General features: G+C 37.5%; 5 protein-coding genes and 2 long non-coding RNA genes across 8 annotated transcripts; 4 read left to right on the top strand and 3 right to left on the bottom strand.

The window, feature by feature from the left end:
* Window positions 1–421: 421 nt before the first annotated feature.
* HTR1A (5-hydroxytryptamine receptor 1A) lies at window positions 422–1,810 on the bottom strand. The gene has a single exon (XM_051788311.1). It carries the CDS (start codon window positions 1,684–1,686, stop codon window positions 445–447), a length of 1,242 nt encoding a protein of 413 aa, XP_051644271.1. The 5' UTR covers window positions 1,687–1,810; the 3' UTR covers window positions 422–444.
* Window positions 1,811–29,448: 27,638 nt separating this feature from the next.
* Window positions 29,449–42,310, top strand: RNF180 (ring finger protein 180). Its single transcript, XM_051788087.1, is given in 8 exon segments — window positions 29,449–29,634; window positions 31,190–31,314; window positions 33,924–34,058; window positions 34,709–34,835; window positions 36,679–36,765; window positions 41,360–41,478; window positions 41,480–41,778; window positions 41,781–42,310. Coding segments are annotated over 5 exon segments (1,137 nt in total). The 5' UTR covers window positions 29,449–29,634; window positions 31,190–31,314; window positions 33,924–34,058; window positions 34,709–34,733.
* A 12,622-nt stretch (window positions 42,311–54,932) lies between these two features.
* LOC127471439 (uncharacterized) lies at window positions 54,933–61,075 on the top strand. Its single transcript, XR_007904648.1, has 3 exons — window positions 54,933–55,143; window positions 56,526–56,717; window positions 58,954–61,075. It is a non-coding gene; the product is annotated as an uncharacterized LOC127471439 (long non-coding RNA).
* A 23,860-nt stretch (window positions 61,076–84,935) lies between these two features.
* On the bottom strand, window positions 84,936–111,014 carry LOC127471437 (uncharacterized). The gene is made up of 5 exons (XR_007904646.1): window positions 110,911–111,014; window positions 108,496–108,574; window positions 92,678–92,744; window positions 92,035–92,204; window positions 84,936–86,945 (listed from the first exon to the last, which is right to left on the bottom strand). It is a non-coding gene; the product is annotated as an uncharacterized LOC127471437 (long non-coding RNA).
* A 489-nt stretch (window positions 111,015–111,503) lies between these two features.
* On the top strand, window positions 111,504–149,577 carry RGS7BP (regulator of G protein signaling 7 binding protein). Its single transcript, XM_051788326.1, has 6 exons — window positions 111,504–111,725; window positions 114,438–114,604; window positions 136,108–136,238; window positions 144,638–144,782; window positions 146,281–146,351; window positions 148,907–149,577. The coding sequence occupies exons 1-6, from the start codon at window positions 111,567–111,569 to the stop codon at window positions 148,996–148,998; spliced, it is 765 nt and encodes a 254-aa protein (XP_051644286.1). The 5' UTR covers window positions 111,504–111,566; the 3' UTR covers window positions 148,999–149,577.
* Window positions 149,483–165,846, bottom strand: SREK1IP1 (SREK1 interacting protein 1). 2 transcript variants are annotated; one of them, XM_051788333.1, is made up of 5 exons: window positions 165,710–165,846; window positions 163,201–163,248; window positions 161,544–161,684; window positions 159,365–159,437; window positions 149,483–158,013 (listed from the first exon to the last, which is right to left on the bottom strand). In XM_051788333.1, the coding sequence occupies exons 1-5, from the start codon at window positions 165,720–165,722 to the stop codon at window positions 157,824–157,826; spliced, it is 465 nt and encodes a 154-aa protein (XP_051644293.1). In that variant the 5' UTR covers window positions 165,723–165,846; the 3' UTR covers window positions 149,483–157,823. The 2 variants fall into 2 exon arrangements, with proteins under 2 accessions (XP_051644293.1, XP_051644292.1); XM_051788332.1 differs by lacking the exons at window positions 149,483–158,013; window positions 159,365–159,437; window positions 161,544–161,684; window positions 165,710–165,846 and adding exons at window positions 161,693–162,443; window positions 165,431–165,703.
* An 89-nt stretch (window positions 165,847–165,935) lies between these two features.
* Window positions 165,936–259,194, top strand: CWC27 (CWC27 spliceosome associated cyclophilin). Its single transcript, XM_051788301.1, has 14 exons — window positions 165,936–166,161; window positions 167,335–167,431; window positions 169,027–169,139; window positions 170,535–170,678; window positions 171,387–171,485; window positions 171,626–171,729; window positions 172,656–172,725; window positions 176,180–176,259; window positions 178,532–178,565; window positions 182,394–182,569; window positions 232,027–232,124; window positions 241,134–241,243; window positions 243,981–244,084; window positions 258,781–259,194. Exons 1-14 carry the CDS (start codon window positions 166,120–166,122, stop codon window positions 258,941–258,943), a joined length of 1,434 nt encoding a protein of 477 aa, XP_051644261.1. The 5' UTR covers window positions 165,936–166,119; the 3' UTR covers window positions 258,944–259,194.
* Window positions 259,195–288,358: the final 29,164 nt, after the last annotated feature.

Here is a 288,358-nt window from a genome sequence, read left to right as displayed (position 1 = left end):
CGTAAATCCAAGAATAATCCCCGACACGGAAGTTTCCTGCATAGGGTGGTTTGTTTTTACCGATGCTACTTGGGCAGACACAGTGGCTTACAGCTACCACGAGCAACGACCTGCAAACCCTAAGTCTACCCAGAATGATGGAGGGGACGGAAGGAGGCGGGAGCGCCGGCGCCCGGCAGCGGAGGCCATGCAAGACGAAGGCGGCCGCGGAGCCCTCCCGGGCCGAGCGTCCCCCGCCTTCCCAGCGGAGCCCCCTCCTGCCTCGCGGGGCTTGTCCGGCCAGCGAAGGAGCGAGGGACTACGGCGCGCTGCGGGGGAGATGGCGGGGTCCCCCGCCCTTCGGACGGCGCTGTAGAGGAGCTGGGAGGGGGCACTCTGCGGCGCACGGCAGGCGGGTGGAGCGAGTAGGAGGACCCCGCTTGCCCCGTCCCGTAGCGGGGGGCTTCACTGACGGCAAAATTTGCACTTGATAATTTTCTTAAAAGCACTTTGGAAGTCTTTGTTGAAATAGGCATAGATAATGGGGTTGAGAAGGGAGTTAGAGTAGCCCAGCCAGTTGATTACTGCCCCTAGCCACGCGGGCATGTAGCACTTACTGTCACAAAAGGGCAGGACTAGGGCCACGATGAAAAACGGCAGCCAGCAGAGGATGAAGGTGCCCATAATGATGCCCAGGGTCTTGACAGTCTTCCTCTCCCGGGACAGAGCCATTCTCCGTTTGGCCTCCGTGTTCTTCTCATTGCGCCTCTCGAAGGAGGAGGGCGGTGGGGAGTCGCACGCCTCGGTGGGCAGCGGCAAGTGAGTCTTGGAGGAACTGTTGCAGCGCTGGACCTCGATGATCTCCAGGGCAGTCCCGTCCTGGCCCTGCCGCACAGCGCCGTTAACACAGGCACCAGGCTTGGGCTCTAGAGTTCGCCTCCAGCCTTTGTCGGGCTCCCCGTTGCCTTTCTTCTGCACGGTGGCCGGAGAGAGGGTGAGGCAGGTGTCGGCGATTTTCTTCTTCTCCGCTTTCTTCACTGTCTTGCGGATTCTAAAGCGGGCCGCCTTGAAGATGCGACCGTAGAGCACCAGCATGAGGAGAAGCGGAATATAAAAGGCGCCGAAGGTGGAGTAGATGGTGTACCCGTGGTCCTTACTGATGGTGCAGGCATCGGGGTTCGAGCGGTCCTCCGGCGTTCTCCAGCCCAGCATGGGCGGGATGGATATCAAGAAGCCGATTAGCCAGGTCAGGCTGATAAGCACGGCCGCCCGTCGGGGAGTCCGCTTGTTAACATAGTCGATGGGGTCCGTGATGGCCCAGTACCTGTCCAAGGCGATGGCGCACAGGTGCAGAATGGAAGAGGTGCAGCAAAGCACGTCCAGCGAGATGAAGATGTCGCAGGTGACCTGCCCCAGTGTCCACTTGTTCAGCACCTGATACAGGGCCGCCATGGGCAGCACCAGCACGGATACCATGAGGTCGGTGACGGCCAGCGAGCCGATCAAATAATTGGCCACGGTTTGCAGGGAGCGCTCCAGGGCGATGGCCGCGATCACGCAGGCGTTACCGCTCACAGCGCACAGGATGAGCGTTCCCAGGAGCAGGGAGGTGAGTACCTGGTAGCCCAGGGTCACCTCGGCGAGGCCAAGGCTGCCTGTCCCCTCGGGGGAGCGCGCTGGGGAGGTAGTGTTGTTGGCCACATCCATGCCGGGCGGGGGGGTCGCTTCAGGAGACAGGCATGGGAAGAGGCGCCGGTCACTTGTGCGCTTCCCTGGCAGGAGGCATCGCCGCCCCGTGCGCTTTGGCCACGCCGGGTACCCCCCGCTCAACCACCCCTCCCTTCCCTATATAGCGCGGCGGGAGGCGGCCGAGGCTCGGAGGACGGCGGCTGGCGGAGCCGCCCCGCTCCCGCCCATCCCCGCCGCCTCTGCCCAGCGCGCAGCCCCGGGCCGTGGGGGCGGCCCTCCCGCCGCCGCTCGCCGAGCTGCTGCCCCTTGCTCTGCTGCTCTCCCGCGCCGTTCCTCCCCGCTCTGCCTCTTCGCGCTCTCCTAGCTTTCTCCCTCCCATTCATCCTCCCCTCCTTCCCCTCCCCTTCCGTCCCCTCTCCCTCCCGCCCTCCTGCGGGGGGGTCTCGCTGGGTCGCCGTCGTCGGGCGGGCGGAAGTGTCCGTCACTCCCTCCTGCCCCCTCTTCTTTGGGGGGACACCGCAGAGAAACTCTCCACGAGTGCCCTCGCCCTCTCCAAATCTCGCCGCAGCTCTGCCCCGGCAGCGGTGCTCTTAGCTGCCCCTGGGGACTGGTGCCGGGACGGAGGGGAAGGGAGGCGAGGGGATAGCATTCTGTGAGCGGGCAGTGCCGGCTGGGGCGGGAGGGCACCGCACCGCCCGGGCTGCCCACGGGCCGGGAGTGCCGAGGCGAGTGGCTTCGGAGGTGCCGATCGCCACCTGCAGGCGGCCGCCTGAGTGCCTGGCGCTCGGCGGGGTTCGGCCGAGAACCGCGAACACGGGACCGGGCAGACTTCGTGCGGGTCGGCACCCTCGCCCCCCGCCCAGCCTCCTCAGGGCGCTGCCGGGGCTGCCCGGGGAGCAGCACCAGCCGAGGTGCCGCGGGTACAGGGACAGCGGGAGCACGGGCAGCAGCGTCCGTGGGTGTCTCGGCAGGGACTGCTGTACAGACGCACAGGGCTCCCGCTCACCGCTGACGAGTGCTGTAGCGATGAAAGCCCGATTCGTTATGATTCATGCCGTCGGCCCAGCGTCCTGCCGTCGAGGGCACAGCTCCAGTGCGCGGCTCCTCGTCCCCGCGGTTCCCCGCTTAAAGGCGGCATTGCCCCCCGGCCCTCCCGAGACGGGAATTGCAGTGCACCACGCTGTTGAAATCACTGTTCTCTTACAACAGTAGCAACAGAGGCAGCAACAATTAAAAAGTGGTTAAAAAAAAAGATTTAAAAAAGCGTTATGGTTCCTTTCGACAGGAGGGTGAAAGGCTGTGACCGAAAGTGAAATGAGAAAAATATCACTGGGAACAATCTTGAATAAAAAAGTGTGTCAAATTGACACATCATAAGCAAATCAGTAAATAGATTATTATCCAGTAAATAGAACTAACAATCCTGGGAAGAATCTATCATTTAAAAAAAAAAAAAAAAAAAAGTGATGGTGTTTACTAACTGACTGTCACTGAAAGACAAAGGAAAGTCTCTAACACAACTTCTGTGACACGTTTTCTGCTATATTGCGGCTCCGTATTTTGAACGATGGGAGTTCTCTCATTCCGCTCTGTAATTCTGCAAACTCAGAAAACGCAGAAAGCCGAAATAGTGATTGCTTAACAAGAAGACTTGCTGATTCTAACTTAATCAAACTTGAGATGAGGTTCACAGAGCCTGGTTTGCACACCCTCAGGTTTCCTTCATCTTCTCTCAGTCAACACTTGAAAATAAAGTTGAGTTCATAGCTTCAAAACGTTTGGACAGATTTCGGCCGCTTTCTCTTTACGACGGGTCCAGACTGCATTTCTCCAACCCTAGGCTTGCGATTTCCTATATCTGATCGGGACGTAGAGATGCGCTAGATAAGCAGATCAGAGCTTCACCCCTGCATGCCCGTTGTCTCAGCCGATCGCATCAACATTTACACGCTACTGAATGAAGACTTAATACAGATTAAATGTAATCGGTATTTAAGTATGCAGTACGCCTTCACTACCAACACCTATTTTCTTTTTAATGTCTCCTCAAATGCAGGGAACGGTTAGCTTCTTAGCAGCTGCCTCTTAAAAGGTTTTCCTTCAGTGAATCTGAGTTTGTTTTTGTTGTTTAGAGTCAGCCTGATTTAAAAAAAAAAAAAAAGGTACAAGTCTGGGAGGCAGGGAAACATCAAGGAGATTGTCCCATCTTACTTGCATGGTGGTGGGGAAGCCATTATCCTAATTAGATTAGCCTGAAAATAGCGTTTCAAAGCCACGGGGGATGGGGGGTTTAGGAGTCCAGAATGGCTCTTGGGAAAATCGTTTCCAAGATTTTGCGCTGACAGGGCCAAGTGAAGTCAATCCCAGACACTTTTTCTCGAGAAATCCAATCGGAAAAAGTCGACAGGGTCCTTTTTCAACTGAAATATTTTAAATTGACCCCTTTTTTTGTTTTTGTTTGTTTGTTTGTTTGTTTGTTTGTTTTTAGAGATTGAAGGTCATTTCACTTTTAATTAAATTGAGAAGCAAGTTAGGCAACCATGGAGGAAGAGGAGGAAGTAAGAGGTGAAAGATGTAGATGAAGCTAAAATTCATTCTTTTGATGTGATAGTGTCTTTAATCCTACTAAGCATTTAAAGACCGAAATTCCTGTTAAACTTTCAAGCAGCTAAATGATGTGCTAATGTCTTTAGATAAGCTAGGTGAAGCATTTAGGGAAATTCTTAAATAAAACATACCCTCATAAAATCCAACCTGACTTGAGAGTAAATGAATCCTTAAGACCACACAACCTGAGAAAGTCAAATTAAAATATTAATATTATTTAGTTATGATACAGTTGCAGCAAACAAGCAGCTCCTCATTAAGTACAAAAAAAAAGGCATTAGCAACAGTGGCAGAAGATGCTTTTCTGGGCAATTTCATTCCACCCATTTCAAATAAAGAAAAGGAGACCTACATATTCTTGATGCTCTCAGATTATTATTATTATCTATTTGTCAATTTAAAACTGAAATGCCACAATTTGATGGCAGCATTTTGTTCATGTGGTTGCATGTTACACTTTGGTTTGAAAAGGATTTGAGTCTTGGGCTTTTTTTTGCTCTTCACCACAATAAGATACAGCATTTGTGATATTCGGGAGTTTCTATTCCAGTATTGGTTTCAAAACCAATGGGTTTAAAGACTAGGGAGCTAAGGAGATTAATTGTTTCAGTTTACTGAAACTAATAGAGTATGTACAGTTTTCTGTCAGAGAAATTCCAAACAGGTGTGCCAGGACACAACCTATCCAACTACAGCCCCCTTGAATTTTCTCATGATGCATCTCTGAAGTACAGTCAAGAGGAATTAGCACTACTCCACACTGTTTGAAACCTTCTGAAAAACAGATATAAATTTAAAATACAGAGAAGCAAACAAGAATTTCATGGCTGAAGTGACCATATCATTGAAACCCATTCCTTTCACACAAGTACATGCATTTCAGTACAAGATCCACTTCAAGATATCTGCTTCCACCTTTCATAAAAGACAAAATGTTTCACAGTACTTAAAAGAAATAAGCTTTATCCTATAAAAGACTGAAAGATATAAGAAGATGACAGAAAAGTTTAAGGCCACTGCTACTACTGAAGCTGCATAGCTCTCAACAAACTGCTCTGGATCAAAATGAGTCCAAATTTGGCAAAGGGTTTAGTCATGACTTTGTGAACAAGATGAACCAACCAGGAAACTAAGTGATTTTCAGTAACAGCAACAGAACTACTCCCCATGTCCTATCTCTAGTTATGGCCAGTTTGTGAAATCTTGGACATCCAACTCATACTAAAGAAGAGGGACAAAAAATTCTCAATTGAATGCTACAGTTAGTCTACTCAGAATAAATACACTACAAATCCAGTGCAATAGCACAACAAAGAAGCCTAAATTTCCTACTTTTTGATCACCTTTGTGCCATTTCAATACTTTTTTTTCTCTTTTGGGGCATGGAGGTGGGCTGGGTAGTTCTCCATGCTGTCCTGTCCAGACAGCCAGGAGCTGGCTATCCACGACCCACTAGGAGCTGTGCAGCACTGAGACATTCCTCTAGTTCTGCAAGTCATCTGGGGTTTAACAGAGGCTACAGCATGAGCACTTTACTCAGCCTTAGGGCTGAGTTAGGTCCTGTAAGGTACTGAGATAACTCTCAAGCTTCTCCTTAACACTCCCAGTTCTGCAAACACAGCAGTTGCACCCAAGATCAGGCCTGGAAAAATCTGTCAGTTCTATGCCAGACATGCTAAGGTAGCAGTGCTTTAAAAGCATGTCTTTAAGAGGTCTTGAGAATGGTACAGCTAGGTTCACATACTGCTAAATCAGCTTCTGGTGGCTCTGCACCTATCCCAGTCAGATTTCTGTTCCCTCTTCATTGCATATTTAGAACCATATCAGTGATCTGGGCCTGATAACCCTGGAAGTTCTTCCTGGAAGAAACAGGAATAACTGGAATGCCTGTCTATTATGTTTCCCATGGTATTAACCATGTTTCCATCGCCTGATATATCCCAGTTGACACTGTCATCGTAGAAAAGAGTGAGTTGATGGCAAGTTCAGTGCCCTATTTTCATGCCATTCAGCTGTCTTACTGCAACTCTTACATTAGTCAATTTTATCAAGGATAGAAACTAATTATTTATAAAATACACACATTTTTATTTGCTGCTTCTATCTTTCTCTGCCAAGAGCTCACAGTAGTAAGTAAAATTACAGCAGAAGTCAGCAGAACTCACAAAAGGAGATAATTCATTCCACCTCACAGTGTTTAAAGTAATAGAAGAGTATGTGAACATTTCATCAAGAATGAATAAGTATTATGTATATTCAAGGAACATCACTGAAGTGAAACTGTTACTAATGATGCCTGCTATCAAAATCCTGGGGCAGCTTTTATATGACTCTAGAAGTTTAAGATTAATTTTTAAAGATGTTTGCTTTCATATTCTTCCTCTGTGAAGTAAAGAGACTTCCAAGAATAGTTGTTCAAACATAAGTTTGCAGAAACTTATCAGAATTCTGGCATTGTGGGAAAAGTTGACTTTAGGCTATATTTTCTGTCTTACCCCTTCGGTTACACAGTGCAGCTGTGATGAAGAAAGAGCTGGGAGATTGTCTTTTAACCATTTGTGCATTCTCTTGACACTAAAGCTCCTAAGCATGGATTTGACTCTAGAGAAACTTCTGGGAAAATCTGCTTACTCAACTCTAAGCACACTGCAGGGAACAGAGCAATGTACCAGTTCTGCTGAGGTTTTTATCTGCACATCTGTGTCAGAGACAAAGGAGAGCAATACACAGAACTGGTGCATTAGGAGCTGGTCTCTGTGAAGAAAGATTTCGTAGCTGGTTAAGAATCACCTGTGTGGTGCAATACAGTCTCAAGAAACCAGAATATGCCTGCATGGTTTTTTAAAAACTATATTCTGATATTGGTAATTTAATTATTAACACTAGCTCACAAGAAAGTTTTTCTCAACCAAAGTTTGCAAAATAAATCACCATCAAGCCTTTTGGTGAAGAGTTTAAAGCCCACAATTACAGCAGCAAAACATATCCTTTAACTTCTAGTGATTCCAGGGACATCAGTGGGACTATTTGAATGCTTAGAGTTAACTCCTGATTCAGCAAAATACTTATAAAAGTGTTGGAACCTGCAGGCATTTACATTCTTCAGTGTTACTGAATGAGATCACATAGCTGTATGTTTGCTTGAGGTTACAGAGCAGTACACTGTAGTCATTTCAGCAGTGTTTTTGCCTTAGGAAAGCAGATAAATCTGTCAAATTTCTAAATCAGATCAACACATTGAATGGTGATAAGGGCACAAGAGGGAATTACTAGAGCATGCAGTCTTGAAACATAAGTAGGTGAGAGTGCTCTTTAAATATATATGTACAATGAACCAGCATGTAGTGGTACTCCAGACAGGTACCCCTAATTTTTTCTTTCAACCACCTGTGATTAGAAATCAGTTAATAGGTGAAATACAAGAAGCCTTAGAGTATATATAATACATAATCCTCAGCAGTTCCAGGATGAAACCACTCAGTTTTGAGCTTGGCAAATAGCATTTTATAAGCTTCCTATAGGGATTGCTGTCTTAGTCATCATTGCCTTTCAGGTTGGCAATTCTAAAATTAAACCAGATCTCAGCTGCTGCCTGGCCTGCAGTGAAATACAAAGAATTGCCAGAGATGCTGCCAATACTCTCATGTACACCTGAAAACACCAAAACAGGTTGAAACCGATGTAGGAACTTTCACAAACTGCTTCTGTTTTAACATAAGTAATCCAAGCAATACAGTAGCTGTGAAATACATTGCAATAACTTTAAATAACAAATCAGCTCAGTTTACATCATATTGTCTAGGGACCTCTTGTTTATTTGGGGCTTGGGGTGGGATTTTTCTGTTGATGAAGTAACAATTATATTTGAAATAAATGCATATGGAGCCAAGAGAATATAGTTTAGTAAATATTTTAAGAGGAACATAACCAATTGATTACAGGTTTCAGGAAGTCAATTGTGCAAAGACAATAGAAAGAACAGTTTTTCCATTGTAGAAGAAACAACTCATGAGCATTCTGATGAAAGAAGTCAGTGTCCTGGCTGACTTGAGTTGCTAAAAGTCATTGTTTAGCTGGGAACCTGCCAAATGTCCCTCATGTACACAGAGTGGAAATACTGAAAAAAAAATGAACAAATAAAAGTTAGTAAGATATTAATAGGTTTGTGGAGCATAACATAATGAAGTTGGAGAGAACTTTGTCACTAAATTACTGGTAGCTCAAATTGTAATACCCTCGTCAAGGGTTTACGTTATGTGCATTTTAAAACTAGGGCTGAATGAAATACAATAAAAAAATATTGGCTGGAATTAATATAATCCAGCATCAAAGCAAGTCACAGTTTAAAAAACAATCCTTCCTTTAAAAGGAAATTATAAAATTACTCTATCTAGGTTGTAATGGTCATAGCTGCATATATGGTATATATACAAGTATTGGAGCTTGTGAGTTAAAAACAGACAGACCATCTCTTCTCCAGAAACTCTTTCTGCTCATACTTAGTAAGTTTCTCATTCCTATAGGCATAGAGGTCAAACATTGTAGAGTCTGGCTATGTGCTAAGACCGAGGAACAGCAAGTTTGCATCTTTATGTACTCCAGGATCATCTTCCCTCAGGAAGCGAGACTGGTTTTGATAAATGATAAGAAATTGGACAGAAATATGCCTGGTCAATTTTTAGCTACACATATCCACTATCACTCTGAGATATGGGGTCACACTTAATATAAAGCAAAACACACATTTTTATGGACTGGGAATTTCATGGACATTAGAGGAAAAAAGTTAGGGTAACACTGAGTACATTTAAAAATGTTTACCTAGTCATAGGTAAACAGTAGTAGTAACAGAAAAAGTAGACATTTTAATTTATTTAATTACTACTTCAGTTATTAATTTCTGCTAATAATTTAAACAGCCATTGACAGCACCCAGTTCTGTAACCATATACAGTATAGACCAAGGCAGGTACACCGTTACAGTCAATTAAATTGAAGTGCTCTTGGGCACTGAAATGAAATACATGAAAAGGCCCACAGCTATGCTACAAACTCTCTTAGCACCCAGAAGGTGGTAATTCATACAATATGTCTTTTAGTGATGGTACCAGCGGAGGCACAGGAACAGATTGGAAGCGCAAATGACCAGAGGTGAAGGCATCTCAGAGACAGTAGCTAATAGCGCATGGGCACATTTTGGCTACTGTTTAGCAATTTGGAAGCTGTAAACTGCAGGGATAGATAATTCAGGTGTATTGCTGCACTTTTAACTTCATGTCTGATATACACACACACACACACCATATCCAAATCTGAACAATTGCATACTTTAAGAATCTTCTGTGATAAACTGCCCAGACTCTAGAAGAGAAAGGATTGCTCTTCTCTCTAAAAAGATACAAATTCCATATAGTTCTAAATTTTGTTAATCTACTTTGCTTCAACACCCAGATTTTCTTCTGTCGATTTTGTTTCACATTGGCACCAAACTATACTGCAGGCTTAGAATAGGATTGCTGAAACAGGATCTTGCTGAAATCAGCAATATCCATAAAATGAGAAAATATGCAACATGTGGTTAAGTAGGACCCTCAGCTAGTGAAATGGCAGGTTTGGCAGTACTGAAAAAAAATTTTCACATTTCTAAAATTAAGTTCTGAAGGTCATTTAGCCTGGTCTTTTACATGGCACAGACTATTTTATTTCTGCCATTTACTCCAATACTTATCCAAGTAATTTATTATGCAATTTTGATTTGAAGGCCTTTGGTCATTAAAAAAAAAAAGAAACTTTGGTAGTTTATTACAATATTTCAGACTGTTGTTGTTAAAGCCCATGCTTAAGATCCAGTTTGAATTAGTCTCATTTCAGCTTCCAGTTCTAATTTACATCAATTACACCTCTAATATCTTTTTTTCTTTATAGATACTGAAGACAGTTTTTAGCTGTAGGATATTCCACAGAAAGAAAATTAAAGGATTATAGTAACTGTCTCAGTTAAATGAGACTGAAGTGTTTTGTTGAGGAGGGTGAGTTATGAGTTATGAGGAAAACCAAACTCCTCCCTCTAAGCAATTGCAAATCTGAAATTAAGAGGCTCCAATTGAGGAAGTATGGAGAAAGAAAAAATAAAAACCCTTTATTAAAGGATATATGTGTATTGGCAGAACAACAAAAGAACACAAAACCAACCAAACAATAACCCTATATCCAACAATCCCCTTAAAAAAGGAAAACAGTTTGGTACTTTCTGCCTTTTGGCGCAATTCTAACAACAATCAGCAGGGGTCTGATGGCTGGAGGTGCAGAGCCTGTAGGTGCTTGGTGGTAGTCAGTCAGGGATGCTGTTGGGCTCTGGTGGTTGCTGCATGGGGGCCCCAATACGTGGGAGAAGCCGAAAATGGAGATCTCCTCCCCCTCCACACCCTGAGAAGGGGAAGGGGGAAAGGGGAGAAAGGGGGCTCTTTCCCACAAAACTCACGCTGTCTGCAGCTGGCTGTGGCTGGGAATTCCCCCCTTTCATCAATGGACACGCCACTGCCAAACACAGGAGCGGAGGAGGGAGAAGGCGACCTCCTCCCCAGAAAGTTCCTCTGCAGGTGGGTCAAGCCTCTGCGGCGAAGTCCGAGCAGGTCCAGGCTGGGGGCAGAAAAGGGTGCAGGAAGACAAAGGCAAACCAGAGCCAGAAGACAGCCAGATGACCAGGCCAAAAACAAAAGCGACCTTGGAGCCTTTCCACCCACACCCTTCCCTGAGTCAGGGCAGAAGTGAAGTCCCTGCCATTTCCGAGGAGAGGGAAAAAACAACTCACCCCGCCACACACAGTCTTCTGACAGCCATCAGTATGGAATGCAGGCCTGCTATTTAGTTCTTGTGTGTGTGTCAATTACCCTAGGCAAACTGCTTCCCCCTCCCTCAGTCAATGTATATTTCTTTTACAGTGATACAGAGGAAAGAATAATTCCTGCTTGGTTTTTTTAGAACAAGTAAACCTATAACAGTAACTTTCAGAGTAATCATCTCTGCTAGTTTTGAAAAGTTTTTTAAATGTTTGTGATACATTTTTTACTATACTTCCCCATAAGGAATCATATTCACATCTGTTCATAAGCACTCAGCTGCTTCCCTGATTCATTTCTTGAACATTAAAGTACCCATTTTGAAAATAAAAACATTCAAAATCACCTTTTTTTAAGACAAATCTAGACATAGTATATTTTCAACCTTAACTAAGCCTTTTCCAGTCTGTGATTCTGTAATCACTCATAAATTATATTCACACTGGTTGGGCATGATAAATACATATTTAATACACAGTACTTCTCTGAATATTAAAAAAAAAATCTGCAATGTTCAGTAATTCATTTCTGCTGATTCCCCTGCAAAGCACAGGCTTATGGGTCATCTGCAAAGTACTGGCCATTTGAGGCAATTCACGAACTGGTAGCTGAGGGCAAAGCCAAGAATTTGGCTGCAGTCAGAATCAGTAGTATGTTTCACTGCCCCTTTCCTTTTTTATTTCAATGGTAATTTTAGCCGTAGTGTATGGGTTTGCCCCTTCTTCCAGAATAAACCTTGTTTTGTCCAGAAGAGCTTCTTAGTTTTATTTTGTGTTATGTGCTATGCACACTTCCTTAAGTGACAAAGGTAACCCAAGTGACTTCTGTCTGTGACTACTCATTCCTACCTCATGCCACAGGGTATCCGTCCTCAGTTGATTTTGTACAGCTTGGTGGAATCTGCAAATTTAATCCCTAAATCACTGAGATTGCCCAGTCTAAAAAGGAATAAATAAATAACAGCATTTTGGGGGATGCTTACTTTCTCTGGCCCAGGGTGCAGCACAGTTCATGCATTCTGGCACTGCCAAAAGCGAGGTGACGACAAACTGCAATATAGAAATAAGAACATGCATCGTATCCTGGGTTTGGACATGATAATGTACTTCCTACTAACTGGTACAGTGCTGCATTCAATATGAGGACAATTTTGATAACACACTGATGTTTTAGTTGTTGCTAATTTGTGCTTACCCTAAACTAAGGACTTTTCAGCTTCCTATGCTCTGCCAGTGAGCAGGTGCACAAGGCTCTGGGAGGGAGCATGGCCAGGAGAGCTGACCCAAACAGGCCAAAGACATATTCTATACAATAGATGTCATGCCCAGTATATAAACTGGAATAGGGGAGGGTTTAGGCCAAGAGGGGCTGATCACATCTGTGGGCTGGGCTGGACTAGGCATTGATCAGTGGATGGTGAGAAACTGTATTGTGCGTCATTTGTTTCTCTTGGATTTTATTCCTCTCAATCTCTCTCTCTCTCTCTCTCTCCTTTTCATTAGTCATTACTATTATTACTTTTATGATTATCATTAGTGTTATCATAATAACAGTATTTGTCTTTGCTTCAATTATGTCACTGTTCTTATCTCAACCCGTGAGTTTCAATTTTTTTCCCAACTTTCCTCCCCAGTGGGGTGGGAGGCAATCAGTGTGGGAGTGAGCAAGTAACTGGATGGTATTAGGTCTGGGGTTAAACTGTGACACACCCACAGGCAAAACAGGGGGAGGTTTTACCAGTTGTGATGTACTTGCAAAAATAACTGCGACTATGGCATCAATCTGTAGTTTCATGACACACTGGGTCTGGCTTTAGGGCTCCCATTACTAGATCAAAATCAGTACCATCACATGACACAAAAGCACTGATACAGCACAAATTATTGGCAGTTTGAGATATTTTCACACCTTTTGATGGGCTTTGTACCATAAAACCAATATAATCTGGCCTCCTGTGTTTGTCTTTTGGCATAAAACCAGTCATGAATTTCACAGTGTGCTTCAACTAAAGCAATATAAAAACAGACATAAACTGCATGCTTGATTTGAATCAATTTTCTACAAATGAATGATTCAATAATGTGAGTTTTTTTGGTATTGATAACTCAAACTGTAGTCTCTCTCTGGAGTGATACAATTCAAAGCAACAGCCATTAAAGAGATATGAGTGGTACAATTATCTCACTGTTTTTTTAACTCTGACATCTGATGTGAATTGCCATGAAAGTCTGGGAAAAGTTTCCATTATACAGAGTTTAGGACTGCAAGGAGGTGGTCAAGTCACCTTTTCTCCTATATACATATATATGTACTTCCAATGCCCCCTCGTTTTTCTACTCAAGAACAGATTTGGTCCAATAAACTGGAATCTTTCTTTGATTTAGGGATTGTGTAAGCAGGACAGTGGCCTGCTCCACTCTTTCATCCTTTCTTACCATGAATTCAAATGGCAGATTCTTTGTATCCTGTGATAAAGAATTCTGTAATCTTTTCCTGATAACTATTGTTCACATTATTCACAAAAGAGGAGTCTCATGCATTAGTGAAGGAAAGTTTCTGTCCACATATGTTTTCTGGTCTCATATCATTCTCTTCCCAGCCCTCACAGGAAAACCAAGGATTCTACTAATCTAATGTCTTACAAAATGTCTTACAATAAGGAAAGTACATAAGGTTCCTCCAGTATCTTCTCCCTTCACCTCAGAGGACAAAAAAAAATAAAATTACAATTAGAAATGTTAAAGGGAGATCCAGATCCCTGTTTATTATAATGAAAAGGTCTGTTGTCACACCTCATGAAACACCAGTGCAAACTGTACTTCTCCATTTCACACCAAATGGCAGGTGGTAAGACATGCCTGAGTCTCCACTGATGCATTTCCAAAAAAACTAATGCAGCTGTGCTGGAGAAGCACAAAAGGAGTCAGCGAACTGCAACACCAAACACAGTTGGGGAAAGTTCACAGCACATTTTAGGAGTACTTTTCCACAGAGAAAAGCCACAAGGGGGAAACAGATATCAGGAATATCTTGTTTTTCTGTGATAAAATTATTCTCCATATGTACAAACTGGTGTTGCCAGTTTAAACAACCTGATGATGTGCTTATGTATCCTTTCCCTAGCATTAACAATATGGCCTACTGTGCACAATATGACATTAGCTGTTTTTTTAAATTTGCTTTTCCATTGTAGTTCTAAAATAATAGACTCTTTCCTTTCTGTTCACCTCCCGTCATGTTCCATTAGTATCTCCCCACAGAGTAATCAATTCTGTGATTTTCCCCCACATCTGGTATATACACAGGGCCAGGAGTTGGACTCAGTTATCCTGATGGGTCTCTTCCAACTCAGTGTATTCTGTGATTCTATAATTCTGCGATTCTATGATATATGATTATGCTTGATCACTTGTTCCTAAATGTTCACCACAGTTTATTTCATCTATCCAGTCTGGTTTGCTTCTCTTGGCTATGTTAAAACAGCTCCTAATGATATCAGTTACTTACTCAATTAATCATGAGAATCTTACTCAGCTATTCCTCAGAAAAGATATACTCTTCCTCTGTAATGTTGTGGGGTTTAGTGTGGTGAATCACAGTGTAGTGGTTTGAACTAAGTTTTCCCCCTGAAGCTAAGAAAAAGCGGTAACCCCCAAGGGGTGGTGACACTGGAGATTTGAACCAATCTGCGCTCCTGTGAAATATAAACATACCACAACCAGCAAACGGAAGAGAAGAGTGGTAGTTTGGTTGTTGAAGAAGTGGCAGCCATGTTGTGAGCCACGAGGAAGGGGCTCGGAGCCCCTTGGAGGACTCTGGCCCCCTCCCAGCCCCGGCTGGGGGGACTGCAGAGACTTGGAACAGTGTTAGACTGAGCTAAGTGTCTGTAGTTAAGCCGGGAGATGTTTTCTCCACCGTGGACAGCGGAGACAGAGCAGAAGCAGAGATGCAGCGTCGAGAGGCTATGGCTGAAAGCCAACTGATAAGAACTGAACCGGAGAAACAGCAGAAACAGCATGCAACTGAGTAAGGAAGACACTGAGTTGTCTCGGAGAGCCGAGAAAAAGAGTCAGCAGCAGAGCTACAGAGTTTTGGGGGTAAGAACTGAACCAGACCCCCCAAACTCCCTTGAGACCTCCGGGAAAGGAGGGACATTGACTCCTATTAAGGAGAAGAGTCTTGGACATGCAGCACTAGAGAGAGAGAGGAGCTGAGAAGCTCAGAGCGTCCTGGGAAGCTGGACCCGGACGGAGAGGAATGCAGAGGGGGGTGACCTTTTCCCCCTCCTCGCCACTGTTGCCAAGGTGGCAGCCTGAGGCAGAGCACAGGAGCTTTGCAAAGGGGAATCTGAATTCCCTGAAGATACCAGACTGTCACGAAGACCCCCCTGTGTTTCGTGATATGACCGTGGTGGAACGACCTTTGTCTGGGGTGACGTAGCCCACGGAAGACCCCTTTGCCTGCGTCAAGGGGCCAAGAGAGGCTTGGATACCTCCCTCGTGAGTGCTGGCAGAAATCCAGCCATCAGCTGCTGCATGTGGAGAGGACAGATTGCTGCTGCTGTAGAAGATACTCCTGCTTAGAGACTGGAAGGGATCCATCCTTCTTCCTTCCTGGACTTTTATTTGGAGGGGAGAAGAGGTCTGATCCATTATAAATACTTATGTCATGGTAGAGATAGTTGTGATTGTGTGTATAATGTATTATATTTATTTGTACAGTCATTGTAACATATTCCCTTTCCCCATTTGAAGTCTGGCGTGTTTTGTCTGGGAAAAAAACCCATCTCACATTGGATTGAGATGTGACAGGGGGCTAGGACTAGAGAATTAGATTTTTGGAGATCTCAAACCATGACACACAGGGTTACTAAATTCTGCGAAGACCACTGACTGCTTATTAAGATATTTTTCCCTAGTTTGCATATATTCATGTCATGAATTTAAAGAAAAAGCTAGCCTTTAAAAATATAATATATACAAATAAAAGGAATATTATTTGCATTTATTATTTGGATGTGATCACAAAAGGAATGTTACTTTGAGTGTCAACTCTTTATTATACTCTGAATTCAAGTCCTCCTCTCTTTCCTCTGCGATATTTGCAGACTTTCTCAATATGTTCTTTTTTCCACCATCCAGGCCAATAACTAAAATTTTGAACAGAAGCATGCTATAGACAGGCTTATGCGGTAGTCCTAGACTGAGAGCACATGGCTGAGAACTGCGTTGTGTTTCCCCACTGGATGACCGTTTCATCCAGACCACCTTTCTAGCAAATAAGAATATCAAGTAGGACAGTGACATACTGAAGCCAGTATCTCATATAACCTGTTTCTCCCTTATTTAGTAGGCTGGTTCTACCAGAAGAGGAAATTACAGTGGTTTTCATTATTTGATCTTGAGAAATCTACATTGGATACTTTAATTGGCATTGTTGTCCCACAGATGCTCACAAAAGTGAATGTTTTAGCACTTTAACTGTTGTTAACATTAGGCTGACAGACTTATAATTTGTCAAGTCCTTTCCTGCTCTCTTTCAAGTTATGTGCTGTACTTGCCTTATCTTTTCCAGATTTGAAGCTGTATTCTCAATTGATTCCAAGGTTGCTCAGGATTTTTTCAACAATCGAAACTGAGTTTCCCCAGTCCACGCAACCTGTAGTCATATGGCATATCTACATATTTTATTTTCCTTTGTGATATAGTCTGTTTACCATTGTAAAGAAAAGTTCATTAACCAAGTGGTAATAAATGGCTCTTTGAGAGCTGTTTTGTCCTTTCTGGCACTCATGACTATTTAACCACCACCACCCCCCTTTATTGAATAAGTCTCTCTCTATAACAGGGCAGTTTGCCATTCTTATTTCAATAAAGTTTCTTTCACTACTTACTTTCTTTTACATATTCCTTGAAATGATCATGCTAAGACTCCACTGTCTAGTTCTTTGCATTCATTCAGATGTCCTTTCAGGAACATAAGAACAGCTGAATTCTGTCTTATATCAAAGTACTCCCAATTTCTGAGAAAATGTAGACTTTTTACACCTGCCCTTGTACTCCTACTTCTGCATGCATTGTTATGACTGCCAATATGTGAATCTAAACAGTTTCTACTTGCTGTTTAGTAATTCCTGTTCCCTAAGGAATTTTCTGGGTTTTTTTCAGTAGCATTGTTATTCCCACCAGTTCTCTGATATAACATTTTAGCAAACACTTCCTATTAGCAAACATCTCCAACTAGTTTTTTCTTAGTTATCTACTAGTTCCTCCTAGATAAGACTCCAGCCACAATTCAGAACAATACCAAATTCATTCAGTGTGTTGGAAGAAAAGAAAAAGAAGTAACAGAAGAATTTATGTTACCCCCTATCTCAAACAATCACAGGTGATTCCAGCCAAAAGGTCTTCAGCCTGGGGGTTACTCATGTATTATGCTAGAAAATTGAGGGAACATGACTGATAGGTAAGATGCTCTGGTATGGTGTTTTACAGAGGCACTATTTCTCATGTCCATCAGCTTGCATTTGTGGGAAGTGAGTCTTAATTTGGTAGGCTAAATTTGGTAGATGAGTTTGTTTCAGAGACAGCAGTACTATCAAGGAGCCAGTCAGGAAGGTTAGGGCAGCAAGGTTTCTGGTTTGGCTCTGACAACACACGTCTCACAATGCCTAAAGGGATTCAACTGCAGTAAGTTGCTCAGGACAGCTACACATTTCAGCTATATGGAACCATTAGATTAGGACTTTGCTCAGCAGCAGATTTGCTGAAAAAATCCACATATGCATGTATATATATATATATATATATACTTCTGCAAGTCTAGTTTGAACATTAGCAGCCTCACCTCTAGGATAGGCCAGTTGGTGAAAGCCTAAAACACTGATTATCTGTCTATGTGGACTTCTGTGTTCTGCTAGTGCTAAAAGGATGAACACAAGGATTTTTTTAATACTTTAGTGTTTTGTCTTTATGCTATGTCAATCATACATGCCCAGTGTAACAGAGCAGATTGTACAGATTTGTGCTCAAATATTACAAAGGTAAACATGTAATCTTAATTATTTCTTACATGTAAGTCTGTACTACACAGAGTCTTTTAAGGACCTTATTTTTCATATAAAATGTAACAATAAAGAAGTTTCTGTTTCACCATTTCTTAAATGTCAGTAGAAGAATGACACACTGAGTTTGTAATTTCTGTGTGACTACAGGCTGTGAATTACTCTTGCTATACAACACTTAAAAGCTGTCAGCAATGTCTTTTAGAGACATCTAATCTTTTAGAAATCACTCTGCAGTATTTACTGATTATAAAAATACTACCATGCATCACATGGTGGGGGGAGCATCTATTCTTTAACACAGATTTATTCAGCCATTGTGTCTCTGCAATGGAAATCATGTTCAGTGATGAATGAGTTTAAATAAATGGTTGTTATTTCTTCTTTTTTTTCCCACACTTCCTCAATTAAAGCCCCTTAATTTTGAATTTACAATTGCTGAGAGAGAGGAGTTTGGTCTGTCTCATAGCTCATCCTCTTTGGCAAACATTCCAGTCTCTTCAAACTGAGACACAGTCAATAACTCCAAAGTGGGGAGATCAGAGTCCCTGTGTTCTCACTCCTGATGAGAAGGTAGGTAGGAGAGTCATCAGACCTTTGGGGGGTGGCACAAGGGACAGACCAAACAATAGCACAGATCAACTACCATTGCTTTTGAGCTGTGCAGTTTTTCCACCATCAGGTCAGACAGAACAAGCTCCCAAGCATGGGACTTCTGGATGTAGGCATTGGTTTTGAAAAACAAAATGGCAATAGCAGATCTCTCCCAATAAAAGGCCACGCAAACACTTGCAAAGACTGGGGAGAAGACAGCAGGGACTGATTGCAGTTGCTGAGTTCCTATAAGTTCAGAAGCTCTTGCCAAATCCCTGGCTACAAATGCTCTCATTTCACACACCACAAAGTGCTTCTATACCAGAGTTCCGCACAGACTTCCTCAGATTGCTTGCAACACACCCAGGTCACACAATGAAGATGTTTCCAGTGAAGAGCGCTTTTGCTAAAGCCAGAGCACTCCTGAGGAATAGTTTGGTTTAAGTAATTCCCACCTTCTGCCAGAAAATCAAAGCAGATGGGATGTGCCTCTGCTTCTCCCAGGACCTGAGCCTCACCCTTTCTGCCATCCGCATGCCTGGAGTGGGGAGAGAGATCCGGCACCCCAACCCTTGAGCTCCATAACACAAGAACAGCACACGGCCATTGCTGGCAGCAGGACACAGGCTCTGCAGAGTCTGCTCAAGACCTCACAGACAGGGCTGCTCAGGCATGAGCTGCCAGGATGTGGTCTGGCCAGCCTGGAGATAGGCTGTCACTGGTCTGAGCTGCCACAGCACTTCCTCTGCTGACTAGGCAGCCCCAGTGCTGCCATGGCAGTCCTGCTCACCTTGTCAGAGTACAACGATGGCTCTGCTTGGAGACCAGTGTAAAGCTCTGCTTCTGTGCAAAGTGAAGTATTGGGTGCAACCAGACCATGACTGTAGTGAGCAGTGAAGGCTGGAAGAGAGCAGGATTTCAAAACATCAGCACAGAGTGGGGCATGGAAGAGCCCAGGTCTAACAAGCAATGAGATATAGGTTGGACCTGGAGATCTCCCTACCCTGGCAATGGTGTACATGGCTGCACCCCGTCACACCACACAGGCCCCATCAGCCTCAGGCTGCAGCAGACAAAAGGGGGGGAAGGGTGTGCACAGCACCAAGAGAAAAAGGAGAAACCTTCATAGGTCTGGATGGCAATATCTTCCAGTTTTCATAGTTGTATATATTCTTCTTTTACAAGTGCCTCCAGGTCTCCTTAATGGCTAGCACATGCCCCAGCTGCTGGCCTGGCCATGGTTTTGCTATCTTCTGGGGCACTCAAGTGTTGCCAGCAGCATGACCTTTTGGGGGCTGAAGTGTTCTGGGAGCCACTGGCCCTCCTTTTTAGGGCGCACTTGTCTCCAGTGATTTTGATGAGCTGACGCACAAAGGTGACTGACTGGTTTTACAGACAGGGCTGCAGCTCCCAGACCAAGGCCTCTTCATTCAACCCACAGCATCACAGATTTACTGAGATGGTGTCCTGTGCTGAAGTCACCTTCCATCAGCACAGTGACTGTTTCAGCCAGGGCAGCAGGGTCTTAAGTCCCAGAAGCAAGGAACAGCCTCAGAGAATGCCTTCGTAGACCTCAGACTGGAAGTCACCCACGTAAGTCCTGGGCTGTGGCCGCGCAACACCCTGGTGGCTGGCAACAGATGAATATGAGGGGTTTTGAAAAACCATTTCCAAAAATTGTTTATTCCATATACCGCATGGAGTAAAAGATAGTGTTGACAGCCTGTCTGAAAAGGGGGAAACGCTGGTTTCCTCAAACTGGTCACCACACAATGCATCCCAGGTAGAACTAGCAGAGCATTATCATGAGCATCACAACAGGTTTGACAGCTCCACTCTGTTTCCACAACTGTGTTTGCTTGTTGCAGCAGGCTAGGGAGACCTGAGAACATGGAACTGCTCCCGCTTGCTAGCACCACAACAGCACTGTCACACGCTGCAGAGCAGAGGAGGCTATCATCATTCACTGCTCCTTGGAGCAGAGGAAGAAAAGCCTGGGTCCCTCAGGAAGGAGGCCTTCCTAGCTTCCCATGGCTCAAGCACTTCCCAAGCAATCCCACTTAGACCGGGTCAGGCTTTGTCTGTGGGGCCTAAGAAGTCATGTTATGAATCACAAAAGCAAAAGCACAGTTTGCACAGAAAATGCCCTGGATTCAGCTGAAGCACATATCCCACTTTCAGAGGTTTGCAAAGTTGCAGGTGCTGGTCTAGCAGGTCATGTCATATCTGCCAACAACATAAACACCGTTGTCAGAAACTGAAATAATTAATGGCTTAAACATTGTAAGATCACCAAAAGACTTTTGTCCACTGTAGCAAACTGAAAAGAAACAGCTGCTCACCCTCTCTGAATATGCCTACCAGTAAAGGACCTTCAGATAAAACAGGTGCCACTGTCCAAGTATCCTAGGTGCAGAAGGGCGTGCATACCTGAAGCTACAAACTGGACTTCCAGATAAGGGAAAAGGCTAGTAAGAGGCAAATCCTGTGAGGTGGGATAATCCTTCTTACCATGACAATATCCTCCTTCATGATGATTCTGCTGTGAAAACCCCTCTAGGGAACAACGAAGATGTCTTGTCACATCACTCATTGTAAAACTCCCCTCCCCAGGGGAGGTACCAGATGTTCCCACCTGAGTTTGAAGTGTATAATAACTCATTAAATCTTTCAGTTTTGGTGAGGGCTTCTCCCACCCCCAACGGATCAATATCATCACTTCAATTAACAGACTTCAAAGCTGCAACTACCAAGTTTCATCACTGGATCCAGCAGACAGCGACTATGTATATCCTTTCACTTTTATCCTATATTTCTCTTCCTTTCCTTATAAATTTCCTTAAGTGTTATTTTTATACTTTAATATTGCTGACAGCAACTAAAAGGGCTACATACCTGTTTTCTTTTGAAAAAAAATTGTTCTAAAATAAACTCCACATATATATATATGTATATTTACAAACATCAATTATTTAGTGTCTTTTCAATCCAATCCACCCAAGGGATTTATTAACAAGAACCAGTGTTACCCTCCCCTTCTGGGGCAGGTCGTAACACACGTGAGAATTCTAAGTAGCACTGAAGGCTTATGTGTGGGTATCTCAACGAAGTTTTGTATCAAAGTCATTAGAAAGACTCAGAATACCAGCTTTCCACAACCAAGCAGGTCTTAAACTGCAACATAAACACAATATAAACTACAAAATTTTCTAAATGTTTAAGCCTGGTGTCTTGCTCAGAAAATGTAGTTACATAGCTTTGACCTTAAGCTTTGTCCTTCTGTGGCTTGAGCCTGAAGTGAGGATGTGACTTAACCATGTCAAAGCCTGTAAAAGCAACTGCTGTGTTAGTTTGTGGCGTTTGTGCTTCTACATAGAGCTCAGTCATGGTTACATGGTTGTATGCTCTTACTCACAGCTCTGGCATCATCCTGCTCAATGCTGGAGAATCACCCTTTAAGGAATCTCTCTCTGACTCTACAAGACACGTAGCTAAATCAGGGAGCTTCCTTTCAGCATATCAGCACTTAGTTTTTGCAATTGAAATGGTCACTTTAACAGGTCCCTTTGTTGGGAAAAAATGAAAGTTTACATTTAAGAATTAGAGAAGGGCTTCCATGGCAAAAGCAGTGAGGTAACCAACTTATGTAGAATATGGTAACAGATAAAAAACTAAAGTGAAAACACTGTTTATTGTAGCATCGTATTATATTACACATTTTAGATTACTATATGATAAGAAAAGAATTTTGAATCTTTATGAGATCTGGCAGGAGAATTCATATTCATCATGTTTCAGTAATAATGAAAATATTATGCATATCAGGCATGAGTGTAGGAGGTTCTTTTGACTACAACAAAAGAGTATCGAAACACAGTATCCTGTTATAAAGCTTCAAAGTGCTCCATTTTTTTTTGCTCTGCCATCAAATACAAATACCAAGCTCAATACAGAATCTGTCACACCACAATTCTTAACTTGGAAACTGTGAAATATAAATTAACACAATTTTCAAAAAGGTAAAGCTAGTGTCTTCTAAAATGAAAAACAGATTACATTGTTTTCTTCAGCAGTCAGTAATTCTCTCTATTCCTGTCTACTTAATATTTGTAAGGCATAAGATTAAATATATTATATATATATATGTTTATATAAAAGAAAAACACTACTTAAAAGTTAAACTTGAAAGCAATTTTTAGTTTAACAGGGTAGTAACAGGACAAGAAGTGGGACATGTCTTCATGATGTGCACTCACAGCCCAGAAAGCCAGCCATGTCCTGGGCTGTATCAAAAGCAGTTTGGGCAGCAGGTCAAGGGAGAGTGTTCTGTCCCTCTGCTCAGACCCCACTTGGAGTGCTGCACCCAGCTCTGGGGTCCCCAACACAAGAAAGATATTCAGTTGTAATGAGTTCGGAGGAAGACCAAGATGATCAGATGTCTGGAGTACCTCAGCTGTGAAGACAGGCTGAGACAGTCGGGGCTGTTCAGCTTGGAGAAGAGAAGGCTTTAGGGAGACCTTAGCGCACTTTCCAGTGCCTAAAGGGGGCCTCAAAGAGAGTTGGAGAGGGACTTTTTACCAGAACATGTAGTAAAAGGACACAGGTAACAGCTTTAAACTGAAAAGATGGCAGGCTTAGATTGGATATTAGAAAGAAATTACGTGAATTAGAAAGAAATCATGTGAGGGTGATTAGACACTGGAACAGTTTGCCGAGGGAAATTGTGGATGCTCCATTCCTGGAAGTGTTCAAGGCCAGGTGGATGGTGCTTTGAGCAACCTGGTCTAGTAGGAAGTGTCCCTTCCTACTAGAAGGGACGGGGGGGTTGGAACCAGGTGATCTTCAAGGTTAGCCCAAACCATTCTATGATTAATTTATTTATATCTCAGCTGGAGAACAAGCCTGGTACAGGCAGGGATTAGCACTAATGAGCGAAAGAAATTTTCACTGCTTTCTACCCATTCCTACCAAAAAAGTTAAATTGATAAATCTATAAAAGGAATGCATTTCAAACTGCTCTCATAAACTATATAACACTGGAATAAAAAAAATTTTCAAACATTTAATTTAGACAATGGTAAAACAGCAGATGATTCCAGAGTGTTATGAAAGATTAAATTTCACCAAATAGAAATTACTGTGCTGAGCTGTTCCAACTGTTTGAATGACAGCAGCACTGGAAAAAAACCAAACTCTTTTACATTCCCTCTGAAGGATATAAAAGATATTTTTACTCTTGTTAAGAAATATTATTTTTACATACATATTAAGCACTGACAAGGCAGTGCCTCTCATGGGACAAGAAATCAGGACTAAGAACACAGAGAAACAGTCATAAAGTAGCAAATCACCAAGAATAATCTTATTTTCACAGGAAGTGTAAGATCAAAAAAAATGTGCCACCACCAACTTCTGTAAACTTCATATCATAGAGCTGTACTTCAAGTTAGTTGGTGTTTTTCCCCAACACTTTTCTTGGGAAGCTTTTTCATTAATCTCCCTGGTAGCACCACTACAACTTTTCAATTTCCACTTAAAATTTCTTATTGGCAAATTCATTCCTAATTTGTTTTTTTTATATATATACATGTAGGAGGCGTGTCCAAGGGGCAGGGGAACCAAAGGACATGCACAGGGACAGACAACCCCATTGGTTAGAAGGTCACATGGTTTTAGGGGATAAAAGGAGGAACGAAATTCAAATAAAGTCTCTTTGATTTCCACCTCACGAAGAGCGTACATCATTCTTTATCATATAAAGACAACCATCCACATATATAGATATTCTAGGCTATATGAGGCTGTAATAATCTTTTATTTCCTCACTGATGTCCTATCAAGGAAAACCTTTCTCAGCATTTGTTTTGCTGAACTGAATAAGCAAAGCTCTTTCTGTCTTTCCATAAGGCAGACTCTATTCAGTTTTATCATCTTAGTATCACTTCTTCATTCCTAGTTGTCACAGTTTGAAATTGCCCCCCCCGAGAGGCTGGGGGGGCTCAGAGGTGATTGGGTGCCAGGGCAGTGTTCCCTGGAGGGCCAATCACCACTCATGTTGTTTGCTTCTGCTCAAAATCATATATCACAGCACCAGAAGGGGTTGGCAGTTCTGTCTTGGTTGTTTTGGTGGTTGGTGCCTGCTGCGTGTAGGTGGACAAGGCCAGGGGGTGGCTGGGCTCCCTCTCTTCCCCTCCGGGAGGGGAGGGGCCCTGCGACCCCCCAACTCAGCCTTGGCTAGAGTTAGAAGCAGCATTTGGAGTGTGTGCTGTGAAAGAAGAATTTCACAGCACCTGAGGTAAGAGGGAGGAGGCCAGGTCTTCTTTCCACCCCACCCCACCCCCCCCCCGCAGCTGAGGGACGCTTGGGACAGTGTATAACTGAACCAATCTGCCTGTGGCCAAGGCTAGGGGGCTTTCCCCCCCCCAGTGCATTTAGGCTGGTGGGGGGTGGATTTTAAGGCTCAGCATTTGAGCAGAGCCAAGTGGATGGGCTGATAAATCAGCTTGGTGCTTGGGAGAAGAATCCCAGGCGAAACTGGAGGTGAGCCAAGAGCTTGGAAGTTGCCTGCCGAAGCTGACCGGGGGCAGCCGAGAACTGACATGGAGGAATGAAGATTCCAGGACGCGTACGTTGATAAGCTAAACTACACTGCAGCAGCCTACGAACCGAATTGGGAAACCGAGAGGGAGAGATCCCCAGCAGCAGAAGAGCAAGGACTCAAAGCTATCTTCGTGAGGAGAGAAACTGCAACAAACAACTGGAACTTGGTGAGGGGGGAGCATTCGGGAGCCCAGAACACTCCCACAGCAAAAGACTGTGTTACATATCAGCCTTGAAAAGCTGCTCCTGGACTAAAGTTAAAGGAGGGGCTTGAAAGGACTGATTGATAGAAATGTAATATATATATAGTTGCCTTTAGTTTGTATAGTATTTATTAGTGTAAATAAATGTATATACTTCCCTCTTTACCTACAGAAGCCTCTGGTCTGAAAGTTTCTCTCCGGTGTTAGGATAAATTGTGGGAAGGGGTGGGGGGAAGCCTGGAAATATAATTTTGGATTTCTAAATGTGGCTCAAGCTGCCACAATAGTCTAGTCCAAATTTATCTCTTGAAAAAATTATTATTATCATTCCCTGCATTATTTCAAATAAAGAATTACCAGAGTATTGATTTGAACCTTTATGTACTGGAAATATACCCACAGTCCAGGGCACAGTCTTGTCTTTTCAGAGCTACATCACACAGCCAATGCACAGACAATCTGTGACCAATTAATACACTCCAATACTTTACCTCCTTATTGCTTTCATCTGATGAGTCCCCAGCTGATAACAGAAATTCTTGCCAACAGTCTCCAAGTGCACACCCATATAACACATAAATCACACAAAGCACTTTCTTAACATTCTTCACAAGATCTAATCCAGCTTCAGTTTGAGCAGTTTTAATTGCCATTCCACATTCTAAAAAAAAAAAAATAATTATATTTGCTGATCAGTAATTTTTTAATTCCTTTCTGTTCTTTTCTATTCCTTGAAGATCTGTCTAAAATACTTATTTAATTATCTATCCATTTCATTCTAGCTTTATTTCTGAAAGCATTTTCCCTGCTTGGATATAAATTCTTGTTACTTTAACAAAAATTAACTTCACTTTCAGATATTCTCTCCAAATTCCTTAGTAGTTCAGACTGCATGAATTTCTTTGGCTTATCTAAGCTCAGTCTTCAAGTCAAGCCCTTTACTGGAAGACACACTTTTGTTTCTCTTTACAAATAATCTAAAATGAATCAACTTATTCAAAAGTCCTGATTAAAATTTACAATGATTGCTCTAACTGTAATGTCCTTATTATTTACACCAACTAAATATAAAATAGTAAAAAACTCTCTTCAAAGGGTTGTTGATGTAATTTTACATGTCTATTTGGTGTAAAACACTTAAGTTCATCCTTGAAAATCCCTGGAATTCCCTTCCCCATGTGAGCTCCACAATTCTTTGGGCATCTTTTCCATCCCATATAGTCCCATAGATCACAAATTCTTTGAAGCCATGCCACCATGGAGAAAAAGAATATGTGCTTTTATTTTTAGCTGGATAACTAGCATGTTCTCCCAAGTTATGCAAAATGGGAGATAAATAAGCAAGTTGAAGAGAGAAGTGGCTTTAGGTCTTTTTTCCATTTTAGTTTTACTTCTAGGAACTAGCTCCCAAAGGTGATAAACAATCAGGTTCACTGACTTACTTTATTTTTCTTCTTTATAGTGTTTTCTTTTATCCTCTCTCAGGACAGGAAGATTCCTTGACCAGTGGGGTTCTGAAGCACAGAAAGGATCTCTACATTTAACACAGTTCTAGATTCCATTCCAGGGAATAAGCAATCACAAGCTAAAACTATATTAAAAATTCCTTTATTAGGTCTAGTCCTAAGTGACTTAAAAAATGTTTTCCCTAACTATATTCCACCATATCACCACACAGAGTAATTTCAGATGGATTTGATTGGTTTTCAAAAAGAAGTAAAAGGAAAGCAAATGTTTAGTTAATTGATGCATATTTTATACAGGCTTTAGATTTCTTGTAGAAGTACGAATTTACGAATTCACAAATCAAATACAAACCATTACAAATTTATTACCAAGGATAATCTTCTTTTCATAGAAAGTGTAAGATTAAAAAGGAAATAAGTGCCACCACTAACTTCTGTAAAGTTCCTATCATATCGCTGTACTTCAAATTAGTTGGTTTACAAATCAAATATATATACAAATCAAATATAAACCATTATCTTCAAGTGCAAGGGAATTAAATGTCATTTCTTACAATTTACATTGTAATTGGAAAAGCTTTTCAATGATGTGCTGGATTGAAAGTCAAGCTGTATTTTCAGTAGGATAATGAAATACAAAAATATGATAATTTCCATACAGTAAAAATATTGTTCTTTATGGCTATTGTAGTGCCTACTGTTACCAAAGTTTATCCAGCAATTAATCCCCTAGTGAAGGGTGAAACAGGCTGGTGTTGCTCACTGGGCTTCTCCAAATTACAAATCTGTTTAAGCGTGCAAGTTGCTTAGGAAAAAAAAAAACAAAAAAAACAAACAGAATGGGTAGTGGCAACAATAATTTTCCTCCTGTGCTCAGTATCAAGTCCCGAAAGTTCTACCCAACAATTTCTGTTGCTTCAGTCAATTGTTCTAATGTTCCCTCTTTGGCCATTTTCTAAAATATTTTCCTCGAGAACAGATGACCAAATAATAGATATGCAGGTCTTGGAGATGATCCCAGCTAGTGGAGCAGCCTAATGGGTCAAAGAATGAGGGATTACAAAACTGGGTTAATGCCTGGGGTATTCATTAGTGCATTACTGAATAGCTGCAGAAAATGTAACCTTTTCTATTGAAGATGACACATTTTGGTAAAGAAAGGAGCTCTACAGGAATGACAATCAGGTCATCCCTTTTCCTAGGCAGCTACATCAACACTGTTGAAAAGGAAACAATGCATGCCTGGTGTGAATATTGGAAAACATACCACTTGTTAGAGATGCTCATAGAGTGCCTGTGAACTGGATATACTGTCCATGTGCCATGAACATGAAAACAGTATATGCACAAATCAGTACAGCCCTGCAGTGTGTTTCAGTGTTCAATTATGCCCTGCATACAGCCTTCAGTATAGTGTTCCTGATATACAATCCCTGTCACAGAACAGCAAAGATACTCTCTGGTTTCTGACTTGCTGTGTGCCAGTTTGGCGCTGATCCTTTAAATGCTCACCATGACTTAAGAGGTTATCCCAGTAAAAGGCATATCATATATACACTACCTTGAACTTAATTTCTGCATCAGGCAGATGCAGGGGTTAGACATTGAAATGCAAGGAAAATCACAGAAATTATATACCATAAATGTAGGAGAAAGAGTGAAATGGAGGCTTCAGAGTACTCAATCACCCTCACAGGTGAACGGACTCTAATTTTATTTTCCTCAGTAATCTTCCAGCCTTCCTTACTCTCTGTTTGAAGTGCAGCAACCATCAACAGACTGTGAGCTACGAGGACATGTTATCTCCCGTTCTAGTCACAGTATCGCCACAAGAGGGCAAAACGCAAGAGGTCAAAACACCACGGAGGTGCAAACACTGCCCCTGGGACTCGCCAGCTCGTGTCCCTTCGCTGCCGCGGTACAGACGCTCACGAAAGGGCCGCCGTGCTGCCTTTCCTTCCACGCAGTCCCCCGTGACGCGCAGAAATTCCCTACAACGACTCATAAGTTTCCTTTGTTCCCCCACCTCACTTCATTTAAAGCTTCCTTCTTTTTCTTACCGCCCTTTAAAACAGTCAGGGGCTACTGACGATACCCAGCACTACCGGCTGGCTCGCACCTGCCGGTGTCTCTGATGTCCTTGGTCCCTCTCTTTGACTGTACTATGTCGGGCCTGAGAGAAAGCATTTTTTTTGTCCCAGTGCCTATTGAAAAGTTTTGGTTTAGTTCTCCCAAATCCCTCTTCTCCACGGTCGCAGCCTGACGCCAGGGCCGATCCCACCCCGGCTCCATCCCTGCCATTCAGGAGGCGACGGGACGTGCCTCCTCAGGGCTCGGCAGGGCGCGGGCACTGCCCTCCTCCCGGCGGCAGCAGGGCTGGCCCTCAGCCGGCGGAGTCCCAGGCTCCCGGGAGACGAGGGACGCGGCAGCTGCCGGGGAGGACCGGGTGACTCCCTCGGCCGGGCAGGGGCCGCGCTCCCGGAGCGCTTTCCGCCGCCGTTTGTCTCCCGTCTCTTCCCGTTCGCAGGAGCAGCTGCTACTGCGCAACCCCATCCCCGCCCGCTCCAGCGCCGTCACCTCCTCTGCGCTGCCCGGTGAGCTGAGTGGGGCCGGGACGCTCCGCCGCTGCCCGGGGGGCCGAGCGGGGCCCTGGCTGGGCGGGCGCGGTTGCGGAGTGAGCGCGGAGCTGTGGGGACGCCTGCCCGGAGCGCCCGAGTCGGGCAGACCCCAGCGCCCGCCCGAGGGGGCGCCCGGCGCGGCGGCGGCAGCAGCGCCGCTCCCCCGGAGCCCCTCAGCACCGCCGCCCCCGGCCTGGCGGGCTCAGGGGTGTCCGGGCACCGGCGGCGCGGCCGCGGGCGGCTGCAGCACCTGCGGCGGTGCCCCCTGGTGACTTACGGCCAGGAGTTCGCGTTACGCTGGGACAAGGCGCCGTGTTCCTGCTTGTTTCATCCTTTATTCTGTGAAACGGGTAATGTTTGTACGTGCAAGAGCATGAAACAAGCAGTGCTGGTCTCATGGGATCTCATGGAAGAAAGCGGCTAGGCGCCCATCCCTTGTGTCTGTAGACCCGCTGGGTCGGTTCCCTGTCACAGCTATTTATACGTTCCACATCCCAGCTGTGCCTGAACACCTGTTGACTTCAGCATCATGCTGAAGGTGGTTTTAGCAAGTTAAGCAATACCTTGCAAGTAGCATTATTTCCTTTTTTTTTTAACTGTCATTTAATTACATGGGTTAGTCTTGCTACAAGAGTATCACACACTGTCCATCCTCTGTAATCAGCTGCTGGTCTATGATATGGAAGCTGATCACACAACAGTAGCAGAACTGGTAGAACAGTTCATAGTCGAGAAGGAGCTGGCACAGGAGCAGATGGCACAGCTCTTCGTGCATCTTGCTGCTTTTCTTCTTTGGCAGCCTGGAGACAGTTCTTTACATTTTCTTTTCCGTCTTCCCGTATAAGTGCTACTTTATTGAGAAACACTTTTTAAGTAGGGTTTTTTCAAGTGTTTCTTTAAGAAGGAATAATTTGGAGATGAGAAATCAGCAGCAAGTTTTTATGTGTACCTTAATGTCTTCCGTGAAGGTTTCTCTGTCTGGTGGAGTGTCAGCTTCTCATTTTCTGTAAGCAGGAACTTATGGTATGGACTCTTGTTTGCTAGGACAGCTCATCTAGCTTCTCTCTGTCATGCTTCTTCAAAGCTGACACTCATCTACCTTTTTCAAGACTCTCAGTAATTAATGCTTAAGTTTCTGTGCCCTAATTTCTCTCTGCAACCTAATTATTATTGTAATTTTGATGGCTGCAGTGTTCTGAAGGGATCACAGGTAATTTTTGAACAAAAATACCTTGATAACCACTTATGCTACTGTACTCATTCTCTCATTTTTATGTATTTGGTAACGAAGGGCGAGATAGTTGAAATTCTAGATGAAATTTCAACACAAATTTAGACAGTTTTTTTTAGTTCTTCGCTTTGAACATTCAAAAATTTTTAATTGGAGTTTTTTAGCAATGTTTTTGAAGAAGAAATGTCCAAAGCTTAATACATTACGCAATTTGAATTTTACAAGAAATTTAGATAAAAAAAGGCATCCTTCATTCTTTTTTTCCCTTGAAAATTTATATAATCTGTTTCGTTTCCTCAGTGCTAGTGAAGCTTCACAGAGTTCATCATCCATCTTGTATTCAGCAAGAATGGCTGACCCATTTGAAAGAGTTCACAAAATGACAGTGACAGTTGGAGACCAAGAAAGCATGATCTATGAGGAAAGTGAGAAAGATTTATTTAGCTCAAAGACAAGTTTGAAGGGGAGATAATATATAATAAGTGTTTAAACTTGTTAAATGTTCTTGCACAGAAGAAAAGGAGCCTTTTTGTTCTCTGTATTCACAGAAAATAATGGAAATTACTGGAAAATATAGTTTAGGTGCAAGGGAAAAAGTTAATAAAAGATAAGAAGGTAATGAAATAGTTTTGGAAAGTTGTGAAATCTTCATCAAAGATTTCTAAAAGAAAGCTAGACAAATAATTTTCAAAAAAGGGATCTGGGAGCGACTTGGAAAAGAAGTCTTAGGACTCTGGTACTGATTTTACTGGTCCTGAATCACAGGAAAGTATTTAAAGGTCATCAAACAAAATCCATCAAGGAGCACAGGCTTTTTAACACTCAGATATGTCTACATGCTATTTTGGAGGCAAACATGAACTCACACAAAGGAACTGATCTGGAAGCAGTACAGACAAAACACACATGGCCCAGTGCCAAGCTGAAAAGGCCCACTCAGGGTGACTCTGTTTTCTGAGTTCCGAATTGAAAACTTCTATCTTTATGCTGGCACTTTTTACTGAAAGACAAATCACTTGAACTGCATTTAACTACAAACCCACTTCAAAATCCTATGTTCATATGCTTTTATTTGAGTTCCAATTGAAGTTATGTGCAAATAAAAATAGAAGGCAATGTTGATGTGATAAATCAGAAACATCTCATTTGCTGTTCTCTAACAGAAACCTCTGCGATGTGTTAACGTGCATTTGTAGTGTTTCTTCTGTCCTTTGTAAGAACTGCAAAAGGCACATGTGTGCAGAATTTTAATAGATCTACAGGAATTTTCCTTTTTAAATACTGCTGGGCCAGAGAAACACTGCAGCCTCCTGTAACATAGTGTTAAAAAGTATCCACTTGAGCTGGATTTTTTTCCATGTTGTTCACTATCAGCATTCTTGGTTACACAAATTACAACCTGTGCTATAGACTCATTTCTCTTATGTAAGTGTAGTTTTAAATCAACAGTATATGCTGAACTAAGAACCTTTCAAACTGTAAAAATAAATTAGAAAAAAAAAGACCTATTTTGCAGTAAAAACCGCATGCTTGGAAGATATATAGATAAGAGGGATGTTCAAATCACTTCAAATGCCAGTCATCCTTAGAGAACCTTTGTTTGCATTACTTTAACCTTGTCTTTTAAATATAGCAAGTGCATTTATTCATCAGTCCTTTATTTGATTGTTGAGGGGTCTAACACCAAGTGGTTTTTACCCTACTCCAGTGAGCATTATCAGCCTCAAATGAAGCAGCTGTTCAACAGATAGCAAAGCATCTTTTTTTCTGAGGGGAATAGAATGTATGTAGAGACTTCAATATACCATTTGAATACACAAATGCAGCATATAAAGATATGTAAGGTGTATATCACTAAGTGTAGACCATTTCTAGAATATATTTGAATAGATGAGGATATAGCTGTACCTGAAAAGAATGTCTGAGCTAGCCTTGTGCATTAAGTCTTTCAGTCCTTTCTGGTTGGACTTAGATTTGGGGCTGTTGTAAAACTAATTAATTCTAGAATTGTGTTAAGAAGCTATGAAGAATTAATTAGAACTGGTTTAAGGTGTTTGAGTGATATAAAGAAATTCATAACTGATAATCATTCTTTCACTACCCTATGATGCCTAATGTTATCATAGCAAAGTGATACAAAGTACTTGTAAAATTTATCAGTGTGGATTTACTTTTAAAAAAATCATTCATAGAAGAGTTCATAATTTTATGCATTCCAGTTCTGAAATGTGTCTGGTACAGAAAGCATCACTGACACAAGTAGGATAGTAAAAACTTGAGAGATATCCTGCTTAAGTTAAAACGTTTGAATCATCACGTTTTGTCATGAACAAGACGGGTTACTAGTATAGATTCTTACCTTTTACCTAAGTGTCTCTTCCCTGGCCTTCTGCTTGGCCACCTTATGTTAAAATACATTATGGATTCTAAATAAAAATTTATTTTTATTTATTGTGGTATTGCAAGAAAATATTTGATGTTTGCCTTAATTTCAGTTTTTAAGCCTAGAATGGATCTGGTTGTTAAAAGCTGCATGTACACTGGGCCAGGAGTCTAAATTATGCACACATTTCTGTTCATCCAGTATTCCAGACTCTATAAATTTGTAGAAAAAGTAGGAAATCTACTGATTGAAGACCTCAGACATAAATGAAAAATAATGAGTAACCTCTCTGTGTGTTTCATAGTCTTTGATTCAGAAAACAAAGCAGAAAAAGAAAGGTAGAAATAGGGAAAATGCAAAAGTCTATATGACTCAGTAAGGCAAACTGCTCTTCAGACAGCCTATAGTGAAGGCCTCAGAGTTTCTTTCCTTAGTGAAAACTAAATAAAAATTAAAAGTTAATATAGTTGCAAAATCAGATGTTTGGACTGGTAGAACAGAGATTCTCTTGATACTGATTTTTAGTTTTATACTCCAGCTTCCCCATCAGGGAGCACTGCGCGCTTTAGCACTGTGAATAAGCATAACTAGTATAGGGCTTCAATTGAGATGTGGATGAAAAAGATTTTCTTATTTTTTTAATGTAGCTAGCACAAGAGGATAAAAACAGAAGTGGGTATAAAGAAGAGCTGGAGGACCTTTGAAGAAAGCATAACAAAAAGGGAAGACTTTGGACACAGGTTAGAGAAGACCAGAGAGACACCAGAGAACACAGCAAGACACAAAGTAAAATAGAATATTTGTTTTGTCCTTGATAATCCTTGTGGGCCCCTTCCAACTTGGCATATTCTCTGATTCTGTGAATTTAGGTCATTCACAGGGAGGTTGATACAGGTCTGTGAAAAAGTCTGTTGCCACCAGTAGTGTTGATCCTTCTACACAAAAAAACTTCTAAGGAGCAAGCCTCCAGGGGCATATTGTAAAAGGAGTCTTTGTCTTGCATGGTTTTATGTTGGCATTCAGTTTTGTTATGTGGTATTAGATGTGAGTATGCTTATTTAATGTTTAGGATAGCAGTGCTTTATTTCTATGGACATATTCTGTGAAAAGGGGTGTTCCTTGTCTTTTGTCTAAATATTGGACACGTTTTTTGCTTGTTTGTTTGTTTGCTTTTGTTTGGTTTGGTTTTAGTTGTTTTGTTGTTGTTGCTTTCTAATTCTTTTATGCAACCTGGAAATAAAACCAACTGTGTCACTTTACTATTAAAAGCATCTAGGTAGTATGCTATACAAGATCAAAGAATGTTTGTGAATAAAGTATTAGTCTCTTCTGCAGTGATGAAAATACTTATAGACTTCAAGGTAGCAAGAGACAAGCGGTGGTGTGAGCAAGTGACCAAATTGTATGTTTTGTGGTCTTTACAAATTGACATGCAGAGCCAAAATATCACAAGCTGAAATAATGAATAACCAAGAGGCTGATGTTCTGCGTTGCTGGAGTTGTAGAAAATACATAGCAAATTCTGTTTGCCTTGCCAAATGCAATGGAAAAGAACTATCTGAAGTAAGTATACCTTCTTTAGAGTGAGTTTGTAAGTTTCTCCAATGCTGTTTGTTTTAAATGAAGGAGAAGTATTAGCCTCACTTTGGAATTAATCTTGTATGTCCAAAGTATGGTTTGCCCTGCCAGGCTAAAATACAATTTAGTAATTTATATCTTCTTTATTAAAATACACAGAAAGATTATTATACAGAATAAAACTATGACAGAGTATTTCCTACTGGTTTATGATGGAAGTTAGTAATCAAAAGGACCTAGAGTCTTTCCGAATATGCCAAAAAGACTGTGCTTACATCTGGTGATCTTGAATCAAAGTGAAGAAGCAAATAGAAAAGAAGGTCTTGGTGTTTTTTATTAACACATTAGTAATGCTACAACATTCTTTTTGGCAGTAGAGAAGGTTATAACCAGTAGATGCAGAAAAAAACTTATTTTTAAGATCATTTTTAATTAGTATTGTTAATAAACCTTATTTTAATCACTCCACTTACAGAGCTTGAGGCCCTGGAATAATTTTCATGCTTTATACTTGAGGGTGTTTTTTGTGAATGGTTTGAAGTGATTTTTAGGGAGGGATGTGGGAATTGCAACTAATTTAATGAAAAAAATGTATTCACTTTTTTAGTAGTGGAAAGAAGGAGGTATCTTTGACCATGCCCCATGGTGACACTTTTAGTTGTGAGTGGAGATCCACCATCATTGACTGAAGTAGCTCTTTCTCTGATTATGTAGACAGAAGATAAAAAAGTGTGTTTTAACACTATACCTGAAGGTGTTGGGAGGCAAAGATAGTACTATGATGAGAAGAATGATATTTTCAGTATGTTGACTTCCTGATGAATTTTAGACCTTTGCTCAAAGACACAGCTGAAATATGAGTAAAAAAGAAAAATTGTAGAACAGATTTTAAAACAAATTTTGAAGTTACAAATATAGTATAAACTATATTCGAATTAGAATTATATTAGAATTATATTAGAATTATATTAAATTAGAATTATATCCAAATTGAAGTACAGGTACTGTCCACAGATAGGAGGGAGACAATAGCGTAGACATGGTAGATGGACCTGTCTGCTGTTAATACTTGGAGAATTTCTAAAAGCTTCTATCTTCTATGTATAGTCCCACTTTCAATTTTTATCAGAATGAAACTTATATTCCATAATATAGGAGCCTACATTTTCTATATTCATAAAATTTAACAACTGCTTTTAGGACTTTCTCACTAGAATTTCCTTATATTTTCAGCCATCTTTATTACTTTAGTTAGGTAATTGTTTTTATTTTAGTATGAGTTAGTGAAATGCTATAGGGTGTTAGATTTATTTTTTTTCTATTTAGTTGATCACATTGTATCAGTAAAAACTCTAAAGTTACTAAGACTATCTGATTTCTCAGCTAGTTATTCTAAACAACATTAGAAAATTAATGTGAAACTATGTGTGTCCTTTGTGCAGTACTGATCACAGTCTTCTTATAAACTATAACTTACATTTTTCAGATTTAACTGGAAAATTATGCCCATTGATAGTGCTTCTGAAATCATTTTACAAATATTCTTGGAAAAGCTGTAATTGCATGCTCTCTGTTCTTGTAAACAAGACAAAACCACCTCCAGACACCTACATCTCCACTGTGGAGTCTGTCCAATGTCCTTAGATTCAGAAATAGAGAATTATTGACAGCATCTACCTGATTTTTAGAATAAAAAATGCATAAACATATTTGAGTTTAATCTTTTGTTAATATTTACTGAATTTGGGAAGCTGACGTCTGGCTGTATTCAAAGAAAAAGATCTCACATGAATGTTAAATATCAATACAGTAATTTTTTTTTTAACAGACATCACAAACTTCAGCTGCTGCTCAGGACTCTTGCAGTGTGAATTTAGATGCCATTCCAGAGTAGGTGAAATGTGTCATTGAAAAGGTAGATTTTTTTTTTCTTGCATCTTTACATTCAAAATGTGAAATAACTAAGGGGAACAAGTTTCAAGAACACTTTTCTGCCAAGGTCTATTGTATGTTACAGACATCTTATAGCTGAGGGAATTCTTCTCAGTAACTTCTATCACTACCATTTACAGATTTTTTTTCCTCCCTCTTAAATGCTGATTTCTTTTGTTTTGTTTTTAATGTATGCAGAAATGCTACAAGTGATAAATTCTGTTTCCTGCTCCTTTATAGATGAGTGTATTGTTTGTCCAAAAAATTGTCATGGGCACCTCTGCTTATTTGTCAATGCTTAATATTATATTTATTATCTAGGTTTTGTGGTTTGCTTTGTCTTGCTCGCTATATCTTGTAGTACTAACATATATCTTGACAGTGACAGTTATGAAGCAGAGCAAGGCCTGAGAAAAGAATGTGATATTAGCAGAACGAGAATTAGAGAGTTAATTTAGAATCCATGCTCTGAGCAAAAGCATAGAGAACTAAGTCTTAGGAACAGCAGAGATAATAACTCATTAAGGAATGCAGGACACTGACAGAAAGGGCATAAAGTAAGTACACAGGGAAACAGAGAGAACCAAAGATGCTAACATACACATAAAATAGGCATATGGAGGGGAGACAGAGGAAGATAAGGAAACAGAGATGAGCCAAGACCTAGGTACTCTTGCCAAATATCAGGAACTTCTGCCAAATGCACAAGGAAACCATCCAAAGTAGGGAAAGGTCAAAAGTTTATGGCAATGAAGAGGAGGAAAAAGACCCTTCAGGAGGCCAAAGAACAGGAACTACCAGCATGTTTCTCCCCAGATTGAAGACCACGCTCCTAACTCCGTCTTAACTCCTCCTGTTATGAATATTAAAACTAGATGTTGCAATATTATGAATATTCATGAATAATGATGCAATTGCTTAGCAAAAATTGTATAAAAGGATCCAGATGTTCACTACTACTTTGGAGCTCTTTTGTCCAGCGTGAGCTGGGAGCCTCCCCAATGTTGTATTGCAATAAATGCCTTGCTACTCAAAGACCTAAACTCTGTCTCTGAGTGGTTTCTCCACGCCTGTTTGGGGCATAAAATTGGCATCAGTAAGAAACATGTTTCCTCATAAAACTACACTGAGGGTTTGTTAAGAGATCAGTTTTTGGAATATCATGTGTTGTCTTTTATACTTAATGTGCTATTATGTCATATGAATAGAAAGTAGATACCATCCTACAAACTCAAAGGTCTGATGACAAGCCAGTGTCACTGCTTTTGAGTTTTAACTGCTCATTTGAGATTACAAACCATCTCATAACTTTCCTGTTGTACTGATTACTTCAGTTGAGTATTTTCTCTAAGTTGTTTTAGGCGTGGAAGTTAATGTTTTTGCATAGATATTAATAAGCAGAAACAGTGCTTTTCTTTTGCCCTACAGATATTCTTTGATGAGTCTTTGATTGTGATAAGCAAATGACATCTGCATTCTTTTCTGCTTAGACTTCAGTGTCTAAGTTTTACTATATTCTAAGTAACTTCTGTTCTAACAAATCCACACTGAAATTGATGCACAAAGAAAAACCAAATGTTATGACTGTAAAGCTAAGCATTTAAAAATTAAAAAAAAATTGTTTTCTTTTCCTTCATTGTATTGCTCTACATTTTATTTTGTTAAACATTAATTAAATTATTGTTAAAATTAGCAGTCTTTTTTTCTTCTATGATGAATAACAGAATGGTGTATCTGTTTGAGAAACATTGATCTTGGAGGTGCATTGAAAATTATGGGTCATGAGGTATTTTCTCACTTTACAAAATTGCCTAATCATGAATCCTAAATCAAAAGGATGCAATTTTTGACAGTACTTTACCTGTTATATTATTTCAGTAAATCATCATCATGGCTGGGCTTCGCAAACGAAGATTTGGGATTTCAGTAAAATTAGATTCAATATTGATAGTAATATTATTCTTTTCATACTTAACTGTAAAGGAATTCTATTTACCTCTACCTTCTGCATTTGAAACCTTAGAGAGTCAGCTAGGAGACCGGAAATACAAAACCCATAGACTGCCCAGAAAAGACTTGACATATTTACTCAAGGTTGCAGAGGAGCAGTGCTCCTCTGGTGAAAAAGGCAGAGAACACAATTCTCTGTGAACACCTTCAACATCTTTGTCTTCATTTTGTCATTTAATATCCTAGAAACTCGTGCCTCAAACTCTTGGCTTCTCTGGCAAGATCCTGTGATTTTATGGATAAATGTGTGCGGTTTTTAAACAATTCTGAGTTATCTTCAGATCCTCCTGGGCTCTGAATAATTTTGTGATCATGTGTTATTTTCTCCTGTATGACTCCTGAATCAAAAGCTAAATCATTTTACATAAGCGCAAAGTCTATTTGCAGGCTGTAAAAACCCACTGGTTCCCAGCCGGTTCTCTTTCGCCATCTGTCCCTGTTCTTAACTGATCTCCTGGGATTTCATGCACATATTAGTGTATAGATAATCTTCAATAATTGTACATATATACCTAGTGCTGCTAGTGGCCTTTATTGTATTTTCTTTTCCCCATCACTTATCACTTGTTTTGGCTTCTTTTTCTAACCATTTCACATTTTTCGTCTTTATGCAGTCCAACATTAAATCTGTGTACCTTCAGCTCCTTTTCAGATCTTGCTAATTTTTCCCCTGCCACCTCCTCCAATGGTAGGCTGTTACTTCTTTACTGAGTCAATGCTTTCACAGTCCATTGCCAAATTCATGCTAAATCAGTCTCAGGCTCCTTGGTACCACACCTCATCTCTCAGTCTCTGTGCATAAGGGACATAGATATGTCCTTCTTCTTCCTTACTGTCTCTTGCATTCCCATTTTTACCAGGCTCCTAGCTTTCTTCCCTAATCTTCAGGAATCACTCCTCTTCTCCACTTGAAAATCCAGGATACTATTCCATGCCAGAAAACCTCAATAAAGTCACTAGAAAGTGCTATTCCCTTAATTTTAATGCCTAGCCCTTGGCATCACCCAGAGGGTGGTTGGGCACTGGAGCAGGCTCCCCAAAAAAGTGGTCACAGCACCAGGCCTGACAGAGTTCAAGAAGCATTTGGATGATAGACTCAGGCACATGATGCGACTCTTCATGATGGCCATGTACAGGGGCAGGAGATGGACTTGATCCTTGTGAGTCCCAGCTCAGCATATTCTGAGATTATGTGCTCTGTGATCTCAAAATGGAGTGCTGGAGAGTAAATCTCTGAACGAGCCTAATTTGTCTTTGGTAGTGGCATATGCACACATTGGTCAGCCTCATAAACTGACAGATTGTGCATGTTCAAGGAATTTTGAAGGATTTGAAAGCCTTTGCTCATATGTAAACTGGTCTTTGGTTATATATTAACTAATCTTTTTTTTCTCCAAGTTAAAAACCTGTCCAGATTTAAACAAATTCTCATAGGTGTGATACAAGGCATATCTTTGGTGCTTCATGTAATTTTGAGGTTTTAACTCACAAGGCAGGAGTAAGTTTCTCTGATAAGTGTTTCCAGAACATTTTCTAGCATTGTGTGTGAAAAATAACCTTTTTTTTCCACACAAGTTGATGAGGTTTTTTTTTCCTGAAACTGCAAAATTTATTTTACTGAAATTTTGTATAGCTTTCAATCAGACAAGTACCAGTCATCAGTCTTCCCAAATTACCTTGAAAACCATTTGCAACTGAAAGCAGTGCTTAAACCAGAAATGTTGGGCAGCTTCTGTATTCATGGCTCAACCTCACTTTAGAAACATTAGTGAATAAAGTGTGACTGGAGTTGATAATGTTTCTCATCTGGTCTTTGCTCCTACAAACACCTGCATAACTTCAATCCTCAACAGTGTCTCTCTTGACAGATTACTATATTTACTGAAAATACTAATAGTTGTGTAAATATGTTGTACTAATAATTGCGTAATTACATAGGAGTTCAAAGATTTTTGACATGTATTTTCTTTTGAAAAGGTGACTTCATGATTGAAATTAAATTCATAAAATTACAAATAATGAAAATAACTGTGTCCTTGTAGAGTATTAAGGATTTGTCATGGTCTCTGCGCAGAGATTGTGTTGTAAAGCTACATACACCAAGATACAAGTACCATTTCAAGCTTTTGTGGGGTAAATAAAGTGAAAAACTATATTCTTTTTGTAAGGTATCTCCTTCCACGGTACTTAGTATGCAAGTTTATGGATTTCCAGCACTCAGAAAATTCAACAGAGAAACTGTGCTTGCCAATTCCAGATTAACAAATGGCAAATTGATTTCACTGCTTTAAGAATCTAATGTTTTCATTAGTATTGCAGCATTATTCTATCTCTGGACAAGTTTTAAACATATTTCGAAGCTCCTACATTTTGAAATGTGTGTTACAGATTTCTTAGTTAACCGTAGCAAGCAGAGTTTTGACCAGAAGATTATCTGTGGTGGATTTTCTTTCTACAGTGAAGTCTCTCACCCTTTGACTAAAGGAGAAAATAACTCTAGTGATCATTTCTTACTCATTTATTTTCAGTGAACATGATGGGTATTTTTCTTCTTTTCTTGTCAATAGGCAGAGTGGACAATTGGAAAACTGCACTGTCCATTTTGTGAGGCCTGCTTAGTGGGCTTTAACTTTGTTTGCAACAAAAGATATTTCTGTGAACAGTTAGTAAATATACATTTCTGCAAAACAGACTGACTCTGAACCACCTTTCTCTGTTAAATTGTCAAAATCATGAGGAAAACATTTGCCTGTCCTCAAAAATCAGTCTGGTTTTAGCAAGGATACCTACCACGAAGTGGTAACTGTAACTTTGCAAATCAAAAGTCAAGGACTTTCCTACATGGCTAGAAATAATAATGGTCCTGGAAGATTAACAGAAGCACTTTGTGTAGAAGTAAAAACTCCAAGATATGAGATGAAAAGTAAAAAGGTTCCCTTAAGGGCATTAAATCAGAACAGAAATCTCTCTTCTTCCTATCCTGTAAATGATGCACTGTAAAACCTTTTCACAGAAGATCACGTAGTTTGGATTTACATATCAGAGAGAGACTGTTTTTGTCACCTGTGTTATATGAAACTTGCAGTATGGAAACAATTTACCATGGCTAAAATGAAAACCCACCTGTTTACGCACAGGGTGGTTTGCAATTAGAGTCCAATAGGAAAGATGGTAGTTCTTTTCAGGACCTATGTAGTTCTAGTGCTGCCAAACTACAAAACCAATTTCAGGTTACATCCTTTACCACATTACTGCGCAGAGGAACAGAAAGTGAGTGTGATTTTGGAGCTCATGGACAATCTTCTGCAAGTATCATTGCTGGTAGGTCACCATTTGTGCTGAAACTTTCTTCACCTATGAGGGCTGTAGAAGACAAAGAGTACCTCACACCTGTTGGTCTTGTGCAGCCTACAAGTATTTCCTTCAACCAAAAGCTGAGAAAGAGAGAAAGAAGCCTGAGGAGAAAGCAAAGAAGGTGAGAACGATGGCTACAGAACCAAGTAGGTGATGAAAATTGATTATCCTACTTTTTTTGGTAAAGTTTGATTTACTTATTCTGACGTTCTTTTTATGCTATCTCTTAGTACTAGTATAATGTGGAACTGTCCAGAGTCAGGTATCCTGCAAACAAGGATTTATGACCCCTTCCTACATGTATTTTTTTGATAATTGAATCACATTTTTTTCTGTGCAAAATCCAACAACAGTGAGTTGGCCTTCTTATTGTTTTATGATGTAATAATAAATTTGAAGAGGGGGAAAAGGCAGTGAAATACAGTGAAATTTAATCAGATTAAGTGATTAAAGAAAAACTAAACATTTAAATCTTCTAAATGAGAAACTAGCATTTCGGTGTTACCAAAGTTTTAACTGATGGCATTTTGAGTTAACTTCATGGTTAAGAATGTTTTAAAAGATGTTTGCATTTATTATTATCGTAACACAAATATTTTTCTGTGAGTAAAGAATTGATTGTTGCTACTTAAAATATTAGTCTTTAGTAGGTAAATATTTTGCCTACAAATCTAACATAAAATATTACATATTCTTACCAACTGTACAACCATAGTTTCCTTCTTTCAACCATCTAAGTCAGAACAGAATTAAAGGCCATAGATAGTCATGCAATTTTTGGTGGAAGGCAAAGGAGAAAGGCCACAAATATGTCTCAAAATGCTTAAGACATTTTTTGTTTTCTCTGAAATGTAGCAGAAAGACTAATGATATATATGCCTTTAAAAGAAGATTTTTCATCATAAATTTCTGTGTGGTCATCATAAATACTGTGTGATCAGCAAGAGCAAACATACTAATCAGATAAGTAGTATCTGTTCAAGAAATTTTTCCTGCTTTGGGTAGGTTTGTCATTGTGAATTCAAGATTAAGAGAGAGAGTTTGAGGCTGTCGCCCTCTCAGTTAAATGTGAGAACCAGTTTGAAAATGTAATGGGTCTGGGACATGCTATGAGACTTTTCAATATGGTATGCATACTGAAGAGTCTTCATCTTTCATTTTTGGGAAGGGTTTTTGTTTTGCCCAAAGACTTTAATTGACATTGTGGCCTTTTGAACAGAATTTGTTCTTATTTTGTAAAATGCATCTCTGAAGCTGAGAGTAAAGAACATTTCCAAGGTTTGGATGTCTTAATACTGAATACTGGTTTTCTAATAAGTCTAAAGATTCTTAGGTATCTGAGTCCCTAAAATGGCTTTAAAAAGTCCAGGCCTCAATGATGACGCACAAGAACAGTGTACGAGTATTTGCAAAGTTGTATCATCTGCAGTCTCTCCAGACACTTTAACCTTTGTTAGATGTTACTTTCAAGAGTAAAATTTCCAAATTTGTGATATGTAAGAAAGAAAATACTTTCAACTCTTATTCTTGTTAAAACTTAATTAACCAATTGCTACATTATTTCAGTTATTTACATTACATAGCAAATTATATAGACTTGTTAAATCTGATAAGACTCATCAGTAAGCGTACAGTTTACAAAGGAAAAAAAATTAAAATTAGTATGTAGACTAAATGATCTGGGTTTGAATAGTAGTTTTGAGAAGAAGGTATTTTGAATTTGCATTGATTTCTTTAACCTTGGTGAGAATCTGCAGTCATGGCATGGAGTATTTAAAAGAGTCTACTTCTCAGACTGTCAAGCAGCATGTGTGAATAGTGCAGCTGTGTTTCTGATCACTGAGATATCTTCCCAGGAATATGTGAATCTAGAAAATCACATCCGCTGTACAGTCTGACGTGTCACAAAGAGAGATGATCCTCTGCCGTCACACACTCCATTTCGCAGCAGCTCACCTCTGGTGTCAGTATCCCCCCTTTTCTTGTAAGTTCTACTTGCCAATGCTTTTCTTTAGCATTCTAACAATCCTCGTTGTCAAAATGTGCATTTTGTTGCTGTGGTACTTTCAATAGGAAGCTGATCTGTGGTACTTCATAACCATGATTTCTAACATGCCTACCATGTATTCTTAAGCAATCAGTAAAACTTCATGAAGAGAAAAAAGCATAAACCTCTGAGGATATGAAGTGAAAGAATTTTGATAAATGACAATTGGAAGTATATAATTTAAGCACTCCTTTAAGACGTACTGATTTGAGGTGAATATCTTCTATGCTATTAAAGGTATTGTGCATCTCATTTTTATCTTTAATTAAAGTTTTTCTGGAAAGCAGGCCGAAGAAAGCAGACCTGTTCAGCCTTTGGAATTTCTTTGTTAAATGCATGGGCTGCTCTTCTAAGTTTATTTTGTTATGAGATAACTTATCTGCTAAAGGGTTTTTTTCTGTCTTTCAGAAAGCCAAAGTGTGACCATAAATGTTGTGTTGTGGCAGAATGCAACTATTTTATTAAATTGGAGTATATACACCTTGCATTGTAAATAGGAGCAATTCTGTGAGCTCCGGAAATGCACTTGTCTCCAGAGGCTTGCTCTGGTGTAGATTCTGAGGTGTAGGTGCAGACCTGAGCAGCTATCCAACAGCAGAGGGACCCAAGCTCCTCTGTCTGTTCTGCAAGGGACTACTCTTAACGCCTGTGAGGGGAATGCTTGCATTTTTTGTCCGTGTGCACATCTGTGTTCACAGGGGATTTTTAGGTTTCTGTTAGGGTATGATTATATTGTTGGTGCATGATAATTATATAAATTCTTAGGGTATGACAATAACTACTTAAGTCTAGGAATTGCCAGTATTAGTAATGGTTCTTGTTATTGTTGCTATAACTAGGAAGATGAAGTATTTCTTTTAAAAATTCCATTTTGGGTATATCTTGTTATATATTTACATTGTTTGTTAATGCATGAAGCTTGTATTAATTTTCTGAAAGATTTCAGACAAAAATACCATTTGTGGCTCTTCCAGTTATATTTCCTTTCTCCTCACAGTCATTTTACGTAGAGGAAGCTATATAGTCAGCTTCAAAACTGCAATATCCTCTTGGAAATGATCCTGATTCATCAGGGAAAAAAATATTGGCTTTTTTTGCGTCATTTCTTAATGACACTTCACCGGTTCTTTTGTATCTTTTTGAAAACATCAATGTTTGTCTCACAAAGGTGACTAATGCTTTCTTGGAAACTCAGTTTCCAAGAAGTGACTTTGTGTTCATGCTCACAGTGTTAATCTGAACTTAGGAGAAACAGATAGGTAAGATTTACTGCGTAGTTTATCCACACTGTCAGGTTCTGTTATCTCAGCCTGCAGACTTGAGTTTTCCTGTCTGTAATCATGTCCTCTAGCAACTGACAGTCTTGTAGTGAAGGTGTTAGGCTTCAAAGGCTTAATTTCTGACCAAAGTTTGCTTAATCTATGCAAGTCTCTTTTTCATGTATAAATTGGTGTACAGTTCTTTTTCTTGCATTGTCATGTTTGTATTGAAACTGTAAATGCTTCAAGAGCTTAGTTTTGCATTTATGCACTTGGATTTCAGTCACTCTTTCTGTGATGATACTCATTACAAGAATTATCCTCAAACTATTTATGGATTTCTCAACTGGCTGCTGAAGGGCTAAAAGCATTATTTAGTGTTGGCACCAAAGTAAATCAGGAAGGGAATGAGTTGAAATAAAATCACAGCTAGAGTAGGCAAGCAGTATCTTCAAAGTTTCAGTTGAGACCTTTCTTAGGGAAATATGAGGACCTGGAGGAATACTATATCTTCCTTAAGTGACTTAAAGAGAAATGAAGATTAAATATTAATATAAAGCTTTTCAACCTGTGAAAGAGGGAAACTCTAATTTCAGAGTTTGAGAACCACTCCTGCTCTTATGTTTAAGGCATTCTTATGTTTAAATCCTTCGCTGAGAGCAGCTGATGGTTTCTTTCTATTTACCCCAGAATCTATTTGTGGTCATTTTTGTGTGTTTGGTTACAAATTTCTTTACCTTCACTCTCTGTTTACTGATCTCCAGCTTCGTGCTGCATCCAAATTACTCTATGCAGTTCCTTTCATGTGAGATACAGTTACTTTTTTTCTGTTGGTTATCCTTGAAACCATTCTGTGCAGGGCCAAGTCTGCATTTCTTTAACAGACCTCTGAGAAGTTTCTCAGAGCTGTTGTAGTCTCCAGTGCCAAGCCAGTGCCCCTTTTCATGTGATCCTAGGCTTGTACTCCTCCATGTTGCATCCTGGGTCTCCATTTCTTAAGACCTCTGCTATCTTTAGCAGGCCTGCATTTCTTTACATCACTGTATTACAGATGCAGCTATCTAATTATACATGGAACAACTACTGTCAGTGGTTGCACCATACAAAGATAGCAAAGGTAAAACAAATTGGCCAGAGACATCTGGTCAGTTAGAAAAATTGCTGTCACAGCTAAATGAAGTAAAGCCAAGTAGCAGGTAGGGCAGAGGGAGTTCAGCCAGAGCAAGCATGACCAGCATCAGCCCTGATGCCTCAGAAGTTCAGTGCTGAGCTTGTAGCTGTTCCTAGAACATAGCATTACAGGGCTATGTAGTTACAAGGAGCAGTATCTTTCTTGACTTGCTGATAAAAGGAGGGGAGAAATTTTGGCCATGAGTTTGTCTTATCTTTGCTTTTGCTCTGGCTGTAACTATTGTTACTGCATGGTGACTTTGTACGTACCACATTAATTCTGTCACTGATTATAAATTGAATTAAGAAGAAGGTATTAAGAGTAATGGATTCATATCCAAATGCATGACTTACCTTTGTTAAATTGCAGTTGTGGTTTCTGTAGCAATTGTGTCTGAGTAAAAAAGCACATCTGCTGGTTTCTGAGATGTGTCTGGAGCTCCTGTTGCAAGTCTTTTAACTCCAACACTTTTGATTTTAATTACTTTTAGCTGCAGTCTTTTTATGCTGTTATTTGAGATTTCAGCTTTAAAGGTGTTGTCTGACCTGACCTCTTCTAGTGTTTAATAGGTCTTTTACACAATTTGGTGCTAATAATAACCAGTGGGATAGAGAGCTTTGCAAATTTGCTAGGGATTCGTCAGGAAGAAACTTTGCTTGCATTGTGTTATGAATTGTGTTGTAAATTACTTAGCCCTTAACTCATGTGTTGGAAAGGAGCAAAAATTGTTCAGGATGCTACTGGATAAATACATTGTATCAGGATTGTCTCAGTGTATCTGTATGTAATCTAATATATTTATGATCATCTTGAAGCTAGATTATACAGACTAGATTACAGTGTAGCTGCACTGTGATAATAGCTTTACTGAAGGCCAAAATAGCTGGCTGTGCTGTGATCATATTCCTTCATTTAAGTGAAATAAATGTTAATAAGTTCCTTGTCTATAAACTGCTTTTAGAATGTACTGATTTTATAGAATGATCTCAACATAGCAGAATTCCATGAGCTGTTACGCATTTTGTGCCTCCCAAAAGAGGGAGAGGATCATCTGCTCCCTCCTGTTCCAGGCCACCTTTGGTGGTTAGTGTGCTAAGAAAAGACAGTAGTGTTCACTGACATATTTTTGCTTTTCCTGCTTCTTGGTAATGTGTAGTTTTCCTCAAGAGGGACTCACGAAGTCTCCATATTGCAGCCACCTCTACTTTAAATAGTAATATTTTACTAATAGTCCTACAACCAAAAGATCAATAGTTGTGGTAATGTATCTTGCTGGACGAAAACCCCAAAAGAAAGAAACTAAGCCCATTTAAGTGAATTACATATTTTATTGCTGACTGTTTGCCAAAAAAAAAAAATGTTCTTTAATAAATAACCACAGAATGATTGTTGCTGTTCCAAGGCTATATTGATTGCTATTCCAAGAAAATATTGATGATTAGCCTAAAATTATAGAAACACTGTATGCTTTTTTATATATATAAAGGGTAAGGTTTAGAAACTATTATTTTAGTTTTCTAGAAGCTCACAGACCACTTAAATCATAAGAATTTATGAGACTTGCAGTCCCTCAGCTGAGAAAGACAATTACCTGTTTGTGGAGGTGGGTTGCAGTATTGTGCAGTTAGGTCAGTCCCATAATTTGAGCAGGGATTTTTATTAGAAAGGTAGAATGAAGAGCAGACTAAATTGCAGTTATAAAGATACCTTGTGGCAGACGAAAATCAAAGTTCAACAATGGCATGAACAAAAATACAAGAGTACTTTCATATTTATGAGTGTTACTGTGTATTACCAGAAGAACAACATCAAATACACAGCAAGGAGAAAATTTAAGATAGAATTTTACAAAAGAAAATAATGTATTGTTATAAATTTGACAGAATTTTTTGCCCCTAATTCTAAATTTTTACGAATTATTATTGTCTCAATGACTATTTCTCTTTGATTTTCATGGTACCAAACTCTCTGAATACATATAAACTGAGATAAATTAAATTTGACTTGCATGGAGATTTATGTTAAATGTTGGTCTTGGTTCTTAAAATTAAAAAATCATTTTTTTCAGGAAAATAAAATTCCTAACATATGAGACCATTAAAGCTCTCTAGTATTTCATAGAATCAGAATCATAGAATGGTTTGAATTGGAAGGGAAATTAAAATCATCTTGTTCAACCCTTCTGCCATGGGCAGGGACACCTTCCACTAGACCAGGTTGCTCAAAGCCCCATCTAACCTGGCCTTGAACACTTCCAGGGATGAGAAAACCACAACTATTTCTTCATGCTTTGTAGCAGACAATGTATCTATGAATGTTTCTAATCCATGGCCCCCCATTAACTTTTATGGTATCTAGCTCCTAAGCATTTTTTCCTCATGTCTGCTTTTGAGAAAAAATAATGCTATCTGAAAATATTTTTTTTTATCCTTCTTTCACTATATTAGGTGAAACTGCAGGTAGTCACAGAGAAATCACTGTACACATTCAAAAGATGTCATGCTAACAGAACAGATTTCATACAAACACTATTTTTGAAGTTGATAAGGAATCAATGATTCTAGTAGGAAATGGCAAAGTTAAAGTAGCAAATTAGTGAAATGAATTATTATGTATAGTACTGCAAAATACTGAAGAGGTGTTGCATGGTAATTGCATTTCAGAATTAAGGAAATAACACAAAAGTAAGGACAGATAGCACCTACTGTTACAGCTGAAGAAGCTGGCAGTCTTTTGGGCATGTGAATGTCTTTTTCACATACAAAGTATAAGTTAGGTAAAGCAAAAGTTTTCTGTGTTATGACCTGCACCCTTACAACTGTAAAGCTGCGACCACATAACTTTTTTAAGCTAGTTACTGCCAAGACTTTATTCAGTACAGCACTTTTTCTGATATCATGTGATTCCCAAATCCTTTATATCAGCAGCTAAATTAAAATTATTACACATCAGAAGGATTCCCTTATGGATGACTTAGCTAAAAACATACTTCACATTTAATACAATTCAGAACTGGGAGGGGGTGGAGTGTGGGGTTGGTTGGTTTGCATTTTTTTTCATTTGCTTTCAAGAGTATGTCTGCTTTATGAGAGAATGATAGAAATCTGCCAGTTCCCACTGTTAGTAATTTTTGAAAATGCTATCAGTCAGAAGAAACATATTCATTACACAAGGCTTTCTCCCTATAGTCTTGATAAAAGAAATCCTGCAGTTTGACAAAAGGTTAATAAAATCTTAATATTTTGTAGCTCAAAAAGTTGAATTTGAAGAGATCTCATTTCATATATCTCATTTTCTTTTGTGTACAGAGTGAGGAGAGCTTGCATTACTTGGACAAATCAATTTTGTATGATTAGTAAAAGTATGCAGCATCAAATGATGTTATGAACACTCAAAGAAATAAATAATTTCATGGTTCTCCCAACTTTTAATGACATTATTTATTTCATTTGTATGCTCTTCAATGGCTTTTAAAAGCTATTTTGAGTTTTTATTTGGATTTAAGGGTTTTTGCTAAAGTGCACTCCTAATACAAATTCTAAAGCAAATTGAAAATAATTAGCTAGCAACTTGAGAACTAGAATGTGATCTTATCTAAGGGAGACTGAGCGGAAGCAACTGGTGAAGAAAGATGATTCTCAATTTCTTCCATAAATGCAAAAATTTTAATTCATGTTTTGGTAAAAGCTGTATAGAAAACGAAGAAATGTCTAACCAAAAACAGAGTAAGAAAAAAGAATTTCGTGGACTTTTTTAAAAGTCTAATTAAAAGATGAAAATAGATGTAATTTAGAATATCTCGGCTTCCATTTTCAGATTAAAATTAGTATGTCTCAGGAAGAGGAGAGCTAGAATTGCAGTGCAACTCTGAAATGCATTTTACTGTGCCACTCCTATCTGTGTGCTTACTCTGCTGTTTTTCTGTCATATTAATTTTCATGCCAAGCAATCTACTTAAGAAAATAAGTCATAGAAAGCATTTAATTAATAAAAAACAGAGCAAAGAACATTCATTAAACCATGAAAATGTTCATACATAGTGAAGGAAGAAAAATGCATTTCAGCCACAATTGATGATGTGGCAAATTTTATTCAGGTAACTGCTAATCTTTAGGAAATTTGAAGAAGTCAGGTACACATAGGAGACTCTTAAATGCTCTAATGTATGAAATGCTGTACTTGAACTTTGCAAAAGGAAAAGATACCATTCACAGGGCAAAAATCTGTAGAAACCAACCCCACTGTAGCAGACCAGCCAGCACTGGCACATCCAGAAGAGCATGTCCTAGATAGAAGCTGCCATTCTTCTGTCAGATTAATTTTCTTTTATTCTTAAAGTCTGGTGCATACCAAAGACACTTATCAATGGTTTAGAGAATTACTTGTTTATTTTATTGACAACATTAGAAAATAGGATTCTAGAATGCATATGGACAAATGTGTATGGTTTATATTATTTGCGTTTTTTCCAGCTGTTAATTGGGTTTGGTGCTCCATCTTACTTTCTACAAGATAGACAAGGTTGTAGGAAAAGATACATGAAGAGGTTGTTTAAAGAGTACATACAGACAGACCTGGTGGTTCCTCTTGGCTGCATAATGACACATCTTGTACTGTTAAGTAGTGCTTCTTTTGAGCTGGGTCCAAAATCCAGTTGAAGTGAGCATGTTAATTATGTTACAGTAAAGAGTAATACTGGTTGTAGTATATTAGCAAACTGAAATTGAGATTTATGCCTTAGAAAAAATGCTGAGCAGAAAGAGATTTTTTCTAGATGATCAATTCTCTTCATCAAGGAGCTACTAAACTGAAAGGCAGAACACCATTTTTGTAGTTGCTGTGGCAATATGCTGCTGTTTCCATCTGCAGCACAGCACAACAGACCAATCCGGTTTCTAAAAGTAAGCTGTGTTAGGAGGTTATAAATAATGCATTAGAATTACTATTAGATTAATCTTTCTGGATTTAAATCTCTTAATCTGTGGAATATATCCATATTTAGAATGGTGTTAACCACTGTGTGGATGTCTGTCTTTTGGATTCCTTTTGTTCTGAAAGTAACCCAATTCCCTTTAGTTTAAGTATAAATGTAGCATTGACTAGTGCAGGGAAACTGTTTTAATACAAATGTGTGAGCAGTACTGGATTTTTGGGATATATGCTGAAAAGTACAGTATGTGACCCACCACAGTGGGTAACAAAATGTTATGAGGATCTTCTGGGCTTAACTTGAGCCACTATTAGTAAACTATAATCTTACTTTATAATGGAGAGATGCATTAGAAGGTAGTTGCTTAACCAGAGTGCAGAGATGGCCTCTCAGTTTTCTCTGCATTTTCTTTAGACCAAACTTCTGTAAAACCTGTAAGTGGCAGTAATAGTGTAACATCTTACAGAAATTTGTCTGTAGCAGCACATTATCTGTATTCTGTTTCTCTTTATCTATACTACTATTTCATCAATTTCAGCTGCAAAGATAGGTTTTTCTCTTGCTTTTAGCACAGAATTTGTTCAGCATTTTGAATCTCAACAAATCCAGTGATCTGGTTAGATAAGATTCAGAGTATCAGTTTATCTGTCTTAAATGTATCTACCTAATGTTCTACCTATGTTCTTGACAGCAGTTTGCCTTTTTGCTCTTTTGTACATGGTACTGTATCAAAAGACTTTGGACCACTGGAGCTGCTTTTTTGAACTCTCATGTGTTTCCTCAGCATCTTATCTTCAATTTCTTATTAGTACTTTAAAATACAGGGAGTTTTTCCACTTGTCTGCTGTTGTTTTTCAAATATGGGTGTGAATGTTCTATGGCAACAGACTTGCTTTTTTTTTTTGCATGCAGTGTGGTTCTTGTCATCTTTTATTGTGGGGAGAGCTCAATTTTTCAAGCAATTCTTCAGGAAAAGCAGACAGAAAGTGCGATTTTGAGCACAGTGGAAGAAAATAATTCTTATACCTCAAGCTGGTTACTCTAAAAAAGCCTGCCAGTATTTTCCTAGCCATATACATGATGTATGGAACATGAACTGAAAAGGTATATTTTAGTAACATAGGTATTGAACTCTGCAGCAAGACCCCTCAACTAGTGAACTATGGCCCAAACATAGCTCATGTCACCTTCTGCTCTCCTTTGTGTCTCAGATAGTAGTCTGTAAGGGGTCCTTTATGTGTGCAGAGGGAGGAAACCTGGCACAGACAGAGCTGCCTGGAAGGTGATTGAGAAACCATGCATCACAATTCTAAGAGTGAGACCACTTAGCCTAAGAAAGTAAATACAGGGGGTTTTTTGCAGTTGTCTCTTGTTATGCTCCCACTATGTTGGATTGGGTTGCAGATGGAGGTTGAAAGAACAAAGGGTAGTGGAGTTGGAGTGCAAATGCACATAGCTTCCCTGCTCCTCCTGTTCTTTGTTTTGAAGCTGGATTAGAGAGAAGAAAAGGGAGTGGGGGGAAACAGATCAGACTCCCAGGAGACTATGACACAAGTACAGTCTAAGTGGAAAACAGAGACAGAGTGGTGACTGTCAACTCATATGTATTTGAATGTTGAAGTAAGAGATCAGGACTTGTGAGTATACGTGAAACACACAAGATGGAGAGCACCTTTTATTCATTTGGCTCAGTGTTTTTACTTTTAAGAAAGAAGTAAGGTAAGACATATTAGTAGAAAACAAAGTGCTGCCATTTCCATCATTTGCCAAAGAACTTCATCCATTTTTTATCTCTGATCTAAGGAGTTGTTCTAAGGACCCACCTCCCTAACTTAGTGTAGAGCAATAACGTTTAAATTCTTTGTATTTATGAAATTTTTTGTGGTTAGTGTCAAATTTATTCAGAAAAACCCAGTGCTCTGTTTAAATTTTTGTTTCAACAAAAAATTGTGCAGAGTGCAAACTTTTTATCAATACCAATAGCTCACCTTTCCTGATTTAGAGCCTGTTAGTGCGAGATGCATCTTTTATGAGACATTCTTCTAGAAGATCACTAGAAGTTCAAGGTACCTGCTAGTTTATGGGATAGTCCTTTTGGAAAGCTTACAAATGAAACTAGATTTTTGGCGTAACAAATAACAAAACAAATAAAAGAAGGTATGAATTATGTGTCCGTCTGCAGGGTTCCTACTAGTGACTCTCTGAACAGCACCAGCCTGTCATAACTGTGGATGGGCACAGTGCATTTGTGACTGAATCAGAACTTTTCAGGAATTATGTTTTGCTTTTGCCAAATGTGAACATCAAGGAAATGTATATGACTCACAGTGTCAGTGATATGCTATTGCAATTTAGTTTTATGAATTATGTTCTGGGCAATTTGCAGTTCTTTGTTAAAAATACTGACATAGACAGAACCACTTGGCAGTGCCAAAATATGCCAGTATCTGATTACCTTTTTAGTTTAAATGATAGTGTGAGTAGGCAACACAGTTGGTGGCATCCACATACAGTTCTGACCAGAACTGTCTACTTCTCTTGTCTCATCTGACTACACAGTGCCCTGATTCAGAGAGGAAAAAAGACTAAAACTAAATACCTCTCTGTTGGTTTTTTGTGCCATGTCAGGTCATGCTGGGTTCACTAGTTTACTGTAGCCAGCATAAGAGTATAGTTGAAACTGTGTGATTGGAGGTAAACAAATGTTAGCTGATAGATCAGATGAGGTATAACATGAAAACATGGCTTTATACTTATGATTTTTGCTAACTATTAGTTTGTTCCATAGTCTAACAATCCTGCTGGAAAATGTTCTTGTGTTAGACTTTTGGTTGTTTGCAGTCAGACTGTTTCCTACCAGCAAATCATTTTCACTTGATGGATGTTTCTTATGATGGCTATAAAAATGTAATTACTCTAGGTGGAAATGTCTGAGACATTATCAAGAACTGATTTGCTGCAGATAGAATTAAGTTGAGGGCTAGAGCATAATCACCATGTATTGATACCCTGACTTCCTAGTGTGAATATAAAAACTGATCCAGCTTTTATCTCCATAAATTTTGAAGATGGACTTTTGTATCTGCTTTTGAGCTTATGTAGTCTTACGTATTTAATGTATGTATGTTATAGGTTGTAAATTTAAGAGTGGAATTTTTCTTCCTCCTGCCCCTCCCCCACTGTAGGAAAGAAGGAGTTTGAATGGAAAGGGGGAAGGGGTCAATTAGCCTTACAAAGGGTCTAGCTGGCTGGACCGCATTCCTAGCTGATGCCCCATCAGAGACTGGGGGGAGAAGGGAGGAGTTTTGGGAGGGGGTGGCTGGCTCTGCTTGGAGGGGAGAGGGGCAGACTGCTGAGTTCTCTCTCTTGAATGGATACAGAGTCTGTGTGCAGGCATTCTTTGAAGAAAAAAGCCTGGAAGCCAGGCTTTTCTGGCTTCTCTTCCTGGTGAAGCCGATCACTGATCTCAGCTGGCTTTGCACACTGCCTTGTGACTCCAGCCAGAGCCTACTGTGTTTTCATCGGAGAGCTCTGTGCCCGCTGAGGGAGAGAGAAGAGGAGCCTTGAGACACCGTCACCTGGGAACAACAGTGAGTTCCGTGGGGGTGGACTGCTTTCCTTTTCCCCTTTTCTTCCACTGGGGGAAGGGTCCCCATTTTCTTTTTCGGCTTCTCCCGCAACCCGAGACCACCCCCCAGACCCCTCTCCCCGCGCGGTGACCGCCAGAGCCCGACAGCGCCCCCTGCAGGCCAACACAGGGTACTGCAGGCTCTGCACCTCCAGTGACCCAACAGCGCCCCCGCCAACCGTGATTAGAACTGCACTAAAGGACAGAGAAGTATTCAGAGTTTTTCTTTTGTTTGAAGGGGACTTTTTGTGTACAGGACTATTGCCTAGTTTTTTTGTGTGTTCTGTTACTGTTCTTGCCAACATACATATATCTTTTAATAAAGGGTTGTTATTTCTTCTGTTTTTTCCACACTTCCTCGATTAAAGCCCCTTAATTTTGAATTTACAATTGCTGAGAGAGAGAAGTTTGGTCTATCTCATAACTCATCCTCTTTAGCAAACATTCCAGTCTCATCAGACTGAGACAATGTAATAATCCATACTTAAATTGTTAGTTGTTCTGACCTAAGAAACTTACATATCTAATTTGAGGTGGAGGCAAAGGGGGCCACATTTTAATTTCCCCTCAGTAATGCAAGAACAATGAAAAGGAGCATCCTACCTAGTAGTTGTGCCTAGGTGACCTGCATGCTGATGATATTGGATAACCAAAATCTGAAAATGTACTCTAAGATTGAATTTAGTCCTCTGTTGATTCTAGGGAAGACAGTTTTTTACTCTTGTGTTTTGTTCCTTGCTTTTGTACTAAATTTGGCCAGAGTGGACCTGACAGTACATCATAAGCATGTTAACTACAGAATTAACTACTCTCTACAAGTATTTTTAAAACTGAATCTAAATGACAGAAGTAATTATATTTTTATCATCTGATAGCAGAAAAATTGTCCAGCCATATTTTAGAGAACTTAAATGACCTAAAAGTCCAGTGGCATTTTAATTTTGTCTCTGTAGAAAATTTTTAATGTCACGTCTGAATTTCTGAAAATTAAAAACACACTCTGAAAAAGAGACTGTGTTCTGTGGATCATCATAGAATCATAGAATGCTTGGGCTTGGAAGAGACCTTAATGATCATATGTTTCCAAACCCTTTGCCATGGGCTGTGGCACCTTCCGATAGACCAGGTTGCTCAGAACCCCATCCAACCTGGCCTTGAACGCTTCCAGGGATGGGGCAGCCACAGCTTCTCTGGGCAACCTGTTCCAGTGCCTCACCACCCCCACAGTAAACAGTTTCTGCCAAATATCTAATCTTAATCTATCCTCTTTCAATTTAAAGCTGTTCCCCCCTTGTCCTATCACTACATGCACTTGTAAAATGTGCCTCTCCCTCTTTCTTGTAGACCCTCATTAGGTGCTATAAGGTCTCCTGGAACATTGTCTTCCCCGGGTTGAACTCCAGCTCTCTCAGCTTGTCCTAAAAGGAGAGGTGCTCCAGCCTTATGATCATCATAAGTGACTCTTCTCTGGAATTGCTCCAGCAGATCCATGTCCTTCTTATGCTGGGGACCCCAAAGCTGAACACCATACTCCAGGTCGGGTAGACTAGCACAGCTTAACGTATTTCACTGCCTCATTAATAATTATATTTCATATTAGCATGCTGTACTCACGTATTCTGTCAGGCAATGAGAGTGTTTGCCCTGATTTTTTTTTTCTTAGGAATAAAAAATTTTGGAAGTATGGTCCATTGCAGTAAACACATTGTTAAATGAGCAAAAACTATACAGCAAACTTACTTCTATGCTGCAGAGTTGCCATAGAGTATTGCTCTAGCAATAATGGCATATTATAATTATGCCAAATATATCGGTACCAATAATTACATAAATGAAAGCAAAAGGCATGCCAGTACTTGAAGGCTCATTTTTTTGCTTGATTCATTGTTGCCATGAGGAGGAGTTTCATCATACAGCCTTAAACAGTCCTTACAAAGCATATAAAAACCATTTCATATTCTTTTTTGTGGTAGAGTTGTTTTGGAAAAGCCATCATCACAGGTTATTTGCAGCCTATACATTATATTACTTTTTGAGGTACATGAGATTGCTTTCATTAGTGAAAAATTGGAAGGAAGAGCATCACATACTGGAAGGACAGGAATGATGTTAAATATAGAAGTGTACCAGTGTATAGTGTACAGTAACACTAAATACACAGTGATAGTGTCTAAGAGCATAAAAACCATAAGAGCTCCCCATAAAAACTGCAACACCGTTTGTTTTAAATATTGCTAAGTTCATACTAAACATTTGCTTTGTAAGCAACATTTTGTTTAGTAGCTTTTATGTAGAAGTAATTTGCAGCATTGACAATGAAAGCTTTAGGTGGTAGAGTATTCTAGCATCTTTATTTATTTCAGAGAACTTCAGAAGTGTTAGGTGCTTTTTCAGTGTAGGTGAACTCAATAATCCCTGCCTCAAGGGCATGCAGTTTACTTTCAGTAATTATTCAGTGGGAGAGAACAACCAGCTAGAATGGTGAAGATCAGATGAAGTAAAACAAAAATTAAGCGCTCAAAAATATTGTGTGTATGGAGAAGCATATGATGACCTGAATTTACTTAACAAAATTAGAAATAAATAGTGTATACTTTACTCACTGTCTCTGAAATAGGTACTATGGAGACCAGTGGTTAGATAGTTCAGTGAGGTTACAGTGGGAGAAAAAGGTTTTAGAGATTTGTGTGAGAAAAATAACATGCTATGGTGAGGCTAGAACACTAGCAGACCAGGGACTGTGAGATAAGACCAATAGGTATCCTAATTCAAATTTGATTTTGAATTAATGCAAAACTAAGCATGTCACATTTTCCAGGCAATTTTTTCTTTGAGAGTACTAAGTACGGTGTAGGTACTTCATCTGGAGCACTAGGAATCATGGGGTGTTTTAAGGGATAAAAATGATGAAAAACTCAAATATTGGAGGGTTTTTGTTTTCTTGCATGACCATCTTATCCAGCTGCAAAAATTTTCTGTTGTATATAAATATGTAGGTATATAAATATGTAAGTATATGCCTGGTGCAAACCACAAATCATCTCTGATTTGAAAGATCATAATTTTATGTAGTAGTGTTTTTCTCAGCTGCATTAAAAGGTGCTGCATTGATTGTGGTAATATGGAACAGTCTGAATTATTGATTTAGTTGCATTTGGCAGGTAAACTAGTTTTTAATTGATTGTGCTATAAATGATGATACATGCTTTCACAAAGCTGTTACCTACATTTGAAAGATATCTGTGAAATGTTAAGTATGCATAAATTAGTATGCTCAAAAACAAAGTATAATCTGAAACTAAAAATACTATCAGAAGTGCTTGAGAGGCTCTAGTTTAGGTAATAGATTTCAAGTTTTAAGATATGAGTTGGCTAACTGTTGCAAATCACTTTGGAATAAGTAATTTTATTTGAACATTTGGCAAATAATCTTTGTCAAGTGGGTTAAATGGATTCACACTTAACACTAGCTGTCTGTAAGCATAATTACTCATGGTAACATACATTTCTTTTGCTGCACTGAAAACTGAAGTTAAAACAGATATACTCTGGGAGAGCAGAGGTAATTACTGTATTCCCAAAAGATTTTTCCTGGATTTTTAAAATAAAATTATTTATATATGCCTCTTTATTCCTGACAAGATACAGTCTTTGAGAGAATAATTAAACACTTACTTAGTAATATCTGCTCTCTACCTTAAGGGCTGTGATGGGCTGCCCAGCCAGCAGCTGAACACCCACCCAGCCCCTCACTCAGTCCTCTCTCTTGCAGGTTTGGATGGGAAATAGAAGAAGATGAGAACACTCGTGGATCAAGACAGTTTAACAGGGAAAGTAAAAGCTCTGTGTGCAAGCAGAACAAAAAGAGGACTTTATTTGCTTTTCTCATCAGCAGTTGTCCAACCAGTTCCAGGGAAGCAGAACCTAAGCACATGTTGCTTGCACAGAGAAATATCATAATCACAGACATCCACCCTTCCTCTGCACCTCCCTGAGGATCTATTGCTGAGTGCTGTGGTATGGATCACCTGTCTTGACTCTATCAGCTCCCAGCCTCAAGCCCCAGCTCCAGCTTATGTGAAGGAGAAAGGAAGCATTTGAAGGAAGAAAGTACTGTTCAGCAATAGCCAAAACACGGGTGTGTTATCAGCAGTTTTGGCTACAAATACAAAGCAAAGCCATATATCTATGCCATGTGTCTTAATACTAGGTATGAAGAAATTTTTTTATTCCTGTCATTGGTAGTAGTTTTATAGCACACCTTCCTGATTTTTCTCTGCATTTTCTCCCCAGCAGCCTCTCCAGTTCCCATCTGAGTCTGTTTCATTGTCATTTCATACGCTATGTATCCACCAAGTGATCCGTGGTTAAATAACTAAAGTTGACAGTGATGGACTTCCGAGTTAAGACTGCACTCAGGCTTAAGCAGGACACAGTTCGCATCACTGAGTTTTTCATTTTGGTTGTCTCCATCAGTAAAACTTTATTAATTTCAAAGGTTTATCTGCAGAATGAGGACTAAGACTTCTTTTTAGTAACAAAATGCTGGGTGGTAGAAGATTTGAATTTGTCATGTGCACTTTAAGAATTTGTGCTGGTTGTACCCTTCACAAAGACTTTATGTTACATCTTGTCCTTGAGGGCTTTAGCTTGCATCCTCTAAGATCCGAAATGAAGTCCTAGCCTCCCACTGAGTGTACTGTGTAAGTCGTAAAACAAAAAGTTTGTAGCCAAACAAGTTTCATTCTTTTTCAGATAGGCAGGTCTCTGAACAGTGTAAAAGTGAGCTTTGCTGCTCCAAACATGCCCTGCTTTCACCTGAAGAACTGACCTAAATAATACATCTAAAAATGCTCACAGTTTATCGGCTACAAACTCACATTAAGGAGGCAACCAACACAGCACAATAAAATTAAATGGCATGGATTTCCTTTGTGTGCTTCACTGCATTGAGTCTTTTGTCTTTGCATGTTATGTTTCCTCATTAGAAAAGACTTTTTCTGCTCTGCTAAACTAGGACATAGGATGCTGCCAACGTTAAGGAGATCAAAATTAGTAGCTAACTTTGGAAAGTTTCCAAGACCTCGCTTGAGAGTCCTGGGATTATGAGGGATGCTCCTGTGTGAGATCCATTCTCTACTGAAGTCTAGTAGGATTATTTTTATAGTTTTTCCAATTTTTCCCTCACTATTACACTAGATGCTAAGTAGGAAATAGTGTCTTTTCCTCCTGTCAGCATAGATAATTAAAAATGAAACCATTTTTAACTAACATGTTAATAGTAGTGGAGAGTGTTAGAAATCTGTTGAATTTTTCAAAAAGAGGATATATATTCTGCTATCAAACTTGAGTACAGTACTTTGCCACAAAAATAAATTGTAGCTCATTTTACATCATTTAGAACAATGAGTCTGAAATCACTCTTCCTGATGTTCTTTTTTTCCTGTGTTTATTTTGAACTGCTTGTCACATAAAAACATTGTAAGCTGTGTGTTTCAGTTTTCTTTATATTTCTACAAATTTCCAAACTGTTTTATATCTTCTTAATGTCTGTCTTGCAGACATCCTGTCCTATTTTTCAGGATGTCAGCAGTGAAATTTTTGAAATGCCTTGTCTATTGATGATTAATTACTTTGTATGTTGGCTATCATAGTTAGATCCAAGTATTCATTATGTCATATATCTAGGTTGGATCAAATACGTGAAGTATAGGGCAATATATTCACTTCAGTAAATCCATGTATCTTGAGAATTTTAATGAATGTATAATGAATATATTAGTTTGTTGCACAAGAAGTTAAACTTTTTAGAAAAGGTTTATCAATGCTAAGCTAAATCCAAAGATTCAGATTAATTTTGGATGTGAGAGGATGATCATGTTTAAGGTGGATTTTTTTTTTCTAGGCTATCTTCTGAAAAAATTGAACCCTTAAACAAAAGGTTTGCCTTCATCTAAGGATCACAGATCATACTTCATGGTAACATTGTCTTCATCAAAAGATAAGTTACTGCTAAGATTCAATTTTCTGTTGGTGAATGTGTTGCACCAACATTAGTAGTTGTATCCTACTTTTTTAATTCAGGCAGAGGGATGTGAAATAGCAGATGTTCAGCTTGATTTTTCTATTACAGCTTCCTGCAATTCCAAAGAAAAGCTTTAAACACTGATTTTTTTTTCTGGGAGGGTGGATTTTCATATTCAATTTCTGAGAGGCCCTGTGAGATACTTCCTTAGAATAAAAATCTGCAGTATTAAACTGTAGCAGAGAAAAAAGATTGAAATCTCCAGAGGCCATTATTTAGACCCCTCAAGGTTTTTATAGGAAGGCTCATGACAAATGTTGCCACCCTAAAATTTAAAACAGCCTCACCGTCTTCACAAATAACTTCTGGGGAAAATGAAGTACAGTACAATATCTTGCTTATACAATACAGAAAATTCATGTATTGCATAAAATAAAGTCTGAATATTTTAATACCTGTTCAGGGAGTGTAGTTTGCTCTGCGTGAAATTAAATATTTATGGAAATGTATAGGAGATTACTAATGATCACCAAAAGATGCATGAATGCATACAAAATTTTTGACTTATACTATGAAATAAAAAATAAGCCATCATTTATTTCTGTTCTGTTTATCAGACAGAAAAGATTTGGATAACAGCAGCTTAAATGAAGTATCTGGAAAGATACTGTCAGAATACTGACAGCTGACCCCTTTGAATACATCCATGTTCAGTAGTGCCAGACTGAAGCATCGAACAGTTAAATTTGAGGAAAAAAAGCTTTTGCACAATTTGGTTGACTTTGGATATGACGGAATAAAACACCAAGTAAAGAATGTAGTGGTTATTGCTGATAGCTGCCAATAAAGAACCATAGTTTATAATAAAACTTCTGATAAATTTTCAATAAAGTGTCATAAAGAAAAAGAGTTGAGAAGAGATTGGTTAATCAAATTGGATATCCAGATATTATTTGTCAGAAAAAACAATATACAGAACACTTGGGCTGCATTTTGTTACTGCTCCACCTGGATTATATTTTTAAACAGCACAGGTTCAGATTTCAATGTCAGTCTCCAAAGGTTGCATGAAAAGAATCAAAAACAGGGACTTTTTTTTCTATTGCTGCATGAAGACATCTGAAACACGTGTGTATCTTGGTGGCTTATTGTTTTAACTTTGCATTAAAATGTCTACTACAGATGGACTACAAACTGCAAGTTTTACCGAGTCAGATAATTGTGTTATCAAAATGGAGAAAGAAGTCTTGTTTTTCTTGTTGTTGACGGCTTTTAGAGTCTTAACATTAAATAATTTTTTACTTTTAAAAGTGTCCTTTACAATTTAGAGAAAATCTCTAGGAAAGCAATACAAGTTCTGTAGGAAATCAAACAGATTTGGACTTGTAAATTTGTAGTAATGCAAAATCTGACATAATATTCCTGAGTTTTTTTTTTAAGTAGAAACAGATATTTATGTTTTTGGTGGTTTGTTTACAATTTTAAGAAAAACTATTTGATTTTTTTCAAGTCATCCTGAACTGCATAAGAAGCGAATTGAAAAATTTTATTCTGATGAAGTTAGGATTATTCCGTAGTGATCTTAGTAGGTATAAAAAATTAAGCAGCAGTGATGTAATCTGATTATGTTTCTCATATATTCTTCTTTACAACGCTTTACTTGTCTTTATTTTCCTTCAGTGCAAGTGAATGCTGTACTCTAAACACTCTTTAGTGATGGACTCTATTTAAGTAATCAATATTTAAATTGATTTTAAGAAATTCAACCAAGACACTTTAAATAGGTGGCCTGTTTGTTCCAAGCAAGATGATCACCCCAGTTGCTCCATCTAGGTAAGGAAACTTTTAAAAACTGTATCAGTCCTTGAATTGTCTAAATATAACTTTAGGTTCCTGATTTTAGGGCAATTTATTTTAAAGCAATTCATCTCACTGGGTGCATCTTTCTTTTACTGTAATATCTCGCAAACCATACCTCTCTTATGGAAACAAAGGATATTTGCAGATTCATAACTCTTGATTTGGGGGTGAGAGGTAGAAGCAATGTAAGGGACACAGTGGGAACCCAGCCAAGACACGAGGATGTCACATTCCACAGGTGTCCAGCTGAAGGGGCAGAGTTGGGCATACCATAATGTGCATCCTGCTGAATACAGGTAAAGGCAGAGTTAATTTATCCGGGTTAAATACCTTCTTTGAGTCACAGTTGTTATGAATCTTAACTAAATTCTCTTCTATCTGACGAATAAAAGGCAAGAACTCTATGACTTCTGCCCCAGCCTGTGTTGGAAACCTGTGTTATTGTTATATTAATAAACTTTGAGAGATCATGTAGCCACCACAGCAAGTGACTGAAAGGAAGGTCATGGTTACACAATACTACTGAGGAATTAATGGAAAAATTATTTAAAGACATTTTTGAAAAGGCTTGTTCTGAGAGTTCAGTTCAGCAAACTCATCTTTCTGTCCGAAAGAGTAAAAAGTCTTCTGTAATTCTATCTAGCAACCAAGAACTCCATGTAACTCTCATTGTGTTGAACTTTTGCTAGTTGTTAGCAGACAAATCTTTGCAGTTAGTATAGACTGTATGAGTACAGAGAACTGTAACTTGGAGCTGGCAAATCCCCAGAGCAATGAGACTGGTAAGAAACTTAAAATCTCTACACCAATCTTATTATTTTAGAAAGCTGTGTTCCACAAGTGGAGATACATTGAGTTATAAACAACTTGTAAATGCTGTTCAGAACAGGAGTGAATCTCCATCTCTGACCAGCATTCTTCCATGTCATCCACTCTACTTTCTGCTGTATAGTGCTGGGGAAAAGACCCATGTTAATGATAAGAGTACATATTCTTCACAAAGTGCCTTTGGTATGATGTTAATTTAGATTGTATCACACATCACAGTAATTTGCCTTAGATTTATACTGAATGGCAAGAAGGATTTCAGATGCCTTTTTTCCTGTACTATATTCACACAAAGCTGCCAAAAAATAGCAGAACTGTTCCAGAAATCCTTGTACAGGCTTTTTGTTATGAGCATTTTCCCTGAAAGTAACAGTATATACATACATGTAAAGCCTAGAATAGAGTGGAAAAAGAAACACATGCAATTGTCTGCAATTTCAGTGCTGCAGATCTCTTTGCTAAAATTAAAAAATATGCTGGTTTTGCAGGTATAACATTAATATCTGAGCCAAAATATTTTATTGATTCTATAGCTCTTTATGTATATAAATTAAGAGGACTTTCTCTTTTTACCATGAACCACAAGTACTAGGTTGTACTAGAAAGTAGTTGTACTTTCATTGTACTAGAGAGGAGGACTCTTCAGGTGTAGGTAGCAACTGTTTTGCTCTAACTAACAAAAAGTAACATTTGTGCTTGCAGTTCATTTACTTCTTCAGGACTATGATTTAACTTTTTAGTTCGAATATGTCTGAAAAACACAGCAGAATGTTTAGCACAGGTTACTGCATGTCCTGTATTTTTTCAGTTTCCAAAATGCAAAGAAGATCTGCAATACCAGAAAGAGAAAGAATATTCTCCTTTTCTTCCTCACAACTTTTGGGGAAAAAAAAAAAAAAAAAATATGTTTTTTCTGCATGGAATTCACACCAGAAGGGCCAACAGAACCTTTTATCTGTCTTTGAGGCATTGTATGAAGGCTCTAAGAGATCCACTAAAGTTTTTGCAGGCCTCTGTGAATAAATTTGTGGTATGCTCTATTTGGTCAAGGATAGGTCACAGATAGGTTAATGATAAAATGAAAATGCTATTCAAGAATGAAAGCAATTATTCTCTTACCATTCAGATTTTTAATACATGTGAAAGTTAACAACCTAATTTTAGATATTCTTCTAAAACATCTTCTGTTTCATATGAGATAAACAACAATATTAGATTAGTTACTCTTTTGATTACTGGTAACTATAAGAAAACATAGTTGTACAATAGAAATAACATCTTAGGTAATGGTTTCCTTGAATAGATTTTAAGATAGATAAATAGTGTAGTTTGAATAGGAAAGTTAAATAGCAAATACACTCAACTGGATCCTGTTGTCATATATTCATAGTGTAGTAACATCATAAGTGTAGTCTTCGTGTGCAATTAAGTAGAATTGCGTTCTTTCAGCACTATACAGTCACAGGAAGTTCACAAACTAAGGGTAAGTCTCCAAAAGTGATTCAATACCAGAAATGTGGACTAAAAGAAGTGATTAAGATAATTTAAATTGAAAATACAATACTTGACAGTGACTGTGATGTAGTCAACTATAAAAATTAAAAATTACTGAGACAATTAGTGCAGTGGGCCTAAAAGTGTTATTTCAAAAGCTTTTGCATAAATCTGAGATAGAAACACATTGAAGGGATACAGGATACGGTAGTTAAGCTAGTGATGGTAGTGTTCTAGAAAGGTGCTGACTGCCTGCATATAGAGGAAGACTGTAGATATGGCTCAAGATAAGTAAATAGTGAGGTGTTCAGAATGGGAGAAGGGGCTTATGAAACCTCTGAGTTGCAGCCTTTGGTGACTATTTAAAGTTATAATTATTCCTAGGCTAGTAGGAAATTCCTTCCAATTCTTATTGTTGCTAAAACTTTAATTTAAAATATGGGGATTAAATTGAAAGCCTATTTAAAAATAGAATAATTATTTCTGCCATTTTTTTTACATGTTTAATCTAGAAAACATTCTCCCAGTGTTCCATACAATGAAATCTGTGCAGGTTCTTTATTGATCTCATTTGTTTAGGGGCTTAGTAAAAAGCACGGCTGGTTGAGTGTTTCTTAGGTCAGCTGCACTGATAGCAACTTTGCCATTTTGCTGATTTTTCAGCACTTAGACCCTAACTTTTGCACCTATTTTCCTTGCCTACAACTCCTTTTGGCTCCAACCGGTAAAAAAATGCAAGACTGATTTCTTGATTCCAAGGTCCCCCTTGGGTCTCACGGAGCAGCCGAGCTCTAACCAGCATTTATGCCTTTCCTTCTGCACCTCACCAAGCAGAAGTCAATCTGAAAGGAAACGAAAATAAAATGGAAAGGCAACTTTAAGGTACAAAGGTCAATGCCACACAAAGATGTCTTCAGCTTCAGGACTGCCACTTTCCGTCCCTGCTATTTTCCAAGAGTGCTAATACAAAACACTGTGTAAGTATCAATAGCCTTGTTTATCTTTTAAGCTGTTTTGCAGAAGTTGTTCTTTAGAGACTTCTTCAGAGTCAGACTCTCATTGGAAAGGATGTTCCATAACCTTTTCCCAGTCCTGAAGCACTAGCCTGTGTAGGAGAGTAATTTACTACTCAGAAATTATGGTTGCTTACTTGTCTCTATTGGTTCATCAATGCACTGAAGGGAATCAAATTCTATCTAATCTGTATGTGTCATCAGGATTGCTTGTTTCCATTAAGCTGTAATATTGTAAGACTGCTGTATCAGGCATGCTGATAGCCGTAATTATGCAACACCAAGGATTGGTGATAGAATGGCCATGGCAAAAAAGCATACTATAGCCTTTCCCTGTATGTTTCTTGACATATCCCTGAATGGATATTAGATTGGCATCTTTAGTTCTGCTTAGGGAACCAAGTGTTCATACTGGTCAGTAAGACAAACTAAGAACATCTTGGACCTCTTATGCAGCCATGGTCCAACAGCTGTAATTTGACTTGTCAGAGGAAGAATGACAGGTAGGAAGACCTTTAGTCTACTCAGTATGCCTGAGTATGCCTGAGATGTCTTATGAGATGTCCTATAATTTGATTACAATGGTGTCTTCCATTACAATTTTAATTTAGGCATCATAAAAGGATTTTATTACATTTATAAGATCACAAAAAAATTTACTATTTGCTCTCTAAAGACAATTGAGAACAATACATAATCCTAGTTAAACCACTCTAGGTAAATTTTTAATTACTAGCTTTTTGAAGTGGTAGTTTCATCATAGAATTTGTTTAGAGCATAAAATATCCCTTAATTTTTGATGTTTTGTGTAAAATTCTCCTGTGGTTAGTTCAGGTTATGGTTGGTCTCTGTGAACAATTAGAAGCAAAGATGCCTTCTGTCTTCATCACTGGCAGGAATTAGCAAGTGTCTTTTTATGAGTTATAGTGGAAGTGGGGAATGATCCTTGCCTGCCGTGCCAAAAAGAATGGCAAAAAGGTAGATCATGGTCACTAGCAATGAGCAGTAAAAATGGTTATATTCTTAATTAGCTGTGAACTATTATGTTTAGTAAAGTTTACGTCTGACATTCTTCACCAGCACATTCCCCAGGTCCACTCAGCCCTGAAATGAAAAGCAGTTTGTACTGAAGTAGCCCCTAAAGAGTCTCAACTCTGCTGGCATAAACATATCTTAACTTGAAAGTTAAGTTTGCCTGGTGTTCAGTCCTTTGATCCGATGCCTCATAGAAATCCTGTTTACTATAAGAATAACAAAGAATTTTTGACTGATAATACATTGTAGAAGTGTTGGTTAGCGTCATCACTATCAATGAGTTAATTGAGAAGGAAGTAGGACAGTGTTTCTGCTACCTAACATGAGTGTGATTTCTATTTCGTAGATCTGTACCAGTGACACAGATAGCTCTGTGCTATTCCAAATTTGGACATGAATACAAGTTCAGTTTGATCCTAGAGCATTTACTGGCCAGAAACCTGCCAGGATTTCTGGAGGAATATGGTGCTTGCATAGCATAATTATAAAAAGTTAAGCAACATTTTTTTGGTCAATGCAGAGTTGTGGAAACCCCTAAAACTGAAAACCAAAACTGAAATTGTAATTGGATGAAGGTCAAAACAGGAAGCTCAAAAGCATTCAAGGTGACATGTGAGAACAAGCAAGAAAAGGTGATCATATTTTTATTAAATCAGAGTCAGATTGAACATACCTTGTCAAAGAAGCAAGAGATGAGCAAACAGCAAAGTAAATTCAGGAGACCTTTTGTGAATATCCTAGCTGAATAAAGATGAATGTTTGAAATAGCAACAGAAAAAATCAGAGATAACAACCATTACATAACTAATCAAGGATTAAAGGAAGGATTTTTTAACTGTTCATAATTTTATTTTTTTATTTCAAATAGCTTCTTTCATGTTAACTTTTTTTGTAACTCTGGTTTGTTAAAATTTATGTTCAATTTTCTGTTGAACATCTTGGAAGACTTTTAGACAGCACTTTCTGTAATACCTTGGTTAACTTCCTAAAAACTAGTTAAGTACTGTCAGCATCAGAAAACTTTCAGTTAAGTAAAACTGTGCCAGCTTTCTCAAGATACAGTCTTGTGCTTTATATTTTTCATTCTCTGAAGGAATTAATGGTTTTTTTTGTTTGCTTAGATGGGAAATAAGAATTTGGGGCATTGATATTAACTAAAGCTGAATATGACTTTGTTCAAAGACAATGGTTTGGCTCCAAGATAGGTCATTCACCAGTTTCTCTGGAGAAATTAAGGGAGGCGTGTTGCCAGATTTGCAAGTTAACTAAATATTTTGTGTGGATATACACAGCCTTGTCTTATAGAGGGGTATGGTGAGGGCCTGGCATGCCTGTCTTGGGTATTGCCTCTGACTGTTGTTGTCACACTGTCCCTGTCTTCAGATAAGTATAAGTAGGGCCAATTCATGAATTTATTTTTAAGAAATTACTTGTGTTACTGTATACCTATGCATGGTACTGCACTAAAATTGACTTAAAACATTAAAGCCTTAAGCAGTGAAAGGGTTGTAACAGCAGTTTATAACCAAATTCTGAAAAGTTTTTGTTCAATCATTAATATTAAATTATTAAGTTTGACAAAATATAGCAATCATGCAGGTAAAGAAATAAGCATCCAGAGAGTATTAAGCAGTTTGCCAAGTAGCATTCACACTAGAGACATCAGTATGAGATACTTTTTAATGCTATTTTATACTTTGTCATCTCGAGCTATTATATTAAGTTTATCTGTAAATATTAATAGCTTTTGCTTCTCTATATGTTGTATGGTAGTAGTCTGTAAAAATGGAGCCTAAAGGAATATATGTAGTTAGAGAAGAGTTGTAGGGAAGAATGAAACTAGAGGTAGGTAATGCCACTACAGCAATGTGATACAAAAGGGTAAAGGCTTTTGTGATGATAACTTACCAAGAGTTGCTGGCAAGTGAAATGTAATATTTGGTCATCTGGGGAGATGACAAACATAAAGGAAATATAAACCTGCAACATGATTCTTAGAAATGTTTAGTGATAAAAGTAGGAACAGCATAAGAGGGATGAATAATGCTGATAATGATGAGTTCAAGAACATGATGAGTAAGATATTAGATGAAGAGACAGTGGAAAAGAAATAGAAAATAGATTAGAAAAAATAAGAAAATATATAGACACAGAATATTCTGAATACTTTTTAAAATTAACTTTTCTCATAGAATCTTGGGGCACATACCAGGAAAAGTTAAATACCTCAAGTTGCTGTCTGAGATTCCCTGGTTTTCATTGTCTATGCAGTTGTGGCAAGGAGAGAAGTTGTCCACAAGTTAAATTCATGGTTAAGATACAGTTTATGTACATGCAAATTTGAACAAAAATGATTAGAACTCCCCATCTTAAAGGCAAATTATGAAGAAATTACCTTAAATGTACTTTGTATGTCATCAATGTAGACGTACAAAACTTACCTTATAAATAAACAGAAGATATTTTATGGTCTAGAATGTATGCAAACTCTGCATTTAGAACTATGACATGATCTCATACAGAGACCATGCAGCTTTATTCCTTGATATCAGTCATCAAGACTGAATGGATTGAAATCAGAACATACATGGGGGAGGGGAAGGCAGTTAAAGAAGCAAGAATGTACATTTCAATTACTGTTTTTTGTTTTTATTTCATCTGTATATTTTATTTCATCTCAGCTAAAATTTGAAATAAAATGTTTTTAAAGCAGAAGAGTGGGATTGTCTATAAATCGTTTTAAAAAGCTGTTATATAATATTGTGCCTATTTGGTAGTTAGTGTGTTATGGTTTAGCAGAAGAAAGAAGAAGCAAACAGATAATTCACCTAGTTACTTAAAAACAAGATCTGCTTGCAGACTGGCTTTCAAAATTCCTTCAAGTCTTCCAAAGTCAAGTGAGTTTTACATTGTAACATATGCATTAATTCCTCCTGTTTTAGTTTGCATCCTATCAGTTAAGCTAGCCAATTAGCTTGTATTTGTGAGTGTTGATAATTATAGAATAATCACAGATGATTGTGTTTGTGATAATAATGACAGACGACGTTTTTCAAGTTCATTCTGCCCTCCCACAGTCCTCTTGTTTCTTCATTCCTTTATTTTCAGGAAAATAAACAGCCCAAGAGAGAAATCATAAGTTGTTCTACTTTTTATTTGAATTTGTGAGGGGGACATGATATAGTAGTCATTGAATATTTCCCATACAGTTGGTAAATATATTTCACATTTAATAAATTAGTGACATTTTTAGTTATGCAAAATGCTCACTGTAAAATGTGTATGCTTGCATTTAATGTAGCTTTATGGATTTTGTCATTAATGCCCACCCACCTCAAGTACATTTCACATCCAGGTTTTCTAAAGCCTAGCTACTAGCAGGAAGTAGGACTTGGATTTTGGGGATGGAAGAGAAATGGAGAGATGTTTAGGCTGTCATGTAAGTTAAGTCACACATGGATATAAGATGCTGGGAGCCAATGAGAGCCCGTGGGTGAAATCAGAAGGGCGAGAGCAGAGAAATATTTAAAGAGAGCAGAGAGAAAGTGAGAGGAGGGTAAGGGTAGGATAGCAAGGGAGATTTAAAAGATGATTTTGCAATGGAACAGGCATTGAGAAGTTTTAACATAGGAAAGCTGGAAATTCTGGTGTTCATCCTGGGGCAGGAGGAGTTTGGAAATTGATTCTCTCTCGAGAAAAAAAAGAGACTTCTGAGACAATAGGTGTGTGGAGCTGAAACACTGAGGCAAGAGAGTGGGAAGGTTCAAGCTTTTCATGCAGGAGGAGGGGAAAAGCTAAAACTCTGGATCTGAGAAGGTCAGAGGTTGCACTGAGTGGCCTTGGTTAAGGGAAGGAACAGGATGCTTTGGGAACTTGAGTTCACTAGAGAGCTTGAGACTGAATAAGAGCTTGGGACGTGAGATCAGGACTCAATGGGACATGCCTGCAGGCATTCACATAGGAGAAGTGCTATCCTCTCATAAACCTCTCTGACAATGCATGATTTTTCTTTGTTGGAAATACAAACTTATTTTAACTAGCAAATCTTGCAATTGACGGCACTGACAGCACGGACCCGATCACCTGCGGTCCCAGGCGACTGAATCGCGTTTATTGAGAACAACAACGTCTTATATACGCAGCTCGAACAGAAACAAACGATCCTCAACCAACCACACCCAAGTACTCCACGGAGCATGTGCGATAGCGTGTCAGGAACTACATTTCCCAGGATGCCCTTCGGCACTCTTCCTGTGATACAAACCGCCGCATGCAATTTAGCTATTATGTTAGCGTAACCAGAATATGATGCCGCTTGATTTGTGTATGAGAGAAGGCTGGCATTTGTGCAAGAAGTTTGGGATGATACCTTATTTGTAAAAGCATCCTTATCCTTGAAAAATTATAGAATGCTTGGGAATTTTGGCCTTTTTCTCCATGTCGTCATCAGGTCTGCCGGTCACCACACATTGGTAGATTCAGTGGTGGGGCTGCTATTCAGGGAGAACAAGACAGGTTGGAGAAATGCAGGGGCTTCAGCAAACAAGGACGCTTTTGCCAGGCACCTAAAAAGAAAACCAGATCAAAGTAGAAGATGGAAACTACAATGTAAAAGATCATGTAGCAAGCTAAATTGGGTGGTTGTCAGAACGTCACAGCAGTCTGTGTAGTTCAGAACATTCATATGTGATTTGGGAAAGTGATATATATACAGCTGATAAAGTTTATTGGTGATATTAAATTGCTCACTTCACTGATGATTGTAAATGTGAACTTGACATCTAACAGTTCTCTTGATCAGTGACCTCAAGGAGGCAACAGAATACATTTTCATCAGACCTGCAGAGGACAGCAAAGTCAGGGACAGATTGACAGACTTAGCACAGGGCTGCCATTCAGAGAGATGTAGACAAGCTGCAGAAATGTGCTAAAGGAACTTCATGAAATTCAACAAGGACAAATGCACCTGGGAAGGATGAGCCCCTGGCAATGAGACAGATTGGGCACTGACAGCCTGGGGAGCAGCTCTCTGGAAAGAACGTGGGCCTCCTGATGGAGAGCAAGCTGCACGTGAGCTGGAAGTGTGCCCTGGCAGCAAAGAAGGCCAACAGCACCCTGGGCTCTATGAACAGGAGCATGATGTATGAACAGCAGTAGATGAAGCTTTTATCCCCTGCTACTCAGCATACCACATCTAAAATACTGCAGTTTTGCCTAGCAGAGGGTCATCAGGATGCTCAGGGGCTTGGAGAACCTGACTTGTAAGGAGAGGCTGATGGAACTGGCTTGTTCAGTTTGCAGAAGGGTAGGCTTTGGGGAGGATCTCTAGTCAGCCTTATCATACCTATAAGGAGACCACCAAGATTACAAGCCAGCTGTTCACATTGGTGCATGGAAGGAGGATGAACATCAATGGATATGAAAAGTTCAGAGTGCGAGTAAGGAAACCACTTTCACTGTGGGGAGAGTCAGATGATGGAGCAGTTGCCCACAGAGGCTCTCCATCTCCATAATGCATAATATTCACTATGATGTGCTGTAAATTAGCTATTGCCACTTGAGAAAAGACATCTAATTCTGTGATTAGCTTTCTGAAAACATTCCATGCACAGCCATAGTCAAAAAGCAGGAATTTTTAGAATCATAGCAGAATGGAAAGTATCGTGTCATTGTCTAGATTTGTGGTGATCCCACATCTCCAGTATTGCATATAATTTTAGATTACATCACCTCAGAGAAAGATAAAGCAGAGGGAAGCATAATGATGAAAGGATGATGTGAACTATAAAAGCTGTTCCATACAAAGGAAATTTAGAAGTTCTTTTGTTTGGAAAGGATATTACAGAAGACAGATACGAGAGATCTGTGCAATTATGAATGACATAAAGATGTTTTAGGAAAGATTGTTCACTGTGTCTCAGAGGCATTCTTGCATTAGCAGTTATATCAGTCATAATAGATGGAGCACAGCAACTGACGCTGTGGGGTCAGATGTCCACATTTGCATGTGGGGCAACTTGCTTGCAATCCCCAGGGCTAAATGCCCATTAGTGGTTGAAGCATATTACTGGAACACATCAGAGCTCTTAGAGTTCATCTTCTGGTTTAGTTTCACCTGAAAAGAAATCAATTTCTTTGCTCCACCAAGGGACACAAAGTGCAGTAAATGGAGGCAATATGAAATCTGGTTCTAAAGCATGCAGAGACCCATGTAGGAAAAGAAAGTCCCATCAATGCTGTTTTAATACATCGTTCTGAAAACAGCTTCCAAAGCACTAGGGCCCTAAGCTGCTAGTTGCTGCAAGGCACATATGGGAAGGTGTCAGTCAGTACTTGCATTTTTTCTCACAGTCTTTCAATTGCTCTGTCTTATGTGCCGCTTTGGAATCTTATAATCAGAAAGAAAAGACTGTGCCAAAATGATGTACCTTGGTGCATCTGATTACCTAAGAACACTTGTTCATATGCAATTTAATTTTATATGAGCACTTATAATGTTCACAGTTATTGCAGCTTGCATATCATTAGTTTGGGCATGTTTTTAAACTAAAATTTTCCATCTCATATCTTAAACTCTTAAGTAATAGAAAAATTAGGTCAGTCAATTTATACAATTGGGAGAATGTTTTAAATTGTTTGTAGTCTAATTTTGTGTTTTGCTAGTACCCCAACAGGAGGTTGCAAAAACTTTGGCAGGGACACATGCAACAGATGTGCCTACTGATGCTCTGATGAAAATACTTTTTGGTTTGCATGCTTTCTGCATATAAAAGTGTGATTTGCACACAACATTGTTTTTTTTATCTAACCTGTTAACTAACAGGTTCCTACTAACAGTCTGCCAGACTCCGCTGGTACTGTACATGGATATTCATGTGTTCTGAGTGGAAGTTCTTATTCAGAGTATGCACACAGACATGCACAAGGAAGTTAAATAAAACATATTTTTTCACAAATACATGTCCATGCAGAAGTTATTTGGGGACTGTATTATTTGGAGACTGAAATTCTGTATGATAAGATTTCTTTTTTAAAAATGAAAAAATATATTAGAAGTGAATTTGAAGCTTCCTCAGGTCTTTTGTTTCATAATTCAACCCCTACTCCATGTTGCTGTACAGGTTTTGAAAACTTTACAGCTCTCAGTTTTTATCTGCAGATGGCTAAAATCAGATGCAGAGGCAAGGCTTATTTCCACTCTAGCTAGAGATACAGACATTTGAAGGCATTTTTCCTGTCAGAATTTATTATAGAATCACAGAATTAATCATAAAAATTGAGAATTACATGAAAACAGAGTGAAAATCCAGAGTATGATTGCATTCCCTCCTTATTCTTCATAAGACTTTCTGCCTTTGCAGTAGAGCTGCCAGGCTCTTTCTGGGCCACAAGCTGCTAACACAGCTGCACAGACACTTCTCTAACCTCATGTCTTGACATATGGAAGAGCTATGCTCCTATAGTACTTCTCTTGCTACATCAGGAGAAGCAGGAGAAGTCAGGGGAGCAATAAACAGGGAGAACCTTTTGGCGGGACCCCACACTCTGGCCATTTTTGGAGTTAGGACTTTTACTTCCACTTGGCTATGTTTGCATCTGCCTATATATTCTAAAGGTGTTACCAGCATACAAACAGTGATTTAAAAATGAATTTTAACCTAGTATGGATCAGATAGGAACATAACATTAAAGCAAGCAGAATTTATTTTGAAGACTGTTAGGAAAAAAATCCTCAAATTCTAGAAATAGGAACTCAAATGTGTTTCAGCTGTTGAACTATGCATGTACAAATCTGGATGTATCTTGATTACTGAAGAATTCAGCTGAGTAGAGATTACTAATTAGAGAAGAGATTGATTACACTATATGGAGCCTTTCACTTCTGGATCACTGAGTCAAATTCAGTGGAAGAAGGCACCAAGACAGGTGTTCACAGATCTGGATAACATGAGCAGATAGCATTACTTTACTATAGCAGAGAATGCCAAATACAAACAAACAAACAAACATATTATTTTCTAGATGTGGAACACAGAGTTACTTTTTTAAATCTTACAAAATCAATTCCACAGAGAGCTTCTCTGAGTCCAACAAAGTAAGGAAACTTAACAGTGAGGTGTGAGATTTCCTGCTTCTATTTGTCCTTTACACAACCAGGGAAAAAAGTGCTAACTTTTTTTTTCCTAGTCAATCTGGTTGCTTTTAAAAAGATTTTTATCTCCTAGTCTGTTTTTTATCAGATTTTCAAAGATGCTCAGATACTGTAACAAGGAGGCATTTCCCACATGCTGCTCACAGGATGGACTATATGGACTTTGAGGATGATAGCTGTGGATGGCGGTTTGATATGGACATGGTGATAATCTACATTTATTCAGTCAACTGGATAATAGGATTTATTGTTTTCTGTTTTCTTTGTTATTTCTTTTTCCCTTTGTGGGCTGTAGAAATCACAGTAAAAATGACAGTCATGAGGCACAATAATATGAATAGAAAAAAACTGAAAAAGGCAAAATGTTTGATATTGAGTTTTTATCATTCAGAATTGTAATAGACTGCATCAAGCATGCTGTGAGCCTATTTGATACTTCTGCTATGTGTGACGATTTTAAAAAAAAGTCCCAAACAATAATTGCACAGGGTGTAGCTGCTGTTAAGCACAATGGATTCTTTCACAGCTGTGTACCTGCCTGCAGAAGCTCAGATCCAAGTTAAGCTTTTGCTAGCATTCTACATATACACATCACATTTTTATCACATCAACAACAGCATTACCACAGTTACTGATACTGAGATGGAAAAGAATGAAGAACCAGAGTTAAGGTTTGTTTTGTCATTTTTAGAGAAAAGTATTTCTGGTGACATGAACCTCTGGGAGTAAGAACAGCTATTGTAGCTATCATGTGACTAGTAACTGTCTTGATGATGAGTAGTGTTGCTTTTGTGGATATGTTTTCAGCTTTTTTTGTCCTTGGCAATCCTGACAACATCATAACTATGAGTTGCACAGTCTCCTCTGGGGAATTCCAGGTTTGCACAAGGGGAGTCACAGATAGACAGAAAAGAAAGGTAGGACATCAAGAGAAACTGCTGGTGTTTAGTCCCACACCCAGGCACATGCTGAGAGAAAGGAAGTAAGATATGCTGTGGATTGCTCTGGATGTGGAACAAGACACCAAACTCTCTTTAGAGATGCCCTTTATTTAGCAAAAAGTGCTAAGACAAACAATAATAGTGATGTGGATTTAAAACTGGCTGAACAGTCAAGCTCAGAGTGCTTTGGTTAGTGGCACAAAGTCTACCTGGAGGCAGGTAACTAGTGGTGTATCTGAGAGATCAAAACTCTGTCCTATCCTGTTCATCACTTTCACCTGGATTTTGGGGCACGGCATACCCTCAGCAAGTTGTGGAGGTCAAAACTGGAAGGAGTGGCTAACACACTAGAGGGTTGTGCTGTTGTCCAATGGAACCTTGACTGGCTGGACAAATGGACTAAAAGGAACCTCATGCTGTTCAACAAGGAGAAGTGCAAAGTCTTTCACCTGGGAACAGCCCCATGCCCCAGAACAGTGCAGAAGATGTACTGAATAAGCTGACAAATTTGATCAGAGGAATGGTTCTGGACAAGTCAGCAGATTGACACTTTAAAAAAAAAGCTCAGTGCTCAGTTCCAAAGGAAAGGCTCTAATCAGGACAGAGTTATATAGGAGATCAAATGGCTTTTCTTGCCCGTTGAGTGCTGTGCAGGGCACTCTTTACATATACAGTCTCCCCTGGCATTTTGGGGTCCATTTTTTCCTCTATTGCACAGGTGTCCTATACAAGTCCTTGGGAGTTATACAGGGCATCTGATGGCAGACATTGATTTTTCCTTTTCTGTTTCATTAAAAGATTCCCAAATATTCCATTTTCTTAAGATATTTTGCTTCACTGCTGGATTCTACCCAAAGAAGGCAAGGTGATGTGCTGTTATTTTTCATTGCTTTTTGCCTTTTGGGGCTGCTCTTCCATTTTATTCAGTTGTTTTGCTAAGGCATGACATACTCCCATTCTGAAATGCTGAACTTATACCCAGGTAAGAATCTGTGACCTAATTTATTCTACAGACTTTAATGAAAATTGTGGTATATATAAACAAAAGGAAAATATATATCCATGACAAAGAAGGGAACAAAATACTTTGTTACTAGATATGAACAAAATCTCAACATAAAGGGATTTGTGGTTCCCTGTATAAATTATGTCAGGAGCCAGAATATGGTTGGTTCTTGCGAGAAAGCAACTATGAAGGTGTAAAGTAGCAGATAAGCAAAGGACAGCAAAGCAGCTGCTTCCAGGGAGGTACTGGGTGGCAGTACTGGGTAGCAGTGGCAGATACTGGATGGATGCCTTTCAACCTGGCTTAGTAAAAGCAAGACAAATGTTAACAGCACAAGGCTATTTTACTTAGCGTTGCCTAGAAAGCAGCTGACTGTTCCCTCAGCTCTGCTCAAGACTGGTAGGAAATGGAACAGGAACAGAAGAGTGGCTTATGAATCTGTTTGTTCATCATCTCTGTGAAGATGAAAGCCCTCAAAGTCCTGGCTCGTTCTGCCTGGACCTGATCTTCTAAGGGCTCTTTACACATTGATCCTTGGTTAGGAAAACATGCTACTTCATTCAGAATTCTTCACAATACATGGAAATGTAGATGAAGAAGACCTACAGGATTGTTTGAAATTTAAAATATATCTGTAAGCACTTCCTTTAATATCATAGCAGCAGTCAGTTTCCTGTGTACATTTATCTAAGTAGAATCTTAGAATCACAGAATCAGCTGGGTTGGAAAGGACCTCCAAGATCATCACATCCAACCATGAAGCAGTTTTTTGAGTTTAAAAAATATTCTAGATCTCTTCTCTGGTACTTATCAGCAATGCTGCCTTCCCTCAGCCACATTTTTTATTGTCCATTCTACTTTACAAAATTTGGAAAGACTTCATCATCTTCATGATCTTGATGTCTCAAGGCTAATTTACAAGTAAAATAAAATTGTTCCCATGATTTCTAGATTGATGTTATACAAGTGATACATATCATTACGCTACTGTATTAGTGATGGCTTATTTAAATTTGCACTTTGGTTTTAGGATTAGAAAACTCCAGTAATTATGTCCTGACTTTTCAGTAAATACCATTTTAACTTATTAATAATCTATTTTATTTTCCATCAAACATTTTCAACATTCACTTGAAGTATTTCTACATTTCCATTAAAGCATTAACGTGTAATCAGGCAATCACTTGAAAATACTCCATATGTAATCTTTTATCCTCAAACGAGACGATGAAGCAGAGAATGTAAATGCCACCAATAAAAGGATTGTGGTAAGTAATTTGATACTGATGCAAGCATTAAAAATTAATTATTTTAAATCCTTTTCACTCTGTCATTTAAAAAATGAGTATTAGAATGCTAATCATGTAATGTACTCCACTGTTTCTGACCTGGAGAATGAAATTCAGATTGAGCAGATGGAAAATCTTGTGTAGACTTACTGCATAAAATAAAGGATAATAGATATTGACATAAAAATCCATCTGACCATCCTGATCAATTAAAATTGAGAAGTAATACTTTAAAAATTCTATATAATACCAATCTACCTTAAAAAAATCCCTGGTTTGGGGATATTAACTCTTCATATAATCAGATTGCTACCCAGGAAATATTGTTTAGACTTACAATTGAAGTGTGAAAAGCCTGTCATTAATCCATATCCAGTACAAATCCTTGTGGAGGTACATGATTCCAGAATTCATTACCAGTCATAGCATAGTATGTGACGGTGTCCTAAAGACAACACATTTCAATTAGAAACATACTAGGTAAGAATGTGTAAGAATGTCTTGAAGATGGCTCTGAATAGCTAATGTATGCATTTCAGCTGTGAGAAGTTAAACTAGTTCTAAAATAATTTGAATTAGAGCTCAGGAGAGGAAGAATATACTAATTTTCTTTTACATTTTGTCAAGCAGAGAACGCTTGCAAGAATTTATTGTAACAGTCAATTTATAGCCCTATCTGGTTCTATCTCATAGAACTGGACTCCACTGTTTACCGGTTTTAAGACTTGTGAATTAAATGAACATAAAAGTTAATAATAAGCTGTATGGTCACAGATTTTTCCAATGCATATACTGCAATTTTACAGGAACTGCAATTGCTAGACCTACAAAATTGTCTGATAGTTTTCTATTATACTCTGATAGTTTTCTATTATATTAAGGCTCACAACCTTATTTTTATTTGTTATGTAGATTATGCTTTAAATTCTAAACTAAAAATTGACATAATGGTATTAAATTACCAAGCTGTACTGCTATCTTATCTTTAATTCTGCTTAAGACAGGAATATAATATAATGATAATAATAGGGTAAATCAAGATACCCTTCTCTTTTCTTAACTCTTATTTCTGAAGTGTTTTATTTTCAGAGTGATTTACAGGTCAAATTCTCATTATTTTTAATCTCTAAAAACAAGTTGTTCAGAACTTCCATTTTTCACGCAGAGTCTAGTAACAACAATGCTCAATGTGCAAAGCACTTGGAGCTTCTCAAGTGAGAAGCACTTTTACAAGCACAGGGTGATATCTAAATGCAAGTATTACAGCGTTAATCTAACAGGTTAACACATTTTTTCACAACAGCAGCTAAATTATCACATTACCATAATTTAAATCAAAGGACAGCCAAACTGTATATGCATGACTTGTGTAGGTACCAACTAAATTCTTTATTGACTTAAAAACCAAAAAATAACTGGTTTAGCATTTAGTGGTTTACAGGAAGTTTAACATTAAAAGGTTTTCAGGATTGTCTGTGACCCACTGGTTGAAAAAACATTTCTGGTACGGAATGGAAACCAACTAGTCTCCACATACTGTTTAGCTGAGTACCCTTAGCAGGAAAAGAAGAAAATGTCTAAACATTTAAATAGTACAGATAGCCACTTGCTTCAGGCAGCAAAATATAAATCACAATGTGATTTAGTAAACATTTTTTCTGTTTTTTTTGCTTGCAAGCAAGATGAGTTTATTTCACATCTAAGGTTTTTAACAAACACAAGTAAAGAAATACAATAGTTACTGCAAAAACCTGAGTCAAGAAATGCTTCTGTTGTTAGCATCATCAGTGATCCGCAATGTGATCATAGCAGTCATACTTCTTTTGTTCAAAATAACATTTGTAAAGATTGTTGAGCTGTCTCTTTGAAAACACTACAAGCATAATTCAGCATTATATTAAAAAACTTTGCAATTGTAACATATGGCAAATACAAAAATAATATTTTTATATGTATTGAAATTACTTGCTTTTTAGACATTAGTAATGGGTAGCTTTCAAAAGCCAGGTAATATTATTTCAAACATAATGAATGGTATTATATTTTTTAAAATCTTCAAGATGCAACAACTGCAATTAATTTATATTTCCTCCTGAAAGATAAAGCAGTTAAGTCAAACCACTGCACAGTAACCAAGTCACAGTGCAAGGATAAAATCAAGGACTTGAAGGAGAAAATGCCAAGTCCTAGGAAAGGTAGTCTTCCAAACAGATAAGGATGAAGACCTGATTCATCGATGAACTATCTGCTAGCCCTTGTTTTTAACCTGCTGCTACAGAAAAGTCCAGTATCTCACCAGTCCATCTTCTGTACCGCTGCAACAGCCATACCGCACCTGAAATTGCTGTGCTTTTACCCCCTTTTGGTGCAGGAATCCTCACAGGGACTAGAGCCAGCTGGCTGTGTGCACTACCACTTGGCATGAGGAAATCATACAGATGGCAGGCAGCATGGTCAGATGACAATGCAAAGTGCCCATGCACTGCCAGGCTCTAGGTGGCTGCCGAAATTAAGTGGATATTGAGTGTCTGCATCTGTCCCAATATTTCTCATTTACTCCAAGGAAAGAACTGTAACACAGAATTAATTAGGTCTGTACTTTCCAAAGATCCTGGGCATCTAACTGCCCTTGGAATAGTGGTATCTGTGATGAATAATGGCGTATATACTGGTAACAGTAATTTTTTGTGTAGTTTAGTGGCCAGATCACTTTCAGGAAAAGGGTTTAAACATATCCTCCTACAATCAAAACTTTGTTTGTACACAGCAAATGCTCAAAGCACTAGATGAATATGTAGTCAGGGGAAAGAAAAGTTCTCTATTATGGTAAGACTTGATGATCCTAAGGGTCATTTCCAATCTCAATAATTCTATCTGAATTTAAATACATTATAAGTGCAGAAGATGGAGTTTCTAAGTTCCAGTTTCACATAAATTTAATCTGTAAAATACATGCTTTAGTCACAAGTATATGAGAGAAGGGGAAAAGAGGCAAATGCTATTCTTGGATATGCCTTTCACATTCTAGGGGCTGTTTCCCAAAGTCACTATTGTGAATTCCATTCTCCTGCATCTCATTTTCTTTCTTCTAGATAGAATGAATTCTAGCTAAACCCTATTTTGAATGTTGGTTCCCTTGAAAAACTTGAAGATCTGAGTATGATACCTTAAACTGTTTTAATCATGATCCTTTATGCATCCAGTTCCTAGAAAACAACTTTTGGTGTACTTCTTAAGAAAAACTTTTCAATGTTCAAAAAGCAGTCACAGCTTCATGAGATTACTTTAAGTACATTCTGTGAGATCCTTCAAAGATTAAATAAGTGCAGCTAATACCACTGTCTATTTAAAACCTCTTAATATATAATTATTGCAATAGCATTCATGGATGTGCTTACTAAGCCTTTTTATATGTTGTTGTATATAGGAACAAGGTATAATTATAATACTAAACATATCAAAACCAGAGTATATCAAATAATACATCTGATTAAAACCCTGGAGATACTTATCTTTTAAATTGTCATAAGGAAAAATATTGGTGACATAAATGGATTGAGAGCAGCCCTTGGGAGAAGGATTTGGGGGTTCTGGTGGATGAGAGGCTGGACATGACAACTGGCAGTTCTGGTGGATGAGAGGCTGGACATGACCCAGCCATGTGCACTCACGGTCCGAAAGCCAGTTGTATCCTGGGCTGCATCAAAAGCAGTGTGGCCAGTAGGTGACTGTGCTCTGGTGAGATCCCACTTGGAGTGCTGCATCCAGCTCTGGCATTCTTAGCACAGGAAGGACATTGACCTGATGGAGTGGGTCCAGAGGAGGGACACAAAAGTACTCAGAGGGATGGAGCAATCTCCTACAAGGAAAGCCTGAGAGAGCTGGACTTTTCAACCTAAAGAAGAGAATGCTCCAAGGAGACCTTTTTATGGCATTTCAATACTTCACAGGAGCATATAAGAAAGATGGCGACAAAATGTTAAGCAGGGCCTGTTGTTACAGGACAAGGGGTCATGGTTTTAAACAGGAAAAAAAGGGACTATGCAGGTTGTGAGGCACCAGAACACGTTGCTCAGAGAAGCTGCTGATGCCCCATCCCTGGAAGTGTTCAAGGTCAGGCTGGATGGAGCTCTGAGCAACCTGATCTAGTGGAAGGTGTTCCTGCCACGTCCACTGCCCCCTTGGTAGGGGAGTTGAAACTAGATGATCTTTAAGGTCCTTTTCAATTCCAATATGAATCTATGAGTTTTAGGTAAAAGTTGATCTTCAATTCAATTATTACTGCTTTTTGCTAAGCATTTCTTATATGCCAGTTACACATAGAGCTGTTTTAAGACTTTGGACCTCAAATGCACAGCTTGAAAGAAGATACTTCAGAAATATCATTAATAGACCTTGCAATGAGTGCACTAGAGAGCTATGTACCTGGTGAATCTAGTGCATTGGGGGTACCTGAGCATGTAGTGCCCAGGAGCTTTTCAGAGTTTAAAAACTGCTGAACCACAGACTGAACACAGTACACATATTGTGCAAAGTGAATATGATGATTAATTATTTTCATAGAATAAAGTCATCAGTGAGTTTAAACAGCATGACAACAAGAGAGACAGAATTGTGAAAAAGAGTAATTTAATTTTCTGTATAAAAAAAGAGCTCAAATATTATGTGATGATGAGGAGGGAGCCAATATGTGATTCAGAGGGGGAAAATAATCTGACTTGCCCTGTATTCATGTATCAGGACGTCCATTAGAGAGCCCACTGTTCTCATGAACCGTTTAAAGTAATGTGTGGGCTCTGTTAGCTTTGGACAGGCTGTGAATAGGATGACTCTTTCCTGCACGCAACACGCCTGCTGCAACAGGCTCAATAAGGAAAAGTAAGGCCACTTTCATTATCCATCAAAAGACTCTTGTGCTAGGAGTAGGTACAGCAGAAAAAAGATGTCATTCTTTTCATTGGCTTTTCAAAGTGAAAAAAAAAAAAAGCAACAGCTTTATGGATGATTGAAAGGACTTTACTCATTGTCTTAAACTGCCTGTAAGAAAATTCCAATTTTTAGCTTTTCCTTCTGCATGTCAAACTTGAGACAAAGGCATGGTTTGTTGGTATGAAATAAGAAGGAAGTATTTCAGTCTGTAAGGTTCATGAATAAAGGGTAAAAGTCTCTTACAAAGAAGATCTCTAAGTTAGTATTGCAGTTGCCTAAAGAATTCCTTAGATAAACATTAATCCCTTCCTGTAAGCAAACAGTGTTCAGAAAGAAACAACTTCATTCAAGTAAAGAATAAGCCCAAATAAGTCAGGCCTTAAAATCCACATAACCACTTTAATGTCATGTATATAAAAACTGAAGGTGTTCTTCCAATAACAGTAAAGAAAACCTTTTGTGGTGTTGAAGTTATTTTAAACTAATTCCTAGGTTTTTAACCATGGAAAACCTGACAAAATAGAACTTCTGCCACTGGTGTCTGCAGAAGAATAGGAATAAATCTTTGCTCTCTGCAGATGTTTATGGATGTTTATGAAATGTTTTTGAGAAGCTAAAAAAGAAAAGGAGATAGATGATGACAGTGCGAGGCTGTGTCAGTAGACCAATATCTTGCATAATTAAATTTGTCACAGGCCCTTTGTGAGGGTGAAGAGGCAACATTGTCAGAAAGGTTTTGTCCCTTGAAAGCCTTATGTGCTGAATCCAAAGCCTGTCTGTATGTCTAATCCACCTCCCTACAAAGGGACAAGAATTTCAAAACCAGATTTGACCTTCTCAAGAGTCCCTTCTATGACAGCGGCCTAAATGATGGTCTCAGACTGCAGGTTGGCAGGCAAAAGGTTTTATTATAAAAAAACTTGTTCTTTTTATCTACTTTTTCGCTGTCCACGTGCTAATATAATATGTCATTGGTTAAGTGTTCTTGTTCACACGTCTGTATCTCATCACTAATTGGTCTCTAATGTCTATGCACACACCACATCCTGTCTCCTGACAGGTCACCGGCATCTCTTCTTATGTCCAAACACATTCCTCTATCTGCAGCTGTTTTTCTTCTCTTTCTCACACTTTCTTCCTTAATGAGGTTTTACTTGTTCCTTTGCCAGGCCGCACCTGTAGCTCAAGGTCAAAGCTGACTTACTACAATTCCTCCTTTTTGTTTTTAAATTGAAAAATAAGGCCTGGGAGAAACTCTGACCTATTTCTTGTTGAACACAAGATATCAAACAGGGGATACATAATAAATGCACAAAACTTCAAATAATGTTACAATGACTATCTTCCCAAATTTAGCACTAACATTAAAAATGTTTAACCTATCAAAAAAGACTATCAAACATTTGTTAGATATAGAAAGGTAAAAAAGGAACAAATGCAAAAAGAAATAATTTTAAACAATATCAAACCAAATAAGCAATACGAAACATGTTTAGTTAGCTTAAACAAATTACTTAATTTATTCTCATTATTCTCTATCAGAAATTAACTTTATTTCAGTTATTGTTTCAACACTTTACCAGAACCAACCTATAAACAAATGGCCTTGAACCAAACTTAACAACTTGATGACCTCAGGGTTTGTGCTCCTTAACTTTTGTTTAAAGGTGTTTCTAATATAGGGCTTGTTCTTGAGAGCTTTTATTCAATCTAAAAATACTTCTGTAAATGGAACTCCATTCAATTTAGGGTTATGTGTTTTCTGTTTTTATTTTAAGGGTGTTTGTGTATTTGTGAGCAAACCCAAAACATACACACATACACTCTCAAAGTGGCCACTGTCAAACATACTTTCATACAGACATACTTCTGAGTTTCATGTCACTGTGTTTTATGAACTAAGAAATTATCATTCTTGTGTCTTGCCCTCAGATGAGTAAGATCTAATTATGCATTTCTGTTTTATGAAAATATAACTTGTAAAATACAAACATATTTCTGTTTCATGTTCAATTCCAAACTCAAATACATACAAACATTTCTATAGTTCAAAGATAAATATATACTCTTTCTATTTCTAAAGCAAAACACACACTTCCCCATGTTAATGGGCTTTTGGACTTCAAAGAGAACTTGTTAGTCACCACAAAATATTTCAAAAACTCTACTTCTCCACTACGTTTATGCATATATCTTAAAACAGTTTTGGCTATTTAGATAAACAACTTCAAAAACCAGTTAGTAAGACCCTCTCATGAACCTGTCTTTCCTCACTTCCCCCCTTTTCTTTTCTTTCTTCGCAGCTGGAGGTTGAGGGTGAGAGAAAAAGGGTTGTTGTGTTGTCTCTCCGCTGTCAGTGTTCATGCCCTGAAAATGAACTGTTAGGTTAGTTGCTACATGAATAATAAGCTTTGCTTTCGTTGCTGTTGACTTTGAGCTTAGTGTTCCATGTATGGACAACTTTCATTCCACTGCTCTTCAAGTATGAGTTATTTGCTTTTTATATAATTTGTTTGTGACATCTACTTGGGTAGGTGTGACCAGCACCACTCAGTCAGTGGCCTTCAGCCTCTCCATCGTCATGTAAGTGGTACTTCTTTTGCACTTGTGTGTTGTATCTCAAGGGTCTTTCTTAACATCATCCTTTTTGTCACTTTCTCTTCCAAATGCTTTTGGAAGGCTGTCAACTAATAGTAAAATACTAATTAATCTCAAATTATACAAGATGTTTGTTTCAGGGACAAAGTTTTTGTCTATCAGCACTTGCTTTAGGCTAAACACAGACTGAAGTAGCTGTATCTAATTAAGCACAAATACATTCTATCGCATGATCTGTGGTTGGACCATGCCACTGTTGAACAACTTAAGCAGCATATTGATGAAAACAAAGAAAACAACCTAAAACATCCACAACAAATGAGTAATAGTAAAAGCGTAGACAATAATATCTTTGTAATCGCATCCATCTTTAGTGAAGGGATCAGAATAGATTCCAGCTGTTCTTGCTTCGTTGGGTCAGCTAGGGTCACCTGCATGCTATGCTTTTGTTGTAGGTAATCATAATCTTTTTGCAGTCAGCATACAGGGGTCAGCATCCCACTTGTGAATGTAGACTTAATCTCCAAGTTGGAATAGATGAACAGAAGTGTTTAATCTCACGGGTTCGGACAACAGAATGAATCTGTGGAATTTCTGCAAAGTAGAGCTTAATTTTCATAAAAGAATTTCAAATTTCAGAATTTTTGTAACTTGGCTGTAGCAGAGGAATTCAGGTTTTATAGTACGAAGTGGTTGGTTGTCAGTTATTAATAAAAGGCTGCAGAGAATCGTGTAGGACAAAGCAGGTAGCACACTATAACTTGGCACCAGGCACTGACACTGCTTGTGTTAAATGTTCAGAACTTGTGTGCTGTGAAAAACCCAAGAATATTCACTGGACACATACAGAGTATGTGTCAACTGGAAGACTTATTTCTTATGTTTATGTGGCTTTCATTAATGTAATAGTAAATGTTCTATATTTAAGTATAACATAAGAGCATAAAGAAAAGTATCCAGGACATGATCAAAATTCACTCAACTAAGGTATTCAGTAAAGCAATGTATGAGTTAGACAAAACATTTAAACAACTTGAACAAACCAACATGCTATGATGTTAGCAGACTATTAAAAGATTGCAGGCATGATGCGAGCTAGGGCCTATGGGGGGACTAGCCGCTTTCTTTGCTTTTTAACACAAGGCTTTTCTTCTGTGAGGTTCAGCACTTCATGCATTGTTATTTATAATCTTGTGTGGACTTGTAAACTAAGAGGTTTCTTTCATATGTTGCAGCAGTTAGAGAGGAGAGAGAGATATTCTAAAGAATTCTTGCCACTTGCTATAAAACTACTGGGATAAAATACATATAAATAATATTAATTTTCATGAAAGACAATAGAAATATAATACCAATAACTATAGTATTGTCTCATAATTTGACGGTATTATTCAAACTATACTAGCAACCCATTCTTTTAAAGTTTTCCTAGTTTGGATATTATGAAGTAAAGTCGCTGAAGATATCTCTAAAGCCAGTGAGATATCTTCAAAAGTCATTTGATATAGAATTTGGAGTTTGTTTTCAAATTCCAGTTAAATTCGTAATACAAATTTAATCATGTTATAACCTTCTATACTGGAGACAAATGTAAGTTTTGATTCTAACTCTGATTCTTGCTTACCAGCAATATAACACTACATACAGAAAGAATAAGTTAAAACACATTGTTGGTGACAGAGACTTTCTTAACTCGGGAATAGTAGGTCCAGGGATCTATTAGGGCAAGAGGCCTGCTATACAAGAAAGAAAAAACCAATGCATTTTGTTCTTCATACGTGGCCTGCACTGAACGGCTAATGCATGACTGTAGTTGCTGCTCTGATTAATAGAAAGATGATAAAAGCAATTACAACAGTTTCTCTAATTTACTGTATCTTGCATCATCTTCTCAGTCTTGGGCTAGGCTCACGGGGAGCTACAGTTTGGTTCTTCTGTTTATGAGAACTACTAATGATAGATTGAGAATGGATACTTTTTCATTTGTGATACAACCAAACGAGTAAGGATCACCTGAAGGGATATTAAAGGTATTGTTAGTCACACTAATCACAACATCAGGTGCATCTCAGGTCTTTCAATACAGACCATATATTTCTCACACTTGGGATCAAATTAAAGATTTTGTTTTGTTTTCTCTCTTTTTCCTTTTCAAAATTATAATCAATATTATCTCAGTAAGAAATTAAAAATATAACCATAAAGGTCTTTCTTTTCAAAGCACTGTAAAAATGTTGTCTATTATTTCAAGAGGGAAGGAAAAATTAATTACTTAAAAGTTAATTTACTTATTTTCCAATATATTTGGTGTGTTTGAGTCTATAACAGTGAAAAAATACTGTTTGATTATTTTTTTTCCATACTCAGCCTCAAGCTACATGTGCAATTCAGAAGGATGGAGAAGGCCAGATTCCAGCTTACAGCTGGTTCCTTAGATGTGATCTACATTATTTGCTTGTATTTTCAGTCCTTTCGTTTATGAAATTCTAGTAAGAGAACAAAATTCACAACATAAGTAGCACAAAGGAGAACAAATAACTGGTTGTAAGATCATGTAAAAATCAGCTGAGTAAACTTTTTAAACAGAATTCTAAAGATGTGATCAGTGTAATGCTAACTCTGGGTGAGGCCCCTGAGTTCAACCACTCGTATTCACAGCACTAACTGTGGGGGTGTTTCAAGAAGACAGTTCCCCCATCCCTGCAGACTGACGGTCTAGAGAAGCACTGAGCAAATGTAGCAGCAAAAATACAAGGGCAGTCACAGTTGCTTTCTTTTCTCAACCACTTACATGCATGGTTTCTGCGGGGCAACTCCCCTGCAAGCCGGTCCCTCACTAATTCCTAAACTGCAGAGCTAAGGAGCTAAAGAGGGAAACGAGAACTATGGAAAGGTGTGTACTTTTTGTTTTAAATACCTAGTCCCCAATAGTAACAGAAAAAGGAAAGAAGACTCTTGTTTTCCTCTCTCACTGCAGCCTCTGCTGCTGTTCTTGCTCGCTCTCCCCTCCCCCCTCTCGGGGAGGAAGGCAGCGAGATCCTGCTGAAGCTATGTTTAGTTTCTTTTCTCGCTGCTGCAGCCCCCGCCGAGCCCCCCACAGCTTTCCCACGGCAGCTTGGTGCCCGGTCCCGGAGCGCGGCAGCGCACCCAGCACACCGTGGGGCCCTGGGGGACTCCCACAAGAGCTCGGCTGGCTCCACAGAAGCAGCTCTTGGCCCTGCCGCCTGCTCTGCCGCCGCCTCTGCCGCCAGGGTTCCTCCGCCGCGGCTGCCGGTGCCTCTCTCTGCCCGGCCCGTCATGGCGGCGGTCCCAGCGCACAGCCCCCGGCCCCGGCCCCGGCCCCGGCGTGCCGGACTCAGGCGGCAGTTTGAACAATCTCAAAGGCAATTCCTATGTTCTTGTGTCCATCTGAGACACCTCTCCTGGACCCTCGTCCCTGGGTTTTAACAGTTACTAACAAACCCATGGTTGCTTTTCCACACACACGCACAGCCCCCAACACACACACACACACACACACACACACACACACTAGCACGGTACCGTTAGTAACACTGTGAGCTTACAACGACACATTGGACAGATAACAGAGTTAACATGAGAGTTAACAGAAATGCAGGAAGGCAGCGTTCTAGCCTGTCTCCCCTCCCCCCCCCCACTCCCCCCAACCCCCCCCAACAAGAAGTGGTACTTTTCCCTGGGTTGCTCCATTCCTGTTTCCCCCTGGAGCCTCTCCTGGTTTTTTCTTGCACCGCTGCTGCCAGGCTGCTCTCCTGCCAGCTCTCAAGCCCTTTTGCTTTATTCACAGGGCGCTGCTTCGCTGCGCTTTGCCACGCCATGCGCTCCATTCTCCATCAGGGCGACTACACGGCCGAAAAGTCTTGTATTAGCGGCGGAGGGGAGAGGGGTGGCCTTTCTCCCTTTACTGTCTCTGGGGGTGATTTGCTAGGTTTTTCTTCATTTTCTGGCTTGAAGGGTGATGATGTTTTAGAAGCGTGATCTTTTAAAGTTTGAAAGACAGTTCACCAGAGTTTCAGGACGCTGGCAGCCTGCTTAAGAGACTCAGTGCCTGCATTGCCTGCATTAAAATCGCTCTCCCCTCAGAGTCCCAAATGTCTATACAAAATGCTGTCTGAGCACCTACGCATTTCTTTTGCACCAACTATGTAAGGTGCAGAGCGCACGTTTCTGATATCGCAAACCGTGCTTCTCTAGTATCTCTGTTAGCACTGTGACAACAGATTCCTCCTCCACGGATATCTGCACTCCCATTAGTTTTGTTCTCCAACGGCTCACCTTCTTTCCAGGTGCCTGTAAATAATTAGGTCCGGACTTTCGGCTCTCAGGTCCACCAACAAATGTTGGAGCACCACCGCCACCACTCTCAGGTCCGTGGTTGTTATTGCAATAAATCACATCAGGGTCACCAATTGACGGCGGCTTAAATGATGGTCTCAGACTGCAGGTTGGCAGGCAAAAGGTTTTATTATAAAAAAACTTGTTCTTTTTACCTACTTTTCCTCTGTCCACGCGCTAATATAATATGTCATTGGTTAAGTGTTCTTGTTCACACGTCTGTATCTCATCACTAATTGGTTTCTAGTGTCTATGCACACACCACATCCTGTCTCCTGACACGTCACCGGCATCTCTTCTTATGTCCAAACACATTCCTCTACCTGCAGCTGTTTTTCTTCTCTTTCTCACACTTTCTTCCTTAATGAGGTTTTACTTGTTCCTTTGCTAGGCCGCAGCTGTAGCTCAAGGTCAAAGTTGCCTTACTACATTTCTACCTCCTTCATTTTCATGTCCCTTCAGAAACCCATCCCTACATGCCGGCAGGATTAATCACCCCAAAATGATCAACTGTGAAAAGCCTGTGAAGCAGATTTTATCTGAAAAATTATTACCATATTCATAAAGTAGCAGCTCTGTGGATTAGTGAGTCGAGTACTCAAAAGCTGTCACAGATCTTTTCTGCCTTTTCTCAGCTATGCTCTGAAAAAGTGTGTAAAGTTCCATACACTGATGCCCAAATATTTTCTGCTTTCTGTATTATGTATCTTTATTTGCTGTATTCAAATTCCCAGTGCACTGGAAAATTAAAAGATGACCATAAAAAACAAGTCTCTGAGAAAAATAAGAAGTCCCATTCTCATATATGACAGTTTTGTAAATGTACACATTTAAATGTCTATTTCAAAATCACTTTGAATTGTAAAGTTTCAGAAGCATTAGGAATAAAATGATTCAATTTTATTTAGTAGGAATTTCATTTATTGGTTTGAAAAGTGAGTTGAAATTGCTTGGAGCTGCCTTCTTAAATAACTTTCAGACTGAACGTGTACATTTTGCATGCAAATAAGATAGAGACTGTGACTACAAATAGCTATACTTAATTTGAATATACAAAAATAGTATTTGCATATGTGAACTTTACTAGAGGACAAGTAAGAGAGTTTTATAAACAAGCTTGAGTTTTCTAATCTTCTGCAGGATGACAGGAATATTTACCAAATTAAAGACACACAGGAGTATCAGGAAATTAAATTTAGAAACTGATGGAGAGAAAATAAGGAAAATAATCAAATTATAATCCAATATATTGTCATAATTCAGCATTCAATCAGAATGTACTTGATTCACAAGCACAAATAATAACAATAAACATAACACAACTTACATTAGACAAATATTTGGGAATGGCAAGTTAGTAGACCTTGCTTTCCTTCATATACAGTCCTTGATTTTTTACTGAGTCTCCTAAAGTTCTGTGCCCTGGTTCTGTGTCTGGATGGAGTCCAAATTCCATTCCTGCTACCAGAGGAAATCTGGAAGTTAAGAAGACCAGTACTGGATAGGAAAAAGTAATAAATCAAATTAACGAACCATTCAGAACAATGCAGTAAGGGGCAGACTCAGAGCAAAAAAGACATTACTCTTAAAATAAGATTAATGATCATACTTGCATCAAATATCCTAATATTATAAGGATATTTGAATCAGCAGCTGTTACTTCTTTTTGCCAGCAGTCCAGAACTGATCATCTGTGTTAAGGCACTACCAAATGAAAGGTGTCTACATTTTTATCCCGCTGTTTATATAGCACTATATAGCATTATACAGTAATAATATTATATATATTTATTATAGAAAAGTAATCATCATACTTTCTAAAAGTATATTACAAGTTTTGTGATACCATTTTCAGCATTAAGTGAAACTGTATGAAACATTTTCTATATCTAAGACTACTAATATTTTTTATACATAGGTAGAACAGACTGGATGATCACTCTACAGACTTTCCATCAAAAGCTGAGTACCTGTAAAACTCCTTTAAAAAATCTTCCAATATTTGTTTCACTGGATTTTTTAGTACTAGTGGTAGATCTAGAACAGGGAAGATAACAGAAAGAACAATCCATAGTAAAATCTTCTGCAGGGTATACTCAGTTTAAACACAGGGTATATACAAAATGAAAACAGAAAATAATGACATTTCTAGTAAGATTTTTCTTACATAAACATTTGACTAAATAATACATTATCATGTTGAAAGATCTGAAGTTAGCTGTGGTTTCAGTTTATTCTAAACAAGAGGCAACGTGTATTAAAAAGTTGTTCAAATAATAATGATGTAGGAGTCAATACTGCAAATATGTATACACATATTTAATTTTATGTGCAGTAAACAGTCTTAGAAAATTAGGCAAAGACCTTGACTTAATGACTTGTATATTTAAAGGTTATGTTCCTTGTTGTTCTAAAATATTGCATACATGGGTAGAAGGAGAAGCTGAATCTCAATCACAATGCCTTCTACAATAAAGAGTATAGAGTAATTAGCTAAGAAGAGGTAAGTGGAGATAGCAATACCATCAAAACTGATTGTATATGAAGACTTGTTAAACTTTCACTTTTTAAATAGTTTGGTAGCATTTTGGTTTAAAGCATATTTGGCAAAGCTAATTGCTCTGCCGATTCACTTCAAGATATGTGGCAAATTTGTTCTCAAACTGCTCATACTGAGGAATGGGACTAATCAGGAATATCTTGCTTTCAAGACTAGAACCAAGATTTCACTCAAGCTATTTTGTCTCATTACAGTATCCTGTACTTTAACACAGTATCATTATTCACTCCGACCCTATTTGCCATACAAGGACAATAAGCAAGCAGATAGCTTATGTGTTTAGTTAACATGCTGATATATTCAGTATATGTATTGATACATGAAGCATTAAGATTTACTTTTAATTTTTGTTCTGCTAATTTTAAGTTCCTAATTTCTTCAGAGATTTCTTTTCTTTTAATATAACTATATTTGAATGCTTCCTTTTGTGTTACAACTCCCTGACTTCTGGATTTGCTCTTATTCAGATATTTTGGAAGGACTACTCCAAACAAAATAATTAAGATACATTTCTAAGGTTAAATATTAATATATTCAGAAGATTCTGTGTTTCCAAAAGCATTTTAAATGATGATTTGAAGTAGCTACTGCTACATCATCAGCATAAGCAGCTTCTAGTATTGCACTGGCCATAGAATTTCCTAGACCGCTTTCTGCTTCCAGAGCATTTATACAACCATCTAGTTCTCTCTCAGCTGGGCAAAGAACTACTTCCAAAAGATGCTGAATAATAAGATTTCCAATATACTTATTTACAACAAACATTCTTTAACTCTAGAAACCTGTTTCAAAAAGCAGATTTGTTTTAAGTTTCAGCAGAAAATCATGAAAAATATGGATTATCCCTTCAGTCCTATAAATCTCAATAAACATATAAAGCATCATTAGTTTTGTCCTTAATTAATACCAACACTTCTGAAGCCACCTAGCCTACACTCTATGCCCACACTTATGAGAAGTTTATCATTACCAACAAAGCTACAAAATACATCACTCAAGTTTATCCAAGCAGAGGAAATTACAGTCTAGCATTTCTTCTTACTGTATCTGGTATAAATGATTTGCAGATAAAAATAGTGGACAGTAGAAGTGATCGAAACCTGCTGTAAGATGATAAACCCAAGACATTCCCACAAGAGTAATAAATACACTTCTATCCATTGTTGTACTTGGGAAAAAAGCTTGATTGGACAGCAAGAGACTACTCTGCAGTTAAATGAACTAGAGGAGTTTGTTCTCATGCAGAGAATCTGCAACACAAAGTATATCTGGGATTTTATTTGTGAGCTTTGAAAAGTCAAAATTACTTTTTATTTGATGTTGCCTCTTCAAAAGGAAGATAAAAGGATTCAAATTACGATAATAAATCTTAGAAGAAAATTGAGAATAATTTAGAAAAAACTTGAGGATATATGAAAACAGCTGATAACCATGTGCATCAAACCAACAGATTGTAACCTGATGCTTAAATCTGCTTTAGAACCATCATTACGCATGAGCATTTCCTGAGCAATTTTCTTAACTATTCTCCCAATGAAATGTTCAAAACAAATTCACCTGGGGTCAACGACAGAAATATTTCTGTGGGTTTAAGATCAGGAACTGTAAACAACTCCACAGCCAATCTAACAGTCTTAAAAGTTTTACTGTAATGCTTGCTGGGTTTTAGCATCTCTTGTGAATACTAACGATCTAATTAAAATTGTCTTGTGTTCTCCAGAGTTCCCTCAGGAGCAGAGAATATAACAGAGGCCATGCTAGTACAGCAGGTCAAAGACTGCTTTATGGGAATGTACCTGTGGTTCAGTGCTGCATATCAGATAAAATAGGTCATTTAAATGTACTATTATGTAAGAAATATTCACAGTAAGAATGCACAATGCAGCTCAAGAGCAGTAACCACCTAGGCGATATAAGTATAAAGGTCTAGGGATTGGGGTATGTATTAATGATACATAACTATAATAAAGAAAATCCTTATGAATGGTGATCTTTCAATGAGAATGCCCCAAAATACATAAAACAGAATGTTATTAGATGATGCAGTCTTTCACTCTGCCATTGTTTCTAACTGTTGAATGAATGTCAAGAATAAATTAATTCATATTAATTCATATACCATTCACGTAAATCCTATGCCACATAATTCATATACTCTTACCAACACATTCTCTCAAGAATTCAGCAAGTAACACACAGAGATGTCAAGGGTACTGGTTTTTTACCATAAGCAGATAAAGTAATATTTTAGAATCAAACTGCATAAATTACAAGATTTCCAAATCCCATTTTCATAGTTCAGCTTAAAACTAAGTTTGATAGTGTGATGTTGGCTGAGCAATCACAAACTATATAAAGTTTACCAAGGGCAAGTGCCAGATTCTGCACCTTCCATGGCAACCCTGGATGTATCTACAGATTGGAGAATGAGATGCTGGAAAGCATGTGCTGTGGAAAGGGACCTGGGGGTCCTGGTCGATGGCAGGTTGAATATGAGCAGTGAGTGCCCTGGCAGGCAGGAGGGCCAACCATGTCCTGGGGGGCATCAGGCAAAGCGTCGCCAGCCGTATGAGGGAGGGGATTGTCCTGCTCTGCTCTGCATTAGGGCAGTCTCACCTTGAATACTGTGTGCAGTTTTGGGCACCACAATATAAGAAAGGTATTAAGCTCTCAGAGAGTGTCCAAAGGAGGGCAACAAAGATCGTGAAGAGCCTTGAGGGGAAGCCATATGAGGAGCGGCTGAGGTCACTTGGTGTGTTCAGCCTGGAGAAGAGGAGACTGAGGGGAACCTCGTCATGGTCTATGAGGGGAAGCAAAGGGGCAGGCACTCTTGTGACCAGTGACAGAACTCTAGGGAATGGCAAGAAGCTGTGTCAGGGGAGGTTGGCTATTAGGAACAGGTTTTTCACCCAAAGGGTGGTTGGGCACTGGAACAGGCTTCCCACCACCTAAATTCATGCTTGGATAGGAAGTCGGGATGCAGACATAGTAAAACTCTGCATCTAAGAATATGGAGCTGCTCTATGGCCCAGTATTCTTAGAATCATATGGATCATCGAGTCCAACTCCTGACCCTGCACGGGACACCGCAAGAGTCACACCATGTGCCTGACAGCATTATCCAAATGCTTCTTGAACTCAGAGAGGCATGGTGCTGTGACCACTTCCCTAGAAAGCCTGTTCTAGTATTATTGATATGGACATTGAAAACAGCTGGTTTTTAAAAAATTTTAATGTAATTCTTATTAACTGTTAATTTTTTAAACAAATCATTAAGAAAATCACATCCACCTTATGGTAAATATGGGTGCTGAAAGCAATGAGGCTGCCACCACACAGAGTTTGATTTCAGGATATGTCTGCCAGTCTTTCCAGCTTTCCCCTTTTATTAGGGTTCCTTCGCAAACAGCATCTGGTATTTGTCTTTTAGTTAACTGGAATTCCCAGGATCGTCCTAAACCAGTGCCTTGATCACACACATTCACCTCACGTTATGTGGTGGCTGTGTTCAGCCACGAGAGAAAAACACACGCTATTATGCAGATCATTCAAAGTAGTTTTTGCTATGAGAACACAGCACTCTATCAAAAACACTAGTCAAGGCCAAAACACTCCTTTTTGATCCTAATTAACTGAATGCAGGTGCTGCTGGCTCAACTCGTTCCCACACCAACTGAAGATTCAGAGTATACTCAGTGATCACTGATTTTATACATAAATCTTTTTCTGAATTTCCCAAAATCCTAGTTCTTTGAAAATCATACTGAAACAATGAAACAAAGTCAGGGTTTTCTAGGGGGTCTTTTTTTTTCCCAGAAATTTCTAAAACTGGACTTTTTTCATAATGCATGCTCCATTCATCTTTTTTATTTCATAATAATTTTCATGGCCAACTAGCATCAGATCAATTCCTTGGATATTATTGGCAAATCCAACAGTATTTGTGTCATAAATTGTGATAATCTTGACCTCTTCTGCTTTAAATTTTGAAGACGTTGTTATCTTCTGTATAGTCTAGGTTAATTTGTTGATAGTAGCAATGGTATCTAGGCTGTTAACCCAGTTTTTATACATTCCATTTAAGTTTAGGTTTGAGTTTGGTTTTTTTACTGTACTGTGACCTGTTAATTTCCAAGTTAATCTGTCACATACATTGCAGAGGAAGCCTGGAAAACTGCCTTTGTACATATTCTTCCAGAATATCCAGTGCTAAAACCAAATTCATCGTTTCCTAAACTTAAGTTCAAGGAAGTAATTTTTTTCAATGTAAAAAAAATAACTGCATATTTTAGCCAAATGCTAGTTTTACGTATCATATACCATGAGACAGAGATTGAGGAAACATACATTTTGCCTTGTCTTTAAAATAAACCTGATAGGGAGGTTTATTCAATCTATCCATTACAGCAAGAAAAGCTGGATCAATTTAATATATTTTTTGTATCTATTCTAAATACATAACTGCATCCATTTCAGTTTACAAGCTTAAACATTCATAAATCATTTATGGGAGCATTTTTTAATTAAGACTGAAGAAAAAAGTTTACATTTAATGTTGAGATGGATAACTGAGGTAAAAAAAAAATCTCAGCTTAGTATGATATTATCTTCTGCACTGAGCATTATAGTCTACAAAAAAACCCATAAAACAGGACAACAGTAGGCGTAAGAAATACTGACCACAGTATTTTCAAATCTGTGTATGTTCTACATAATTCTACATAAAGGCAGCACTGAGTGGCGTTTTGGTTCAAATATTGGAGTACTGGTGTAGTACCTGAAAATGTCCCTCTTTGGTGTATTATCCTAGAGGGTTCTGAGTGTTAAGCTGCTTTAGCAGAGGATATAATTGCTAAGGTGAAAAATCCAACATACATATTAAACTTGAAACAATACTAGTATTAGCAGAAAGACAATTTAATATGAAAGTGACTGTTAGTAAGTACACAGGCAGATTTTTATGGATACAACCACCTACAGTACTTTTCTTTGAAAAATATGATGTTTTCATGTGTCATAATATACATCCTTGTTTTGGAGTATGTGTAAAACAGGAGCAGAAAACCAAATATATTAGAAGGATTTAAATTTACTTCCTAAAAGTTAACTAGCCTCTGAGCCTTGCAAAAGAGTAATCAAAAATAGTAGGGACTGAAAAAAGACTAGCTGATGTCATCCTTCCACCCAACTAAATCCATAGCTGAAAGGACAGATATGTCTGCAAACACAAAGCAAATCAAACAAAAAAGCCCAATAAGATAAATTCTTAACATATTTCTGCTTTCCCTTTTTGCCTCATAAGAAATCTTTGCTGGTTTAACAACCCTAAAGGACTTTTGCTTTACTGATGAGTAGTTGCCAAACAAACTAACTTGTGCTTTAATAGTCCCTGCGTTACTGCACTGCTGTTCTCAGTAGCCTGTTTTGTTGTCTTCTAGCTCTGAAAGTAGACATAGTGCTGTCTACTCTCTTATATGGATCTGAATCATGGGTCATCTACCGCCACCACCTGCGACTCCTAGAACGCTTCCATCAACGCTGTCTCTGTACAATCCTAAACATCCACTGGTCAGATTATGTGACCAATACATCTGTTCCAGAACAAGCAGCAGTCACAAGTATTGAGGCCATGTTGCTGAGAACACAGCTGCGCTGGGCAGGGCACATCTCCAGGATGAAGGACCACTGCCTCCCTAAGATCTTGCTTTATGGTGAACTTGTCACTGGCTGCTGCAAGAGAGGAGCCCCAAAGAGGAGATACAAGGACTCCCTGAAACAACATCTCAACCTTGGCCATATTGATCAACATAACTGGTCTACTCTGGCCTCCAATCAGGAAGTCTGGAGACACACCATCTACAACGCTGCTGATGCCTTTGAGAAAGCACGCAGGATCACCCTTGAGGAGAAAAGGCAATGCAGAAGGAATCGTGTCTTGCAGAATATACCACCTAAGGAGTCCTTCTGCTGTGCCTTTTGCAATCAGACATGCCTGTCTCATATTGGCCTTTTTAGCCACCAGCGAACTTGTGACAAACCTGGGTAGAGACCTTTCCCAAATCTTCATTCGTGAAGCCCAGCCATGATGATGAGTTCTGAAACTATTTATCAAAATGTCATTTGGGAATCTGAACACTTGCTGCCCACAACAAAAGCAAAAGTCAGTTTCAACTTAGAATCAATTACTCTATTAAAAAGTCATCATGGCTGGGCTTCATGAACAAAGATTTGGGAAGGGCTCTACCCACATTTGCTACAAGCGCGCTGGTGGCTAAAGCGGCCAATGCAAGATATTTATTATTAAAAAGTATTTCTTTACCAAGACACACTTTACATGGTTTGCCTCTTTTTGAAGCAGATTGTAGGCCAACCAAAAATATTACATAGCCTTAAGTGGTCTTGGATTTACTTCTCCTCTGAAGTAGTGGTTCCTGGGGACTGGATGAGCCACAAAGGTGGTACCACTAGACAAATTGTATGCCTGTCCTTCTGTGACAAGGGCTATTCTGAGGTTTGTAAAGCACTACTTCAGCCACTGAATAAAAACAATATATTTCTACCCATCACATGAAGAATTTAGGCACTATTGACAATGCCAACACCACAGTCTGCAATAAAGGCAAGAACACAAAGTCCTGCCTGAGACAACTTATAATCAGAAAACCACAGATGAACACATGCAAAGAAAAATAAACCAACCAACCACAGGTATTATGAAATTCAACTTACCTTAGATTTCTTTTTTAAAGACATCAAATAGGCAGCACATTGGCAAAAATCACACACTATTGCTACACATAAAGCTGATGGATTTAAGCAGTCTACTCTGAAAACATTAAGTGGATTCAGGCAATCAAACTTTTTATATTTGTTGTAAGTCTACAAGGAAAAAAATAAAGAAAAAAAGGAAAAGCCACAGGCCCACTTCTCTTACTCATCGTGGTATTCATCCATACTTGTAGCCTCCTTTGCATTGATGTTTTGGCAGAGCTTTCATTTTGAGGCATTTCCTCAAAATAACTGAAAATATTTACAATTAAACAGATTAACAATGTTTAGAACACTGCATTCTTTTTCAAATGTGAATAGCAGGTGTTCTCTGAATAGAAACATAGGGGGAAACAGAAAAAGGCTACAGGCAAAATGTGGATTTGCTCTTTTTTTGTGTCCCCACTGAGTAGTGTTTCTCACTAGACCTTCACCCCTAAATAACTGCTCTCTTACAACTTTCCATTTTGTTTTTGCATAAGCATTCCCTGTTGCTTTTGAGCTTTTTCTACTCTGTTTCTTAATGTATGTTTCTCCTTTTCTTGCCCTTCATTTCTTTCCTGCTTCTTCTTTACCCTTGTCTTTAAAAGCCATACAAATTTATGGAATATTAAATAGCACCGATACCGCCATCATTAAATCACTTCCCTAGTGATCTATTGGGAAGAGCATTTCTAGTAACTGAATATTTAGAAATTTTGCTTCCAGCAGTACTAAATTTGAAAACTTGAAAAGATGATGAAGTAGTGGCAAACAAAGTCTCTGTCTCATGAATTGACAAATAAACTTCCATGAATTTACAAAACCTTTCATAACATCATGGAATGTTGGGGAAGTAGGAGTTTTTACCTCCTATAGGAAAATTTATGAGTTAATATTTCTTACAAAGTTTATGTGATATTTTTGTAATTCTAAAATCCTAGAAGAATAAAGTTGAAAAGGACCTTGAGGAGGTCCTGTAATTTCCGTCCCAAGAGGTGTTTAAAAATATGTGCTTCTAGAATAAAATTGTTCATACTTTTCTTAAAACCCTTCAATTAAAATCTCCTTGGAAAACTAATCCATCTTAATTTTAAAAAGAATTTTCAATCTAACCTTCCTGAAATTTATTATAATTTCTATGATGCCAGGAGAGGAAAATGTATTATTCCTTTCCTTAATCTGTGTCCTAGTTAGAACAGCTGGGACCAGTTCATCAGTGTGTGGGTGTAACCCAAACTGTGTATTCTACACCCTCCATGTCATTTCCCTGTTAACAATAGACCATTTGCAGCAGCTGCCCAAAGCACACCTGACCCCTCAGGCTATAAGCTGGGTGTTAAGAGGCCTGTGAGATAGGATGTCCCTGTCCTCACACTCAGGAGTCACAATCACCCATTGTGGAACTCCCCGCCCTGGGGGAGGTACTGGGCATTCCTGCCTGAACCTGAGGATGTATAATCTTGGGGTCTTGGGACTTCTGGTACCACTCGTGGGATACAGAGGAGGACCAGAACTTTGACCAGACTGCGACCACCACTCTGAACTGGACTGCAATCACCACTCTCGACCAGACTGTGACCATCACTTGCACCAACAGGTTTTTTTCCTTTCTTTTTACTTTCAGACTCAGGGGACCACAGGGGGCTCAGCACAGAAGCCAACAAACAACATTCTGTTCATGCCCCATGGTGCCAGGTTATACATCTAGGTTTTTTGTGGTCTAAACCCAATTGTTTGTCTATATAATTGTATTTATTGTATTATTGTTATTAAATTGTTATTCTGGCTTATAATCTCTTTTGAGTTTGAGTTCAAGTTGGGTTCATTTCCCCTGCCGGTTTACCTTTAAACCAGCACGCTCAGTAGCAGTTTGTGTACTTGGGAACTGCTGTTTTCCCTCAGTCATCTACTTCCAGGTCTTTCAGTCTCTACAGAGTTCATCTTTTCCATCACATCTTATAATTTTTTCTACATCTGCCTTCTCTCCAAGTAGCCCACATCTTGCTTGAAGTGCAAGGTACCAGACTGGATAGGTCTTAACGAACTGGTAACCCAAGACTGAGTAAGTATTAAGTGGAATTATTATTTCAGATATCTCACTAGTGATAACACTAATTCTACCTCCTGATATAATAGGGGTTGGTTTTTAGTAGCTTTTGTTTGTTTATTTTCTGTTTTTTTTGTTTTTTGGGGGTTTTTTTTGTTATTAATAGCTTCATCTTCATGTCAACAACAAAAATGCCTAGCTCGTGTTCTGCAGCGCTTTACACACTCATATGATGGATAACTTCTACCAAAGTGCAGTATTTGCTCATTTCCCTACATGATTTCACAACACTTTTAAAGATAGTATCTTCAATTTGTCAGGTTCACAATAAATTCTCCACTGAGTTCCAGCACCTGTCCCTTTCACGTTTGTGCCATCTAAATTAATAATCATATTCCAAATACCACCATCTGGGGAACATGGAAAACACTGAACAGAGCTGGACTCTCAGCATACATCTGCTGAGCCCCAGTAACATTAGCTCCTGTTGTTCAAACTACTTTGACCTTCCTTAATTTTGGCACTCCCCAGAGAGAAGGGGAAGAGACAGTTTATAAGCGAACAATAATCCAGAGTATATACATCCTATATATATGTAGCATATATTCCATAGGATTTCTCTGGTCCCCTGTGGTTAGGTGGTGAACAAAGAACGGGACTAGGGCTCTGGCCCTGTAAGTCTGTCATGTAGTGTAGTTTATGTCTATATATGAATTTTTATGTAATTTTTAAAATCCATTTGTATAATAAATCTTCCTCTCTCATCATGAAGGGTAAGCAGGGTAAGCTTTGAAATTTGATCATATTTGGAGGTCTGACATGCTAAATCTTAGAACTATAGTTTCACTTGTCATTTAGAGGAACAAAATACAAAACTGTACTTTATCACACAGAATAAACAGATGGGACTGTGGACAACAGAGAAATGAGTGAGAAACAAAACAGGAAAAATAAGGACAAAATATTGAGTAGAAGGATAATATATGACTAGAAGCAGAAGATGAAAACAGGCCAATTAAAACATATGGCATAAACCATGAAGAATATAAAGCTTAGAAACAACAGGAAAAAGTTGAAAAGAAAAGAAAAAAAGATAAGAACAAAAATGCAAATCCATAAAACAACCAGGCACTTATTTATTTGCCTCTATACAATAAATTAGTCCTATATCTTTTAGGGGAGTAGTCATACATTCTCAGATCTTTAGCTTTTTGCTGGCAGCACAACAGCCTCAGTCAGGATTTTAAAAACATATTTCAAGATAAAGATGTGCTATGTCTTTCTGGATCTCTTCAGGTCCTCCCGCATGCTATGTCCTTTTCTCAATCTAAGTAAGATTCATTAAAACTTGAGATGCTTTTTTTTCCCTCTGAAATGCATTGTCAGAAACATTGGTCTTTGTGTGTATATCTCCCTAAACCTTCCCTCTTCAGAATTCATGATTGTGTTTAATCATTTTTTGACTCTTACAGAGCTATTTATTCAATTATCATATAAAGATCAAGGAAGAAATATTCAAAAGGGCTCTTCTTGTTTCTGTCATCTGCAAAGAAGAAAGAAGGAGGAAGAATTAAAGGAAAAGGAAGTTGCCAGGCAGAGCCTTCATCTGGGTGTTTCTCGCGTTCCAAGCAATGCAGCTGCCACCACAAGCACAAGGACACTTCTCTTACTATGAATTTCTCTATCGCCTCAATAACCAACCAACAAAGTAAAACTGGAAGCCTACAGCAGCAAAGCAGCACACCCACACCACAATAATGATTACCAAACTTTCTGCACAGGTAAAGAGATAAAATTAGGGCAATCTTCAACTCACTATGGTTTTCAGAATTGTGCATATAATGAAAAAACAAAGCTGGAAATTCTGGAGAGTATCTTTTGAGAAGCCACCATTCTACCATTCTAAAGTAACATGGTGGAGGGGGGATGAAGGAAATCTTTAATTTGCTTTCATATGGATAAGTATGTTTTGTTTGGGGTTTGTTTTGGTTTGGTTTTGGTTGTTTATTTTTTGGTTGATCTTCATATTTGGAGATGCCCTGGTTTATTCAGTTCTAGTTTTCCTTAAAACTTTCCCTGCTTTCAGTGAATGTTCTTGGAATAACACAAAGCAGCACCATCATTCTCTCTCAAATTTCTTCTAGATCTTTAGAAGAATAAGATAATATTTAAAAGTTAGGCAAACAGAAAAGGAAGGTTCTCATTACTGTCCTTGTATGTCACACATGCACAGCCAGATTCTCAGAAGTACACAGCATTGACCAAGAACAATGACAGGTTTTGTCTGCCTGTTTTGAGTTGAAAATTATACTGATGAAATTCCCATGAAAGGGAATTTAGTGGGTGGATGAGCTTAATGAAAGCAGGATGATAACTGATTGAGGACAAGAACAACAAAGGCACTTGGCAGTATATGTTTCTATCAAGAATGTCTTGATTTCAGTGCAGTTACTCAGAGCAACACAGCTAAAAATCTTGTATGGCAAAATAAGAGCTCGGGTTTCCCCCTGAAATCCCCGCTGAACATTTGTTTCAACCCAAACTGCTATTTCATATAAAAATGAACTATGCTGCTCTTGCCATGTACCAAAAGTAGATTAAGTCGCTTTGGTGTGCTGTAATGACACTTACACGGATAACACATAACTTCCCATGAGATTTAAGCTTTCATTTAAAGAAAATATGAAAATGTGGTTATTAAAATAGTTTTTCAATTGTGAAAGTTTATTTAACCTGCAATGTAAGAGTTCAGATGATAGTTTTTAAGAAGATGTGATCCATTTCTGTTCTTTTAAATAAAACATTAATTCCAAAGTGGAATATCGATAATTTCAAAAATAACTTCCAACCAGTAAACAGATACATACAACAACAGAATAACTGAAATTGATGTAAAAAATTACTTTGTAGGGCTACAATCTGTCTTTCAAACATGTAGCTAGTGAATAGTTATCAGGAGGAGCAGAGGAATGAAGATATGAAGTAGCCAGTTAAGCTTATTCACAGAGGCCAAATTCAGATGGCAAACAGAAGAGGTTTCAGAGCACTGCTGCTTCCGATGAGTTTACTAATTTTGAGTTGTATTCTCATCTTCTTATAACATAAACAGAATTTTTTCAAAATGACTTGGCCTCAGTGCCCAGTCTGATTTAGTTTCCGACTTTCATTAGGTCACTTGCTCTGAGACATAAATTTGGATTATTCCTTTTCACAGCACAATTCTTGTGCTGTATTTACATTAGATACAACAGTGAAGTTTTACTATTCTTCATTTGCCTTTGTCATCTGAAAATGTTTGTGCTTTAAATTTGACTTTTGCTTTTTAAAATCTTGAAAGAGAACAGTCAAAATTTTATATAAATACTACTCATTTTAAAAATGTAAACATGTAGCCCACCAGCAAGACTCCTCTTGTCAGTGTAATTTATGCTGCTTGCTATTCCATTTCTGAGTACTGGAACTGTGTGACCAGAAGACAGCACAGACAGTGGAAAACCATACTGAATAAACCAGAGATTTTGTATAGGCCTCTTATTGCTAGTAACCACTACAGAACAGCCATGGACATGATAATGACTGCAAATTTTGCCATCTCTTTGACTTCTATAAAGAACATGGCTTTTTAAAATGTTTGTGAAGATGTAGTGGAGGGCATTGTTCCAGGCTTTTTTCCTGTAGAAGTAAATAGGATGAAGAGCACTTGGGTTTGGTATTTATGCATCATTCTCAGATTCTCAAAAGACTATACCTGGTTTTTTGAATTAAATATATGTTCCCTGAATGCATAAAATAGTGCAATTTAACCACTTAATCTAAAAACACAAGCCCCATATATTTCTCTTATGCATCCATCAAGCAGTCTCTAAACCACTATGCCAAACATTGCATTTTCTAAGTAGCAGAGCACTGATACATCTATAGATTTTAATTACTTAAACTATCTATTTGGCTAGCACTCTATTCTCTCAGTCCTCCATCTAACAGCTCCATGGTGTTTTCTTTTTCATAGCTTTTCCTATTCTACTTTAATAATAGCAGTCTTTGAGAGTTTAATCTTCTCTAGTCCATGAATAATGTACCGATTTATTGCAAGACTTTATTCTAATATTTTACTACATGGTAGTTTATTAAATTTGTCATGGGACTTGTGATTCAATTGTGATTATTTTCATAAGAAAATATATTATAAAACTTAGCTTTTAATTGCTAGTTCTTATAAGGGCTTTTTAAAAATTTTGGGCTTTGTGTTCTATGATCTTAAAGGTAATTTTTCTTGTTACAGATATTTACAGGAAGATTTATCAGTGATCTTTTTTATCTTCCATTTCTAGGGTGGCTTCGTTTAATGCCAGATTTTCTGATAATAAAAAAATATATAATATTAAGGCAAATTTATATTCATTTATTGCAATCATTCCCTATTGTATCAACTACACTAAAGGTAAAAGTAAATTATTCTATTGATACTTTCATAATGAGAAACTCATATTAGCCTTTTTCATTTCAGAAATAATTCCTAATTTCTGCAGTTTGAAGATTTGTTATGCTAATGTTTGGCTTTTTAAAGTAGGCCCTCTTTTCCTCTTAATAGTGGGCATGTTGATGTCACCAACATCATGTTAGTAATGATACTATATTTTAAAAAAATTATAGAGGTGAAAGCAAAAAATATCTGGTTCTGTGGGCCATTTTCTTGGACTTCCTTGTCATTAAATCTTATATTATGTTGGGCAAATCCAGCTAAATTTGAAATAGTTCGATGGCTAGCTACCTGAGTGCTACCATAGGTATTTCCATACAAATTCATGTTGGACTTACATATGTAAATATATGGGGTAAAAGAAATGCAGAAAGTGGGCACATATCCTGGACAATCTGAGTTAGAGTTTCTTTCATTCCCTGATTCTAAAAACCACAATATTTCTTAAGTGCCAAAAATATTACCACAACAACTTCTAGAATCTTCAAGACATGACTTATGTGTCAGAAACAATTTTTTGCAACACTTACAGAGAAGGCAAATAAAGCAGACTTAGCCATTTTTACATTTTTGCTAGCTTAAGCATGTTGTTTCATGCATTCATAACCAAGAGCAACATGCCTATACTGGGCTGACAGATACAGATAGACTCTCTAATGGCTACATTTTTAAAGAAATTGCGGTGGTGACAAGCAAAGTAAGCCTCTTCCTCAGCATCTCCTCTACTAATACAGTGTTTGGACATTAGTTTCCTAAGTGAACTTGGAAATTATTTAGACTTCTAAGACAACAGAACTTAGAAAGGTGTTTCTGGATTTTTAACAATCTCAACTGATGTACTGCCTGTGTTTGTTGAACTGTGACTATAAATTTCACAGGACAGATATGTCTTTCTTTGAAGAAACTAAATATGATACTTTTCTATACCTTGGTATTAGACTGGTAGACACTCAGAATACATCAGTGTGCAATCTTTGCTACAAAGTCAAACTAGTAATTTGACTTGGTAAGCCCTGCACTGAGCATAGGCTGAAGAGAAAGGATGAGGGGAGCTGTCACTGATGGAGGATTTCTGAAGTCAGGAAGGCTAACACTTTGGATACATGAAAGACTTATTTATAGAATCAGTATATCTCCTATGGCACTCCTTTCTCTAACATGCCAGCCTGTATGAAATGATTAATAAAACAGAAATGGCCACTGAAGCTGTGATTCTCACGTGCATTATACATTGTTATTTGTGATAGTTAAACAGTTTTACTCCACAGGAAGCCTGGTACAAAAATCAAGTACTTTATCTTCAGACACTGATCTGACCCTGCATTTCCAGAGAATAAACCTGTGCTTTGTTTAAAATGTACCCTTACTTACGTAGAAAGACAGTCAGTTCAACTCCTTAAAAAAAGTATTTCAAAGAAATATGGAAAAGTCTGTGTTGTTATTGTTTTCATTTTAAATATAACTTTAAGCTTACATTTTATTTTTCTGTCCTGAGAAGATCATGCAGAAATACTTTCTTTATTTTCTTCAGTACCTGTTTCTGTCTCCCCTTCTCTCTATGTATCTCTACAGAAATGGCCTTTTTCCTCCTATATCTCATGCCTCTCTTTCACTTTTTTTCCTATGAAGACGTCTCTTCACATTTCTCCGATAATCAGTGTCTCTTTCATAACTTATCTAGTCCATTACGTTCTACTCACCCTTGGGAAATACTACCAGAAGCCAACAACCAGAGCAAAAAATGGATTAGACAAAGATTACAACAAAATGGAACAAGACAAACTCACAAGTAAAAAAAGTTCATCTGAGTTCATTTTTTAGACTTAGCATAGAGGTTAGGCAGAGGAAAGCCTACATATATGCTCTTAGTTCATTATGAGTTGTAGAATTGCAAAGAATTTGACTATATAATGGGCCATGTACTCTCTAAACTTATCTCAAGGTCACCTACCTGTGGTCTTGAGAGGATGCCATGGAAGGCAGCAACAAGCTCCTGCTTCTTGCAACCCATTGAACACCAGGAAATGAAGCTAGAATAAGGAAAAGTTGACAAAACTCTAGTTCAGACAAAGGAAAGAATCATGCCTCTCACTTTTCAGGACAGTTTTGCAAAATACATACCTCTGTTTTCTCAAGAGACCATTTTGTTTCCTGGTGATACATATTTTCAAACCCAGTCTGCCCACCCTGAGACAGCATTTGGTGGCTTAGCTTGGAGATATTTCCCTCATCCCAAGAATGGGGATGCCTACAAAAATCATTTTTTCTTATGCATCCCAGCCCGAGTTGATTCCTCTCACTCCTGCTTCTTCAACGTAACCCTAGGGTGCCATCAAATTCATTGCATTCCATCATGACTTCAGAGGCCAAACCTACTTCCAAATGTGGACATACTGAATATACAAACAATGAAGAGTGAACTGGGACTTCAAAACTGTTCCAGATGTTGGCAGAAGGGCAAAACTGAGCCTGAGCTGTGACTCAGCTTTATACAGGGCAGATAAACCACCAGGAACTAAATTCCAATATTTTTTAAATGCCAGTGGGACTTTGGCGTTGACTTCAAGGGACAAGAAGTTCAGCCAAGGCAGGTAATGTGAAAGCAAAAGTGCTGCATTCTTTGGTAGATTTATTGTTATTGTTGGTTTTAGTATTAGCATTATTTCATTATTGCTACTGCAGTAGTTCTTAATAAGACTAGAAATAGAATAAAATAAGACTAGAACATATGACTAAAATGGTACATGAGTAACGATTAAAACACTAGAACTACCATAGTTCTATATTTTAATTTCTATTTACATATATATATGTTCTTATCAGTATAGATGTTAGGAGAGGATGTGTTCATTTGGCTTTTTGGCAGTATTAAAAATATTTTTCTTGTCATTGGGAAATGTTTTTTCTGTATATCGTAGCAATATGATGTCCTAACTCAAAGCTTGTGCTCATGCATTTATTTCCTGTGAGTAACAGAATTATCTATGAAAAAATATGATGTCCCTAAAATAGTACTTGCAAAGTGTTCTGAATGCTGAAAATCTAGCAGTATGTTTACAAAGGTAACATTACAATTACAAGGTCATTTTAGTTGTAACTAAAATGATAACAGCACTTTCAAGTGATGCAAACCCATCAACATTATCTCACATCCAACAGACTCAATTTCTGTGAAAATAGCAGGAAATGTCTAAAAAGTGTTTCAGAGTAGATTAATAGACAATGTTCAGATTAAGGTAGCTATCAGTTATCTATGTTACAGTAATTGTCAGCACAGCCTGAAAAGAGTCCTTCAACCTGCCAGAGTGCCATCACTGGCATATTTGAGCTCCTTGGCAAGACTAGGTTACTCTGTGTGATCTGTTTGATGTTGCTTTGGATTCAAGAACATCACCAAAATATAAAAACCTGTTTATTCAACAGCCTGAAGAAACACAATTATATCAGAAGTTAGCTATACAGCTCTAGCCACTTGGCTACAGAGAGGAACAGGACCAGCCCTGGAGTTGAAGCTGGCTCAATCCATAGCTCAGCCCTGGGCAGTGGGGTCCCTGAGCAGCCCTAGGGTAGGGAGCTGCAGACACAGCACAGGCACAGCCCCATGGCCCTCTGCATTGGAAGAGGTGGTGCCCAAGGTCTGGGAGGACTGAGAGCATCAGCCTGGTGAACTGAAACCACTCTGTGGTACTGGCACACAGAGTAAACAATTCCTCCACTTGACTATTATTTAATCTTTTCTACAATGAACAAATACAATCTAGTTGCATCACACACCAAACATTTTCATAGAGCCCCAAAGTACGATGTTTTTTAGTGACAGAAACTAAATCATATAATCATAGAATTTGCTGAGTTGGAAAGGACCCGTCAGGATTATCGAGTCAAACTCCTGGCACTGCAGAGGACACCCCACATATCACACCATGTTCCTGAGGGCATTGTCTGAACACTTTTTGAACTCTGCCAGGCTTGGTGCTGTTGATCACTTCCCTGGGCAGCCTGTTCCAGTGCCCAACCACCCTCTGGGTGAAACTTTTTCCTGATATCCTGATATCCAACCTAAACCTCCCTCCATGCATCTTCTGTAACTGGTCACCGCAAAGATCAATACCTGCCCCTCTGCTTCCCCTCATGAGGATGTTGAAGACACCAATGAGGTCTCCCCTCAGTCTCTTCTCCAGGCAGAACAGACCAAGTGACCTCAGCCGTTCCTCATGCGGACCCTTTACCATCCCCGTGGCCCTAGTTAGGACTACTCAATTTGAGTAGTGAACCAAGTCTTTGTTAAACAGAAAAATGATTTCCAAGCACGCCTCTTCAACATCGGTATTAACTTCGGCAAACGCTGGGCGGGCGGTGCCCTTACCGTCCCCGGGCGCCCTGGGCCAGCTCTAGGTGGAGCTGCGGTCATCAAACCCGTTCCGGCCCTCGACCCTCTTCCGATGGCACCCAGCTGGGCGAGGGGCGGCCACAGCGGGCGCGGGGGGCGGTGCTGCGGCCCCGTGGGGGCGGTGCTGCTGATGGTGTCAGCCCGCCGGGCTCCACCGACTCTTCCGAGCCGCTCTCGGCGGGCGCTCGGCGAGACGCGCTGCGGCGGGTCGGGCTTCCCCGCCGGGAGCACCGGGGCGCGTTTCGGCGGCTGCTGGATGGGGAACCCTTTCCCGCCGGGCAGTGCTGCGCTCGCCCCCTCACGCCGGCTGCGGGAAGGAGGACGGAGGAGCATGCCACCGGCGGGGCGGCTCCGCGGGGACTGACATGCTGCTGAAGGAGGGCAGGTGCCAGCCCTTCCGCCTCTCCCCGCGGTAGCCGAGGCGATGCTGCAGGGCGCTCCCCGGGCTCTCCCGCAGGCGCCAGGCGATCGCCCACAGCAGCCGCGCTCGCTGCCGTGAGCAGCGCGGCTCCGGCCAGGCCGAGGCGACGAGCGGCGCGGGCCCGCTCCCCTCGGCGGGGCGGCGGCGGCGGCGGCGGCCAGGAGGGTGCTGCCCGCAGGCGCGGGCGGCTCCGCGCGGCGGATGCGTGTGCATGAGCGCGGCACCGAGCGGGCGCAGGAAGCGCCCCCGCTCCGCCGCCTCTCTCTTCCAGGGAGGCAAGACCTCGCCGCACGGCTGCGACAGCGAACGCCGGGGCAGCGGCTCCGATAGCGCCTACCAGACCCAGCGAGTCCTGGACGACTGTAAGATGGTGGGTACCGCCGGCGGGCTTGCCATGGTTTTCACCTTTCCCGAGCTCCCTCAGCGGCCGTGCCGCTCCTCCCTCCACGTTGGCTATTCCCATCACGTACAGTTGCACTGTTTTTAGAGCCTCAATCCCCGTCGGGGTGCTGCCCTGCACCCCGACTCGCGACGGCTCAAAAGCGAGACGCGCGGGGATCGTGCTGGGTGCGGCGGGACAGGCGGGGCAGGGGCCGGGGTCGCCCGCCTTGGCAGTACTGCGGGAGCAGGAGCCCGAGCCCCAGAACACACACTGCGAAGCACTGGCGTTGCTTTTTCGTAGAACCGTCCAAATCTGTCCCCAGACTTGCGCTCGCTGAAGCCTAAATGGGTAAATAGTTGCCTCTAATGAATCACCGCACTTTCTCCTTGCTGTTTTGTTCAGCAACCACATTCTCGCTGTAAAATCCTTCTAAAACAGGACTCAGAATTTGAGGCCCTGAAATTCTGTCCCTGGCATATGTGGTAACTGTTACTAGTCTTCCCGGAGTAGCTGATTGTCATTGTAAAGCCTCAGGTCAAACACCTGCATCCGTGTTAATTTTTGGACTGTCACATTATGGTATGAGATTTTTCTCCATTCATGTTAAAATGCTTGGATCCTGACACTTTCCTCCAGATCAGGGCCATATACCCCCTTTATGGCTCCTTGAGCTACAGTTAGCCTGACATTGGACCCCAGAATTGCTCCTCTAACCGGTGAGAGAAGTAGAAAACAAATGAAGTTGCCACTACTTTACATGAAAAATCTGGACCTTGCTGAAGCTCTGTCCAGTAGCACTGGAAATGGAGCTGCTACTTCTGTTCTGCTGTATTCTGACAATTTTTTTTCCCGTCTAGAACTGAAAAATGTGCTGGCAGATTACCCACTCTGATACTTCAAAATTGGGAGCAATTCCCAGTGCACGGTGGAACAAAAGCTGCCACAGTAGGTCTATAAATATACCCAACAAGTGGATCTTACTGGGTTCTGCCTTTTTTTCTCATTCCTGACAGCATAATGTGGTTAGTTACAGAGAAATGCTACCTGTGTAGAATTCATTGATTAGAAATAAAATATAATTTACAGATGGGTTGTCAAGTTGCAATAAGATTCGGGAGGTAAAATCAGTATGTTTCTTTCTTGTTCTCTGTCTTGATTCAGTAACATCTGTGTGGTTTTGTTTTCCTGGCTGATGCTGAGGTGGCAGAATGAGTCTGTGTGGACAAGGGATGTTGGGTGAGAACAGGCGAAATGTGGCTGGTGCAACCAGTTACCAGTTGCAGGATGTGATGCTTTTCTCTTTTTCCTCATGTAGCGTAATCATACTATGACACAACTTAGTACAATTGTTTTTGTCTCCATTGCCTTTATGCATTCTCTTAGTCTACATAATGAGGGAGTTGAAGACCTGTTTAGCAAATATTTTGCCTAGGGCTTTGTTTGCTGTATGCTTTTTGGTTTGTCTGGGGGCAGGTGAGTGCAGACGTACTGAAGTGCGCTTCGATTGATGTGCTGCTTCAGAAGCAGAGAAACCTATTTGCTATCCTTACAATGAAATTTTAGAAAGTGTGGCCAAAACAATAACCTGATACCAGTTCCCAGCTATATAGAGTAATTGCAGTGGGATAAATGAAGGATCAGAATGTAATACTGCAGGAGAAGAGACTCGTTTATTCCTGAGCATAAGAATTTGGGGGCTTGACTTTAAATACTGGTAGCTCTCATAGACTCCAGGTTCTTAGCATGCTTGTGTATGTTGGTTAAGTTGTACTTCTGGTGGTAAATATGACTGCAGAATTATGAGCAATTACTCTTATGTAGTTTGGAAATTGAGGTCAAAACACAGATAAATAAATATTCTGTTCTATTACTCTATGCCTTCCACCCCTGCCACTATGTGGAGCAAATGGTCTTATGCACTTTCTTTCAGAAGACAGCAAATGCTTCATTTCCTTAAAATATAGTCCCATGTATGTGATCACTGGAACTAAACAATAGTGATCTTTCCATCTGTGAGATTACCCATGTATCCAATAGCATCCGTATGTATCTGTTGGATATTGAACTTCTGTGAAGGCTGAACTGTTTATTTATATTTACTTTGTTGTTTCTTTTTCCCACACGTGTTAGAAAAAGTGTTTTATGGAATTTTAACAGGAAAATGCCTGTCTGAGATACCTTCTCAGCCAATAACTGCAGATCAGTTTTAAGTCTAAAATCTGGGTTGGAGGCAAGTGACAGAACAGAAATCATTACAAAATAAATTGGCAAAATTGCCAATGTGAAAGCAAATGCTACATTCCAATCCCTAAATGTACTGTAAATCAGGAAGAAGGATGAGGAAAGGCAATAATTTCTGGAGATATTATTATCTTTTATGATAGCAAAAAATAACCTCATGTTACTAGTAAAACAGATTTTTTTCATCTGCTTAATATTTAATACTACTAGCTTGAACACTTTCAGATATTAAAAGCAGAAACACTGCTTTCCTACAGATGAACATTTATAGCTCACAAAACAAGCAGCTGCCACAAAGGCCCTAGTCATTTACTAAATCTTGGGCTCTTGATTCTGTATGCCCTGAAATTGTGAGCTGCAAGGAACAAGCCCTGGATTGGGCATGTTTATAAAAAACTTGATTTCTTTTACCACCGTAGTTAAAAATTCTCATGTATGTAAATCCTCTTTGTTTTTCAGATTGTCCAGGAGTTCAATACCCAGGTGGCTCTCTACCGGGAGCTGGTCATTTCTATTGGGGATATCTCTGTCACCTGTCCGTCTCTGCATGCAGAATTGCACAAAACTCGAACCCGGGGATGTGAGATGGCCTATGAGGCTCATCAAAAACTAGCAGCAATTTCTGGGTAGGAGTCAACTTATGTTTAATTAAAACTGTATTCACGTGTAAATCTTTGTGAAATACTGCATTATGGAAGCTTTCAGCAAAAGCATTAGCTTGTTATTCTGTTTTAGGCATAGAAGTGTATGACTAGAAATCTACAGAATGCTTATATCCTTATGATAGCATAATTTTGGTTCAAATCCAGGTCCCTTTACAAAGATAGTATCCTACTGATTTCACTGGATGCTTTTATGTAAGACAAACAGGATTTTACTGCGTATCACTACACAATTTAAAGAAGATCAGGGCAGAAGCCATGCCATTCAAGCCAGAAGCCATGCCATGCCCAGTCCTGCATTGAGTATACCTAACTGAATAGGTAAAGACAACTAGCTTAGCTCAACTAGATACTCAAAAAAATTAGACCAAAAACGATTAGGTGAAAATTGTGTGAGGGGAATACAAATACTAGTCTGAAAACTTGGACTTATATTCTCCATGTACATTTTTAAATCCTTATTTGTGTTGAAATAAGAATGGAAGCTTTGCTAGCATATAATGTTTTAATTTATTCTTTGGTATTACATTATATACATGCCTTTCCATGGTGACAGAATATATTATCACATACTTGAGACTATGCCTCAGTACAAGATAAACCAGCATAAATAACCGTGTCTTATAAAATGGAAATTTGTGCTGCTAATTATGTGTGGGTTCTTCACAGTATGGTGACTGGGGCATTTGTATTTACACGTATCTCCTGAGTCGTGTCTCTCTGATTACACTTTGTCAGAATTTTCTGCATCTACCTTATCTGCCATAAGCTGTTGTGTACTACTGGAAAAAACCAGAGTTTCTTTTTTTGCAGCTCTGCCTAACCCCTGTTGAATTCCTTTTGTCACTTTAATATATATATGAGAAATCTGTCGTAGGTTTAGTATATAAGGGAAAACCACACTCACTAAACGGAAGAAGGAACTGGTCGATTGCTTTAGTAGGACTGTCAACATTTTCAAGACTTTGTGCAAAGACTCTTAAGTTGTTTTTGTGACCTCTGATTTGTTCCTCAAACAAAATGCATGCTTTTAAAATACTAGAGTCTGTGAGAATTTTTAAAAAAACACCAAGCAATAGACATGGTTCTTTTAACCCGTACACTGAAAATGTGAAAGCAAACAGTAGGGAAATTTATCTTACATGTTTTCAGACTCAAAAGAAAAACTAATATAAACAAAATAATACATCTGAGTAGCTGAACCTATTTTGTAATTTTTTTTAATCTTTTTTTTCCCTATAAAGAAAACCATTGATATATGCTTATGTAGAAGTACAGAGGGTTTTTTTAAGTAATCATTTTGCAGTTGGGAGTCTGCCATATACACGAATATGTCCTGAAAGTTGTGCAGTTGCTGTGAGATTGACATTTAGCTAATCTAAAACTGTTCTAAATAACTGTGATAATAATGTCATATCCATAACAACTGGTAGGTGTTAGAAACACCGTGAAAATTAGGTGTTTGGCTTGACAGACATTTTACAAGATGTGCTTCACATCTCTGCCCTCCTGCAGCTGAGGAAAGCCATATAAAACAACATTTTTGCTGTATTCGTGAGGAAAGTGGGAAATGAAGGTAGAGCAAGGATTCAGTGTAGAAGAGAGTTAGAAGGAGAGGAGTAATAAATAGTCTCAGAGATTCAGTTTTTAATGCAGCAGGAGGAGTGATGTAGTGCCTATGGCATGGGATCTAGAATGGGAACCTAATTGAATAGGAAGAAAAAGTATCAGGAAGAAAAATGCTTAGGGACAGGAATGTATTAAATCATCCTCTGTTAAATAGTCAAGAGGGTAGTGTATTCCTCAGAAACCACTGGTAGTCAGCAGATGAGACAAAGGCTCATTTATTTCACTGCTTTAGTTCAAAATGCACGACACTGCACTGTGCAAACTTCTGGGTAACACAACCAGTTCCGTCTTCCAAAACTTTTTAAAGAAAGCCTATTGCTTTCCCGCTGAGAGAGAATAATAGCAAACAGCTGTTTATGCTACTAGATGATAACATTTCATGACATAAAAACATTCTATTAGTTAACGTCATCAGTAATGTTCAGTTAGTCTCTAAGTGACCTACCTGAGGTGTTGCAAGGCAATCTTTATTTTAAGAAGTTGGCATCACTGTCTAAGAATACAACAGTAAGTTCATTTATCTTGTTTGTGCTGATGTCTTCCTTTGGAAAATTAGCAGACACCTTAATTCTTGTTTTAATATATCAGGATTTCACAGAATAGGCTTGGAGGGGACCTCTAGCAATCATCTGGAGATCACCTAGTCCAACCCCTATAGGCACCAGTGCACTTGAGACTCCTAAATGTACTCATGGCTCAGGCAGTTAGAAGAGACACCTGTTTCCCTTACTGACTCATCTGTTCTACAAGACAAAGGAAGGTAACAAAGAGGAAAGGGGTAAAGACTTGGAAGGAAACAAACAAGAACAGATCCACTAGTGCTGAGAAAGGCAGCTTTGGGAAAAAAAATCTGGGAACTGTGGGAAGGGAAAGAAATGCTGAGGCAGAGATAATGCATTAGGAACAGAACAGGATAGAAGACATGAGGACAAAAAACCTTTGACTGTGGGTATATCAATTCTGGAATATTAGGCAGACATCAGAGTAGGACAGGGAACAAGAAGAGAAAGCTGCAGGTCTACCTGTAGAAAAAGTATACGCTGATATGCCAACAAAAGGAGATTCAACTATGTGAAGAAAGTGAAAGTCACACTTATATTTCAGCTATGGAGGTGAAGATTTTAAAAACTGAGAGAAATAAAACCAAACAAGATTGTGAAAAAGATGAGGAAGTAGCAAGGAAACATAAAACCTTATAAAGTCCACAATGACTTAGACCATATCACCCCCATCTAGCTCAAATCTGACAACTGCTCATAACAGAGATTTCATTAAAAAATAAACAAGCATACAAAAAACAGGCTGTGCATAGAACGATGCCTTCTCTCATATTTTTGCCACTACGTAGGAATCAGTAAGCAAAGGTTGCATCTGATCAATTTGTGTCTGACAAATATGAGTTCTCAGAAGACTTCAGGATTTGTGTAAGTATGAATGTCTTTTACTCAAAAAATGCTGAGATTGAATAAGGACATCTTTACACTGTGATGTGTTTAAAATTAATTTATTAAAAAAATAAGGTTGAAAAAGGAAACTTCAAATTAAGTCTCCAAGTTAATAGGGCCTCATAGATGTTACATCCTCTTCTTAACTTTCTTTCTTATATATTTTTCTGGGGGAAATAGTGAAATTTTATCAAAGGAGGATAAAGATTAGAAATGAAAATAATCTAAATTGAAATATTCTATTTTAATTGATGGTCTTTTAGGAATGCAAGTCAAAGTAAACCCTTCTTTCAGTGTTGGTTGTCTGAGGACTTTAGGTAAATTCCTGCTTTCATAGTAAAAGTTCTTAGTGATTTTTAATGAATTGTCTTCTGAAGAAGGTAAGTTTTGGTCCTTTCATCATATTTTCTGCTGCATTAGTGTCTCAGAAATTAAATATCTCAAAATATTTACATTGTGCACCCTTGCTATATTAGTTGTCATAGTCAAAACTGGAGAAAGTACAGCAACAAGAAAATGAATCAGCATGATTTTTTCCAAAAGAAAAGAAAGGGAAAATACTTGTAACAACAGGAAGATGGGGGGAGGAAAAGGAGCAAATCTGTGTTTTGGAAGGGAGTCTGCTTTATGGAATCATAGTGGTGATATTTTAGAATTCATCAAATAGAGAACCAGCTTTGTAAGTGAAGTCCACTAAGTCTGGGATGTCAATAGAAAGTTAACTCAGAACTGTATGTTAAGATACAGTTTTGCACAACTGTGCAAGCACTTTTCTAAATATTCTTTCATGTTCTTAAGCACTTGATATGCTTACATAATGTGTGCACTTGGCACACTGAAACCAGAACTGGCAGTATCTCTGTGGCAGTCTGATATATATGTTGGCAGTGGCTTTTTTGCATGAAACAAAATTGTGTGACGAGCTCAAGGGTGTACATCTGTGTGAGCATAACTCTGAAATTGATTTTTCTCAGTGGTTCAGACTGCTATTGCAATGTCTGGAATCTAAGAAGGAATAAACCCCTACACCAATACAGACAGGGGCCAGCCAGTTGGAAAGCATCCTTGCAGAAAAGGACCTGGGGGGTTCTGGTGAACATCAAGTTGAGCATGAGCCAGCACTGTGCCCTTGTGCAAATCATGGGCCAACAGCCTCCTATGATACTTCAGGAAATCTTACCAGCATGTTGGTGGAGCTCATCCTTTCCTTCTACTCGGGGCTGCTGAGGCCGTATCTGGAGTACTGTGTCCAGTTCGGGGCTCCCTAGGAAAGAGAAGGTGACATATCAGAGCAGGTCTAGTCAATGGCCTTAAAGAGGCCATTAGTTGGGGGCAAGTGGCATCCAACAAACAAGGAGAGGCTGACAGACCTGAGATTATTTAGCTTGGATACAAAAAGATTTGGATGGGGATCTTATCAATGTGTATAAAAATACTTGATGAGATAGTGTAAAGAAGACATAGCCAGACTATTCTCAGTGGTATCCAGTGATAGAACAGAAAGTACAACCTGAAATAAAAAAAAAATTGATTTAAACATTTTTTAAACTGCATTTTTACTGTGAGGCTGGTAGAATATTGGAACAGGTACAGTGAGAGATGATAGAGTCTCCATCCTTGGAGATACTCAGAACTCAACTGGACTTACTCCTCAGTAACCTACTCTAGCTGACACTGCTTTGAGCAGGAGGCTTGGACTAGATTAGTTCTAGATGTCCTTTCCAGTTTGTGACAAAAATCACTGTAAATCTTCTCCTTGGGAAACTGCAAAGTTAAGGTTTCCTTATTTGACACTCATGTGCATCTGTTACTCTTATAAAATAGTTAATTAAGTTCCCCTGAATTCAAGAAAAGTTGAGGAAGTAGACCTAAGAATCACACCCTGATTGCATTCCTGTGCACAGAAATGTTACCATACCATAGTGTTGCCTTAAGTTTTTAAGTTTATGTAATTTTTACTTTTGTTTTCCTTTTCAATATACTGTAGGATTTCTGATGTTTTCGATAAGCACTAAACAGTAATTTCTAATTAATTAAGAGCTAATTAACATTAGATCTTTTCCTAAGGTTGTGTTAAAACATTCTGTTGACACACGATTGTGGCCAATTTTTTATTGAACTATCTGAATTTTCCCCGAATTATGACCCTTCAGAATTATTATTTGCTTTCTAAAGCACACAAGCAAACTAAAAAGACTCCTTCAAAATATTTTACAAATTAAAGAAAAAGGAGGCTCCAAGATTCTAAGTTAATAAAAGCTACATTAAGACAGGCATAACAGAAACCATTTTAACTGTTTAACTTCAGATGTTAAGTAAAGCACTGCTGGCAGTCAGTGTAGCTGAGCAGAGACAAAGAGTAGCAACGCTTAGCTCAGCAGGAAAGAATTTTTATAATCGTGATTCAAAACCAATGTTATGCCAACAGATAGAGCAACAAACTAGAGCTCTGCCCCAGCTAGATACCAGTTGAGCAGCATTTATGGAGATCTCTGTCCTCTCTGGATGTCTTTACAGTCACTGCCATGGTACTCCTCTAAAAGTATGTGTGAGAGGTGGGGAGTGTGATGTTGGCTCCAGTGTCCTGGAGTTCTGAATCGCAGGCACTGCTGCTGGATCCTACCTCTGTTAGAGTTATCATTGTTCCAACTGCCGGATGAAAGTTAAGAACTAAGGTAGTGTTTCACAGAAACTGATGACCAGAATGTGACCTGGTAAAAGTATAATTAAGTATGAAAAATAATGATACGACATGTAAGAAAACAAGGAAAGCAGTCAATATGCACTACAAGAATCAAAACTGTTACACATGATAATGCCAATAACATAATACCAACTCTGAATCCATACAAGGTTATGTGGGGTTTTTGCTAAAATGTTGCAGATATTTTAAACAGTAGCACCTTAAAAATCTGACCTTAAAATCCTATGAAGTAAAAATGTTGAGATTTTTTCAATTCTGAAAACTGTTGGAAATATAAAACTTCCCTTTCGCACTCTCAGGCTATACTGAAAGCATCTCAGTAAGTTATTTCAATGTGGCAGGCTAGATCCCACAATTCTTATGATCGTTTAATAGTATCTTACTCACCAAGTTGTTCTGGTGATTTAACTGTGTCCAAAATTAGTAAAGTCAGGGAGATTTTTTGTCTCCCTCCAAAGAAGAGCTTTCAGGATGTGGAGCAAGTTCATTACCAAGCATTCTTATCACGTAAAGTCTCATTTTCCCTCAATCTTTACATTCAGCTTCTGTAAACATTTACTGTAGACTTTCTTAAATGCTTAAAATTTTCATGTGATTTCAAGCATATCAAATTCTAGGGGCAAATTCTGACAGTGTTTGTTCTACTTTGGATCATCTTCCCTGATTTCTAAATCGTGAAGTGACTCTAAACTTACTAAGGACTAACTAAAGCATGATAGTGCAGCAAGTATACCAAATAGCTTACTCCTTTCATAAGAGGATAAGGTGCACATGGATTGTTCTGAGTAGATTCCTTAAAAAAAAAATTTTCTAATTATACAAACCATGTGCACCCAAAACGATGGAAAGGGACAAGGAAGAGATAAAACTGTTTTCTGTGGAATAGAGCTAAAGTGGGTTCTGTTGTTAAGAATAAAATCTGTTTACTCAGTTTAAATTGCAAATTGAAAAAGAAGTCATTTAAGTAAAATACCTCAGGTTCTGATACATGAATTCAGAAAGCAAATAATGGAGGAGGTAATAAGGTTATTTACTAAGATTATAATTCTCATAATAGCTGATCTCTACAGACTGACTTTTTCTTTGTACTGTTGTCTTTGGAACTGCTCTTTAATAGGTGTTTGGGACTTGAAAATACAAGGTGTTAATATCTCCCTTTATAGATCTGTCTGTCATAACTGGAAGCTAGATTCAGTAAAGGGCAAACATACCTAAAAATGAATTTATCACTCTATTATTTCACTATGTTCAGAACAGCAGTCCTGAAAGTCCTGGAAGTTCTACATCTGCAGTAACACAGCATAACTTAGTTTTGACAAAGTAGAATAGCTAAGCACCTTGCTTAATGATAAACCTTATCAGCAGGCAGAAGGACAAGCATTTTTGCTTTTCCAAGCTCTGACAAGCTTTATCCCAGAGGTGCTGTCAGAGCATCCTCAGAGCCTGACACACGCTGACAATTTTGGACTACTCACAAAACACAGTGGCACCTGCCACTTCCCTTTAGGCAAAGCTGAAGGTGAGTCAACTTAATTTCTAGACTACTTGCACCTACCTCCTAGAAAAGGGAGGAAAGAGACAGAAGAGAAAAGTGGATGCTAAAGTAGAATGGACACATTTTTGTCAGTTCCTTATTTGCCTCTGTCTTCTGTTTACACTCAACCAGCACATTCACAGCCCCTTCCAGTGCACTGCTGCCACTGTTGAGACACTGAAGGACTGCATGTGCTGGGTAAGCCAGACAGGTAAGCCTGCCACTGGAATGAAGGGTCCTGCAACAGAAGAGAAGCTGCATGGCAGCCCAGCAGCCGGGGACATTGCTCATGCTTGAGAATCGCAACACACAGAAATATTCTCCCTGGCAGGCATAAAGCAACGTAGCTTTTCCTCTGAGACATGAGGTGAAGCTGTGAGGTGACTGTGAAGCAGTAGAGGGCACATTCCTATCATCTGACCCAGTGGAAAGAGTATTATGTCGAGGTCTACACTGTACTTGGGTTTCTAGCAGTGCCATTGCAGGTAAACATTAAAAACTAAAGGAAGTTCCTTTGTGGTATTCTAGTCCTTTCTCCCATAATTTTTTTACGTTTTAAGCAGATAAAACACATAAAGACCCAGGGGAGCAGAGATTCAGAACTTACGTAAATGCTGAGTATTCTCCAGCATTCTGCATCTTCAACCTGGTGAACTCTGAGTCCATTCTACATGGTACCTTGATCTGTGGTTGGAGTAACCTGCAGGTTTAGTGTGTATTGGCTTCCAGTTTGACATGTGTTCTGCATTCATCACTCCAGTATGGGTTCCGAACTGCAGCCTGGAAGAGGATACGAAAAAGCAAGGTGTTGCTGTATTTCAAGTCAGTCAATGGAATGCTCTTCTCTGCTGTGCACAGGCAGCATTCCACTACAGTTAGGTTTTATAGACATTGTTTCTCTAAATCTATCTCATGAATAATGGAGTATTCCAGCCATAGGTAAGCCTATTTATCTGTAGCAATGGTTGAAATAACCACTGCTTTACACTCCTATTTTGAAGTATACAAACCTTTACAGGAGAAATTGAAGGAAGACAACATACATAATGGGAGAGATTCTGAGACTGAATTACATTGGCAGGGCACCTTTAGAAATGTTGCAAAATCAGAGCTGACCTTGTTCAGAAAATTCAGTGCTTCTGCAGGCATTCTCATAACTTCATACACTTCTCTTGCACCATTTTGTCTTACTTTCAAAAGTCCTGCTCTCACTTTTGGACATACAAAAGTTTTTACACTCTCTCTATGAAAGCAATTTTCTTGGGGAGGATCCAGCACTTACATATATCTCTAGAAGCAGGACTGTAGGGATTTTGAAAAGCCTGCAAAACTTAAGTGTGGACTCTATTTTGTCAGTTCTAGTATTACCTCGCTTCATTCCAGATTTCCTCAAACCCTTTTCTCCCTTGTCATCCCCTTTTTTTTTTAAGTGTTTCTGTTTCTTGCTTTTTTTAACTCATAGCCCATCTCCAAACAGTAATGAAATTAACATCTAATTTGGTGTTTGGGAACTCTTCAGGGCAGAGTCCTGAATGTACCTATAACAACCCTGCTGGAATCCACTTACCTTTAATTCTGCAGCATTACTGAAGTAAACATTATTACCAAAAATAATAATTTTTCCAAACTTTTTTATGTTTTGGGAAAAGTCTTAAAATTTCGTTCCATCTCTGACTGATGTTTCAGATTAATTACTTATTAAATAGGTGTACCTGTATTTATTATCTCTGAAAAATAAATATTTAGTGATTTTGCATCATATTTCAGTATTTCAAGGGAAGGCATAGTTTTCAAATAGTCTATTTTATTATTGCTATAATGTTTCCTAAATAAAGCATGTGAATATTACATTTTTATCATACTGATTTCATAAATTATTTCTTTTGAAATTGATTTAAAATGTCAATTTACTGGAATTTTAGGTGATAACATGTAACAGCATATAGCAACTCCTTTATATATCTTGGCATGTCACAAGTGGAATCAGTTAATAAGCTCCTGAACAAAAACCTGAGTGTTACTAATTTATGTCTGCAAATAGTGCTTCCCAAAGGGATTTAGAGCTAAATTTTAAAAAGTATATGAAGACTTAGAAGTACAGCTAATTATGAGCCTTTCATGTCATGCTAATGTTTTCTATGCCCACAAAATTTAGGGGTACCAGAGAAGACACATAGTTCAAAATTAGTGTCAGACAAATCCAAAGTAACTTTTTCATTGTAGCATTTCTGAGAGAAAAAAAAAAATTATTTATTGACAGAATTTAAAAAAAATACATTTGTGAAAAAAAGTATACTAGAATTTCATACCTACCTTCACAGATGTAGTTAAAAGTTACTGTTGTGCTGATCCGCAACTAAGATGGGCAAGAAGAGTGCCTTTTTGTCCCCAGTAGACCCACTGTTTTGAGGTTTGTTTCAACAGCATATGCCAGTAATTTTCTTCTGTAGGTTTCTACTGAAACACTGCTGAGGCCAAAGCTGAGAATTTCATAAAGAGTTTTAAGAGCTTCATTCCTAATGATTCTCCTAAATACTGGTTGATTAAGAAATCTCACATGGCTGCAATTTTCCATGCTAGACATTCTGCCTGTCTTGGTTCTGTTTGGGTTTGCTTATATTCTTCTCAGAAAATTATTTCTGATTCTCACTGAATCTTACAAATCCAGACTATGTTAGCAATATATTCATATTTCTTAAGAGAAGTGAAAGCATGATATAAAAAGTTATGCATAGAAGAGGACTTCAACATGGGCTCTTAGAATTCCACATATACTGAGATTTTGTTTCTGATTTCTTAAGTTTTTTTTTAAGTTTTGGACTGAAAATTGCCTGCTGATGGAAATGTTTTTACTAATTCTCAGTATTTCTCATTATTCTGAAACAGTGCTCTCTAAGTAGAAAGGAACTATTTAGATTCTCTGCCTCTCATTGAAATTAGCCAATATGCCACAATAATTGTGCAGGCCCTTGCAATTAAGGGCATGTCTTTATCATGACCCACGTTCTGTTATGCTCCTTCAAGTGCTAGACTTCCTGCATAGTCATCTAAGAAAAGACTTCACATTTATCATGAGCTGTGGTGCACAGAGATTTGCTCTAGTAAGATATGAAGTACCAAATGGTAACTCCTCTCAACACCATCATCAGAAACTTGCAAGATCAGCCTCCAGCCAAGGGAGATACCAGTTCTGTCGAGCTTACTCAGGGAAAATTCCAACCAAATCTGAGAAGGCATACAAAATCCCTTATAATGCTCCCAATGGCTTTATAGTTCTGTTTCAGAACAATTAATTAAATATTTATAAACATTATCTGGGCATTAAGTTTTCATCTGGACAAAGCACTAAATTAACATTCCTTAATCCAGAATCCTTACAGTATTAGAAGTTAAATAATGTTTAAAATTCATGTTTTAAAATTAAACATATACTGAAGTGCTTGCTGTTACTGAATAGCGTTTTCTCCTTGCTGGATACATTTGCAGATCTACATTTAGATTTTCTACATAATTTTTAACTCTCAGAGAAATAATACACTGAGTTATTTGTATATAAACAATTATTCATGGAAGGTCTTCCTTTTCTCTTCATTGTTTATCTTGCCGTTCCTATCTTTCATATTAGTACTTTCTGCATGAAGATTTCCTGGCAGCAGATTTGGTGTAAGAATGCTAATACTGCCATATTATATTAAATTATGTGCTTGAAGTTGTTGAAGAAGCTGCTTTCCCATTGGAGAAAAAAACAAGTTTGCATTTATTGTGTGAGCACAGAGAACCTGACACTTCATATCTCTGTCTATCACAGCAAGACAGATCATTGAAAATATACTGTTGGTAACCTTGGCAGCACAACAAATGGTTAGGTGGCAAAGTATTTAGAAGTGCCATGTTTATACAGCAGCCTCTAATTATTTCCAACAGTTCTGGAGCTGTTATTGTGGTGAAGCAGCACTGTTCACCCATATGTGTTTACACCCCCTCCCCAAAGAATCACCAACAAAGCAGAGATTGGTATTTTGGAATAGGATGATAACTGCAACCATATCACATGAGGCTGAGCAATGGGAAGCTCTGTGCTGAGGTAGGAGTCATGCAGGGTGAAGAGCACCAGTGCCCCAAAGTGTGGACATTCCAAAGTCTGGGCATTTAATTTAGTTGCAGACTTACCCGAGGTGTCATATGTGTACAGCCTTGCTATTCGTTTTACATCATTGAAGACTTGGAAATGAGTTGTATGTCTGTGCAGCTGCTCATACAGGATACTAGATGCCCAAGGAAGACTTTGTGGAGGAATCCTTGTTTCCCATGCAGAAAAAGGGCATTTCAAAGAGGAAAAAACCAAAAGCAATACCAGTTCACAAAGTCAAATGGAGACTAAAGCAGGATTAAAAAATCTGAAGTGAAAAAAATGCAAAATTCTTTATGCCAGAATACTGCTTCCTGAACACATTTTATCAACAGATGGTTTTAAAAATTTCTTTCCCCATATATGAATTTCAATTCAGGAAGCTAATCTGGTTTTTTTTCTTTCCTTTTTTTTTTTTTTTTGACACATTCATGTTTTCTCAGTCTTGCAGCTGTGATTTTTAACTTCGCTACTCATACAGATTTGATCTGTGAAGTGTCTGGTGGAGCTGTGTGAGATACTTCTACTGACTCTATACCACAATTTATTTTTCACTTGAAATACTTTTATATGGAGGTATTTGGATATTTGGGGGTTTTAAAAAGATAAATATACTCTGCCATATTCAAAGCACTCCTAGAAGCAGTTGATGCATCCAGAATCCCAAACACTTATTCTGAGCAACTTAGTAATGGTCTGCTTGGTGGATTGTTTTCCTTCCACTTTAGAATTACAGTAGTTACACTGTTTGACTAACAGAAAAAGAAAGGATTATGAAAATGTATAGACTTTCCAGCAATTGTTAATGAAGTAAATCTCATACCCAAATCACAGTAAAACTTACAGAATATTTTCCCATTAGTTTAAATAGTCTCTATACCAATGTGGTATGTTATATTTTTGAGGAAAAGGAAATACATTGTTTCTTACTACTACTCATTCTAACAGCAGTGTGCCCAGGTGGCCAAGAAGGCCAGTGGCATCCTGGTCTGGATCAGGAACAGCGTGGCCAGCAGGACCAGGAAGGTGATTCTTTCCCTGTACTCAGCACTGGTGAGGCCACACCTGGAGTACTGTGTCCAGTTCTGGGCCTCTCAGTTCAGAGAGGATATTGAGGTGCTGGAGCAGGTCAAGGCTGATGAAGGGACTTGAGCACAAGTCCTGTGAGGAGAGGCTGAGGGAGCTGGGGCTGTTTAGCCTGGAGAAGAGGGGGCTCAGGCGAGACATCATCACTCTTTACAGCTACCTGAAAGGAGGTCATAGCCGGGTGGGCCTTGGCCTCTTCTCCCAGGCAATCAGCAGTAGGACAAGAGGACATGGTCTTGAGTTCTGCCAGGGGAGGTTTAGACTGGATATTAGGAAGAAATTTTTTACAGAGAGAGTAATCAGACATTGGAATGGGCTGCCCAGGGAGGTGGTGGATTCACCATCCCTGGAGGTTTTTAAGATGAGACTGGATGTGGCACTTAGTGCCATAGTGTAGTAAGCACAGCAGTGTTGGACTTGATGATCTCAGAGGTCTTTTCCGAACAGATTGATTCTATGATCTTTTCTCTGGTTTTCTCATTTTGATATATGGAAAATTAGAAATCTAAGTTACAAACAGATAAAAGTTACCTAGATCACACAAATGCTTTATGGAATGCCTTTTGGAAAAACTATGTTGAAATTTATATTCTAAAAAGGTACTAGAGACAGAAGAAAAATGGGAAAAAGAAGTGTCATAAATCTAAGGAAACATCTGGTTTAGTGTCCTATGAATGGTCAACAGCAGATGGCATCACTTGCCTGCAGCAGAGTTCCTCCTGAATTCAGTATGTTAGTAGTTTGTTCTGACCTAGATCCTACAGCATCAAATAGCTGAAGCATTTAACTCTTTTCCAGGCCTTTCTGGAAAGTTTGACCTTATTTGTCTACACAGATCAGAACCAATTTCATAAACGACCCCACATCAGGTACTTGGCTTGATTTTCATAAAATCTCTGTACAACTGTTAACCAAAGAAGCTGTACAGGAGTGTAGGTGTGAATCCCTACCATTTATGTTTTGTGGACTTGTGAATCCCTACCGTTTATGTTTTGTGGACTTCTGAAAGACAGAGTTTGTAAATTAGTTATTAATGAATAATAACTGATTAAGGAACATTTTAAAGAACATAGAAGCTTAGCAAAAGTCAAAGAGGAAATCCACAGGCAGCATGACTTTCAGTCAAGTTAAAAGAGGCTGGGCTTGAGCCTATTGGATCACACAACCTTATCTGGCTGTCATTAGTTTTTTTCAGAGAAATTCATTTGAGAACAACTTGGATGATGACAAGGTAGGGTACTGAATAGGAATTTTTTGATAAACTTAGAAATTACTGCATATACAGCTAATCTGACTGCCTCCTTCTTGCTTATCACAGATTGTTTCTGGAAGGCCTGTGTCATGGTTTGGGTTTATCTGTTATTTGGCATGATGTAATTTGAGGCTGTGAGATTTTTTGTTCAGCTGAGGCTAGAGCTAAGCAATGCTGACTGGAGAGCTTGCCCAAAGATTTCTTTTATCTAACCAGACACCACCTTCTCAACAGGGAATCTGATAATATGTAGAGAGAAAAGCCCTGTTCAGCTTATGGTTGGCTAGTGCAGAAGTCTTACAGATTTTTCTAGAGTAAAGGCAAGGGACAGACAGCTAAATGAAAGAACGGTGGAAAATGGGCTTAGAGTTAAGTTTCTGCAAAGACATAGTGGTCAAGTGCTGCATTTTTTTTTTTTTTAAATCTTATGATAAAAGCAGAATTGAAGACATGTGTGCAATTTCATTTGGAATTCTGAGTGCTTAAAAGTACCCTGTTGGGGATTTTAAGCTTAGTTAGGGTGGTGGTTTAGTCTTAGGCAATAGCCACACTCCCACCCAATTGCTTGCTCAGTCACTCCTCAGCAGGACATGGGGAGAAAACAGGAAGAACAGGAATGAGAAAGACTGGGTGGCAATAAAGACAAGAGACCTTGCTTACAGCTGTTGTGGGTAGAGCAGGCTTGACTTGGGAAAGATTAACCTAATTTATTGACAATTAAAATAAAAATTATTACTAATGTGGGTAATGGGAAGCAAAAAGACAAACATTAAGCTAGCATCTTTTCTGCCTTGTTTCCCAAGCTCGACTTCATTCCAGGCTCCTCTACCTACCGCTACCACCCTAGCACTGCAGGAGTGATGGGAATGGGGAGGTACAGTCAGTCCATAACTGACCTGCTTTACTTCTCCTACATCCTCACACTTTTCCTCAGCTCTAGTGTGGGCTTATCCACAGGCAGCAGTCCTATCAGGAAAATTTGCTCCGGCATAGGCTCTCCACAGGTGGCAGTTCCTTCAGGAACATCCATCTGCTCTGGTGTGTTCCTCTCTGCGGGCTGCAGGGACAATCTATGTTTTCTGAATAGCATGCTCAAATAGCGGATATGCTGCAAAGTACATGCACAGCTCTTAAAAACAGTGCATGATACTTGTTTGCCTGATAACGTAAAGTCAGGGATGTGAAAGAATCATAGTATTAATTAATTTTTAATTAATTAATCCATTTTAATGGTAAAGTTACTGCATCTGTAGTAATTATTTAATATAGTGAGTTTCCAAAAGAATTTTAGAACTTCAACATGAAAAAAACCCAGGGAAGCTTCGGTAACATATGTGATGCTATATTTTTTATTTGAGGGTTATTTCTGAAAAAGGGGAGCCCTCCATGAAAAGGAAACAACAGCATATTCAAAATGACTGTTATTTGCAGACCATACATGGCCCTTATATAAATGGTTCTAGCATGGAGATATCTAAACTGCCATCAACCTGGGAGTTTGCAATGTCTCTATTATATGATTCACTGCATTGTGAGTTTATTGTGCTTTTTCTGTCATATACTCAGGTTGAATCGATCAGCTGTATCAGAGTTATTGGATATTTACACTGATCTAACTAAACAAGATCTGATCACATGTCTTTGTTGTTGAGAGTACAGTTGTAACTGCTTCAAAACAACAATCTGATTTAATAAAAACAACATTGCAGTCATTTATGGTTCTACTAGAAAGAAAAAGCCCTGCTTTTTGCCTGCCTGGACTGGGGTGTGGCATAGAGGTTATATGACGGTATTGCATTAGTAGAGAACAAAAAAACAACACACGACACTGAAGCTGACAGCAGTTTGTGTACATTTAAAATAACCCCAACAAATGGAAGGAACATAAATAAGAATGTTTTCCTAATAATTGTTTTGAAGAAAACATTGTTGGTTGACTTTCTGCCTATATTCAAAATGCATCAGCCAGTCTTCTGTTGCCTTCAAAGCTGCATAGTTATGTGATAAAGAAATAAACAATCTATTTAGGATGCAAAAGCAGAGGCAGGTTTAGTAGGTTGTTGCACCTGAGCCATAATCAGAGGGGTTCCTTGTGCTCAGTTAAGTGTATCTTCTCTGCAGTATTTGTCACATTTTTCATTGCAACAGAAGCTCCACATGTCTGAGGTAGGTCTTGTTCCCAGATCATCTTTTTAGCTGCTGTGTGTTTCTAAACTGCAAGTGGTTTTGATACTAAATTAAAGTACAATCTACAGGGTTATATTTGTGGACAGTGATTTCCCACAGCTCATCAAGGCAACTTGCATTCTTTTTCATAAGAGATACATATATGGAACATAAGGCAGAATTTGATGAATTAATTTTCCTTTGGCTTTTAAAGACAAACACTCTTCATTATATGTCTAGATAGTTCTTTCAGCTCATCGTATTTTAGAACTATTAATACTTTTCCTTAGAGTTAAGCATAGAATTTGTCTAAACAATGCTTTTACAAAAAGATGTATCAAACCCTTCATGTAACATCACTACTCTTTTAACCAGAGATCGTCAATATATATATTTTTCATGTTGTTGATAGTAAAAGTAAAATACTGCTCTGTTGTAAATGTGTGACTAAAATTATGAAGTTAAATTCAGAATTAGACTATAATTGTTTTTTCAGGTTTTTTGTCTTAAGTTTCACACATTTTAATGGAACTGTGAATGCTGGACACCTGTGGAAATTCAGAAAAATCTGAAGGTATTTTCTTAATTGTAACCAACATTTTGGCAGTACAATAAAATCATGTGTCAAGTATTTTGGGGGAAAAAATATTCGCTCTTTACCTTTGCATTTAGGAAGGAGCATTTTAATAATGTTTATTCTTTTTATTCTTGTATTTTAAAATAATTATCAAAATAACTGCATTCAGCTCTCTTAACGATATTGGGTACTATGTGGTTGGTGTAAGAGCTCCCCCTGTAGGTTTTATTTTAAATATCTGCTAAGGAAAATAAAAAGGAAATTCCACTTCTTGTCAGTGCTTTGTAAACATATTCATTTGACCAACATGACCTGATCTTTAAATGTAGGATTTTACAGAAAGAAAGCCATCTATTTTACTAATGGTCAAAATGTGAGAATGTAATGTTATAGATTTATTTATTTTTACAAAAAATTATACTATTAATAGCAGTGTGGTAAACTGCATAACGTCAGCTACCGTTATATAAAGGAACAAAACAGTGTTTTCACTTTTGTAACTGCTTTAATACCTGTAGATATCAGAGCTCTCAATCTACAGAAGTAGGGCTCACACAGCAGTATGAATTTCTCATAAACTGAGTAGTGTTCACATCTTTCAATAAGGACTTCTGCCTTTTATGGCACCCTGATGGGTATGGTACTCATGTGACAACTACAGAAATTCCTGGTAAGGAAGAGACAAGATATTTGGAAGTATTTTATATACAACTATCAACATAATTTAGCAGAGAGAACAAAAAGGAAAATCAGAGCCAAATTATCTACTTGTTTTACCTAGATATCAGCATTTCTAAGTCAAATAAGTAATCCTACAGACCCTGTGATGGAACACGTCATTTTTGGTAGTAATAAGCTACCTATCTATCTGTCTTTAATACAGTTTTTAAGTCTTAAAAACAAAAAAGAATCTTTGTGGGAAGGAATGTGTTCTCTTAGTTCAGTGTGAAAATCAAAGCCTACTGTACTCTCGTGAAGATCAGGCAGGAGTTACACCTGACGGTTGTTAAGCAATGTGGCAGCTTGCATGGACCTATAGACTTCAGCCTGCATACAAAACATGTGCATAACACGTGCACCCATCTCACCGTTCACCCTTCTTATGTATGCAGACATGTGTCTTGCTGCCTCACTGGCAAGTGAGGAGGCTTTCTCAGAGCCATGAAATTCCATAAATTCTGTCTTTGGTCCCTTCCTACATGGGCCATTCTCTGCATTCTTAGGAAAGGCAGCAGCACTTCTCTGTCAGATGAAGTATTTCCAAGAAGCCACAACCTGTGTATCCAAATCCTTTGAAAATTACCAGTAACTCTTCATTTTACCTGAGTGGATAGGGAAAAGCAAGAAAATTTCTGTTCCACAATGGATGTGGGAAGTGAGCACAATTCCTGTTCACAGTCCTGCGGCAGCTGTGCTTGGAAGCCGATGGTGAGGTGCTAGTCTTTGTCTCAGGTGCAGGTGGTCAGTGCTGTGCTAGCTATCATGTGCCCACCTGCACATAAGCTATTAAACAGCTCTGTTGAGAACACGATTTAGCACAATACTGTATAAGATTCTGTTATATGGGATAACTCTTGAAAATCTGTACTGGTCTTCATAAAGAAATCAACCAGACTAACTGAAGCAGCTGACTGTGGGGGATGAGAGGGGTGATATTATCAGTTTGCTTGAACTTTTCTTTGTAAATAAATTTTTTTAGTATATGTGCTGCCAAAGCGAGCACTTGTAAATAAATATTAATTCGGTATATAGCTAATAAGTATTAGTTAATAATAAACATATCATAACCAGCATTCTGAAAGTTATGTCTGTACCAGTCCCCCATTCAGCATTTCTCATGACATGACAGTGAACATACAGAATTAGAAATATGGAGAATTGAAATTTATAGCACTTTAAAGAGAAATGTTAAGCCCTGTACACAGAATTCAGGGATTGTGAAAGAAATCTTTATGTGCATTCACATCAGCATGAAAATGAGACCTATATACATGCACAGGAGAAAATTGTTTGGTTGCAAGCTAAAGGAATTCTTGTGGTCATTATTGTAATTAGATACTAATTAAATAGTTTGAGACAATCAGTGAGGGTACTGGCCTGGAAATAATTTTCTTTGTGTAAAGTTTTCATAATTAAAAATATTTTTCTTGAATGTCACTGCTGTTACTCTGGATTTGCAATTTAGAGAAACATTTTGCCTGCAGTCCAATTACAGATGCTCCATATTCTTGAGAAAACAAGAATGGGTCAGAACATGCATATATCATCAAAGTGTCTACGTCTTACTTCACTCTATTCATAAATGTACTTTGCAAGAAAAAGACATTAGATTTACAAGAGCAAAAAAATATGTATTATTGTGCTTTTGAATACTCTTCCAGCTCATTTGTAAATAGGAAGCCACTGAAAAAATTGAATTGGCTCATGAGCATCTTATATATAATTGCTGCTGCCTTAGTCTGCACAATTAAAAATTCTGTCACTAAGAGTAAAAAAGTTTTAAAAGTTTTCACCATTTTTGCTTCATAGAAATTTGATAGCCATATAAGGCATGCAGATCCTGAAATCTTTTTGCCAGTGACAGCTAGAAAGGAACATTGCAAATTGTAAATAAACATTGCAAATTGAGTTCCTGTAATAGCCATGACTTCTAAAAGATCTGAGTATTTCTAACATTTTAAATAGTACAGTGAAAAATAGGACAGCCATAATCCAATTTTATCTAAATCTGCTACAAGGAAATTATCAATGTAGTGATTACTCCTCTTAGAGATAGACTTGTGGTTAAATAATACTAGCTCTCACAAGAACTAGACAGATTCAGCGTGACTTGCATGAGATAGTGGAGTAGAACTGCATCTCCCTTTCAGAAAGCGTACTCATCACTGAGGAGAAAAAGGTCATCATAACCATCCAAGGTGGCTATAATTTTTTGTAGGCTCCACTTTGCACAAGAACATGGAGGAGTCACCTTCAGGTGGAATAGGCAAATCGATGGCTTCAGGACAGAAGAAACCCTGCTCTCAAAAAAAAAGTTTGGGCATCTAGGAAACTCAGACAGAAACTGAATGTGCTTGTGTGTATATTTGAGGGGCTCCAGGACTTAGGTATTACATGAAGTAAGCAGTAAGTTTGATGACCAAAATTTTGGACTTGGATCTTGAGGATGGAAAACAAATGTGATTCTACACTCCTTACATTTTTTGTAATCCCTGTATTGGTAAGGACAGCTCAAAGGAAATTACTGTATATGTGCTTATTGAGAAAAAGGCTGCAACAGTAAGTGATGGAAACAATGGGGTGGAGGGGGGAAACAGGTGTATCATTGTCTACTGCAATTCATGATACTGAACTTGGGAGTAATGTTCATTGAAAATTTAAGCATATTTGATACAAAAGTGTATAAAAAAGTTTTATCTGTAAGGTAAAAGGTAGGACAAATCAGGATAGTAAAAGCCTCCAACAGTCCACATATTATAATGTATTATAAATATATATTATGTTGATCAGTTGATCATTTTGGCTGGACCCTGGATCTAGGTATAAATAATGATCTCTTAGGTCAGAAAGAACCCGTTTCACTAGTGTAAATAAACATTGTCTGCTGTAGGTCTCGAAGCCTTTGGCCTAGATTGGTATTAAGAAATTATTTGACCATATCAGCCCAATCTACTGTTGCTGCAAATAAATTATCAGATAAGTTCCTTTGGTTCCTGTTAGGAAATCCTCACATCTACTTTTATTTCATATATAGGGGAGTCTTTTGAAGTGTAAGTTTAACCACAGGAAATGCAATCACTTTAAAGAATGTTTGCAATCTTTTTATTTCGAAAGCTTCCTTTATATTATTTGTAGGCTAGAATTCTGTAAGTGTGCTGAATTTTTTTTTTTATTTTTTAGCAGTAGTATTCAGAAGTACCTTTAGGTTCAGCATAGTTAGAAAAGTAGGTTCCTCTAGTTATTATAAAAGTCAGTTTTGAGGGGTCTTGCCATTTAGCATCACTATGTAGGAAATGAATAGTAAGAATGTCTGAAAATGAAATCTCTGAAATCCCAGTCAATCTTAACTGCTTACTGCCCTATTGAAGGTACCTTCACAATGAGTGTTGAAAACCTAATTATCAGGGATTACTGGCTAAATCACTTCATTAGCACTTACCAAAATAGTTCTACAGAATAGTTTATAATAAAGAGTGTTTGTACTCGTGTAGGATACGCAGCCTACAAAATTGATATTTAATGTCTGATTTTACAACCAGGCATGAGAATTGGTTCCTGGATCTGGGTAAATTATTTTCTTAGTTTCCTGAGCAATTAATTGAAGGTGTACAATTACTCTTGGTTTCTATTTTTGTTTTCAAGATTGTTACTACTTCTCTGAAAAAAAAGTCTTCTGCATCCCATTCTCCTCACAGTGCAGAATCACATAACTACTAATTTAAACATGGGGGGAAAACAAATTGAGGCAGAATATATAGAACTAAAACTGACTTGTTTCTGATGAGAGTGTCTTCAAAGTAGATTGATTATGCCTGATCCAGAATTTCTAACCTCAACTGTTAAAGTGGCCCTGGTGTCTCCTGTGTCTGTGTCAAGACCAAGGGTAACTGAAACTGGATGGCAAAAGAACGCTTCAGTCTCACAGGAAATACTTATCCAAAGCTTTGAAAGAGGAGAAAATAGTCACTTATTTACTCCTTTTCCAAAAATATCAGAGGAGACAATAAGGACGTGTAATCTTACTGAAGACAATCCAGCTTTAGCTGTGTTAAGCCTAGAGCTTTATAGATCTAAAGAATTGTTTGTAAATACAATTCAGTAGAAACCGCTTTATAGTTTGTGAAGCAGATTCTGATGTGTTGCTTGCATCAGTAGGTAAGTGGATTTGATGACCCTTGCATACTTCTAGTCTCTTTCCTAACTAAATTATTCTCTTTTGCTGCAGCCCAGAAGATGGTGAAATTCATCCTGAAATCTGTAGGCTATACATCCAGTTGCAGTGTTGCTTAGAAATGTACACAACAGAAATGCTGAAGTCCATATGTCTGCTAGGATCACTGCAGTTTCATCGGAAAGGTATTGAATTGCACAAATATTCAGATGCTGATTTTGAAAAAAAAACCAATATTTTACAGCAATCTGGGTATCATGAAAGACAAAGCACTGTTTTGGCTGGCGTAGAGTTAATTTTATCAACAGTAGCTAGCAAGGGACTATGTTTTGGATTTGTGCTGGAAACAGGATTGATAGCACGGGGGTGTTTTAGCTATTGCTGAACAGTGCTTGCTGTCAAGGCCTTTTCTGCCCCTCACTCAAACCCACCAGTGAGAAGGCTGGGGGTGCACAAGGTGTTGGGAGGGGACACAGCTGGGACAGCTGACCCCACTGACCCAAGGGATATCCCAGATCATATGGCATTGTGCTCAACATATGAAGCGGGGGGAAGATAAAGAAATGGGAGGACATTCAAAGGATGGCATTTGTCTTCCCGAGTCATCCTTACACATGGTGTAGCCCTTCTTTCCTGGGGATGGCTGAACACCTGCCTGCCAATAGGAAGTGGTGGATGAATTCCTTATTTTGTTTTGCTTGCATGCACAGCAGAGTCTTCTGAGATATTAAACTGTCTGTTTAATATCTACAAGTTCTCTCACTTTTTCAGTAGACTCCCTATCCCACTAGGGGTGAGCAATTGAGCAGCTCTGTGGGGCTTTGTTGCCAACCAGTGTTAAACCACAACAAGCACCAAACTATAAAATGAACTATACCTATATATATGTTTTCAGCTACTAAAAAAGGGCTCTTTTTCTGTTTATCATTATTCTTGCAGAAGCGTGTCTTATCAGGCATGTATCACTAATGTCCTTGCGGTTTAGAAGTCTGAATTTTTTTTAAAAAAAGAGTAGTCCCTGAAGTTTTAGCTGTCATTAGTCAGACCAGTGGGCAAGCTTAGTAATTTTATTAGAGGTATTTGCTGGGTATAATATTTGAGGTCAAATGTTTGATAGAGCTGTATGGCATGGTTTTAGTACTAAACTGATTCCTTACTATCTCTGTTTATTTATCCAGCAATGTTATTTTATAGTTGTCTGAGTTTTGGCCAGGACAAGGTTAATTTTTTTTGCAATAGCTGGGAGGCATCAGGACCTTAATGTTATTCAGTACCACCTCATGTCACTGCCAGGGGTAGGGGAAAGGGACTCTCAGGCTTATGTTGAGGAGAACATGGCTTCTGCTCAAAAAACATGGCAGGGAGCAGGGAGTCATTCACTTCACTTGTCTTGGGGTTGGTGGTGAGCATTTTTGCATGTGAATCACCCTCTCTTTTTCATACTTTTCTTAATAGTATTGTTACTGTTCCCGTCCATTTTCTTATCTCATTGCTGTTTCCAGTAAATTGTTCTTATTTCAGTCTGTGAATTTCACTTTTTGTGCCTTGGTTTCTCAACTCCATTCCACCTCATCAGGGAGGGGAAAGAGAAGGGGAAGAGAGAGAGAGCGGTGTGTGATTTGGCAGAGTCTCAGTGGGGTCACTGAACCACAACAATAACAGAAGACTGATAAGTGTCATTAAAAAGCTGCCCACTTTTATAGAAGTAGTTAGTAGATTTGGAACTGAAATCTACCTTGCAGAGTATTTTTACACACAGGGGAGATGTCCTCACTTCAGTGAAAATGCATCTCTAATGATTTCATATTTGATTAGCCTCCTGAAAGGAAGATGTAGAAATGCTGATAATTTACTGGATAGTTTACTTAGTAACCTCATTGATCAGTGATGGCACACGCTGATTAGGACTGTATCTGTTCTGATTGTAACTACTCTTTCCCTAGATAATATCTCAGCAGAATATACTAGGTAAAGACAAGACAAAACTCTGTTATGAACTGTGATAAAGGCCTTGTAATGAACCTTGTGAATTTCCTGTCACACCGAAAGGTCCTGTAGTGTATTTTTTTTGCATTGAGCCAGGGATATTTGGTATTTTTGTTATGGAAGTAAGAATGAGAGGTTTATAACTGCTTAACTGAGCTTCTCAGTTATTTATTTCAAGTCAAAATAAATCTATAGAACAAGGAGAGTTAACAGCTATTGTATAACAAGATGCCAGTAGCTTTCACAATGAATCATCATTTTTTAGGACAGATTTTACTACATTTCTTAGCGCTGGTTACAGTTGTCAAACCATCTTCTGTAACTGCTGAAAGAAAATAGCTTGAAGTGACTTGAGTAACCCCAACATGTCTTGTTTCTCCCTTTTGCTTCTGGACAGAATCTACATTAATAACTTAAACTAAACAACAAACTGTTAGAAGTCTAAAGTTGGATGAGTTGCAGTTTAGTTCCTATCTGGCAGTACTTTTGATATACACTAGATCCTCAACCTGCTTGGTTGCTATTCTGCCATTGCTAAACCGAGTGACTTTTGTCCTGTATCCATGTAAAGATAAACACAGTAACTTGGCTCCAAGCTTCTGGGACATCCTTTGAAAAAAAACTCATAACAGGCAAAAATTTTATGATGACAGGGATTCAAATAATTTGAATAGCCAACAGAACATTGCTCTTTTGTATTAAATACCTGGTATTTGCAACACCTAAAAGTATTGTAAAGACATCATGCAATAAGGGAAATTCCATTTCTGTATTAACTATTTTTTCACAGTGAAGGTAGCTGTATGCTAGAGAGGCACCAAAAGGGGCTGTGAAATATCCATTCATGGAGATACTGTTAACTCAAATAAACCTGAACAGTCTGATGCAGGTTGACTCTGCTTTCAGTAAGGTGTTAGACTAGATGACTTTGCAACCTATTTATTCTGTGTTCTGATAAAACATAAAGTTTTCAAAGGAGTATAATGAGCCCATACCTTTGTTTAATTTCTTTACTTACAGAGAGTGATACTGCAGTGTAGGCAAAGTGCATAAATTTATCTCTAGGGAGGAAAGAGACAATAATTTCACCGTTATAAAATATATTGTGATATTGCTAGTATATAACTTTTTTAGTTTTTCACCAGTTTTTCATCATCTGAATGACCATATTAAAAAAATAAATTCTTGTGTATTAAGAGTACTACCCCTATAGTCTTTGTTTAATCCATAAATGTGTATGTCTGATGTTCTTGCTGTATCTTGAAGAGCATTTCTGAAGATAATATTTTATATTGGGATGTAATATTTTCTAGTCCTCTTACCTGTTGGACAAGTTGTTTGTTAGGTTTTTAAGTCTCCGATAAGATTTCACTAACTTATGTTCTTACTCAGGAGCCAGCAGAGGATCAAGTAGAATGACATGCAGACTGTCCTTGGCAACCTGTAGCTTATATATAATAATTATGGGTATTGGTACCTTAATCAAAATTCATCAAACAAATTATAGAACTGATAAAGCTAAGGCAGTGGGCTGATGCTCTTTTCCCAAGAGAAGCTCAGCCAGTGGTCCCTACTAGGAAACAGATGCTCTTAATGAAACACAACACAACAATTTGAGGGCTGAGCTCTGTGTCTTTTCATCTGTTACAGCACAGATCTTCTCATCTCTCCTTATCTTTCTTTACTACTGAACAGATATTCCTTTATTTACTGTATAGTGTGTATCAAGCTTCCTGTACAGAAATTTCTTGAATATTTACAATGCAAGATTAACTTACTGCTGTCATAGAACCTTTACTAGAAAAATCAGATATTCTGTTATTTCTTTGAAATTTAACTGTCGCAGTGGGGCCAAAAGACATTAATATTTGCAGCTGTGTTATACAGTAAGTAAACTGAGGTAAGTGCTCTTTAAGAATTATTTTTTTAAAAATACATACGCCACAAAAGCCCAGTTTTGAAAATATACTATCATTCAACAGTTCAACATTCAGAAAGTTTGCAAGGGGCACAAGGAATCATGCCCAAATATCCTTAATTCAAGATTTTTGTAGTTACTAAGCTTTTGGTTACCTGATCATATATTTTGTTACTCCTTTCCACAATCCCAAGATTCCTGGCTAACTTATACACGTATTCTACTTGAACACACATCTTTCTTTTATCCTAATTGTTTAGTATAATACATTGTATTTATTGCACAGAATTCTCTTCTAAAGGCAGAATCTTTCTATTCCTCAGACCTTGCTCAGTAACTCACACACTAATAGGTATATCTTCAGAACTGCATAAATAGCAATTTCTCCCCATTGTAAAGAGACATTAAGCTAAAAATGCTAATTTAGAATTAGAATTAGAATTTAATGGAAAGTAATATACTCTGAAGAAACTTAGGTACCTCTCTGAAGCATTTACAAAATTCAGTTGTCATTCATTTAAATGTTGTATGTGTACCGATTGACAATTTTAATTAAATAAACAAATTCTGCTGTAGCTATCAAGATCTTAGAAATTGTAGGCCTACTTTCTGTCCACGGAAGCTGCTGGATGTGATTATCATTTTTCAAAATTAACATGGAGGTTGTCAAGGTTGCACATTGAGAAAATCAAGGACTGCCTCAGAGTTTGTAAGTGCACTTCAGCATACATTGTGTACACAGCCACAAATACTTTGGGGTCAAAGGTTTTCATTGCATTTTTAATATGCAAGCATAACAGATAAAAAATCTTTACTACTTCATATATCCACAACAGTAATTCCTTTCATTGTTAGGAACTGTAAAACATTATTATAATAATGGAATAACGTGTCATTGTGGAAGTGCACACTACCAAAGTTTAATGTCTGTACATGTTTACATAGAAACCAGGAATTTCTTAGGATCATCTACAGATCTAGTTGACTTGTTGGGTTATATAATTGCTTATATCAGAAAATATTTTTTAAACCCTAGATTGTATATTGCGATATTGTATATTGTATATTAGCTAGTTGTGCAGCATTTGAGCACTTTAATGTTGAAGAGAGCAAGCCCATATAACAAATCAAAGGCAAGATGGGACAATTAAAATGAACTGGAGGTGTTTTCCAGAGTTCAAAACATGCTGTAAAAATAAAGCTACATTGTCAAAGAAGTACAAGGTGAAACTGGTAGCTGTTTATTCTGAGTTTTAAAAGAATAAGTCTCTGCTCATATGTAGTTACAGGAATATATTATTCTTATGGTCCAGAACCTGTTCAACCTGCTATATTGTGTGTATTCTTTAATAATAAGTCAGTGAGACAGTCTCCAAGTTCCACAGGTCCCAAGTGTAAGTCAAGAATTAAGTACATCAGACTATTAACTATATTTGTCAAATACTTTTTTTACCTCCTACACAATTCTTTCCTATTCCCCTTTTAGGTTCTCCTGTTCATGTACTTAAGCTGTGATTTATAGCTTGCACATTTTTCCTTAGTTGCTAAGTTAGAAACCTGATGTAAATGCTGCCTTCATTTTGAGAGAGGGATTCTTTCAACTTTGTTAAATGCAGATATTCCCTTCAAAGATCTTTCTAGTTCCTCTGCAGTGAAATCCAACTAGCTCCAAGGCACATATAATAAGGGTTTTTTTCTTTTAATTTTTTTCATTCATCACAGTTTCTGTGCAAATTAGGTGATGACTAAGAGTTGGTGGATAGGGTAGCATGACAGAGGTCACCACAGAAGCAGTAAGAGGCACAACAAGTAAGACACATAAAACACTGTGGTCACAGGTTATATATGAAACCTTGCTGAACTGATAATTTTCTGCTCTTCTATTTACCCTCACTCAAGTTTGATCCTCAGCATTATTTAATTGAATTAATTTAATTTCATACCAAAGTATTTTCTGCTTCTTAAAGTGAAGGGGAAAAAAAAGAGAATAACTACTGGTAAGAAAAGGAAGAATACATCATTGCAACTGAAATTATTGAAAAATCTTTCCACTGACTAAGTTGAAAGTCAAAGTTAGGGTTTACATCCATTCATAAGTGTGTATTACAAAAGATATCCTTACCTACTAGTGGAGGGATGAGAAGATTAAAGAGCTTTTGTTTCTCTGTAGGCTGTGACATGTGGTAGGAATGTTAAGCATGTCACACATTATTCAAGAAAAGCCTTTATTATTAGTTGACTATTTAATTGTTTTCAAGTGACTGAGCATATGATCTGAAATTCAAGAAAGACTTCATGAATTGCTCACAATACAACAGAATTACTGGTAAGGAGCTATTCTCAGTGGAAAAGAGATCTGTGCGGTTCATTCTGCTAAATCTGCAAGAGCTTGCCTTTGTGCTAACAAAAAGAACGTTTCAGTCTCAGTGCTTCTGTTCTCAAATTGTGAATAAGAATCTTTACTATTATTTCATCTAGTGCTTTCATCTGGTGTTATTGTTTCTTTTGAAACACCTTTCACATCCCTGAAGGATGCATCTATAGACAGGGTTGTTCTTGACAGTATGTTGCCAAAGGTCAGGTTAGAGTTCCACCATTGCACTTCAAAATAATGGGACAATTCATTAATATCCAGTTTCAGCCTTGTGATATTGGTGGCAAATTAGATGCTTTACATGAAACCTCTTTTATGAAAAAGCAAAAAGTGAGATATTGGTAACTTTATGTTTTGTTATGGGCTTACTGTAATGGGAAAAATAACAAATAATGAAGCTTATATGAATGACCACTGAAAACTGTACAATAAGAACTACCTTAAAATAACAGTAGAAGCTTCAGTTAAGAACAAGAAGATTTTAAGTTATACCTACAGGGTGATACAGAGAAAAACATGTAATCTGGGAAGTAGGCTTAGTCTGCTGTTCCACAGGCAACTGAGTCAGCATTCAGCATTGTAGCTTGTAACCAACAGGAAGGTCTTGATTCCTTCCTCTCTGTCTCCCCTCCCTTACAGTGCCTTCACTGCTTACTCCCTCTATTTCTGGCCATATGATCTTCCTCTGGCACTTGCTCTTGAACATGTAAGGTTCTTGACTGATCTGACTTAAACCACTTCATCAGAAAACTTCACATTTTATTTTTCATTTGGGTAATCTTCTACCATTTGATGGGCTAAAGTGGATCACAGAAGGACTTGGCAAAGCCCAAGTTAGCAGGGGATGCCAAAGTAAGCAGCAAAGAAAGGACACAGAATGTCGTTCTTTTATGGAGGGTAAACTTATTATATCAGGTCATGCACCCTCTTAGATTCAGTTAGATAACTTAGTTGGAAGGAAAGCTGGGAAAAGGGCTTCCTACTGGCTTTAAAGACTAATGAAAACATGAAGCAAGTGTCTTCTGCAGCATAAGTAACATCTAGTTTGACATTTCAGGCAAGTAGCTAAGAACAACTTTTTTTTTCTTTTTAGCAAAGGAATAATTTACCTGAATACAAGAGTTTAGAGAACTTACCCCCAAAAATTATCTTGAAATCCAGGAATTTTTAGATTTTAAAAAAGAAGGTTACATGCCTGATAGCAGGAATACTTGTGATGTGGAAGAGCATATAGCATGGTATGCAGCCTTGGTCTCTAGTGTCCCAGGAAAATGCGCTATGTCAGCACTGCTCTGCTAGCTGGTCTTGTTCTTCATGTTCTTTGCTAAGCCTTTCAGGAACTACTTAGATGTGTCCTGATGTAAAAATTTTTCAAATTACAAAAATTGTGAAATGAAAGACATTTCCTACTCAATGTTACGTACTAGGGGTTTAAACATTGACATTTTTTCCTCTACTTTTAGAAAGTTTTATTTGTTACTTTCTGAGATTGTTTATTCCATTTCCTGAGAGAACTAAGGGGAAAAAATCTGACTTCTTAATAACTTGTCTGGGATGCGCTGCAATGTGAATTTTTTCCTTTAAATGTACTTGATGCCAGAGCTGTACTTGCCACTACAGAAGAGGAACACTATCAGACAGTCCAGAAGAGATTTGCAAGGATACCAAAATATTCCACCAATGCTTAACTCTCTTGCATACTCTGCTATCACAATCCATACCCTTTATCCCATCGTCTCCCTGACAAAAGCCCTGGAAGATCTGTCATGAAGCCCCCATTCAATTTCAACACTGAATTTTGTTTTCATACAATGAGCATGAATTAGGTAAGCATCAACATGGAAACTCAGAATACAATGCATTTGAGCTGTGAGTGGTGGCAGCTGTGTAGTCATTTTAAATGACAAAGTACAAAATTTCACATATTTGTCTTTTGTTTTCCCTCGGTATTGCTGTAGTACTAGGAGACATGGATTGCAGTGTTCTTTAGTGTCAAAGTTTCTGAAGTTGTTTCCAGAATGTGTGTTGTAGTTTCCGTACTTACTTTGTTCTGTTTTGTCCTCTGGCTCTTAATCTGTGTTGCATGTGAGCCACTGGAGTTTAACTAAACCCCTTGAAATCGGTAAGAGTAACATATGACAGCATTCTGGTGTGGTCTGTTCTCTTTCTGAACAGTTCTTGCATTCAGTACTCTTTCTATCCATTTTTATTGTGCAAAATCAACCTCAAGGCATCAATGATATAATCTGAGTATCCATTTTAATCAATAAATAATGGGGATACATGTTTGTTTAAATATTTTAAAGGAAAAGAACCTTGTGGCCCACCCAAGATTCTAGATATTAAAGTGGAAGAGAGTTCTGAAGTACCTATTTTAGAAGACATGTCATCACCAACAGATGTTCAACAGCATCTATGGCAGGTTTCCACAGATATTGAAAACACTGAAAGGTATGTGTGGCACTTCATTACTGAACAAAATAAAATTCCATCTAGGGTTTATTTAGTCTTTTTTAATTTGACAGACAGTGTTGCTACTATAAAAAGTATAAGTAAATCAAATAACCTCTTAACATTTCTGTTACATTTAACATAATTCAGAACAACTTCTAAAAGAAAGGCTAAGACGAGTGACATGCTTTATTAGGCTAATTACCAGAAGGTAACTGTCAAAAAAAGAGGGCAAAATTATATTGCTGGTGGGCCAGGCTCTCTAAAAGAAGCAGCTTTTGCCTCATCTTGAGTGGTTTCAGATTTTGTACCTGAAATCTGCTGGACTCCTGTTCTGCGTTCCTAATTCAAAAGCACTGAATCTAGTTCATTTTTGCCCATAATGTTGAGTGCAAAAGCCTTAGGAGGGGAGAGGAACATAATCCGTAGGTTACCCTCTTAACTATGCAGTTGAAAAACGAAAATGAGACCCTTTAGTAGAGAGTAACCTTGATGGCCAACATTTCTTTGCAAAAATTCCTATTTCGAGGGCTTTGCATATTAATCTGATGCTGAGATTTGAATGGTTATCATGCTTATTTACATAAAACAAAGTTCTTTTCTACTGAGAACATAACTTGGAGAATAGAACTGAGCAATTTTTTACTAGTCACATGGCTTCATTTCTAAGAACTATTTTATATGTAGATGAATGAAGCAAGACCACATTGGTTTTAAATCCTGAAAGCATTAAGACATTACAAGCTTGCACACAGAATTGCTGGTCTGCTGTCTACCAGTAAAACAAGAACCTTTTTGAAATGTCTGGCCACATTCAAAACATATCCTTATGTAGGTTGCTTTGGAGATAATATTTTGTTATCATATTTTCCATCATCTGCCTTTTAGAAAAACTAATGCCAGAGTCCTCCTAAGATAGGTGGGAGTGACAGCCCTGTTTTTTAAATTGCCATTTAATGTGCAGGGAACTGAAGTATCATGGATTAGCTACATATATTATAATTTTCTTCTAAACAGTGAAACACATTCATGGCATAAGCTACAAGATGTTGACAAGGAGTACAAAGTTGACATTAGTACTAGCTTGTGATAATTTTATGGAATATTGTGTATTTTGTCACTGGGATCACATCATGCCCACCAAGTCATTTAATAACTCAAGTGTCAGAATAGATCATAAATTTGAATCAGAAACAACTAGTTTAGTATCAGGGTAGTGTGAAAGTGCTCCCTTATTAAATCTATTGCCCTTTCTTTTGGTATACATCTTCTGATATATGTTTGGAAACCGAATGCTTGCCCAATTGATTGTTGTATTTCATCATCGTGGCTAGGCTTTGCGAACGAAGATTTAGGAAGGCTCTACCCACGTTTGTTATAAGACTGTTGTATTTATTGCTCCATTATTTCAGCATATATAAAGCTATACTGTGAGCCACTCCCCATTCAGTCTTCAACTGCCGTTCTATTGTCTCTCTTTTAACTGTTGTATCCACAGAGATATGAGAGAAATGAAAAACCTTTTAAGCAAACTCAGGGAGACTATGCCTTTACCACTGAAAAATCAAGGTAGGTTTTAATTTTCTTCATGTAAGGAAAATTACGATAATTAAAGGTTTTGACTTCTGTTAAATACAAAAAATCTAGGAGTTTTTCATAGCAATAACAAGAAGAAAAGTCTAGGCAAAGTCTCTTCCCTACTGATTCATTGGAGCCCAAATTTAGTATGTGGTCTTTGGCCTCTCGAGTTTCACATGCGTATTCTGGAATTTTATAGAAACAGCATCTATACATAAAATAATAGACATTTCCTGGTGACATGAAGGCAGAAGCACAACTAATTCCCTGTGTAAGGAGTTCTTCTTTTTCAAAGGCAATGAAGGTCTAAAGGGATCCTACTGAGTGATGGCATTTGCCTCACCCCTGCAAGGCTTGTATGTTCTGTGACATGCCACTGACTCTATGCAGAAAAGCTACTTGCTTTGAGATTGTTAACAGTTGCTTTTCCCAGTAGCCAGCTGTAAGGATCTCCAGCCTATGCATGTATTTAGCGATGGGCCTTCGTGTTGTTGTCCAGCAGTGTTAAATACTTCACATCTGCAGGAACTCTCTTTGTTCGTGAGAATGACATTAAAAAGATAATGGTTTCCCTTTTTGATTTCTTCTTGATAAATGGGTATTTCTTAAAGGCCATGTAGTTTTGCACAGTGGCAGCCAATGACGTATGCCTAATGTGTCCCAGATCTTGTCCCAAGTAACTAAACAGTCTTGCATTCATCGTAATACAGTAATAGATGAATATGAAATAATTGGGTTCATTATACAAATAGGAGTTCATGGCAGGATGGCTTGATGGAAAACCATGTGAAAGGAAAAAGGCAATTGCTACGTATTTACCACTGTAGAGCCTGGAAAAGTGACAAAAAGTCTATGCCTATCCTAGAAGAAAGGAGTGTGCTGGAAATAAGGAAGGAAAAGACAAATTGAGGGGATGTAAAGCATAGAGAACCTGAGTTCAGAACAGAGATAAAGGTGCACAGAATTCTTCTCTGCTGCCTGGTGTCCAGACTGCCCCTCAACACTGATCAGAATATCACTGACCACCTGTGCAGCAGGATAGGAAACATCCTAGAGTTTAAAAGCTCTGAGTCATGCTCCAGAATCAGGTAATCCTAAATGGTGTTTTTGCAGCTCTCACAGTCTCCAACTGTGATGATAGTTTACAGATGACCTCTGAGAATGGATGCCTCAGGAATGGACAGTCATACTCATTATTCATACAGTACTTAAAATTTTTGAAATAATCCAAGACCTGTAATTAATGAAAGCTACATAACAGTACAAGTAAATAGAAAAAACCAACATTACAGATAATTAATATGGTCTGGACTGCAATTTTGATATTTATATGAATCACAACTATTGATTATGAGATGAATGAATGCCATTTAATGTGTTGATCTTTGCAAATGACCAATCCTGCTCTCAGTAAATGAGTATTTTGCTGTTGGTTTCGGTGACAGCCAGAATGGAGTTAAGATGGCAAGCTCACAAAAGTTTTGCATAATGTTACTGACTGCTCACAGACCAGGTTTTTATGTATGAAATTCTCTGAAGTGACAGCAGGAAAATTACTGTTGTAGTTTGTAAGACTGAGTCACAGTATTAAATGATCTCTTAGCTATGTTCTTGTAGTGCAGTATTTGTGTTACAGTAGTGTCTATACTCTACAATCAAACCACATCACTGATGTAACCAGAATAGGAATATGATGAGGCATAGATCTTAGCCTGAAACCACACTTGAAGATGGCTCAAATTCAAAGTGAACTCTAAATTTGTGAGGTAGCTCACTGACACTGTGTGAGTTAATCTATAGGCACTAATACATACATTTTGTATTAATTTAGAAGGAATTAATATAAAAGGTAGAAAGCTAACAAGTGGTAACTTTCCCAGGCAAATGTTTTTGTATCTCGATGTGCCAAGAAGTTCCTGTGTTCCAGTTTTAAATGGAAATTCTCCCAGTATGCACAAATGGCCACTCAATAGTGGAGATTTTTATGTTTAAATTAAGCCAGAATTTTACTTTAGGATTGACATTTCCAAACTTGCATGTCTGCAAGATCTCAAGCTACTTATACATTATTAATCCAGGCAGGAATATTGTGGCTCAGGTATCCCAGCGGTGAAGGTGTGATTTCATTTAGGTTTCTTCACTGAACTAGTGTTCTTGCCAAAATGTCTGTTGTATTATTATTATGGAGATCCCGTTAATTAGCATTGTAAGACTTAAATACAAATATTGGATTATTATTATTTGCTCTATGCCTTGAACTATGGGACCTATTACATCATGGAAAGGGTTCTCAAGGATTAGAATAGGCTGCCTATAGAGGTGGTGAAGTCACCATCCCTAGAGGTGAAATGACTGTGCATGGCACTTAGGGCTAATTGACTAATTGACAAGGATTGATCAAAGGTTGGGCTCGATCTCAAAGGACTTTTCCAACCTAAATGGTTCTGTGATTCTGAGATATGTAGGTGCTGTTAGGACACATAAATGATATAATCTCTTTTGTGCATTTACATGCTTGTGTTATAATGTGGGATTTTTCATCACAGATGATAGCAGCCTCCTAAACTTGACTCCATATCCATTGGTAAGACGACGGAAGCGAAGATTCTTTGGATTGTGTTGTCTTGTCTCAAGTTAGAAGATTAAGCACAGAAGCACCAAGAAGATCATGACTTTAATTAAACCACTGTTATTTGACCACTGAAAAGATGAACATTGCTCCTCTTGCTTATAAAGTACATTTTCTACACTACACTATTCATTTTGCTCTTCTGCTCCCTCCTCATCTTCAAATAAGAGATTTCACAGTGTAAAATTATGGTGATCAAAAACAGCTGTGGAATAGATCTAGCATATTTAAAACTTTTTAAAGTATGTTTTGCATGCTTACTTTCAATTGCTCAAAGAAGACACATGAATTATGGTTCATAGATAATTTTAAGAGGTTTTTTTAATTGTTTGAATTGCTGCTAAAAGTTTGTGCATAGTACAGTATTCTTAGTATCATAATGAAATATTTGGTCATACTCTTAACAGTCTTTAAGCATAGAAAACTATTTAACAGCAAAAGTATTAAAGTTCTAAAACATTCAAACCGTATTGTAACAGAATTTGCCAAAATCTCCAGTTGCTTTTTGTGCTCACATTTATATTTAGTCTTCCAATATATCTCAATTTAAAAGCTTCATAGAAAAGTATCTTAATTTATGATACACAAATCATAAATGAAAATAGTTAGGACTGTAAATACAGAGGAATCATAATAACTGCATACTGTACAATGCATAGAAGCAACAGATTTCCTTTTAAGTCAATAGTATATCTACAAGCATTTGGAAAAAATAAATAATTTATTAAAAGGAGGTATTAAAATAAACAATGTAAAACACAACACCAACCCATTTTGTTTCCAATAGAATTCAAAGCATGGTGTCTGCATATCACTAAGTCTAAAACTTATAAGGCATGCCAGAATCATCTGAGACTGTAAGATATTAAACAATTTACATTGTTAATAAAGTTTTTTATTTAATTAAATATTGTTATGTTTCTAGTTGTATTGCTGGACTGTGTTTTGCTAATTTTGCTGTCAGAGTACTACACAAAGTTTTGATAATATTTCCATTTCAAGAAGTATGTTTAGAAAGATAAAAAATATGGAGCATATATAAATACTAAAATGACAGCTAGTAGAAGCAGTAGATATGAATAGGTAGACTCAATGTACTGATATTTCAAGATGATAGGCAAGACACCACAAATAAACTTGTGCTAGACTGCAACACTATGAAAGCCATAGCAATCTGTCATTACTGTGCACGTCAGCATACCCTTGTAGTCAATAATAGTGACTCATAGCCCTTTATTCCACCATGACCCAGCATGTCAAAAGAACCAAAACAAAGGTTTAATGCTGGTAAGGAGGTTGTTGTGTCCTTGCCACAGGAAACACCCATACAGTTAAATTCATTGTCAGTTTTTTGGTGGGATATTAGTACACCCCCTAAAGCAGTTTGTTAGGGATAGCTGTTCACTGAACTGTATCTGGCAACTAAAAAGTTTGATCTGACCCATTTTTCTACCAAGTTTTTCTCCTGCTGTTTGCTGAGAAAGGGTGGAAAAGCCCACACTGTCAGAAATATTAACATACTGTTTATAGCAAAGACCAAAAATTCAGATCTAATTACCAGGAACAGAAGGCAGGACTTTTTCTTCCAGAAGAGCCACACCACTCCCAGATTAGACATTCATGTAACTGAGCTTCCAGCATTTCTCTGGAAGGATATTTTTCTTGTCAGTCAGATAAAGCAGAGTCTTTTAGTTTTTTCCAGGTTGGACTGGTCTGTTCACCTTTCACTCCCCCAGAGAGAAAATCCATTTTTGAATAATCAGGCCAAGAAATAAATATTTTAAATGCAATGAGGACAAATAAATTTAAAATGCCCTTATGGAACTCGTGAGTTTCCAAAATTAATTCCATCTGAATTTAGCATGGCTAAATTCTTTAAATAGCACAGAAACAGGTAACTGCAATGTGTTTGAAGATTTCAGGTCCTGAACTATTCTTAAGCATACATATTCTTAAGCACCTAAACTGGGGAGATCCCTACGCACTCACGAAACTGTGTGCTTGTGAGAACAAACGCATTTTTAAGAAGAATGGAATTAAAATCCATAGCACAGTATTTTTTCAAAGTTAATTCTTTGAAGTCTTCTCCACATTTCTCATTAACATTGTCCTCATTAATCAGAGCTGTTTTCTGTAATAGGCAGCACTGACATGTTTTCATTAGGAGTCTCAAACCAAGATATGCTCCATGACTCCATCCCCACAGGTACGCTAGGTTTTGCAAGTGTTAAAACTTTGGAAAAACAACTCCTGATGTCTAATGGATATTAAAAATATTGTCTAGGAATACAATCAGTAGTTACAATTAACCAATTAACTTTTGTTCATAAGTGAAAAAGACATTAATGCCAAAAATAAGGGGTATGAATGCAAGACTGAATATGCAGCGATACCATGAGAGAGGAAGGGAGAAAGAAACTTTTACACAAGACTTAGAAGTCTTGCAATATTGGTACACAGAGAGAAATACCCATAGGTGGTCAGAGTGATACCTTTTTTCAACAATTAATTTGAAAGGAAGATGGGCAGAGTAAGCAGTAATGTGTCTAGCTGAGTACCTGCTCACACATCATCACACAGAATTTAACATAACAAATTATGTGACAGCTTATATCTCTGTATTTTAACCATGCCTGTTGGAATGGAATATACATTAATTAGACAAATGTATAAACATTTTAATTCATTTTACAAATCTTGACATCAGTCATATCACAGTGAGTTGCACAACTTGATCAGATTCTGTGATGGATAGACTTGCATTGCACTGTATTGAAGTGTACAGTAATATGTGCATCCTAGTACCTTTTGTTATTCTGGAAAATTCAGCAGTGTCTTTTCTTCCTGAATTAAAGACTATTAAAATTTCAGTCTTTACTCATTTTGAAGCCTTTCTATACTTCTAAGCAATTAAGCAGCTTATCTCAAGCCTTTCGTCTTTATTATACCTTCTACTAATCCTAATGGACACATGCTGTAATTCCCAAGCTTTATGGCCACTTAAGGAACACTGATGATCAAGGGTGAATGGAATGTCCTCAGTTACCTTTTAACAGATAGTGGCGTGAACCAAGGCCTGGTAAGTATCTGAATTGAAGAGGTGTTAAGGGATAAGTTGGTTTAGTTAGGAATGCAGAGCACTAAAATTCAAAAGGCAACAAACTCTTTTTAAGCCGCAGAACATCAGGTCGGTAAAAGAAAGTTAATGATATTACTACAATTTAGTTTAATGGAACAGGGCATCAAAGTTTAAATGCTCCCACAATAAAATGATATGCAAATCACTTAAGAGATGATTTACAACCATTCTTTTATTTGTTTATTTTCCAAGTATTACCAAAAAAAAAAAAAAAGACAACTTCACATTGGTGACCTCCTGAATGCATGGAAACAAGCAAGTTAGGGAGAATATAGAGGAAAGCAATAATTGCCTTCTAAAGGTTTGAATAGTTTAGTTGAAAATGTTATAGGTTAAAGGCACCATAATTCTTTTGCAGGGTAGGAAACAAGAAGCAAAAATTCCCGTACCTACCAAATATGACAAGTTCCACTAAGTCTTTTTTTACTAAAACCCTGTGCAGCTCCAGGTTTTCAGATATTTCATGTCATAAAAAATAACAGTCTGAGAAGTCAAATATATATATTCAGTGTAAAGTCTAAATTTTTCAGAGTAGAAGCAAAATACAAGCATACAGAAGTAGAGAGCAAATACATATTGCAGGCTGCATGCTAACCCAATATGAAAAATTAGCATGCAAAATCTGCATCTTAACTTATACAATACGTACAAGATTGTCCCTGTTAACTGTTCATCCCATAGCAGGCTTATTTTGGATGAGATACAATATAGAGCCATTCATTTTTCAATATAAGGTAAGCAGATGAGTATAAATTAAAGGACTTTGACAAGTTTGAAGAGCTGTTTAGACTGTGGCAATGGACTACTATAAGAGATGTTTACTACATAGCCCAAAATTTATTGTCTTTGAAGCAGGTATAGAGACTCCACAGACATCAAGACAGAAAATCAGTGGGAATACAGTAAACTAGACAAAAATATAAAGATATGAGAAATATAACAGAAAACACAACAAGCTTAATGGAATATTTTTGAGAGCACTGTGGTGGGTTGACCTTGGCTGCCCACCAGATGCCCACCAAAGTTGATATATCGCTCCCCCTCCTTAACTGGACAGGGGGAGAAAAGGATGATGAAAGGCTCGTGGGTTGAGGACACTGAGATCGCTCAACAATTTGGTTATCATCATGGGCAAAACCAAGTTGACTCAGGAAAATTAAGTTATTGCCAATTAACAGTGGAGTAGGATAAGAAGAAATAAGAACAGATCTAAATCCACCTTTCCCTCACCCCTCCCTTTTCCCCAGGCTCAACTTCACTCCTGGTTTCTCTAGCTTTTTCCCCCGAGCTGCACAGGGGGATGGAGAATGGAGGTTGTGGTCAGTTCATCAGGCATTCGTTGTCTGTGCCATCCCTTCCTCCTCACACTCCTTCCCTGCTCCAACGTGGGATCTTCCCGTGGGACACAGTCCTCCATGAAATTCTCTTACACGAGTCTTTCCCACAGCCTGCAGTTCTTCATGAACTGCTCCAGCTTGGGCTCCTCTCTCCATGGGGCCAAAAGTTCTACCAGGAGCCTGCTCCAGCACCATCTTTTCACAGGATCACAGCATCCTTTGGGCACATCCACCTGCTCTAACACAGGATCCTCCATGATCTGCAGGTGGACCTCTACTCCACTGTGGACCTCCGTGGACCATAGGGGGCAGCTGCCTCACCATGGGACACCTTCTCCCCCTCCTTCTTCACTGACCTTGCTGTCTGCAATTTGTTACTCTTACATATTCTCAGTCCTCTCTCCTTGATGCCGTTGTACAGCAGGCTTCACTCTTTCTTAAATATATTATCCCAGAGGTCCTACCACCATCACTGATGCTCTTGGCCTTGGCCAGTGGAGCGTCCATCTTGGAGCCAGCTGGAACTGGTGTTGTCCAACACAGGGGTAACTTCTGGCATCTTCTCACAGAATCCATCCCTGTAACCCCCCTGCTACCAAAACCCTTCCAAGTACACCTAATATAAGCACCCACATCATGCTTTTTTAGACCCCAGGTCTAATGCATCAATATGCAAACAAGAAAAATTAAACTTGCAATAAGGCACCAGCTTCTTTACACACGAACAAGTATCATGAATGTAAAAGGGTGAAGGTCTTGAATTTTCAGAATTAAAAGTTTTGTTCTGTGACACCTCAATTTGCCTAAGACCCACTAAATTTTATTTTGGATCTAGTCTAGACATCTGAGAATGGACCAAATGGTTTATGTTCGATTTGGGATTCCTAGTCACTTCTAAATTAGATATAATTTGCAAAGCAATGGCCAGAGTGACATCCCCTCTAAGCGGTGCTCAGCTGATTACCCAAATCCCAGTCAAGGTTGATCAAGATATTTAAAAAAAAAAGCCTCCAGAAGATAGCCTCTTAACCCATACTGAGCTTACTTGGGAAACGTGGCTGCAAAAGATTTGAGTTCTTTGACCAGTCCCAAGCAAAAGTATAACATCAGTCTTTCCTGGTCATGACAGACTGTGAAGCAGCACATTGAATTTTACTAAGTATTTGATTAACTGACTAGGAGAGACAGTTTAACTGTCTACTAATATTGCAGTAAGTACTGGACGCCAGAGTATGCTGTTGATGTATGATTTCATTACAAACAGAATACCACCCAAATGAATATCTCAGTATAGCTAAATTAAAAACAAAACAAAAAAGAGCAACATAATTTTACTCTCTTAGTCCTAAAGGTTCCCATCTGAACAGGATTATTCGTATTGGCATCACTCAATATTTTTCCAGTATTCCTGTGAAACATGAATGCTTCTGCCTTATAGAGATGGAAAGAGGGACTACCTAAAGGTTGCAGCTAGGTGTTTGTAGCACCTCACCATTTAATATGCCCTCTCAATCCAAGTGACTGTTTTTGAGTCCTGAAAACCTCTGAAGATAGAAACTCTTCAGCTTTCCTGAACAACCTGCCCTAGTGCTGTACTACTTTCCCAGTGAAGAAATGTCAAATATAACAGATTTCCAAGATCATGTCATTTATCAAGAGCAAAATCTAATGTTAAGTCTGCAGTAGTATTTTTCCATCAGTGTTTGCACAAAAAAATACCAAAAAACAGATGAATTCTCTTCTTTCAGTGCAAATGGATGGTGATATCTAGCCACAGCACAAAAGACCTCACCCAAACCGTAGTTGTTAATACCTGATACTATAATCCTTATTGCTGGTTTCCCATCTTTCATTTCTGTATTACAATTTAAGCATTTCTGTTATTGTGACTTAACCTTCATACAACTTCCAAAAGACAAAAGTATTGGAGAATTAAGGGATATTTCTGTTGCTACCAACTAATAGTTTTTTGGTAATTGCTGAGGAAGGCAATTCCCTGCTGATTTCCTGCAGATGAAATATTTTAACACCTTCTATTAAAAAACCTGCAGAAGTCATCTCTACCGAAGATTTTTACAAAATTTTGGTTCCTGCTGGAAGAGGAATTGTGACATTTGATGGAAATGCTGGTTGATGTGGCAAAGAGTAGTCATCTGCCATTTGAGTATTTCTGTTCCAAAGCCCCAGGATTTTCTATAAGGATTTTCTGTTCTAGCATTCTTTTCTTCTAATCAAAACCTAGAAAATCTCCATTGGAAAACAGAAAAAACATAAGACCCAACTTCTATCCCATTTCCATCCCAGAAATAACTGTACAATGATGCATTAAATACCGATTGGTCTTTTGTCAGTGTAAAGGTGAGATTCCTTATTATGTAAGAGGTATCCTATCCATTGTCCAGCTTCATGAACAAGAAGCAACAGAAGCTAATGAAAGATGTATTTCTGCTCACTTAGTCCCGAGTTACTTCAGTGAGGAGATTTGTAGCATTATTTTGGGAAGTAGTTCTAGAATCTTGAAGGCACTGACTGACAGGCAGCAAAACCTACCCTTTACCAGCAGAACCTTCCTTTTCTGCTTCAAAAAAACTGAGCTTGGCTAAATGCAAGTGAGCAGGAGATATCTTCTGTGGATCATAGTGTGGCAAGAGTTCTAACACTGACTTTAAATTGTTCCACAGCTGTTCCTAGCATATGCATAATCTGCTGTTCAGATCTAGCCTCATATTGCCAGTCTTAGATATTTTCCATTTTCCTGTCTGAACTTGTCTGGCTTTAAGCTATCAGTCTTCTCCTCAGTAGCACTTTGAGTCTTCACCTTATTTTGTATCATCTGTAAATTTTCTTGGTGTGATATTTATATTTTCTCCCTTCTTTTTAAATGTACTTAAGTACCAGTGTAATGCGAATTCTGGTGTCCAAGAGAGCATGTTTTTATTTGTAACCTGTTGCTGTCTCATGCAAGCATATCTTTGAGCCATTACATGTACTAAGCTCTTTCTTTCAGAAGTTTTATTTCTTGCTCTTTTAAGACTGCAGTTCTTTGATGTAAAGAAAGTTTCTGCCAATTTCCAGCCTAAATCTTCTCCTGGACAACTAGTACCATATACAATGTGTTTCTTAAAGCTCAACTTTATTCTTTGTTGAAATTCTCTGATGGTCAAAATTCTGCAAGGATATTTTACATACTATTACACTAGGTTAAAGCCTCATGAATACTTATATACAATACAGATAAATAAGGAGTAATCATTCTTGTTCATAGTATACTTTCTCAGTAGGACAAATATTTAGCTTACACAGAAAACTGTAAATAAGTCACATCTTAAGTACTATGCTGACATTTAAATTAACTCCACTAAATAGCCTGTTTCAGATGTCTTTATCACTTATAGAAGATAGCTGACAGGGAATGGCACTTCTTGTTTGTACTGGCATCACCCTCATACTGTAAGAGCTTTGGTGCTTGCTGAGTAGCTGACATACAATCAACATCTTGGGCCTGTACAACAGCAGCAGTTACGTCAGGGTTTACCCTTGAAAGTGCAATTCATGCAAACTGAAGCTAATAAGAATTGACAGGAATGAAGAAATAGCTAAAGTTTTAATATTAGAAATCTTGTTTTGAGATATATGTGTGTGTTTGTGCGTGCGCGTGCGCTGGTCTATGTGTCAAAGATGAAATGGTCATAATTGTGAAAGAACAAAACCCAAGCAGAAAGGACTTAGAAAAACTAATGGTTTTTGTTTGCTTGTTTGTTTTCAGCTTGCTTACAGTGATCCTGCCAAAAGAACATGTACATGTATTTCACAGTCTAAGACTAGATCAATTTTTGAAGATAATTTTGAAGGCTCAATCTTTTTTAGCTCCTCATTGCCCGTTCCTCCCTTCTCAGGACCTGTTTCATATTTGCACTTACTGATTAATGGATGGAAGCAGAAAGTGCTATGTAAAACATACATTTATTTAAAGGATAACAGAAAATCTCACTTGAATTTCCAGATTAGATTTAACCATTCTGACATTAAGCATATTTAAGTCTGTATCTTTCTACACATAAGTTTGCAAACTGAAGTTTACCATATCCTACTGTAAGGGATTACAAACACAATTACTCATAACTGAACTAAGAATAAGAGTGAAGAACTAGTTAAACTTACATGGTTTAGTACTAATAAACTTGAAATTTTTTCCTAAATGGTCCATCTAATAATTTGAAGCACTGATGTATGCAAATAGATTTCTCAAAAATATACATATATCCCCTTTTAAAACAGCACTGCAAAGCATAAATAAATTTGATATGAAAGGAAAATCACCTTCTCTGCAGAAGTGAACACAAAAATAGACCAGCATCTTAGTCACTACTTGAACTGTCTGAACTGTCAGAAGATGAAGTTTTCTCCTTTCGTCTCTTCTTTTTCTCCTTTTTATGATGCTTTTCTTTCTTAGATTTATGCTTTTTCCCCTTTTCCCTTTCTTTTTTATGTGATTTTTGTTTTTTTGACTTTGGCCCCTCCTCTTCAACTGAACTTGATGCGGAAGATCTAATGAAAAAAATAATATAGATTAATATTTAATAAAGAAGGAAAATGCCACGATAATTTTTTTTTAAAATGTCACTATTTATATGTTACAAATAAAATTTGGTGTAGAATTTGCACAGTAGCATCCACTGAAAAGCTTATGATATCTCAGTCTGCATGTTCAACTTCAATGATGACTTTCCTAATAAGACTTTTGTATGTTTATAATACAGATTAAAAAACTATGGAATAGGCAAGTTGTATGTTTTTTCAGTCTTCAAGAAGAAAAAGATTAGAAGTACAGATCAACAGAAAATAAAGTATGACAGCAAGATAGAGTTTCCAGCTTTTAAAATACCACATGATCAATAACAATGTAAGAGTAATGCCTTCAAAAAAATCTTAATTTATTCCTCCAATGCAAAAATCTAAGAGAAACTCGGTATGACAAATTTGGATGCTCTTGCAGCTGGTAGTATTGGTCTCTAACCAATGATGAGTGATTATACACATAAAATAGTCATGAAGTAATCATGAGTACTCAGAAGGGCAGTTTCGTGCTATTGTTTACATGATCAACTATTATTTACTTGCATGAAAACCGACAGCCAAACTGACTCTTTTCTATTCTTCTTTTTTGTAAGTGTAAATACTGTCTTCAAAAGTGGAAGTCAGAGCTACACGATGTAAATAAAGAAGGAAAAAAATGTCAGTACAACCAGAATTAAATCCTGTTTCTTTATTTCTGAAAAATATCTTATTGTGGTCTCCAAATACATTACACATTTTATAGCTCCCAGGGCAGTTCCTGGGATATTGTCTTATCAACAGTCCTAATGATTAACCATTACTTTCATCTTAAAAGACAAACCAATCAATCATCAGGTCAGAACTCAGATTCATAATAATACTTTTTTTAGGCTTCTACACTGACAGGTGCACTAAAACTCAACAGATGCCAAGTAAAACTACAGAAGTTTTCCTTTTGATAATTGCATGTTACTCAGAGCATGTGTGTGCCTGCATGTGTGTGCGTGCAATGTGTGCACGCAAAGAATCTTAGGGTCTCTAAAGTGCAGGAAGCCTTCTCCAGTCAGAGGGAACATTGCTTTCTGCCATCTGCAGACCTCCAGCTTACTACAGTTTTCAAAACTTCCATGATCCTAACTACACAGCTAAAAGCCCATGACTTTACCATTAATCCAAGAACAAACAAGTTCTCACTGCAAAAGAGGAAACTTTTCAAACCAAAGATGTACTTGCAAATCAAGCTGCATAAAAAGAAGCAATACCTTCTGAGAGACAACCCACGCATCAGAAATATTTCTGAAGTTGTGTTTTGAAATGAAAACAGCTGTGTGATACGAGTTACCTTTTCCTTAGTCTTTTTGTCTTCTCTTTGTTTTTTCTTTTTTGTTTCTTTTTTTCTTCCTCTTCATTTAAATCTATGGGTAAAAAGTTACATTTTAAAAAGCACTTGTCTGAATTTAGATCAGAATTAAAAGAGTGGCTTCAATAGCAATGTAAAGTTACTACAAAATTCCTGTGAAAAGGTTATCTTTTCCTTCCTCCAAATTCTGCTCTAGTGCAACAATTTCAGAAACATTTTGCAGAGTGGCAAGATTTTTATACACAGCTTACATTGTAATGACCTTGATCTAAGTACTAAGAAGGAAGGAAGGCCTGTAAAACTTAGCAAGAAGTTGTAACTTTTCCTATACGTTGACATCAGCTTCAGGTTTTCATATCTGTTTTTCTGTATTTTAACAGTCTTAACACTTATCATATTATTGCCTAAGTCTGAAAGCAGGCCATTTAACTAGAACACACCAAAAAAAAGGATATTCCCTTAAGATATTCAGGAATGTAACCTGAATTACATTCACACATCTTCCTTTCACACTTCACAAATAGCAATGCTATAACTAAGATAAATGAATTAATTTTCCATGCACCATCTACAAAGGTTGACAGAAGCATTACCCCTCATATGGTTGTGTTTGTTTCCTGCCCCAATGCTGTATAGTACTGCATAGTAACTTCACATTTCACTTATAAAATATATTTTTATCACACTGGAGATGAAATTTCTGATCTTAGATTTTTCTATACCAGTTCAAAAAGTATTTTTTAATTCTCCAAATGCAAATTCACTAAATAAATATAAATTACAATGTCAGTTAACAGGAAAATACTGTCTTTATAATTTATTCTTAGAACAGTCAATTTTGAGCATTTCATCTTATTCCTATCATACTTTCTACAAAGTCTGCACGTTACTAGTGCAGTGATACATTTGCTACCACAAATACAAATTACTGGTCTGTATGTTCTGGAGCAAAATTTGAAAGAATTCAATATGAATTAAAAAAGCAAATTATCTTTGGAGCAATTAAAAAACATAAACAAGAATGGGCGAACAAACACTCAGTATTTTTTTAAGAAAATAGTGCAAAAACCTTGAGATGAGGCCACTTGAAAATGGCAAAATTCTGCCTAGATTATTGACAGTTAGAGATACATGTCTCCTTAGCAGCCACAGTTTGAGAAAGAAAATATAATAAATATAATATATATATATATAATATATAATAAATATAATAAATATAGATATCAGAAGATCAGTTGCTTTCCCTGCAGGTATCCATCTTCAATCAGTTAGGGCTAAAAAACCCCCAATCCTTACATTCAGAAATACGTAAGTGGGAACTAGTTTTTTCAAAGAGACTTGTCCCAAGAAAGGACCGTTGCAGTACCAATTCAGCACTCTTGTCAAGCAGACTACCCGTTTCTTTTGAAGCGTACAGCAAACTACAAGGCTCTATCTTTCCCCTCTCCCTAAACAGCATCTTCAGTAGGAACTAAATGTCAGGTCTGGAATGAGAGAGCAACAGAACAGAACATGATGTTTTGGCAGAGAAAAAGAACATTCATTCACTTAAAACATGCTATGGTGTAGTAACCTCTCCTTCTTACTTCGGGGAACTACTTCTTTGAAGTCCAAATTCAAATGAACTCAAGCACCTGATAAATAGCCCATCTGTTCTCTCTGACAAACAATTCATACTCACACCTTCCAAACATAGAAGAGTAATTCTCCAAAGATAAATGTTTAAATTCCAATTTACTAGCTGTTTCAGTCAAAATCCTACTCAGAAGCTGGAGAGAAATTGTCATATTTGTCATTAGTTATAAGATGTTTAAACTACATGCCATAATCAAAAGATTAACTCAGAACATCCGTATCATTTTCTCCTAAGCAGTTTCTTAGTAACAGTCTGATAATCTTTTGCATTTAGGAGCCCTTTTTGAGATGTTCCAAATGGGTACATTAGTAATTTCCTATGACGGGAATTAATACTAATAAAAAAAGTGGGTGTATCACATCTCTAAGTCTGAACGTAGGAAGGACAAGACCTACTATTAAATCACAAGCTAAAAGAACTAATAGTAGTTATCAAAAAGGATAAAATGAGAGTTCCTACACTTCAGAAGACCACTATTCAATGTATTCTATGACTGAAAAGAAAAAAACCACAAAAACATCTTACTCTTTTTTTCACGCATGGCCTGCAATCTCTGTAGTTCTTCTTCCTCACTGTCTTCACTGCTAGTGCTGCTAACATCTAAAACAATATCTCTTTGAGGATCTACTCGGAGGAAGTTTCGACATTCAAATGTCAAATGACCAGCTGGACAAAACAAATATAAAGAAAGAAAAATTACGGTTTAGCAAAAAATATCAAAAACTAAAGAACATCCACTTTTGTATTACTTGGTTTTGAGAACTGAAAAAAGGGTAGGCTGGAATCTGTGAATGAGGTAGGAGAGGGCTTACTTTGAAAAAACCTCCAAGAATTTTGACAGGTTGTGCAATGCTCTTCCATTTAACCGTGCTTTATGACCTCTTTCCTATTTCTGTTAAAGATTTTGTTCAACTTTTATTTTTCTATTTTTAATTGTCTTGGATACTTTCTAAGAAACTACCTAAAAGCATCAAGTGAAATATTTAAAAAACTAAAGCAAGTGTTATACTGCTCTTTTTAACTCCATCTAGTGAAATCACAGAATCCTATTTGCTTATGAGCTATAATCTTTACAACCAGTACTTACTACTGACTAAGTTACTACTTGACTAGTATTTTTAATTTTCTTAGTTACATCTTGATAATCATGACCAGTTAGAAACCTTGTGCTGAACAAGCCTAATGGAATAATAAAGTGAAATAAAACAAATTGAAAAAATGGTTTGGGAGACGCATGAATTCAAGTAGTAATTGAAATAAACTCATGTTCTTCACATCAAAACACCTATATCTTGAAGACAGAGCTTTTAGGAACACAAAAAGGGATTGTTTGATTTGACTACAGGTTTCCCTCTCTTCCAGAAAGTTTCTGATACTTGCTGCATGTAGAAACAGAGCACTAAATCTATATTGATATCCATGGTCCTTTTGAAGAAGACATACACAAAACAATTCAGTGACAAATTTTCTTGCAAAGTCTGAAGTGGAAGAATGAAACAAGACTTTTTCCTGTCTCCCTATGTAACGCTCATAAAAAACCTCTAACAGTTTAGATCACTGTGTTAAAAGTTCAATATAACTCACTGCAAAACAGTGTCTACTCCTCCATTGTTCTAAATATAAGAGTTAGTGATTAACAAATTAAAATCTTCACTAGGACCTCTCTCCATTCATCAGGAAAGTAGCCACTGTATGATCAGTACATAATGCAAAGCATGAGCTAAATGCTAACTGCACAACTTGTAAATAATAAAAGTAACTGCCTCTTGAAATACACGATGCTCAAGGAAATATGTTTTCTTGGCTTAAAAGATCACACAGATTTTAAATTATTTTTTCTTGTAACATAGATTGGCCTTAATGTGAGCTGAAGTGCCTGCCTGTTTGCAGTGAGATTCAGAAGTACAAATGCTAATCTCAGTATGTATCAAAGACGATGCTTTCAATTCAAACTTTCTCAAGTAATTTACTACAGCAAATGTAATATATATGAATATTATAGCATAATTTTTTTTCTGAGAAACTCAAGAGTTTTCAAAAGCAGCAACAGGTGTGAGAAGCCAGAGAATGAAAATGAAATAAATAAATTTTAAAAATGTGGTATTTAAAACTGACAAAGGCAGTTCCAAAATCATAAATTGAACAGAACACTGTAACTTCATATTGTTTATTGTTGACTTACGGTAACCACACTTTTTGCATCCTGCTCTGATGTTATCCTTATTTCCGCCTGAAAGAGAAAATTTCACCAATGAGGTCTTGCTAAACAGAACCCTCAAGTTTCTTTCAAATCTGGCTTGATAATGTCAATACACAGACAAAAGTGATCACTCAGAGTATTAAGTACATATGAAAGTACATATCTGTTAAGAAAAACTTAAAGAAAGACAAACCAGTGCATTTCTACGGTCACTTTCCTGTGTAGTATAAACCACTCACATAACTTACTGCCAAATCCTAATTTGATTTATCATGACCTTTCCATTATAATTTTAATAATTATTCCACCTCTCTGAAAGCTTATAGATTTGTTTAGTTACAGTATGAGCACAGTAATAATAGTTACCTGACATTCCAGTAATCTGTAACTGCACACTAAGTGTACCTAAAAATTCTAGCAGTGTATGGATATTGACAAACATTCACTGGGAACTCTGAAGTGGTTTATATTTTAATTACAGGAATTGACTTTAAACGGCAATTAAAAAACAAAGCAAACAAAAAAAATCAGTCCAGAAAAGACAGAAAAAAAGAAAAGTCCACAAATTGTTAAATGATTCTGAATCCAGGAAACATGGCACCAAATACAAAGAATTAAGAGGTGCAAGAAAGCAAATGTATAATAAAGTGAAGAGAGTAACAAAAAAGTCTGTAGTTGCTAAGCAGGAAGAAGGACCAGAATAATGCAAATTTTAGGTGTGGAAAGTGTGGAATTTTCTCACGTGAGACCACAGTTAAGTTAAACAGAAATAGTAGAACATGATTCAGAAGAAGAGAAACACCAGAGACTTTTCCCCTTTCAAAGAGATCAGTATGATTTTTAAACAGCTGAGCCTATTCATAATGAATGTCACAATCGAATTTCCAAAAGCAAAGGATGCCCTTCTATCTTCCAACAAAACTTCAGTGACTTAAATAGTTATAAAGTGTCTTCTGAATAGCTTGTTAATGTATTTAAATAAATAAATAATCAAACATAATAAGAAATCTATTACAGAAATTAGAGAACTAGAAAGGGAGTACATCAATGCCAGGAATTTAAACTATGATTTACTGAGACAAGCATTGTCTTTAGAAAATTCTACTCAAAATAACAGAGAAACCTTCAACCCAAGGTTGAAAAAACTAACTTGGAAATCTGGATGACTCACTGGTCTATGCCCTAAAGAGCACTGGAAAGCCAAGAAATAAAAACATACATTCCATTATAACACATGATTTTCTGCAGATCCCAAAACCTTAGTATTACATATCCCCTTAAAGGTCTATTAACTCAGTATTCAAGTGCCTGTTGCATGACTGCCTATTTCAAAGACACATGGAAGGAAGTGTCACAAAACAAAAACCAAAAGCACGCCTGTACCTTGAAATGTCACATCAGAAAACCACTCAAAACAGCGTTTGCTTGTTCACTACACTTTGGGACTAGAAAACCAGATCACCTGAGCTACCTTACTGGTCTCAACATTCCGAAATTACTACTTAGTAAACTTCAGCCCTACTACAGAGCTGACCTGTAGGCAAAGAAAGATTTAGTATTTCATCCAAAGGAGGTCAGTAAAGTCATGCACACACTATAAAATCTCCGGTGTAGGTCAAGATTTCCAAGAGAAACACCCAGCAGTTGACAAGAATATTGTCACCCAATACTCCCACCAAATTCTGACGACTGAAATTTTATTATTATTTTTGGTTTTAAATAATAATGTTAGAAGCTGAGGTTTAGACTAGATGAAATTTTAGACAATTAAAACAAATTGCTAGATGCTTCCCTTTGTAATTTCTTCTCCTTTCCATTCGTTAATCCTCAAGAAAATTAACCAACACAACACTAAGGACTTGGTCCACTCACTAGAGCGTAAAATTAAAAATAAAAGCTTTGCAAACCTTTGAATAGAAAGACGAGTCTTCCTCAAGAACTCCTTCTAAAATGGGAGCAAGCTTATTAAGCTTATACTTCACTAGAGAAGTAGCTTACCAAAGCCCAGGCTTGGTCAGCTGTTCTCCAACCATACACTTTTTTTTCTCAGGATCAAGACTGTGCAGCAATGGCACGAACACCCTGCTAACAGCGTAGGTGTTTCTCCCTGCCCTACCTCACCACCATTCCGAACCGGTCTGTTTGAACAACGATCTGCTGGAGCACCTACGTTAACCAAGAACAACAATCGAGAAGGAAAACCAAGGCTGACCACCAGCATTCTTCGGATCTGACTTTGGAGGAGGCGACGGGAACGCAGGGCTGGATCAGCCAAAACCGCGTGGGGAGGCCCAGAGGACGCTCCCGCAAGGCTGCACTGCCCCTGGCCTTGCCCGCCCCGCCACCTCCGTACCCCCTCCCGCCCTCCCTCCCAGAGCAGCCCCCACCACCCCCCTACGCAACTGTCCATCACCCCGCCGCTCATTCCCCGTTTCCTCCTTCCCGGCCCCGATCCCGCCAGCCCTGCCCCTTCCCGCCCCCGGCCCCTCACCCGGCAGGGCCATCCCGCCGCTCCCGCCGCCTCGGCCCGCGTCTGCACCGACGTCTCTCCCTGCCGGAAGGCTTTGCACGGCGCACACCCGGACCGTGCCACTCACAGGGAAGGCGGGGGATCTTAGTGCCCCTCGGGGGGAGGCTCGAGGAGGGACTGCAGGTGTGTGGAGAAGCCCTCGTTTTTTTCCCAAAAGACGTCCTTTCTCAGTGACTCCCGTAGAGACTCCGGCCGGGGACTCATCTCTTCGTCCCTCCTCCTGGCTTGGGCAGCCTCACGCCCCCCTTCCCAGGGCTGTGTATAGGTGCCCAAAATGGCTGGCGGCTGTGCGCGGTAGGAAGCGCTGGATGAGCAGCGAAGTCCAGGGTCGGGAGCGGGCGGGTGTTCTGTAGTCCCACGGTCCTTTCACCATGAGCAACATCTACATCCAAGAGCCGCCCACCAACGGGAAGGTGAGGCAGCCGGGGCGAAGGTCGTGGAGAAGTTGTATGTTGCAGGGGTATGGGGGGGCGCGGGTTGTGTGCCTGTGTGGTGGTGCTTTTCATGCTGGGCTCGTTTGGTTAAAGTTACTCTGAGGTGATGTCGCCCTTAAGGACGTTACCAGAGTCGTAACACGAGGCGTGATATGTGGATACATAATACAGAGGAATCCCTGGAGCATTTAATTTCATTTCCTCTCTTCCCGATTATATCTTCACGCCCTTAATTTTGTTACGACCTCTCACTGAATGTAATGGTAATACTTGTAAGAGAGAAATATACCTTTGGGGATTTATGGCTTTTTTTCCCGCCCTGTTGTTTCATTATGAAGTGATAAAGAGTATCTAAGTTTCTGTCATGTGCCACGTACCAGCCACGTTATTGTATTATATTATATTATCGTGGCTAGGCTTCTCGAACAAAGATTTGGGAAGGACTCTACCCACTCTTGTTACAAGCGTGTTGGTGGCTAAAAAGGCCAATGCGAGATAGACAAGTCTGGTTGCAAAAGGCACAGCAGAAGGACTCCTTAAGTGGTATATTCTACAAGACACGATTCTTTCTGCGTTGTCTTTTCTCCTCAAGAGTGATCCTGCATGTGTTCTCAGAGGAAGCAGCAGCGTTATAGATGGTGTGTCTCCAGACCTCCCGATTGGAGGCCAGAGTAGATCAGTTATGTTGATCAATATGGCCAAAATGTTGTTTCAGGGAGTCCTTGTATCTTCTCTTCAGGGCTTCTCTCTTGCGGCAGCCGGTGGCAAGTTCACCATAAAGCAAGATCTTAGGGAGGCGGTGGTCCTTCATCCTGGAGACGTGTCCTGCCCAATGCAGCTGTGTTCTCAGCAACTTGTGATTGCTGCTTGTTCTAGAACAGACTTATTAGTCACATAATCTGACCAATCAATCCTAAACATCCACTGGTCAGATTATTTTATACATTCTTACTATACATATATGTTCAGAGTTGTATCTCAAGTTCTGGAAATGCTATCTAGAACTAACAATAGCTATACAACACATTTAAATGTATATCACTGTTACTAATATACTAAATTCAGATGTATTTTTAAAGTAAGCAATGGTATTCTTTGATCACTGACTAACTTACAATAAAACTGATGATGCACTTATCTGTATTTTTGTAGGTTTTGCTGAGAACAACAGCAGGAGAGATAGATATAGAATTATGGTCAAAAGAAGCACCAAAAGCATGTAGAAACTTCATCCAGCTTTGTATGGAAGGTAATGAGGGGATAGCAGTTGTTGAAACTACTTCATATGAAATCTTCGTGCCTTTTTTGTAACATAGGGGTTATAAACATGTTTTAACCTTAATACTTCAATAAGTTTATTTCTATTTAAAAATTATTAACTAACACTCACACGATGTTTTTCAAGGTTACTAATGAACCTAGTGGAGAAAAAAAATTGGATAGTTTTCTCAACTTAAGCAGATGATGCAGTGTTACTGAAATGGTGCCTGTCAGAGGCTTGGAAAGGCTTACTTTCAACAAGTCTCTACACAGTATAACTTCTTTAGTGTGTGTATAAGATGGCACTGATGCAATATTGGATATCCTCCAAAATTCTCATTTCTGTGTCACCATATTTACTACCTTTTCTTTTTTTTTTTTCTGTGAGTGTTTCTGATTTTTTATTTGCTGTATTTTTTTGTTGACAGAAGCTCTGTAAAGCTCTCCACTGAAGCAGCGGGTACCAAAATAAGAAGCTCCCTCTTGGGAAACTGTAACAAAAATTTGTGAAGGACTTGATGCCTTTATGTTTTCTAACTGCTGCTATTATCCCGTTTTTGCATTTATAGAGTGGCTAAGAGTTCTTTTCGCCTTCATCTGTTAAGCAGAAATAGCAGCCTAGGATTTGTGCCTCCAGCACAGATCCAGCCTGTTCTGTGTTATTACACCTATAGTTGAAATTTTTTGACATGGTAAATCAGTTTCTTAGCCCTTGGTAAGAATTCACTTATCCTCAGTGGACTTTTTTTCCTTTCTGATTTTTTTCTAACTGCTGTGTAGTATCCTATTCTTTGTATAGTACATTAGAGTATTTCTTGTGAGTCTCCTGGCATATAGCCACCCATGACTATATCTAGTTATGCTGTGACATTTGCAGACCCTGCTTTGTCTTACAGCATGCTGCAGATTTATTTTTGTTCAAAAATAATAATAATAAAAAATAATAATAATTAAAAAATCAACCAGAAATATATGTCAAGTAAAGTTTTCATTCCTTTTGTTTTCTTATGATCATGTAACCTTTATCAGATAGATAGATAAGATAGATTAGATAGATAGATAAGAAGATAGATAAGAAGATAAGGAGAAAAATGTACCACTAATTTCATTTTGCGAAAATTATCAGTTTAGGCACAGTGTAAGTAGTGAAAGCGGACCATATGTGTTCTATACTGGTCCATGGAAGTGCTAATCATCTGATATATGAATATGGCTGATGTTGTATGTGAGACATTGTGTGAGGCAGAGCATAGTAGTTCTAGCTCTCCTTTTAAATGGATGCATTGTAATTGTAGTATCATTCCAGTAAAAAAACTTAAAAGCGGAAAAGAAAGTAGTTGATCAAGATCATCTTGGTAGTGATGAGTAGGGTCTTTTGCAACAGAAACATATGACAATGTAGGGGTTTTTTTGTAAGACTGTGTGGAATAGAAGGGAACCCAGTGGCATCAGCAAAATCTACTGACAGTACTTGCTTTCTGGGACTTCAGTCTCTGGACATCCCTGCATGATCTATATGAAAGTTTGATTTTGAGACCACTAACATGTATTTAATCTTTTATTCTTTTTTCCTCTTTATTTTAGAGTATTACAATAACACAATATTTCACAGAGTAGTGCCTGGCTTTATAGTGCAGGGAGGTGATCCTACTGGTACTGGATCAGGAGGAGAGTCAGTCTATGGAGCTCCCTTCAAGGTGTGTCTCTGTATATCTCATGCATTAATTTTTGGTTATTTGCCATCTGTTGTTCTTTCTGCCATGTTATGTTCTGAAAAAGCAAATGTTGTATGAAACATGTGCAGTATTTTATTTCACATGCTGCTTCAGTGTGTTTGAATATGTCTTTTTGAACTGAGAGTTCTTAAATCTAGCTATTCTGATATTATGATAAATGTATAACCATATTAGCAGGAGCTTCACGAAAGAAAATTGGGGAGACGAAGAATGAAGAGTAAGTCTTGATATATGACAACTCAGAAGTGTTTGTGCACGTTATATCTCATTTAGCAAAGGTCTCTGAAGGCTGTATATGTGTCCGTTGGTATTATTGTTATCATCATGGTTCATCACTTAGCCAGGAGGGTCAAATCCTGAGTGAAGCTAGGCGGGCTCAGCGGCTGTGTTCTGTCCTGCCTGATATTTTATTTCAGATGTGGGAGGCTCATGACTGAAGGTGCATAACCTGACGCTGGGCCTTGCATCATCTTGCCCCTTGTACATTTGGCATGAATGTGAAGTTTTGGGAGGGAATTTTAACTAAGCAGAGAACAAAACAAGTATTACCCATACTGTAGTAGCATTGCTGCTTAAAATTAATACTATCTCAATATAGCAGTGTTTAGAATTGTGATGTTATCATGGTATTCATGTATTACTCAACACTTTCTCTTTGCTTTGAAAGGAGTCCTATTTTGCCTTCTTATGGTAAAGAAAATGTTCTTCCTATGGATTTTTGCATTAATGTATTATTACAACCTCTTATTGTGGTTACTTTCAGTTACTTTACATGAATTATGATTTTTCGCATAAATACAGTGATTCACAAGAATGGTACTTTTAGATGAAATGTATGAAATGCAGTTACTTTTTAAAACACTTCTGATTTTCTTAATGTTGGGGGGTAATGAAAGCAAATAGAAATAATGAATAACAGTTGATTTTTAGGGAACAATTGGAAAAATAAAATTAACAAGACAGAAATTTGAGGATTTTTATTAAATAATATGTCTTTCTGTTATTGATTTGTCAATAAACTTATTTTGTCAATTAGTTTCTAATTTTTTGTTTGGTGTTCATTGGTTATGTGTTTGTGGTTTCTTTTGAAGGTTGTTCACTTGCTTGCATTATTGTAGGCACACAGGATTAAAAATATTGGCTAAAATAATTTTTGCTGCTCAAAATAGAAACTTTTAAATATAATTGTGGCACTAAGTTTGAAAATACTTTGGATTTATTACTGTCTGAATTTTAAAAAAAAATTTAACAGCGTATTTTCTGTGTGTGCATGTTGATGTATATAAGCCATAGCTAAAGAAGTGAAAAAAATAATTACAGACTTAAATGGTACTGTTTTCTCTTCTGTTTTGACAGGATGAGTTCCACTCACGACTGCGATTTAATCGAAGAGGACTTGTTGCTATGGCAAATGCTGGGCCCCATGATAATGGGAGTCAGTTTTTCTTTACACTGGGTCGTGCAGATGAGCTTAACAACAAGCACACAATCTTTGGAAAGGTCTGCTATGTGAACTAGAGTCCCAGTTTAAATTTGACAGAAGCTACTATAAGTTTCTCTGAAGGCTAATTTAGTGTTGTTTGCTGCTACGTACATTTGAAATTTATTTCACTGCTTTCTCAGCTGTCTCCTTTCTCTTTGTTTCCCATATCTGGCAGAAATGTTTCTATGGGTTGTTCCCATTATTCTGTACTTGGCTGTTGTTATTCTTCTAAGTTGTATTTTCATGTTGTGCTGCCTCTAAATATTCTTATTAATATTATTATGCCTCTGTTTTATTAATTAGTTCATCTAATCCTAATGACATTTAATTGTGTGCTTAGATTCTAATTACTCAAGAAGAATCAGGAAAATGTAAAACATAGAATGAATTTACCACTCTTGTGATTTACTTAGAAGAAAATAAACCAAATATTTTTTATTGGTTTTTGTTTTCCTGTTTCATAGCTCAAGAATAAGAACTTGACATCTTCCCCTGCGTACATTCTCAAAACTACCTATATTCCTTCAAGTTTTGCCATGAAATTTAGAAACCCCAAACCTTTGTACATTGTACTTGCTTTCTTTTATAAGTCTTACATGCTTACAGTATTTCCTACATAATTTGTATTTTCAAAATTTCTTACATAATAATTGCCTTGCATTTTGAGGAATAAATAACAAATATTACAGGCAAGGATTTTCAAGCCTTTTTTATAAATTTGCCAGGTTACAGGGGATACAATATATAACATGTTGCGCCTTGCTGAAGTAGAAGTTGACAAGGAAGAGAGACCTCTCAGCCCACACAAAATAAGAAGTAGTGAGGTGAGTACATTCTGGTTTGAAAAGTGATGCTTTAAAATTCAGTGTTCAGAAAACTTGGCATATTGTTTTAAAATACTGTATCATTAAATTACAACAAAATACTTACTAAAGATGTGTCTAAAATTCTGGTTTTTTCACAGGTTTTGTTTAATCCTTTTGATGACATTGTCCCAAGACCAAATAGAAGACTGAAGAAGGACAAACCAGAAGAAGAAACTAAAAAGTCCAAAGTAAAAGGCACAAAGTAAATATATGCAACATAAGCAATGGTTTTCTTTCACCTTTAGTTTGCAGCTTGGCAATTTTTTTGTTTCTATTTCTGCTTTTGAAGCACAAGGCTCTACCAAAATGCAGAGTAATCTTACATAATCTTAGCAAAATTTACTTCCCTGTTTCCAAGGTGGATCTAGTGTCTCTCTTTGAAGTGGTTCCTGTGCATCAGCTGAGCTGTGACTGTTTCATGCATGGCGATAGTTGCAAAAGTAAAAGTTAGCTTGAGTCTTTCCTACCACTTCTTTTGCACTGAAATACTTAGCAAAAGGCAGGCATTTTGACATGGCAGATTTCAGTGTCTGTGAATGAAGATTCATAGTCACAAACAGGCAATGAAAAATAACAGGAAATCTGAAGTGTGCCTGCTGTCAGTTCTGCTGCACAAAAATAAAACATGTTGCAACTGCCTGGTTCCAACGTCACATAAGCAATTAACTCTTGAAAAAAAAAATTAAAGATCATTATTTCTTCTGATTACATTCTGTGGATGTGTGCACATTTGATGCCTTTCCGAGCCATCATATCTTGAACATTTTGTATCTGTTACTTGAGTGCTGCTCTGTTGAGGAAAAAAAATTAAAAATGCAACAGAGCTGTCATCGTATAAGAGTCAGTGGAAGTTACTTGAGTCAGAATTTTTTAAATTGTGTCTTAACATTGTCCAGGTGGTGCTTCATTGTCCTTTTTTGTCTCAGGAATTCAATGGAACATGCTTTGCTAAATATTTACAGCTTGTAGCAAAGCAGCATGTTGTAGTTGTTTGGAATTGGTATATTTAACAGGACAAGAAGTTTTTTGAAATCGTACAGAACATGAAAATAAGATGTTTAAAGATAATGGAATATTACTAAGACTGTATTTAAAGTTTTACTAGAAAATTATTTTTCTCTCTTAAAGAAACTTTAACCTGCTTTCCTTTGGGGAAGAAGCTGAAGAAGAAGAGGAAGAAGTCATTAGAGTTAGTCAGGTACTGTATCAAATTATCCTCATTTTTCTTTTCAACTTAATTACCTTTCTGCATGTTTGTGAAAAGCTTTAAAGTTCTTAGTCTTGTTCTTTTCTATGAGTTTTGAACAATACTAGAAATTGCTTCGGTTTTTAGGATTCTACTGTTTTAACATTTTGATAAAAACAGAGGTTTTTATGACTTTAAAGGTGCCTTCAGTTACTGCAGGGAATTCCTACATTTCCATGAACATATCGTTTTATAGTATAGTTCTGTGTCTCCTGTTTAAAATTCATGTAGGTGATAGGTACTTCATTCCTCTTCAGCTCCTTAATTTAAATTGTGGGATTTTATGGTAAAATACTTGAGTTTTGAAGATCATCTTGTGCATTGCCAGTGCATTCTTAGTTCTTATGTGTATTCATTATTCTGTGTGCAAAATGAAGTGGGGGTACTGTGGAGAAAATAGTCCATTATCATAATTTAATGTTGCACTCTTGCGAATTGTTCACCTTCACAGAACTAGGGCTGCATAGGTAGTCTTTGATCGAACACTTCCTTCCCTGACTTTGCAACTTAAATAAAGTTAATTTAAAAACTTTTCAGTAAGTTGTTACTCTTGTTTCTACCGCCGACCAAATAATTTCACTAGAGCCCTAGGCTTTCTACAGTTCAGGTACCTCTCTGCTTCAGATAGTGAACAGGGTACATGATCCTGAGTCCTGTACCACATAAGTGAAAAATGGTGGTCAGTCCTCAGGAATTAGTTAAAATACAAAAGAAAAACAGTGACTAATGATGGACAATATTACAGTGAAATGATGTCAGTCAGGATGACAGCAGAGTAGTTTTAAGTATTTTTCTCTTTTTCAAGTTGCCAGTCAGACTAACTATACTTGTTTTTCTTAATATGCTCATCTGCGGTTCTACTCTTGATATATGTCTGGCTTTTAATACTGCATTTAATTCAGTTGCTTTGATGTTCTTTCTTTCTATGCCAAATACTTGCTTTTCAGTTTAAAATTATCTAAATAGAATGTGGCTTTCATGATAAGCCTAATTTCAGTGTTGTCATGCTGTCTTTCAACTCAGCCTTAAAATCTCATTCTCCTGTTTGTCATGACTAAATTATGGACTAGCTGTAGCTGGATAAGTAACCACATCAACTGTTTATGAAAAAATTCTGTTCATTCTTTACAACAAAATAAAACCTTCTTTTCTAAACCTCACTGCTTGTTCCTAAAAGGTCTAGATCAGTATCTTTGTAGTTCTGGACGTTACCTTAATGTCGATTGAGTTAAAGTACATGAACGTCAGCACTAACTTTCATTCTCTTGATATGACAAATGGAAGGTCAAAGTTAATAATGAGATCCTTTGACATTTACAAACTCAAAATCCTTCTATGAATTGCAGTAAGTCTTGCTTGTTTCGGTGTAAAAAGGGTGTACTTTGAAGGAGAGAGTTTGAGGAAAGTCTGCAAGTAACTGAGGAATCCTCTAATAGATCTGGGAAAAGGGAACATTTTCTGTTAATTTTTAGTGTAGTGAGGCTGAGCCTAAAATTTTTCGAGGAGCAAATGAAAACTCAATTTCAGGTGTTTCAGGGTATCTACACTTAGTCTACACTAGGGAATTTATTTTGCCTTTGCTGCAATGCGTTATCAGCCTCTTATTTCTGAGGCTGTACAAAGAAGGGCAAGAAGAATAACTAGGGATATGGATCAGAGTAGCTTTAAAATTTAGAAAAAGGAGAAAAGAAGGAAATTACGAGAACAATTTTTTCGTATTTCCTGCAGTATGGTGATTGAGACACAAAAATAAATTAACAAATAAACATACAATTAAAAATGTATTTCTCCCTCTTGTAATTTAGGTTGTGAGCATTTATGCCACAAAACATGATTAAAATTATAAACGCTTTCAAAAAGAAATTAAATGAGGGATTAGGGCCATTGGTGTCATTTAAGTGTTACAGGTCAAATTGTGTCTTCTGTAACAGGGGAGTCTCTAAATTGATATATTATAGAGAGTATGAATCTTAAGAGAGAAAATTTGTGTACCTCAGGTGGTTATAGGAGGCAGAGATGGCAGGGTTAGAGAAGACTGTCAAGGAGGGGCAAGAGCAGAACACCTACATGAGGGAGGGTAAGCGAAAAAGTAAAAGTGATTCCAGCACAGGCAGTGTGCTTACCAAGAGGGGTACAATCCCACAGCATCTGGATATAGCAGACAGAGTTGGTTCCTCGTAACAGGGTCCATCAGCAGTCCTGAAAATGACAAGCAAGAACCAAGGCTGAGGTCCCCAACCACAGAGTCCAGTCAGGAGCAGCAAGAGATGGGAACAGAACAGAGGACTGGAGACAAGTTTACAATGTGGGTCCAACAGGCTTATCTAGAATAGACACATGTATACTTTCAACATTGTTCAGGTGGTGAGTATATTCTTAGGCCTGAGCTGGAATGGTGCTCATGGGCACAGGAGCTCCCGGTAAAACCCTTCAAGGCCACAAACCCTGTTAGTTCACTCAGGGATCTGACAGTGGGCCCCCCACTGGTTGTTGATTAGTGTTTGAACTGAAGCTTTTGATGTCCAAACTGCTGATTGTCTGTACTTGTTTGGAGCACTTTACAATACACCCGCCCCCACTCCAAACACACACACCACTCTGTTGCTGAATGTGTTAGTCTTTGTTTTCTACATAATAAAAAGTTGAAGTTGTGTTTAAATGGGTAAGATCTGTCCACACAATTACTGTCCTCCTGGAAGAATTATGCAGTGCATCTGCAATGGAGACATTCGGGTAACAATACAGACTGTTTCTATAGTAGAGATTTTCACTCTGATTTCAATCTGAAATTGAAGTATATTTTTCTTTTTTTTTGGATTATCATGGGGAATGCTTTTATACTGTAGTCTTTCTGCCAGAAGAACTAATGTATTGTTAGATTTATTTGACTCCTTGTGTCAGTAGATGATTCCTGCAGGATGTATTCCAGGTTGATATATTGCAGTTTGTTAATTTCTTTTTTTTTCTCCTAAGGATCTAATTAGTGTTCTTCCAGTTAATAAGTACTGTCTTGTGCATGGTAGTTCTTTGAGTTGTCATGTGCCATTCTTGGAAAGTCAGGGTCTTACCTCTTCATTCACTCAAGTGTATATGTGCTAGACTGTATCTTTATGATATGTGATTATTGGCATGACTAAACAATCTCTTTCTTATTTTTTTCCTCTCTTTGCTTTAAAACTAAGTGCACTGGTATTGCAAAAATAGTTTTTAAATCCATGGAGTCAATTTGATGCTTCTCTTTCTGGAACACTTTCTCTGTTCTTCTGCTCATAAAAATGTTTATGCTTACTAGTTAGATGAAAACTAACAAGAAACAAGTTGCCTTTTTCTTACCATAACCGTTTTTCACTATCTATCCTCTTAAACACTGAAATAAATATTTTTCCTTTTTTTTTTCTTTTAACAGAGCATGAAGGGAAAAAGTAAAAGTAGTCATGATCTACTGAAGGATGATCCACATCTGAGCTCAGTTCCTGCTGTCAAAAGGTTAACATATGATTTCCAGTTTCCAGAACAGATTTACTTTCAAGTTGTTACACCCGATTAACATCATGTGTACTCATTGTTTGTCTGTCACTCTTTAAGGATTTAAGAATACCAGTGCTGGATCTGAGAAAAAATTTCTCTAACCCACTGTCACCAACACTGGCTATCAGTGGATGCCCAACAAAGAATTAAAGCAGAGCAAGTGTCATGTTTATCAGAGTGGTTTCCCAGCCTCCATCAACTTTCATCTCAAGGGACTGTCAGAGTTTGATGTGGTTCATCTATTTAGTAATCTTAAATAGAGCTCTCTTCAAAATATGTGTTAAGTCCCTTGTAAAATTATTTCTGTTCACACCATCCGGTCTGGTACAGGAAGAAGTATCTCCCCTTTTTGTTCTGAACCTGGCTGCTGCCAGCATCATTTGATAAATTCTAACTCTCATTCTGGAAGAGACAGTGAGCAGTCAGTCCCTTTATACCTCTCTTTACCACAATACTTTCTTAGACCATCTCTTTTCTAGCCTAAAATTTTGAAAGTTTACTCAAATTTTCTTCATGCAGAAGTTTTTCTCCACCATGGTTATTCTTGTTGCTCTTCCCAACCCTCTGACCCTGCTTATGCTCAAAAGTATCTTTTTTTTTTTTTCAAATCTAAAAAAACACATCAAAAATGAGGTGAATCATAAATCTGTATGCTTGGATAAAGCTGGGTTTCTTCTCTATTTCTTTTTAATATTTGTTAAATTCTGATTCTAACCACAGTCCATATATTTTCTTTCAATTTTCTCATCTTAACACTTAACTCCAAGAATTTGCTTATCATAAAATTGTGGAGTAGTTTACTTTGGAAGGGACTATTAAAATTTACTGCATCCAAACCCCATGCAACGGGCAGGGACATCTTCAAGTAGATCAAGTTGCTCAGAGCCCCATCCAACCTGGCCTCAAATGTTTCCAGGGATGGGACATCTACCACCTTTCTGGGCAGCCTGTTCCAGTGTCACCACCCTCATCGTAAAAAATATCTTCCTTATATCTAGACTGAATTTACCTTCTTTTAATTTAAAACCACTACCCCCTGTCATACCACAACAGGGCCTGCTAAAATGTCTGTCTCAGTTTTTCTTGTAGAGCCCCTTTAAGTAGTGAAAGGCTGCAGTAAGTATTCGAGTCTTCTCCAGGCTGAATAACCCTGACTTTCTAAGCCTTTCGTCATTGAAGAGGTGGTCATCTTCATGGCCCACCTCTGGAGTCCTTCCATCAGGTTTCTGTTTTTTTCTGGGCTGAGTATCCCAGAGCTGGATTCAGCAGTCCAGATTGGATCTCATGAGAGCAGAGCAGAGGGGGAGAACCCCCTCCCTTGGCCTGATGTCCATACTGCTTTTGATGCAGCCCAAGATACAGTTGGTTTTCTGGGCTTCAGTCATGTATTGCCAACTCATGTCCAGCTTTTCATCCACCAGCACCCCATGTCCTTCTTGCAGGGCTGCTCTCAGTCCATTCATCCCCCTGTCTGTATGGATACCAGCAGTTGCCTTGACCCAGGTGCAGCACCTTATTAATGTAATTTATTACAACACATTTAGAGTTTCTGTGATGGCCTTGGTTACTTATTGATTGCCTAGAGCACACTTCAAAGCCTTGACTTTTGTGACCCATTTGATATTCCTTGCTTTTTCTCTAATGTAACTTCTTCTTTTAATTGTGGGACAGAAGAAGTTTCAAGGCTTTTTGTTATTAATTTGTGTTAATTAACAGTGGCTATGTTAGCTTTAGTATATTCAAATAGATTTCTTTTTTAATTCACTAAACTGTAACTGTATAACAAATTAAAATTTTGTTGTTAAGCTAAATTTGAGAATGCCTGTATAAGGAAGACTTTCCAAAAATAAGCTATTTGGAATTAAATGCTTTTATTGTTTGATATATGAAATCAAAACCATCTTAAGTGAGTTTTGATGGGTTTTTTCTTTTAACTGTATACATTATTGTTTTGCTTGGATAGCTCAAGATATGGTTAGACTTCATCCATTGTATGAAAGTCCATAGTTTTAAACATTTCTAACTAGGAAAAATTGTGATAGTCAAATGATAGAAGATTATATTAATTGATACTTTTAAGATGAATGTGATGATGACACAAATGACTAAGTTGACTAAAATTTCAGGTAGCTAACCAAACAAAATTTTTTATTTAAGAAATGGGTTTTTTAAATGGTATTTTAAATCTCCTCTAGAACTTCAAAGTAATTACATTTTTTTCTTTTTTTAGTGGAACAGCAAGTGAGGAAAAGGATTTGAGTGAGGTAAGTAACACTTTTTTACAAATAAGTCTGTTTTTTACTGTGTGCAAATTAGATTTTCTTGGGAGAACAAATGCTACTTTAGAGATTTTTGAGAACTAGGTCAAGTCAGATTTCCAGCAAAAGCTGGAGGCTCTTTCAGAGCTCTGAGGTTTGGCCATTTTGAACATTCACAGCAAGATAGAGTTAGCACACTACCTACTGTATTTTATAGAAACTGCTTCTTCTGTATTTCAGTCAGTAAAGTAAGTGTATGGGATTATGGTATATGGGTTATGTACCACAGAGTGGCAAACCACCAGCATGATAAAAACCTTGAAATTGCTTCTAAAAAAAAGTTACGATTAAGTTTGTCATGAATAATGATATAACTGCAATATTTGAGGGTGAGTCTGCTTATGAGCGAGAATCCTGTTGGAAAGGTTTCTTCCAAGAAAACAAAATTTCAATGCATACTTATCACTTAAATTGTATTGATGAAGACTGCCACCTCTGAAAGACATGAAATCTGAATAATCAAGCAGTAACATTCAACTAAACATGGAGGGTATTCTAAATACAAGAAAATTGTCATGGTTCAGAGCAAGCTCTCTAGCTGTCTCTGTCTCTAATCATAGGTCATGGGAGTGCGCCTTGGAGTTGCTGTTGAGACAAGGATAAAATATTTGACTAGGAATATAATCTCCCGTTCCCCAGACTGAATCCTGAAAAGTGCTGTTTTATATATCTATCCATCATGCACAAGTACTAACTATACTGTTCCCTGACACACTGTGGAAGTAAAGGAAGACCATAATCTGTCCAGTTCTTCTGCCTAAAAAAAAAATCTGCTTGCACCCTGTTCCCTCCTGCTTTTTCCAGAAGGCATAGTATGAGTTCAGTTTTTTTGACTCTTCTCCATTGTAATTCCTTCTGTGCAGGAGCATTTAAGCGTTAGAAGTTTTTGGAGAATGCTATTTAATTAATAATTCCTCAGATGTTCAAATAGCCCTTTGTTAAGTGAACTGGATTCAGGGAGTACAGAACGTGGACGTGTTAGGCTGAAGAATAAAAATTTAAATAAATATACCTGATTAATCTGAAGTAGGAAATAGGAAGACTTTTTTTTTTTCCTGGATAGGTATTCTCCTTAGATTTCATTTCATTGAAAGATTTTAGTTAGGATCTAGCATTTCAGGCAGTTACTGGAGTCTTGTGAAGTGGTACTAGTATTTTATCATCTCTCTTAGAGTTATTTCAATTAACATGTCACAGGATCACTTTCGCATTTACACGGCTGCGACATGTTGGTAGTTTTATAGCCAATCATATGGTCACATAATTCTTCCAGATCTCCCTGCATTCCCCAACAATCCCTAGCATATAAGAGAAACTTATTAATATTCCCTAAGCACCTGGCCTTGCTGTTCATGCTATTAAATATCATCCTGTTTCTCTTACTGCAGTCCTCAAAGTCATACATTTCATTCTCTGAGAGTCAGACCCTTTGTATTAACAACACCGTATAGCTATTTCTTAAGATGCTTTTTGTACCCAAAGCATTATGTGAAATGTGTTCACAAGATTGAAAATTTTTTCCCCAACAGTATAATTTCTCCTTTTTGCACAATTTGTTTTCCTCTCCCTATTTGTCAATGAGTTGCTGAACAGTAAGGTTTGTGCAGTATTATGTACAAATAAAACTTGATATCCATCCCCAAATTCAATAACCTTTTTAAACAGGAAAATCATATTTCATACAATAGCCATTAGTCCTTCTGTCACAAAGTATCTCATTACATTTTAATTTTCATAGTAAAGAGGAGAATAGGGCAACTCCACCCAGATAATAACAGCAGCAAAAAGTAGTACAGCTTTCAGGCAGGCAGTTTTCCATTTCTGTGTCACATGGGGAACACCCATCATCCAACAGAACAGCCCTTTTGAGGTGTCAAATAGTTCAGTCTGGGTGGAAATGTGTTAATTCTATTAGTTGATAATGAGACTTCTGAAAAAGAGGAGTCTAAAAGATAGAAGGTCAGGTGGAGTTAATGAGACAGAAGAGGGACTGAAAGAGAAGACTAGGCAGAAGAAAAGAGTTGAGTTGCAGAAGGGAAGAGATTGAGGAAGAAGGTTATATCCTATTTTCTCAGTTTTCTAGAAGAAAACCAGTAAAATCCTGTGCAAAGTGAGGGTAATATTAGGTTTGGGAAGTAGGGGATTTAGCTCAGTAGGAAAAGTTGAACTATTTTGTCTCTCCCATTTTAAAATACAATCCATGGAACTCCTCTCCTGTTACTCAGATTTCTGTAATTTTTACTAGCTTACTAATTAGCAGTTGCAATCTGTCCAGAGATTGCTGGTTTTATTCCAGAAGTTCTCCTATCCAACTGTTTCAGTGAAATACTCTTACCTAAGCCCTAGCCAAATCTCCACCTCAAATACAGTCATGTCGCTTTCTTTTCTGAATTCTGCTCCCTGCCTTTTAGGGCTGTAGTCACCCATCTCCCTTACAATTTGTCAAGTAAGCACATCCTTCAGAAATTTTCATTATCTCCTTTGTCAAACAATACCTTTCTGGTAAATTAAGGGAAATGCTCATCCTGTTCCACTTTTCTCTTTGTCTGTTTAAAAAGAGCAGACAAAACACCCAGAACAACCTTTCAGTTATTTCACTGGAAAATATTCAGCTCTTTTACTGTGCTAAATATTCAGAGATTTCTTTTTGTATTCCTGACTGGTCTTCTCTTGCCTAAATCTCAAATCTAAGTATGGTCATCTGAAGATTCCTAAATAGTGACTTAAGTACAGCATCTGAAATCCAGCTCTTGATTTTTCTCTTCTGTTCCCAAAATTGTGCCCCTTGCTGCTTTTACTTTTCTACCCTCTCTCCCTCCATGTTTATGGACATGGTCTTCATGGTGCTCTTCCTCCTAACTGTCCATCACACCCAGGACATACACATGGTCTTCAGAGTGTTCCTTTCCAAGAGCTTACATCCTGGCTGTCTCCTGGATACAGTTCCCAGGAACACCATTTTTAAGTATCCTTTCTCTGTGTGGTTAAAATTAGTCATGTAGTATCTTACACTTTTCTTTTGCTGATTAGCATCACACCAAAGTAAAAGTAAAAAGATACACTATGTAATCTTTGAGCTGGCATTCTTCCATTAAGGTTCATGCAGACTTCCTTCTTCAAGGAAGAAAGTAATCAAACTTAGATCCCTTCATCTGATCAGGCCCCATTTTCATTCTACAATTATTTCTACCTCCAAATGTCTTCGAACAAGGTAGTTTATCTCCTTTTGCCCTCTGCTAGGACCTGTGTAGCAAGTTGGGATGATTGATTCCACACGTTTTCCTGACTGGAGCCTGTTTTGATCAACTTAGTATTTGTAAATTTCCTCAGAGAGACTGATGGGCTAACCTCTTCCATCCCATCATGACTGTAGTATAGCCCTGTTGCAGGCAGTTCTTGAATTTTGTTTTTCTTTTAGTGGAAAATGAAAGTTTAGTGTATTGCCTTGTTCAAATTTTTGATTTGTGAACAGTGACCAGAGTAATATCACATTGCTATGATGTCATCTGTAGACCTGTAAGAGTTGATAGTCTACAATAGATTGGTTTTAATTTTTTTAACCATACAAAAAAGATGTAATTCGTGTATGAAAAACTATTATATTTCATTTTTGTTTGTTCCCTTTGAAGCAAATTTTTTCAATTTGTTTGAAAAGTTTGATTTGAAATGAAGTATTTTTCTTTGGAAGAGATTACATTTATAAGAAAAAATTTCCATATTCAACATTTTGTAGTAAAAAATCTAAAGGAGTTTTACCATTTCAAATCAATAAAGGAGGAAGAAGAACATGATGAAGATGCTGATAGTGTAGACAATGAAACTGCTAGTCATGAGAGATCTCAAATAAAGGAACGCATTGCCAAGAAGTTGAAAATTGATACAAGTGAAAATGCTAAACAGCAATCTGAAGAGGAAGAAAATAAGCCAGAAAAGAAAACAACTAGTCGCAGGTAAGGGTTGTTTTATTTGTTTTGGTCTTTTTTCTTTATGTTATTTACAGGTAAAGGTTTTCTTCTCAATTCCAGTTTTGCAGTTATAATGTTGATAGGGTAAGTGTTACTTAAAAGTACTGCCCCCTGCCCACCTCGAACTGTGGAAGATGAGCTTGCCTATTGCTTTCTCATTTCTTAGTTTTGTTTGGCAGTTTGAACCAAGCAGGTAAGTTACATTTTGTTACACTCAGCACTTATTGATACCTTCTATGGGAGTTTTATTTTTCCCTGTGAGTCAGAAATGAAGAGCATTTGTCTTTGTCATGCCTTACTTTGTCTTTCTGCTCAGTTGTAAGATGGAGTTTTGTAGCTTTATCTGTGATAACACATAGTAGTTGTCCATCACTGAGACTTGCAGAAAACAAAGGCTTCCTAGCCATCTGGTGAAGTCTGGTTTAACAGAGTAATCATTCTTGCAGTGTACCGGCTTTTCCACACTGTAGTTGGTTTTTCTTTACGGATATAAAAGCGTTGGGTTCCTGTCTCGTAGTTTAGTTGTGCCAGTCTTTGTGAATGTCTGTACTGATTAGCACTCAATTTTCAGTGAGTGAATTTGTTTTCTTGGAGTCTTGTGTCTTGACAGTCTTTCTTGCAGAGTGGGTTTGGGAATTTCTGCCAAATAATGTTGAAATTGCATAAAAACACTCATCACGTATGCAACTGATGAGTAGTGGCTCTGATGTCAAACTTACTAGGAATTATTATCCAGTATTTCAATAAATATGGATTCCAGAAGTTACTGAAAAATTAAGACCTTGCAGTTAAAAAGTTAAATGTATAAGTTTACTTATTCAGTGAAGACTTACGGGGGAAACATCAGAAAGGTGGTTTAGCTTTTGTGCTCTTAACTCTGCGCAATAGCTCTAGAAACTAAAATGTTTGTGGGATTTAAGTGGGAAATTGTGTCCTTTTCTACGTCTTCCCCACTATTGATTTGCATCTCAGAGTCACGTCAGGTACAGTCAAGAAACCTTTGTAATTTGAGCAAATCCAAATTGGTTCCACTTACTTTTTCTCAGGCCTAGATGGTGTTACTTCTGAAGTTCCTCATAATTTTATGTTTGCTGAAGAGAGGACTCAGTACACTTAATAGCTGGAGATATACAAGCAAGAGCATTTGACATCAAAGACCCAGCACAATAACAAAAATAAAGATACAGTAAACAAAACCTGTAATTTAAATGTATATTAGATATTCCTGTCATGTGATTTCCTTTTAGTTAGAGGCAAGGCAACCAACTTTCATACTTAGTCAGACTTTATGTAGTCAGCAAGATCTGTATGGTCAGTTCTGTAAACTGATGTTAATCCATTTCTTTTGGAACAGCACGTAAATCTGATCTTTTGTAGTCATGTGACGATATTGTGCTGGTTTAAAGGTAAACCAGCAGGGGAAATGAACTCAACTCAAAAGAGAGATTATAAGTCAGAATAACAATTTAATAAAATAATACAATAAGTATGATTATACAGACAAACAATTGGTTTTAACCCACAAAACTCAAATGTATAACCCAGCACCCTGGGGCATGAACAGAGTGGTGTTCTTTGGCCCCCTTGAGTCCAAAGTAAAAGGAGAGGGGAAAACCTGTTGCAGTCTGGTTGAAAAGTGGTGGTTGCAGTCCAGTCAAGAGCGGTGGTCTGCAGTCTGGTTGGGAATGGTGGTCTGCAGTTTGGTTGAGAGCAGTGATCTGCAGTCTTTCTCTGGATCCCACGAGTGGTTAAAAAAGTCCCAAGACTCCAAGATTATATATCCTCCAGTTCAGGCAGGAATGCTCAGTACCTCCCTCAGGGCGGCGGGTTCTTTAATGGGTGTGAGGACAAGAGTACCCTCCTATCTCACAGGCCTCTTAACACCTAGTTTATAGCCTGAGGAGTCAGGCTCTATGTGCAGATGGTGTAAATGGTTCATTGATACCAGTTTCTGGGAAATGGCATGGAAGGCTATAGAATACACAGTTTTGGGTTACACCCATCCAGTGATGAACTAGTCCCAGTTGTTCTAACTAGGACAGATATGTACACCATGATAAAACTCTAATTCATGAACATTGGTTTTTAGTTTTCATTGTTTCTTTCTCTCTACAAAAGCATGTGAGTCGCAGTACATGAAATATAGTGTCGTGATTTTATGGCTATGTTAGATATAGCTAGGTACTTTTACAAAGAACATATACAAGACATCTTATAAAAACCTGTTGCCTTGTTTTCCTTTCTGATGTCTTTGAAGTTGTGCTGTTTGCTGCTTTGGCAATTGGTGGCTGTACTATCTTTGCTGTAGACAGTTGGTCCACAGGAAATATACTGATGTATACTGATATTGATGAGTATGATAGATAACTTTGATCCCAAAATCTGTTTTCTAGTCCTGTGGTTGAGATTGACACATAATCCCACTGATAAGTTACATAAATATTTATCTAGTGTCAGTTAAAATGGCTTTATATTAGTATGTTGGACAAGACTACATGGTGGTAGTTTTCTTTCTCAAATCTTGCAAACACTGGGCTGACGGTTTTCTGACTGCAGAAAGTAGTTGTTCCTAGTTTTCAATACTCTTGCCTTCAGTGATTGATTAGTGTTGCACCCTAATAATGTTTGTGATAATGCCCATAATATTCTCCAATACAGAATAAGTTTAAGCTTCTCAGATTGAATGAACTGTTCTTGATCATGGAGACTGAACAAATACAGATTAGTGTTAAATAGCTGTATCAGATAGTAGAGGCAAGGATTCAGAAATTTGAAAGGACTCCAAGAAGCTCTGTGAAAAAGAACCTTGAAGTATATGCCAGCAAAATAACATCCTAAGAATACCAAGAAACTTTGGAATCTGTTTGTATTTACTACCTACCTGTACTACCTACCTGCCCACTAATCATTTTAACTATCTCGGGGGCTTTATAGGGGTGGCTACTGGAAATAAAATGGTCTAAGGTGTAATAGCAAGTTTGTAGCATGAAGGAAACACAAAGCTAGAGGATACCCTTAGGAATGAGATAGTCAGTGCCCAAGCTTGCATGATGTTTTGTCCTATTTTCAGAGACGTGCATAGTAAGTCTGTAAGCTGCTGGCTCTGATTGTGGTTATTCCATTCTTTCAAGGTAACAGTAGTAGTATTATAGCCAAATGGGTTGTCTTAACTCAGAAGAGGCTTTTATGGGTTGTATTTTTAGCAGTTGGGAGTTATAGCCTTGGGTGACACTGCTTAGTATCACAAGTATCATAAATTTCTAGACTTACTGTTTTCCAAATAATTGTCTGACATCCTCTGGCATGAAAGTCAAAGCCATTACTGTTTGTAATAAAGTGTTATTAAATTAGAGGTCTGATGAGATAAAGTAAGATAAACAACATCAAGTTTCATTGTCTGAAATAGTGACTATTTTCTAATGTACTGGAGATGGTAGATAATATACTCATGGGTGTTCACCACCCACTGTAGTCGAAGTCTGTGCTGATCAGAGGCAGAGATGTGGGAGGTGCAAACATCAAGCAAAAAGTTGGATGGACCATACATAGCTTGAGGGTAATGTCTACTAACATATCAGTTGGCCAAGAAACATCTGATACCTATCAAAATTGCTCATCTTATCAGATATTTAAATGTGCTAATAGAATAATTGAACTAAGAATATTTTTTCAATGTACTGTCTTTAATGTGCGTAATTTTTTTTGCAAATCTGTATTCATTTGGATCGGTCCTGTTTCTTTCAATACAAACGCATGTGTGAAATCTGAAGGTTGCACATCTGTTTCAGAGAATCAATATGGAAATAATAGACACCATCTCAAATTCATAGTACTGAGATCCAGTACCACTTCTAAATGCAATCATATTGAAATGCTCAAATGGTGAAAGTAATTTTAGTCATTTCAGTATGCATTTTAACCTTCTGTGTATGTTTTAAAAAATAATTGCTATACTTTAAAATTGTATATTAGATAAGAAACCTCAGGAAAAAGAGTTTCCCTCTAATTCTGGCAAGTTGTTAGAGAAATTCCACAGGTCTGTTGTTTTTTTTATACAGAGCTTAAACCTAGACTTCAAAGTATAGAACAGCTGCTTACATGAAAGAATGTATGGAGATAGAAGTGTTTTGCCATCACTGCAAGAGTAATCAACTTTATCAGCATTGCATTGAGTTTGTAAAATGGCAGTGGCTTAAGATGACCATCTGAAGGCTTCAGAGTAAATAGTCCTCTTCTAGTTTGGTAATTAAAAATATTTTTTTTACAGTTCTTTGTATCCTGTAGGTGGAGCTCTGGCGCTACACATTTCTCATTACCAACTTTAAAAATTTTCAGTGCTTCTTGTTTGCAAGACATGCAGTGTGTAAATTTGTAGAGAGTGTAGTTCGGTCAGTATTTAGCTAGGAAGTGTAGTCTATTCCAGTATTTAGATACATTGCTCCTAACAGTACCTCATCCAGTTTTACATTTTAATTTGTCTGCATTTAGGTTGTAGCAAATTAATTTTTTTCCTGTGGCTTTTTCTGAAATTCACTGCAGTATGCTGTATTTTTTCTTACTTCAACTATTTAAATTCTAATTGAGTCCTTTTGATAAGCTGTACATGTTGAGTTCTTTCAGTCTTTCACTGCAAGACATTTTTTCCAGTCCTCACATCACTTTATGGCTTGGGGTTTTTTTTCTTCTTTAATTTTTCAACCTTCTTTAAAGCACTTTAATCATTAATCTCTTATTAGCCTTGATAGTGCTGTGTACAGCGAGCAGCAACTCTTTTTTTTTTCTTACTTCCACCTCCCTGTTCATTCATAGATTGACCATATCAGTCCTTGCTGGTATTCCACTGATACAATTATGTTGCTAGGTCTTTCTGGATTCTTTTCAGTCATCACTCTCTGAGAACTAGTTTCTCATTTTGTACATTTATTCTGTTTTTTACTTCCTAGATTGTGGCAAATAGCTGTCTTTGGCTTTTGTTTTGTTTAGCAAGCCTAGGTTGCCCAGTAGTTCTGATATGAGAATTTGCTACTCTGACAATTTGTGTAATTTGCTACTAATGAATTTAGTATGAGTTCCCTGGAGTCAATAGATATATTTCTAGTCAGTGGTTAATGTGTCACTGACAACTGTTTTAAGCAGTAACTTTGTAACCCAATTCTTGAAGATGGTCTTTCCGCATGCTTTTTTTTAGAGACTTCCTTACCTGTAAGTACTAGGATGCATATTTTCTTGTTTCACATAGTAAGAGGGTTTATTTAGGCTGACTCTCAAATTAGCCAAGTTAGTTACCAGTCAAGAACTCATGCTGAATTCTACTAAGAAACTCCCCAATGTTACAATCAATACTCTGAAGCCTTTTGGGTTTTGACTAGTGATTTTTCTGTGGGAGGTTTTATTGAATTATTATATTCTAACTTGCTTCAAGAAGTACCTTTTTGTGTGTAGGTAATACAGTACAAGATTTTTTTAGAAAAGGTAAATTTAATAAAATTTAATAAAATGGATGTAAAATTCATTTAACTGTTTAGATGAGCACATGTAAACTGATTAGTTTTCATTTTTGAATGTGTAATGAAACTCATAACTTTAGCTGCAGTTCATTATAATACAGACAAACCTATTGCCCTTTTATCATTACCCTTTAAGTTGAGATTCAAAAGTCTTTGCTGAAGTCCATAAAGTGCCTGCTTTTAGAATAATGAAAAATATCTCTTAGATGCTAAAATGATAGAAGAAAAAAAAAAAATCTGTCAAGTTTATATCACTAGATATACTGTACTGCTGTAAAAGATTATTGCATGAGATTGCCTTGACAGTTGCAATTTCTCCTGCTCTTGTATTTTTTAATTTTTTTTGTATGTTACTGTGCTGCCTACAATTTGAATTTAATTTTCCTAGAAATTTTGGATTCTTACGTGTGAGTGGTGCAGCTGGAGGGAGGGGGTGCCATACAGTGGGACCTTGACAGGTTTAAGAGGTGGACCTGTATGAACCTCATAGAGTGTTATGGGTTGGCAGGGACCTTAAAGATCATCTAGTCCCTGACCCCCGTGCCATGAGCAAGGATACCTCCCACTAGACCAACCTGCTCAAGGCCTTGAATGCTGCCAGGGTTGGGGCATCCACAACCTCCTTGGGCAGCCTCTTCCAGTATCTCAGCCCCAGTAAAGAGGTAGAGTTTGGATTATTATATGTGACAAAGTAGTGAAATTATCCAATTATTTATGAATTGACTTTGCAGCATAGAATATAGAAAGCTGCTGCCTACTTGTGAAGATCAACACATTCTCCAGGATCAACACATTCTCTGTAGTTTTAAGTGCTTCTGTATACAGTCCTTGCCACACATATGCCAAACTCAGCTTGAACTCAAGAGTTCAAGGGACATGCTTGAAGTGGTGGGCTACCTTTGAAGAATTTTGGAGATTATGTCAGAAATTAAATAGACAAAATAATGGTCTGAGAATTACTATCATACAGCACAATACCTAGTTGACATTGAAAGTGCATTGTAATGGTTCTGATTTACGCATACCTCCAGTGGTTTGTGGGTAAAACTCTCCTGCATTCTAAATACACAGTTTAAAACTGTGTTATCCAAGAGAACGTGTCTTGTATTTTATTGCCGCAGCTATGATATGCAGAAGTGTGTGAGCTAGAGCTACCTGAAAATTTTTTATTTTTTTTTGCCTGTGGTGTTGAGAAGAAACATAGACACAAATTGGTGGGAATTCATTGTCTAGGTGGGAATGAAAGTAATCTGAAAAAGGAACTTATTGTGATGTATTCTTTTAAATTTAAAATAATTAATTCTTTTAAAACACGACTTGGTTGATTGTGTGTCTAATAATTGTAGTAGCTCTTCTAAGTTTCTACCTCAAAACTATAAACATTTAACTTCCATATACTTGTAATTTATAAACTGAAGGTTTTGTTTGGTTTTGTTTGGAAGTTTTTGAGGTTCTGTGAAGGTGTCTTTATACACTAGATCCTCAGAACAAGAATGTTAGATATTTTTAAGGTGCCTTGCTGGATCTGGACCATGGGTGATGTTAAACTAGAAAATCTCACACACACAAATGCACTATAGAAGTAAGAGGAGAAATGAAGAGAATTAGTGCTATATATTTCAAGAGCGTCTGAAAGAAGGGAGATGGTTTCAGAGTATTTTGGTTGGTATTGGTATCCTAATTTTATAATTCTGTCATACACAGAGTCACCCACAGGCCATATATTGTCTTATAGTCATACCTACCTACCTACACGTCCGATGTTCATTTTGGTAGGCTTCCACATTAATTTATGTGTATTTTGTATGCTTTGAGTGACTCGTCTTAGCATACAAATTAAATAAGGACTTGAAACCAAATTGCTGATTTATAAATTGCCATTTGTCCACCATCATGTGGAAATTGCTCACTCCTCCAAATGTTCACATGACTGAATGATTCCAGTAAAATTCACATATAAGCCTGAGAACCAATGAAGTTCCTTTGGAATTTTACAATCATTGTATGGCATGAAGGATAAAGGGAAGGAAGGAATATTTTGGCTAAAAAGACAGAAGAAGTCCTTACCCTTGGGATTGAGTAACTTTTTTTTTCTGTAAGGCTGTCTCAAGAGATTGCCATCTTGTGTTCCTGTCCACTTGGCCCCATTTTCTAGCCAGTTTTTACTCAACTAGAGTGTTACAGTTGTGGAGTTCCTCGTAAAATAGATTGCTTATACATTAAATTACATTAAAAAAAAAAAGCTACCAAATCTGAGCCAGAAGTAAACTGTCATAGACAAGAGACTTTTAAGCAAGTTTTAGTGCTGCAGAAAGTGTGTGTGACCTTCTGTTCACAGTACTCTATAAAAGATATCAGTCTTACAGTGCAATGGGAACGGCCTCTTGATGGGACTAGAACATTGAATGATACTTTTGTTTTAATCCTTTTATGTTTTATCAAGTCATTAGGTTGTTAGTTTTTTTCTCATCTTCTCCACTTATAGCACTAATGCTTTGAAAGTACACTTAATTGATATTTTCTTACATACTTCTTTTACTCAATGCATGAGGGATCACTCACTTCATCCTGACTATTTTTCTTGAAAGATAGGAATAATATTTGATTTAGCTAGCTGTAATGTTTTATATTTTATCCATTTTTCTTTAATACTATTTATAAGTTACTTTTTCACTGATGAGGTTCTCTGTTTAATTATCTCAGAAAATGAAAATAATTGTCTACTTTTCCTTTGGTAAAAATGAATTCTTGACTTAACTGTTTAAGTTTAAGAAGCTAGTGTAATTCTTTTTGCCTTTTTTTTTATTTTGTTCAAGGAATTCAGTATTCCAGACGTATTACATATAGAAAAGAAAGATTACTTCAGAATTGTTTTTAGAAATACTTTAATTTTCTGAATAAGACTAGTAGTGTTATCCTTAGTGCTAAGGATTGCATGATTCTATTATTCTTTTCAAAATAATGTAGATTTTTCTGCCTTCTTTACCTTAATAACATTCATTCTAAAGAAAAAAATAATCCCAGACTTACTCTTTGTAGAGTTAATGATTGGCAGTAACTTAAAAGCAGACTATAGTATGTTAAACACAAACCCAGATTGTTTGGGCACAAAACTCAGAATCCCAGCACTAAGATTTTTCTTGGCTGAGCATCAAAGCATGTTAATAGGTATAGTGTTAGCCTAGGACAAAGACAGAATTGTTACTGTGGTATATTTCATCCTGCTGCTACTTGGCAAGACTGTATTTTTAGGTGAAGTCTGTGTGTGCGTTTGTCTAGTCACCTGGAAAAAAAGGATGCGTAGATGACCCGTAAAAATGCAGTTAGCATGATGGAAGGTGAGAATGTATAATCCTTATTATACAGTGAATTGTTAGCACTATATTGTGGGTAAGATACCATTTCAAAGAACTAGAGCGTTCTCAGTTGTTTAGCTGCATATGTGATTTATTTTTTTTCTGGTAATGAAACAAGACGGATTTAGCAGTGGTATAGCCATGTATTTTTTAATTGCAAAATGTTCATGCTCCGTTTGCTTTCTTTGTTTCAATAGAGTTCAGTAGTATGGGAAGAGACATTTTGAGGTTTTTCTTTCTATTATAGAATACATATTTTGTAAATACATTTTAAAGCAGTACTGCAGTGAAGGATGACTGTACTGTCTTCAAACATATTCTTTAAATATCACATCTGCTGTTTGACTCTAGATAGTCAATCTATATTATAATTCAATATTTAGTTATTTTTGCATGCCTTACTATGCAGCAAAATATGTAATAACTATTTTTAATATAGTGTAGGACAAATTATATTTTTTATCAGACTCTGGTTGTGGAATCTGGTTGTGAAATTCGATTATTGCCTAAAAAGTTGGTGTGTTATATTTTTGGTAGTTATTGGTTAATAGTAGCAGTTGATAGATAGGTAGTAATGAAACCAAATAAATTCCAAACTTTGTGAGCTGAATCACAGAATGGGTAAGGTTGGAGGAGAGAACAGTGAGTCACCTGGTCCAATTAAGCAGGGTCATCCTAGAGCACTTCCATCAAATGTCTCCTCACTACAGTTTTCTAATAGTTGTAAGCGTGAAAAGCAATTTATTAGATGTTTTAACAGAAATGTGTTACCTGAATATTATCACCACAAGTAATTGTATTGATTATTTCTGCAAAAGTTCTAAGATTAATCAAGATTATGAATAGAATTTGTGTCAGCAGAAATAAAGAAAACCCAACTGGAATCCTTATAAGGGTATGTCTGCTTTTAATGAGAAGAAGCTGTTTATCTAATGAAAATGGAAAACATCCAAAAAGCCTGGACTTTGAGAGGATAAGGCAAAAAAGGCTACTAGAATCATTTAATCCATTGTTTTACCTAATAGAGCACACAAGATTCTCTTAAATTCTTTTATCTCACTCATCTTTTGGTGGAAAAGAAATCCCATTTTAATGTAGAGATTTTTGCTGAAATACACCCTACTAAAATTTCTTTGGTAAGTCCCTTTCTTCTTAAATAAGTAAAAATGCTGCTCCTTTCCAGTCTTTCTTTTGACTCCTCTTAGAGCCATTAGACCCTTTTTCACTCATCTGCTAGCCTTTTTTTAGCATGTCTTCATTTGGGAATTGTACCAAATCTCTCTTGGACTTTGATGCATCAAGTAGACTGAGCATTAATCTTCTTTTGTGGCAGTTTACTGTTTTCCCTAGTCTTTGTTGTGTGTATACTTGGTCAGAAATTATGCTATGTTCTCTTCCTTCATGTGGGAGGCAATTGAGCTGTGGACAGCTTGGGCCCTGAATTTGAGTGGTTGCAGCTGTGAAGTTGTGAAGGTATGTAAACAATGAAGATGAGAAGGTGGACAGGGAGGACAGAGCTGCAGGGCAGCTGTGATAGCCAGAGAGCCTGGACTGTTTGCTGAGTCACCCTGAGTTGCAGAAGCTATAGAGCAACCAGTCTGAAGATGTGTATGTAGTAAGGACCCCAGTGGTGGTGAAACACGCTACCTAGGGGAGGCTATAAATTGGCCTTGTTTGTATAAAATAAAGGCTTTCACTGCGTGAAATCCCAGTGTGGTGCCCATCCCAACAGCGACACCTTCACACAAGATAGTTTGATGTCTCTATATTCATAAGTTGTAGAAATAATTTTTTCATAGTCCTAAGTTACTGGCTTTGTTGTATTTGCTCAAGAACACTTTATCAGTGTCAGGCATATAATTATCTGATATATATTTTCTCATTATAAATAATGATATAACGCTACAGTTTCCCCTTCTTTCATCCCCTGCACCTCTAGATTTTTTCCTCCCATTTTATTCAAAACCAGTGTTTGCCATTTTTCAAAATTCTCTTTAAATATGTTTTAAGAAACACTTGAAAGCAAATTGCCCTGTTACTTTTTTTCTTTCTGCTGCTTATTTTTAGTGGATTTTCTTTCCTGTTTGGGATAACTCAGGAAGACAGAAAAATGTCGTCTTCAGATGTCATATCTGCTTTCTCAGAGAATAGGAAGAGCTATTGAATTTTTTTTCCCCTCTACATTTTAGGTACTTTTCCTTTTTTTAGGCTTTAATCCCTAACATAAAAAAAGATTTAGAATTGTAAGGGGTTTTCTGTATATGCTCAAAGATGAATGTCTGTATAACTTTACCTGTGTTTGTTGTCATAAATAAATGGACAATGGTTATTTAACAATCAGTTTTCTGTGTAAAAATACTTTTACCTCAGTGAAATAATATCTGAGGCCAAGTTAAGATTTTTTTTTTTCTTGTTTTGTACCATCTTTTAATTCAGGGCTTTGGCAGCAAATTACAAATAACCAGCTTCACCCTCTATTCTGTACAGCTGTTTACTCTTTGTATTTTCCTGAAGCTTGAATATAAAATTAAAGCTACTGGTAAAATCAAAGTATCAAAGCCAACTATCCTATGTTTAAGGCATCTTTTTAAATAAAATTTTTATTAGAAAGTAGTGTGAGGGGGTTTTTGTATTCTAGTATGTTGAAAGTTTGAAAATAGGCCTGTCTATGAATGAGCACCTGACAGAAAACTGATTTGGTGAATTCATGTAGTTTCTTCTTCTGGAGAATGCCATGATAAAATGGTCTTTGTTCCAAGCTACCTTTACTAATAGCTAGACCAGGTATTGCCATTTTCTGTACAGCATGGCATTTTGTAGAGACTGCCTTTGTTACCAAGGAGGTGTAAAAGGTTTAGACTAATGCTATAGGATGGCTATCCAGTCAGCTTGTTACTCTCAGGGATATTAGCATATTAAAGCACCTGACATGAGGGAAGAACTCCAATAAAACAGGTAATAGTATTAACAGCAGTGGGACCAGCAGTTCAAAATACTCAATTTCGTGGAGTTGGGATCTAGCATATGAATTTTCATTTTACAATTTGCTGCTTTCCCTGTGGAGAGGGAAAGTTTTCCTCATCCCAGAGCTCAATTAGTGGCACTGCCTTTTCACTCTCCAATAAATTAGGGGGATTCCTTTGAGGCATCAAAGAGAGAGGGGTCATAAAACTGAGCAGAAGAGAATTATATAGAATGCTGCCATGCTGCATTATTCTTGTCTGCCCATTTCTAGCTAAGGGACGTTACAAAAGAAAGACTTACCACTGCAAGAGTGGATGAGAAGCCAGTCTGACTTCTAGTGGATTTTGTGCCTTGATACAGAAATGTGGCTTATCTATCAGCAAAGAGAACTCAATTTTCAAAGCTGTATAAACCTTGTTACTGCAATGTAGAATGAAAACTTTAAAATCCTGCCCAGCCTATCAGCTCACACATGGAGACAGCTTGTGTGTTCTTGCACATGTTTCTAGAGAGTTTGAGTTGACCATTTTGGACCACATGGTGGTGTGTGGAGTCAGCATGGCTTACTGAGTCTTCTGCAAAAGCTAGTCTGCACCCAGCTATTTCTCCATAGTGCTTGGAACCCTCCAGAATATGGAAGGTTTACTGGAACATACTGAGACAAAATGGGATTTATATACTTACCTGGGGGAAGGAGGGTGGAGAGGCAATCAACAAAACCAACCAACCAAACAAAAAATTAATTCCTTATTAGAAAGAGAAAAGAAAAACACAATAAACATAACAATGCAATTCTTATCACCATTTTCATTTGTTCTTATTTTGTCTCACTGTGTACTTGAAAATCTGTGATCCTCTCAATAAAAGGGTTAATGCACATTGTTTGACAACTTCCCAAGTTGGAGAACAGCAAAGCATACCGTAGTCACAGTTGGATAATTTCACAGTAAAATAACTGTTTAATGAGAAGTATATCAGCAGTACAGACCTTTTGAAGTTCTTATTAAGTCTGGCCATACTGAGCTCATTGATAGAAGAGCATTATTTGCTGAACAAGCTTTATGCTTAAGACTGGAAGTCACTGTTACGTCATTTCTTGGTTAATTGGCTGCACCTGTCACTTGTTAACAGCTCTAATCCAGTGGTCTCTGAACCACGTGTGGAAAGGTCAGCAGGAGCAGGAGCGAATCTGGTGCACTGCAAAACATTGTTAGAGGTAATGGTAGTTTGGCAACTTGTAGTGCTTGTTAAATTCAAATTGTCACTTTTCAACTCATGACATGAGCTTCTCAAAATGAGAATGTTGCAGATAACTAGAAGATAAAGTCCATAGTTCTTTTCCTTCAAGGCAATGCTTAGTTAAGAACACAGGGGGCTTTTTAAGAATGTATTAGTTTGTGGGTTTCTCTTTTGTAATGAAAAATTCTTTACAACTTTGTTCTTAGAGTTGGAATTTCTTGTGGGTTTTAAAATATGAGTATAAAATTAATATGAAGCCAGTGAAAATATATCCAGATATCTATATGTATACATGCACACAAATGCATTCGTTGGTATTTAGGTGCCCTTTCCATATCATAGAGTTTGGGCCCTCAGCAGTCTCAGATGCTTGTCATTGTCATGAACTCATATCTGGGGAGATTGAATTTTCAGTATAGTTATTATATATGAGTAATTATATTGGTGCTATTTATATACATAAGCCATGTTTATCTCTGTGTGTTTTTTCAGCTAGTTAAATAGTTTGAGTTCTGCAATACATCTGGAAAATTCTCACTTTCAACATATGTTGATATTGTACCTGAATTTTGAAAGTATATCTGAGTATCTTGGGCAGTAGAAATTGAGATAACTTGTACTTTGCTTTTGGGTTTTTTATTGGAATAGACTTTTAAAGGCTGTCTAGTCTAACACCCCTGCAGTGGATAGGGATATCTTCCACTAGATCATTTGCTCAGAGCCCTGACTAAGTTGACCTTCAACTGGGGAATGGGACATCCTCCACTTTTTCTGGGCAACCTGTTTTAGTGTTTCACAACCCCCATTGTAAAAAATATCTTCCTTATACCTGGTCTGAATCTGCTTTTAGTTTAAAACCATTACCTCTATCACAACATGTCCTGCTGAAAAGACTGTCCCCGTCTTTTTTATAGGCCCCCATTTAGTATTGAAAGGTGGCAGTAAGGTCACCCCAGAGCCTTCTCTTTTCTAGGCTGAACAACACCAACTCTCTCAGCCTTTTCTTATTGGAGAGGTGTTTCAATCCTCTTACCATCTTTATGTGTCTCTTCTGGACCCATTCCAGAAGTTTCCTGTGTTTCCTGTGCTGAGGACTCCGGAGCTGGGTGCAGCATTCCACGTGGGGTGTCACCAGAGCAGAGGAGCAGAATCCCATCGCTCAACCTCCTGGCCTACTGCTTTTGGTGCAGCCCAGGGTACAATTGGCCTTCTGGGCTGCCAGTGCACATTGCTAGGTCGCATCCAGCTTTTCATACACCAGAACCCCAAGTCCTTCTTGGCAGGGCTGTTCTCAATCTCTTCTTTCCCTGCCTGTATTGATACTGGGGGTTGCCCTGACCCAGGTGCAAGAGATGGACCCACTTCTCGAGCTTGTCCAGATCCATCTGGATGGCATCCTTTTTCCCTCAGGCATGTCAACTGCACCACTCATCTTGGTGTCAGCTGCGAATTTGCTGAAGGTGCACTTGATCTCATAGTATATTTCATTGATGAAATTATTAAACATTACTGGTCCCAATATAGACTGCTGAGGGAAACCACATGTCACCAATCTCCCCCGGACATTAAACCATTGACCACAACTTTCTGGATGCAACCATCCAATTAATTCCTCGTACACTGTGCAGTCCACTCGTCAAATCTCTAAATCTCCAGTTTACAGAGAGTGATGTAGTAAGGCACTGTGTCAAAGGCCTTGCCCATGGTGAAGCTGTGCTGGCTGCCTTGAAACACCATGTGCCTTAGCATAGCTTCTGGGAGGATCTGTTCCATGGTCTTATCAGGCTCAGAAGTGAGGCTGACAGGTTGGTAGTTATCAAGGTTCTCCTTTCTACCCTTTTCAAAGGGTGTTTGTGTCCCTTACCAAGTTTAGCTTCAGCCATGCCTTGACCTTTCTGACTCCATCCCTACACAACTGGGCTGCATCCCTGTATTTTCCAGGATACCAGTCCTGCTTCCACTGCCTGTGCACTTATTCATTGTACTTAAGTTTGACCAGCAGGACTCAACTCATCCATGCCAGACTTTTGCCTTCCTTTCCTGGTTTCTTAAACCAGCTTTGAGAGCTCATGTGCTCAATGGAAAGTGTCTTTAAAGATCTGCCACGTCTGCTCTGCTCTCAGTCCTTGAGGGCAGTTTCCGGGGGGGCCCGATTGAGTTATGCCCTGAACAGCTGGGATTTTGCTTTCCTAAAATTCAGGGTTCGATTTTCCTCAGGACTGCAAACTACAGCAGCGCATGATCACTGCAGCTCAGGCTGCTTCCATTCTGGATGTTGCATTGATGACCATCAAATCAAGTATCGCATCCCCTCTTATAACAACAGTTTAATATAGATGGCCTACAGTAGATCATTATGTTTAAATAATGTATTTAAATTGAATAGAGTACTCTTCAAATATTGTGCCTTGGCCACCTGTCTTAAAAATTTCATACAGTGCAGTTAAGCCAGTAAGTAAAGAGTCCTACCTGGATGAACAGGTGAAACTGTAACTTTTTAGAGGATAGAACATGATTTGTTCTTTCTATAGGCCCTTTATAGAATCTGAATTTCCTTGAGCTTTTCAGTGGGAATTTAAGTGGTTTTTGTTCAAATTTGTGAAGCTTTATGGGACAAGATTAGCTGCTACGTCCTGTCACTGGAATTAATATTGAAACTGTAACCTGATCTGACAAAAATGACCCCTGTTTTCCTTTAGTATATGTGGATGGTCCAAATGAAGATGCTTTAAGTAAAAATGTCACCTCTATCTTTCCTGTGAGTTTGAAATTAATTCATCTCCAAAAACAGGAAAAGAGGATGAGTGAGAACAAGGGATGAGGGATATCAATAGTAAAAGGCAGGGAAGGAAGAGTCATAAAAATATGAGAGACAAAACCAAAGAGATTGAAGACATGAAAAGAATATGAGCACCAGGTCAGCGAGGAGCATATGAAAATGTGTGGTGGGTAGGGCCTTAGGAGGGAATGAAAAAGGAAATGCAAATGACTGGCAGGATAAAGTGAAAATAGGTAGATAGTGGAGAATCTGATTGCAGTTTGTTCTCATTCTCACATATATGATTCTGAATGAGTCCCATGGCCCCTTGGGGCACAGGAATCGTATTTCTTCAGAGGAAAGTATAAATTGGTAGGGTTTTCATGATTAAATTAACATTTGAATAACATTTGAATATTAATTGTGAGATTGTAACATCTATTTTGGAAGTTGTTAGTTGTGTATAGAATGGAGAATATTTCTGAATGCATGTGGATTAAATACTAATCTAGTACAGTGTTCATGTTTCATTATTTCCAAAAAACTTCATCAAGAAATAGCAGTGACTTTATATACAGCATGTCGTCGTCACAGAAATGGCATTGTGTTAGTATTTTCTTTTCAAGTATATGCATACCATAATTCACTGTAGATGGAATAGATGATAGGGAGTGAAACATTTAGGCCACTTTTGTTGTGGTAGAAGATGCAATCCATGCTGATTTTATGAATAAATTTTTCTTCTGTAAGATAGCATTCTAAAACAAGTTGCACTATGTGGTTTCAGCAACTAGAGCACAAAATGGAAAAAACCCCAACTTTTATTATGAATTGAAGTCAGCAGTTACATAATCATCTGCAGGAAAAGAGGATGGACTAATATGTCCACCTTATTCTGACCTGCAATTTTTTATTTTTATTTTTTTAAATTTTATTTTTAATGCATATTATCTGTGAAATGCTCAACCTGACAGTTTTTTCATTACTTACATGTGGATATTAATTGCAGTATACTTTGGAGTATTCTGATATAATATTCTATTTTTATAATCGTCCAGATTTCAGATTGTTTCATAGATGCTTTATGTGCTCATTTTTTCCTTACAATTCAACACTGAGCAATTTACTATTCAGTCACAGTAGCCTGAGACAAGTAGATACCAAACTATTTCTTAGGTATGTTCAGTTTGCTAGCTGTTTTAATTACAAAATAAGGTATCTGAAACCATACATTTTGTTAAAATGCCTGAAGAAAAACAGATCATGTCAGTCATCTAAAATGTGAATTTTCTATCATGGTTATATGTTTGAAGTTAAAGTTACCTTTCATCAACAAAGTATGTTCTCTTCTGCAAAAATAAGTGCTTAAACAAAAAATAAACCTTTATTTACTAAAAATAACTGGTTTTTTTATGTCATGGTATTTCTTCTATTTCATAGTAAGTATAATATGTTTATGATAATTATTTTTAGTGGGAAAAGTAGTTGATTTAAATTTGACACTAATCTTCAATTGCTTTAAAAGAGTGAAAATTGAATTAAAAACACATTTTTATTTTTAAAAACAAGTGCATGATCCAGTGGAAACAGTCCTTTTAATTAAAGCTGTTGGGTTTTTTAATACCGCTTCTGCTCAGAAAAAAGAATTGTAGTTGGTGGAATGTTATCAGAATTTTAAAGCATTTTTAAGACATTGTCTTATACCCTTCATGTATAACTGAATTCAAACCTCTTTGAGAAGAAGACTTATACCTACTAAGAAAACAGTATTTATATTGCTTTTTGTATTAATCAAAATCCAGTGATACTTTTAAAGGATTATTATTAATATTACAATTGTTATAATTTGATTTTTATTTGGTAAATCTGTAAGAAAAACGATCCAAATAAAATGACTGTCCTTAATCAGAGATAATTTTTTAGTCACATAATATATATTCGTCTCCAGGTCAGTTTTATGGGCTGTCCTTCAAATCCTGTCTGTAATTTGTATGATCAGAAGTTTCTGCTGTGAAATTTCCAATGGCCAGACAAAAGTAAATAGTTTAACTTGTTCAAAGGCATAAAAGTACTTTTATTTTGCATCTGCAAAATTTTATCTACAGTCTGTCCATTGCAAAATTATTATTACAAGGTTATAGCAAGGCTTTAGACTTGTTGTATTCATTTTCTGATGGGAAGTTTAAAGGATTAAGCATCTGTTTTCAAAACTGTGTCATCAGTAAGACTGTAGAATATTGGTGAGGGAAAAATGCATTCATGGATGTTTGTTTTCATTCAAGCACTTCCTCCACAAATTCACTGCCCAGTAATCTTTAGGCTCACTGTTGTTTTTTTCATTGACTGCTGAAATGGTAGTTGCAGGCTGTTGGCAGAAAAGGATGGTTTTGAATGGTGGCTATTGTTCTATTAACATTAGAACCCTCTGGCTAGAGGCTCAGCAACAATGCCTGCGAAGATAAAGTGACAATATTGTCTCCTGTTCATGAGAATAACTTGCTGATAAACTATGACAGTACAAAAAAGCCTTGAGAGCTCAGAGTGGGAAAAGCTGTATTAAATTTCATATATTGCTCAGAAGAATTCTAAGTAACCAGTTCAGGAAGCAGGAATGCTAAGTGCATCTTTCACAATAAACCTTACTTATTTGTACTGGTTTTGTTTATAAAATAATTCTTAAAACAGTTACAGATCATGAAGTTCTGTTTCTGTCTCTTTATTTCCATGTAATTTATTGATGCCAAAACATTCAGGGCATTAATTAATTGTTACGGGGCAAGGAGTTATGTAATGTTTATTAAATAAATCTATTTCCAGTGCTCTTACTCAAATTCAGATGCTAAAAGGCTAAATAATAAGTTCCTATTTCATACCTCCAAAACTTAGAGTAATTCTTACTTTCAGGCAAACTGTAGATAAGCATTAATGCTGTAATTGTTTGATCAGGCTCTGCTAGCCTACTCCAAAAGATACTCAGCTGTGTTTAAATACCTTTATAACAAGTATTATTTTTGATTCATATAATGTTTTAGAAAAAAGGCATGCTCAGAAGTACCTTGGAATTGAAATATTCTGTTTTTCTTGAAACGTTTTAATATGTACACGTCCACCAGTACACCATGTCTCTAAGGGGCATATCTACCCCCACTGGTGAAGGGTCTGGACCACAAGTCTTATGAGGAGCAGCTGAAGGAGCTAGAGTGTTTAACCTGGAGAAAGGATGGCTCAGGGAGACTTTATTGCTCTCTGTGACCACCTAAAAGGGGGTTGTAGTAAGGTGGGTGTCAGTTTTTTCTCGCACGTAAAAAGGAATAAGATGAGCAAATGGCCCCAAGTTGCACCAAGGGAGGTTTAGATTGGCTGTTAGAAAAACCTCCTTCACCAGTACAGTTGTAAAGCATTCGACCAGACTGCCCAGGGAAGTGCTGGAATCAGCATCCCTGGCAGTATTTAAAAGACATGTAGACGTGGTGCTTAGGAACATAGTGTAGTGGTGAAGTTGGCAGTTGCTGGGTTAACAGTTGGACTCAATGATCTTGAAGGTCCATTGCAACCTAAACAATTCTATAATTATATTATCTGCCCAGAGCATCTCTCAAAAACAGCAGTTATGGGTGCTCGAATCTGTTTTCCACAAATCTGTAGGTTCTTGCATCAATGGAGGAGAAGACTTAAGAGTTACGAAAACCTTTGCATATCAGCTGAGATTCTTTGGATGAATTATCATCTGCAAGGGCAGGTTCAATCATTTTAAACTTTACTCAATAGTGCATGCTGTTTACCCCAGTCAAAATCTTTGTCATAGATAGACTCCGTTCCCCTCTAGGGAAAAAGACCCAGTGTCATACCATAGGGTCATTCTGGTACTAGGCAAGAGATTTTGTCCTATCATTTCCAAGTCCTTTTCTCCTGTTTCTAAGTATGTTCCCTTGCAGCTTCTTTTCATGCTTAATTTCAGTCATGGTTATATTAGTTTACTGTTTGAAGACAGGGAAATAAAAAGCTCGTATTCAATATGGGTACTTAAAAGGAGTTATGGAGGACTGTTGTTGCAAGTGCATGTTAAGGAGCTCTCAACAGAAGTAAAAGTTTTAGCTGCTGTGGTTCATATTTCACAGTATAACAAATGTATTTCATATCTTAAGGTCTCTTCCTACAGCCTGTCCTTTTTCTCATAAATCAGCCAAGAAATATATATTTTGTGGCAGCATTGGCAGTAAAGAGTGAAAAATTCTTACCCTTCCATTCTGAGGAATCTAAAATTTCAGGAAATAGGTTTTCTGTTGTTCAAGAAGTGCTTGGACAACACTGTCAGGCGATGGTGTGATTCTTGGGGTTGTCCTGTGCAGGGCCAGGAGTTAGACTTTGACGAGCCTTGTGGATCCCTTCCAATTCAGAATATTCTATGATTTTATTATTCTATTGCCAGAAGAGGTCATCTATATTTAATGAAAAAGAAAAGAGAGGATTTTTTGAAGAATAAACTTTTTTTTCGCCATTAAAATGAAGGTACAGAAGATATCCAGTTAAGGGGTCTTCCCAATAGCACAAATTCATTCTATTAAGTAATTATCGCATGTATTTCTTAGCTCTGAGTCTTGTGGCTGCATGCTGAAGTGTATGTTCTCTCAATGTAGGTACACAGAAGCAGAACAGATAACAAATCTGGCAAATGCCGTAAACTAGCTTAGTGATGATGAGGAACAGTAGTGCAGTACCTTCTGTTTTCAGTGTCAGCGGACTATCAGCTGGGCTGTTCATGAGAACTTCGTCTGTGCTAGTGGTAAATCTCAAACAGTTTCTGTAGAATTTCACAGCGTTACTTTCCAGCTGTCAAACTGTATCAAAGCACATTTGGTATTTTCCTAATTTTTGATCTTTGCCTTTCCATTCTCTGTTAGTTACAGGTAGACTTGTTATTTAACTGTTGATGAGCAAAGTGGACTGTTGTGATGTCATGGTAGATTATATTTTTTGGAAAAAAAAGTATGAAATAATGTGATTTATGTAGAATAGGTACTATTGCAGCACTGACCCTAGAAAAGAAAGGCCAGGTTATTTTGGTGCAGGAACCCCCAACTTAAGATCATATGTATAATTTTCTTTCCCTGCTCTGTCTACCAGTCTTGTAGTAGTCCTGCAGTAGTAAGAGATAATAGTATTAAATTATTTAAAAACTTATTTCTTTATTGCCATTAGAATTTGAGGGACATACTTGTAAGAATCTGAGGCCTTATATTCTCTTGCAGCATGCTGCCAATAAGTTTTCTACTTCAATATGGATGAAAAAGTACAACAGTGAAGATTGTATGGTCAGTGTTTTACCACTTCTTCCACTAGTACTGTTTTTTCAGTTGGGAGGAGGCTAGCCTGATGCAGAACAACAGGTTTCTTTTTTTTGGAACTTACTGTAATTGATGAATCTAACATGCTGAATTCAAATACATCATCAGATGCTTCCTCTTCTTGGAATGTGTTTTCAGGGACTTACATGCTACTGTTTCTGCTTACATTTTTGGGTTCAGATGGACTCAAAATGAATGGAAAAAGGAATTTTTTTTTTAAGTTGATTTCCCTCTCTCCCTGAAAGTTTTTTAACAGAAAGCTAGAGAAATTACTGATTACTTTAAAGTTATGGTTTCTTTTCTGTAGCATACCTACTGCTGTAGTAATCTGCCACTGTATTATCCTGTTTTTCACATCTGCATTCTTCATTTCTCTCCCAGTTTTTTCTCTCTCCTATATAATTCTTTTGTCTGATCTACTTTGATCTCATGTTGAGCATTGTCACAAATTAGGTTGTCTTTTTTTTTTGTATGTCCTCTCCAGTTGGTGATAAGTTATATTATCCATAGTCTAGACTGATTTAAGATTTGAAATGTATACTACCACAAATTCTAAATATTTCCACTGGTTTGATTTTAAAGCTTCATTTTTTTTATATAGCAGGACATTTTAAAACCTGATTTATTTCATATTGATTTCTTGCAAAATATGCCAGAATGGAATTCATGTGCACCCAATACTCTTTTCAGGCTTAAGTGTTTCTAACTACATAAAACAGGAAAAAAATTCCATAATGTGAAATGAACCATATTATGCCCTCCATCCAACTCACTCTCCACGAGAGTAGTCTAGAGTTACATAAAGTTTTTGCCAACCCATCAATAAAACTGCATTTTTGTCATAGCTGTCATAAGAGTGATGGATTCCATGATTTTCATGTTTTAAAGGAAATATCTATGACTTTTAACATTATGGTTTTTTGCATATGTGTGGGAGGACATGATGGTAAACAGTTTGAACCATTAACCATTTGCACTGAGAACTTTCAGGGCTGCCAAGTTAAGCTTTGAGCTCCATGGGAAGCAAGTATAGAACAGGAGCTCAGCAGCAGTTCTGCAGTGACACACAGGATTAGGCATGCAAACTGTCAGTGAGAACTTCTGGTTCTTCCAGAGAAGAGCTAGTTACACATCCAGTTCCTCAGGAGGGTAGGGGCTTTTTATACTGTTATTTAAAAAGGTCAATAACTATATAGTGGTTGCTGCTTAGGATCATGCTGTGGTTCTCAGAGCAAACTCCACTCTGCTTTTTGAAGGGTTTTTACCTTTTTTGGTGGAGTAGAGTACTTGAGTTTCTTAGTGTAAAAAAACCATGGCTTATGACAGTTTGCACTACATTGCTGTAGTCTTTAACTGCGTCTCATGCTCTTAGCTTTTAAAGGGCTCAACATGTGGTTGTTGATTATAAACAATTGACTCAATTTCAATAAATGCTATTTTATGTTTTACTTTGAAAAGATGATAAATTAAAATAGCATAATTACTCAGTTTATGGGTTTTTGGTTCCTGAGTTTGGCTGAGACTACAGTTTGCAAATAACTTCAGGGACATAAATTTAAACTGCATTGGATTAAGTAATAGTTTAGAAATTCACTATTTTTACCTTAAATGTGTTTCTTTTTCACTTGTCTATATACATGTGCCAGTGCCTCACTATTTGATATCTAACAGATTTTTGGATGACAGATTGACTTTCAAATGCGCACAAAAAATAATATGCAATTAAGCTTTGTACTACAAAGTAGACAGATTGGTCTTGTATGAAGAGAAGTATTTGACATTTATGTGTGAAATGCTTATATTAAATACCGCTGCTGATAACCTGTGACACTTCATAATCTGTCTCAAATAATTTGACTGAAAAGAGATGCAAAACTAGTTATGCTTAATTAAGAAGTATTTCAACTCATGCATGTTTTTTCTTAATGAAGGGGGGTCCATTTTGGGTTTTTGTCTGTCTAGGTAAACTGACTTTTGCAGCTGTGTTGCACAGCAGAGTACAGGGAACCTAGGCCAGGCAAGCTCCTACTTAAAGTCCCAATGTCATTGCGGCATCGGGTCCTTTCAGAGATGTCCAGAAGTCCTCTTTGACTCAGAGTTACAGTTACACACAGGTATATATCACGTACCTCAGATTTGTACAGAAGAGGATAGAAGGTGTTTTATCTGTTTATTAAGAAAGATTGTATCAGTCTTTTAAAAAAGGTTTACTGTGCATTCATGAAATGTGTAGGTCAGGAGTGAGATGTAACCATCTAATTTAAGAAAATTAAATTTTCTTGCAGTCATAATTATAAAGACAAATATTTTTCATGTATTTTCATAGATTATGCAGAGCCTGTAAGAGACTGGGAAGAGAATATTTCCTTATTGGTCTGCATGTTTCTGACATTAACTCAAGTAGCTGTGGTGTTTATTAAATTTGCCAGAATATTTGAGCTTAAATATTCTAAAACAGCTTTGGAAAGTACAGCATATCCAAAGGATTTTCACTATATTTTCTTTTCAGTTTTTTGTAGATAAATGTCCAAAATTACAATGTTAGAGCAGACCATGCTGTCTCCATATGTGAGTAAATGCTGCTTGATTATGTTACCTTCATGCTAATGATTGTCCCAAGAGAATAGTATATGATGGAAGCTTTGGTCAGATATCTATCTATATTTTATATATAAAAGTCTGTGTTCTGGTCTATATACAAATCTTAGTTAACTTTGGGCACTATAGATCTTTGAATGCTTGTTAAGGAAATGTGTTTATTTTGGCTAAGGGTATGGAAACGTGAATATTTCCTTTTTCCCATCATGTAAACTAGTAATGGAAAAAAGTAGCATGGATTTTTGGACCTATCAGATCATTTAGTCTGACCTTCATTATACCATGGTTTGTCCCACTTATCCTTTTTGTAAACCCAGTAATCCGCATGTTTTGAAGGCAGAATTTGTGTTCAGTTCCAGAATATATTTTGAGGAAGTGGCTATTATGATGTGAAGACAAGAAAATGTGGAGAATGCACTGCATCTTTTGGCAGTTGAGTGGGTATACCTCCTGTGAAACATTTGTGCCCAATTTGCTACCAACAAATACATATTTTTGCTTTTCTCTGCTGAGGTTAGTCCTTCTCAGTTCTCAGCATTACGTCTTCAGTTTTCAATTGTACACTTATGCTGTCTGTCTTCTCAATTTTTTTTCTTGGAAAGACAGAATAGGCAGTCTTGCACTCTTTGAAGTCCCTGATGGCTGGAAAAAGGGAAATATAACCCCATTTTTAAAAAGGGATAGGAGAAGACCCAGGGAACTATAGACCAGTCTATCTCATCTCTGTGCCAGGCAAGATTATGGAGCAGATTCTCCTGGAAACTATGCTAAGGCACCTTGATAGCAAAGAGGTGACTTGTAGCAGCCAACATGGCTTTACTTAGGGGAAGTCATGCCTGACAAGTGTGGTGACCTGCTATGATGGGGCTGCAGCATTGGTGGACAGGGGCAGAGCAACTGATATCCTCTACATGGGCTTATGCAAAGCGTTTGACACTGTCCCGCGTGACATCCTTGTCTCTAAACTGGAGAGACGTGGATTTGATGAATGGACTGATTGGTGGATAAAGAACTAGCTGGATGGCCACACAAAGAGTTGTGGTCAGTGGTTCATTGTCCATATGGAGTCCAGTGACAAGAGGTGTCCCTCTTGTCAGTCCTGGGGCCAATCCTGTTCAGCATCTTTATTGGTGACAGGGACAGTGGGATTGACAGCACCGTCATCAAGTTGACTGATGACACCAAGCTGTGTGGTGCAGTCACACGCTGGAGGGAAGGGATGCCACCCAGAGGGACCTTGACAGGCTTGAGAGGTGGGCCAATGGAAACCTCATGAAGTTCAACAAAGTGGAGTGCAAGGTCCTGCACTTGGGTCAGGGCAATCCCAGGCACAGCTACAGGTTGGGGGGAAAAGTGATTGAGAGCAACCCTTTGGAGAAGGACTTGGGGGTGATGGTAGATGAAAAACTCAACATGAGCTGGCAGTGTGAGGTCACAGCCCAGAAAGCCAACGAAATCCTGGGCTGCATCAAAAGGAGTGTGGCCAGTAGGTCAAGGGAGGTGATTCTCCCCCTCTATTCTGCTCTTTTGAGACCCTACCTGGAGTACTGTGTACATTTCTGGTGTTTCCAGCATAAGAAGGACATGGAACTGTTGGCACAAGTCCATAGGAGGGCCATGACGTTGATAAGAAGACTGGAGCACCTCCTCTGTGAAGACAGGCTGAGGAAGTTGGGGCTGTTCGGCCTGGAGGAGGTTTTGTGAAGACCTCATAGCAACCTTCCAGTATCTGAATCGGGTCTACAGGAAGGCTGGAGAGGGACCCTTCATCAGGAACTGTACTGATAGCACCAGTAATAATGGGTGCAAATTGAAAGAAGAGAAATTTAGGTTTGATATTAGGAGGGTGCAAGAGTGGTGAGACAGTGGAACAGGTTGTCCATGGAGGTTGTGGATGCCCCAAACCTGACAGTGTTGAAGGCCAGGTCAGATGAGACCTTGAGTGACCTGATCTAGTGGGAGTTGTTCCTCCCCCAGGAGGGTTTGGGACTGGATGATCTTTAAAGTCCATTCCAACTCCTTAACATTCTACGATTTTTTGATTCTTTGTACAAAGTATTTTCTCCAGTAGGTAAGCAGTTTTTTGGCTTGCTTCTGCGCTAACTATGAAGTTGCACTTGTTACATAAAACTTGTTTTCCTTAAACATCTTTAATAATTGAAAATTTACCACTTACTATTTACGAAATACCTTGTTTTTTCCTTGCCATTTTTTCTCGTATATAGTAGTTTGTTGTCAGCAAGCTAGTTGACCAGTAAAACTGCTGGATAATCCTAGATCACTTTACAAAGATTGGCATATTCTCAATCTTCTAATTTTCATATGATAAATCCAAAAGATGAGGAGACTGAGAGTCACTCAACTAAGCCTTCTGGAAATTTAAATAGAAGTTGACATATTAAAATGTACTTATTATTCCTTTAAATGAATTATAACACCTTCCTTTACAACTGAAGGCCTGAACAATTATGTACCATTTTTGTGTAGCATGATTTTGGGTTTTCCCAAACAGAGGGAGGTATTTATTTATGTGTTCATATCCCTTACTGTTATATGTAGCATTTTTCAATTCAACTTGCTGCCTTCCCTTTGACAATAAACCATACTGTGGCTTCTACCAGCATTATTGTTTTTCTGTGTTGCAGAGTAGTGACTTGGGGGCAGCTAAATTGATGAAGCCTTTCAAATGCAGTCACAATTTCAATGCATCTTAGTATTCTCAATTTTGTAATAAATGTACAATCCTGTAATTTTTGTCAGTATTGGAAAACTAGCTCAAATGTCACACTGTTTTCCTATGCTTGTGAGCCAGTTTGCTCTTATTTTCTGTCTTATTTTGGCTTGTAATTGCTTGTCTCTAGGCAGTTGCTCAGAGTTTGGTAACTGGCTAACCTTCATCTCTCATAGTGAAGTCCAAAATACTTCGTGTTGGATGCAATATCAGTGATTAAAAGGTCATATGATACTCCTTAAACTATTTTCTTTAGAACTTCCAATACAATTTCTGATTTTTCTCTCTGTGTCTTATTAACAGATAATTTTATTGTCCTTTTTTGTTTGGGTGTTTGTTTCAGTTTTGGTTTTGTTTTGTAGACATTTATAAATATTCTGTTTTCAGGATGTTCATTTTTTATTAGTTATCAGACTGGTCTGTATGCCTGAAGATTTCTTCAGCTCCAGAAGTATTTTAAACTAATTTCACCTTCCTAACCTTCTTTTGCTCTATACTATCTCTCTTAACTAGAATTCTGGTCACTGATTTCCACCTAGAGTTTTCAACACTCCAACCATGTGTGTTGACCTTGTAGGTTTCAGTAATGTCAATTATATCAGTTAGCCAATTATAACAATTAGTATCATCTTAATACTTGAAATGTGGCATCATTCCTACTAGAAGTAAGAGCATTGCAGTAAATTCATGTAATCTAAATGCAGAAGAGGTATATTAGGTCATCTAGTCTGTCATATCATCAGAGGGGGATTATACTCTCATACTTTTCTAAAATTGTGTTGACAGTAAAATGCTCAGAGTAATGGTACTTCCATTGTGTCTTTAATTACTACACAAGTATGTTTTCCAGCAGCAAAATACCTTTGTGTGTGTGTGTATGTTTTCTATTGAATTATTAAGTAACTGAACTTTAAGGTATTAGCAATTATCTTCATCAAACAGAACTGTTTCAGCAGTGTAGTTGTGTATTTTTGTTATTTTTGTGTCTTGTTCTTCTTTTGGATGATGTGCCTTTTCCTAAAATCCAGTTTATGTGGATGCTTCTAAACAGGAATCTTCTGTGCAACTCTGATAGCTTTTTCTGTTTTTATGAACACCGCTTCCATAAGTGAGTTCACATGTCCTAGCCCGTGGTATTTTCCACTTGAATGTCAAACTGTACTAATTTCATTGTCTTACTCACTGTTGATCCATTATTCTTCTTAGTGTACTGACTTTTTACATCAATATATAATCATATGCCTGGAGAGGAAGAAGAGGGTCATGTACTATCAGAATACCATTTTATTAAAAAGTTGGGAGTTTATGGTGGTATGGGTCCTTTTAATATTTTTTTTAATCCTTGTGTGTGTGTAGATAAAAGTTGTTTCATATATGCGTATTGATAATGTTCTTATCTCACTCTTTTCCATGAAATCAAATTATAATTTCTTCATTTAGTTGTTGACCCAAATTGTTTTCATATATATAAAATAGCTAAAAAGTTACTTTTTTTTTTAATTAAAAATTATTATGGATTAATCATGAATGGTTCAGTGCAAGTCCTTGACATCATGGAACGAGAAGTTACATAGTTGGTCCATATCTCTCTCTCCTTTGGTGCTAGGCATTGAGTTCTCTTGAAGTTGGCAGTTTCTGTGCATGGTTTATCACTAGCTTATACCCCGGCAGCAAGTAAAAGATTGCAACAATTAGTAGTGTGAGTTCTAAAACATAGGACAAGGTTCACAAAATTGTTTTAAATATTAAGCGAGCTTAAATTGAAATAGATAACAGCTCTATTTGCCTTTTTTACCCTTAATTTTAATAGTTATTTCTACATGCAGTGTATAGAGTTGACCTTTTGGTGGAGACCTAGAATGGTCTGCAAACATTTTGGTAAAAGCTGCTGACTCATTGAATTCAAGAGGTTAGGCTCCGGGTTGTGTGGTAAGAGGAGAGGCTTGTTAAGACTGTGAAATAGAAGACAGACAAAATACTGTCCAAGTCTTAGAACTTCTTACGAAATACATAAACATGTAGCACAGAATGGAGGTGAGAGAAGTTTGGAGGTATCTCAAGGAAATGACATTATAGGAAAAGGATGCATTTTAATGAAAACTCACTATGTGTGCTGGAAGTGGTTTTTGTATGCCCCCCAAGTAGATGAAAGGGTGCTTTTTTCTTTTCATGATTTGAGACTAGAACATAACATCACTACTCCACTGGAGACTCCTGTGGGACAGGTGTGGTCAGAAAAAGACTGCTAATGCCGTTTGAAGAAAGAGAGTCTGAGTGAGCAATGCTTTGAGACAGTTAACATTCACTGTTTAGTCATAAGATTTTGCACACATTTCCAACCCATTTTTTAATAAAACTTAGCTTGCTATGTTTTAGGTTATTGACTTGAAGTTCTTTGTATATAATTCCTCCTTATCTGTGTTGAAAGCTAGCATGAAAAGCTATGTGATATTGAGTTCATCTACCAGTGTCATGAAAATGAGTATGGGCAAGCCAGAAGTTTCCAATTACAAGAACAACAGAATAGCAAGTTATTTCTTTTGTTGTTTCTGTACTTTAAAATATTAAATATGTAATACCAATTTAATTCAGTGCAAGTTTTAGTTTCTGAGTTCAAAACAGAGAAGACACCAAGCAGTGAAAATTGCCTGCAAGTGGGCAATTGTGAATTTTTCTTGAACAAATATGTGATACCTATACCCACCCAAAACCAAAACAAGATAAAACCCACCCAAACAAAGCCCTGAAACACAAGTAAAAATGCAATAATCTCAAAATACTTTATGGAATCTGTGTTCCATGCATCTAAAACTCAAGACTATTCAGTTAGGAAGTACTGTTTAGTGAATTTCTACTTTTCTCTTTTATTTACTTCTGTCCATCACTTAATATGTAAACATTTACAAGTGTTGAGTATATATGAGAGAACATATATGCCGTCTCTTGTTATTCTCCTGGCTACTAGCCTTTCTGATCGGATATCAAGCTGTTCACTAAAAGCCATTACAACTGTTTCTCAAACAAAATTATTACTTTATTTCTCAACATCGAAAGTGTATCTCCACCCCTACTGCAACTTATACATTCCATATGTATTTACCAATATCTAAAATGTAGTGACTTCATTCTTAAAAGTAGTAAGTTTAATAATCTGCTAAACAAATTTTTTCGAAATCCCCTTTTTCCCACCCTCAAAAAAATTTCCTTGTAGCAAATGAAGGCACAGACTCCCTTGATGTGATGCAAGAGAATCATTTATTATTTATTTCAGGCCTCTATTTATAGAAGAACTAGTTTCATCTTTAACCTATCAACAAGCAATACGTGGCCCTATAAAATTACAGTATGCATATGTCTACCTATCAGCAACTACTATCTATCTTTACACCTGTCAGCTTTCAACATGCTTTCTTCTTTTCTTCAATCATCTTCTTATTCTGGGTCACGTGACCTTTGGCTCCATGCACATTGTAGACACTTCCTCCCACCTTCTGCCACATTCTCTTCCGTTCTGGCAATGTCCTCTGCTTCGGTAACCCTTTGTGTGCTCGCTCTGGTCACAATCCTCCACATCTCCTCTTATTAATTTTATGGGACTCCTAAGGCCAATCCTTAACTGCATAAACCAGTTTGGTTTGCACTGACATGGAATGCAAGATTGCCAGTTATCTCAGAAGTAGCTTCATGCAGACTAACACCATGAACTGTATTCAGCTAGTGTTCCCACATTAACTTGGTTAAATATGATCACTGCAATGAATTTAGTCCCTGTAATATTCTTATTTTGTGATGTGCATTTGAACTACAGGATTGTTTTTTTCCACTTACATAGTCAACTCTGTAGAATAAGTCATTTTATTTGTATTCGTATATGAAAGTATTTGGCAGTGAAATATTAAAGAGGAAAAAAAGGTTACTTTTTGTATGTGTATGTAAATAAATCCAATTTGGTGACAGATCATGCTTATTTTTAACAATAAAACTGTAAATTGCTATTCTTTCTTTGTTGCCACTGGATGATGTTGCTTTGGAAGATGGTCTCATGACAGTGATTTTTAAAATAATGTTTAAATATTTCTGCTGATCTTGAAGCAGTCAGCAAAGTTGCTTTTTAAAAAGAAAAGAATTTATTCTCCATTACTTTTGATGGCCCTGAGGATTACCGACAGTGAGTGAATTGATGACACCATATGTAACTAGATTTTAAACCATTTCAGACTGGAAAGGATACAATCTTTGCTACCGTATTCCCAAGTTGGAGGCAAACAGAAAAGTGGGGTTTGGGGGAATAGATGCAGCATACAAATACTGAGCAGCAAATCATAAGAGTGTCTGTAGAAAGTAATGTAATTCCACTCTTCTTGTTTACTATTTTGATAAGTGGGAGTAGGGAAAGACAGTGGGAAAAATGAAAGAGGACAGAAGGTGGCTATAGGCTGAAATCTGCTTATGCATGGTATTGGTTGGGATTTTGTTGATATTATGGCTGAGGATGAGTAACACAGGAGGCTTTTAAGGACTAAGTGTTAGTTTCTCTCTGGATTTTATCACAGAATTTCAATGCAGACAAAAGAGGCAGCAAAATAGAAAGCAAAATTATATATATAGGGTAGGAACTGACAACTATTTATGTACAAAGCTAGACACAGCTGTTTTGGGAACCCCGTGGGAAATGGATTTACACTGCAGTAAATACATGAAAGGTTGCCTGAATTCTTTTGACTTCCTGTAGTAAACCCAAATTTTCATATTCCTTGTGATCATAGAGTCTGATTGGAGTCAAAACACAGCAGTTGTAATATTGATCTCCCATTGTACAAATGTAATCAGCAGTGGGCATGTTGTGTTATCATATTCAATTTATGAGTACTGGAAAAATGCCAGGGTAACATTTTTGACCTAGTAGTTTCTGTTATCTATACCTGAGGCAGATTCTATATTTTTCTATAATACCAGTTAGTACATCCTTAGGAAGAAAATAATCAAGAACTGACATTATTTTCTAATTTCTTATGTTGTCCTTTCTAATGCAAAGGAAGACAAGATTTTAATCATCACTTAGGATAAACTTCATTTTGTATTTCTTTTTCTTCTCTCAAATCTAATATGTTTCTGTTATACCTCTGTAACTTCAAGGCATCAGTCCTCTCCAGAAGCAGTAAATTGCATTACTTTGAAAATACGATTATAATCTATTGTCTCTTTTAAGGAGGCATCTCTGAAACTTAGGTTTAAAAATTATATATCTGCTCATGTTTTCTTTCCTCAGTACTCCACGATGTATTTCTGGAGAGCCATGAACCAAACCTGCAGCAGATTATAAATAGTCTATTGAGCTTGAAGATAACACCTTACCATATACTGTCAGAGGTGTGATGCAGTTAATACTTATGCCTCTTTCCAAATGCATTAATTTTCTAGTTTGTTTGGGTTTTGATAGATCTGATGCTGTATTTTAGTAGTATTTTTATGACATCTTTTCTTGGTTAAGCCTTCACTACCTTCCTTTGCTTTCTAGAGAAGCTTACCACCAAAATTTTCAAGGCAGTGTTCTCTGTTAGTGTGCAATCCTTTGTCTAGGAAATGCTGAACATCATAAGATTTTCATAAGGAAGTGAAGTAATTAGAAGACTGCTTCTTCTTCTAATCCTATACTTCAGGAAATGTAGTTAAGAAGTTACATATTCCTCTATAAAAAGTATTTCTTAATTTTCCCCTAGCTACTTAAACAGTTTTACTGCTTTCTCCAGAATGTTAACGAAATTATGTTCATTTGTCATCGGATTCTGGCATATCTGCTTAGTGTCAAGGATGGGTAGGAAGGGCATATGTAAAGCCTGGAAAGACATGGCTGTACTTAGTAGGAGTCACTACTGATGCTGCTGGTTTCACTCTTTTGCATACCTTAAACTAGTTGTGGAAAAAATTGTTCTTAATGAATTAATCCTTCTTTTTAACCTTTAAAGTAGTTTTAGTAAAGCCTTTCATAAAAATATAAGCAATATGGCTCTTTAGTATCTCATATACCAGTCAGAAATGTTAAATGAATGCATTCTCTTTTTTTCTTATATTTTATACCAGACCAAAAATTGTGCAATAACATGTAATTTGAGTGTTGCTCCATTCTTTGTAACAAGTGCCTAATCTTTTGCAAGAATGATAATGCAAATATACAAGAGACAGTATTTAGCAACAGTTTTCATAAGGGTGAATTGTTAAAGGGAAAAAGGAGATGGTAGAACTGTCTGAAAACAAAAATAGCTGATAGAAAGGCAGGAGAAATTGTTGCAAGAATATCTACTGGAAAACTTATGAGCCGTGAGCCAAAACTGATGTCAAAAGCAGTAATGCCTCACTATGATGAATAACCAAGTACGTATCAAGCACTTTTGTACCTAAAATAAAAGCTAGACTTAATATCAAGTCAATTTTTTCAGGCTCTTAAGTATTAATGTCAAAAATCATCTGGTTGATATTTTTCTTATCTGGTAACACAATGAAATAGAAGAGTCTGGTGGATTCTTGCAGCTGCGCTGGTGCAGAAAGCAAGCCATTAAAGACAAGACAATCAATGGTACTCTTGTGAGGAAAACATGATAGTTCTTTTCCTGCATCCAAGCTAGACAAAGTTGTGTTAAGTACCTACAGAAAGAGTGCATAAAAGTAGCTGGCTAGGTGCCAGCCTAGTGCAGGTTTCATCATTGGGAAAAAAAATAGGTTTTTGAGGGAGGAAAGCCTGCAAAAGAAGGTATGAACTGTCTTTAAAAAAAAATCCTGAAAGCAGGTAGAGACAACCTTCATTAAAGATGTGTTTATGTAGCTGTGAGACATAAACACAACAGCTTCCATGTAAGTGTGGAGATCACTTTTTTATTTGCAATGTACACTTTTTAAATGGAATGTACTTTAAAAATGCTTTGAACATGCAATTCGTAGTTCCATGTTTTTATGGTTTAAGGAACACTGTGATCGTGTTACACCTACCAAAATCCAATAAACTGTTGCTGGGTTTTAAGGGCTTGTGATATATACACAGTTTAAAAAAAATACTTGCCAGGTTTGAACTTGGCAATTTCCTATTAGTGCTTTCTTTTCTAGTCATCACTTTAATGGATCACTTGAAAAAGATACTCTGGTTGAGGAAGATTCAGAAGTAGGGAAATTCCTTAAAAAGTAGTGAGTTGCAAGAAAATTGCTCCATTTTGCTTTACTATTAAAATTTTGTTTAACAGAGTTTGGGTTTACTAATTGTGAAATGTTTGGCAATATATATGTCAGTACTAGAAATCATTGTTTATCTTTTCTTTCTGTGTTTTGTTCTTGTAAGATTTGTTTTAAACAGAATGTGCTGTGGTTCATGACTTTGATCATTTCTGAGAACAGGTATGCAAGTGAGATTATTCTTTTATACAGGACACTTAAAAAATATGTATAATAGTTTACTAGAGAAACAATTACAGACCTGTAGTCTGTCTGTTATTATATTACTTCATAATACCATGAATACTGTTTCCTCGCCCAAATTATGTGAAATAGGAACACCAGCCTTCTCTTGGAAGTCAGAATTTCAAGGATGTGTGGCATAAATAGTAAACTCATTTGGGAATATGTTTTGGAAGGCATTTGTATAGAATATTAATCAGCTACTCACAGACTACTAGACTTAAAGTTATGTAATACTGTTTTGGTACTGGTTTTGTCTTCCAGTGGCCACAACCCCCCAACACTGTAGAACTCTAGATCATGAAACTTCTTGTATTCACTAGAAATATTAATTGGTTATAACCTTGTGAAAATAGCTGTCTGGCTTTTTCTTTACAGATAACTTTTTTGGTTTATTCTTTGAAAGGTACAGTACCTACTAAATCATAAGGAAACCTTAGAAGAAACCAGTTACCTATTCTAATTTTTTTATGCATTTGGAGTACTAATCTGTCTAAAAATGTATTTCTAAAGTACCTGTGATGCTTTCATTATCTCTTGAATTCCATTCAGTTTATAAATACAACTGAATATAATCTTAACCAAGTAACTTCTGGCTTGGCTTACCAAAAATGTTGAGTTGAATTGACATGGTGCAAGATTAATTACCTTGAGAAACTGTAATTGACATTTTGATTTCATTTGGAGCTAATATGCTTTATTTTGTATTTGTGATTTCCTGAGTGTATATACAGTTACAACTGGTAAGTGGACACAAGGTCACTTCTAAAGCTTTAGTGTCTACTCATGTCTGAAGATGTAAAATAGCATATTTCTTATGGGAGTTTTCAAAGAAAGGAAGGGAGAATCAGAATATTTGAACTGGATATCAGAAATATTTTCCAGATTATGAAACATAATGAAATTATTGTTTCAGATATTTAAACTGAGAGTACCAAAAAGTGGTATGTGTCTTGTAGAAATGAGGAAGCAGATAAACTAAGTAACGTAGTAGATCTTTTGCATTTTCTTCCACAGTTTTAAAAATAATTTGCTACAAATTTTGAACTATCCTTTTTTAGCTCTTCCAAAAATCAGTTTAACATTTGTCATGTCATTCTGTGCAGTGGAATTTCAGCCAGGACTGTTATGATCGGAATATTAATTCCACAAAAGTTTTTAAAGATAACTGTGAATATTGCCACAATGTTGGCTTTAATTGGTTTTGTTTGCATTGTCTGTGGGTTTCATGTTACTACTTAGTTCCTCCTATTGAGTATCTGCACTTTTCACTATTTTTCCCAGATTTTTTTCTTGCACTTTTCAAGACAGAGTTCATATTTTAATTTTTATAAGTCTGTTAATGCATTTTTATTTTCTTCCTGGAGATAACAATTATTTAGTGTCCACAGGTTTTATTAATGTGCTGTTTACTGTCTGATTCGTAGTTTAGCCAAGTCAGTTCATCCATCTCTATTAGCTAGTGAAGAAGCACAGAGTATTGAGCCATACCAACAAATTCAAAACACAGATGATCACTGAAAGTAAGATTTATGGTACTGAAAGCAAGACAGACTACGTGAAAGTAAGAAGAGCAAGTGCAAATATTTCTGAATAATCTGACCACATGGAGCATGCTTATCTCATATGTGTTGCATCAGTATAACTCCAACTCAGTCATTGTGAAATTAAACACTTTTTTACATGAATAGTATTTAGTCTGACCATAAATGTAGTTCCACTTTTGTGGAAGTGCAGTGCATCTATATTAGCAGACACACAATGATTTAAAAAAAAAACCTGCTAGCAGATGGTGTCCAACAAAGACCACTATTGTTTCAGTATGAGATGCTTCGAATGTTCTGGGCATTTAGCCCAGACACAGCCATTTTTCCTGTAGTATGTGATCAGGCAATAACAAAAAGAATTAAAATAGAGGTGTCAGTACATATAAAAATATTTTTATAACTTAATATATCTAACTAGTCAGTGGCAATTATTAAACCAAGTTAAATTAACAAAACTGATAGGATCATTCTTTTTACATTTTCTTGTCTCTCCAAACAATTCTGCCTTCCAGGAAAAATGAGTTTGGAAAGTTAAGCTACCTGCTGGTACTGTTTAAATGCCCACAGATAACATAACTCAAGCTGCCTGGTGCCCGAAAATAACTCAAGCTGCCTGGTGCCCGAGTGTTAGGGCAATCAACAGGAACAATAAAAATCTGTTCAAACAGAAAATCCACAAATCCCAAGGATTTGGAACCTCACTATGGATTTTCCACAAATTTTACTGTTTTCATCAGAATCACAGCTTTTATTTTAAAGGTGAACTGCAAAGCTGAAAAGAAAATTGAGTTAATAAAATATGTACTAAATCCCCTGCTCTCCTTTTGCAGCCTCCTAACTGGAGCCGTCTGCCACATATGTTTTAAGTTTTTCTTTTTATTAAAAAAAAAGGCAACAACAAACTCTGTGTTTGAATATCATCTAATACTTACTTACTGATTTCAAGAATAAATTTCCATTCATCTCAGTATTGTCTACTAACTTTGAAGAATTCCTTAAATCCATTAATTTGTTCTCTTCAAGTGAAATGTCGGCCATCCCTCAACTTAGTCTTACCCACTTTCTTTTTTCTGCATTTAACTTTTTAGGATATGAACTCTTGAGAATACAGTACTTTTAGGATAAATATTTGGTACAGCAAGCTTGAACAAGGAGTTACTGTCAATTTTAGTTTACAACCATGAAAGTATTTTTAGATTTCAAATTGAAATAATCAGATGGACTCTCACAACTGTTGTGAAAATGTGATTTTTGGTAACTTAAGTGACATGAGAGAATTTCATACAAACATTTCAACTGACATTCCTTATTTGAGAATATTTAGTGATAATCATTAGTAGTTCAGTGAAAACAGGAATAGGAATTTACTGACTATCAGTAAATGAAAACCAGATACCAAAATGCTAATAATGATAAAAGAGAAGTAACTAATACTCCAGTATAAATTTTGAAGTAAAAAATTATAAATATGTATTATTTTTTATGTTGTTATGCATTGACTTTATGATAGAAAGGAGATTTTTTTTTAATATAAGGGAAAAGCATCATTGAAGAACTATGAGACACATTCTCTGTGTCCCAGTGATCTTTGTTATTTTACCAGTGAATAACAGGAGCAATGCAAAAAATGAAACAGGAGATGCACCCTAGTAAAAAGAATATTGGTAATTTTTTTTATTTTACATTATTCTGGTAAGACTACTTCTTTCTATGATCTTTATCTTTTTCTTTATAATATTCTTTTTCTTCACTGACTGGCAATAAATGTTCTTTGCCATTAATTTTAGTAAGAAAGTGAAAACTTTTAAAAGGAGAGGGCATCCTTTGATTTCTAAGTGCAGATATCATCATTATTTTAACCATCTGTCTGACTTTATAAGCACTGAGTTATATTGGTTTTCTAGTAGACTTTAGTATTTTTAGCTTCTTCTATGATTGTAAATTCAAAACAGCTTAGAGAACATATTATTTAATCCTGAGAGCCTTTGGGACAGATAGACTCCTATCAACTCTGAGGCTTTTTCACAAAACAAAGTTCACCCTTAATGTTTCTATACTTAATTAAAACTGCTGTTGAAAGCATTGTTATGATGCCAAGTGACTGTTGTGTTCCACGGGTAGGGATGAACTAGACCAGTTACTAACTTTTTATTTTTTAACCCAAATGAGCACTATGCAGGTCATAGAAATACTTCATTAGTGTTACAGCTGAACTGGTTTTCTTGTCTTATTTAATGGAACTCCTCTCTACTAAGAATAACTTGCATTACTTTATAGAGTGTAAAACACTATACATTGATAGTATGTGAGGTATATTATATAGTATATTATTTAAGCAATAGTAAAACAGTTGCATTATTCAGAAGTATTTTTAAATCAAGTACTATATTTACACAATAAAAATATTATCTTACCTAACAAAGTGTTTTTATTTTACAAATAAGTGCCCTCTATAGCCCTCTACTGATCAAATTAATGTCAGTGGTGGCATTGTTGCAAGAACTGAACTGTTCTTGGGATACTAAATGTAAAAATTCAGCTGGTAAGGACAAAAACTTAATTGACTGAAGCCTAAAAGGATGAAAATTGCAGGATACTTCTTGACTGAAGCACTTATACATGAGATAAGCTGCATAGTAACTTGCACCTATCTTACAAATGCTTAAATATAAGGTTAGCTTTTCTTATATGCTTACAAATAGTTATTTGGAAATGTTTCAGCCTCAACATTTAAGTCTATGTGATACAGTTAATAAATAGTCTTGCCAATTTATTTTTTTTTAGCATTTTGTTTTGTTTCATTTTGAGATACAGATATAATACATTAAACTGTACTTAGAATAATTCAGTAGAATTATTTATATATAAAGCAGAGTATAAAACTGGAGGATTGGAGATTGCACTTATAACAGAAATAATAACTTGGTTGCTTATGCCAATCTGTTATCATTGTGCTATGGCTACTAGAATAAAATATACTGTTGATCATCATTAGATAGATTTGATACAAATAATTATTATTATTATTAGTCAATTAGACCTTTCCTTTTTAAAATCAGATTAAAAGTTGTCAATTACACCTAGGACTGAAATGATCATCTGAAGTAGACTTTTATTATGCCATATGATTCAGGTCCAGTTTGAGATCTACTGCAAAAATGAAACATCTTTGCTTATTTGATTTCATTTTTGAGATGTGCTTTAGCTCAACTTAGAAATACTCTTTATTCAGTGTAAAGAGGTATCAAAATGTTTTTTCTGGCTCATATGTAGTCCATGCTTAATTGCTATATAGATGTGGGATACTAATGTGAGAAGTATTTTGGAGGTATTCTTTTTTCACGTGAGAAGGCAATGAGTAATAGGAAGAGATTAGAGATTAAGCTACTTCGTAAGAATATGAAATCAGTCTGGAGTATGGAGCAGATCAACTCAAATATTCTTCTGTAAAATAACCTAGAGCTGAGATGGTCCTTGTAGAACTCTAAATAATGGACCTCACTTTTTGTTATAATAATAATAATAATGCTATAGAAACTATCACTCTAATTTTATTAATTCTTTTGTTGTAGTCTTAACGTGAAGCTAATTTGTTGCTGATTTTTGTAACTCATATAGTTGAAATAAAAAGATCAGATGTATAGAATATACTAAACACTGAAATAAAAGTTTGATCACACTGTGGGAAGCTGGGGGAGTGTTTCCGCTTTTGTATACATTGGTGTAATTAATTCTGTAGTCTTCAGGCATTTTCTGGATAACTGCGTCAGCTGTGGCGTGAGTATATTAACTGTTCAGAATGGAAGAAGTTCACATGGGTCCTAAATGATGAGTCAGGCTTTAACTTATTTCAAAATCAATCTATTAATTATTAATCTCCTTCATTATTTAACCATTCATGAATTACATAAAAATTAGAATGCTTTTCCTTTTTGTTTTTTGTTTTACCATTTTATATCTCACAGTTGTTCCTTTCAAAGTTATATCAAGCTTTTACAGTTAAATAAAAAAGAGGAGGATGTTTCTTGGAGCTGCAAAAAAACCCCTCCATTAAGAAACAGAAAATGACAGGTCACTTTTTGTGAGGAATGTTTTTATATAGGAGATATTTAATCAAAAATTAATTTAAAAAACAAATACATTTATGCACCCTTAGACATGGACCTCTCCAGTACTGAAAATAGCACTCCTTGCTAATGTTCTACTAAGTCAAAGTAATAAATGTCAGATTTCTAGAAGTCATAACTGATTTAAGAATAAACTATGCTGGATTAGATCAAAGATCTGTTTAGCCAAATGTCCTGTCTCTGACAGTGACCAGAAGCAGGTCAGTTGTAATATACTACTGGGGAACTTTTCCTGTTTCCCACAATCTGAAGTTTGAGACTTATTTAGTCAGAAAGTTCATTTGACCTGTTCTGTTTAGTACTTCTGGTGTATTTTTCTTCTGTGACTAGATCTAGCTGCTTTGAACCTGTTGGTCAGTGTGGTGTCTTGTAGCAGTACATTCCTCAATTTAATTGTAAGCAGTGTGGACAATTTCCTTTTACTTATTTTAAATCTTGCAGTTTCATTTTATACCAACAAGTCCTTGTCATGAGAAAATAGCAAATAACATCCATAGCTTATGTTCTGCTGAAGATACTTCTGTTCTGTGTTTGTTTGGATATCAGGTCTCCATTTACATTCTAATTCACCTTCCATACAAAATGTCCATATCCAGTATCTCTAAATCACATCCTCTCTCTAATATCTAGATTCAGATTCATGAACAAACTTCAGAAGGGGTGAGACATGAGGGATCTCTTCTTTCACTGGACAGCCAGAGGGACTTGATGGCCCATTCTCTCCAAAATCCCAGTTGAAAGTGATCTGCTCCTTCTGCCAGCTTATTTAGATAGAGGGGATCATGAAATTAAGGCAAGGGGTTCTTAAAAAGTCCTCTTAACCACCCTGTTCTAATACAGAAGCAGGTGTAGACTGAGCAAGTGTTCCTTGACTGGTGAGTGAGCTAGGTAGTTTTTCAAGAGACAGAGAATTCCCAAAATGTTACTTGGCTTATTGTGACTGCATTCTACCAAGCATCTCTGAAGATTAATTCTCTGAAGTGCTGTGTTTACTGTGTATGTCTGAGTTTTCTGTCTTAAACAGGAAAAGAGAAGCAAGGAGCAGGGTGCTGCTACCAGAGCGTCTCATCCAGCCCTTACCTAGTACTCTCTGTCTTTAGAAGTCCCTCAGGAATATGATGTAAGCCCGAGAAATTGTTCTGAAATGGAAATCCTGGCTTTTTACTTTCCCAGAGTGTCCTACATCTCTACCCTGTCACATCATGCACATGTGGTCCCTTCATGTGACAAAAGAGGGCTTGGGAAAAGCAGAGCTCCAGCTAGTTTCTTTTCTTGCTGCCAGAAAAATTTATTCCAGTCTGCTGTCTCTTGTTGGGATCAGAGGAGCCCCCAGAAGAGGGGGCAGCCAGGAAGGATCCTCAGGCAGGATGAATCACCCTGTTGGATCCTTCAGAAAGGGTACGGGTTTGTTAGTTTTGAGTGAGGCTCAGTGATTGCTTCTAGACTTGAAACATTCTGCAAAACAGTCTTTAAACTGACATTAAGTTGATGACATTTTTATGTATAAAAAAGCAGCTTTCTGTAAAGTTGAGGTTCGAGAAAAATTATTTTCTCTTCAGCGATCTGCTCATTTCAAGTCTTAGTAAAAAGAGAAAATTTGTAATTGCTTGTGCAGGAACACACTAGGTAGATTCTGTAGAATATTTAGCTGATTTTTCAGACATTTTGGATTAATCCTGCATGCACCTCAGGATATACTTAACTTCAAGCCTTATTTTATGTTATTAGAGCTACTAACTACTGTGTAGTTGTAGTAACAACTGTCAGTTGTAGTTTGCAGTAGCAAATCATTTGAATATGATTTGTTTGTTTAAAATATCTATTGTATAGAGAGTGCAGAGCAGACTCACTTTGGAATAATGTTCCCATTTCATAATAGGGGAGAATGCTAAAATCTAGAAATGTCTAGGCCAAGTAATTCTATGAAAGATTTTTTTTCAAGATTGTCTTTTTCTAATGTGGCTCTTCACTATAATTACAAATAAAATGAAGTTGACTGTTTTATTTAAGGTTGTTTCTATGACAGAATATACTGTTTTGCATAGACAGGTGATATGGCAGGTCAGAAAACAGTGCTGTATGTCTGTGGTGAGTAAATTTTCAGTGTCTGATAGGTTTTTATGGAAGCCATTTGGTGATCTCATCAACAAGTCTGTTGTTTCATTACTATCAAATTCAGTGTTTGTGATTAAATCAGCAGAATGGAGAACATGAAGGGAGTGCTGTTCACTTTGCAATCATTTCCATCTGTTATAAATTTTTGTCAGATGTTGGGAAACAGCAGGCAAAACTCAGAGCAAGTGTTTTATCCAATTTCCAAGAAATTGTGATATGTAGTTGGTGTATACTATGGTCTTAGTTTAATCTGTCCATTTAGTTGTTGAATATCTTATGGCACACCTGTGTTAATAGAGTACATAGAAAGCTATTTCCATCATTCCTCACATTATTTTCCTTTGAAGACTCTGATGCTGATATAAATATTTTGGTACTTAGTAGTTATAAGCACTGATGACACTTTTCATAAAATAGAGAGTCAGGGTGAGACTTACAGAGGAAAATCTCCATTAGGCATATGCTGTTACCTGAAGTGTGTTTGCCTCCATTGATGATGTAGGAATCTGCAATTGGAATTGGCTGGCCAATGGCCAGTACCATTTGCCTCAGAGAAGTGGGAGAGCAATCCATCAGCTGACTTATACTTCAGGGCATGAAGTATTCTGTTTCTTCTGAAATTTGATTTTCATGTTAACTGTTCTACATAGATGTCTCAAGTTTTCATGTAAGCATCTGAGATACTTTTAATAATGTAAAGGTTTTTGTTACAAAGAAATTGTCTGAAAAAAATTCTGTGATCTCATCTGAAAAGTGAAAAATATTTTATCTTTTTTTTTCTAAATTACTGAAGTTTTACTGAGTGTCTCCTTGACCTAGAAATTAGAAGTCTGCAGTATTTGTGGTTTTACTACCCTTTTCCATGTTTCTTCTGTCTCATTTTCTTCTGAAATGAATAATTCCGTTTTTCTCTATATTCATGTCAGGGGTCATTTTTCATGATGGGAATAATCTTTGTCATCCTTTCTGAAGTTTCCTCTATTACTTTGTTGGCTGTTTTGACGTGGAATATCCAATTTTATTTATAGTGTTCTAAAGTGAGCAATACTGGCTGTCTGTTGTAGAGCCACTATAATACTTTTTTGTGTATTCTCCTTAATAAATGTGCATTTTGTGTTATTGTTTTCCACAACTACATAATATTAGACATTTTCATTGAGTTGTCAATAGTAAAGTTCAGAGGCTTTTCATGAACTCATTCTGTTACTTTATAGCTGTGTAAAGTGTACCAGGACTTCATTCTGCAGAGTCTCCTTCAATTTTCTCATATAATTTAATTAGATTTTCTGAGAACCTGACTGTGGATTTTTGTTCAATTTTCCATTCCTGAGTTAAAACCATGAGAAATCACCATGTTTTGTCTGGTTTTAGCTGAGTTCCTGATTTTGGATCTTCCGGAAATCCATCTCACTCTATTTTTTCAGATTTATTTAACCTGAAGTATTAACTTTGCTGTACTGAAAGGTAATTGCTTATTCTTGTCTTAGTTTGGCTAATTTTTTTCACTGTGTACTTTGTTTTCATCCACTTCTCACCATTTGCTCAGTCTTTTTAAAATGCTCGTCATAAAGGTTTTTTGAATATCTAAAGCTGCTCATCTTGTTGTCCTTTACTTTGTTCATCCACACCTTCACCAACACATAGGAATGAAACTTCTAGATTAGTGAGAAAACAGAGACTCGCTGTTCAAGATGATGTTTATTTTATTTGTTACTGAAAACAGCTCACCAGAAGCTGTCATGACGTTTACTGTGCAGTCCTTAGTCATCCCTCTTGTGCTTAAGGTACCATGTTTGTTGCTACCTGTTCACCTGATACGACATTGTTTTTAAGGTGAGTTAGTGGAACAGCCATTCCTGAGTTCCTTCCCAGGGATGAATTCTGGAGCTTTATCATGATTTAGTTGGTTGTTATCTCCCCTTGTGACACCTCTGTCTCTGGTCTTGTCTCATTTTAATGTCCAAATTGAATCAGGTCCTTAGAGAGTTGTCTCCCTAGAATCTTCTTTTGAGAAAGCTGACACAAATCAGTAATTTATCTTATCAGCAGTAATTTTGTTTTACTTTATTAGTCCCTTTAATCCCATGTGACCTCTTTCTCCTTCTATGTTTTCTTGTTTTACTTAATCACTTTAGCATTAAACCTTCAGCTATTTCCTTTTTAAAATTCATCATAACCCCTTTTATGCATCCTCTAACATATGATCTTCTACAGTCTATTCTAACAGACCTAGCTGAAGTATACAGATAGAAAATTATCTAGTTTAATAAAATTTTAAAACTTGTTAGTCACACTATTTAATTCTTTGTCTTTCTGGTCTCTTTTTTTTTTGTGCGCTTTGCATTGCAGCCAATACTTTTGTTCTGTTTTCCTTTACACCCATGCTACTTCTAAAGCATTTAGTATTTTTATCTAAGATATTAGAACTTGTTTGACTTTTCAGGTGAACGTACACTTCTACACTTCATGAAGTTATGGATTTGATTTGCTTCCCCTAAGATAGTAGAACAATGTAAAACAGTGATGTAGATAAGAATTTATGAATAATAAAGACAATTAGTAGTGGCTAAGAGAAAAATATGTTGAATTGTTTTACTAAGAGATTCTGATGAAGTAACCTGTCTTTAGGTATTTCCTTTTTTCTAGGCTAAATGTTAATGATAAAATTTATTCTGGATTAATCTGAAGGAAATGGTTAAAACTAAGGAGAGGAAAATATAGAACAAGAACTGAAAAATAGGTAAGCAGTTGATTAAAAGAGAACATATGCTTATTTTCGAAAGCTATTGTTTTGGGTCAAATTGATAGGATAGTTCTAATTTCAGGTTTTCAGTAATACTTTAAATATTAAAAAAAAGCCCACCACAGTTTCTCAAAAGAAGCTTGTAAATAGTATGAAGTTGGAAAGTTATGTTAACGCAATGGGAACATCCTCATAAAAAATTGGATAATCTCAAAAGCTCTAATGATAGAAATAGGGTGAAAGAGTCATAGGATCATGCAGTAAGGAACAAAACCAAGAATTCATCCCTCAGGCTGTCACTCAGAAGTGACAGAGGAGGAGGAAAACCTCTTAATTACAACAGCTGTGAGTGACCAATGTGGTGTGTTATTACAAAAACCAAAAAAAGAAAACATGTTTTTATCAGTCATTGAGCTAGGCATTTCCAATCCAGGTAGATTTAGCATGGATCTAGATGAGAGATACTGTCAGTCTCCTCCACTCTTTCTGTTTTTGTTTAACAGTTGTTGACTATCTTCCATTAAGCAAAGTTAGGTTTTTCTCTTAAACTGGGAAAATTTAGGGTCTCCTATCTGTTCCAGAATCTGCTGTGAACATAGAAGGTTCAGATAGTGCATAAAATCAGCCTTAATATATGATATGTGATATATGATACATGTCTTTATATATCCCTAGTGCATACATCTGCATTTTCTGGCAGTGTAGCTGGTGGCTGAACAATGTAAGCAAAGAAAGTTTGTAGCGAAAGCTAATACTTTTATTAAGCAAACTATGAAAGAAAAATAAACTAGCTGAAGAAGAGCACGTGTCCTGAAACCTGTGGCGGTTTTTTCCCCCCCTACATCTGTCTTAGATACCGTAATAAGATGTATTGCTTCTCCTTTAATATCATCTTGTACAAGTTTATACTTCATGCTTAGCCTATGGGCCCTGCTGTTTTACTGAGCTTCTCAGTAAATGGCAATATTCTTCAGTCTCAGCCTGAGAATTTGTTGCACAGTACTGACACTGTTGACACACCATGTAGCTTATAGTCCGGTATGCATAATTACATTAAAATATAGTACCAGTTCTCTGAAGCTTTTATAATGTGATGCACCTATTCACACTCAGGTTTATGGAAATTAAAAGACAGTAGTGATTGCCCATATAGTCTTTAATAAATATGCCAGTCCTATTAGATTTCATCATTGAAATCTTTCCATAATCCTAAGAAAAGGAGCAGTTTTGAGCTTTTGCATAGCAAAGCAAGTATGATCATATGGTGACTTACCTCAAAGTCAGAGTTACTGTTTATTTCTGTAATCAATTCTCTTTTCTTTTGCCAGAGTGAAGTGAATAGAATATAAAACATCTCCTTTTTGAATTAAATTACTTTGTCAGTTTCGAAGACTCTTAGTTATTTTCAGAAAGACACCTTTAGTACATGGCACTTAGAAAAATTGCATTCATTTAACTTAAAGTATTTGACTAAATTTCCAAGTGATTTTATTCTTTATTAATTAAGTATTAGTTCCTGATCAAAAATACAAAGTAAAAAATATTAGAAAGCTGAAGCATGGAATATATGTCATTAAGAAAAGAACTGCAGAAGACCCCAATATTAAGATAAAAGTATATTGAAATATAAAGCTTTATTTCTGGTACAAATAAAACCTGACAGATGGAAGAGCTCCTTTAGTAAACAAGCACTACTAAGTGCGTTTTGCCAGCACTTTATTCAAGTCAAAAATCAACTGAGCTTGAATCAGTAAAATGGCTAAGGTACCAAAACTGTAACAACACTGTAACGAGTTTTTGGATCTACACTTGCTCACAGCTCATCAGCTGAGGACACAGTGTAGCAATTGTGTGTGCGCTCACTTATGAGTTAGACCCTTAGTGACAAATGAAGACAAGAGTTTTGTTATTAACCTTTAGTCTTGTGTGCAAGCCACTTCTTCCTATTGCGTTTCATAGGGATGGAATCTTGATCCACCAAAGTCTGCTTTCAGTAGGAAGATTAAGGTCAAGCAGTCTTTATCAGATTGTGTGTGGAGTTTGTCTAGCCATATGCATATGTCTAGGTTCTTAGGGTGTTCGAGCTTTGTATGACTTGTGACATTAATCTCTGAAACAGTCATAGGCTTGGAGTTAAGAAACTTTTGCAGTTTATGTATTGAAATAATTAATTAATATAATCTTTTAACCTTGAGATCATAGAAAATGGAAGAAGGTTTTTCAGACCAATACTTCTGTGTTGTCTGAGGCCTGCTTCACCATGAAGTACATAAAACTGCAAATAAGTCATGAAGATACTTTTGCTGTGTTGGAGTTAAGAAAAGGTACTGTTCAGCCATTAGGTGCAAGCAAAATTGTTTTTTTATTCACTTTATTGCTGACTTAGAGATTACTAGTAAAATAGTTCCTGTCAGTCCTATCAAACTGTTCACAGCCCTATCAAACTAAGCCACTACTGAAACAGAAATTCAAATGGAATCCTAGATTTGATTTCACTGTAAATTTTCTACATAAAATAATTTTATTCTTCTGAGTAGAATCTGAAAATTCTGGACTTATGAACCATTTAGCTAGATCTTTTTCAGTCTTCTGCAGAGGAAGGTTACACCTGCTCTGGAAGTACCTCTCTGTGTTGAGGGAGGGAGAGCAGCTCCCAGGTGGCAGGAAGTGTCAAGAGGAGGAAGAAGCAGGAAGCAAGAGGAAGAGGAGAGCCTTCAGTGTAGCACTGGAACCGAGGAATCAGTGGGACAAGGATGGAGCAGAGAGAGCTAAGCCTTTGTAGCAACAGAAACTTTCCAAGGACAGCAGGCAACTACCTAATTGATTACAAACCAACAGCTATATTATATGAAACCTGAATGCAAATTTACAACATGCAAAAGCCTATGCCTCAAAGATGAAAGGGGCAGGTACAGACTTGGTACTTGGTACAGATTCTTACTTGGACTCTGCTCTGCCTTATCAGTTTGACATTTTCCTGTTTACCAAGTCAGGAACCATTTCTACTTCTGTTCCAGTAAATGACTGTAGTATGGCTTTCCTATCAGCCAGTTTTTATGGCTTCCTCTTAAGCATGAAGCGTTTTTGGATTGCCTTTCTTATCAACCTAAATTGGCAAAATGTGCCTAGGAATAAAAAGTTTCAGAAGTGTAGAGCCTATATAAAGAACCAAGTCCTTTATTTGCCTAGTACTGATCATACAGGGGCTTGAAAAAAACATTTTGGAATTAGTCTTTCTAGGAATTAAGACCTTCTGTGTTCTGTACAAAAACCTGTTTCCATTGGGAAAAACAAGGAGGTGGGGAGCTGAGTAGTTGTCATTAGCTAGTTCATTGTTAATGCTGCAGTAGTGTTCGGATAACTAAGCATAAGAGTAAATGGGTCCCTGTTACAGGAAAACTGGTATGCTAGGCTCTGTTACTAAGTATCATTTGTAACTCCCTCTCACTGTGTTGCTATCACTGTCTGACACTCTAAATATTTTAAACATACTTTCATTGGCCTGTGTTGTTCCTACCATGCAACTTCCGTAAGAAAATGTTGCAGTATACTAGATTTGTATTGTAATACAGCTTGCTTACCATACTATTCCCAATTTCTAGAAAAGCAGTCAAGTTACCTCGATTAAAAATGTCTCTTTATCTTCCCCTATGATTTTCTTCTTGGGATAGAAAAGTAGAACTGTAGTCTTACGAAAAAGCTGTTAATGTAGCTTAGTGTAGTTTCCGCCATTCTGTTGAAAATGAAGACCTACTGCTGTGGTTGACTGTTTGAATAAATTTACAGTGACAGTCTTCTTTTGCTAGTGCTTTTCACAGACTCTGTATTTGTGCGTACATACAAATGAAAATGAAATGAAAGAGGGGTCATCACCCCCCAGTTCCAAGTCTTTCCTTAAAAAGGGCTGTTATGTTGTAAATATTACAGATGAGAATTGAGGTACATAAAACAACTGCAGGGACATGTTTGCATGTCATGTTCCTGCATTGTAATAATTTCTGCTGTTCACTGACTGTGGTGAATACTAAATCAACCAGACCTTAATTGAAAATAAAATTTTTTTTAAAAGTGCAAAATATATATTCTAACACCAGAAAATTTGAAGCAGTTATCAATTCTTTTACATAGGATAACCATTAGATGGGCACAAATAGATATGAGCTGAAATTCAGTTTAAATTGAATTTACAGAAGAGCTTTTTTTGCATTGAGTAAGGACAAGAAGTAGTTGCCTGGAGACATGGAGTCTCCATTTCTGGATATTCAAAACCTTAACAGCCAGTGCTCTCAGCAATCTACTCTGTTTGGCCATGCTTTGAACAAGGAAGCTGGACTGGCTTATCTTGCAGGGATACCTTACAATTCTGTGAAGACAAATATTTCATTTGATATTGGCACAGTGACTTGCAAATTTTATTTTCTTCTTTCTGGTGTTATCACTTGAGATTTTTGTAAAATTTGTAACATGAAATTAATTTTCATTTCTAGTAATATATGATTACATACATTTCATGTCTTTGTCACGTAACACTACATTGCTTCTCCAATCCAGGATGCTAAGATTTATTGCTTCAGTAAACAGAGTTTTATAACATATGTAATATTTATTTGGCAATGCCTCTGTTTCAAATTCTCCTTGTGTGGTTCTCATGGTTAAATATTAAAATGTTTAAAGTAAATTTCAGATAGGGATTCCTCATTTTATTATTCATTTCTTTGACATATTTCTTAATTTCTTAGGGGGTCTTAAAATAAGACATCTGTTAATGTTCTTCTGTTGTCTCTTCTAATGAAAATATGAACTTTCTTAGCTCCTAATTGATTTTTAAGCTATGTTCTTAGCATTAGTGAGTCAATACCTTCCATTTGTTTATATCAAAGATCTAATGCCCGTTAACTTTGATTCCATTTCTTCTGAGTGGCTGTACATTCTCAGAAGATTATATTCATATAAATATTTCTCTTTGCAGTGAGGAGCTACGGAAAGAAGTGCGACAGCTGAAACGTGAACTGCTGGAAGCAAAGCAGAAAAAAGAAGAAAGAGCTTTAAAACCCAAAGAGAAAGAAGGTAAGGGTTTCGTGTAGATCTCCAGTTAACATTGCAGTCTTTAAAGTTTTTTTAGTTTTGTGTTTTATGTGGATAAATTGTGGGCATTCTGTTCTTGAAATGTAGATTCTTTCCTTAAGAATAGTAGGAATGTAATGATGTCAGTATATAAGAATAATGTACAGGTAGCATTCATTCTTTCACATGAGGTAGTATTTCTCCTTCCGAATGTCCTTTATTACATGTGTGCTGTGACTTCTGACTTGGAAAGTATTCTTGACATTCTGACTTGGAAGGGTACTTAAATGCAGATGATTAACTTTGAACTCAAAGGTGCTGACTTCAAACGTTTATGTATTTTGGGACAGCAAATTTAGAAAATTATTACCATATATTACCTAAACCTTAGCAAAATGGGATCTTCAGCTGCCCGCTTCATTGTCAGGCAGATTTTATACTCTTTTTCTTTCTAAATGTGCATAAATTGTTACATTTATGATAGTATGTAAGGTGCACATTTTATTCCACGTGGATGTAACACCCTTTATTAGCTGAACTGAAGAAACAGAAGAGAGCGTTTTTTAAACACTCAAGTTGCGAGCTGTACATGAAATCTGGCACCAAATGTTACAAATTGGTGACTCTGAAAAAATTCTAGGAATCCTGTACAATCACTGGCAAGATAATGATTGGTGTCACTGGCCATATAAAAAAAGAACTGCGAATAGAAGTATAGAGGAGGTAAAGAGTAGTCCTTAAGTACATATATGATAAATTATCTTGAATAGTACCATATATACCAGTTCTTACACTATTGCTTAAACCTTATCTCCATTCCAGGTGGGTTAAGTTAGAGGACTTTGTAATTTAAAGAAAACCACCTTTACAGTGACACACTAAAGTAATACTTGGGCAATACTCATAGTTAGTACTGTGGTCCAGTTTGCAAGGCTACCTCTTATTCAAGCAAAGCCCGTATATACTCGGGTTGCCGGGGGTTTTATACTTTCTTTGAAATAAATAGCAAGTAGGAGATAAACCTGTTGAAAATCTGTAGGTAATGGCTAATGCCAAATAATCTTGAATTGTCTTGGTTTTCCTTTTCATTATAGGAAGGAGTCTGTTCCAGTACCTGTTGAGAAAGATAGATGGCAGGAAAGAACCTATTCAACTAGTTATTGGAGAACCTAACTAAAAATTCTGAAAATAAACATGTTCTAAAATTTAAGGCAAAATTAAAAAGACATTAAATGAGATGCAAGTGGTGAAGGATAAAATGATCAATAAAAATATAGCGAAAGCTGTTTCAGGTTTGTACTAGAAAACAAACTGAACATGAAGTTTCTTCATGATATGGCTGTCACTTGTTACGAATTCTTGCTGCAAGATTCTTGCTACAAATGCCTTAACTGTAAAAGTGCAGTTGTATTATTGCACTCAGTTCTAAGTATTGTACCACCAAAAAAAGATAATGAACTCATGAAATGGATGAATTGGATAAAAATTAACAAAGCCACCCAAAACTAGCAGAAGACTATGCGAACTGATTTATTAGAAGATACTTGAAGATATGTGTAATTTATGTAGGGAGTGGGATGGAAGGGTGGAATCCTAACTATTTAAAGAGGTTAAGTGAAAGGAATGAAGCATGCCTTTACTATGAAACAGAATTTACAGAGAATAATAGAATAGACTTTAGAAACAATTTATCTTGAATACAATGAACTCTTACAGCGGTAGAAGTTTTGTACCAAGTAATTAATTTTGCCCCTAAGTTAAAAGCATTTAGTATATCTCACTTAATCATTTTGTATTTATTGGCCTGAATATTCTTCAACGCCATAAAACTATCGACATGGAGGAAGTCTGCTAAAAGTATAATAGTTTACCTATTCCACATTAGTTTACATATAAGAAATTGCATATATTTAAAACATACTGCTATCAGGAAATTAATGTGCATGTAGCAGGATGTCTTTCCATTGTTCTCTGCCTGTACTCTTGGGCAATGTGGAATGGAGAGTGAGTTGTGTCATGCTGTATCAGGTGAATCTGTGCAGATGGTGCAGACACTTGCAGTATGTCTGCCTATGCTTTTAGCTGGCTGCATTAGGAAAAAATGCTAGTTCAGAGGCTATGTAACCACATTATTATGATTCTGTGCTTGATTAAAAAACATTGCGTCTAAGCCAAGACTTGCAACCATAGTGGGAGAAATTCACTGAAGACTACAGAACTGTGAGAATAAGGCTTAGGTCATACTGGACTTGATGCAGGATTGAGTTTAATTCTGGAGGATTCTGATGAACTGGTGGCAGTGTGACACATCTATTTTAAGTTCACTGTCAGATCTATATTAGTATTGGCATCACATTTAGTATCACTTCTTCAAATTGTTCATGTGACATAGTATGCCTACCTAATATTTTTCTGTATTCAGAGATTAGAGTAATTAAGAAAGACTAAGGAGTGAAAATTTAAGTGTTTACATTGTTTCAAGAGGTCAGAGAAAAAAAATAAATCCCTCCATGTATGTTAGATTATAACCAGCCTTCCAATTTGTGAATAGTTATTATTGACTATGCCAGACTGCTGTCAACTTTAAATAAGATGTTTTTCTTTTATATGACATTTGTTGTAGTGATGCCAGAAATTACATCAAACACTACAATTTGAGTGCTGAATTACTTCAGCATTTTGAAGTACTTGGTCAAATATTTGAAAAAGATACACTTTTCAAAGTTCTGTAGTGTAAACCTGTGAATATACTTCAGTGAAATCTACTTTAGACGAATAATGTCTGCCCAGTTGTTTTAACTATATGTTGGTTTAAAGTAATAGGAATATTTATTAAGTAATACTTTAGTTTTTCATGGTAGAATATTTTTGTAAATGGTCTGATATTCTGTGGATTATGAAATTGTTACACATGCAAAAACAGAAAAGCTACAAAATAGTCTGAGCACAGAAACCTTACAACTAATGTAAAAACCAACATTCAAGTGTAAAAGTTCTACTGAGGCATGCAGTATTTTCTGTTTTGTGTTTAATTGTGATATGGTAAGCAAATGATTTAAGTGTTAAGAAAATTCTCAAAATCAAGTGAGGATGCCAATGTAAGATTATGTTTTATTTCTGTTTTATTATTACATTTGGGTACTGTCAGGAGCACTCAAAGATTTAAGGTCTGTCTTACACAGAAGAATGCCTTCTTGAAGTCTGAAACTTTTAACAAAATTTTGCACCCTTGAGAACATTGTGAACACAACAACTTTCAAATTTAGGTGGTTTGGGAACTTCACAGCATAAATGCATTAAGTATGAAGATTTTTTTTTAGTCGATCCAGTATAGCTGCATTGTATCAAAGTATCCATCTTGGACGTGTCACTTTTGCAAAACTTTGTTTTCTTCCACTGTTTACAATTTTTTTTCTTTCAATTTCATTAAATAATACTGAGCATTCCCTATTCAGTTTCTTCCTTGCTAAAGTGAATGCTTTTTTCCTCATGTCTCTCTGTCTGCAGAAGAGGATAAAATCTCACTGTAAGCCTGCTTTGATTTTAGTAGTAATCTTAAGCATGTACTCAAAATCTGCTGACATTCAAAAATTAACTGCATTTTAGACTAGGACTGTGTACATAAAAGCTACCAAAGTTCAGAAAATATTTTCTAGAAACTTGCAGTTCATACTATTTTACAGATCTGCTCTGCTCTTTCCAATAAGTGTTTTGAAGCTCTAGGAATTACTTCTAAGGTTTTATTATTTATGTTGGCTAAATGAACTAGTAAGTTTGTTCTAGAACTGTTACTTTTTCACTGTAGAAAACTGAAAATCCAGTAATCAGTCCAACCCTGGAAGCTCATTCTGTAAGCCAATCTATTCAGTTGTTCACAGTTGCTAAATATTTCCTGACTCTTACCTTACTTCTTGGCAACTGTGTCTCTTCAGGATCAGCCAGAGCTATAGCAACAGTAACTGAACATTTCTTGAAGGTGCAAAGAAAACCACAAGTAGAACTAGTTCTGAACAAAAATATATGGGAGAGTATGTTATAAATTCTTTCAAGCATAAAATTATATTGTATAGTCATATACATAGTATGAAAACTGTAAGAAAATTTTTTCCTGAATTCTAGAAGAAGTGTGTTATTGTCTTGACTATTAATTAAGCCACTAAAGTGGCTTTAAGTTCTCCATTTGTCACTTCTGATAGGAATTCCATTTTAATTCCTGAAATATTAAAGGATATCAGAATTTCTTGTGTAATTCTTAAGGGATTTGTTTGGTTTGAAACAAACACAGCTTCTGTTTTCAAGATTTCAGTCTCATGAAGATTTTTTATGTCAGTACTACCTACCTCCATAATTCCAGAAGAATGCAATATAAACTGAATATTGATGAGCTGAAAGTGGAATATAATGCACAAATACAGGAATCTGGTTTAGGCCTCTTATTTTAATTCACTGAAACCTTCATCATAACTTCTGCCACTCCAAACAAGGAGTTTTTAAGGTTTTTACAAGTCTTTGTTTTTTCCCTTTGGTATTTAATCTAGCTCTGCCATGTATTTCTTGAAGTTTCTGTCCAGTAGGTCTTTTGTCATATGAAATGTGTCATCAAAGTTGCTAAAGAATGCATTTGAGATACTGAAGAAAATGTATGGGTACATCACACTTAAAACTATACACAAACCTTGCTAAATAAACTGGGATGCCTTTCATTATAGATATCTTTGTACACTCTCATTATCTTACCTTGGTTCTGCATGAACTCATGATTACATATGCAAAGTGCATTACAAGAGTTAATGGGATTATTTTTGTGCAGTCCAGCACATAAGGAATGTTTTGTAATGTAAGGTCTGTGTAAAAATCTTCATGCTTTCTTTTCATCAAGAAAAAACATAAACGAAAATTCTTTCACTGGTCATTGTCAGCACTATAGGCTCTTACTCTTCTCCTAGTGACATTAAACCTTCAAAATCAGCATGTATTTTTCTCTGTGACAGTATGTATTGTTTCTGCCCTTCAGAAGATTAGTCTGTTTCTGATAATACTTTCAGCAAACCAAACTCCTTCTTTTTCCAACAAACGTTTTATAAGCAGCTTCATTATCTCTTTTTTAAAAAGGAAAAAAAAATGTAGATTTTGTAACAGATTCTAATTACAAGTAATTTTGGTTTGTCAAAAAAAGGTTCGTGCTGTGGAAAATTTTATGCACACTGTCATACATTTGTGTAAAATTGTACCTTATCTGTGACACAGTTGGTGGACTTGCTAAGGCAAAGTTACCCCACCTGCAATGATAAAAATGGATCTCAGTCATTGAGGGCAATATGTGTATGAACATAAGCAGTGATTATGCTTTTCAGGCAACTGAACTAGAATTCATATTTCTTGGTTTCTATAAGGTAGAAGATAAAATTGCAGTTTCCAAAATAGAGCCTATCTGATGCAACTTCCGTTGAGTGTTTGTTATGCTGTTAAATTTAGCAGGTGCTTTAGGAGTTAGGTTAAAACTATCAAGCTTTCTTTTCTGCTTCACTTCATATTAGGGATTGATCCATCCCTAAGCCATCCCTAAACATCATTTCAGTTCAACGCCTTTGGATCAAGTTCTGTCTTTGTTATATTTCTGCTGTTTTGTAGTTATAGACTGACATAATTTGAACTGTTCCTAATTTAAGTGAGGGCAAAATAAGCTCTTCTGTATTTTTTTTAAAAATCAGTCTCTTCCTTTCTGTCTTAAAGACCTCAGAATCTCCTCCTTAGTTTCAGGCTATCATTGTAAACCATGTCCTAAAACCAAAGTCTTATGTTAGATTACACCATTGGGTTTGCATGTGTTCCTCCCTAGAGGAATAATTTCAGGATAGAAGAATCTATCTGAAAGAAAATAAATTACTTAAATGATAAAGTCTTTGTCACAGTAAGATGAGGAGTCTCTTGGTAGTAACTCAAGCTAGCTGAGATAAATAGTAATAGACTTACAAATTCTGTTGAAAGTAGGATGAAATGTATTGTCAATAGGGAGGGTTATCTTTTTCTTTTTTTCTTTTTCCTCACCTTCCTTACTGATAGAATGTACCCAGCAACTTGTTCAAACTAAAGGAGAGATTACACTGTGATGAAATGCTTCAGGGCACAAGTGTGCAAAATCCCTGTAACTTAAACTGTCATCTTCTGCATCTTGCAATACCTAAATTTAATTTAATTGTTATTTCACTTCTGTGTATCCGTGTCATGTTTTGTTAATTTTTGTCCAAAAAATCCTTTTGGGTTAAGGAGATTATTACCAAAGTCATGATCCTTATACTTTTGCTGAATCAGCAAACTGGACCTAAATTTGTCAAGCTTCATGTGTCTGTCAAGTCCATCATACATTGGTGTAGTTTCTCTTTTTTTAACTCTACTGCAAAAGATTTGGAGGGGATCTGGGAAGCCGACTGGGAGATATGAAGTAGTAGGCAGCAATCTGTTTTTACATTTAAAAAGGATTCTTCCCATTAACAAGAGTCTCCTCTGGACATTTTCTTTTGTTTGCTAATTACCACAGTTCATTCAGACACAAAATAATTTTTTTTTCAACATGAACTTTTAATGCCTGTCAAAAATTGAATATATAATTTATATTAAAAAGTACGCTGTGGTTTTGAAATTATTGGAGTTTTCAAGTTTTAAAATGTGTAAGAAACCCATTGACTTAGGGGCTTTTGAAAATCCTTCCTGTATAATTGCTTGCTTTTGATATGGAGTAATAGGTTGTAAGACCTCATGGAGAAATACAATGTCTTTAAGCCATTTTAATTAAAGATGCAGAAATATGATGCATACAAGTGCATGGCTCTTTTGATTGACTCATGCTGAAGTTAGTTCAAGTGGATCTGATTATCTTTTGTCTGTCTTATGAAAAGGCTTTCCTAGGAGACAGAGAGAATGAAGTTGAGGATTAGAAAAACTCTTGACAAGCAAAGACCAAAGAAACAATAATCTCAAGAGAAGGCTTTAACTGAAATTTTAATTATTTGTATTAACACACATATGAGTGGGATAAAAATACACAAACACACAACTGCAGAGGAATTTCACCCTTTTTGTATGAGAATTGTATTTGAGCTGCACTAGAGTAAATCTTAGTCAAAAGACCTATATGACTAGGGATCCCATTTTCTTAAATTCAGCATATGTATATCAAAGTGTGGATTGCAGGTTTAAATGTTTGTAGCCATTTTCATGCATATTCAAGAACACTTTTCTCAGTTCTTTTGATTGTCATAGGTGGGCAATTCTATTAATCGTAGGGTACTGTTTTTCCCTTCAAAGCACCCCTTTTTGTAAATGTCACCTGAAAGGTTGTTTTCTATAAAGAAGCAGATGGTTTTGTAGTTCAAATTAATTATCTAGAGGCTAAATGTTAGTAAACCAAGACAGTATGTTATTTCCACACAGTCAACAAGTTTGGATACATGCATTTATGCAAAAAAAGTGTATTGTCTTCGCAAGGGGTTGGTCTTGAATTAAGAATGGGATTTTTTATTAGTAGAAGAGATTGACTAATAGGGGAAAAGATGGAGCTGAACCACTATGATTGATAGTTTTACGCTGTACTTCTGTTCTTCTCAGTTCATTTGATATAATGCTGCATGAAATTTTATGGCAGATTTGATTTCATTCATCCAGCTGTTTAATCATCCCTAAATGTGTGTTTATATGCATTTATCTATTTTGGTCATTCTAGAAGATGGCTTTTTCTTTCTTGCTGGTACCTGTAATCCACTGTTCTTCATTATACGCAAAGTATCAACTGGAAAACAGCAAATAAACCAGCCGTGAATTGTATTCTCTGTATGTTTCATTTTCCTTTTAAATATGATGTAGCAATGTTTAAATGCTGTTTAAATGCAACATAGAAATTAGGATAAAAAGGAAATAATATATTTGCAGAAATATAAAAATATTTTAAATGTAGATACATCATTACAAATTTATTTCCTTTTATTATGAAGTGCCATGTTCATAAACTTCATAGAATACCTCAGTCGAGAGAGAAAATTAGTTTGGGATCAGGAGCTTTTTCTGTATAGCGGTAAGCAATCATCTAAAAAAAACCTGATACCAAGTTTGATTTAGATTTGCAGTGCATCAGGCTGCATATCCTGAAATTTGTTGAAACAATTTCTCTAAAAATGTTTTCTATTCATCATTTGTAGTGGACATCTGGAGGCTTTATTCTTCTGCTCATTATCAGGAATAACACTTCTGTAAATACATGTACATAATGTTCAAGAATACTAAATCAATATGTGAAATGTCCTGATGCTATTCAAGAGGAAGAAAATGTGAAAGGATGGTGTTGTTCATTTTCCCAATTCAGTTTTTGTCCCGTTAAGTTATTAATTTGTCATGGCAGTGAATATTCTGCAAGAGAAGACAATGTTAAAAAAAAGACAAAAGAGAGTAGCTGTTGACTAGTCTAGATATTAACTTGTTACTAATGGGGTTTTTTTTCTGACTGACAAAATGGACTCTGTTTCAAGTTTAAATGTTACTGGGTTTTTTTCCCTTTTGCAAGATCAAGGGTTTGGGTTGTGACTGCTTCAGCCTACAAAACAGGAAAACTGTGAACTTTTCTATAGGCTATATTTGTCTACTGTGTAACAAATAGTCACAAAATATTAGTACATATAACAGTTCATCTGCTCCAAGAAAGATCTTCAGAAATGAAGGTCAACTTGTTAAAGGAATTTCAGCAGTTTTCATCAGAGATTTTATTTCTGTTATCCTGCTTTCCCTGGCTCCATAGTAAAATAAAATTGAAACAAAAATTTCTTTACTTGTCTGCCCAGTACAGTGTTGTGTTTTTCATTTCAGCAAGTAGCAAATCATTCTGCTGCTGAGAAAGCAATACAACTGAAGTGTTTTATGGAAGTGTTTTTCTTGGTATTTCAGAAGTCAAAAATTATCTCCAAAAAGGTACTAAATCATTAAACCAAATTTAATTTGTTTAACCAAATATGTTTCCTTATTCAGAGGAGGAACCTGCTCCAAACAGTGTTGTTGAAGAATACCTTCAGGAGAAGAGAAGATATGAAGACAAGCGAAAGCAGCAGCCAAAGAAAGGAGCTTCTCGTGAAGATCAGGTAATAGTTTGATAGCCTGGGCAAAAAAAATACAGAGAAAGTTCTGAATATGTTTATCTCTTCATTTGTGTAAAAATATAGTTTTAAAATCTGTTTTTAATTTACCTTTCTAAGAATCTTTTTATTTGTAAAATTAAATATTTTAATTACCCAAGTAGAAAGATAAGTGAAGTGTCAATGTGTATTTGAAGCTGCTCCCAGTTTAGTCACTAAAATCTTCCAAAAGGAAATGCTAACCATGAAGTGGTATCCTTGATTACATTTGTGAGAATTTGCATTTCTACACAGTGCTTTCCTTGGCTCTGCAACTTGCCATAAGATAACACTGGGACAGAAGTTTGCATATTTGGCATCTCTTCTAGTTGGGGTTTTTAACATTTTAAATTATGCTTTGAAGAGTACTCCTTGGTGTCATGCAATGAACAGGAATAGTTCATTAGTCTACTGTAAGAAGAGAATGCTTTATGAAATATAATGAAAATTATGTTTAAAAATTAGTTAGGATTTCCGTAGACTTTAGTATGCAAATATGAGCAATGTAAAGTTTACTTTACAAAAACATTTATTTTTTTCTGAGATAGGAAAGTTTGAAAGTATTAAATATATGAAACTGCCTATGAAGTGGAAATTTCCTTCAATTTAAAATCTATGCAGCACATCAAATACATTGGTTTGTAAGTGCATGTCAGTTTAGCTACAAAGACGTTCCTATTCAAATGTTGAATCGAGAAGAGATTGAAAATTGAGGCTTAGTAACTTCAAAGCGGTGTTTGGCAAAACTTGATACATGCAGCAAGATGATTTAACTCTAAACTAAGTAGTTTATGGAAACTTTGTACATTCAAAATCCTATTGTCTTTAATCAAAGAATACTGAAGCTCTGTTGGCAGTGTGGATCAAGGGACATAAAACCATGTCTAATGAATTTATATCAGCCCTGTCCTGAACATCACAGGAAAACGAGATGACAGGGATGTATATTTTAATAGATCTTAATTTTTATTTACATAACCCTACTGGAAACTATTCAACAATAATTAATCAAGTTTATCATCATCTGCTTCACTTGTGGGGTGCCTCTTCTAGTCTTTTGCCCCTTGTAATTGATCCTACAGGACAATACCATTTTCCATCTTCTATGCAACAGTTAAGGAAGAGGGGGAAGGGTATGTTTTCTTAAATTGCTAGATATTGAAAGTCCGAGCCTTCTAATTCTACAAGGGTCGAGTTATAACGTTATTTGATCAATACTATAGCATCTAGTCACTCACTACAAAAATGACTACTAAGATTTCAAAATTATTTCTGTCACCTGCTCTATTCACAGAAATGCTGACATCAGAGAAAATTAGACAAGACAAAAGGAATGTGGCTTTTGTTGGTTACAATTTCATGTTAAAAGGATTAGTTTCTTTTCTCCTGGTGGCTTAGGCAGAGATTTGCTGTCTCAGGTGTTGCAAGTGCAGTGTTTGTTTGCAATAGTATGGAAAACTATAGAACTAGAATGATTTGCAAGCCCAAATATCTTCAAAACTTTCCTCTCTTCCATCTTAAACAGAAGATTAGACAGAAAATAAAGAAAATAAATGCAAAAAATCCCTCAAATCTGTATTTGGCAGTGCTAAAATATGTTTTTGAAAGAATTCAAAACCCAGGAAACTCTTCAAGTTAAGATTGCTCCCAGAAGGAAATTTGATTCCAGTGAACACTTCTGGTATTTCCTATTTCTGTTTTCTATTCTCGTTTAGTTTTTATTCTTTTAAATTTGAAAAACTTGACCAAACAAAACTACACAGCCATAGAGGTGTTTTACAACATAGGTTGCCAACCTATCACCTACAAATCAAATGTAGCCTGCCACATAAATTCAGCACTTATTCCCTGATGCTGTTGTTTCCAGGAATGTCTCAGATATCAGCAAAAGATAAACTATGGGGTATACAAATTATTCGTATGCTCTGCCCTTTTTTTGTAGAGCCCTCCTCTCCCATTGCAAGGCTCAGGCATACAATTCTTGTATGATCAAAATCTCATTTCAGATGATCAGAAACAAGAGCTGTGGTATGATCTTCAGGTGTCATCTGAGATTTGATGACATCATTGTAACTGAAAGACTGGGCAGTATCAGCTTGAGAATAAAATAGCAAATTTAAATCAGTATGAGCTTTATGTATGCTGCATAAGGACCTGTATCTGCTGAATTGGTTAAGGTGGTTCATTTTATTTGAGTTAAAAGCTTTGAATTGTTTCAATGTCCATACATGATTTAAAATGCCAATGTAAAGTGTGTAAATATCAAGTAAACTGGGTCTTCAAAGCTGTAATTTATACAACTGATTGTTTTACAAGAGGATAGAGCAGGTTCAGACAGTAAAATTCATTGTCAGCAGTGTTAATCAGCTGTTTTATTCTGTAAATAGACACAAGTTTTTGTCCTTTAAATAGGCATTTTCAATTCACTGAATGGCCAGAGAAGTGCTCTTTCATTCCTGATGGGCCCACTCCCTGCTTGCTCTTGATGCCTCAGCATTGTTTGCCCACTCACATCATGAGTGCTCTCCAGACAATCTTGTTCCCATGTCCCCCACTGCCTCTCACTCTCTCACTTGCCTTTCTAAAGTGTTTCTTTTGAATTTATAGGAAAGATCACTTTTCCATCTTATTGTACTATTTCTCAAAATAATAAAGATGTATAGAACAATATACAACTTCTCTAAAACCATGTGTTTAATTTCAGACACTGGCACTACTGGACCGATTTAAATCAAAATTATCCCAGGCAATTGAAGAAACTCCTGAAAATGAGCTTTCTGAACCTGATGTGGATAATGACGAAGGATGGTGAGATTTTTTGATTTGGATTTCTGTGTTTGCCAATGAAAATCCTACTGCCTTAACATAGTCTCACTGGTAAGCATAAATTTGAGTAGCAGAAAAGACCAAATACAAAGATAACTGCTGCATCAGGAGTTGGCTAAAATTGGTTGGTTTAGCATTCTGAAAATAAGGTGCGAGAATAGAAGACATACAGCTTTTTCTTCTAGAACTCCGTGTTAAGGCTGATAAGTATTTTTAAATGATGGATGAGATGAACTGGGTCATCTGAAGTACGGGGTGACCCCAAGGAAGTGGAGTAGCACTGAAATCAGTAAAGCACTGCAGAAGTTATTACCTCAAACTTCCCAGTCAAGGAAGCAACTTTTGTACCCTGTTGTCTCATGTTCACCTTTCATCCAAACCACCCACCTTAGGTAAACAAGGGGATAAAAATCACTATGATTTGAAGTGTGATCCTGAAGTCCTAGGCTGCAAGCTGTTAGATCCTTACAAAAAATATCTGCATAAATTGACTGGAAAAAAAGAAAAAAAAATCATAACAAAAATGTTTTGTAAGGATAGGTCATTTCTATTTGTAAGGCAAACATTATAGCTGGTCCAACAAAATAGGCTATCTCTGCCTACAACTTCTTCCTTAGTTGTATGCATAAACCATCACAGCTACAGCAAAACTACAGCTAAAATAGCAACTTTAACAAAGTTCTTGGCAAGTGTTTTAAGACAACCAATATTTCTGTATCTCAGATGACTTAAAATTATTTGATTGTTTCTTCAAACTATGTTTTCTTCCTTCATTATGTCTTTTTCTATCTCAGACTCTTTGAGGATGAGGGAAAACATAGAATATAAATTTTGAGATCCTTGGATTTCACTGATATTTTGAGATTCTTCTGAGCTGCTTCTAAGTTCTCCAAGAATTATAGATTAATTATTTCAGTTGGAAGGAACCTACAACAGTCATCTGGTCCAACTGCCTGGCCAACACAGGGCTGACCAAATTAAAGCATTTTATTCAGGTCATTGTCCAAATGCCTCTTGAACATTGACACAATTCCCTCTGGGCCTTCCGCTTTGACATATCTGGTTTACATATTAGTCTCTAACCAGATGACACTTCATTGCCACTGTGATGGATCTCAGCTAGATTTTGGGGAAAAGTCTTCTTGGCTGAGATTTTAAGCCAACAATGAGTGACTGAGTTCTGCCAGATAATCTCCATCTATGTCTGCAGCACTCTATACAGCCTTTGAGAAAGTGAAGAATGAAGTAATGATCTGACTCTTCCTTATTTGGACTGTAAGCAAATAAAGAAAGCTAATGATCAAATAGTACTGAAGACATCTGACAAATCATTAAAAGAAAAGGATAAGCAATAGTTCTCAATATGGAGCCACAGGGAAAAGAATGCCTGGAAGAACTCAGATCAAGCATGTCTTTCTAAAGTACCCAGATGCTGTAAAAATGTGTCTGTCTACTAGTTTGCAGACATTTTTTTCTTACAAGTACCCTTTTTGTGAGCAGATACCATGTTTATTATGATACTTTGGAATTCTGTAGGGGAAATTAGATTTTGATTGCTGCAGACATACATATAATAATTCTCAAATAGCAATAGAGGTTGCAATAGAATGTCTCAGCAAAGATTCTGGTATTTCACGTTAAAACTTAGTATTATGCATTTCTCTTCAGTCCTCTTCACAACACTTCCTCAGATGTGTTCTTAGACAGCAAAATCTGGTAATAATTATCAAACACCATACACATTGTTTACAAGAGAGTCATATTTCTTCTTTTTTTTCTTGCATGAAAAGTAGAATGCTTCTGAAAAGTGCCTAAATGTCTGCTATGTGCAGAACAGTGCTGCTATTCATTTTATTTAGGACTTAGACTGCTGTACACATATAGTTGCATGCATGTGACACCTGTTCAGGTTGTAGTGACTCTTCATGGTTCTGATGATGATATCCAGTAGTTACAGCAGTAGTCAAATCCAAATTTCAGTCCAGAAGGTGTTGCAGTAACTGCAGATAATGAAACTAATGATGCAGACCCTATGAACATGACAAAATATTTTCCATAGAGAGAATCCAGCAATCAGAGAAAAAAATTCTGATGCAATCAACTACATACAAAGATTGACTGCTTTAATTAATCCATGCAAAATCTCTTCAAATAGGATAAGAGTGTTACTTAGTACTCTGAAACATCCTTCCATCAAGTAATTCTGGGAGTTCTGAGTGCTTCTTTCAAAGTGTGAAATCTGAGACTAGATACAGCACTCAGCTAAGCCTTTGTCAGTGTTGAGTGGAAGGATTATTTCATTTGTCATTGTTTCTTTCATGCCTGGTTTCCAATCCTTCCTAAGCCACAAGTTTTTCCCTATTGAATGGTTGCCTGACCTAGCTCTGTCCTGTACCCATGCTGTTGACTGCTCTTATTGGAATTCAGCCACTGCACTTTCTGAATTGTATCCTATTTTTCAGACTTCTACTCTTGTTTGTCAAAATCACATGAATTCTAAATTCTCCAATTCAAACCTTCATATTATACTCTCTGTACAGTTCTATAATTGTATTCTTCTCCAGTAAAATCTTAAGTGGAAATGAACTAACCAACCCTTACCACATTAAACTTTTCACTTTGACATTAGAACATGGCTACCTACTCCTAAAAATAGGGCTCTCCAGCTGAATTTTTACCAACCTTACATGCTTATGAAATGTAAGAGATATTTATCTACACTTTTCCAGATGGAATACTGGTCTTTTTGGAAGGAACAGATTCTCTGCTATAAAAATCCACCTGTCATGTCCTTAACCAGAATTCCGGATTTTCTTATATTCTTGTCTCACTGATCTTTGAAAACAAATGGAGGCTTTCTGCAACTGCAAGATTTATTGACATACTGAAGTATATCTAGTGCTATGACAGCTTTTAAGTTGATGGAATTTTCTGTAGTAAAGAAGCCACCACCACTTTCCTTCTTGAAAGCTCATCTGCTTGCCAAGTCAATTCAGCATATATCTATGAAGGGTCCCAATTGCTTGTGAAATCTCACAGATAAAATGCACAAAAAGGTTCAGGAATCAACTCCAGTAGTGTTCTTAAATTTAAAGCTTAATTGTCATTATCAAGTAACTGACAACTCAAAAGGATCAGCACTCCATACCTTTCATGTACATTGTACATGAAACCAACCAAGTTTACAGTTCCTTATAAGACATGGATTGCAGTTGGATATGTCTATCTCGTATTGGCCTCATTAGCCACCAGCGTACCTGTAATAAATGTGGATAGAGCCTTCCTTAATCTTCATTTGCAAAGCCTAGCCATGATAAGACATGGAAGACACATAGGCTAGCAAATCATGGTGGGATTTTTTTGTGGATTGATTGAAAAGATGTGTCTGCCCATTGATTCTCTTCTTGGGACTGGTACTCTTTAATATCTTTATCAATGACACAGACAGTGCAATCAAGTGCACCCTCAGCAAGTTTGCAGACAACATGAAGCTGAGCAGTGCAGTTCACCCCATAGAAGGACAGGATGCTATCTAGTGGGACCTGGACAAGCCTGAGAAGTAGGCCCATGTGGGAATCTCATGGAGTTCAACAAGTCCAGGTGTATAGTGCTGCACTTGGATTGGTGCAATCCCAAACACAAGTAGAGACTCTTCACCTAGACTGGGAGAAGAACTCACTGAAAGCAGCCCTGCTGAGAAGGACTTGAGGGTTCCTGTGGATGAAAAGCTGGACATGAGCGAACAGTGTGCACTTACAGCCCACAAAGCCAATGGCATCCTGAGCTGTATCTAAAGAAACGTGGCTAGCAGGTTGAGGGAGGTGATTCTACTCTGATCTCTGAGACCCCACATGGAGTACTGCATCCAGCTCTGGATTCCTCAGCACAGGAAGGATGTGGACCCTTTTGAGCTGGTCCAGAGAAGGAACACAAAAATTATTAGGAGAGTGGAATACCTCTTCTGTGAGGAAAGGCTGAGAGATTTGGGTTGTTCAGGATGGAGAAGAAAAGGCTCTGGAGCAACCTTATTGTGGTAATTATTTAAGTAAATTAAAGGGGAATTAAAAATAAAAATAGGAAGAGTGACTTTTTACATGGGCAGATAGTGATAGGATGAGGTGGAATGATTTTAATTAAAGGAGGAGAGATTTAGATTACATGCTAGGAAAAAAATCTTTACTCAGAAGGTAGAGGCACTGGAACAGGTCACCTGGAGAGGTGGGAGGTGACCCACCCCTGGAAAGGTCAGGTTGGACGGGACTCTGAGCAACCTGATCTAGTTGAAGATGTTACTGCCTATGACATGGTGTTGGACTAGATGACCTTTAAAAGTCCTTTCCAACCCACGCCATTTTATGATAAGAACATCCCATTGGGGCAGTATTCTGTTCCTGCTTGAAAAGTATTTCCATGGTGGTAATCTGATTTCTGAGAAGCATGGTTTTATGTTATTCCATGAACTTCCGTGGACTTCATGGAAGATGCCCAATTCATTCTGCTGGACCTTCAGTATTCAGTATAGAAACTGAAATATTAGCATGTGAAAGCTGTTCTTACCAGATGAACATGATTATGTGAAGTGCATTTAAATTATTGTTGCCACCAGGGAATAAGCCAAAGTCTATATCATCCTCAGTAGAGGGATTTGGTCTGTTATTAATCCCATCAAGTCACACATCAGGGCTGCAAGTAGACCTCCAGTTGATTTTAGGGTTTGTGTTACAGTGTAGCCCGGTAATTTTTCTTCATTCTGCACCTGGCTAGAAGTTTAGGATTTCTTTTTCAGCATTCAGATCTCATCACTGGCCTCTATCTGCTCTCAGGAAGGCACTCTGCAGCCATTTAGAATTTGGCTGTGGCTGCCAGCATCCTACATAGTTCATATAATTAATAGCACATGATGCCAGTGCCTCATAATTGAACTACTGCAGTGTTTCCTGGGTGAAATGTAAGGATGTGAAATACAAAGCTTCTTAATCTTTAGAAGAGATCAACTTCTTTCTTCCCTGTGGAGTGCTGTAACTAAGCGACAAATATAAATAAGTCACTTAAGTAATTTTGGAAGTATGTCTAGACTCTGAAACTTACTCTTTATTTGAAATAACATAAATCCATTCAGCTTTCAGGTATACTGTGGGACAAGAAGGAATGAGTAAAATGGGAATTCACAATAAGGTGATGGTTTTTCACATAGTTTTTCATTTTAAAATTCATATGGTTAGTTACCTTTGTTGAGTCTGAACTATTCTAAAAGTTGGCTAATTTGAGGTGTAGGGAAAACGGACATTTCTTTAAAAGCAAAGTGAATAAGTCAATGCCTGAAAATACCCTTCAACTTACAGTGAAAAGGTTGTTGTTAAAATTGTGTCACAGCAAAGATCTTCCATCTCAAACAAAAAGGCATTTCAAGTCTTGCTTAATAGATTGTTTCATGTGCATGTTGTGTAATTATTAATGTTATCAAGACCACTGTCCTCCAAGTTACTTGTGATAAACCTCAGTTAAGTTAGTGAGGATTAAAACCTATTCAAGTGAATTTACTGGCATTATTTACTGATATACACTGTTTAAAATCGTTACCTCCATGAAATCTTTTAAAGATATCTTCTTCTTGGTCACAAAATATTATTTTGATTTGCACAGTGATGTTTTACATGGATCAGATCACCTTATTATAGCAGAAACTAAAGGGAAATGGTCTGGTTTTATTAATTTATTGTTTCTGTGAACAAAAATCTCACTGAAGTTCAATGATAAACATATAAAGTGCAGCCTGATTTATATATGTCAGATACTCCAATCTGTTCCCAGTTCAGAATTTTTGAAAACTGCTGCTGAGGCCACTTAAATATTGTGGCAACATTGGGTGCTAATGCTAAGCTCTTTCTGCCAGGACATTAATTACAATTTGAGTGTACAGTTTTTTACCCAGTTTGTAGAGATAGTTATATTTTTCTCCAGAACAAACAAAAAATAAATCTATATATTCAGTGAAGGTACTCTCTATCCTGCATCAATAGTTATGCTTTGTATCTTCTTGTAAAAATGTTTTTGTTAATAATAAAAGGAAAACTTCTCTCAGAATATTTAGGGTTGGTTTCAGTGAGAAATCTGGCACAGTTAGAAGTGGAAACACATAATATTTCACTTATTTTGTGTTCTCACAGTAAAAGGCTTTGTAATAGAGAGAGATTTAAGTCTAAAAAAAGGATCAAGGCACCACTCTTCAATTTGTGTTTTTGAGTATAGGCTAGAATTGATTTGGGCTTGCATCTTTTTTAATGGAAATAGCAATTTCAGAATCAGGTTAATGTTGCAGTTAGCCAGACTGGTTTTATATTGCAATATTTCATTGCTGTTAAGAACTAAATCATGATTCACACTGTTAGTATCCACTCCATTTAAATTTGATAATGTCTTTCACAATTTGTTACCAGGATTTCCTATTTAATGCAGCATATACTATCGAACTTTGCATGGTGAAATTCTTCAGGATAAACACCTAAAAATATTGGTTGTATTTCTTTTATAAACCTAGCTTTATATAAATCTTCTAAAATACTGGGTTTTTTCTTTGCTATAATACCTCAGATTTAGGATTATGAAATATGGCTTCCTTAAGATTAGCACCAGTCTGCAGATTCAGTTGCAGAAGCTTAACTGTGACAAACACAGTAAACCCCTGAAAACTAAGCTGCAGTCTCTTTCACATGCCGATGCTAGCTTAGGGAACGACAGAAAAAATGCTGATGTAATTTATGCCAGTGAAGCACAAAGATGGATTAAAGCCATGTTTGCTCCCCTCCTCCCATCCAGACTTGAGCCAACGTTCCTCTAGTCTGGAAAAACTGGCACTGTATTAGGTCTCTCCTGCTAAGGCCATTGATTTACCTTTTTAAAAAATTGACAAAATACTTACTTGATTTTTACAAAGGGTAAATGAGTGCCAGAGGTCTATATTAGAAACACATTGGAAAGAGGGGTTTCTTTTCTATTTGGCAAAAAAATAAGCATTTGTTTGGGTTTTAGTACTGCCACTAACTTTTAAAGGAAGAGAGGAAGAAAAACCCTTCTGCTGTAAATCTTCCCCCCCCCCCCAGTTTTCTCCCCGCTTTCACCGCTGTACTGCTAGAATGTGGTCAGACCTTGCTTGATATGTAAATGCTAACCCCTACCCCACTGCTTCAGTCAGTAATTCATATTAACGAATTGTTCTTCTCCTCAAGTTGTGTATTTATTGCTTCTAGCTGTTCAGCATGCATGAGAAACTCAGAGCATTTAGAGTGGGGGGTTTTGTGTGTTTATTTTTGTTAATTCCTCCATGTCTGAGTTTATTTGGACTAGGCATCTGAGCCTTGACTACTGTTTGACTTAAATTCAGAGATGATCCATGCTTTACTCAAGGGATATCTAGTGTTAGATTTACTGTCTGGAAATCTTACATTTTTTTTATTGCCAGCAAATCTAGTGAAGAATGAAGAAATAATCATCTAAATCTTTATTAGCCTTAGTTAAGCTTCCTGCTTATTGACACACCTTTTCAAGCACCCCAACTTCATCTCATTGAATGACATGTTTAAACAGTAAGGATTTGGACATATTCTGAATGGGGAGAGGGAGGGATAAAATAGAGAGTGTCCAGAGAAGCTGAATGTTATGAAAATCTGAGTATTTTTGTGCTAGAAATGTTCTCCTCTCCTTTCCCTCTCTTCAGCTGTGTGCTATGGTGATACAATACTGGCTGACTGCTTGTGTTATCTTGGGGAGGTGATTTGCTGACTGACTTCAGAGCATCAGATGTTGTACAGGCTATTGCCAGAGACAGGATGCTAGGCTGGATGAATCATTCTGATATGGTGGTTCCCGTGTCCTTGTAGTAAATGCTATGTAAAGTTTTTCTGTACTGGTGCACTGTCTGGAACAACATCTGGAATTTGCATTCTTCCATACTGCTCTACCAGGAGCAGTTGTCTATTTAAAGTACCATATGCCTGCATTAAACTACTTAACCTTTTTGTGAAGAGGTCAAGGATGTAGTGTTAGTATACTATTTATGTATGTTACACAATATCAACATAACTGAATTTTTAATAGAAAAATATTTATTGATTTAAAAAGTAAGTCATCACAGTTTTACATATTTCTAATTCTGATATTATGAGAACTAATCTTCACTAATTTTCCCACAGCTTACCTTTTAATGAGGTGAGCTTTTTCATAGTTAAGTTGATTTTTCCGTGTCTTAGAAGGTTACTTACAATTAAATCTTCTTTTGTGAGAAAAAAACGCTTAGTGCTATCTTGAACAATGGAAGTATACAATACCACATTAGTCTTCACCAAGATTAGGTTATGTTGTTGGCTTTTCAAAAACTAATGTCTGTGGGGTTTTTTTTAACCTGGAAATCCCATACAAAGTGAAATTATTATAGTTTCTTACAATTTCTGCAGTGATTCTTTTGGGGTAAAACTAAGCTTATAACATTCAAATAGAGTATCTCAAAAAGTATTATGTTAGAAATATCTGTAAAAGTTCTGTTCTGATTTTATGCTGTAGGCCTACACCAAAAAAAATACAAACTATTAATTCTCTGGTCTGTGGAGGACCCGCAACTTTCTTGTTATTCTGAAGAGGTTAAAGCCAATTTTTTCATCCTCCAGTACCTGTAATACACAAGTTCAAAGGGCTAGTCAAAGTTAACGGAAGTGTACAGTCTGAGGTTGTATGATATTTTTTAAGCATATTTTCATCAGTTTTACTTGTTTAGCATTGGGGACATTTTTTCTCCGTGCGAGAACAACAATAAAACATTACCTGCATTGTTGTCGTGATTTAACCCCAACCATCATGCAGCTGCTCACTCCCCCACCAGCAGGATTGGGGAGAGGATCAAAATGGTAAAAGCTGGAAAAGTCTTGGGTTAAGATACAGTCAGTTAAATAGGAAAAGCAAAAGCCACACACAAGCGAAGAAAACGAAGAATTAATTCACTGCTTCCCATGGGCAGGCAAGTGTTCAGCCATCCCCAGGAGAGCCAGGCCTCATCACATGTGATGGTTACTTGGGAAGACAAACGCCGTCACTCCAAACATTCCCCCCCTCCTTTTTCTTCCCAGCTTTATGTACTGATCATGATGTCTTATGGGCTGGAATATCCCTTTGGTCAGTTTGGGTCACCTGTCCAAGCTGTGTCTCCTCTCCAGACTCCCATGCTTCCTTGCCAGCTGACAGTATGAAGAGCAGAAAAGGCCTTAGCTCTGTGTAAGTCCTGCTCAGCAATAACAAAACATCACTATGCTATCAACACTGTGTTCAGCACAAATCCAATACACAGACCCATACTAGACACTGTGAACAAAATGAACTCTACCCCAGCCAAACTAGCACAAACAGCTGAAACCTGAAATATTGTGAGCTAATAGTACTCCGTTCATCTGAAAGCTAGAAAATACCTCTTTTGGGTCTTGAAATTATTTTCAGTAAAGTACATGGGGGTGGGGTATTTACAGTAATAGTAAAACATCCTTTTTCCTTGTTTGTACTCTTGTTCTCTTGCCTTGATTCAAAATATATGTTTGTTGTAATTGTCCTTTGACATTTTTCACTCTATTTACATTTTGAGCAGTCTCTTTCTCTCTGTTTTTGTTTCTCATTCCAATCTTTTTTTTAGTCTTTACCTTCCTCAATTTATTTTTTTGTGGTCTCGTAACTGCCCTTCTGTGTTTCTCAACTCTCTCTCCTATTCCTGTGCCACCCACTACTCTTCTGGGAGTGAAAAGAGTGCCAGTGAGTGCATTTTTCCAGAACAGCTAAAGTTTTTTTCCTTGGGAGAGAGGTCTCCTTTGCTTTGATCTGTGGATTCACTTGTCTGTGTTCAAAAGTTAGTTTCTGTCCACTGCCTAGGTATCTTCAGGGTGATGGAAGGAAAGTGTTATAATGTTTCCTGCCTTAATGATTAATGGTTTCAGTTTAACATACTAGTTTACAATATTTGAAGGAAAATTATAGTGCCAAGTAGAGTATAATTTAAGGAAAGCAGTAGTGCTTGAGTTTTTCGCATTGTTTTTCTTTTAAATATGTGATGCATTGTGAAATTGAGAAAAGTAGGAAGCACATTACTTGCAAGCAATGTTGAACTTGGAAACAAATGGTAGTATCAGTAGTTATGGTCCATACCGGGCTCCTTTTTTTTAGACAACCTATACAATGTAAGAAGCAGCACTGAATTTCTTGACACGGGTACTTACTCTTCTGTGTTCGTTTTTAACATCCTGATGGAAAGTCTCATAAAACTCTACCATAATTTGCAAAATTCTGATATTGTAAATGTCATAGCAATGTGATTAGTTGTTTTATTTACTTAGTGCAAAAATGTAGGGTATAATGCCAACTGCAGTGTTTTATGCAGGCACCTCAAAGAGCAGGCACCTGCCTAAAACTGCTTAAGAAGTTACTGTCACTCTGCCAGAAGCCACTACCATCACAACAGAGTTGGCAGAGCGTAACTTTTGTTCACGCTTGTTGATGATTTAATGCAAAGATCAACTGCTTAAAAATGCTGATGCAAGTGAGTGCAAGGCTTGCTCTGTAGAGCCACTTGAGCAGAGGAGTTTGAAGGGGCAGGAGGGTAGGTGGTAACAGCCACCAGCTGTATCAGTTTGAAAAACAAGTGTGGACTTAGGCGATACAGCTTTGCAATTTCATTCCATTAGTATAAAAATCACTGATACTTGAGTGCATTTATACCTGGCGATTTGAGCTTCATCAGTAGTGCAAAAGCATTGTGCTTTGTTACTGTTGTCAAGGTTCAAAATTATTCAGTTCACTTGTTGCCACTTTAGTTTCTCCCAAAGGGGGTTCTGGAAAGGCCAAAGCTGCTGGATTACCAGGCTTCTCTTTATGCTACACTTAACATGAGTGCCGCCTGTCAGCAGCTGGCATATGGTTCAGATCCAGTGCATGGCTCACACATCTCAAGATCAGAGGGATTACAGTGTATCATTTTCTTACAAGTACTGTCTCACTAGAGGAGTTCAAAAGTTCTGTTTGCTGACCTGAGAATATCACTAGGCTGTGAGAGCAACCTACCTTTGAAATGCTATGCTGTCTCTGAAACTGTCTTAAATTAATTCAGATATTTCAGTCTAACATTTCAAGACAGTCCACCTTGGGAATACAGAAGAGAACCAACTATTGTATATTCTTTAGTAACACTGAAGGAAAGAAGTGCAGTGCAGCAGAACAGCTGTTCCCGCTTTACATGGGATAGGATCATGGTAAACGTGTAGGATGCTGTCATCTGGTCAGAGTAAAAATCAACCCTCTCCAGCAATACATCCATGCAAAGATTGCTCGTTCTGATTTGCAGCACTCTCTTAATAACAGGTGTTAAGAAAATAATTTTGTAGTTATTTCTACTAAAGAAAGACAACAATTTCCACACCTAGGTAGTTCAAACCCAGAGTCATCAGTTTTGGCAAACTATTTTATTAAGACTAAGTTTTCGCAAAAAATATTAAGCTGCAAAACTTAGGGTTTGTTTTGAGTTCTGCATGGTAGAACTGACTACCTTTCATCCTTTAAATTTTGAATAAAAGTGTGTTTTAAAGTTAAATGTCTCACTCGTTTAAAATGAGCTGTCAACAGTCAGCACAAGTTAACAGATTCCTGAAGACCAGAAATAAGATGAAGTTAGTGCTTTCAGCACAGTGACTGCAGAAATGTGACTAGGCAGCCAGCTCCTCACTGAACCCAGGAGCATGCAAAAGGCAAGAGAGCTATAAACCAAACAAGGAAAAGTCTCATGAAACCTGTATTTGTGGAATTGCAGCCCTAACTCTGCACTTGGAAAATTATGCAAATACAAACTTCTGTTGGAGGAGCTTGAGTAAGATTATTTTAAATTAAAGTAATTAATATAGAAATAATTATTAAACACTTCCCATGTTCCGTAAAAAATAGAACAATTCCAGTTGGTTTTGAAAAACAGTATTCAGTGTGATTTAATATTTACATAGATGCAGAACAGGTCTACCTGTGAAGATGTGTGACTTGCTAAAAATAAACTTAAGTTCATAGCAGGAAAATATTTTTTTAAATCTCTACCACAGTCTGTGTTTATTTTGCTTTACCTATGAGATGCTGCATCTGAAATTGATTCTGGGAATATCAGAAAGTATCTTAATTTTGGCTTATTTTTAATCACAGCTGGGAACGTCTCAGTGAAAAGTTATGCGTAAGAGTCAGAGACTGTGACTTCTTTCAGCTCTTGGGGAGAAGTAAACATTGCTTCATCTGAATCTAGTGCATCTAATTTGCAAACTACCTGGGACCACAGTATGGTCTGACCCAAGAATTAGAGATGCATTTACTTTTAATTCCTGTTAGTTGTGTCCTGCAAGTTGTATCCTGTGCTATGGCATTCTTAGAAAATTTGAGTTGGTGGAAGAGCTAAGTGTGACTACACTTCTACTTACACTCCTATAACACACTGTAAAACCATGCACCAAGGGATGACTCCATCTCTTTAGGCCTGTGCTTTCATTCAGACTAGGATAGTGTGATTTGGTACGTGTACTCATCTTTAATGAGTTGAGAAGAATATGACAAATGCAGAAAGCATGTTCACTAAAATAAATTACTTCAGTCCCTCCACTGTGAGACAATGTTTTTATAATTAAACTACAAATATGCAATCATGAGTCACTGTGATGGTACATTATGTTTTTCTGAATTGTAGAGATGACTAAAAAAATAAGTTTGGGTATTAGTAGTGTGTACAGAGTTATAAACTACCCAACTTTTATACACTGGAAATGACTCTTAATTGTTTATGAAACCCACATGGTCAAGAATCAATTGTAATTAAAATTCTCAATTTTTGTTTTTAGGAATTTTCTAAAGCATTTAGACAGATTTTATAGGGTCTATAGCTTTGAATTTTGTCTGGTTTCTTTAATAGTACTTATTGTTATCTACAGTAACTGAGCTGGTTCTCCCTCCCTTTCTTTATATGTGGAGATTTGCACTAGAGCTCTCTGAAAACCCTGTTTAACTTAGGACCTCTTACATGTTGCAAGGGGCCAGTAAAGCAGTATTTCATTAGCTGCAAGACTTCCCTTTTGCAGCTCATTTTTCCTGGATTTTCTATCACAAGGACTGTTGACAAAGACATCTAATGCTGTAAATATTGATATGCTTAGATTCAGATCAGTATAGCTCTTTAGTTGTCCCAGCAAAGTCAAAGACGTTTTTGAAATTGTTGAACACCAAATCCAAAGATTAAGTGGAGGTTTTGCCTAGGCTTGTGTGTTTGCCCTGAAAAATCATTTAATTCTGTTTTGCAGGGTTTTTTTAGAATGAACATACAAACTTTTCTATATATAAAATACATAAATATACATACAAACTCATCACCTCTCTAGGCAACCTGTTCTAGTGTTTCACCACACTCATTGTAAAAAATATCTTCCTTAAATCTAGTCTGAATCTACCCTCTTTTGGTTTAAAACCATTACTCCTTATCCTGTCACAACAGACCCTGCTAAAAAGTCTGTCCTATAAACTCCATTATGTACTGAAAGTCCACAATTAAGTTCTCCTCAGAGCCTTCTCTTCTCCAGGGTGAACAACCCCAACTCTCAGCCTTTCCTCATAGGAGAAGGTGCTTCAGCCCTGTAATCATCTTTGTGGCCTCCAACAGGTCCATGTGTTGTGGTTGCTGAGGACCCCAGAGGTGGATGCAGAACTCCAGACTCTCACCAGAGCAGAGGGGCAGAATCCCCTCCCTCGACCTGCTGCCCACACTGCTTTTGATGCAGCCCAGGACACAATTGGATTTCTGGGCTGTGAATGCACATTGCTGGGTCATGTTGAGCTTTCAACCACCACTCCCAAGTCCATCTCAGGAGGACTGCTCTCAATCCCTTCATCCCCCAGCCTGAATTGATTCTGGGGGTTGTCCCAATCCATGTACAAGACCCTGTACTTGGCCTTGTTGAGCCTCCTGCGGTTCATATGGTCCCACTTCTCAGTCATGTAATTGTGATGTTTTCAGATTACTGGAATTTGCTGAAATGAGGAAATATCTGATGGGGGAAAACTACTAATCAACAGGAGAAAAAACATGGAATTGAACAAGGCATTTGTTTAGTCTGGTATTCAAAGCACGATCTGAGCCAAGTTAATGTGGAGCAGCAGGACTTGAAGCATTCCCCTTTTGATCTTTTGTGTGAAACCACTTCAAGTGGTTTCCATGTAAGCTCTTCCCCACTTCTGTAAAACTGTACACCATGTAGTCCAAAGTGACTAATACGAAACTTAAGAAACAGTCCGTGTTCCTGGGAAAAAATTGCCATACATTTTGGAAGATATGTTTAATAGAAAAAGACAGGAAAACAGAGTTTAATATATGAAATAAAATTCAGCAGACACAACTCTATCTCTATTTAGATGTATTTTTCAAAATGGGTCTTTACAAAAGTAGTTACCTTATAATACTTGGGTCTGTTAAGAAAAAAGAAAAAAAACCAAATTAACAACAAAAGAAACCCAAGTCAGTTCTATTTTGCTGTGCCCAAAAATAAATCATAATACTAAAATCTTGCAATGCACATCATAATTACAAATTATAGCTTTCCATTCATTCACTGAGTTTGAGCTATGTTTTATTTTTGTAGGATGTCACATGTACTTCAGTTTGAAGACAGAAGCAGAAAAGTGAAAGATGCAAGCATGCAAGATGAAGACACTTTTGAGATCTATGATCCACGGAATCCTGTAACTAAGAGGAGAAGAGAAGAAAGCAAGAAGATAATGAGAGAAAAAAAGGAAAGGAGATAAAAGGAGTGTAAAGCTAGCCAGAGCTGCCTTGGAAAGTGACTGCAATAAAGCACTGGCTCTTTTGTAAGCTGATTCTAAAAATATCCCTGGACAAGTGTGAAAAGGAATCTCTCAAGAACCTGTCAGACAGTTTTGAAGCAGAGCTATCACTTGTTTCTTAAGTTGTGCGGTCATGTGCTCTCACTGCATTCATTGTCCAGCCTCTCTAAAGGTGTTTAGAGTTATATATTTAATAAAACAGCTGACTTGGCTTTTGTCTGTACTTTAATTGCAGTAGTCACCATCATTGTTCAATCAATATATGGTAATCAAAAAGTTTTCAGCAAAATTAATGAGAATTTGTCTAAGCAAGGGTGAAATTAACACATAGAAACCCCATCTGCAGGGTCTTAAGATTTTCTGAAAGTACAATTTTACTAGTTTTTATTTTTTTTTATAAAGGCATGTAAATATTGCAACAGTAAACATTGCCTGCCTGAACCACTCTCACAGAATTAAGATGATGCACTTTCAGTACTCCTTAGAGTGGTCCCAGCTTTCTTGAAACAAACTGAGTTTAATTTGAGAATTTGGTAATTGTCTCCTTCCTTGAAATACACATTCCAATACAGATCCCAACTTCCCAATAGTATTTCCAATAATATAATTATTCCCAATAATACATTATGGATAGTGTTATTCTCAAAAAGAGAATCTGAATGTGCTGCAGTTGTTGCTTGAACCACTTGTTTGTAGACTTTTCACGTATTTTACAACCCTGGATGTTAATATTTTTACAGATAAACGTGAATTTTCATTGCTCCTTCTTTGCAGCAGTTCTGAATCTACAGGAGCATGAATTACCCATATGGGCAATAGCTAAAGAAAAGTGAGCAAAGTCAAAAGAAAGTGCCACCAGAGTAGTGGTTTTGCTGATGTTTTTAGAACAAGTTCAGTAAGTATGGTGTCCTTATCAAGCTGCCACTGCCAAATTTTTTTATAGGGTCTGAGGTGTGAGATACATAAACCTGCATTGATAGGTTAATATGGCCCAAATGTCAGAGGTTAGATTAATACAGACTATTGCTTTAATGCACGGTGCAACTTTTGAGATAAGAAGAAAACCTGGAGGTGTGAAGTGAGTCCCTGTATAAAGCTGTCAGTATCCTCCTCTTAGGCTGAGTGAATTATACTGTGCCATGGTGTAAAGAAGTTAAGAGGGGTTACATTCCTAAACATTTCCATTCACAAACTAGTAAGTCAAAGGTTTTTAATCATTAAGTAACTTTCTGTCAGGCTGCTGTTGGCAAAATTGAGAACATCTAGTGTCACATACTGTTACCTCTATTCACTGCTTTGTTTGAGGAGAAAATTTTTAAGCAGTGATTACAGGAAATAGGCATATCAAACCCCCATTCTGACAGGGATGGGAGGAAGGAGGTGACTCTACATGTAGGGGGGGGTGTGTATAGGCAGAGGAGGTTGGCATGGGGAAAGTAAGGGCTAGATCTAGAAAGAACTTGGAGCATCAATTCCAGGACACAGTTACCACCCTTGTAATAGAAAAATGTTCTAATTACATATTGTCCCTGTAATCTAAAGTAGGATGCATGAGTCAGTGAATGGGCAAGTTGACTAACACCCTTCCTAGCTGAATCTTTTTGCTGCAGCAGCTCTGAGTTGCTTTATTAGAAGATTCTCAGTTTTAAGCACTAGACAAGCTCAGAAATGAAAGCTTAACTTGAGGGTTAGGGCTCTGCTCAGTAAGAAGAGGTTTGAAAGTCTGGACCCTGCCTATACAGGACAAGAGCAAGAGAATAACTATGCTGACATTTCTTGATCAGTGTGTATTTAAAATCAGATTATCACAGCTAATCAGCCGAAAGTCACTTAGAAATAGGTTAGGGTGTCTGAATTTTATTCATTTCACTGAAGCAAAAGTAGTTCTGCATTTCATTTAGGAGACATCTGGAGCGAAGACAAGAGACGCTGATATCAGAAGTACCATGTCAGGTAAAGCCAACACCGAAGAGAAAAAACATCACAGAAAGAAGTTGAAATGATGACACTTGTCTGAAACAAGAAATTTTACAGGGTCAAAGGTAACTCCTGTACTGCAGATAACAAACCTGCTTGTTTCCCATACTGCTAGGCTAGCAGAATCGTATTTTAACTCAAACCTATTTCATTCATCATCTAGTATTGCTATAATTGCATGAAATGTTGAATGCTACAAGATTGCAGTATTTTATATGGACCGAAATGAGTGTGCTCAGAGTTACACCTTTTATTTATCGATCCTGAAAAGCAAGTGGGAAACACAATGTGGACAGGTGTCCCCCTCTCTGTGAAAGAGTCATCTTGAGCTAGGTTAGTGGCTGAAAAGTGAAGTTGGTTTTGCAGCTGCAGAAAGAATTTGTTCTGTGGTAGTGAGATTTTAGACTAATGGTATTTTCTTGAATCTTCATTAAGCTGCTTCCTTCTTCCACTCTTATGGCTAGTACCTCACCTGTTTATATAAACATGAGTGTATTCTCTACATAGTTGTAACATACAGCTAGGAACATTTATCTATGCATTACTAGTACAAAACCAGTGTGTTAATGCTTGTGAAGTTGTCCTTTCTAAAAAATGCTAATTATGGGCATAGATCACCCAGCCTGAAGATGCACACCACAATGCTGATAATTAAATAACTTCTATAAGCAACTCACTGCTTAAATTTGCTGGGTATACTCCACTTCCCAACCACCACCACCACCACCACCTGCTTTTTTGATTACTCATTTCAATAAGCTAAAACTGACATAAACCCAGAATATGACTGAATTTTGAACTAGAACACAAAGATCAGGTCTACCTATTTTTACTGGCAGCTAAACTCCAATTTCAGTATATCAGCTTTCCTGCCAACACAGTGGGCTAGTGTTAACAGCACTCTGTAAGACAGAGTCCTTCCGTCATCCCTGCCTTCCTTTTAATAGAAGCCTTAATGGAGCCCTTCATTTTGTAAGAGGGAATTTGACTTTCCTAAATGAAAAGAAAATGGGGGGGGGGAGTTTTACCTGCACGTAGCATTATGTTTGTTGACATTTTTGTTTCCAAACCAGCTGGGTTTCAAGTAGATAAGCTTCTTCTAGGCCATGTCTGGTAATAGCAAGGTCCTCGAGAACAGCTTAAGGCTTGCCTCACAAATCCTGTCAGTGATGCCAAAGGTAGTACAATGTGCCCTTTTTGCTTTGGAGCTAAAAACACCTAAAGTGCAACACAGCCTGGTTTATTTCTGTTAAATAGCCACTGTGCCCAGGCTGCTATGGGTGTAGTCTGCAATGCCACATTACGTAGCTTTGCCTGAGCTGTTAGTTTCCAGCATGAGCAGGTTTGGGAAGAGTTTTTTCCCAAACTGTCTCCTTTCCCCTCTAACAGTTAAAATAACTACACACCAATGTTGTCTGCTTTCATCTAGAGGACATCAAGTTTGCAAGAGACACAGTTATGTTTTGGCAACATAAAAACTAGCCTCAGACAGAAAGGATAGCTTCAGACTGCCTCATTCTGGCAGACACATATGCATCTGTCATTACTTAAATTATGATAGACTTGGGCTGTTAGAAGATGAGGGGACTTCTTACCTGTATTTTCTCAGTAAAAAATGTGGGTATTTTCTTGCATCTTTCACTGTAACAAAATGTGAGCTGATCATACAGTGACTACATTTATAAGGTTCCTGATGAAGTATATACAGCACAAGGAACATAAACCAAAAAGTTTTTGAATGTATCTGATTCATCCCTTGTTAACACACTCCTGCCCTGCCAATACCGGAAGCTTGCCATATCCCAGTCTAATGCCATAAAGTGATTCCCCTTGAGTTATCATGGTCAGACGTGCCACATTCCTGCTTGCTAGTCACAAATTCCTCATGCAAACAGACACCTTGTACCCACAGTGGGGCTCTCTAATGGATTAGGTCTGGTCACAACATCTGCAAGGCACCCAGGGAAGGTGGCACACAGCCTGTGCACCTTAGCTGCTGTCACAACAAAATATTCCTCTGCATTCAGTTTAGTTTCACAGTACTTTTTCTTGGCAGGATTTCTCTTCCACTCCAGTATCTATCACAGATGGGATTTTCCACTTGATTTTACAATTCTTTTGTTTTTTAAGAACCCACTAATGTGGCAAAAGTTTAATTTGTAAGTCACAGATTGGAAGAGTTTGTTTAAAAAGTTACTCCACACTTGTGGAGGTCTTTCTTGTGCATCTCACACAGATGTGTAAGAACCGGTTTCTGCCTCCACAGACTTTATCACCACACTTTCTCATCATCATGCCTCCCTGTCAGCCTCTATTACCAAAGGCCAGAGAAAGAATTTATATCCTCCTCAATCTTCTGATAGCTTTTACATTTATATCTAGTCTCTACTCCACTGTCCTCTCACACTGTTTGAATGTCTCTGTGTGCTTGGCTTCCCATTGCAGAGCTGAAGAATCTGTACACCCTCAGAAAAGTAACACTCCAGCTGAAGCTGCATTTTATTTTATTATGTGCATGTGTAGTTTCTGTACATACTACAAATGCAAAAAACATGAAGTAAAGCTTTAGAGAGTAGACTTAAAATTTATATTTTAACTTTTTTATGTTTTAATCACTTTCTCTTTATATCTCCTTTTTTTTTTTTTTTTTTTTAATTCCTAAAACAAAATAGCATTGTACCCAAAATGCTTTCTCTGTTCACACTTGATCCTACCTTTAGGTCATACATAAAAGATGAAACAAGATGCTAGAAATACCTAATATGCCAGACTGTTCCACTAAATTGACATGGCTTGACTAAGTATGAAGTGTCTATTACTATGAAAAATCTGACCACTGAATGAGGATCTTGTGATTGTGAGCTACAATTGTTGTCTAGTATTACTCCAAAGCAGTACAAAAACCTGAAGGATAATTTTTAAGGGGGAAAAGAATTAAAGCCTAACCTTTTCTCCTTTTTTTAAAACATAAATTGGTTGATAGTAATAACCTTCTACTCCTAAGTACAAGTACCTTCCTTCCCATAACAACTCTAAACTTACAGACATGAAAGGAGACTACAAACAACAAGACAGCATCTTCTGAAACAAAAGAAAAACTCTGATCCTAAACCTCAACTCATCAGGAAAAAAGTTGTATTTTTATGCCTAATTCTCCAAATCTAAAAGAAAAAAATTTTCATTATAGGGAAGTAGGCAAAAAATCTACTATTCTTGACTTATAAGATCACATGGAAGAGAAAACAACTCCTGATATGAACAGCTTTTACTATGGTTCTTATTTTTAATTTATGAAATGCACTGGCTGTGGAACAAAGCAAGATATGGCAGTCATATTCCTAAGTCAATGGAAATCATGGACTTGAAAGTCCAGCCTGATATTCATAAGGTTATTTAAGCTGTACACTTGCCCTTTATGATTTGTCTGTAGTAGTAAAAGGGCACAGTTATGGAATAGCCCTAGGATAGCCTTTAGTTTTGGCAACTTGATTTGGCAGCAATAAAGCATTGAAAGCTGAAGCTCTTTATATAGCACACAGTATGGTAGATCGTGCTTTTGCAGCAGCTATTGAAAATTGGCTCCAAAATCACATATGCTCTTCTTCAGAAGTAACTTCTGAGTAGAACAGATTTTAATACAGCATTGCACTGAAAGGATACTTCTTTCACTTGCTTAAACTGTCTCTCTATAGTCTTGGGATGCAGTGAGAGACACCAATTCAGAAGTGACCTTGTAATTTTCCCCATTTCTTCTTTTTTTCATTTTTTCCCCATTTCTTCACTGTGTGAATGGCTTGTGTGATCTGACATGTAGTATCAGGTATTGATAGAATGGCAGAAAATAGCAATTAGTATGTGTTTAATCATTTTTAAAAAATATTTCCATTACAGCTACATTTTGCTCAGCCTTTCATTTACAGAATATACAAACCAGAAAGTTTACACATGAAACACATGAATTATTTCAAATGACAGAGTGTGAGTTGGTCCTAACTTGGTAACGCGGTATAATGAGCATGAACATCTAAATAATGATTCAGGGGCACGAGGGGGTAAATGGGATTGTTAACTGTAATATCTATCTCTGCCCTACAGATCAGAAAGATTGTTTTTGTTACAATTGACCTTGAGGGGAAACAGAAATATGTATCTTGTGCAAGATGTTGTTATCTAGGTCACCAAAGCAATGAAGTTATCCCTGAAAGACAATGGAAAAGCATTTGGAAGATCTGTAAATGAGAGAGGAAAAAGTAATTCTCACCCAGCTATTCCAGACTTGCTTATACTAATAATGTAGTTATAAGAGTCTCCTCAAAGTGTTTAATAATATTTTATTTTAGAAAATAAGAATTATATAAAAATCATCAGACAGGAAAACAACAGTAAGCAATGTTTGCCTTTGCCAAACAAAGAATTTACATAAAAGTCTGCAAAGAGATTAAAAAAAACTCAAACAAAACAAAACAAACCAGATTACTTCAACATCCAAATCTGATGCACACTACTCTTTTTTGTTTAATTTCAGGTGGTTTCACTGCTACAAGATCAGAACTCATATACTGGAGGGACCAAAATATACTGCCTCACTGTCATATAATTTAGTCTCAGTCATAACTCAGACAATATTTTTACAAGATCACTTTGCAAAAGTATGTCTAGCCTATCCAAATGACAATATTATTTATGCCAAAGGTTTTGCTTTAGGGATGGAAGTATTCCAACTACTGTTTAATAGGCTATATGGAGAGGCTAAAAAAACATCATTTGTTGCATACACAGCTTATGTATACACTGTAAAACTAAAGTGTACAGAGTGATCATTGGCAACACAGGCTAAAACTGGCCTCAGTGAAAAAAGCCACAAAAGCAATGAGCTTCTGAGTTTTCCTCCCTGATATTATTTTTGGAATTCCTGAGCTTAACCAGAAATATGAATGCACAAGTCAGAAATAGATCTGTATTCAGTAGCTACCTGGATATTCAAAATGCAAAAGATATTTTTCAAAAGAGACTTTGTAACACAGGCATATGACTTCATGAGCAGACATATCCTCAGCTACAGTCCTAGAACAGGGAAGGGATAGGAGAGTAATGTCAGGAACTCCAATATAAACCTTTTTAAAATACTGAGGTGAAGACAATCCAGTCTTCATAGCTAAAGTAAATTAGTATCAGGACCAAGTGTTTCTGAAGGAAATTAGAAAGTAGAGTAAAACAAGTATGTTTCTGTCTTCTCAAGCTCTCTTCTTAGAAAATTATCTTCATCCATAGACTTTATTTCTAGTCAATCTGTAACAGTTTTTTTGGCAAACTACAATTCTTTAGTGGCTGAAACTGGCACTGCAAATTCATCATTGTTACGGACTAAAATCATGGTTCAAATGCACTGTATTTTTATGGTGTAAAACCTGTCTATATATTAGTACTGATTCTTGTAACCTGTGCTGTTTAAAACACAAACTGATTCAGAAATTGTGGCGTTCTATTGCAATAATAGGAGTTCTCATTGAAGACTTACCTTTCCATAAAACTCAATGCTTAAAAACTGGAAAAGGTGTTTGTTCCTGTGATTCGATTGTTCTAATCAAGGACAGTGATATTATCCCTTAAATAAAGCCACGTGCCTGCAGTCAGAATCTCAGGATCCCAGTTCCCATGCTATGAGTGACTGAGATTACAAAATCTACACCAGACAAGCACTGCCATATACACCAAAATACTATAGCATGTGAAAATCGGCTGGCATCCAAACAATCCCTGTGAATCAGATTCATTAGGATAGTGTAATCAAGATTTGGAGGAACAGAAGCACAAAAGGAGACCCTATGGACTGAGGAAGGACCTGGAAAAATACTGCAACTGTGTAAGGATCTTTTAGCCAGGGAACTCAGGCCTGGATAAACTCAGCGAGGAATTTTGAGTAGGAGTGAATGGCGTAAGAGCTTCATAGTACATAATATATCCACTCCATAATATTCAATGATAATTAGGCTTTCAATATGGAAAATTAATATTTATTTACTCTACAGAACTGTGGAGTTGCTGCCATTCTTCCTCTGTTGCAGTGAACTTTAAGTTCTGTGCTTTCTGACATCACCAAAACATTCAGAAATCTGGGACTTTGCACCTTATGAGAAAAACTACAGAACAGTAAGCAACCATTTTTTTTATTGTTGTTTTATTTCGAGAATATTCTTGTGAACTGTTGGTCAAAGTAGCTACATTACTGAGACTGGCAGCAGACAGTGGAGTGTTGTTCTCCCACATCTGGCCATTCTAGTGTTTGGATCTGATCTATATTTCATAAATATCAGTTGGTCTCCCAGTTGTCAGACCACAGGTTTAGTTTGGGTTCCAGACAGGAGGTGGAGAGGCAAGGAAAGAACTTCCATAGTGACAAACTGTTTGCTATTTCCACAATATGGCTTTTGGAGTAGTGGTCCCTTGTGACCACAGAAAGCCACAAGCATTTGGAGACATTTGAGCAAGCCAATATAGTATCACACAGCTATGGATAGACAGAATTTGGCTCCTGGTCACACTGTATGGAATGTAGTTTTAGAAGAAAAATATGTTAAACTTTTGGTTGAAGGGCAAGTTCAAAGACATCTCACACAAAGAAAGACTCAATGCCTCAAGCTATCTATGGATTTCTACCTTTATTACCTAAAGTACACATTTATAAATTATATGAATGCATCTAAAAAGAGAGTCTGGAGGCTGAGGTGGTATTTATTCACAGACTAGAAAATAAATATGTGCTAATTATTGCACTTCAGAAATATAGGCAACACAGGAAGGAAATATAGGCAATACAGGTTGCAATGCTTATAATGGAAAAAGGATGATATTGTTCGAAGGTCAAACATTACCAAACAAAAGTCTAGACTCCTTTAACAGCAGTGAATTAATAAGAACAAAGCTACACCGACAGCTCGTGGGCCTTCATAATTCTGAAGCTTCTCTTTTCATGCTGTTTTGGCTCTCTGTTTACATAGAGCATCTTATTTTTACTGAGCTTTCCAAATAATAATTACATAGCCACTCCACATCATTTCAGGTCAAAAAGACAGGACATAACCAAAGTACCTCCATCATTTCAGAAAGAGGTTTGTCTAAACTTCGTCCCTCAACACTCCATACTTCCCCAACTTTTTTTTTTCCAATGCATGACTATTCTTGTCTTCAGATATATTTCCTAAAATCTTACCTAAATCTCCCTTACTGTAGTAAGCCCCATAACTTCTTGTACCAGTCTGAGTGAATAACCTTTTCTACTTTGCAGAAATATTTTATGTATTGAAAAATTTATCATGTCGTTTTTCTCCTCTAGTGTAAACAATCTCAAAATTTCAGTTCTTTCTCTAAGAGGCATGCTGCATATATCTCTAAATCATCCCTACTAATCTTGTCTGGCTTTTCTCCTAGCTGGCCTGCATTCTTCTTTAACTGTGGTACCTAAAGAAGGCTGGACACAGCAGTCTAACTAAAGTCTTACCGATGCTAAGGACAGAGGAATGTATCTTAACAAACAGCACCTCTGTCTATTCATACAAGCATAGATGCCATTGATACAGATGGTCAGATTGTGAACCATTATAATTCTCAAATTCTTTGCTATTACCCTACTGGTTAGCAGTTATTTTTTTATTTTAGCAATTGATTATTACCAAAAGCAGTATTTTGTATTCATCCATATTGAACTGCACACTGTTTTTTGGTGCATTTTATCAAATAGTTGCAAGCGTTATGAATTCATCTTATTCTTCAACATGCTTGCAAGGCCTTCTAGCTGTGGTTTCATCTAGTCAGTATTTCATAGATTACTTATCAAAATGCTGTATGAGACAGGTCAAACCATCACACAATTAAACTTACATTACTCCTCTGCTATCTACAAGCCCTTTTACCATACACTAGAAGGAAATTGGGCAATAAAAGTGAATTCATGCTGTTAAACCTAAGTGCAATTTCATCATGTTCTGAAGAATAGTATGAGGGGGAAAAATTCTACTCCTTGGAAAGAAAATATTTGCTGAAATGCAATTTATCCTTAATAAGATATAGACTGTGTAAGGTAAGAAATGCATTTCATACTTCACTAAATGCAGCAGCATAAAACAAGTTAATACAGAGTTGAGGCACAAAATCTGATAAGCCAGTCACAGGCATTTCTTTTCCCCAGATGTGTCATGAACTGTAGCAATACAACCTCTGACTGCAAATAGCAAGAATTAGCATACCCCAAGCCTCAGATTCTTTGAAAAGGCTGGATGAATGTGTGAAGCTGAATAAAAAGGCAGCTCTGGGTCTGAACAAATGGTATGATGGAGGTAAACACTACCCAGCTCTTCTCAATCTTTTCATGTCAGCAAGGATCTGTTACAGTGCTCCTTCTGAAATTAAAAGGAATCTGCAGAGGCTTCTTCCTTGCGTTGGCATTGCAAATTCTGTCATGTATACACAGTAACTAAAACAATTTAATATCCTATATGTCCTCATATGAGTGGTAATAATTCCTCTTACCAAGGAAGAAAGTGAAAAGGAAAAGAATTAAAGCGTCAGAACAACTGTTCTCATCTGTCATTTGGTAACTAGTCTGCTGTGTCTGCACGAAGGCAGTGAAATGCCTCTGGCAATTTTTTTTAGACAGATTTCACTTGGTTCTTTACACTTTAGCCAAGTGTACTGCCACTGAGAGGAAGCCCACGTTCTACAGAGAAGGAAGGGAGATGTTAACTGTATGAGGTAACTTACTGGTGATTGTGAATGTAGACCAGCATTTCACATTTGTGAAAGCCAGCTGATCTTAGGGTGAGATAATGGGATGTTCTCTAAAAAGACTGCCAACCTTGCATGTGAAAACAGAATCTATAAGTGGTCAGGCTGGGGGTGAATTTCTCCTTTTTCATCTTCTGAAATATTGGACACATAATCAGAACACATATTCTATCTGAATTGTTGTAACTAAGCAGGTCCAACTGTATTGATCCTGTGCAGTGCAGTCTTTGCTATAATCTAGCCCTTGATTCTGGCACCTCTCTCTGCAAATTAGTGAGAGTTTAGATAGCTTGTTTTGGCCATCTTCTCAGGATCAAATGGCATATTTTTGTTCATTAAACAAAATCCAAGTAAAACAATACATATTGTCTTGAAAAGTGTGTTGAACTAGGAAGCAACTGCCATTCCTTGTTCCTGCTGGCATACCAGTTTAGGGAATAGTGTTTGCATATAATGCTCTAATCTTGGGATTTAGTAGACAAATCTGTTACAAGTAAAAAAGAATGAGAGTTGTTTCCTGGGAGATATTGATCATAGAATGTGATTACTCTTTGGTACCAACACGGTCCTTCATGTTCTGCTGTTGATGCTCTCAGTAGAACTATCCCTTCCCATTCTCAAAGTTTTGACCATTATTAAGCGAGACACTTCTTGAGCAGAGCCACTGCTTTCCTCAGACCCAAATATCTGACTAAATGAAGGCTTCTGCATTTCTTCAACAAGTCTCTTTCAGTGGACATTACCTAATCAGAACAGATGTGGCTGTTGTAAGAGCAGTTTGTGCCTTAGGACTCCAAATTTTTGTTTCCAGAACAATAAGAAACAGCTGGTCAAACAACAGTGAGAGATGTATCTCCTACAAAAGACACACTAGTCTCATTTTTGAAATGAGAATATTTTTAGGAACACAAACAAGGCTAAAACCTTCCATAGTAGGATTCACAGAAAAGAAACTCTTTTCATGTCTAAAGAGAAGGATTAAATATTCATTGTTTCATAAGTGATTGAAAGCAGTCCTGTATCAGGGTTGAATTAGATTCATGCTGTATCACCAGCCTCTTTCCCCCCCCAGCAAAATGTAGAACCTGTCAGGCAAAACACAGGTACTACCAAGTGCTGCAGTCTGGGCCATACTTCTGAGAAGAGCATTGCAGAAGGTCAGTTTGTCTTAGCTGGAAACACTTGCATGCTACTTCAAACACAGTGCTGACTTATCTCTTCTGTCTGTTTGCACCTCATTTTTGCTTTGATGCTGTCCACTGAAAAACAATTGTTTTCCTATTAGAGCAAAGCACAAGGTGTCAGAAGAGCACTACTTCTTTATACATGGGTTGCACCGAAACAGTTGCTTCCATTTTACCTAACATGATATTATTTTTACTTACTTGATATTAGAAGTTACTGTTACCAAGAAGCTATGTTTGTCTTGGGGTTTCTTTTTTGGCCAAAATCTGTCCATGAGGAAGACCAAACAGAAAAATGTATTTTAAACCTTCCATCTTGTTGAATGGATTTTACTAATGTGGCATTTTTCTCTTTACAAGTGTTTTTCCATAGCACCCATGCCAAACTTACTCTTAGGCTGTAGAGAGGCAGAAGACAGACAGGGACAATGCTATTTGAAAGCAGTTCAACTCACCTCCAAAATAATGAAGCAGTAGTTTCTCTCTATGTTGGCCCATGCACACAAACAAAAATTAAATTAACTGCTTGAAGACAGCACTTCATTCTGCTGGAATCCAAAGGGAGCATATCCCTGCATAGTACTTGGACCCCTTTATATCCAGGTAGAACTAAGGGAAGTCTTAGGTATTATATACTTATATACTGACCTGGTATTTCAAGACAAGCTCTCAAACTCAGGATTTAATTTTAGACTTGTTAGAGACCTAAAATCCATTCTGAAGTACTTGGAGTTTCAAAACTGACATAGTCTTGAAAGCTGTAAACATTACACCACATTTTCTAAGAAGAAAAAGTAAGACATATAATCATGCATTATTGTGGTATTTAGAGGTAGTTTTCTGAATTACCTTCCACTAGAGTTCTAGGACGATTTTCTGGAGCAACTGGGGTGGTTGTGACCCAAGTGCATCACCCAGCACTTGGCCTTGTTGAACCTCATGCCAACTTTTCTCCAGCTCTGGGGAACCCAATGTAAGAAGGACATGGACCTGAAGGAAAGAATCCAGAGGAGAGCCACTAAATTGATCACAGAACTGGAACACCTCTCCTGTGAAGACAGGCTGAGAGAGTCAGGGTTGTTCAGCCTGGAGAAAATAAGGCTCTGGGGAGACCTTATAGCACCTTCCAATACCTGAAGAGAGCCTACAAGAAAGCTGGAAAGGGACTTCTTACTAAGGGCATATAGTGATAAGACAAACTGAAGGAGTGTAGATTTAGAGTTTAGATATTAGGAACAAATTCTTTACTGTGAGGGTGATGAGGCACTGGAACAAGTTGCCCAGAGAAGCTGTGGATGTCTCATTCCTGGAGGTGTTCAAAATCGGGCTGGATGGGGCTCTGAGCAACTTGGTCTAGTGGAAGGTGTCCCTAGATGATCTTTAAGGTCCCTTTAAACTCAAATCGTTCTGTGATTCTGTGATTCTAAATCCATTTGATACACAGAATTGTGTATCAAATACACAGATTGAATGCAAGTACCATTACAATATATTAAGATGCATTTGCTTCATTCATGAACAATCTGAAGAGTATCATCATACATCACTGGAGGTTGCTGAAGAAACAGTCTCTGGGCAGATTACAGAAAGCTTTCTCCTCTTCACCACAATCAACATATTAATAATCAGCAGTGCCAAAAATTAATTTTGAACTGTAAGACATAGGAATGTTTTATCTCTGGAGTGAAATAAAGGCACTTCTAATAAAATAAAAACATGTCTAAAAGCTAACAGGACAGAAAAATCCAACTAAGGTCTCACAGAATGTATTCTTACGTTAATCAACCTTACAAATAAAAAAAAATATTGCTGCTGTAGAAAAGTTATGCTCTCCCTCCATCTTATTAGAAAGTGTAGAATAGAAAGTCAGCTCCCCTCCAAGGAGCCACTGAGGAAAAAACTTCATTCCTAGCCTTTAAACTTAATTACTGCGTGAAATTTTTAAAAATACCACATGAAATAAGTCTTAGTCACTTTTTCAGAAAAATTTTCATCATACTCTTAATTCTGGAGTCATTACTGGATTTCTTTATAGTATAGAAGGTATATTTGGACTTATGTATAGTACCCAGAAGCAAAAAGGAACGAACATGAAGGGAAAAAAACCAAATAGATTAATTTCTCACAGCTCAATTTCTTCCTCATTTTTTCTCTTTCCTTCTTCCTTTCTAGAATTTCCCTAAAAATTCCTTTCCCCTTGGTCTTCCTTTTTTTCAGATAGATTTCTTCTGTTTCTTCTTTTGGCCACTTTCAATTATTTACCATCAGTCCTGGTTAACAGTGGAGTTTCCAGTTGACTGGAGATTAGCAAGTGTGATGCCAATCTACAAGAAGGGCTGGAAGGCAGATCTGGGCAACTACAGGCCTGTGAGCCTGACCTTGGTGCCAGAGAAGGTTGTGGAGCAGATCACCCTTAGTGCCATCACATGGTACACGTGGGACAACCAAGGGATCAGGCCCAGCCAGCAGGGGTTTGTGAAAGGCAGGCCCTGCTTGACCAACCTGATCTTCTATGACAGCAAGGCACACTAGGGAAAGGGCGTGGACATTGTCTGTCTGGACTTTAGTGAAGTCTCTCACATTGTTTCCAAGAACAGTGTCCTGGGAAAACTGGCTGCTCATGGCTTGGATGGGTGCACTATTCAGTGGGTAAAAAACTAGTTGGATGGCTGGGCCCAGAGGGTGGTAGGGAATGGAATTACATCCAGCTGGGACCAATCGCCACCGTATGCAGGTACCAGTTCAGTGACTTCACCTAGTTTCTTCTGGACTAACATATGATTATCAAAAAAAAGTGCAATAGAGGCTGGAAAAGCAATAAATACATGTAGATATTGAAAGTGTCTGAAAATCAAATAATGTTGTTGCATCTGCAAATAACAGATTACTATTCATGATTGGATAGATTAGAGGGAAAGGGCAAGTATAACTAAATCTTTACAATCAATAATTTTACATTACTTTACATACTTTTTCATTACATTACTTTTATTTTTTTGTTTTCATATGCCAAAAAAGAATCTGATTGTTTAGATTGATTTCATGTTTCTCAGCCTCCTGTGGGATTCATTTGCAATCAGACATTTGCATTCAGAAAATATTCATTCAATACCCCCTCCCCCACTAAGGTGTTACCACACACAAAAAAACAACTTCAAACAAAACATACCGTACACCAACTTCAGAACATGCAGTGAGAGCTTTTAAAATTGCAAGCTGTCCTAGCTAGAACAGCTGGGACCAGTTCATCACTGGATGGGTGTAACCCAAAACTGTGTATTCTATAGCCTTCCATGCCATTTCCCAGAAACTGTTATCAATGAACCATTTACACCATCTGCACATAGAGCCTGACTCCTCAGGCTATAAACTGGGTGTTAAGAGGCCTGTGAGATAGGAGGGTACTCTTGTCCTCATGCCCATTGAGGAACTCCTCGCCCTGAGGGAGGTACTGAGCATTCCTGCCTGAACTGGAGGATATATAATCTTGGAGTCTTGGGACTTTTTTAACCACTCCTGGGATCCAGAGGAAGACTGCAGATCACTGCTCTCAACCAGACTGCAGATCACCACTCTTGACTGGACTGCAACCACCACTTTTCAACCAGACTGCAATCACCACTCTTGACCAGACTGCAACAGCACTCTCACCAACAGGTTTTCCCCCTCTCCCTTTACTTTGGATTCAGGGAGCCCAAAGAACACCACTCTGTTCATGCCCCAGGGTGCTGGGTTATACATTTGGGTTTTGTGTGTTAAAACCAATTGTTTGTCTGTATAATCGTACTTATTTATTATTTTATTAAATTGTTATTCTGATTTATAATCTCTCTTTTGGGTTGAGTTCATTTTCCCTTGCTGGTTTACCTTTAAACAAGCACACAAGCAGATTGTCTTTTTGTTTGCTAGTGATAGGAACATAGCCTTTTTGGTTAAGCCCTACTGTTCTAGGCAATCAATAAAGAGAGATTTTAAAACTTAAGAATATAGTTCACTTGCAAAGAAATACATATTTAGAATTACTGAAATAGCTACAGGTAAAATAGTATAGATCCCTACTTAGTTGCATGAGTAGGATTTGCCTTTATGTGTGCTATTTTGCAAAAACCACGCATCAGTGAAACATAAAATTCTGGCAAAAAAGCAGAATTAGCAAAGGAGAAGAGGAGCAAGTTGTCAGAAATTCATGTCTCTCAGAGAGGAAATTAATAAGATGTATGGTATGGAACCAAAGCAATTATAACATCTAAATAAGACAGTGTCTAAATGAAAAAACAACTGAGAAAGGGTAGCAAAAAAGTAAGAAAAAAGAAAAAGAAAAGCATGCCTTCAAAACAAAAAGAAATTTTACATGTGTAACACTAGATGATCAAAGAAGGAAACTAGTGATAGATGGTCAATATGCTGCAGGTCTAATTCATTTTTTTCTAGACAGTCCACACAAAAGGAAAGAAGATAATATCCTACAGACTGAGGCATGTTTTCTTAGGCTTGGGGAAGTGAATTGTTGAAAATATTTATCCTCATCATAAAACCGATAAGAAGGCAATTAGAATCCTGAAAGCCAACAAAGCACTAGAGCCAGATGACTTACATCCCCAGTGGAAGAAAGGGGAACTGTAAACCTTATAGAAAAGATTTATGACAGCTTCCTGAGAACAGAAAAGGGCTGGACAAAGAATTGATGCACTTATCACATTCAGTAGAAGAAGGAAGGAGCCAGGGAACAAATGCATTGACTTGTAGACACGGACATAGGAAAGGTTCACTAGGAAAGACAAAAAATTTGTCTGACACTGACCTGAGATATGGAAATAATTCAGAGAAAGGGAAGACAGGGAACTCACATTTGCAAAGCTCATGTTTACCTTTAGTATTGATCATCCAATACTAGAAAAGGGCACATGTAGTAAAGGCCACTTATCTGTGTTTGAGGCAAGAAGATAGTCTCCCCCACATGTATATTTGTGTGATTGTTACTCAAGGAGAGCAGTTCTTCCCAATGAAGAACGAAGCGCAGAGAGCTACATCAGTCAGTGGAGCATGACTGTGTTTGCTGTGGCAGGCTGCAACCTCGCAGAAGCAGAAGTTAATTGAATAACCCGGCGGACACATCTAGCCACTTAAGAGAAATTTCAAAAGTGCCACAAAGTTTGAAGACATATAAATAATCCTCAGAGATTACAGAGCAACAGCACACCACCACTGAAAGATATATGATTCACAACTCAGTGTTGAAGGGATGCTTTCAGAAGCACCTTTAATAAGCACTTTTTTTAAATGCAGACACCATAATTTGAAGTTATTTGCATGGTTAAGGGGAGATAAAAGGGGAAAACATTAAAGAGATTAATTTGTTTAAGGTCAAAAACCAAAAAGCAATAAGTGGATGTGTATAACCCCTTCCCTTTCTCCCTCAAAACACTATACCAAATTAATTCCTCTAAATTATGCTGTTAATTTACTCTGGACATTAGTTTCTATTTTTAATCTGTACTTCCTGTTTATAAAGATTTGATAGCTTCAGAAACTGAAAAATCTCTAGGATCAGAAGGTCAGAAATGCTTACTTACACTTTTCTATTTGTGCACTTAGAGTCCTGAGTGTAAAATTTGAGCTGCCAAAAAAAACCCCTCAAAACACTAATTTTCTTGCCATAATGTGATTTGGCACATGGAGTCTTCTTTCCTACCATTTCACATTACAGGTAGAGAAAAGTACTATACAACTGGAGGACTGTACATGGAGGATATTTTGTCAAAACAGAAATATGAACATTTTCAGCAAAATGAAGCTTAGAAATACACAGCCAAAGTCATGGGAAGAAGAAGAGCTGCAAGACAGCCTTTATACTTAAATAATGTACAGTCTTCAAAGGCCTTCAATTTTCTTATCAGCAAACCTGTGCACACTCGTCCAGAGTTTGTCACATGATTTATCTCTTCTAAAGGGGGAAAGAGTTTCTGTGGGAAGTGCTGTTAAAAGACCAACAGACTTCATCATTGAAACAATTAAACAAATACTACTATTTTTAGTTTCAGTGAGATGTTTAGTTCATTAAGTGGCACTTCGAGCTGTTCTAATCACCACGTCAGCCTCTGATTATAGACTGTAATGGTTTGGTCTAAGCCTCTTCCTGGCAACCAGGTCGAAACTAAGTACCTATGTCCCATTATTGCATCCTATTCCTTACGTAAGCAAACATATAAATACAATGGGAGAAGGGGTTGAGTTCTCTTTCTCCTCTGGTGGACTTGAAGAAAACAGCCTCTCTGTGTCTCCTCCAGCTTGGGGGTGTGGGGTCTGTGATTTGTTGAGAGGCCGCTGCTTCTTCCTGAGTTCAAGAGGGAGATGCAGTGATTTGTGGACTGAGACATTTCTGTTTTCTCAAGGAAAGTACTGAGATTTCATTTGCTAGTTCTTTATTTTACTGTGTATATCTGTTGGTTTTGGTTTTGGTTTTGGGTGGGTTTTTTTGGTTTTTTTTCTTTCTTCTTTTTTTTAGGGTGTTTGGGATTCTCTTTCTATATATATATATAGTATTGTAACTGTATATAAATGTAATACATGTAAATATATATATACTGCTTTGGTTGTGTTATTTGAGTTTTTGGTAGCTTTTTTCCTTCCGATTTCCTTCCCCTGTGTTCTTAAGAAAGGGGGGGGGAGGAGAGCTTTTGTTGTGGTGTTGGGCACTTGGCAGGGAGCCAAGCTCAAACTGCCACATGGACAACATTTCTGATCATCAGAAAATTAAAATAACCTTGAAACATACATCATGGAACCATAAGTGGTTTGGGTTGGAAAGGACCTTAGAGGTCATCTAGTTCTTACCCTCCTGCTGTGGACAGGAGGGTTCTATGATTCTGTGACAGGGATGCCACCCACTAGACAAAGTTAATCAAAGCCCCATCCAGCCTGACCAATAGCAGTAATGAAAAAGAGCTGGATCCACTGAGGAAAGGAAATCCAAAAGCAAAGAGAGATTTGCCAAACAAAAAAAATGCTCACATAAGCACCAACAAATTGAAAGCTGGTACCACATTTTTCTTGTATTCTGTAAGTGCCTAAAGTATTTGTGTACTAAATCCACGTACCAAGATCACAGCAAGAGTTTTCATATGAAGTTGTACACCAATTAACACACAAAATCAGTAGAACTACACTTACCACAGAAAAGCAAAAGCAGCCTTGGAAAAATGATTAAGTGCACTGAATTAGGAAAGTCAGGACAGTGCTCAAAGTTCAATACAACTCATCTTTGAATGTAAAAGCTGTGAGAAGAGAAACAAAAAATAGCCACATTAGCATCTCCAGTATTTTATAGGGACAGATCTTTGTAGCTCCATTCAGAATAGTCATCATCTGCCATTTAATAACTGTGCATTCAGAACTACACAGTCAACCTTGCTGGAATCTAAGAACCTAAGGACTGGCTCTCCACTTTTTATTCATAGCATTTTCTCATGGCCTTTGAAAGCACTGATTGGACAAAAAAATTAACACAGCTGGCATTATAAGCGCTACACAATCATCAGGAGCACACTTGCTGATTATATACAATAAGATCTGAAACAAGAGCTGCGATATTTTTTGACTCAAAGCAGTATAGTTAGTTACTAATTGAAGTTCCGGTACACTTTCTCTGCACAGATAATTTTTTTTCTTTTTTTTGTTTTCACCTGAAATTTTCAGTCTTCATTTTACCAGGTCAGACAGTATCGTCTTGGACAGCCTCAGGGGCTTCTGAGCAATTGATTGCACAGAGTACAAAGGTTGAAAAAGCAATGGCAGGTGCAAACTGTCCTACACTCTGATCCCATATGGTGCACTCTCATCATCCATTTCTTAAGGCTTCAGAAACTCCAAAGCTGATCCTGTGCTTTATAAATCGTGCCACTTTTACAGAATTATCCCCTTCACCTATTAAATGAATTGTTTTGCATAAACATGCATCAAATCTTATTGTTCCCTTCCAAGCTTCCAAAGTGTGCAGCTTACACCAGAGGGGAGAGAAGCTGAGAGAGACTTGAAAGATCATAAACCTCCCCCACAAAAAGAACCAAACAATAAACAAAAAAAACCCCAACCAGCTACTATATTGTATATATTCTATTTAGTAAAAAACCATACAAAACAATGCTTATCCTCAGGTTTATCCCTGTTAAAACAGTTTCTGACATTATTTAAATGAAGCATAAGTTTCCCAAGAACATTCAGCTTGCAAACCATTAAAACAGATTTTTTTTTTCTCATTTGATTAACATAAGCACAGGAAAATTCTGTAAGGCTGATCTTCAGGCAAAAACCCTGAAGTATTTTATGGTTACTATCAGGATAAGGGAAGTCAATATATCAAGCTCATAAGGAAGCTTGCATCCATTTAGATACCCATCAAAACCTAGTTCCTGAAGCTTTCCCATCTATCTCTGTAAACAACTAGTTACTAAAGAAACTAGTTTAGGTACATACCTAAACCTAGGTGTACCACTTCAGATGCATTAAGCAGAGGGGGACTAAGTTACTGCTTATTTGCAGAATAGAGATGTTGATTTTTCTCACTTGTGGGTATATGCACTCAGTCCACATGTATTCGCAAACAAGACACAAAGGAAATAGTATCATTATCTCCTACCCTGTGATTAAGACTGTCATTCAGGATGTGGGAGACCAGAGTGCAGTGCCTCTATATCTGCCTTGACGTTTAGAATCCATACCTCACCTATGTTTTTTTTCATTTTTTTCCCCAAACACCAAGCTATTGGATACCTTGGGCAAGGGTGAAGACATATGCCACTAAAGGGACATATCTCATTACACTGACACAACATCCTCTTGTGCATCTAGCATTACACTTTCTTGGAAATTCCCCCCATAACATTTGTTTACATGGCATTTTGCAGGCAGGCACATGAAAATTCCACCCAAACTGAGCCAGCAGGACATGTGCCAGCTCTGAATGAAAAGCCATACTGTTGCATTTAGCACATCATCGAGCCTCAAATGATAAACTCCACTCAGCAGTAAGCAACTTTAAATCCTGGCATTTCTTAACTTTTCTTAACTTTTAACTACATAAAACCCCAAAATGCCTGCTTGCAATATATTAAGTAACAAGATTAGGAATTTTCCTCTGTCGCCCTTCCCTAGAATTTGAGCTAATGGTAAGACTTGCTTTCACTTTGTGTCCCTGTCTGTAGGAGGAAAAGATACACACCTTGACAATTTGTTTTTCAGCTTTTTGTAAGACAGTAATGCAATCTGAGATCTGGGAGGAGTGGCTCTGCTGACAAGCAGGTTGTACTTAATATGCCACTGAAAATGATCCAGCTGCTTTGGAGAAAATGGTTAGAAAAATGAAAACTTAAAAGAAAAAATAGTGATCTTAATGAAAATACTTATCTTTGACTTCCCTGTTCCCTCATGAACAACAAGATCTATGAAAACCACTGTCAAAATGTCCAAGATTCACACAGAGAACAGCAACTGATTATTGCTGCCAATCACTTGTTAACTTCAAAGGATTTGCTTTGATAGACTGAAGATTTCAGTCTATTTAGAACCAAAAAAGCACCTTGGAGAAAGTAGTATGATTTTCAAAATCAATCATTCAAGAGTAACAAAGAAATGAAACTAAGACCTGCTTATGCAACATTAATTCAGCTGCCTGTTTATGTATGCACAGGTCAGATCCAACAGGGAAGGGAGCTCAGCCTTTCACAAAGATACTTCTCAAAGCAAGGGCTAGTAATATTCCCTGCAAACCATGCAGAAAGTTACTTACAACCATTCTGTCTAGTTTCACTTAAGAAGTAGCAATAGTTTGTGCATGCTTGTGGAATTTTCAGTTTGCCTATATGAAAAATAAGTTTCAGTACACAAAGCAGTGATAAGTGCACTTAGAACCAAATCCCAAATCACCAGTCCAATATTCCCCTTGCATCATTTTGTGTAACATTTTGTACATATGTCAGCAGCAGGGTTGTCATTGAAAATTTCTGCTAACTGTTAGGGGTCTGAGCCTTGCCCAAGGGTTCTCCAGTTTCAGTCAGGTAGAGGCTGTAAACAAGCCACAAGCACAAGTGCAAAGCCTCACATTCAGTTCTGAATGTGCTTGTTTTAGTAAGTGAGGGGGCTGAATCTGAACAAAACCTCAGGAGTTCAGTATTACATGTACCATTTTATATCCAAGACAGATTTTGCAAGTCTTAATCTTGATGTGAAGTAAAAAAGTCTTCACCAGATGAAAGAAAAAAAATCCTTCAGGAGTTCATCTAAGTTAATGTTGTAACTATGGAGTTAATCTGATGTTGGGTAAATAGCTGTTTACTTACTTGTCTAACATTTCCTTGTGTAAATGTTGATTCCAGTCTAAGAGACTAAACACCACTGCATTCTTTTCCTGTGAATGTGGCAATTCCTAAAACTGAGGGAAGTAACAGCATTTCAGCAGGGAAAGCCTGGACCTCAGGACACTCCCTGTGAGTCTGCAACACTCCCTCCCTCCCCTCATCTGTCCATGATGTTATGTTGCATACTTTAATGATCACAGAACAATTTTTCATTAATGACCTCTGCCCCATTCTGTATGTTGCAGACTTGGAGAGTGAATCAAGGCTGCATATGCAGTACAAAAGGCTGTCTTCTGAAAGTACTCAGCTTGGCCAAAAAGCTGGAAGAAAAATTTGAGCAAAGCCAGAATTGGAGAAAGAAGAGTCTGGTTTCATAGTCAAGGCCGTTAAGTGGTAATCTGGAGCATTTTTCTCTGGACCTACCTCTGTATAACACTTTACTTTTAATTTTAGCAAATGCAATACAATGCCAAGTATATGGGGGGGGGGGAAACCAAACAAAGAAAAAAGGCTTGGGCAGCTGAACATCCAAAGTGCATTATAGCACTGAATTTGCAAGGCTTAATTCTGATCTATTAAATATGGGACCTATTAACCTGCTAAAAATGTTCTGAAAATATTATTGATACTTGACTAATATGTGAGACTGCTTAGATACCATTGTGGCACCTTCCACATAAGAAATTATCAGAAAGTTAATAAAACTATTTACTTAGCTAATTTTTTAAAAAACACAGTAAATATGGTCAGATTTAGACATTAATTTGCTTGTTATTTCATCATCAGTTATGGTACACAGAAGTAGCACAGGAAATAAAGGTAGCATAATGTATTTGGCCCTATGTGCAAAACTACTATATATTTTATTAAGGACCATTTTGAGAATGTTGAGTTCTATTAACAACAAAATCCAGAATTCCAAACAGTTTAGCTGTTAGCACAGTCACCCTTGTTAGTCGTGATTAAATTTCAAAACCAGAAAAGCGACAGCAATTCTGGGGAGGAAGGTCTTATTTTTCTATACCATCATTACCAATGAAGTCAAATCATTATTTTTATAAAATGAGGGTGAAAGCCTAAAGTTTTACAAAAGTTGCCTTCACTGAGAAAGATACCTATCACTTCCTTAAAAGTGTAGTGACTATTTTATTCTTAATCAAACTGGGCTATTTATTCTGCCACCCCCTGTAATTTTATAATGTGTGAAAGTGTTTGTGTTTTCTACCAAAAGACTATTCAATGCCATAAATACAGTTGTTCCTACCTTTCCTCTTACCCTTAGAGAACAATTTTCTGACTTTCCTCAATGTACAGAGTGGGGGAAATGTGAAACAGGTAAACCATAAGGCTAAAAAAAGGCTAATAAGAGAATAGTAACTCAGAAGTTTGATTTTGGTTTGGTGGGTTATTTTTCACAGACAATTGTATGATTTTTTTTCCAAATCTTGGTTCAAGATTTTTGAGAAGCAGGGCTGACTCTTCATATGTGCATCCCTTTCCAAACTTCCATAGACTATATCCAGGTAAGAATAGACCATACTTCCAAAACCAGAATGAACTGAACCAAAACAGAGACAAACATATATGATTGAATGACATACAAAGGAAAACACAAGGAAAACCAAGCTGACACTTAACATGTAACCACCAGACTCCATTGCACAACACTGGACACCCTATGCAAGGTGACTGCTTTTGTAACCAGGTTGCTTAAGCCACAGAGGAATGATCAAAATTTCAGTACAAAGTTTACCAAAACATGTTACCACTCTCTTTTATTTATAAAAGGAGATTCAAGACTTATTGTTTTGAAGGCTTAAAGTCTCACACTGTTGACAAGCAACATACCTCTTGGGAGCTCTTCACTAGCCTGATGACCAGCTAAGAGTCAACACACACTGTAAGCATTTGTTCATCAGTTCAGCAGAATTACACAGGACCCAGTGAGCATCTGGTATTCAGGAATGCAGCTGTCTTTGTCGCAGGCAGATTTATGGACATAAGTTTTGCAACTGCTACTTTTTGTGATCATTTGCAGTTAACTCATCTGCTAAATAGAGCATGGCCATTAAACAGGTTATCCAAATTTCTGCTCACTGCTGCAAGTCACTGAGAGAGTTGCGGCTTCCCTTTTTAATAGTATATATTAGCTTCAGGTGTTCCATGAAGGGATCAAACTGGCCAAGGGTCTCTCTATCTCTGCAGTCCCTGCAAGGGCTCTCCACCCTGAGGACTTGAGCTTCTGCATAAGAAGTCCCTTTGATATTTCTGAGTCAAGGATTTTCTACAAGTTTCTTGCACTCCATTATCCACAGGAGCCATCTTCTCTCCACTGTAGGGGCACTTCTGGCTGGAAGCTATGGTCTGCACCAATTTATCCAACCCTTGCCTCAAGATCCCCTCCCTACTCGAGATTTCCTCAGTGCCTCAGGCACACTCCAGCTCCACTACTCCATCTCATGGCCTCACTCTCCCTCCCTACTCTCTGGCACCTCCACAGCTTTCCCAGCCTGGTGGCCCCAGCATAGCTCCCCCAGACCCACTGTTGTTGGTCTTCCACCTTAGCTTAAGCTCTCTTGCTCTCATTCAGGGTCTTCTTCCTTTGGAGCTGCAGCAGCCTCTTCACTTCTCCAGCTTTAATGAGCTGGAGGCTGGGCAGTGGCTGCTGCTCAGCCCAGCCCAAGCAGCCAGGAAGGGCAGCAGGCGCTCCTTACCGGAGCACTCCTCAGACCCAGGGTTTCCTGGAGCAAGGCTGACCCGTGCCCAGCCCTCAGCCTCCTCTTGGGTTCCAGCTGCTTGCAGAGGAGACCCATCACAGCTTGGAGCTCAGCAGCTCTCCCCACCACAGACAAGTGACCAGGGCTTGTCCAGCCTCAGCCAGACCCCATGGCAGGCCTGCCCATTCCAACACCATCCTGGCTGCAGCCCTGAGCTGCCACGGGCCACAGCTGAGCCCCCACAAAGGGCTGAAGGACACCTGCTGCTGTAGGAAGGCTAAATCTGGAAGATGCTCTGGGAAGGGCATGTCCGTGGAGTGCACCCTGTCTCCAGCATGCAAGACAGACGACAGAAAGCCCACGTCCCACCAAAACCAACTTTACATGGTGCCGGTCCAAGGGACCTGCAATGTCTGAAGGCACATCCACACATTTTACTAAGTGTCTGCACTCAGCCTGGGAGTGCAGATGAGCAGCCAGCAAGCCCAATGGCACTAGAAACCTGTTTTGCTCATACTGAGGGCAGAAAGGCCACATGGCAGTTTTTCAGCTAGAGTAGAAAGGGAGTGAGGGGACACATCCAGAAGCCCGAAACACGCCATTCTTAGTTTTTATTTCATTAAAATTTGTGATCATCACAACTGCAAGAAGTGGTAAAAACTGCGTTGCAACTTCACAAATCTGGGGGAGATGCTTTACAGAAAGACATTTGTCTTTATTCCTGAGACCTTTCTTGGGCTGATCAGGACAAGAAAGTTAAAAAAACTCCCAAACCCAACCCCATGGAAACAGAATTCAGGACATCCATCCTTAGCTTTACAACATCTTACCACGGATTGCAGTGAGCAACTAGTACTGAGCCAGCTTCTTAAACCTCACTGAAAACTGAAATGGAATAGTCTCCCCTTTTACTGTCTTTTTGCAGCTGGTACAAAATGCAGCTTAACATCCTTTCCCCTTTTAATTAAATACACTGTTCAGCACTCTATTTCACTAGGCCTCTGAGCAACATAGGGATACATGTAATTACAGCCATCATACTTCCCCTCCTCTCTAGAAAATCACTTACCAGCCGTATCCTTGACAAAATGCTCGCGAAGAATAATACATCTGAAGTCAAATGTTATCTGCTAATTGACAGGACGGTTTCAACAATGTAACCTTATCTTAGGTAAATAAACTTCAAATGAAACCGAGCCAGAAATGCCAAATGAGATGACTTGAGATTCCTTTTTGCTGCAGAGGGTCTTGTTTTGATAGTGCATTTCAACAGCAAAGGCTAAATGTGAAAGTCTAAGAGAGATTCTGAGCCAAAAGAGAGGCTCAGTCCCTTCTGTTTATATGCTTTCCTATCTCAGTATTTTTCACAATAGGAAAAAATATCTGAGCAGGTCTGTAATTATGGTAGTAGAAAAAATGTTAAAAATTATCTTTACTTAGTATATTATTTGAAAAAAAAAAAGCATTTCTAGCATTTGTTTTAATTCTTATTTAGATTTTATATTTGTTTTTACACTTCAATAAATAATTCATAAAACTAGCCTAAAGTTAACACTTTTAAAATACAACATTAAGTTACAGATGTAAAATTCTCATTAAAGATTCACATTAAAGTATCTGATCAAAGACAGCAGTAGCGTACACCAAATATGAGATCCCCAGACATGTGAAAGCAGTGAGAAAGAGGAGAAGCAGCCACCCACGGGGGAGGAGAAGATGGAAGAAAGAGAAATCCTGTCCCAATGTGTAGATTCTGAGGAGCAGATTCTGAGGGATGAAAGAATGTCCTGGAAATGGACTGCAAACTTTTCAACCACACATTGTCAGGTGTGCATGTTGTCCCGCTCCTATTTCTGATCAGTATTCAGAGATGTTAGGAGGCAGTGACCCTACCAAGTGCACTGCACTTCTGTAAAATTATTTGTTTTATAAAGCATAGCTGACCTCAAAACAAATGTAGCAATAATAACTTAAAATGCATTCTCAACTGAAGTTTGCCTCCTGAAATTCCAGTTAACTTTAGGTCTGTGGTTTTTTCACAGAGATATAACCAGAAGACATTCCATATGTCCAGAACTATTACCTCACACTAAACTTGCAGATAGAGCATTACTCAGAAGCATTAGTCAGCACTGGCGGAGGTAGATTCTACACAGGGGACTGACCTTCATTGCAAAAGATAATGATACTGCGAGATGGGTTTTCAAACAATATGAGGGATAATTTTGTTATATTATAAACACTGCAAGAGAGTGTACATTTGTAGACTTTGACGTCAAGGTGGGGAGAAGAATAAATGGAGAATAAACAAATATACTGATTTTGATGTAGATTAAGAAATCAAGTTTCCAAAATTCATGGCTTATGCCTTATCATCCAGGCCAGATCTGATTGCTCTGTGTGGTCATAGCAACTGAAGCCTGGCACGGTGGCTGAGCCTTCGCTTCTAGTTTCCAAAACACTTCCTTTTCTATCTCAAATTGTGATCTGATAAATTTATTCTGAACAAGATTACTAAAGAAGTGAGATTATTTATTTACAGATCTTGCTGGGTCTTCTCTGAAAAGGCCTTCTTTTTTGTAGAAATTGCATCTTCCCGCTCTTAATGCAGAAATACATACTCATAACCTTTCCAGGACAGATTTCAGTAATTGTCTGACTGGCAGCTATATGACCTCTGAACATAAACTGTGTCCTGCAGCCTGTCCAGCCTAATGAAAATGTCAGTCTTGTGCAGAAAAAGAAGAAAATAAACGATGTGTGGTGCTTAGATTGTATGTCAGTTTAAGGGATATAGCATCCTTAAATGTACACCATACCACATTCTGAGTGGCTCAGTTTCCTAAACTGGACATGAACTCTCACTTTATCCAGGCCAAATATATTGGGAAACAACCAACTCACTAGTGCTGTAGTGAACCTTGTTCACTGTGGCTGACTGAGCCCTTACAAATCTGTTTGGGATTCCATCCTGATTAGTGCATGCAAATGCTCTTACACCATTCCGTCTAGGACAAATTCTGGAGGGACTACACAGAAGCAATCACCCACCCCTTGACCTAATTGTTTTTTGTGGTGAAGAGAAGATGGCCAGAAGGGTGTCACTTCTTGGAGAATGACAGCCTCAACTTAGTAATGGCCTTCTACAAGACTCTTAGGTTGATGTCTGACTGACTCAAGATGAGGCTTACAAGATTCATCCTAAAGCTATTGCAGCAAACCTCCCTAGAAGAGAAGCCAGAAGAATCTTGGATCTTGGTTCCTATAACAATAAAAAAATAATAAAGAAGTAATGAAAATAAACAAGGCCCATTCAGCATTCTACAGAGGATACTTAAAAGTGCTTCTTGTAGATCAGGCATCTTTAGATAGAACAGGGAGTTTACTCAAGAAGGAACAGTTCTGCAGTATAGCAAGGGAAATCAGAGAAAGGAAAAACCAGTATCTCAGGTAAAAATGGTGTTCATTTCCTCAAGAAATAAACTGAAGAAGTGTAATACAGAATTATAATAGCAGGGTTGGCTTCAGAAGGAAGTTCAGGTGCAGAAGGAAGTTTGGGTGCAGGAAAACTGCATTTTAAGAAGACTGAAGGGGATGTTGTGTGCCAGGAATTCTACAGTCATCATGGGTGATGTTAGCTTTAATGCAGAAGGAAGAGAAAAGGAGAGAGAAGCACAATAGCATCTGTTTCAGTGTACTCAGTTTGTCATTATAATCCAAAACACAAATGCTCTGGGGAGAAAAAAATAATACTAAAAACTGAACAGTAATGGGAAACCTATCGGGTTATAACTTGTGGTGTAAATGTATGGGAGGAAAGTCAACAGCCTTGCAATGACAGGGAAAATTATTCCATCTTTGACTTCTGATCTGAAGGGCAGTAAAACTTTGTGATCAAATACAGATAGAAATACCTATACTTTTAAAACAAGTAATTGTTTTGTGAATCCTCATTTGTAAATAGAATAAAAAAGAATATCCAGAATTAGTAAACACCTTATGAAAATATTTAAGGTTCTCTGTACTTTCTTTCACATCTTACTCATAACAGTAGTGTTTATTTTTGTTAAAACAGAAACTAGATTTTAACTCAGAAACAAGAAATATTTCATGGGATTTGATCAGAGATTTCCATAACAAATTATTTTTACTCTACCAAGTAAGAAAGGAAATACCTTTCAGCAACAGTGACCTATGCACCAAGTTTTCTGAAATCACTTTCTTCTTTACATTTAAGAACATCATGACTTCAGATAAACTTCAGATAAAACCTTAAACACTCAATGCAAGAAGGACATTTATTGTTATTATTGACTGGCTGTTAATGAAATAATTCCATGTAGTACAGAATATTTTTGTTGCCAT

This window comes from Manacus candei, unplaced genomic scaffold (genome assembly GCF_025592945.1).
Source record: "Manacus candei isolate 608988 ecotype Guabito, Panama unplaced genomic scaffold, ASM2559294v1 h1tg000024l, whole genome shotgun sequence".
NCBI lineage: Eukaryota > Metazoa > Chordata > Aves > Passeriformes > Pipridae > Manacus > Manacus candei.
Note: the sequence above shows the minus strand (reverse complement) of the source record. Positions and strands in the feature narration are given on the sequence as shown.

What these genes read in the sequence shown, in the direction of transcription:
- HTR1A (XM_051788311.1), bottom strand. Translation starts at nt 1,686, where the DNA reads ATGGATGTGGCCAACAACACTACCTCCCCAGCGCGCTCCCCCGAGGGG.
- RGS7BP (XM_051788326.1), top strand. Translation starts at nt 111,567, where the DNA reads ATGAGCGCGGCACCGAGCGGGCGCAGGAAGCGCCCCCGCTCCGCCGCC. An exon ending in TCCTGGACGACTGTAAGATG is followed by an intron (nt 111,726 to 114,437) that starts GTGGGTACCGCC and finishes TTTGTTTTTCAG; the next exon opens with ATTGTCCAGGAGTTCAATAC. An exon ending in AAACTAGCAGCAATTTCTGG is followed by an intron (nt 114,605 to 136,107) that starts GTAGGAGTCAAC and finishes CTTTTGCTGCAG; the next exon opens with CCCAGAAGATGGTGAAATTC.
- CWC27 (XM_051788301.1), top strand. Translation starts at nt 166,120, where the DNA reads ATGAGCAACATCTACATCCAAGAGCCGCCCACCAACGGGAAG. An exon ending in AGCCGCCCACCAACGGGAAG is followed by an intron (nt 166,162 to 167,334) that starts GTGAGGCAGCCG and finishes GTATTTTTGTAG; the next exon opens with GTTTTGCTGAGAACAACAGC. An exon ending in GTGGATAATGACGAAGGATG is followed by an intron (nt 244,085 to 258,780) that starts GTGAGATTTTTT and finishes TTATTTTTGTAG; the next exon opens with GATGTCACATGTACTTCAGT.
- SREK1IP1 (XM_051788332.1), bottom strand. Translation starts at nt 165,643, where the DNA reads ATGAGCGGCGGGGTGATGGACAGTTGCGTAGGGGGGTGGTGGGGGCTG. An exon ending in AGATCCGAAGAATGCTGGTG is followed by an intron (nt 163,249 to 165,430) that starts GTCAGCCTTGGT and finishes TTTCTCTTTCAG; the next exon opens with GCGGAAATAAGGATAACATC. An exon ending in ATGCAAAAAGTGTGGTTACC is followed by an intron (nt 162,444 to 163,200) that starts GTAAGTCAACAA and finishes CTTCTTCAAAAG; the next exon opens with GACCATGGATATCAATATAG.